Below are 288,358 nucleotides of genomic sequence, written 5' to 3'. Positions count from 1 at the left end.
TGGTAATAGCACTCATTGGTTTCATGGTTGGTCCATTTATCCTCAATTGCACACCATTTTTGCGGCCTAACTGGTTGTTCATGTTGAGGTATCCCTTGCCCTGGTGCCCTCGTAGGTGCTTTTTGCATGTTATTCATCATTTCATTCATCCTTTTGAGCATGTCTTCTATGGCTGTAAGCGGTGCTGCAGCAGTGGTTCCTACTTTTGCTGGTTTGTTATTATTCTTAGGGACATATTCTTCATTGAAAATATCACAATTGTCTCCTAAGTCAATAGCATCTGACACACACTCTTCTAGGGTCGTACGTTTCTTGCTATATAATATAGCATGAAGCTCTTTGTTTAGCAATCCCTCTAGAAACAATGATACTAATCTTTCTTCTGCAAGTATTTCTAGTTCTGGGCATCTTGCAATATATTGTTTCATCCTTGTTGCACAATCCTTAATAGACTCACCTTGTTTCTGTTCTTTTGCTGGTTTGTTATTATTCTTAGGGACATATTCTTCATTGAAAATATCACAATTGTCTCCTAAGTCAATAGCATCTGACACACACTCTTCTAGGGTCGTACGTTTCTTGCTATATAATATAGCATGAAGCTCTTTGTTTAGCAATCCCTCTAGAAACAATGATACTAATCTTTCTTCTGCAAGTATTTCTAGTTCTGGGCATCTTGCAATATATTGTTTCATCCTTGTTGCACAATCCTTAATAGACTCACCTTGTTTCTGTTTGAAGCTATAGATTTGAGCTACAGTATTGTGTCTGATCCCCGTTTTGGAACATGCAGCTACAAATCCTTGAGCTAATGTATTTAAGTCCATGATTGACCTTGGTGGAATGTGTTGGAACCATGTCAGTGTGTTTCCATTCCAAATCCCTCGAATTGAGTATGGAAATCAAATATGCATTATGCTCTTAGCACTTGCTTAAAGCTTGCTAAGTGGTTATATGGATCCCCAGATCCACTGTATTTTCTAAACCATTTTTTAAAATCAGCTGGTCTGACACGTCTATTTGGTTCAGCCTGTTGGAAATAGTGACTCATGTAGCCCTGGACTGGCTTTAGTGTCACCCAATTTTCTTCATGATGAGGTAGTTTTGGGTTTTTTAACATTGCTTTTAAAATATCTCTCGCGGAGTTTCTCTCTTGGAATAGTTTCTGGTCTTTGGCCCAATATCCAATCTCTTATGGAGTACCCTTGATATTTGGTTTGTTCCACCTCCTCAAGACTCATCATAACAAAGTTATTGTTATACAATTCGTAAATAGGTAGATTGGTAGATCTGCTGAACCCTTGTTGAGCCCTTGTCTTTGATTTTGAAGATATAGATGATCTTCACGGGTGTTAATTTTCCTGATTTGGCATGAGAAGTCCATAGAAGATCTTTGACATTTCTATCCTCCCAACAATAGACTCCGATCCTAAGATTATCCGTGCTAAGCCGTTTCAAAGGCTTCAAATCAACTTAAAGTTGGTGGTCCTTCTTTTGTGCCATATCTAGAATTATGGTATCTACTTTTAAACCCCAATTGTCTATTACATCAGGGTTTTCAACTAACAAGTACTGAGTTCCATTTTTATTTAATGTACATTTTTCCTTGTTTGTTTGTCTAGATTTCCTCTTCAAACTCTATGTCATGGTCATCAATGTGAATGGCATACTCTTAATTAGGATCGAGGTTAACCTGAGCTCCATGGCCATTAGTCTTATAAAAGGTGAGTATGTGCTTATACTGCACTGTCGTTCTCGTTCCTGAATGAGTCGAATAGGAAGACATTTCAGATGTTGATTTTGAAAAGGTGTTTGAGACTTCTTCAAAGATAGTGTCCAAGTAATTGCCTTGATTCACACTCTCTTCGGTGGATACTCTACTAGCGGTCTCTCCAAATATGCCTTGGTTTGCTAGTATACCGACTAGATCTAAGGTTCATATAGACTTGTGAAGCCCTGGATAGAGACCTGATTCCTATATCAGTTTTAATCAAGTTAGCTATTCTTTCACAAAGACTATATAATTTTTGCTAACTATTATGTCTGGTCTATGTGTATCACTTCAAATTGAGCTAAGTGAGTCAGCAATTGAGACTTTCAGATTCTACTTTTGCAAAAAGCCAAAGGACTAATCTGTAACCTGTAAACTGAGTGAACATGTACTAATTTGTATCCGATTGAACCCAAAATTGATCGGTGGCCCTGTATTATGTTGTTCTAACAGTGTATAATCTAAAAAGTCCAAAAGTTTGTCTCTGTTTATCAGAAGTAAATAATCGTGATTATTTACTTTTCTTAAATTTCTATACTTTTTGGCTTGATTTGCCAAGTTTTCAACTTGTTAAAGTCTCTGGACAAGTTTCACTGAGTTTGAACAAAATTTGTCCAAGTTATCAATTGTTTCGTGTCGCAAACTCAGCTTTCAAGAATCTAACTTAAGTGTCACTTTTGTGATCCAAATTTCACCAAATTTGATTTGTGTGGTCTATTTGATATGCTTGACCTTGTGGTATAATCAAATGTGAAAAAATATCCAATCATGTAGCAGATGTAAATAATCGCAATTATTTATTTTGATATGTTTATGCAAGTTTTTGCCACAATGTTCACACATAATGGTTAAGTAGCTCAACTTAAGCTCCCTAGCCAAGTTTCATCATGTTTGGATGATCCTTGTTCAAATTATCAACACTTTTTGTGTCTGCATATAACTTTACAAATTTGGCCACAATTTTCACTCCAATGATTCAAATCTTACCAAAATTGATTTGTGGGCTTAATATAACATTCTAAAACTAGTGGTATGCTACATTGGTTAAAAAAGTTGAAAAGTGGGGCAAAAGTAAATAATCACGATTATTTACTTCTAGTAAATTTTTGCATCTTTTTGGTCAACTGAGCATGTACATTTATTTAACTCTTCAATATAAGCCTCTGAGTCAAATTTCACTGAGTTTGAACAAAAACATTTCAATTTACACTCAAGTTCTTGACAATCAGTACAACTTTCAGTTTTTACCAAGGTTTTGGTCAGTTTGGTGATCCAAATTCTATGGGCCTAAGATGTTTGTACACATGAATAGAGTCTCTGGTATCAACCCTAGTCACTTTTGAGCTGAAAGTAAATAATCACGATTATTTACTTTTGGCCTAAAATGAGCACTTTTTTCAACTTTTTCAATGGACAGTCTTTTTATGAGCCTGAGTCAAGTCACAACTTAATTTGGCTTAAAATGTCAAGAAAAAGTAAATAATCTGAGTTTTTACAAACTCTTGAAATTTTACCTCAACTACATCCTTACGCTTACCCACTGGTTCATACAACTTTTAAAGCATAATCTCCAGCCGGATTCTGTGGTTGACATCCTTTTGGTGTTATTTCTAGCCGTAGACTTGAAATTCTGTCACAAAAACAACTCACAATTAATTCTTTTGGAGTGAGCACTGCTTTGAGATCCCACCTCGGATTCTACTTACCCTATTCTTAGATTCTACAACAATGGGGTTGTGGAGAGTATCCACACACTCATTTTCTTGTTTTTAGTGGTTTTCTGAGCCTTAATCTTAAGACTTATCTCGTCCATCAATCATTCTCAAAATCCTAATCTAATTCCATAGTCCTACAATCCTAAAAAGTACTTAGCGAGTACAACCTACTTCCAAATTACCACTACACAGCAAAAGACGACTATCTTAGGCTATGCGTTTTTAAAAAAGAAAATTTTGACTCTAGCTGATCCTAGAGAAAGTTAAAGGACAACTACACAAGACGCTTATGTTTTTCGCTAGTTTAGGTCTCTTCGATCCCCGGCAGCGGCGCCAAATTTGGGACGGGTGTCTAACCTCACTCTTATCTTATTGCAAACATATAGAGAACCACGAATATAATTGTCAATCCATGGGACGAAGCTGACTCGACTAGTGCATAGAGGTTACAAGAGATTGTCAATCTCTTGGAAAACGACAAACAACTCGCATCTAACTCAAGCTACACTCAAATGACAAAAATCACAAAAAGCTAATCGCTAATCTGCAAACAAATCATAACCACTACAGCATCAAACGACATCCAGATGTTACGAAACTTCTAGGACATGTTTATAAGACCTAAAAAACACATGCTTATGGTGTCAAATCTCATTTTAGGTTAAGTGAGAAAATCACAATTATTAACAAAAGTGAGTTTTGACCTAGTCGTTGCTTAGCAATGATGTCCCAATATCCCGCCTATACTTATTTTATAATTTTGAAGCTTAAATGCCTACTTATGATGAAATTAGGCCGCGGGTCGACGACGCTAAAAGCTACGGATTACCATGAAATGCTTACATCAATGCGTAGAGCTCTTACCTGCGGTTGCAACGCAACAGACAACACTACAATGTGACAGCCGGGAAGGGAGTAAGAAACGCGATAAGAAGAGAGGTGAGCGTCGTTAGCTCACGTTATGTTTCTATTATCCAAAACTTATAAAATACTTACAAAAATATACCTTAACCAAGGTTTTTGTGGTCAAAACTAATAATATGGGAGCTCTAACTAAGATAGGTTGATACAATCTGAAAGCTTGTAGCCCCGGCTCGTAGCCCCGGCTCATCAATTACACTGTTTATCTAGAAAGTAGGAGTTACAACATTCCCGACTCATCAAAATAATAAGTGTTTTTACAATAAAAGCTCCAAAAAACGTTATCCAAGTTAGCTTGCTGCTAGCGCCAAATGTGAGACGGGTGTCTAACCTCACTCATATCTTATTGCAGACATAGCAAGAACCACAAATATAATTGTCAGTCCATGGGACGAAGCTGACTCGACTAGTGCATAGAGGCTACAAGAGGTTTTCAATCTCTTGAAAAACAACAAACAACTCGCATCTAACTCAAGCTACACTCAAATGACAAAAATCACCAAAACCTAGTCGCTATCGGCAAACAAATCATAATTGTTATAGCATCAAACGACATCCAAACGTTATGAAACTTATAGGACATGTTTATAGGACCTAAGCGCAAATTTCACTTTAGGACAAGTGCGAAAATCACGATTTATTAATAGCAGTGAGTTTTTGATCTAGTCGTTTTCGACCCAAAATGCATCTCAATGCTTAGCAATGATGCCTCAATACACCGCCTATACTTATTTTATGATTTTGAAGCTTAAATTCCTACTTATGATAAAATTAGACCGCGGGTCAGCGACGCCAAAAGCTACGAATTACCATGAAATGCTTACGTCAATGAGTATAGCTCTTCCTTGCGGTTGCAACGCAACGGATGGCACTGCAATGTGACAACTGGGAAGGGAGTAGGAAGTGCAAGAAGGACAGAGGTGAGCTTCGTTAGCTCACGCTGTGTTTCTATTATTCAAAACTTATAAAATATGTACAAAAAATTGGCTTTTATATCTTAGCCAAGGTTTTTGTGGTCAAAACTAATAATATGGGAGCTCTAACTAAAGATAGGTTGATACAATATGGAATCTTGTAGCCCCGGCTCATCAATCACACTGTTTATCTGGAAAGTAGGAGTTACAACATTCCCGAATCATCAAAATAGTAAGTGTTTTAACAATAAAAGCTCCAAAAAATGTATCCAAGTTAGCTTGCTACTAACAGACCCACATATCGCGTCTAGTGACTCTTCTTTCGACTACAAAGTCGTGGAGGAGTATCTACACAAAACCCTAAGATTATGAGTCAAGACATGCATGCCTTGGGCCCACGATCCCGACTGAGTATGTTTAGCTGCTTAAAAGAGACCGTTAGTAAAGCTATTCGCTCCAAACATACGGTTAGCAAAGTAAATGAAGGGGGTGGGGAAGTAAATTCACCTTTCATGTCTAATCTATCCCACGCTCTTTAAGAGTGCCCACATGAATATTCAATCCATTGCACTCCCTGCCTCTAGCTATTCCCCTTTGATGTTATATTACCTGATGATAGGAGTCTTGTCAAAGTGCAAGAGGTTGAGCGCTATATCCTTGCCACTATTCCCCTTATAAGGAGCTCTTTGCTTACCCACTCTATGTGCTCTGTAAACCATAACTCCTAACATGCCCAAGTTTTGAAGAAATCCTCAATAACATTGGCAAGAGACTGAGGTGTTTCTAACTTCTCTTTGGAAATTCCATGAATAACAATGTTCTTGGAACGTCACTCCCATTCCTTCAACTCCTCTACATCCACATTCTCAACAATCTTTGTTTGAGCCATAGCTTGCATGAGGGAGGAATAAGAAACCACATTGCTACCACATACATCAGCCCAAGACTTGTTTGTGCATACATTTTTCATGTCACATACATCACGCCTCCTACTGTCAAATGTGTCCATCCTCTTTCACTACATGGTCATGCTCTACTTTGTTCATGTGCTCCTTCAAAGCATCCAAGTCCACAAGAGATCGTTTACATTCCTTGACTTCCTCTTCAAGTTGCATCAAACGTGCTGTTTGCATCTCAAGTGTCCGCTTGAGATTTTCATTCTCAACCATGAACCCTTAGTGTCACATTCTCCATTACAAGTGCCCGTAAGTCTTTACCTTGTTTGTTTATGGTCTCTTGCAATGATACTAAGTATGCCATGCTCATGGGTTTTTGATGTCGTTGGTTGAGTGGTTGTGTTGCTATCTCCACACTTAAGAGATTTTGGATCATTTTCTACAATGGTTGTGGACCTTGTTGAGAAGAATAACCCTTACGAGTGCCGAAAGACATTGTATGTAAAATAAGACATGAGAGTCAACTTCCCCAAAATTGTTCGCTTCAAAAATGTTGTTGCATAAATGCCTTTCATAACTTTGATTTTATTTTTAAAAACATTAAAGCATAGAGGGTATTGTGTTCTTTGATTGAGGCTATAGATCACCCAAATCAGAGTTCGGATGAAGAACTTATGATCTAATAGGTCAAAAACGATTGCATTGGGGGGGGGGGGGGGGGGGGGGGAGACAAAGAGAGAGAGAGAGAGAGAGAGAGAGAGAGAGAGAGAGAGAGAGAGAGAGAGAGAGAGAAAGAGAGAAGCATGGTGAGAAAGTGAGAGAGATTGAGATGGAGAGAAGGAAAGAGAGAGGGGAGGGAGATACAGAGAGAGAGCCATACATAATTGATTTTCAAATGGAGATAGAGAAAAAATGGAGAGAGGAGAGAGGAATGAAAGATAGAGTCAATGAGAGAGAGAGAGGGATAGGGATGGATCTTTTTGAAAACGAGAGAGGAAGAGAGAAATAAAGAGAGGGAGAATAAGAGTGTTGCAGAGGGAGATAGAGAGATTAGGCCTAAAGGGGGACATGGATATATATGTAAAGGAAGATATAAGTTCTATAAATTGCCTATAAATACACCTTCATAGGTTCAACCAGACACCATTCTTAGAGACATGATTCTTCTTCCTTAACTTGCAAGGTGAGTTTGTTTTGGATGCAATTTTTGTTGAGCCAATATTCCTTGATTGTATGGCAAGGTTTGCAATGGCCCACCCTAGAGATTTGGTTGGTGTAGTAATAGTGAAATGTTTGCAATCTTGTCTACCCCTGACAGAGACATACAAACTTAAGTGAAAGACGTTCTTCCATTTGAGGATCAGTTCCAATTCATATTGGACTCCTCCCTATCTATGAGATTCCTCTTGATGTTAAATAAGGGGTCAACTCCACAACTCCAAATGTACAAATGGTAAAGCTATCTGACAATTTTTTTGAAGGAAAAGATGCTTTTATTGGTATTCATAACAAACCTTCTGTGAAAGAAGTTTGGATCAAAGAAGAAGACAAAGATCACAACATTCATGCAAGGTCACAAGAGAGCTGGATAATATAGAGTACTCTGGAGAACATAGTGCTCAAAAGCCACCAATACCATTTTAATGTGATCAATTAGGAAAAGGTGGTTGAAGTGCCACAAGAATATAATAGTAATTGTGTCTATGAGCTGAATTCTGTTTCACACAGTGCTTCTAAAGGTTTGGAATGGAGCAAATGTATGATGGACATTGACGGGTGAAACCAGTATAGTCAAGAATGAAGTATCTGACTATCATTAGGTGAAGTAAATGGTGGAAACTTCCTCTGTAACAACAGTACATGCCCCATCAGAGCAATAAACGGACGTTGTCGTGTTGTGATACGTACATAGTGGGAACACATGCTACAAGATCTATCTTGTAACTTTTTAGATACATAATTATATTTCCTATAATGTACATATGCATATGTAAGTATAACAATATGCTTTCTATCTCATCTTATTATTTATCTCCACGGTAACGTATTCTTACTTTACCATTAAAAAGTACTATGGGAAAAGCGTCAATAGCTCCGTCTCTTTAACTTGGGGCAAAAAGAATTGATTCTTTCTTTCTACCATCTCATTATTATCTCACACCCTATCTAAATCTTATATCTAGGGTAATTTCCAATCTATATATTCTATGTATTTTTCTTATATTTCTTTTTAAATAGCTACTAGGAGGGAATCAAGTCCTAGTGGGACACTAGGTGGCATGAGTTCAAAGATACACTTATTTTACTGCATTATTGCAAGCATGATTACAAAACTTTGTCAAGGAGCAATGTCATGCTTTCATATGGCATGAGGTGTCCATTGGAATCAAATAAAATTCTAGGCTAAGGGGACCACAAGAAGACTTTTACTGCCAAAACTATACCCTATTTTGATGATTTTTTTACACAAGGTTCCAATCCGAATTGGAAAATGCATATAAAAAGGAATTCGTAGGTAATGAGCTGAAGTTTTTGCCCATATTTTTACTTTTTTTGGAGCCACGGTTGAGGAGATATGATCAGAATACTAGACCCCAGTCTGCCCACATCATGCAGGGACATCTCATTTCCAACTTTTTCAGTTTCTGTTCACACTGGCTCTTCTCTTCTTGTGTAAACCCTTGGGGGTTCCCTTCACCTATAAAAGGGGACCTCTTCTTACTTGAAAACCACTTAAGCATTCAAGCCATTGCTGAGAGGAATTCATGAGGGAGTGAGCAGTAATGCCAAATTGTACTTAGCCTAAGCCTACACTTTCTCCTAGAGGAAGACTAGCCATTCTTGCATGCTATCCTTGGAAGATCAACTCTAATCAAAGAAGGTCTTGGACTTGGCGTATCAATAAAAATTGAATTCTCCCCTCTAATGGTGCCGAAGGGTCTGTCAAGTAAGATGTGTTCTACATTGATGTTTTCTTGATTTCTTGTTGTTTTATTTTTCATCTCTAATCCAACATATATATATATATATATATATATATATATATATATAATCTCATCTCCTTAACCAAACCTACTCTCACTCTTAGTAATTCATCCTCTCTACAAATTTTAGGTTCTCTTTGCTACATGTACATCTCTCCCCGCAGTATCCTTATTGCCTACGGGCAAGAATAGGGCTTGGGAGGGAAACTCTCTTCTCTTCTCTTCCCTTCTCTTCTCTCATATCTACATTTTGCACATACTAGAGTTATCCTAGATGAATAAACCACATGATGATAATTTCTATCGCTTTCACTCTGTACGATCTATTAGAATTAACGTATGGATTATCCGTAAAATACACTTTCAACAACGTATAGTGTTTCTCTTTGGCACAGAAAGGCTCAATGAAATACTTCTATCGCCGGATCCCATTATACTACCTCTCATAGACTATAACTTTTCTTTTGACGTAAGCGTAGTTATCTTGTTATGAACCAAGAGGATTTGTACACACAATTAATCCCAATCACTAGACAAAATATATATATTATGGTAAGCACAAAACTACAATTGTAAAGAACAATTCGTAGTCTATTTGGTCAATCAAGATTGAATGCCATTAACTCATCTATTAACCCTTTTATATTACCCATTATACGATGTAACCATAGCTTTGATGTTTTCATCTTTGTGTTGTTTTGACACTCTCTTTTGTGTTCTTTCTTTGTGTGTATGAGTGCAAGAGAGAAAGAGTGGGCTTCTTTGATTGCACTTCCTTCCAAACCCTAGTCTTCATGGCATCTATGGTTTAACTCCTTCATATAGTTTTTTTTAAGTTCTCTCACAAACTCTCATAGCCATAAGCCCAGTGCTTTCCTGGCAAGACCGCAAAATTCTCGACAATGTCCAAATGAAACATTATGGATGGGAAAGTTGATGACATCAATTGTATCTGTGGGTATGCTAAGCTTGACAAATGAAACTCTAAAGTGCTTTCGTTGTGGGCAAAGTCTAGTTCTACTTTGGGAATGTCCTTGCACTGTTTATTACTTTCTCATCGAGAACAACTAGACTTGTTTTTTCATCCATCTTGAAAGTCACAACCATCGAGTTTTCAAAGGTGTGTTGTGATTAGCTATCCAACGGACAAGAGAGCTTGTTTCGCGTGTGGTCTCCAAAATACCTACGACTAGCCCTGGGCATTTGCAGCTGAATCTTGCAAAACAAATGGTAATGGAAGTAGTTGTTCGTGAAAATGGAGAATATCTAAATAGAAAAGAACTTCTCTTGATCTTGGAAGAGATGAGACCATTCATCCATATACAAAGGCAACCTTTTTTATTCTTGTAAGAGGAGAGTCAATGTGCATACAATTTGATAGTAATAAAGTAATTGCATTGTCAGATTTAAGCACAAGATGAACAAAGCCACTGCAAGGATTGGAGTTGGGGTTGAGTCTCAATTGCTTAGGTTGAAAACACATGCGGGTATAGATATTTCCATGGCACATTGTTTCTAGGGTAGTGCACATATCCAAATAAAAGATGTCATGTGTTCAAAATGTCAACCTATAGTCCCATATCAGATGTTGAGCTAGTCAATACAATACGACAAGATGGGAATGGAAACTTGTGAATAAGCTGGGTTTACTTTGACCACATCCATAGGGTTGTGGATTGGACAACAATGGTAGCACGTGTGTGAGTCCTTTCTAAGTAAGCTATGAATCATTTTTTGTTCATCTAATCCATTAACCACCTTTGTACCTATGTTGAATTCAAGAAATGCAAACCATAGCTATATGTGAAATGAAAGAAGAAGATACACAGGCACACATCATGTTTTGGCAAAATGATGAATGCCATACTACTCGACAATGGACACTGTCTAGCTGATTTTAGATGATTTATGGTCGATGCGGCAAGAGCAAACTGGAGAGCAATCTGCATGGTATTTATTGGTGGGACCAACAATGTTATGGAGGGTAGAGAGCATTCATTTTTGTTTCATTGGGAGCAAAGCCTACAAATATACACTACTCAATATGTGCACAAGAATTTCCAAGATGAAGACAATCATTTGTGTGAATTACGGCATTGTGCAAGAAGTGACGATGAAGCGATTGGCTTGTATAGAAATATATGAGCTTGGTGGGCCTCGCATTTATTGGCCTTTTTAGGATCGTGGGGTTTTTATGTTGTGTAGGACACTTTTTGTTATTTCCATATATATGCAGACCCCCTCCCCCCTCTTTTTCTTTTGTTGGAATTAGGGAAACCAGCTTGGAGAAGATAAAGAACTCAAGGCACACAACAGAGAGTGTATTGCTTAATGCACAATAGAAAGATAAGTTAGCCCTAGAATGATGGGAATATATACAACGCATGGGGAGGGAAACCTCTTAGTGAGGGGATAAAATGCCCCAATAGTTTGAAGTGTGTTCAAACTTCACACACATCACCATTACATATATGTTAACAGATCTCCCCTAGGAGTGATGTGGTGAACAAGAGTTGGCACATAGTTTATAGGGAAGTGCCCTGCCCTAAGGACATAATCAATTCACAAAGGGAAGCAAGCCCAAAGCTTTTCCAAAACCTTTGAACTTCTCATGAGGCAAAGCCTTTGTGAAAAGATCTGCAAGGTTGTCCTATGTCGACACATAAGCCAAGTTGATCTCTCCATTGAGAGCCTCTCTTTGATATAGTGATAATGCACCTCAGTGTGCTTTGTGTGAGAATGAAAAAATGGGTTCCTCGCAACTCCCAATGCGCTCTGACTATCATTGTAGATGATGTTGATAGTTTCCTGTCCAACAGCCAAATCAGTCATCATAAGGCGTCTGAGCCATACACACTCAATTATAGTTGCGAAGACTGCCTCAACTTCACAACTAGAAGTGTCCATAGTAGGTTGCTTCTTGTTCAACCATGATGTGCATGAACTGCCGAGCATGAAACAAAAACCACTTGTGGACACTCACGTGTCATAACAACTAGCCCAATTTGAGTCCAAAAAAGCATGCAAATCAAGCAGCAATAATCCCCCCTTGTGACAAGACAACCAAGATGTAAAGTGCCACTTAGGTAGACAAAGATCCTCTTAATAGCCTACCAATGCTTAGACCTTGGGCTATGCATAAATCTGCTAACCTGTGAGACTACAAACTAAATGTTTGGCCTCATATTGCATACATAAATAAGGCATCCAAAAACATTGATAAAGAGTGACATCGACAAGATCACCAGCATCATGAAGACTTAGTTTCAAACCTATTTCCATGGGAGTAGCAATAGGTTTGGAGTTGTCAAGTCCAAACTTAAATAGTAATGTCTCTATGTAGCTTGTTTGATACAAGGCAATACCTCCATCACACTGCTTAAACTATATGCCCAAGTAATGATGCAAAATCCCCAAGTCTTTCATCTTAAAAGTAGCATTTAAATCAGTCATGAAGTCAAAAATGTGTGTCTCATTTGGACAAGAAATGAATAGATAATCTACATATAGAATGATGATGAGAAATATATCACCCTCACGCTTAACATACAAAGTGCTTTTAGTTGGACTATTACGAAAGCCCTATTTAACCAAGTGAGTGTCAGTTTTCTCATACTAAGCACGAGGAGACTACTTCAACCCATACAAAGCTTTCTTACATTTGAACAATTTATTTTCTTGTTCTTTCTTGACAAAATCGCAAGGCTGCATTACATAAACTTCCTTAAATTTATCACCATTCGAGAAATCATTAACAATGTCTGATTGATGTACATTCCATCCAAAATGTGATGCCGATGCACATAGAAAATGAACAGTAGTCATATGGCAAGTGGGAGCAAAGGTCTCTTTATAATCAATGACTTTTTGTTGGGCATAACCTTTTGCAACAAGTCTATCCTTATAGCGATCAATCTCACCATCCGGCTTACGTTTCAACTTGTAAACCCGCTTCATACCAATGGCCTTCCAGGAGGCAAATCACATAAAGTCCATGTGTCGTTATCTATACGTGCATTATATTTTGATTGCATGTTAGCCATTCAATTTTCTAAATTTTGTGCTTCATTAAAAGAAAGAGTTTCCTCCTCATCACATAAATTAGAAATTGCCAAAGCATAATAATTTGACGCATAAGATGCTTGGCAAGAACCTGAACGAGTATGACTAGACATAGATGCATCCAATTTACTATCACACAAAGTATGCACCAGCCATTTTGGCATACCTCTAGCCTCCTCATTCTCAGCCCTTTCCACTTCAAGTACATCACGTACATCTGCATCAGTAATAGGCTGATTCATAACATTTTCAAAAACCCCTATAGGATGTACATTTGCTTCATTGGAATTTGCATTCAAGTTTCGACCATAAAAAAGAGGCAACAAAGTGTCATAAATAACATGTGAGCTTACGCTATTGTCCTCGGTACATGATAACACAGGCTGAACAAAATCTTCCACAAACACGACATCTCCTGCAACCAAGATACATTTCATTTGCGGATGGTATAACCTTTAACCTTTGCTTCCAATTTCGTAAACAAAAAAAAAATCATTTAACAACCTTATCATCCAATTTTTTGCACTGCGTTTGTGGCACTAAAGCATAAGCTAAACAATAAGAAGTGTGCATGTGATCAATAGATGGCTTCTTATCATGCCATGCTTTATGAAACTTTGAATGTTGCATCTTACCCACAATACAACCTTCACAAACATTCTTAGAAGGTGCTTCAAGCAGCAGCAAAGAAGCAACCATATCATATTTCTACAAACGTAGAAAACTGGCAAGATTCAGATGCACAAAACGTGTGTGCCAATGTGAGCTTACACAACCCACACCACAAAATTCTAGATGCAACTATTTCATCACCAAAACTAAGATCATGAATTGTACATTTATCATCCACAAATTTGACAACAAGACCAAGTCTTGCAAGTGCAGATATAGACAAAAGATTCTTTTGATCCCTGGTACATAAAGCACATCAACAAGTGTGAAAACATTTCCATTTGTAGTAGTTAGCACAATCTTTTCAACTCCCTTGACCAAATAAGAGGCGTTGTTGGCACAAGTGACCGTTTTCCCATGACGGATATACTCGAGAGAGGTAAACAAGTCATGATGTGAAGTAATGTGCTTTGTAGTACCATTATCAAAGTACCACACATATAAATTTACAACAATAAACATACATGCATCATGGACATAAGGATCATAAGTACACTTTGCAGTAAATTCCCACTGTGCATCTACATCTACATCAGCATCACAATCTCCTTTTCCAAAGATTCTACAATATCTACGCTTGTAGTGGATCTAGCCTCTTCCTTCTTGGCCTCTTTTGCCTCAACTTAGGAAATTGCTTTATCAAGTAATCATTAGCCTTGCAATAATGGGAAAACATTTTCTTTTTGCCCTTTTCACTAGAATTCCCAAAAGAGGTGTTGCTAGCAGAAGCATTAGGAAACGGTGATTTGCCACTTATTGAAGAACCATGAGCAGTGGCTACATTGTTGTTATCACCTTTTCTTTGAGCATCAACAAAATCTTGTTCAATTGCATGTTGTTTGGCCCTGTTATTTCTTGAAATTGACTCTTTTAATAGCAATGTTCATAATGCATCAAACTTGACAACTTGAGGGGTTCCTTGGGTCATAAGTCATTAAGTACTAGCAAAAGTTTGGTAAGAATCTGGCAATGCACTAAGAACAGTCTACACAAGTAAACCAATAAAAACGAATTTGTCTGTAAAAATGATTAATATCCTTGATACTAACAAGTAAAGTATCCATGTCATCTTCCTCTTGCATAATCTTGACTGCAGCTCTTCATGTAAAAATGAAACTTTAACATCATTGTGACTTGCATAAAGATTAGCCAGAGTATCCCAATACTAATTTTTTTATTTTGAATGTGAGTAGTACTAATGTGCTTAATAGATAATGCAATCAATGCATGAGCTTGCATATCTCTGATATCCCAATGAGCCTGCTCAGCCATAGGAAAAACAACTCTAGCAGTAATAGACCTGCCAAAACCTGCACCATCCTCAATAGAGTATGTATCCATAGAAGGTGGACGTACATCAATGCCCTGCACAAAATTCCAAACACCCTTTAACACAAGAACATGTGTCATCACGTAAGATCACATTGGATAGTTATCCTTATGCTATTTATCCTCAACAATGAATTTCTTGAAAACATTCGTGTTGTTCTCAGCCATGGTGAGTGGCTGCACCTGTTGTGGCTGCACCTGATGTCAAAACTGTTCCAAAAGAGGAAAACAAAGCAAGACTAACTTATGCTATATAGCACAAACCAAAAAGGTTTCACAAAAGGAAAAAATTGCTTGCATAATACTGCTTGTAGTGCAAATGAAGACCGAATGAGCCCAAATCAAAATTCTTAGCAAACCGATCTCTACAAGCCTTCTTGAAGTATTAATTGACTTGTTGACACCAAAGCTCACCCAAATCACAGAAAGTGAGCAGACAGGTGTGGATGATGCTTGCAACTATGCCCGGGAGGATGCAACCTGCTTTGATACCAATTGTTGGAATTAGAGTAACCAGCTTGGAGAAGATGAAGAAGCTCAAGGCACACAACAAAAAGTGTAATGTGTCAGGCCTAGGGTAAGACCAGGCAGGCCAAGGGCCAAGACGGAGGCATGTGGTCAAGGGGGCCCTATTATTAGCAAGGCACAACCTATAGGGCATGGTCGGGTGAAGAGTTGCAGGCTCTAGTTCCCTCAGTCTTAAACTGGTATCAGAGCTCAGGGACAAGGGGAACTATGGAGGAGGGGGAAAGTTTTGCAAGAATGTTGCATGAAGTATGCAAGCTCCTAGAAGTTGGAGAAGCTCTCTCTCTCTCTCTCTCTCTCTCTCTCTCTCTCTCTCTCTCTCTCTCTCTCTCTCTCTCTCTCTCTCTCTCTCTCTCTCTCTCTCTCTCTCTCTCATGTCTCTCCCTTTCATGTGAGGTTCCATGGCTGGGTAGAACCGTAGGAAATTCCCCCAAGTAACAAGGTACAAGTGGCCAATATTGTGCAGGACTGAACCTTAAGCGAGAGTCCATGGTGCTCTTGACCTTCACAAAATGGACATCTCTCTCTTGCTCTAGGTTTGCCATGGCCCAAGGGTGGTTTTGACATAGGCAGGTTCCCAAATTCGGACTATATATAGAGTTTGCATGCTTCTCTTCTCTTGCATAGTCTACCCACCATCGCCAAGCTTGGGAAGCCCTTTTTTCACACCAAGCGCCCCCAAAGGTTTGGGTTCTTACGCCCTTGAAGGGTTTGTTCCCACAACAAAAAAATGACAAAACTTGCATAGGCTATGAAGGGCACGACATTGTCGACGATAGAAACAAAGATCAAGGCAAAGACCTATTGCAAATTTTTTGCAATCTCAAAGAACTTAGAAAATTTCAGAGTATGAACATCATAGTTTGAAAATCCAAAAGGTAGGACAAAACCCATACCAAAGTCATGCAAGGCATGGTGGTATGGAGAAACATTGGCCTGCATGGAGATCGACTTGTGATCTCAAAGCTTCATTATGAACCTGCATGGAGGTTGTTTGCGACCTCACATCCTCATAGACATCCTTCTACCTAAGCTCCGGGGCTTGCATGGGAATGTACGGGAATGAGGGATTTCTCGAGATGGGACGAGACATGCTTGGTATGAAAGTATAGGCAAGGCATGTGGTCGGTGAGGAACAAATGTTTAGCATGGTCGACTAATTGTTTTTGTTTACAAAACGGTACCTCAGGTACGTTTTTTCTATGCCATTAATGTAAATGTTTTTATGATTTGGGTACGGCATTCTCTTCAAGAAAATTGAGAATTGATGGGAATTATCTTCTATATGACACCACCATAAGTTGCATCATGCTATTTCAATCATGTTTTAACAATGGAGCACAACAAAGTTGCCTAGGAATAAGGGAAAGTCAAGCATGGGCTGTGACTTATAATGCAAACTTGTTTAGCCAAGGATCCTCGATAACTTGTCTAGCATCAATGCAATATGTTCATCAGGACACCATTTCACTTTTCAGGATTTCTTACTCTGTATTTGAATTTCTTTTATAGGATTCTACAGATTGCTTTTAGCAAGTTTCATTTTTTATGCAACGGCAGTTCTTGTTGTTAGTTTTGGTCATGCAATAAAAAGGAGCAAGGATCCATACTCTTATTGGCCATAGATATTGTTACCTGTCATCTCTTGATATGTCCTGGAGGGGGGAAGAAATGCTTCCAGGAGCATGGCTCCATATCTATGTATATGTCAAGGACAACAGTAATCAATCCAAGGAGGTACAAGGTACATACTTTGCAAGTATTTTTTTGCTTTTCAATACGTGGTACAATTCAACAAGGTCAACTATCTTCAAATGCTAAAAAAGATCGACTCCCTTTTGCTATGAATCTATCTGTGAGCAAGAGTATCTGTTAGCTATGAGCAACGATAGCATCCAAAGTGGGGCTACTGTGATGTATCATGCAAAGACAAGACTTCCCATGTTTAGACTATGCTATTTGAATACTTGGGAGGGACTTGACAAGTGTGTGCAGGTTATTTTATCATGTACCAAGATGATGTATATGGTGCATCCAACAACTCTCTCTTGTGCATCAAATATGGCTATGAGGCCCATTCAAGCGAGTTTTTATTTTGAAAACTCAAGACAACTAGCCACAACAGAGCAACCAGGTTAGACATTTTCAAGTTTTCTTGTTTTCCTACATTTTAACCTTTAAGTTGGCAAAGATTTCTTATTATCCAAGGCAAAGTGCTTTGAGAACATTCATGAGAAGCAAGGCTTCTAAACGGTGCCAAGATCTTGCCGTTGACTTTGAATCAACGACATTGGCACATAGGTTTGGGCATTTGGCAAAGGAGGATATAAGCTCACAATTTACGTATGACAACGGCAAATTGTAATGTATCCATGCCCAATTGTGAAAGGCACTTCTGATATCGGCTCAATCTATAGGGGCCATCAATGTCACCAAGGACTTACATCTCTGCGTGCACGGCATGTAAGTGAGGTAGAATAATTTCGTCTCATTATTGTTTACTCTTCTGCTATAACACTCGTGCCATATGTAAGTCACCCTGGTGCATTCACAACAACATACAAGGTAGGTCAGTCAAGATGTCACTAATGTTACCTCTCTCTACAAGAGAATTATTGTAAGGTTTCTAGTTTCCGAAACCTTAAAGATTGTATTGAGATTGCAAAACTTAATAGAAAACACTATTGCAGGACTCCAAACACTATTAATTTGGTATTTTTGGAATCATAAGCAGAGCTTTACTATGTTTAGAAATTTTCAGAATCTGATTCCGATAAAAACGGGAACAGTTACGGATCCTGGAAAATTACAATAAGAAATTCAATTAATAACAAAAATTGGATGGTTCCATTATTAATCATTAGCAAAGACTTATTTACACTAAGGTTCTAGAGTTAGATAGAAAATTCCAATTTTCATCATTAAAGATCTGCAAAAATCAACCAGGTAAATTCTGGAAGGTATGGGGTGAGTGTGGAAGCTGGGAAAACTTGCCAGGAACAGTGATGGCTGAAAATGGTGCAAAATTAAAGCTAGAGGGCTGCTTGGACTGGGGAAAACTGCCAAAATCTACCAGATGCCCAGAAAAAGCTATAAAAAGGACCTTTCTCTTCATTTTTTTCTTAGACTCGGAGCCTTGAGACTTTCTCTCTCATCTAGGGAGAACAATACGCAAAAATCATTAGAGTTTAATCTCTAATTGATTAACCCTAACGGTAATTAACATAATCCTTCTTAATTAGCAAGGCTAGATTCAGATATTTGTTAATAAATCAAAGATTAGGCCTATGTATGCTCCTCAAACCTCTCTTAATTAATTAATCTCTGCTGATTATTATAATTAAGCTTAGTCATACCAAGCTAATTAATTATCATATCATATTAGGGCTAAAATTAGTCAAATTAACCAAGAATTAATGGTAAATGTATTAATTAAGATTATATTAAGTTAAAGTAGTTATCAAAGATTCATTAAACAGTTATTAATATAGGAAAATTATCCTATAATTTTCTGAGGAGTTTTCCTAATTAATTACGCATAATTAATCTGTTTTTTGAGCAATATTAATAGGGGAAATTAGTAAATGGAATTTAACTGCTATGATATAATTATTAGTGGTTAATTAGGTGTTCAAGAACCCGTGATAATTAGGAGAAGCTCAGAAAATTAATCTAGCTAATTACTTTAGCTAAAATACCCTGTTTTATGCAAAATTTAAATACGGGAAATTAGTAAATGGAATTCAAATGCTGTGATATAATTATCAGTGGTTAATTAGATGTTCAAAAACCAGTGACAATTAGGAGAAGTTCAGAAAATTAATCTAGCTAATTACTTTAGCTAAAATACCCTGTTTTTTGAAAACTTTAAATAAGGGAAATTAGTAAATGGAATTCAAATGCTATGATATAATTATCAGTAGTTAATTGGGTGTTCAAAAACCCGTGATAATTAGGAGAAGCTCTGAAAAATAATCTAGCTAATTACTTTAGCTAAAATACCCTATTTTTTGAGACATTTAAATAGTGGAAATTAGTAAATGGAATTCAAATACTATGATATAATTATCATTGGTTAATTAGGTTTTCAAGAACCCGTGATAATTAGTATAAGCTCAGAAAATTAATCTAGCTAATTACTTTAGCTAAAATACCCTGTTTTTTGAAAATTTTAAATAGATGAAATTAGTAAATGGAATTCAAATGCTGTGATATAATTATCAGTGGTTAATTAGATGTTCAAAAACCCGTGATAATTAGAAGAAGCTCAGAAACTTAATCTAGCTAATTACTTTAGCTAAAATACCCTATTTTTTGAGAAGTTTAAATAAGGGAAATTAGTAAATGGAATTCAAATGCTGTGATATAATTATCAATGGTTAATTAGGTGTTTAAAAACTCATGATAATTAGGAGAAGCTTAGAAAATTAATCTAGCTAATTACTTTAGCTAAAATACCCTTTTTTGAGAAATTTAAATAGTGGAAATTAGTAAATGGAATTCAAATGCTGTGATATAATTATCATTGGTTAATCAGGTATTAAGAAACCTGTGATAATTAGGAGAAGCTCAGAAAATTAATCTAGCTAATTACTTTAGCTAAAATACCCTGTTTTTTGAGAAATTTAAATAGGGGAAATTAGTAAATGGAATTCAAATGATGTGATATAATTATCAGTGGTTAATTAGATGTTCAGAAACTTGTGATAATTAGGAAAAGCTCAGAAACTTAATCTAGCTAATTACTTTAGCTAGAATACCCTATTTTTTGAGAAATTTAAATAGGGGAAATTAGTAAATGGAATTCAAATGCAGTGATATAATTATCAATGGTTAATTATGTGTTTAAAAATCCGTGATAATTAGGAGAAGCTTAGAAAATTAATCTAGCTAATTACTTTAGCTAAAATACCCTATTTTTTGAGAAATTTAAATAGGGGAAACTAGTAAATGGAATTCAAATGCTGTGATATAATTATCAGTGGTTAATTAGGTACTAAGAAAACCGTGATAATTAGGGAAAGCTCATATAATTAATCTAGCTAATTATTTAGTAGAAAAACACTGTTGTTTTAGACAAAGTAAATAGGGGAAATTAACAAATAGATTTAAATTGAATTGAGATATTTATCAGAGGTTTATTAGACCTCAAGGAACCCATGGTAATTAGGATACTATTATAAAATTAGTTTAACTATATATCCCAGTTAATTTTTGGGAAAAATAAAAAGGGAAATATAGTAAAGTAAATAGAAAATCTTTGATATCAATACCAAAGAAGGAATATACCTTGGGAAATCTATGATAATTATCCTAACCTTAGATAAATAGTTTAGGTACGCATTTTGGTCAAAAGTAACCAATTTTTGTATTTAATGGACAAGAAAAAGTAAGAAATGAAATTATCTGCCAAAGAATTAACCTAGGTCCAAAATCCTTACTAAAGGATGGGAAAAAAGTACTTATAGCCTTATTAAGTTATGGGACGAGTAACCTATCAAAACGACTATTAAAGATCCCTAATTATTCCAAAAATCCTTATTTTTGGGTAAACAAGGGAAATAAATGTTATTCAATTAATCCTCTAATGGATTAAGTCTTTTTATAAGGCTGCCGAAATGGTTCCCAAGAGAACCAGGGGGAATCCTTTGACTGAAGAAGAAGATGTTAGTAACAAACGCAACAAAGCAACTAATGACCATGAAGCAGGGCCTAGCCATAGGCCAACAGAGGAGAGTCTACGGGCACCTGCCCCACAGCAGATGGACGAGCAGTCCCAAGTGGATTTCTATTATGCCATTAATAGCTTTTAGAGTTCATTTTAAGTTAAGATTGCATACGTAAGGTTAGGAAGGAAAAAAACTGGCTGTAAATGGAAGGTAACTTCCACGAAATCCACGATCAATGATTGTAATTAGGAAAGGACTGATTGGGTTATGACTGGTTGAAATAGGAAAGAAATGTTTGACCATCCTTAAGACAGCTTCTCTCAAGACACCTCTGATTCCTTGGAAATACTTTACTCCAGGTAATGAGTAATGTGGAGATACCATCATAGAGGAGTCGGTTACCTCGGCACGTGTGGAGTCTTTACCCCGTGCTTGTTTATGTTTATGGATAGTACTTTTAAGTTTATCCTAGAGAAACCGCCCGGTTTTATGGGCGACTGGTTTTGGCGTATGGGCGCCCAAACTTTGGGTGAAGACTTTTTCCAGCCCGGTTATATAAATAAGGAATGGGTGTCGTTTTTCACCCTTGTATAGGTGGTCTTGAGACAAGTTAGTACTGGTCAGTGATACTTTAAAATGACAGTACCTTGTCTTAAGTTTAAAGATGTCTATTTTCTAAAAGAATGTCTTCAATATTGTTTTCAAAGGTTGTCTTAAGGAAATGCACTTTGAAAAGTTCAAAAGGAATCAATATTTTAATTGTGAAAAGAATGTGGGAGTAATTAAACAACAATAGAATCATGTGTGAGTGCAGGGTGGTAAGTGGGGATTGACTAAGGTTATCAATCATGGACGGGTGGACCTGATTAGTCAGGTAACTATCCATTCCCACGCACTAAAACGTTTAGAAACTTCTTCCACTTGGACAAAGAATCCACCAGCGGCTGTGCCCTCACATATGCTAGAGGAAAAAAAGCGTTGGCTAAGGAAACCTTAATCTAAAGGATGAAGATTTAGGGCCGGAATTTTTTTTTCTTTATAGGGTTCCGTTTCCACTGCGAGACAGGACTAGGTCTCTTCTAGGACTATAAACCCAAACCATTGCCAATGGTAAGGGTGAATTCCCTGGAATTTGTTTTTGTTTAAAGACTTTGACTTTAGTAGGCCTAGAGACCTGTCAATGGGACCATCCCGCTTTTGGTGTCGGCGGGTTAGAGACCTTACAATTATACAAGCACATTGTTGTATGCTTATAGGATAATCTACGACACAACCATTGTCTACACACATACATGCATAGGGGCATACAACACAACAAAACAAGGGATTTTCCTCAGCCCATCATTCTCTCTTTCTCTCTCTTTCCTAATTCTCTGCAGGAAAAGTGAAACTAGGCATAATTTTACTAAAATATTTATATGTCGATATGGTAACAAGGAGGGCTAAGAGCCATCTATTTTCGAAGTGCTAAGAGCCATCTATTTGGCAATGGCTAAGAGCCATGGGTGAAAGCATGGTTTGGTGGTACAATAAAAGGACCTATTTTACTTCTACCAATGAAAAAGTGGGGACTGGTAAATTTTTTGTAGTTTAGGTCAAAACTTTTCGGACCTTGTGTTTTTAGATTCTTCTTTTGAAGATCTATCCACTGATATATAGTATGATAGGTAGTTTTTCATGTGACATGTACAAATTGTAACTCAAAGATTTGTCAAAGGTGCTGTCAAGGACAGTCCTTTTTGTACCACCAAAGCGTGCTTTCAGCCCCATCTATTTGTAATCCATCGGTGGTTGCTTTCAAGATCAAAAAATTATATCCAGTTGAGTACCCATCGATTCTAATGGACAAGCAAGAGTCTTGTCATTACTAATTTTTTGGGTGTAATTTTACCACTGCATACTTTAAGTGTGAAGATTAAGTTGAGTTTTTGAAAGTATTAAACTTGTAAAGGCTTATCTCTACCAAGGTGTATAGACCAAGCAAACATTTTAGACAGATGCAAGTTGAGTAATGGAGGGGAGAGAGTGTAGAGAGAGAGAGAAGAGAAAGAGATAGCTTAATCTAAACTTCAACATTGAATGCCTCAAAAACACACACACACTCTCGACATGGACGAGTTGTCCTCTTGGTATTAGATACACATACACACTCTTGTTTTTGACATCAACAACTTATATTCTTGGCTTGAAGCCTTGGCTTCTTCTTCAACATCTACGTGCATGGATATAGTCCCTCTTTCATAGAGGAGTGACACCCAACATCAACATCAACTTCAATGACATCAACTATAGAGTTTCACACATTCTCAGGCATTGTAGAGATCAAGACAAAGAGATAGCTTGTCGACAGTAAAATGTAGGATACCGATTGCCATTAGCAATAGCTCTATACATTTCTTGAGAGGAGTTTTTGATTGCCATATGTGTTCTTGGAATTGATGTATGTTCTTTGTTGTTTTAGAGACCAATTTGATTGCTCATGAATAGCCATTGAAGGCTTCTCAAAGACAACTTATAGTTTTTACACGCATAAGGAAGGATTCTCAGAGACATATTATAGTTTTTGCATGCACAAGGACAATCATAGGTTCTCTGGACATAAAAAATCTAAGAGCATCTTTGACAGTGATAGAAATTACAGTTCCAATGAGAGTTTTGGATGCATATGGTTTATGTGTGACAAGAACTTGAGAGTGCTTGTGCTCTATTGAGAGCATTTTACTCCCCATGGGGAGCTAGTTCTGTGCTTTAGCTTGCATACTCATTGGCACCTATTTGAGAGCATGTCCTACAATTTTGTCGTGACAATTTCACATTTTGAATGTACATTCTGTTGCAGATACTACCATTGTACATTGTTGTGGAGCCGTTGTTGTGGAGCCGATCTGGCTTGTTTTGGTAGTCCTGATCATTTCTGAGACTCGATCCGGAAGAGCCCTTTCTGATACTAAGGCTAGTCATGTCTACATAGCCGTTTGTGAGGGTCATTGCATGAGTTTATTTTGAATCTGAGAACTAGGGGCCAGGTTACCCTGTGTGAGGTGAATTAGGTTGCTAGAGATCCCCATTCGTGGCCTCATCATAGGACATGTATAGACATATATAGGTGCTTTGATGCCAAGTTAGTCAACAGTTTCTTTGAGTATTATATTCTACTTTATGCCTTGTTAGTATTCTCTTAAAATTTTATGCGTTGATTTACAATGATTTTTCTAAGTTTCTAGTTGATATTTTTATCTCTAAACAAAGGAGACTCTGGTGAAAAATTTCACCCTGTATTCCTTGTCTCTCTCATGCATTGTCTCTTGTTAGTCATGACTGGAACTTCTGAGAAAGAATATTATGTCAAGAAGTTTGATGGCACAAACTTCATGATATGGAAGTAGTGTATGCTTGATATCTTGGTCAATAAGTTCCAGGAAACTCCATTGAAAGAGCATTATGAGGGTGTTTACACTGATGATCAGTGGGAGGATCTTGACACTCGTGCTATGGTGACGATTCGCTTGCACCTTGGTGAGTCCATTTTCTTTATGATTATGGACAAGACTACTACAAAGGAATTATGGGAGTCATGCTCAAATTGGGATAGCAAGAGAGTCTTGAGCAATTTTTTTCTAATGAAGAATCTTATTAGTCTTAACATGAAACACGGTAGTAGTGTCAGTTCACACCTGAATGACTCTAACAATGTGTTTACTTAATTCACAACAAAGGGGCTTAATTTTGAAGATGAAAGGAAAGCCATTTTCTTGCTATGTTCTTCTCTTGCATCCTTTGCCTACATCACGGGATACTTTTAACACTGTCATTAGTAACTCCGTCCCTAAGATCAAGCTTGTTTTCAATTATGTTACTAGTGCTTTGCTCATAAAAGAGATTGACATCAGTCTCTTGACACTAGTGGGCATGGTGATGCTTATAGGGAAAATGGAATTAACAAGAGGAGCGATCAAAGGCAGAGAGGTTGTAGTCATAGTCACATTCATTCTCATGATTCCAAGAATGCACATAGCAAAATCCATGGATGTGACACAAGGAACATTGAATGCTACCATTGTCACACAAAAAAACCACACAAAGAAAGATTGTCATTTGTTGCAAAGAGAGAATAGTAAGTCCATTGTCATAAGTCCTGCACCTCATAAGAGTAGTGTGAAGATAGAGGACCTCAATGTCATTGAGTCTCCACATGTTGATGTTTTTCTTGACATGCCACAATCGTTAGATGTACTAGTCTTTACTTCTAACTTGAGTCTAGAGGTGTTGTTAGCTCTTGAAAAATGCTATGTCCAGAATTGGATTGTTGACTCAGATGCCAGTTTTCATGTTATTCCTCACAAGGAGTGGTTCTCCAGTTATACTTCCACACATAGTTCAATTAAGATGGGTGACTCTCATCAGCTTGAGACATGTGGCATTGGAGATGTGAAGTTGCATATGCGCACTGGTACCGAGTTCATGTCGAGAATGTTAGACATGTGCCAAAGCTAACTAAGAGCTTGGTTTCAACATGACAACTTGATGATCTTGGATACACTATAGTGTTTGGAATGTATTATCAAAAAAGATAACTTGGTCATGCTCAAAGGGAAAAGTTTGACTCATTATACTCCTTGTATGTCTCTTCTGTGAAAGAGAAATCTATATATGTTGCCAAGATGCCTTGTACTTAGTTGCGGCATAGCCGGCTTGGTCATATGTGTCAAAAGTGAATGAAGCAATAACAACATTTTGGCCATATCTTTGTGTCAACCTATTCTAATTTTAGTTTACATGAGCATTGCATATACATGAAAAAGACTAGGCTTACCACTTTGCCATTGGATAGGAATTTAGGAAATCCTCTAGATTTGGTTCATAGAAATCTATGCGGACCTATGTGGCATATGTCTCTAGGGGGGGACATTATATTTCTTGACTTTCATAGATGACTCTACTCAGATTGTGTGGGTCTACCTCTTGAAGAGAAAAGACGAAGTTTTTGCTACGTTTTAAAAATTCCTAGCTATGTGAGAACTAGTCAAACAAGAAGTTGAAGGCTTTGTGCATTGATAATGGATATGTCTCTGCTAGGTTCAAGAATTTCTATAGCAAAGAGGAATATGAAGGCAGTTTACTATTTTGTACACACCTGCGCAAAATGGAGTTGTTGAGTGCATGAATAGGACTATTCAGAGGAGGGTCACTTCCATGCTATCTGTTAACCCTCACGGCTCACGGACATGTTAACTCTCACGGCTCACGGACACCCTATCACCTACGACAGACGTTGTATCATTTACTTGGTAGAGTCAGGTACCGGGCTTGTCGGTCCAATAGGAAAAGGGTAAGAGTGATCGCCAATGAGAGGCGCACTCTAACTAGAACATTCAAGGGATTAGTTGACTAAGCATGGGTGCCCAAGTGTGAATGGGGCAAGCTCATATAAAAGTCAACTAAACGTAAAATTTACTCATTCTCTCATTTGTGCAATTGAAGAGTGCTCTTGCTCCGTCTCCATCTTCTTCTTCTTCATCTCCTTGTGTGTGTGTGTGTGTGTGTGTGCGCGCGCGTGAAAGAGAGCGAGAGTGTATGTGATCGAGCATTGCGGCGGCACGACGGCGGCGAGGCAGTTGAGTGCGGCGTAGCGGCATCTCCCTCTTCTTTTCGGCGAGGAATCCTCCACGATAGCAAACGTAGAGCGGTGAGTGACACACCATCGACATCTTTGAGCTTACTAGTTTAGGCTTGTTGTGTGCTTGGAGCCATTTGTGGCTCGCACACAATGTATCAGCAAGTTCCTTGCATTGACACGTGCGACATACGCGCACATTTTTGGCGCCGTTGTCGGGGAATGCCATACACTAAGCTTGAATGGGACTCTGTGCTTCTTTTGTGGTGCAATTTCAATTGTAGCAAAGGTAAGGAAGGAGGGTGTGTGTGTTGAGAAGAAGGATTTTGTGTTGCTACTGTGTATTTCTTTGTTAATGGAGTTTTCAAAGGTATTGTGTTTTTTCTCTGTCATAAGGAATTACTATTAAGGTTGTTAGTTCTGTGTAATGCAAAGTACAGTAAGTAGGAAGTAGATCTGTGAGAGCTAATGAAGTGTGTTAGTGTGTAACAGTAGGTGTATTAATTGTAAGTAGGTAGGTAGAGTGTGTGTGTGCTCGCGCGCAGGCCGCGGCGACCTTATCAAAAAAAAAAAGGTAGGAACGGGATCGGGAATATCTCCTAGACCCAAGCCCAAGCTCACACTCATGCTTAGGCCTCTATCGCCCTTTAAAATTATGAATTTTAGCTTCACGCGTAGCTAAAAATCAACTTTTTTGAGGACCAACGGAGCTTCAGGTGACCAAACGTCCTGCTGTAAAGCACACCACGACCCTGTGAGTGATATGCTCGTTTTGAGCTATCACATGCTTTAATCAAAAAAATCAATCATTAAAAAACATTAAAAAACATTAAAAAAAGCATTAAAAACGTTTTTTCTTTTTAAACGAGTGAAAACGGATGCCTAAAAAAGTAAGTGGTTAACCTTCGAGGTTATTCACCGACGCTTGTAGAGTGCCAAAGACACAAGCATCTGCGCTCTGGTCGTGTGCTAGAGATGGAGCAACTAGAGAGAATTTCGACTTACGCGAGTTCTTAATATCCACCTACCTTAGGTTCTAGGCCCTTGGCGGGGACCCAAGGTAGTACAAACCAAGACCCGAACATAGCGGCTAGTGACTCTTCCTCTGACTACGATGTCATGGAGGGTTTCCCAATGCCTAATCCCGATAGCTCAAGCCAAGACATGCATGCCATGGGCCCACGGTCCGGGCCGAGCGTGCTTAGCCGCTTAAAGGAAACCTTTAGTAGGGCCACTCACTCCGAACATGGAGCTAATGATGTAAATGAGGGGGGTGGGGAAGTAAATTCTCTATTCATGACCAATGTAGACCCTATGCCCTTAGAGAATGTACAAGTGAATACTTCATTCACTGCACCTCTTGACTCTTCAGAGCTATTCCCCTCTGAGGTCATATTACCCGATGGTAGAAGCCTTTCTGAAGTGCAAGAGGTTGAGCAATATATCCTTGCAGCAAGGGAAAAGTAAATTGAGAGCTTATGCAAGGTGGAGCAACAAAGAGAGTTAAAAGAAAAAGCCCCTATGTCAATATCCTTGCTAAGAGAGCAATCAAGTGCTCTTGACTTAGCAACCGCTAAGGGCCAACCCCTAGAATGCAACATTGCATCTAGCTCTAAGGACACCCCTAGCACCTCAATCCTACATGGAGCGTTCTTAAATGAGAACTGGGAGTCAAACTACAAACGGAAACTCTGGCCGACCTATACACTGGTCACACCTATCAAGTGGGTTGGTTAGATGTCCTACAATACACAATGGGTGCTACTAGTGTGGAGGATCAACAACAAAGAGTTTGTGAGGTCATCCATAGGGTCATTGAGTTAGAGAGACAGAACAAGGGGATCAACATGCCTTCAATGGGTCTCATGAGATTCTTAGATACAGGAAAGACTAAACAACCGACCTTATCGCAAATAGAGACTCCCTCAGTAAGTCCGATGGATCCTCCATATGTTGTTTCTCCAGGGGTCTCAGTGCAATCTGAGCCCACATGTGATAGCTTCACCTTTCCAATTCTATCTCATCTTTCCTTGCTGACACCGTGGCTACCAAGCCTACCCCAATGATGGGCATGCCGAGAAACATGCCATGGACCTCATTTGTTAGTAAAGCGCTGCTACATGGTAGCTCAATGCCTGCAACAATACCTACAAGTGTGTACCAGCCATATACATCCATGAGTCCTCGCACTCATGTAGTCCCTACCCCTCCCATTGTTTCAACAACCTATGCTCCACAACTACAACACCCAAGTTCTTATTTCCATGGGACTATACCGGCTAGCATTAGCATGTCACATCCGACGTCTGTTATGCCGAGGGCCACACATATGAACTATCGAGCACCACATGGCACAACATCGTACCCAACGTGGAACCCAAGGGCTTCCTATGCGCCAAGCCCAATGCCAATACCTACTCCACATGTAGTCTCTGGAGCGCCTTCACCCATGGTGCCTGCTCACTTATGTGACTTGGCAACATTTGCTCAAGCTATTGGTCGATCTAATGCTGAGAATATGTGTAACACGCCTGATAGAGAGCCTTGAAGTAAGGCAGTACAAATAGCCAAGCTCACACAAAAATTTAGTGCAGACGGGGATGTGAGAAAGCATATCGAAGTGTTTGAACAAATATGTGATTCTCTAGGAGAACACAATGACCTGCATAAGAGCAATGCTTTAAGCCTAACCTTAAGTGGAAAGGTTGGGGATTGGTATCGAACCCTAAGGGTGGAAGAAAAAAAAATTTACCCTACTCTTAGGAGACCGTTCTTGAAAGAATACATACGAGAGGGAGTACTTTGGGGTGTATCCTCTCAGCTCCAGAAAGCCCAATAAGAGGAAGGAGAGGCGGTGAGAGACTTTATTAGTCGCTTAAAGCATTTGAATTCTCATTGTAATCCAATGAGCGCTTCAATAATAATCAATTGCTCGATAGATTCATTAGGGGATTACGACATGAGGATATCTACAATGGCCTAGTCATTAGAGGCATCGCCATTTGGGAAGCAGTCACCAGCAATGCGATCCAATTGGAGGATAATTTAATGATTCAAGGAGAAAGAGTGTCTGTTGAGCCTAAATCTATTAGCTTGCAAGCATCAGGCCATCAGCCAATGACCCTAAAGCCTATTGCTAAGGAGCCAAAGATATCTGTGATGACTTTAGCAAATCTCACCAAGGCTATTCAAGAGAGTCTTAGAGACAATCGTGCTCCGCAAAACAATCATATGTATCCAAGAAGGGAGCAAAAATGGTGCTCAGTATGCTATGGTCCGCATAGTACCAGTGAATGTCCTTCTTTTACAGTGAAATTCAATGGGAATTGCAATGCCTGTGGGAGGTACGATCATCAAGCTAAGGATTGCATAGTATTTAAGTGTGCGATGGCCAACATACCAACCTTAGCATGGACAGACACACCTCGAGTGCCTGCATTGATGCCGGCCCCAGCTCTTGAAAAAACATCACAACACATGGTCCCTAGGGCCCAAAATGTTGTTCAAACAACACCCTTACCACCTCCAGTGCTAAGACCGCAACCACCACATCCGAGAATCACTTCTATGAATCAAGTGGGTTGTGAGTCATCTATTTCTTGTTTGGAAGGCTGGGAGGAAGATATAGATCCTAATATTGCCTATGGGCTGGATGTGCTTGAAGAAAGTCCACAACACTACATGGAGGACTATTGGGGACAGGTCAAACCTGTATATCAAATAGCTGCTCTTGCGGCAAGAGGCCAAAATATCAATTACACTGCTAAGAAACCACCTCTTCAATGCTATGAGTGTGGAGGTCCACATCGTGTAGCTGAGTGTCCTATTAGGCTAGAAAACAACGCCACACTAATGCAAACCAATCAAGCGAGCACGTCTACAATGCCGATACTCATGTGTAATCGATGTGGCTCATTGATTGCCCAATGTCCAAATAATCCAAATGCACCGAAGATCACGCCATTAAACTTGATTGAAGTTACCGAGGAGCCATCACAAAGTACACCTGTGGTACCAGTAAACGTACTCACACGATCGATGCTCCAAAAACAAAATTATCTTCTTGAGGAAAGAGACACGGCATCAATTGCCCAATCTCAAAAAAAGAAGAAAACACGAAGGAAGAAATCGCAAAAAGCGACGAAGTCAGACCAACATAGGGACTGGTGACGACCCCGTATATATGAATGACGCTGAAGAGGATTCGGATTCAGGTGAAACCATGGAGACCAAAACGACCACTAAGATAGAAACCAACAAGGAAGATCTTCATGAGCCACAATGGCCAGGATCCAAGAAGAAGATAGGAACTTATCCAAACCCTACAGAGGAGATTGAGCGAGTCAAGCAATTAAGGAGTTTTGTAGAAGATACCCAAAGGGATCTAGAACCAGCACCTAAGCAGATCCAGATTACAGACACCGTGTTCCCTATGCAACAACAACCTCACCAAGTCCATAGACCCTTAGCCATACCTAGTGTCATCCAAGAAGAAAGTGACTTTAAGTCATGGGAAAGTGGGCGTACTCACTTCTTGATGGAAAGAATGTTTACAAAGGGACTACCTGATCCTATCAAAGAAATGGAGATCCCATCTTCCCCACGTCAAGGGATTGAAGCCCAAAAGGTGCCGTTAAACATTGCCAAATTGATGGATTTCATGTCTTCAGAAGTTAGAACCACCATCATGTCCAAACTATATAAAGACCCTGAACTAGTCTCAGCTCTTCGAGCCTTCCTCAATGGAGAACTGAAGTTTGGGCTACACAATTTTCCCAGATGGATGGAGTTGGGGAGATGCCAATAGAGGAGGAACACTTAGATCCACAACGAAACCTAGATGAGAACCTTGTTATAGAAATACATGTTAATAAGTTGGGACAATATTTTGAGAGTGATGAATCCAATGTGACCATACTATTAAGGGATTAAATGTGAAGGGAATCCTTGATGGTGGCGCTGGGGTTAGCATTGTGACTAAAAATTGATGGGAACTATGGGAAGACCTCACCTTGCGACCACAACCATAGTAGTGAAGATAGCCAATGGGTCTATTGTTAAACCTATTGGGATGCTAGAAGGTCTCAAGATCAAGGTCTTTGGACATCAAATAAGGATTACCTTCATTGTTATGGATTTCTCCAAACACACTATGGCATCGGAGATGATCTTAGGACGTCGTTTCATGAAGGAAGTAAAAATGATGCATGACTGGTCTAAAAACCATGTCTATCTGCAGTTCCAAGATTTTGTCATTTGAGTGGATCTTGTGACCGGTCGAGCACATCCTCTAGGAAACAGGTTTATAATTGATCATAGATCTAACACCACAGTTCACTCGGCCCCATTGCAGTATTGTTACACGTGTAAAACGGACATTGATGTTGGGGAAGATTCTCCTTATATGGATGTACTACCTGGGATGACTGAGTCGGACAATGTGGATTGGATCCACCTAGCAACAACCATAGACACTTGGCCCAAACAGGGGGACGACCTAGGTAACACCTGAGGGGGATGAAATGCCCGTACCCTTAAATATGCTACAAGCAATGCATATAGCTTCTGACAAGACTCATCCTAATATAACGAAGAAAACATACAAGTGGATCCCTGAAGCTTCTTTAGCGACCATCTCTAGTGCTAAAAAGCAGAAGCCTTGTAAGAAACATCCCCCTCGCTCCAAGAAATGTAAGGAAACGTGGCGTTGGATTCCTAAACGACTATTGGAAGCCCAAGGCTACTATCAAGGAAATGATCAAATCTGGGTGCCAAAACGTAGATTATGCTCTTACTTGTCACCTGACCCATGTGAGCCCAATCCTGTAGCTCCAAAACGAATTGATGATTGCGGAAAGGAAAAAATCACAGAATGCTACACACCCGCTCTAGATCTAGTTTGGGTACCGAAAAAAGAACGATTTGTTCCACCTAGCTCAGGAAGGGGGGAGTCCCATGAAGCTTCTTGCTCCTCATGTAATGCATCCATAGAGGTAAAAGCTGCTCCACAGCCTCCACCTACCATTGTACATATCCATACAAGAAAGAAAGAGTTTGCACCTCCTGTTGTAAGTTCACCACCTACAACAATGTTGCAAATAAAATCATGGGAGAGTACCTTACCACCCTTGCAACTAGATGAAACGCATAGGGCGATTGAAAAATATTGGTTAAAGCCTTCACCCTTAACAACTTGGAACAATTGGTTTTAAAAGGTGACGACATCATTCCAAAAGGTATGATCTACCCAAGGAAGGGGGGAGTGTTTTCGAACATCCATCATTGAATTATTTCCCTCTTACCCTTCTTTCCCTGACATCTCAATCTCCAACCTTAGGGAATGTATATATAAAGCCTTATACTCACAAAAAAGAAAAATAATAAAGAGCAAGAGCAATTAGCAAACGAGTATGCACAATAAAAGTCAAAACATTGACCTAGACCTACACATTCACATCCGGTACACTAAAACAGAAACCTATGTCATTAAACACCTTTGATCCTCATCACTCAAGTGATGGAGGATAGGTAGGATTAGTACGATAGGAGTGTTTTTGTTTTACAGTTTAGTGATTAGCAAATTTCTTTCTTCCCACTGATGTGCCTCCTAGAGGTATTCTTGTGTTTCATAGTGTGTACAGGAACGTGTTGCTGTGGTTAGGATATGGACCTTCACGGAATCTTTCTATCGTTCACATTTCAAATCAAGCGCAACCATCAACACAAACAGGTGTCTCTTGTCCATTAACATTGCCACTTATCCTTTTGCATCCATGTTTGTCTGCTTTAATGGTGTTGGTAGCATAATATTCAGTGCCTTTGTTTAGTATCAAACATTAAATTCAATGTAATTTTTGTCATAATCACTTGTCTAGGTTTAAAAATCAAGCAGTCAGACTAAGCTAGTTTGACCTAAAAATTTTAGCCGATGAACGTTGATTCTTAAACTCAAGTGCTTGCTGGCTCACATACTTATACAAGGAGAGGGGGATATAACTTTTAATATCATAGAAACAATCACAATGACCTCAAATGTTAACGAGAGAGAGAGAGAGAGAGAGAGAGAGAGAGAGAGAGAGAGAGAGAGAGAGGGAGAGAGAGAGAGAGAGAGATTATCCTTAAAGGTCAGATTAACCTATGGGACCGAGTACAACATGTAAAATGCTTGAAGACTATGGATATAAGGGTGGTCACTGGCAAGTTTGATGTGATCAAAAGCTGAGCACTCATGTGGGGTATGATGATCGCACTCTCAAATTGTTAAGGGATATAATTCGCATACAAAAAGAGACTCTCCTCCATGTAGTGCCTCAATGCTCTGTCTCTCATTTAAGGGAGTGGGAGAGCTAAGCCAAATGGCTACTATGGTATAAAATATGGGTAAGGGCAAGCATGTGAATGGTTGAATATAGTCTACTCTCTCAAAGAAGAACATACATGTGTGTATGTGCGTATGTGTGTGTGTGTGTATTTTGGAGCATGCCCTTTCTTTTAGCATGATGCCCAAAACTCTTGCAAAGAGAAACGATTGAGTGAACTTTTCTACTTTCATTGCCCTCACATTTCAAGATGCCAATGGTGCCCAAATGTACACAAACAAACAATATGCACCTTATATTACTAGCCTACTTATGGTCAATTGCAAGAGACCTCAACATCCATGCGACGAGTCTTGATAGATACAAGTGTACATGCTAGCTAGATTAAGTGCAATCCAACCTATATATTTTGAAATTTACTTACATATAGAGACAAAGTTGCTATAGCCATGCAATTACCCCCAGGTCACACACCCATCATGAATACTGTCTTTGAGAAGCAAACGACACACTACTCACCAAAGCAGTTGTACATACCAATGGCAAAGTTTCTTCTACTACTATGTGGTGTAATGTTGGAATGTTGGGTCATGGCTGGTACATGCATCCTAAGTGCCAACAAATAGCAGTTGATGACTGTGATGCCCCAAATGCAAGACCAAAACTACATGAGAGAAGCATGGGAGAGCTGCTATCATGACCAATGCCTTGATTGGTAAGGATGGTGAGAGGGGATGCTAATGCATCTAAAGATCGTCGTTCAATGCAAACACTATATCCAAAGAAGGATATAAGCTCTATATTAGTCTATTTAGAGGACCACTACCACTCATCAGGGTCCCGTATCAGTTGTGTGAGGGGACGTCTGTAGCCTAATCGCAAATTTGTTGCCTCTTTAGAGAGAAACATAGGATATTAAGACAATACATCATGTGAAGGGAGCCCATTACTTAATTCATTCCCAAGAGACCCCAAACTGACCTAATCATTCTTGAACAAAAAAAAAAAAAAAAAACACACACACACACACACATGGATAGAGAGGAGGAGGGGGGAGGGATAAACTTGCCATGATTGGGAGGAGTATGTTGGAGCTTGGCATGACCAACTAGAAGGAGATTTGTCCTTGGTCAATCCACAAGAATGTGGAGAGTAACTACACTTCATTAGTTGTTCAATATTACACTTGAAAAGGTAGACATAGTGTTGATCCAAAAGATAGATTTGTGCTTGGTTGATGTGAATGTGGAGGGCAATTAGACCTTGTGTGTTGTTATACATTGTCCTCTAAAAAGTAGTTATAGTGGTGGTTGATGCACAAGTGTATTAAAGAGTTATAAAAGCTCACATGAGAATCATAGGCATTTTTCCACATTTTCTCTCCCTATGAAGGAAGGAGAACAATGGTTGTTTCAATTGACGCACATGTAGCCACGGCAACGCGCGGGTCACATACTAGTTCAAACTAAATCTTTTTTTTAATTAAAGGCATTAAAATGTTCTTTTGTTTTAGTTTTTCAATGTATCTTTTTATTTTATTTTCTATTTATTTATTTTTGTTTTCAAATAATAATGTGGAGTGCACATTTTTCACCTTGATATTTAAGTGAAGCCTTTTCTAATATATAAACCATTCGTGATTATGTATATATAATGAATAACATAATTTATACTTATATTTTATTTTTTTCATTTTATTTTGTTTTCAAAAGATAACGTGCAATGTGCACCTTTCACCTTATTATTTAAGTGGGGCCTTTCCTAATATATAAATCATTTGCGATTATGTATGTATAATGGATAATATAATTTAATATTGAACCACAATAAAAATTCCATGTGATTGTTGTAGACACTCATTTAAATTTACTTCCATAAATCATTTGTGATTATGTATGTATAATGGATAATATAATTTTATGTTAACACACAATAAAAATTCCATGTGATTGTAGGCACTCATTAAACTTGCTTCCATAAATCTCATCCTTCCCTAACTTAGTAGGCCTTCGTGCCTCCTTACAATAGATCTTTGAGATATCCTGGGACTATTCCTATGACGTAAAACTTCTCCTCTTCTTCAATATATCCCACTCCATCGCTTTCAACGAAAGTTTGTAGATAAGTAGTTTCGATAGGATGCATTATCTTTTTGGCATGCTAAAGGCCTTAGTGTATTATGGGTGAAGGTAGTTCAATTTTCATTGCTTGACAAGTGTTCCAAGGGACCTTTAATGTCATGTGAATAGAAATACATGGTAGTATTTTAAATGCTACTTTTCAAAGTTGCATTCACCTTTTTGGATTGAAAAGTGTATTCATAGGAGTTTGATCCCATATGAGGTATCGATAAAGTTCCTTTCGTTTAAAATTTTATAAGAATTCATTTCACTATCTCGTTTTATTATGTTTATTAAATTTAAATTTTCTTATGAAAAAAGCACTAAAATAGTTTTTTATATAAATTTAAATTTTATTGTTTTTTATTTTTTTCTTATTTGAATTTATGCCAAAATGTTGATATTCAATGTGCACCTTTCACATTATTTAAGTGGGGCTCCTTGTAATATATAAACTACTTGTGATTATATATGTATAATAGATCATACAATTTTATATTAAAACACGACAAATATTCCATGTGATTATGGGCACGTACTTAAAGTTACTATCCCTCATCTCCCCTTAATTTAGTAGGCCTTCGTGCCTTCTCACCTTGTTAAAGCTCTCGATTGGATACATCTTTGAGGTCTCTTGGGATATTCCTATGGTAAAAAATTCTCGTCAATAGTTCTTCATGGCACATTTTCAAACCTAAGTAACAAGGTGAAAAGTAGAGTGGCCTACATAAGGTGATGGGAGGGAGTGTGTGACACCTAAGTGAACGCCCCCTTTAAAACGCTGAATAAGAGGATGGGGTCATACATGGAGTTGCTAAGTATGATCCCATCTTCTTATGTGTGCGCTTGAGGTTGATTTTTTGAGTCAATATACAATCTCTCCACTCACAATTGTGAGTATGGCAAAAAAAAATGGAAGGAATCATAAGAGGGAGTTTATGGCCACTAGTATCTCCCTACAACACTCCATCACATTAGGGAAAGTTTGAACTCAAATTTGGTCCTTTTAGCGCTAGAGAGAGAATGTAACGCGACCAATTGATAGCGGGCTACTGTAACAATAGCTCGGATTTTCCTTCTTTTTATCTCAAATTTCAGCATTTTCAAAAAATAATTTTTAGTGGCATAAAAAACCTTAACAATAATATACGTTGTGATTTGCTCGAATCTTTCTTGTCAGGACCGAATATAGGACAAATGTATCATAACTCACACTCAATGCAGTTGTGCGCACTTTTTTGATAGGAGAGACTTCATAGTATTCCTGCTCATTCTCATTCATTTGCACTCAATTAACTATTCTGCTCGTATTTGACTGTATTGTGTTTGCGCTCAGAAACACTCCCCCTCTCACATATGTGTTGTGCATCTTGCCATACATAGATGAATCACTAATGGAGAACAAAACACTCTAACGACCATCTGCAAGTATTAAGTCTGTCGAAATTTTCAATAGCTTCGATTTGGACAACGATCGATGGCTTTCCACCACCATTACAATTGGAAGTTGGGTTCTCCTGCAGACGAGGAAGAGAAAGCGCACGGGCAACGAGTTTCTGAGAAATTATAAAGGCAGGGTAAAAAACTTTTGCTTGTCACAAACGGGCAAAATAGTCAAAGAGGTTCTCATTGAACACGCATATATGCACTCAAAGTTGCATCTACGAACAATGCGGACATGATTTCCAACAAATTGACTAAATTGTAAGTTTTCTTACATCCACAATAGATTTTACTCGTCACTCGTATATTGTGTGTTTAACCTGCCAGTTGCAGATACTTATCCTTCCGACAAAGAAGATTGACATCCGACAAATTGCATTATTGGCATTTTTTATGCATTCCATGCAACTGTGGGACAACTACTCTATAACACCAACGCGCGAAGAGTGTTGACTGAAAGGGAGGTTTTTTTCTTCGGCCACTTTTATAATGCTCCGCGTTCTGCGCTTGGCTTTGGCACTCTAGAATATCTCCTGGTTCCTTCGAAGGACAGTCCAGAGTGGCCAGTTCCTTCATCTAAAACCTCTGAGTGTTTCAGACTAAAGCTCCATCGGAAGATGCAAAAGTGCTTAAGAACAAATATTGCTAGTCGGCTGGTACGTGTTTCAATCTTCATGCCCATGCATGTGTTCATTCACTTTTTCCATGATGAAGAGATTAGGAAGACAAGAACTATGATACTCTGCAAGACAGAGCAATGCCTCGATTTTCTAGATGAATCTTGGGATGTCCCTGATTCTGATGGCGTCTTATGTAAGGTAAATAAGAAGTCTATTGTGTGTATGATAGCTTCTCAAAAATTCATAGCTTCCTTCCACTACATAAGGTGGCATTGAGTGAATGGTCATTTGGTAGCTTTGGATCAAGACTTAACCGACGACCTTAACAATCCTTTGAGAATGCTTGAGGTATGGTGTGGACCTGATCTGCTAACTGTTCTTAGCATTCGAGGCAATGTGACACTACAAGAAGTGCATGAGGATTTGGAGAATGACGTTGACCTTAGCTTGCCTCCAAAATTTCTTCTCCAGTGTAACATGCAAAAGGTAGTATGTTTTGTATGTAAACATCAATGGTGCATTAATTATTTCCCTGCTGGTTATCATCACAAAATATTGGTCTAATCTAACTATTTGATTAACTATCGTGCAGGTGTCTCAGAGAAAGGAGAAGAAGACATTGTGCGTAGAGATAAAAGATGACCGACTGTTTCAAGTGCAACGCAACTCTTGATTGAAGAAGGTGGCTCACACAATATGTAACATTGCTCTGTACTGCAAATATTATAGAAAGTTGTTGAAAGTAAGCTTGCAATCTACATTCATGAAAAAATGCATTGTTAAGGAGTTTCTTGCAAATAAAGTATGAGAACAATTATCTTTCAAAAATCGACTCAAGTTGTCTTTACATCGCGTTTAATAATGTACATTGTAATAATGTCCAATTAAATCTTAGTAGCTCTCATTTACAATTGAGGGGAGCTCCCCCTGGCTTGATTATCATGATTAGGATGTAAAGGCTCGTGAGACGGTTTGAGAGTTGGATCATGGGCTTGGGGTTGAGGAAAAGATTGTGCAGTGGCCTCGTCTTCCTCAATAAAATCGGGTATTACAAAAGGACTAGAGGTCAAGTGGCCAGAAACACGAGGGAAGGCAGGTCCGAGCGCTTGGTCTGTCGTTGGCGGAGGTACTTCTTCGTACCTCCGAGGTGGAGGCCGAGGTTGAGGTCATGGCAGTGGCGCGACAAATGCATCGGCGACTCCTAAGGATGAGTCTCCACAAGGTTGGTCATATTCTGGATGATCGTCATCCTGAATGCATTCACATGCAAGTTCGAATAAACTGCCAGATTCCTTGCCTACAAATGAATTCCATAGCTTCTATATGTAATTGAAAGAAATCATGTGTGTGAGGATTACAAAAGCGAAACATTGCACTTACACTTTTATGATCCTTAGTATAAATGCGTTCCAGAAGAAGCTCCGCATTTGCAAGAACTCTCCATCCACAAGAATGCGCGTCGTCTTGCTTTGGAACATTGCAACTCAAAATTAGCATATCTTCCCAAACATTGTCTTGGGTCAACGCTTCCTATGAAGCAACAAGCTTCTAAACAAACCTGCAATACATAGCATATGGTACGTGACCACACGTTGCATCAAAATTGCAGAATCAAGAAACAAGTAACTACGTACATTCGGATATACTCATGAAAACCATGCGGAGAGTTTGCAAAGTACCAACGCTTGTGCTCAATGTTTAAGCCTACAAGGCTCCAATGTGAACTGATTGCACAAAAAAAGGAATTAGTTTGCTATTTGTAGTATACAAAATATTGAAGATTAGTGGTATAAAAAGTACTTACTTTTCGTTGTAAGCTAAAAGTAAAACTTTCGTTGTGTCCATGTTCATTCGTTCAAACCAATCAACGACTTCAATCAAGGAAGTGTCCTCTGAGGTTAGCACAAGTGACAGTTGTGCGTCCAAAACGGCTACCTCGAATTGTAGATCCCATGCAAGGTTCGAAACCAGCATGTTGAAAATTGAGAAAATTAATTGATGAAGATCTCTAATAAGCCAAAATCAAATAAATACCTCTGCAAAAATAATTGAACATACCAGAGACCGAAGTTGATAATTTGGTCTGTGAGCTCCCTCCCACTATTTCAAAAAACACCTATCTTGTGAGGGCTGAAATGAAAGTACAAAATTTGATCCCATACAAGAAGTTCTACGTCGAAAGCTGGGTCGAGGAAACGTAGAGTGTCATTAGCTTGGTCAGTTGCTAACAACATCTCCCTTTCATTTGACTCCTCTAAACTCTCTTCCACAAGTGCCTCTTAGGTCCACTCCACATTCAAACGTGTGCCTTATGTGTGCTGTATGGTGCTCACATCCATCACCTTCACTTTGGTTATTGGAGGGATTGCCAAAATGTTGTCCATTCTCTTGTCAGATAGATGGACCGGCGCAAGTGTCTTGTCGTACCTAAATCGTAACAGCCTCAAAGAATTGATATCCCGGGGCATCACTGTCACTTTGTGGGCATGAGTTGTGACGACGTAGCTGTCTTGGAACAGCTCAATGAGAAAGTCCTCGACTGCTTGGTGGTGGCAACCCATTGCACTTCTGGCCCACCGAAAATCCAAATTTGCGCTCTCACAAATTTGGCGAACTACTCTTTGAAAGTGTACCTTAGAAATAGAAAGAGAAATATGCCTCTGGAGTTTGCGCAGATCAAGCAGAATGCTTCGGTTCTGCTCGTACCTCTGACTATGCATTATTACTTGAAGATTAGGCAGGGTTTTGCCTACAACTATTGAGGATGAAGGTTGGTTGTCTTGCGGGTAAACCTTCCTTGCGGTCTGCTTTGTGCGAGACATGGAAACAAGTGTTTACCCTGGAAAGCGTTGTGGGGAAGAATAAGAAGAAGATTGAGCAATGAGAAGGTTACGTCGCAAAAGTTGATTCTAGGAGGTGAAGGTAGTCGTCAAACAATAGTCGGTATACGGAAATAGAAACATTATATAATCGTCAAGAACATCATCATCATTACCAAACGTGTGGCAGCCACAATTAATTGAGTTGCTCATCATCACTGGGAAGAGTGCATCACCGCTTGAATGACACGTAGCATACTACATATCGACTGGGGCACGAGGTCGACTATGTGGTTGTCATGGCACAACGCGATATGGGATGTGCCTTGTTTGACCAAACCCCCTCCTCGCATTGTGTCGCGACAAGGAAAAATGTCATGTCACAACGTGAGTAGGGGGAGTGTACCGCATCCAGACCTCCTTATTGCGTTGTGGAGAGATACTTTTAAAGGCGCGCTACAATGCGGCAGGGACTAACCATGTTGTGTGATGCTTCTCTATCTCGTTGTGGCACGACATTTGGATGTCGCGTCACAAGGTGATAGGGACCACTCATATCGTGGACATGCCTCCCTATCACGTTGTGGTGCAACATTTGGATGTCATGTCACAATGTGATAGGGACTACCCATATCATGGACACGCCTTTCTATCACGTTGTTGGTGTGACATTTGGATGTCTCAACACAACGCGATAGGGACCATCCATATCGTGGAGAGAACTCCCTATCGCGTTGTGGCGCGACATTTGGATGTCTCAACACAACGCGATAGGGACCATCCATATCGTGGAGAGAACTCCCTATCGCGTTGTGGCGCGACATTTTTCTATCGATGCACAACGCAAGAGGTCAACGGCTGTGTGACATAAACCTACCACCCACATTGTGGTGCGACATATTTTGATAAAATCTCTTCCTTCACAATCATTAACCAAAAAAAAAAACAAAGAGGCAGAGACAAAGTAACAATATATGAAGACATTTGCATTATCTTAAAGGACTGCATTACAACTTCAAGAAAACGCAATCTTGTTTGTCCATTTTAATTATTCTTTTTCCTCCTTTATCATTGGTGGTTTCTTGTCCTCAGTCTTTACGATAATGTTTTCTTTAACCTTTGCCTTTTGGTTTTTCTTATGCAGCTCCTTTCGAAGAGCTTTTGTATTAGCTATCATTTTCTCTACCTCCTTTATTTCTGCCATCATCTTTTGGGAAAGCTTCGCCTTTCCTCTCTTCTTGTTCTCCATACCTGCGTTGTCTAGATGTGAGCGAGTTTTGGAGTGTACAGTCAAGGTGCTTTATATAGCTACGGTACTCACCACATGAAGGACACGTGTCATAGGGATGGTGGAGCTTGCCTCGGTCTTTGTGTTGCATTCACTGCACTGTTTCTAATGCAATCATAAGAGTGGCTGAAATGACTTGGTTGAGTTCCTGAGGAGTCTATATATAGGAGGCCAGTCAATCCCTTCTTTGTACTCTTTAGTGTTAGCCAGTGCCTTCCTACCATCACCCTAACCAACAACCCAAGTTTTCTTACCTCTCTCCATAAATGGATCCCTTTAAGATCGAGATAGAGGAGGAGCTGCCTCGGTCTTTGTGTTGCATTCACTGCACTGTTTCTAATGCAATCATAAGAGTGGCTGAAATGACTTGGTTGAGTTCCTGAGGAGTCTATATATAGGAGGCCAGTCAATCCCTTCTTTGTACTCTTTAGTGTTAGCCAGTGCCTTCCTACCATCACCCTAACCAACAACCCAAGTTTTCTTACCTCTCTCCATAAATGGATCCCTTTAAGATCGAGATAGAGGAGGAGCTGCCTTGCTCTAACGAGGCACCCAATGACAAACTCTACCATTTTCTCTATAGAATTGGGCTTCAATAGCGAGAGCAGGAATTCAAGCGTATTTTCAGTCCTGCCTCATTGCAAGAGTTTTGGCTTCTGCGTAACATTTTCTTGCAGAGTTTTATCGGACATACGATCAACAGACGATCAGCGGCACATTTGAGTTGGGGGTTGCCGATATGTTCATATAAAGGATACCAATTTTGATCGTTTAAAGAAAGATATATTCTATAGAAGCAGCCTCAAGTTTCCACTGCAGTCTCGTAGGAATGACATCAGATGTCTTGTACATAATTCAAAGTGTTGAACTGCAAAATACTATGCTGGGTTTAAACTCTTTTTGAATGTTAATCTAGACGACCACCGGGACACAATAGAGGATGCCAAGAGCAGTCACCATTCAGTACTGGTGACGAGTTGGTGCAACCACCTAGTGGTTCTTTGTGTGTTTTAGAAGGTGTTCAACTGCCAGAGGGAGCTTTGCCAACAAATGTGCTCCCTACCTCCCCATCGGTGATCATCATTATGTAATGCTCAATGATGTCATGGAACTGTTTGACTTGAGAGAGGACTATTGCCTTGCTATAGTCACTCAAAATCTACAAGAGGGTGGCAGTAAAATCGACCCTGCCGATGACAAGTATTTTGTCATGGATGCTCATGTAACAGCGGGTGAGTTTATTGAACCAAGAGAGGCACTAGCAATGATATACAAGGATGCAACCGCATGTATCACAACACTTCCAACGGAGTGGTAGTTAAGGGCAGTACATGAAAGGCTTGGGATCACAGAGATGGGGAGAAATGCTCCATCAACAACATTGACGCCGTCCTCATCCTCTACAAATGAGAGTACACTTGACTTATGGAATGCTGCATTACTTGAAGAAGGCAAAAATTACAGGGTATACTCCTATATAAATATTTTTATGCTTCCTTGTATGAGAGTTTCATGTGCATATGCCAACACTAGGCTTTTATTTCTTGTAGCTCGTAGTCTATGATGATAAGTTCATTCCTCGTCCCTGTGGACGAGGTAAAGGAGACTTGGGAAAGAATTCCTCTCTTGGTGAGTACTTGGAGAATTTGAACGCTCCAAATTTCCTCTGCTTCCATTCCAACTTGTTCGAAGACAAGGCTGAATTTCCCCTTTTTGTATTGAAAACACTCTCAAGATATCTAGGAGGTGCGGCCATCAGATGGAATGCAAACAAGGTGATGCTGCTAGACAAGCAAGCAACGATCTCAAATTTTGATGTAGGGCCTGGCATGTATGGCGTGCGCAGTTGCTGCTTTTTTACACATGCTGCGTATGGTCTAGCTTGTGGAATCACAGACCCACGCTAGTTGCCACAATATGGAAAACATGATCTGTTGTTCACTCAAAAGAATCCAATCATTCAACTTATAGAAGAGGCCCCGCAGGTTGAGGCAACTGAGGAGACCCAATTGCTCGACCTCAACATGCTTGCGACGAATACTGGTAACAAAACGAGTCGTTCAAAGAGACCAAAACACGAGGAAGAGGGTCCTTCAGATGAGGACAAGAGGCTATAATATTTTGTGTGATTTCCAGATGACTAGAAATAAATAGAATGTATTTGTTTTATGCATCAAAGTTAGATTGATTATGTAACAATGTCTTGCAATGTATACCTCCTTTACAAGCTTGCACTCATTTAGCTTGATGACAAACTTCAAGATGCCGTTGCACTCTTCAGTAGGTGACATTGAACAACTGCACAATGGATGACTGCAACACGATTATATCATAAAAAATATTGTTATAATTATCATAGACCATTTCTTCTCCTTTTGGCGATTTGTATGTCGATTCAAATGTGGAAAGGACTTCCTAGCTTTTGAAGCACTTTCTCATTGACTTCCCGTCTTGTTTTTTGAATAGAGAAAGGGTTTGGAAGAAGCGTGTGCTTGATGCAAAACTTTTTGACCTGTCTTTGCACAGAACTCAGTAAGAGGAGTTAAGAATCAAAATCCTTTTCTAGTGGAACAGCATTGCAAATGATGCAAAACCCTTTTCTAGTGGAACATCACTGCAAATGATGCTAGATACTTGAAAATGGTAGCATATCTATACCAGCTTCATCCAAAATTGATTGAACATCCCGTGTAGGGAGTTGGTTCTCCTTTAAAAGGCTGTCGAGCTATTTAGCAACGATCTTACCATAGCGCTTATCATCCAAGAGGCTAGCTACATTTTTGTGATTCAATATGAGCCCGTAATGGACCGAGGAGGTAGTTGTGCTATGCTCCACTTCCATGTCAGGATGAAGCAAAGATCTACGCAAGCATGTTAGCAGTAAGAGATGTGAGAGTTTATGAATATAGATGCACTCACTTGATGGATTGCACTCTTTTCTTAATTCCTCCCGAGTCAACTTTCAAGTCCTTGATGTCTCTTAGTTTTCTTTCTCTTTGGCGAAGACCTAGCGCTGGTTTTTTTTCTCAGAGTTGTTGTGTAAGCTCCTTGATGGTCTCCTTGCTGCCTTCAATCTGTTGAGCACATTGTATGAATTTTTGGTGTAAGTGGACATTCTCAATGTATACAATATCTCTCTCTTGTTGTAGAACGTCATTTCTTGTAGCCAACTGCTTAGTGTAGCCATACAAGCCATGGTGGCCATCTCCAACATAGTTCACTAAGGATGTAATATCCTTAAAAGGTGGAGTGGAGTTTGTGACGGGATGCTTGGATACATTCTGCCGTCCAACCAAAGGTCCACATTTTTCATGTCCTGTGATCTTAAGTTCTCCTTCGAAGCTCTAGAAAGCGTCTGCTGTTTGTTTTTCTTGCAGAGGGGTTCATACTCTCGTGAGACCTCTATGTGCATGTGATATACATCTCTCCTATTCCTCATAGAAGTTCTTCGTGGAGAAGCTACAAGTGTCGACTAAGACATGACTGATCAAAATTGTGTGTAGAAGGAGGTGGGGGCGATTGAAGACTGGCAATTTGAATATCACGTGCACAAGAGAGAACGCAAGAGGGAATGGGGGGAAGAAGGAGGCAAGGAAACAGAGCTTAGTTATAAAAAATGCAGAAGATTGAGATATTCAGCATTGAATTCGGGGCTAGCATTGAATTCAGTAGCCTCGTGCATAGTGAAGTATTATCATGATCGTAATACTTTCTGGGTTTTCTAATAAACGTACCTTGCATGAATAAGATATCCAAATTTTAGAAAACAGGTATGAAAAAGGGTTAAAATAAATTTTCTATTATCTCTCTCTACGATGACATGGCATTTCTTACAATGCCCAAATTTAAGTCCAAACTTTTCCTAATGAAAACTTGACTTAAGACTACATTAACTTTGCTATGTAGCTTGAATGACGGGCATTTTACCAATTTTGTGGTATTTGCCCTTTTCAACAAGCAAAAACCTGAGCTACCCTTTAAAAAATACAGTAAAATAACTAAAAATATCTCTAAATTTTAACGAGCAAGGGTGCCTAGTAAAAATCAATGATGGCCCTAATATCCACCCCACTCCCATGAAAATGTATTAATTCACAAGATTCCAATTCCATTCCAAGATGTCATGACAATAAACAGTAGGGTGTGTGAAAAGAAAAAATAAAATTCGTATATTTTATCAGCATGAAGAGAGCCTCATAAACAGCTGTAAAGCTTCTCTCTCCAACCTCTCTCTCTCTCTCTCTCTCTCTCTCTCTCTCTCCCCCCCCCCCCCCCCCCCCCCCCCCCTCCTTTCTCATGCGCATTGGTTACTACATTCATTCTTAGAGCTCCAAAATATTAATCTTGCTATGTACACCCTCTCAGTGTGCCACAATATGATGGTACTCTTACAAGTGGTTGTTGTGTGGATTGTAATATTGGGTTTTGGAGGTTAAGAAAGATGTTTGTGTGTGCATGACCTTTTCCATCAATCACTTGTTCAAAATATGTAGAGAGAGAGAGAGAGAGAGAGAGAGAATTAAAACATCAAAGATAACATGTCAATTAAAGATGAAATGGTTTCTTTTATCTTTTTTATAATTAATTTTTCGTAGTACTCACTCAAAAGAAGTGAGTAAAGATACATTATATTAAGCCAAAAAGAATGACTACATACTCCAATGATCCATGGAGGCCACTTAGTGGCAGATTAGACTTAAGTTCCCAATATAAATCCATTTGTGCAGGCTTTTAATAGGGAATTCCAAAAGCCATACAAAGTATGACTGCCACCACAACCCAAAGTGTTCATGTCACCAGCAATAGAAGAAGCACATTCCTTCAGAAAGAAAGAGAGGTGACAAACCCAAGTACCTTCTCAGATCTAATCCAAGGATGTCCACAGTTGATTCGGGGAGCCAAACGTCCTTGAAATCCCCCATCGGCTGCCACAAGAGCATCCGTTCTCTGCCACACAAGTGAGGAGCCCGTAAGGGGAGGAGCAAAGTGATTTGACCATTGATTCTTGTGCACGTCTGTCGCACGTGTCAATGCAAGGGACTTGCCGATACACTGTGTGTGAGCCACAAATGGCTCCAAGCATGCAACTAGCCTAAACTAGTAAGCTCAAGGATGGCGATGGTGTGTCACTCACCGCTCTACGCTTGCTATCGTGGATTCCTTGCCGCGAAGAAGAAGGAGCGATCGCTGCTCCACACTCAACCGCTTCACCGCCGCCGTGCTGTTGTCGCAATGCTCGATCACATGCACACACACACACACACTCTCTCTCTCTCTCTCTCTTTCTCACACATACACACACACGCACACACAAGCAGATGATGAAGAAGAAGATGGAGATGGAGCAAGAGCACTCTTCAATTGCACAGATGAAAGAATGAATGTTTTTAAGGTTTAGTTGACTTTTATATGAGCTCGCTCCATTCATACCATGACGCCCATGCTTAGACAACTAATCCCTTGAATGTTCCAGTTAGAGTGCACCTCTCATCGGCGATCACTCTTACCCTTTTCCTATTGGACTGACAAGCCCGGTACCTAACTTGACCAAATAAATAATACGGCGTCTGTCTTAGGTGATAGGAATGTGCGTGAGGGTTAACATGCCCCCCTTCCTGATGTAGATTCCATCCTCGAAAGCTATTGAGTTGAAGCTTGTTCGTCGAGGTGGAAGAGCATTTGAGATTAACGTCCTTAGCCTTCTTCAGTCACTACAAAATCAAACAACATTGGCACACTAATTGCATTCTCATATACAATGAAAAAGCATATGCAGTTGTAGGCAGACAATTTGATTGGTAACAGAATTTTAAACCATGTGTCAGCAATAAACATTAAATTTCAATATAATCAAACGCATATATAGTTGTAAAGGTAAAAAATTTCTTCTCCTCCTCCTCCTCCTCTCTCTCTCTCTCTCTCTCTCTCTCTCTCTCTCTCTCTCTCTCTCTCTCTTCCTCTCTCTCTCTCTTCTAACTTGCTATGCAACATGACAACTTGTTGCCAACAATGTTTGGATTGGATAAGGTTTGCATACACTTAATAGCTGAGAGTCGAGATTAGTCAGTCAACGGGTCTCAAACCACGTCAGTAGGAAGAAAAATGCCTCTCTCTCTCTCTCTCTCTCTCTCTCTCTCTCTCTCTCTCAGGCTGCATGTCTTGTTTGTAGTATTAAAATGAAGCATGTGAGAGGCTAAGAGCACGGTTGCGTGTACCAGCGAGCCTACTTTCTGCTTGATCATGAGCCGACTCTTCTCTCTCTACCTATCTAATTGTGGTAGTTAAGAGCCTCCAAATGGGCATAGCCTTTCACATGGTTGACTTTTGAGGCCCTCTCGGTTAGCAGGAACCTGCTCAAGATCTGTCTCATAACTCAGTCAAATCAAGCATTTATCTTTGAAGCAACCGGTTTTCTTGACTTGCAAACAAAGCTGGAAGGCTATTTAGCCGTTCCAACGTGACCAGGCTCTAAATATAAGCAAAATAACATGGAGGAAACCCTACAATAAGGGACCGGAGTCATCATTTCTAGGGGGAGGCAAAGGTCCCACATTAGGTATGCAACACCAAGGAGGATCCAAATGAGCAAAGGATTGCTAACTCCAAGACCAAGGCCAATACCCTTGGCTGGCAATGATCATCCTCGAAAGCAATCACATAAGTGTTGTGGAAAAATCATTTTTTCAAAGATACAAAATTGCTTTCCTTTAATTTTCCAAGAGGAAAATTAGATTTATTTTGCAGGTTTTCACACTATTTTTCTCTATTTTGGGACGGAATTTCTCCTTTTTCCCTTTCCCTCAACCGGCATTTTTGAAATTGAAAACAACAATATATTAAGCTGAGACACATTTTCCCAACATTGAATCGAAGACCCGATTGCATGACCATTGCTGTGAGAATTGTAGCAGCAGGAAATGCCACATGTCTCCATGCAGAACCCCTTTTTTCTTGCCTATGTTAGGAGTTCAAGATGTGAAAAGTTGGGAAAGCTAAAAATCCTAGATGGTCATGTTGGAGCTCTCAACATTGTAGCATCCGCTTGACTGACCCAAAAAAGATGAAGAAAGTGTGGAGATGGATATGGGACTCTCTCTCTCTCTCTCTCTCTCTCTCTCTCTCTCTCTCTCTCTCTCTCTCTCTCGTGGTGTGGAGGTCCGCAGGCAAAAAATGAGGTCGTCAGGATCAAGGGTGGCAGACACACAGTGATAGAGGAGTATGTGGCTCAGCAAGCGCTTGTGGCGAGTGGGACATGTATTGGATCCAGAGTCTTTGCATCCTGGCTAGCAGAGGATTGACGTTGTATAAGGGTGTGGGGCTCGTGGTGGATCAGCTGTTGGCAGTCCCCGGGGGTGTTGATAGAGGAGACTATATGAGGCTTGTTGCGGCAACATTTAAGAAGTTGTACATGAAGTAAGTGGTGTGTTGTGTTCATTGGTGAGGGGACGGCCGGCGGGTGGGCCGGCGGGTGGGGGGCATTCTCTGTCAAGCCCAAGGCCAATCAATGGCACTCTCTCTCTCTCTCTCTTTCAAACAGAAGTAGACACATACACTCCTTAACAGGATTGAATGGGATTGGCTCTCTCTCTCTCTCTCTCTCTCTCTCTCTCTCTCACACACACACACACACATGCACGTTTGAGGCGGACCAACTTATCGAAGCATGGCACATTTCGCTGCTCGTTATTTTCCCAAGCTGTGAAGTAAAGCCACCCTTTACAAAAACAAAAGTAATCACCCTTCAAAATTGAAGGTTGGAGTGAAACTCCATGACCTTGCTAAAGAGTTTAAATTATATATATATATATATATATATATATATATATATATATATATATATATATATATATATATATATATAGATATATAAAATATAATACATTACTATATATATATAGTACTACGTATTGTGACTTTTTGATAGAATTGAAAAGACAAAACTAAGTCTTTTCATAGTAGTACTTGCTACTTACCTTTCACTTTTACATTTCAAACCAAATGTTTCCTAAGGTTCTTGTAATGAAGGAGAGAGTGACACATGGATGCCCTCTCCTTCCTTGAAAATTTTAAGCTCAATTATATATAGTACTAGTAAAACGGCGCCGCCTTCGGCGGCGGCATGGCCATCGCCAGCAACGGCAACCCCCCTCCCCCCGGGACCTCCTCACCAATGCTTGAAAAAAACTTTTCTCCAAAAACTTGGCAAACCTACACATGTGAAACAACAGAGGTAAATCGATAAAATTTAACGGTTTTATTACCTTAAAATACAAAATTTAGAGGTAAATTTCAAAATTTGTAGGTGGGACTACACTAAACCTATGTTTTTTCCAACACTGCGAGTCCTCTCTCTCTCTCTCTCTCTCTCTCTCTCTCTCTCTCTCTCTCTCTCATTATCCTTAGCTCTCTTTCTCTCTCTCCCTCTTCTCTCTCTCTCTCTCTCTCTCTCTCTCATACACACACGCACACCCGGCCTCTCTCTTCTTTCTCTCTCCCCCTTTATCACGTGCACCTACACCCCCCGCCTCGCATTTGGCTCTCACTGTGTGTCGTTGTTTCACAGTGCTGCAGAGGAGATCCCCATACTTTTTTCTCTTTTGGGAGGCAGGTGCAAGGAGTTTCTTTGAGCCTTTGAGGCCTTAAATGCCCCCCCCCCCGCTACCCTCTCTCTCTCTCTCTCTCTCTCTCTCTCTCTCTCTCTCTCTCTCTCTCTCTTTGTGGACCTCCCCACCGCCAACTGTCAATAGGGCAGCATGCGCCCTTGCCGGGTGTGCTTCCTACAGAGTGCCACGCCGATGTCTTGTACCATGATGGCTTCTCTATAATGCCCCGCCTGCTGCGTGTTGTCCATCCACAAATCACAACCTCGTGCCCATGTTGAAATTGGACGCCCTGTCATAATAATCGATATCTAATTCTCCTAAATGATTTTCTCATATTAAACTGATCATTTAATGTGGGGAAGTGCCAGAGGAGAAAAAGCTAGAATATTGGTTAAGCTAGCAGACCAGCCACAGTAGGGATCCAAAGGAGGGAAAATAGGGATCCAAAGGGGGGGCCATCTGCAAAAGAGCCATGTGCAACAATGGGCTAAAAAGACCCTAAGGTTTAGCCCATTAAGACTTCCAAAATGCTAAGGTTCCAAAATTCAAAGGTTGTGTCCAAAGGTCAACCCTAGGGAAAATTGGATGCTTTGTGTGTGCCCTAAAAGTCTTTGCACATCCCTACATGGGAGGGGGCGAGCCCTAAAGGTAGGGGATGAGAGAGAAATCCACACACACACACACACACACAGGCTCCCTTTACACTGAGGCGGTCCGGGGCGGGCAACAAGAAGAGTGGCCTCTACACACCCTTCAAGGCTCCCGTGCTGCTCAATGGGGCTGGGGCACAACACAACACAAACCAAAACAACAAACCCACAGCCAAATCCCAACTACACAAGGGGCACCACCTAGTTTAAGAGCGAACTAGGACGCAAAAGAGGAGAATCGTTAGAGCAACCCACAAACAAGCAAGGAATTTACACTAACCCTAACACCAATGGAATACTCTCACACCCTAAAACACGAGAGAGAGAGAGAGAGAGAGAGAGAGAGAGAGATAGTGCTCGGGCTGCTTTGAAACGTATCGGCAATGATCAAGCAAACACAACTATATATTTAAGAAAGAGAGAGAAAGGGGGAGGGGGTGCTTGTTGCATTAATACCTTCTTACAAATCTGTCATGACAAATCAAAGTGAAATTAGTATCTGTTCAACATAGCTTGCGTAAATTTCACCACAACACATCACAAGAAAAGCCACCCCAATCACTGTCTTAAAGCCAGGGGAGTCCTCTCCACCCTGTCGCCCTCTTACAGTATGTGGGATTTATGGCTAGGTTGATGACAACACCAAAGAACAAGCTATCAAGAACTTAACAAAAAACACCAAGACACTTACGCATCATTGTTGTCCATTACTTCACGTTGGAAGGGAGACAAAATATCCAAGCTTAGTCCAAATCCACCCTCCTTGATTCAGCAAATGTTGGGCTTACACTAGTAGGAGAAATGATAGATTTCCTACTCTCAATTGAATGATCACTCTCTCTCTTACAATGGCATAGAGTTCCCTTGCTAATCCCCTATTACAACACATGCACATGCATAAGACAATGACCTTCCACTCAAGAGCTCCTTCTAGAGAGGTTGAGCTTGGCTTCTCAAGCTATAGCATAGTGCTCTTGCTTATGGCTCCCCCTTTGTGCTAGCTACACCCTCCTTTTATAGCAATTTTGAAGGCTAGGGTTACTCCTCTAACCATGGTTGGGTTAGATTTTCAGCAATTTATCTAATTTCTTTTGCTTGGAATTATCAAGAAGTTGGTGAGGAAAGAGAGAGGAGAGAAATGGAGGTGATAGGACTTTTCATAGTGGGTTAGTGTTAGTAGAGTTAGTATTAATTTACAAATGGAATTGGATAATTACAATGGGAGTATCCATGTAGGATACAAATAAGGAAGAAAAAAACTCTTAAGAGGTAAGAAAAGGTGGCTTTCTTACAAGGTTGATGCTCCAAGTGTCTTGAGTAGGGCCGATTTTGACGCTTGTTGACGGTCCACTAGCTTTGACGGTACATTTCTTCTCCACTCTTGACCTTCCTTGAGAGACAAGGTAATTGAAGCTGAGTAATCAACCACCATGATGCTGTCTTTTAAGAGAAGAGGATGAATTTTGTGGTTTTTTTATAGATATGGGTAAATTGGAGGAGGAAAAATGAGACTAGGTGGTCAATTTTTGAATGGAATTGTGTGTGGGAGGTATGAGTTCACCATGGTTTCTCTTATTCTTCAAGGTTGAGGAGAAGGTGAGTAGTGTGCAGAGAGGAGTGGTGAGAAAGATGGGGATGATGAGTGGAGAAGTGTGTGTGAAAGAGGAAAATGATAAAGTGGAAGAGAGAGTGTGGCTGCATAGCATGGGAAAACTGGGGTCCACTAAAAAAATCATAGCTCACAGCTCGTAGCTCAAAAAAATATGAAAAAATTTGAGGCAAAAGTTCAGCCCACGAGCTACAACTTTTGTTTGTATCACCTTTTCAAATTTGGAGAGCAAGTGAACTTTAAAAATTCAGCAAAACCGACCGTTTTTTTCCACTGCAAGGTCCTTGTGGGGTCCTTCTTTGGATGATTCTTTTGAATACCTCCAAGAGTGAGCCCTCCATAGTGCATGTATGCATGCCACCTACCCTTGACCTTATTTGGTAGGTCTATAATTGAAGATATTGTTGAGATTAGGATATAAGTGAATAGTACAACTAAGAAAATCAAATATTGAGGGGTCTAAAAAATATGTACATGTCAAATATAAATAATATAGGTGGAAAAATATAAAGGGGTCAAAATAAATCTCTCTCATTATAAGTCTACCATAAAAAGATGAATATTTTTGGTGGTCTAATTTATGAGAGTAATAGAGAATATATGTAGGAAGGAAAAAATCACAATAGTGAAAAAAATATACACATAAATAGAACTAGTTTTTTTGGATTTTTGTTGGGATGGAGTTACACAAAATATAAGAGAAGCTTACATGAAAATATTTCTATATGGAATAAAGAGTATGAAAAATGGTAAGAAAAAATTGTGGTAATGGTGAGGCAATGTACAAAGCATAAATAACACACACCTAGGTAGAAATATTTAAATAAATACCAAAATAATTATGAAAAAATCTTTTATTTAGGCCCTATATACAAAGAAATATTTACATATGCATGGGCCATAATATACTTTTTTTTTTTTTTTTTTTTTTTTTTTTTTTTTTTTTTGGCTCAACTAGCCCAATGACTAGCTAATTGAGGGTTTTTGAAGAAGATATGGGAAAAGTCCCGTGGCTCACGCATGCCTATGTACAGTGAAATGGTAGGGATAGCCACAGTGTTTGGGTGATTTTGGTAGGGTGAGGTAACTCATTGTGGCAATTACAAAGAGCCGAAAAACGGCTATCAACACAAAGGGAATGAGGGACACATGTCAGCTCCCTAGGCCAGATGCCCACAAGGTGTGCCCAATTTCTATTGGATGACCCTTGAAGTGGACCAATGAGAATTAAGCTAGAGTAAATCTAGTTTAATTAATTTAAAAACATTTAATAAAAGAAACCAATGAGAATTAAGTCTCCTAGAAGACTATTGGGCAGTCTCCCAAGGGGACCAATGAGCATTCAGGAGCCCCATGGCTTGCCTGATTCCTATTGGCCAGGAGGCAAAGGGGTCCAATGAGAGTTTAGTTTAATTATTTAATTACCTAAAGCTCTCACAAAAGGGGAAAGGGGGACACATGTCAGAAGGCTATCACTTATGCTGCTTAATTGTAATTGGCTTGGACTTGGGGAGGGCCAATGAGGCTTCAACAAGAGCAATTAGCAAGAGGGCTCGCCCAACAGAGAGAGGGGGCTGATTTTTGCAAGGCATTATCACATACACACTCACACAAGCTCATGTGTGAAGAAAGAGAAGCCTATCTCTTCCCAAGCTTTAATGGAGAACTCATCACCTACTCCAAGCTTGTGAGATAGAAGCCTACATCAACACTCTCTTGGCATGTGGATGCAAATCCAACCAAGAGCCAAGCTTCAATGCATGCTCATCTCCTCTACCAAGCTAATTACTAAGCTAAGCTATGCTACATATGAGTGATTATGTGAGGAGATGTACATCTTTCTCGTAAGATACTCCTTCTTCCTCTCAATCTACTCTCATACCCTACTAGCTCTCACCATCTTCGAAGGTGTGTGAGGTCTTGGGTCTGAGAACGGGGATAGTTAAAGTTGTGTTTGTTAAGTGTTTTGCTTAGTGCATGAAGCTTTCATCTTCATTGCACTAGCTAGTCTTGAAGGAACACAAAGAATTGTATTGTACAATGTCTCTCTTGATGGGAGAAACCATAATTCAAAGCCTTTTGGAGGGGGGACCGGCTCCATGCAAATCCGGTCCTCAACTGTTGTCAATAGCTTAATTTCTCTCTCTTTTGAAAGTATTGTCGATGCTATCTAACTAGGTGTTATGCTTTTTGTTGCTCTCCCCACCCAAGCACTCTTGTAATTCTCATTAGGAATCTATTCTAATGAAATGCCCACTATGTTCATGCTAATTTTCCACTACACATAAGTTATTAGGCCATTAAATGTTACATTGGTATCAGAGCACAAGGTTTCTCTTTTCTTGCTCAAGAAGGGAGGTCCTCAAGCTAGCTACAAATGGTTGGTATTATTAATTGCCTATGAGTAAGTAGAATAGGGATTTTTCAGCCTTGCACTGCGCCTGCCTTTGTGTAGTTAACGGGGCATCACCGTCGAGAGCTATGGTCTTAAGAGTGGAGTCCTACGGGGCTTGCCTACGGCTTAACCACTATTGAGCTATTAGAAGCTTGACAGGAGCCGGTGTTGTTTTGGTGTCGAAAGACCCTCTCTTCTATTCCTTGCAATTAATGGTATTCGAGCCGCGGGTACAGTAGCTTGAGTGCTTTTTCTAAAGGGGTAAAGAGGAGTAGCAACTAGGGCTTGAAGTGCTAAAGTACACCTAAAAATTTGACACCTAAACGTTATTAGAATGGCTGACAATAGTAAAGAGAGTGAAATTAATGTTGATAACTTTGATTTTGCTCATGAGCAAGCTACTAATGATGCTTCAATGCTTGTTAACTATCTTGTTACTAGGCTTCAACAAGCCATGGGCAATCCATCTCTCCAAAGTGAAGTGCAACGGCAACTTCGTGCTCACGGAATTCTCCAAGCTAATCACCATGATGAGAGAACACCTAGGAAGCCTCCTTGTGAGACTACCAAAAGAGGTCTCTCTCCGATTCGGGAAGAAGAAGAGAATCCTTATGAAGGGCTCAAGAATTTACTTCTTGATGATGCATCTCCTTCCCAAAGGAGAACTCAAGAGCCTCCACCAAAGGAACGAGAAAGAAGCGAGTCTCCCGCCAGCTCGGCGGAGATGGCTCCACGAAGACGGCAGGCTAAACGCTCTCCATCACCACCAAAGCGGAGAAGACCATCGTATTCTTCTCCTCACCACAATTCGAAGAGGGATGATAAAAAGCAAGAGAAGAAAAAGGCGAGAAAGAGGACACCCTCTTCTCCATCTTCTTCATCCTCTTCCTCTTATGAAAGCTATGGTGAAGACGACAAAGATCAGGACAAGAAAAAGGCGAGAAAGAGGTCACCCTCTTCTCCACCTTCTTCAAATTCTTCACCTTCTGAAGAAAGTGATGGTGCAACTTTTGAACCATCAAAAAGAAGAGGCCATAGGAAATCCTATGCCGCATGGAAGAGGTCATCCAAGCTGAAGAAATTCAAAGAGGAAGGGAAGAGCATCTCTTTCCTTACCTATGATGGTACCTTTGGTGCCACAGACAAAGTCTTGGCCTTTATCCAGCAATTCGATGCAGCGTTTGGAGATGAGGGCTTCACGGAATCCTCTAAGCTACGCCATGTAGCTATGCACTTTCAAAAGTCCGCTAGACAATGGTGGTCTAGCCTACGAGCCAACGGTGAAGCTCCACGAACATGGAAATCTTTAAGAGCTTCCATTATGAAGCAATTTTTGGCCACTGATGCCAAAGACAAAGTACTCACCAAATGGCGAAGCTTAAAGCTCTCTCCCAATGAATCCATCCACAAATATGTAGACAAGTTTGGGACTTACAACTCAAAGCCACTGTCTTCAAAAAGTCTGATTTTGGAGAGCAAAAGCAACAGTTTTGTGCGGGCTTAACCAAAGTGATGGCGGAGTATGTCAACTCCCAAAGGCCACGTACCATATCGGCGGTAATACACCACACTATGGTGGCCTCTCAAATCAATTTCCAAACGGGGGCTAAAAGAAATAATAAGCCCCCGGAAAACAAGGGTTCCAATAAGCCTAAGGGGAAGGACAATGTCCAAAAGTCTCCTAAGGGCAACTCCAACAAAGCTAAAGAGAAGGGAGTTTACAAAGGTAAGAATAAACTCTCTCCTGAAGAGCTTGAGCGTTATCGCAAGGATAACCGGTGTTTCAAGTGCGGCGAACAAGGGCATGCGTACCGCGCTTGTCCCCAAATGAACAACCGCCATAATCCTCCTAGAGCTTCCTTGGTTGAAATCCAAGAGGAGGAGACTCACCAAACAACTCACAAAGGATCTCCTCTATGCCATGCTTGGGGAAAGGTAAGAGAACATGATGCTTTTATTCTCTTTGACCCTGGTTCTACTCACAATTTTATATCTATAGAGTTGGCCACCAAGCTAGGAATACAATCCTACGAGATGGGAGATGTCCTACCCGCAGACAGTGCCTTCAAGGGGCAAGAAGCTTCAGTCACTCCCTTAATCGGGATATTGAGGCTTCATGTTCAAGGCTATGTGGACAAAGAGGACTTCTTTATCTCTCCTCTCAAGCATGAGGATGTAATCCTAGGGGCACCATGGTTGACCGCCTGGCTGCCGTTGTTAAATTTCCTGAAAGGAGAATCTCCTTTAAGTTCAGGGAAAAAGACATGTATATAAATGCTAAGGAAATGGGTAGCACCATCCCCATTGTACAGACACCAGCTTTCAACAAGTCAATAAAGAGCTCTATTTCCATGTACATGATTTTTGTTAAAGATTCTCAAAATGAACCTAATGCTTTAACAAAAGAAAATAAAAGCAACCAAAAGGAATTAGAGTTATCCAATTTTCTCAAGGGGTTTCAAGATGTTTTTATTGACGACATCCCTTGTGAGCTACCTCCGAAACGAGGTAATCATGACCATGCAATTGAACTTCTTCCAGGAAGTTCACCGCCTAATAAACCTCCTTATAGAGTTTCTCAAGCTCAACAAGAGGAGATTATGCGGCAAGTGCATGAGTTAGTTGAGAAGGGTATGGTTAGGCCAAGCTCATCTCCATTTTGCTCACCTGTGCTATTAGTGCAAAAGAAAGATGGCACATATCGTATGTGTGTCGACTATAGAGCACTAAATAGGATCACTATCAAGAATAGGTTTCCCGTTCCACGGGTAGAAGACCTATTTGATAAGCTACAAGGATCGACCTACTTCAGTAGGATTGACCTAAAAAGTGGCTATCATCAAATAAGGATAGTTGATCAAGACATTGTAAAGACCGCATTTCGTACTACATTTGGTCTTTACGAATAGATTGTCATGCCTTTTGGCTTGACCAATGCACCAGCCACATTCAACCGGTTGATGGAGAAGCTATTCAGGTCTCATCGAACCTTCACTGGAGTGTTCTTTGATGATATTATCATCTACTCTAATTCATTGGAGGAACACAAGCAACACCTCCAGGTAATATTTCAAGTTTTAAGAGAGAATAAACTTTATGTTAATCGAAAGAAAAGTGAATTTTTCTTGCAAGAGATTCAGTATTTAGGTCACATTATCTCTCAAGATGGCATCCAAATGGATCCATCCAAGTTAGAGGTAATAAAAGGATGGCCTAAACCAAGGAATCTTCATGAACTAAGAAGTTTTATAGGTATGTGTGCATACTATAGACGCTTCATAGAAAAGTTCTCACAAATTGCGGGACCATTACATGACCTAACAAAGAAAAGCGTTAGGTATACATGGTCTGCTAAGGAGAACAATGCTTTCGAAAAGCTTAATGAAAAGCTTATCTCTCAACCTGTGCTTACACTACCGGATCTCTCAAAACCATTTGAGGTCCAATGTGATGCTTGTGGTGATTGTCTTGGAGCTGTTTTGCTCCAAGAAGGGCACGCCATAGGCTATGAGAGTCGAAGGCTCGTTCCTGTTGAGCAAGCTCTAGGCATATACGAAAAGGAACTCCTTGCAGTTCTACATGCCTTAGACTCATGGAAGCACTATTTATTGGGGACTCCTTTCATTCTGCGAACGGATCACCAAAGTCTTAAGTACTTCATGACGCACACCAAGCTCTCCAACAAACAAATGAGGTGGGAAAATTTCCTTTCACAATTTCATTTTCATATTGCTCACATTACTGCCAAGCACAATCAAGTAGCCGATGCACTCTCAAGACGGCCGAGAGTGAATGCGGTTTCCATAGCAACTCACAATGATCTATCTTCAATGATAGATGAGTACGCTATTGATCTCGACTTTAGAGATGTGATTTCAGCCCTGGCATTAGGGAAGAAAGAAGAACCATTCACTTTACAAGATGGTTATCTTCTCTATGGCAATAGACTATGCGTTACTAACTCACTACGTGAGAAAGTAATGTATGAATCTCATGCTCCACCTTATGCGGGTCATAGAGGCATTCAGTCTACCTTAAAGGGAATTGAAACATATTTCTATTGGCCTACCATGAAAATGAACATACAAGAGTATATTTCCAAATGTGTGGTATGCCAAAAGACAAAATTTGATAGAGGGAAGCAACTTGGATTGCTTCAACCCTTGCCAATCCCTAATTCACCATGGGAGAGCATATCCATGGATTTTATCTTTGGATTGCCTAAGTCTATCCATGGGAATACGGGAATATGGACGATAGTAGACAGGTTTAGTAAACAAGCTCATTTTATACCTGTCAAAAAGACTATCAAAGCCCATCAAATGGCAACCCTCTTCATTTCACAAATCTTTAAGTACCATGGCTTGCCAATGTCCATAGTGTCGGATAGAGATCCTAGAATGACCAGTAATTTCTGGAAGGGTCTCTTTGAGAATTTAGGGACAAGGCTAAACTTCTCTTCGGCCTATCATCCACAAACGGATGGCCAAAGTGAAATAGCTAACCTAAGTATTCTCGATCTACAAAAAGCCTATGTAACGGAAGTAGATCAAAGATCCCAATGGGAGAAGTACTTACCCTTAGTGGAGTATGCTTACAATAGCATTGTACATACTTCCACGGGAAAAGCACCTTTCGAGGTAATTGAGGGAAGATCAAAAAGTCCCTTGCTACTTAAGGTACATGGGAAGATCTTCGCTGCAGATGAGTATAGCCGAGACCTACAAGAATCTTTTCAAAAGATCAAGGATGCTATCTCTATCTCACAGCAAAGGCAAAAGCCTGTTGCTGACAAGCACAGAAGAGCCCAAGCCTTTAAAGAAAACGATTGGGTCTTGTTAAAGTTTCCCAAGGCTCTATTAAGGCACACAACGGGCAAGAATCCTACAGGTCACCAAAAGTACTATGCTAAACTATCAAAAAGGTACTATAGTCCCTTCTAGATTCTTAGGCCAATCAACGAGATGGCCTGTCAACTCAAGTTGCCCAATCATTGGCTCATACACAATGCTTTTCATGTGAGCCTATTAAAGCCTTACAAAGGAGAGCCACCTCAAGAACCAACTATTGAAGACCCACCGGAGATCGAGGACCAAGAGGAGGTGCTGCAGCCCGAGTCCATTCTCCGACATGAAGACAAGGTATTAAGAGGCGGTAAGACTATCCGACGATATCTTATTAAGTTTAAGAATTCTCCTTTTGAAGATGCTAGATGGATGCAAGGCATACAATTAAAGGATAACCTAAACCTTGTCAATGCTTACAATGCTTCCCAAGAGTAGGCAAATGTGCAAAATGTTAAAAATGAACAAAGTTTTTGTCTTATAAGACTCTCTTTTTCTTTATTTGTGCACAAAAATGAAGTAGTATGCATGCTTAGATCAAGTTTGTGGAGACGACGTCTCCCAAACACCAAGTAGAGCTTGTCACTCTACTACGGAAGACTGATAGGACTAATGTGTAGACATGCTTGCAGCAGCCTCAGGCTCTCAAGCGCCAAATGGACTAGTCATCCATTATGGAATGATGTCGTAGGGTAACATAGGGATCCTCTACCCGCTAAGAAAAGGACTCATGAATATGCTTTATCTTCTCTACACCATAGTCGAGGACGACTATGATTTCAAGAGAGACGCCCTGTCATAATAATCAATATCTAATTCTCCTAAATGATTTTCTCATATTAAACTGATCATTTAATGTGGGGAAGTGCAAGGGGAGAAAAAGCTAGAATATTGGTTAAGCTAGCAGACCGGCCACAGTAGGGATCCAAAGGAGGGAAAATAGGTATCCAAAGGGGGGGCCATCTGCAAAAGAGCCATGTGCAACAATGGGCTAAAAAGACCCTAAGGTTCAGCCCATTAAGACTTCCAAAATGCTAAGGTTCCAAAATTCAAAGGTTGTGTCCAAAGGTCAACCCTGTGGAAAATTGGATGCTTTGTGTGTGCCCTAAAAGTCTTTGCACATCCCTACATGGGAGGGGGCGAGCCCTAAAGGTAGGGGATGAGAGAGAAAGCCACACACACACACACACACACACACACACACACACAGAGGCTCCCTTTACACAAAGGGAATGAGGGACACATGTCAGCTCCCTAGGCCAGATGCCCACAAGGTGTGCCCAATTTCTATTGGATGATCCTTGAAGTGGACCAATGAGAATTAATCTAGAGTAAATCTAGTTTAATTAATTTAAAAACATTTAATAAAAGAAACCAATGAGAATTAAGTCTCCTAGAAGACTATTGGGCAGTCTCCCAAGGGGACCAATGAGCATTCAGGAGCCCCATGGCTTGCCTGATTCCTATTGGCCAGGAGGCAAAGGGGTCCAATGAGAGTTTAGTTTAGTTATTTAATTACCTAAAGCTCTCACAAAAGGGGAAAGGGGGACACATGTCAGAAGGCTATCACTTATGCTGCTTAATTGTAATTGGCTTGGACTTGGGGAGGGCCAATGAGGCTTCAACAAGAGCAATTAGCAAGAGGGCTCGCCCAAGAGAGAGAGGGGGGGCTGATTTTTGCAAGGCATTATCACACACACACTCACACAAGCTCATGTGTGAAGAAAGAGAAGACTATCTCTTCCCAAGCTTTAATGGAGAACTCATCACCTACTCCAAGCTTGTGAGATAGAAGCCTACATCAACACTCTCTTGGCATGTGGATGCAAATCCAACCAAGAGCCAAGCTTCAATGCATGCTCATCTCCTCTACCAAGCTAATTACTAAGCTAAGCTATGCTACATATGAGTGATTATGTGAGGAGATGTACATCTTTCTCGTAAGATACTCCTTCTTCCTCTCAATCTACTCTCATACCCTACTAGCTCTCACCATCTTCGAAGGTGTGTGAGGTCTTGGGTCTGAGAACGGGGATAGTTAAAGTTGTGTTTGTTAAGTGTTTTGCTTAGTGCATGAAGCTTTCATCTTCATTGCACTAGCTAGTCTTGAAGGAACACAAAGAATTGTATTGTACAATGTCTCTCTTGATGGGAGAAACCATAATACAAAGCCTTTTGGAGGGGGGACCGGCTCCATGCAAATCCGGTCCTCAACTGTTGTCAATAGCTTAATTTCTCTCTCTTTTGAAAGTATTGTCGATGCTATCTAACTAGGTGTTATGCTTTTTGTTGCTCTCCCCACCCAAGCACTCTTGTAATTCTCATTAGGAATCTATTCTAATGAAATGCCCACTATGTTCATGCTAATTTTCCACTACACATAAGTTATTAGGCCATTAAATGTTACACGCCCTCTTCGGCTTGCACCTATGCGGCACGTCTCTCTCTCTCTCTCTCTCTCTCTCTCTCTCTCTCTCTCTCTCTCTCTCTCTCTCTCTCTCTCGTTTTCCCTATATTTATCCCCTCCTTGATCCTTGTGCATATTGGAGTTTGATCTCCACTCTTTAGCGTTTGGTGCTCTTTGCTCTGGGCTCTTTGCTCTTGCTACTGCGACGGCCACTCTTTTGGCTACCTATGATCTGCGCTACCCAATCCTCCTTGCTCAAGCTATCAAAACTACACAGATTGTCATGCCAGCAACAGTCTGACCCTGCTCGGTGCCAATCTACTGAAAATCATTTGAGTGGAAGCGTGCCAACAGTCTTCGAAAAAATTCATTTTTCCAAACATAAAAACTTCCTTTCCTTAATTTTGTCAAGAGGAAATGTTAAAAAAATAAGTTTATCTTCTCGGGTTTTAACACTGTTTTTCCTTGACTTTTGGGTGGAATTTCTCCCTTTCCTCTTGCCCTCAACCTGCATTTGGAAATTGAAACTGGCACAATATTAAGCTGAGACACATTTTTGACAAACCCTGCTTGACGGTGCCAGACAATCCCTCTCTCTCTCTCTCTCTCTCTCTCTCTCTCTCTCTCTCTCTCTCTCTCTCTCTCTCTCTCTCTCTCTCTGCCACGACTCGCGAGCCATCCATATTCCAGCACTCTCTCTCTCTCTCTCTCTCTCTCTCTCTCTCTCTCTCTCTCTCTCTCTCTCTCTCTCTCTCTCTCTCTCTCTCTCTCTCTCTCTCAGTGCAGCCGTTTTTTGACCTAGTAGACAGCAGTCCACTCTTTTGATCATAACTTCTTCATCCGAACTCCGATTTGGGTGATCTATAGCCTCAATCGAAGATCACGAAGTCCTCTACGCATTGATGTAAAGACAAAATTTTCAGAGTTATGGAAGGCATTTCTGTAGCAGCATTTCCGAAGTGAACAGGTTCAACAAAATTGATTCTCATCTCCTATTTTACATACAATGTCTTCCGGCACTCGCAAGGGTTCTTCTTCTTCAACAAGGTCCACAACCATTGTGGAAAATGATCCAAAATCTCCTAAGTGTGGAGATAGCAACACAACCACCCAACCAACGACATCGGAAGCCATGATCATGGCGTACTTGGTATCATTGCAAGAGACCGTAAACAAACAAGGCGAAGACTTACGAGCACTTGCAATGGAGAATGGCACACTAAGGGTACTTGTGGTTGAGAATGAGAATCTCAAGAGGACACTTGAGATGCAAACAACACGTTTGATGCAACTTGAAGAGGAAGTCAAGGAATGTAAACGCTCTCTTGTGGACTTGAATGCTTTCAACGAGCGGATGAGCAAAGTAGAGCATGACCATGTATTGAAAGAGGAGAAATTTGACACTATGAGCCGGGATGTATGCGACATGAAAAATGTATGCACAAACAAGTCTTGGGCTGATGTATGTGGTAGCAATGTGGTTTCTAATTCCTCACTCATGCAAGCTATGGTTCAAACAAAGAATGTTGAGAATGTAGATGTGGAGGAGTTGAAGGAACGGGAGCGACGTTCCAAGAACATTGTTATTCGTGGAATTCCCGAAGAGAAGTTAGAGACACCTCCTTCTCTTGCCATTGTTATTGAAGATTTCTTCAAAACCCACTTTGGCATGTCCGGAGTTATGGTCTATGGAGCACATAGAGTGGGGAAGCAAGGAGCTCCTCGCTCGGGAGAACGGCCAATTGTATGCACCATGCCGGATGAGACCAAGCGAAAGATTATCCTTGATAATAGTTGGATCTATTTGAGGAATACAAAATGTTTTGTATGTGAAGATCGCACTATTAAGCAACAAAATATGCGTCGCAAGGCATATGAGGAAAAGAATAATAAAAACAAGGAAATCTCTCATGAAGAAAATGTGCCCAAGGAGGAGGAAAGTCTCTCAAGCAAATAGGGATGCGTGACCTATGAGACCGAGTTACAATTGAAAATATGCTTTTGGAATTGTAATGGATACCCATGGAATACGGGGGTTGGCATTGATGAACTAACAAGCAAAGCCGATGTTGTACTTCTTGTTGAAACTTGGGAGCATGATACACAAAGGATTAACGGCTTGGAGGATTACAATGTACATTCATTCATGTGGTCAAAGAATCTCAAGCAACGAAGAGGACAAGGAGGGTTAGCATGTATGGTTTTAAGAAAGGATTGGAAGATTTTGTATCAATTGTGAAAGATGACAAGTACAAATGTTATGTATGGCTGAAAATTATGACACCAAAAAGAGCACCCATTTTTGTAGCCGGTTGCTACATTCCTCATCATGATTCTCCCTTTTATGCTTGCATGGATAGAGATCAACCATTTTCTGATTTCGAAGAGGACATTGCTTATTTCAAAGGTGAAGGTGATGTTATTGTATTTGGGGATATGAATGCTCGCACAAAAACATTGCAACATGATACTCAACAATTTGATATGTCATACATTTCAAGGGAGTTGGAGGAAGTTCACTTGTATGATCGTACTTCAATGGATGAGAAAGAGCCGGATCACTATGGAAAGTTACTTTTACACATGTGTAATAGCACGGGTATGCTCATTGCCAATGGTGTATCTTTGTGGAGTGGAACCAATGGATTTACATGTAGAAGACATAATGGGGATAGTGTGATTGACTATATGCTACTCTCTGAAGCCATCATGTATCGCATAAAGAGTTTTATGTTTGGTCAATGGACCCCGGAATCCGACCATCGCACCTTATGTATTGACCTTTCATGTGGAGAAGCAACTAAGCACGATAATCTCTGCCAAAGGAAAGAGAAGTTATCACTATGTATGGATTTCAAACGGGCACCAATGTACATTGAAATGGTTGAGCAAAAATTATGGATGACAAAGCTTCAATATGATGCACCATTGGAAACTAAATGGGAAGCTTTCAAGAAAGCTATTTGTTCTTGTGTGGAAGAATGCTTTGCCATAAAGCATCTCCATGGTATCAACAAAGATAGATCACGCAAAAGGTGGTTTGATAAAGAATGTCAAGATGCTCGAAAGTCCTTGATAAAGCTTGATGCAACTATGGACAAAGACAACTATCAAAGTCATTTGCATACATACAAGGCATTGATTCAAAAGAAGAGAAGAAGATGGGAAGTAAAGCAACAAGAATTTCAAGTCCAAGAAAAGGCACATGCATGTAGAAGATTTTGGAGAAACTTGAGAGGCAAGCGGGTTGAGAATTTTGGTAACTTGAGTCTAGTGGATATGTACACACATTGTAGGCAATTATATGAACAAGCAAATACTGAAAAAATGCCATTTTATGGTTCACTCCCATGTATGCCGTCTTTTTTTACTATTGAGGATGTATGCGGTGGGCTTGAAAAGTTGGCCACTTGCAAAGCGGGAGATCTTCAAGGTATCAAGCCGGAGATGATCAAATGGACGGGAGATTTTACCCATGAGTGGATGTGTGATATGTTCAACCTTGCACTTCAACATGGTATGCCTTATGATTGGAGTACTAATTGGGTTAAGCCTTTGCATAAAGGAGGGGATGTAAAGAATGTAAGCATCTACCGGACTATAATGATTGGGTCTCTTATGGCAAAGTTATTTGGGTGCATAATGGAGATGAAATTGAGTGATTGGGTTGAAGAGAATGACAAGCGTGCAAAGGGACAAGCGGGTTTTCGTCGATGCCATAGCACCATTGATCATCTTGTCACTGTTCGTGTTCTCATGGAGGAAAGTCGGTTGAAAGGCAACGGTTGAAAGGCAAGCGATTGTATTGTTGTTTTGTGGACTTTAAGAAAGCCTTTGATATGATTCCACGTAACAATTTGTGGAGAAGGATGGAAGAACTCCAAGTGCCAAGTGAGTTTATGCTTGCGGTTTCTCGAATCTATGAGAAGGTGATTTGTCAATTGCGCATGGGAAGAGAAATTTCAGAAATTTTTGTAAGCACTATTGGGGTTAAACAAGGATGTCCATTGTCACCAACTCTCTTTGGTCTATGCATCGATCAATTGGAACAAATGGTACTTGACTTTATGCAAGAAGAAGGCATTGAAGAGGTCACTATTTGCAATGCGGTAATCATGCTTTTGTTGTATGCGGATGATGTAGTGCTTCTAGCACACACTTTAGAAGATGCACAAAAGCTTATGGTTGTCCTTGATAACTTTTGCTTGCATAGTGGGCTGATTGTAAATGAATCCAAAACAAAGGTTATGCTTGTGAAAACCAACCATAAGGAGAAGCCATGCATTGTGTACAACAACGAGACACTTGAAGTTGTTGAGAGCTTTAAGTACCTTGGCCTTGAGGTTCCATCCAATCACAAGTGGCATGAATGTGCTATGCGTCGTTTGGAAGCGGGAAAGAGAGCATGTTATGCATTTGAGAACATGTGTAATGCGGGAAACATCAAGTATTGGGTTCTCAAGAAGTATCTTTTTGATGCATTGGTGACACCGGTTCTTCTTTATGGAGTTGAAGTGTGGGGTGGGAGCATCTCAAAGTCTACTTGGAAAGAGTTTGAGAATGTCCAAAAGCGTTTTCTTACAAACTTTCTCCATGTTAAGACACAAACACCATATATGCTCCTACTTCTTGAGTCGGGATCTCTTCCAATTGAGGTTATGGGCATGGAAAGGGTTGTGGAGTACATGATAAAGATGCGTCAAAACCCCTCACATCGACTTCCTACAATTGCATGGGAAGCAAGCAAAAAAGTTCAAAAGACGCATAAAAGCAAGATCTTGAGCACGGGATGGATGCAAGACATAAAGAAGTGGTTTGGGAGATGGGATGCATTACACTTGCTACATGATGCTTCAAGTGAATGAAGCTTTTCTACAACGCCAATGTATTACGGCTTGGGAGAAATCCGGTGGGTCACGCTTCATACATTACACCACCTATATTGCCCCGAACTACAAAACCATGTTCTTCGCTAAAAGAGGAAACCGTACTCACACTTACATGCTTGAGCCTATTCCCTTGTCCGCGATACGCACTATCGCAGCAATTCGGCTTAGCTCCCAGTTCCTTCGATGCGAGATAGGGCGTTGGGGCAATGGAGAAGAGTCAAATCGATTGTGCACATTATGCTCACTGCAAGTTCGAGAGTCTGAGTACCACACACTACTAGAGTGCTCAGCTTTTGATCACATCCGAACTTGCTTCTCTCACATTTTCAGCCATAACATAGACCTACACACTTTCCTCTCCCAGCCAAAGTGTGGGCTCTCCATTGCGACTCTCATCACTACAATTTTGGAGCCTCGAGAGTCACTCATCAGCCATACACATACTACATCACATGTAACTTTGGTACCATAGGTCATATTTGACCTTCGAGGACGATAATAAAATCTATCTATCTATCTATCTATCTCTCTGCCAGCCCTCCGTCCGGTGTTGAAGGCAAGGGGAAAGGGGAAAGAATGTTGAGAATGTGGATATGGAGGAGTTGAAGGAACGGGAGCGACGTTCCAAGAACATTGTTATTCGTGGAATTCCCGAAGAGAAGTTAGAGACACCTCCTTCTCTTGCCATTGTTATTAAAGATTTCTTAAAAACCCACTTTGGCATGTCCGGAGTTATGGTCTATGGAGCACATAGAGTAGGAAAGCAAGGAGCTCCTCGCTCGGGAGAACGGCCAATTGTATGCACCATGCCGGATGAGACCAAGCGAAAGATTATCCTTGATAATAGTTTGATCTATTTGAGGGATACAAAATGTTTTGTATGTGAAGATCGCACTATTAAGCAACAAAATATGCGTCGCAAGGCATATGAGGAAAAGAATAATAAAAACAAGGACATCTCTCATGAAGAAAATGTGCCCAAGGAGGAGGAAAGTCTCTCAAGCAAATAGGGATGCGTGACCTATGAGACCGAGTTACAATTGAAAATATGCTTTTGGAATTGTAATGGATACCCATGGAATGCGGGGGTTGGCATTGATGAACTAACAAGCAAAGCCGATGTTGTACTTCTTGTTGAAACTTGGGAGCATGATACACAAAGGATTAACGGCTTGGAGGATTACAATGTACATTCATTCATGTGGTCAAAGAATCTCAAGCAACGAAGAGGACAAGGAGGGTTAGCATGTATGGTTAAGAAAGGATTGGAAGATTTTGTATCAATTGTGAAAGATGACAAGTACAAACGTTATGTATGGCTGAAAATTATGACACCAAAAAGAGCACCCATTTTTGTAGCCGGTTTCTACATTCCTCATCATGATTCTCCCTTTTATGCTTGCATGGATAGAGATCAACCATTTTCTGATTTGGAAGAGGACATTGCTTATTTCAAAGGTGAAGGTGATGTTATTGTATTTGGGGATATGAATGCTCACACAAAAACATTGCAACATGATACTGAACAATTTGATATGCCATACATTTCAAGGGAGTTGGAGGAAGTTCACTTGTATGATCGTACTTCAATGGATGAGAAAGAGCCGGATCACTATGGAAAGTTACTTTTACACATGTGTAATAGCACGGGTATGCTCATTGCCTATGGTGTATCTTTGTGGAGTGGAACCGATGGATTTACATGTAGGAGACATAATGGGGATAGTGTGATTGACTATATGCTACTCTCTGAAGCCATCATGTATCGCATAAAGAGTTTTATGTTTGGTCAGTGGACCCCGGAATCCGACCATCGCACCTTATGTATTGACATTTCATGTGGAGAAGCAACTAAGCATGATAATCTCAGCCAAAGGAAAGAGAAGTTATCACTATGTATGGATTTCAAACGGGCACCAATGTACATTGAAATGGTTGAGCAAAAATCACGGATGACAAAGCTTCAATGTGATGCACCATTGGAAACTAAATGGGAAGCTTTCAAGAAAGCTATTTGTTCTTGTGTGGAAGAATGCTTTGCCATAAAGCATCTCCATGGTATCAACAAAGATAGATCACGCAAAAGGTGGTTTGATAAAGAATGTCAAGATGCTCGAAAGTCCTTGATAAAGCTTGATGCAACTATGGACAAAGACAACTATCAAAGTCATTTGCATACATACAAGGCATTGATTCAAAAGAAGAGAAGAAGATGGGAAGTAAAGCAACAAGAATTTCAAGTCCAAGAAAAGGCACATGCATGTGGAAGATTTTGGAGAAACTTGAGAGGCAAGCGGGTTGAGAATTTTGGTAACTTGAGTCTAGTGGATATGTACACACATTGTAGGCAATTATATGAGCAAGCAAATACTGAAAAAATGCCATTTTATGGTTCACTCCCATGTATGCCGTCTTTTTTTACTATTGAGGATGTATGCGGTGGGCTTGAAAAGTTGGCCACTCGCAAAGCGGGAGATCTTCAAGGTATCAAGCCGGAGATGATCAAATGGACAGGAGATTTTACCCATGAGTGGATGTGTGACATGTTCAACCTTGCACTTCAACATGGTATGCCTTATGATTGGAGTACTAATTGGGTTAAGCCTGTGCATAAAGGAGGGGATGTAAAGAATGTAAGCAACTACCGAACTATAATGATTGGGTCTCTTATGGCAGAGTTGTTTGGGTGCATAATGGAGATGAAATTGAGTGATTGGGCTGAAGAGAATGACAAGCGTGCAAAGGGACAAGCGGGTTTTCGTCGATGCCATAGCACCATTGATCATCTTGTCACTCTTCGTGTTCTCATGGAGGAAAGTCGGTTGAAAGGCAAGAGATTGTATTTTTGTTTTGTGGACTTTAAGAAAGCCTTTGATATGATTCCACGTAACAATTTGTGGAGAAGGATGGAAGAACTCCAAGTGCCAAGTGAGTTTATGCTTGCGGTTTTTCGAATCTATGAGAAGGTGATTTGTCAATTGCGCATGGGAAGAGAAATTTCAGAAATTTTTGTAAATTAGAACAAATGGTACTTGACTTTATGCAAGAAGAAAGCATTGAAGAGGTCACTATTTGCAATGCGGTAATCATGCTTTTGTTGTATGCGGATGATGTAGTGCTTCTAGCACACACTTTAGAAGATGCACAAAAGCTTATGGTTGTCCTTGATAACTTTTGCTTGCATAGTGGGCTGATTGTAAATGAATCCAAAACAAAGGTTATGCTTGTGAAAACCAACCATAAGGAGAAGCCATGCATTGTGTACAACAATGAGACACTTGAAGTTGTTGAGAGCTTTAAGTACCTTGGCCTTGAGGTTCCATCCAATCACAAGTGGCATGAATGTGCTATGCGTCGTTTGGAAGCGGGAAAGAGAGCATATTATGCATTTGAAAACATGTGCAATGTGGGAAACATCAAGTGTTGGGTTCTCAAGAAGTATCTTTTTGATGCATTGGTGACACCGGTTCTTCTTTATGGAGTTGAAGTGTGGGGTGGGAGCATCTCAAAGTCTACTTGGAAAGAGTTTGAGAATGTCCAAAAGCGTTTTCTTACAAACTTTCTCCATGTTAAGACACAAACACCATATATGCTTCTACTTCTTGAGTCGAGATCTCTTCCAATTGAGGTTATGGGCATGGAAAGGGTTGTGGAGTACATGATAAAGATGCGTCAAAACCCCTCACATCGACTTCCTACAATTGCATGGAAAGCAAGCAAAAAAGTTCAAAAGACGCATAAAAGCAAGATCTTGAGCACGGGATGGATGCAAGACATAAAGAAGTGGTTTGGGAGATGGGATGCATTACACTTACTACATGATGCTTCAATTGACTCTCAAGTGAATGAAGCTTTTCTACAACGCCAATGTATTATGGCTTGGGAGAAATCCGGTGGGTCACGCTTCATACATTACACCACCTATATTGCCCCCAACTACAAAACCATGTTCTTCGCTGAGAGAGGAAACCGTACTCACACTTACATGCTTGAGCCTATTCCCTTGTCCGCGATACGCACTATCGCAGCAATTCGGCTTAGCTCCCATTTCCTTCGATGCGAGATAGGGCGTTGGGGCAATGGAGAAGAGTCAAATCGATTGTGCACATTATGCTCACTGCAAGTTCGAGAGTCTGAGTACCACACACTACTAGAGTGCTCAGCTTTTGATCACATCCGAACTTGCTTCTCTCACATTTTCAGCCATAACTTAGACCTACACACTTTCCTCTCCCAGCCAAAGTGTGGGCTCTCCATTGCGACTCTCATCACTACAATTTTGGAGCATCGAGAGTCACTCATCAGCCATACACATACTACATCACATGTAACTTTGGTCCCATAGGTCATATTTGACCTCCGAGGACGATAATAAAATCTATCTATCTATCTATCTATCTATCTATCTCTCTCTCTCTCTCTCTCTCTCTCTCTCTCTCTCTCTCTCTCTCTCTCTCTCTCTCTCTCTCTCTCTTTGCCAGCCCTCCGTCCAGCGCTGAAAAAGGCCCCCCCTTTGCGCTCTCTCTTTGCCAGCCCTCCGTCAGGTGTTGAAGGCAAGGGGAAAGGAGAAATTTTGCCCCAAAATAGAGGAAATTAGTCTAAAAGCCCAAAAAATGAACCTAATTTCTAAGATTTTCTCTTGAAAAATTCAAGAAAGGGAATTTTGTATGTTTGGAGAAATGATTTTTCCCGAACATTGCTAATAGGTCTTGAGTTCAACTCTGCTCGTCGGCTACATCTTTAACGTTAAAACTCTCCTCTTCTTTTCTCTCTCTCTCTCTCTCTCTCTCTCTCTCTCTCTCTCTCTCTCTCTCTCTCTCTCTCTCTCTCTCTGTGTGTGTGTGTGTGTGTGTGTGTGTGTGTCAGTCACCAGTGTTGACCCAGTGTTGGCCACTGCTTTGAGCCTTGCGCCCAGTGTTCGGAAAAAATGTGTCTCAACTTAATATCGTGCCGTTTTCAATTTTGAAAATGCCGGTTGAGGCTTGCGCCCAGTGTTCGGGAAAAATGTGTCTCAACTTAGTATCGTGCCGTTTTCAATTTTAAAAATGCCGGTTGAGGCTTGCGCCCAGTGTTCGGGAAAAATGTGTCTCAACTTATTATCGTGCCGTTTTCAATTTCAAAAATGCTGGTTGAGGCGCCCAGTGTTCGGGAAAAATGTGTCTCAACTTAATATCGTGCCGTTTCCAATTTCAAAAATGCCGGTTGAGGCTTGCGCCCAGTGTTCGGGAAAAATGTGTCTCAACTTATTATCGTGTCGTTTTCAATTTAAAAAATGCCGGTTGAGGGCGAAGGGAAAAGGAGACAGTGTAAAAAAAAAAAAAACCAGTGTTCAGAAAAAATGTGTCTCAACTTAATATCGTGCGGACTTTGACCTGCCCCAAGGCTTGCGCCAGGCAGGTGTGCCATCTGGGGACGCGTGTCAAGGGGCGCTCAAGTTGGCAACAGCAGTCTCTCTCTCTTTCTCGCTCTGAGTGGCGGTGGCGCAGCACGCTGTGATGCCGGGCTCCAAGACACACTAGCCGAAGCAGCATCAGATAATTCTGCTTTTGACGCGTGGCAAGGGGAGGGAGCCGGAATCCCCTCCCCTTTTATCTGTAGTATAGATAGATCCTTTCATAAAAAAGATAAATTTAATGAAATGAATCTTTGTTAAGTCCTTAAATGAAAAGACTCTTTACAAATCAAAATATTTCAAAAATTTATTGAATCAATACATCACATCATGGGGAAAACTCCTATGAATACATTCTTTACTCTTTTGTTCTCTCAACCTTTATCTTTTTCAGTACGTTAATTTCCAAACAAATGAATGCAGCTTTGGGAAATAGCATTTTGAAAGGACATGACAGAAAAACTCTTTAAGCTTTTTGAGGGACACATGTCAAATAACAACGAGGTGAAGATTCACGGTGGCCTGCATAAGGATGTACCTAGCAAGGTATGTGGTGCGGCGGCGGCCCAGTGCTCGAAAAAAACTTTTTTCCAAAAACTTGACAAACCTACATATGTGAAACAACAGAGGTAAATTGATAAAATTTGAAGGTTTTTACACCAAATTACACTAATTTTTTCAAAATTTTGTAGGTTTTCTAACCTTCAAAAATAAAATTTAGAGGTAAATTTCAAAATTTGTAGGTGGGATTACACTAAACCTAGGTGTTTTTCGAGCACTCCCTCTCTCACAGAAGTTCATATTGATATTGAGGTAAGCCACAATGTGCTGATTATTGTGAGAATTTGTCCAAAATTTCTTGTGACAGACAACGCACTGCGCGTCGAGAGAGAGAGAGAGAGAGAGAGAGAGAGAGAGATCAATGTAACAAAAGAGGAGTAATTGCAACGAAAATCCAAAATAATAATAAATTAGATTGTTCGGCATCAGACTTGCGATGCAGCAACCGATGACAAGAGCAGAAGAAGAACTAGGAAGCTGGGAATGAGGCAGATATTGAAAGGACCAACCATAGCGAATCTGCAAGTACGCTGGCCATTCTTAAAAGACTCCTTCATGCGGTTCTCCACAGAAAACGATTTGTACTGAGCGACACTGCGCCGCCGTAGGTGCTAGAAATGACGAGCCTGAGACTGTAGAAAACGTGACAGCGTGAGCAGTAGATTCGCAGTCACACAGGACTCCAAGGCAGAACTCCGCACGTAGCTATAATCCAAGCTGAATTCTACACGCAGCTGCACGCCTTCACGTCGTCCTGACTTCGTTGTGCAAAACTGCTGGCCGTCCACATGGACGCCATCCGCAAAAGGACGCCCAACCAAGCCCAACACTAAGGCCTTTCTTTAGCAGGCCAAAAATTAAAAGACCTTCACCCATATGGGTACTAAGGCCTTTAACATACCAAAAAGAGAGAGGAGAGGAGGGGAGGGGAATGGGAAGGGTAATGCATAATATCATCCTATCTAAGGTGCATTCAGATTGCACATAGGTGCAAACCAAGGACATGGCTTGTCCACCCGTGTTACACTAGCTAGTGTTTCATCCAATAACCAGTGAAATATTGGTTAGCTAAAGGCCTTTTAATCTGAAGGTCATCAGATCAACGCCTACACATGATGCGCACTAAAATGCTGATGGTTATCCTTTCCTTCCAAGGGGGAGACACCGCCCATTCCAATGGTGGTTGTGGATATTGAGGATTCTCTTTTGAGCAAATGGCTTTGCGACACCTCGACATCACACCCCTATGTGAACTCTTATTGGTAGTCTGAGTGATGTCTTATCTACAAACTACCATTGAAGGGAATGAAGTGGGATCGACTGACTAGTTTGGACCATAAGTGTACCTAAGTTACCTTAGGTCACCCTAAGTGTGAACTCTGAAGGAAAAACAAGTGAAAGGGTCGCGATGGCTTTTAAAAAAAATATGAAAGTGATAAAGTCATTAGGTTGAGTTTAACTGGAATCAGTGTTCGAGAAAGGATTGCCTCAACTTAGCCTTAAGCCGATTGAAAATGGAGACTAGCTGGTTACAAACCATGGCAAAGAAAAGATAAACGGTGAAATATATGAGAAAATAGTTCAAAAATCTTACAAATTTATGATAGTATTTTTTGTTTGCTTCTTTGTGAGGAGAAAATTCGATCGATAGATGCTTAATAAAAGAAAGAGACTTGAATATTGATTAGAATTAATTTATAAAATTAATTGACTAAAATTAATTTATAGAATGCAAATAAAGTCAAGCCATGTGAAGCTGTGAAATGAAATGTGAAATAAAAAGAACTCATCAATATATACGTGTGTGTATAAAAATTATTAGAATTATGCAAAGTGAAGCTTCACTTCAACATTCTAAAACAATAGAATGCAAGAAAATTCAAAACATGTTAAGATGTGAAATCAAAGGTGAAATAAAAAGATCCATTTATTATTTTAAAACTCAAATAACATTTAAGGTAAGCCTCAATCATCACTAATATCACCTAAAAATTGAAAGTATGCCTAACCCAACTCTTCTCCAGGGCTTTTTTTTTTTAGAAAGCCAAAAAGATCGATTCCTTTTGTACCTTAGGGTGTTCAAACTCCCTCATTATACACAATAGAAGGTTTGATTTAGCACTTTTCTTGTAGGTACACTACCAAACTTTTAAACTCCAAAGTCTCCATTCACTTCCATATTCCGCCATGATGTTAATCACATAAAAAGTGGTCCCCTTGCCCATTTTCAGATTTTACATACTTCTGGAACGAAGAATGCAATTGCAGATGCTCTCTCCAGGCGTCCAAAGATCAATGCACTAACAATAATTTATCATGAGGAACTAGAATCTCTCAGCGAGATGTATCCTCAAGATCCAGACTTCGCCACAATTTGGGCAAATCTTCAAGCTGGTCACTCAAGGCCACCTTATTCCATTAGGGATAATACGCTCTATCGTCAACAAGCAATATGCATAGCTCAGCCCTTACGACAGAAGGTGATGGATGAAGCACATAATTCTCCTTATGCCGGGCATCGGGGAATTGCTTCCACCACTAGTGCCCTCGAAAGGTATTTCTTTTGGCCAACACTCCGTGCGGACATTGAAAAACATGTACATGAGTGTTTAGTCTGCCAAAAAGTAAAATATGACAGACATAAAGCTCCCTATGCCTAACACGCCATGGGAAAGTATTGCCATGGATTTTATTACGGATCTACCTAGATCCAAGAATGGAAATGATGCAATCTGAACTATAGTAGACAGATTCCGTAAGCAAGCACATTTTCTTCCAGTAAAGAAGACGATCAAAGCTGATCACATGGATAGAATATTTCTAGCTCAGATTTTTAAACACCATGGATTGCCAAAGACTATTGTCAGCGATAGGGATCCTCGCATGACTAGTCTATTTTGGCAGGCATTGTTCGAAAACTTGGGAACTAAGCTTGATATTTCATGAGCTTATCATCCTCAAACAGATGGTCAAAGCGAAATCGCTAATGCCACTGTGTTAGATCTCCTCAAGTGCTATGTTTCGGAACGACAATCCGAATGGGAACAGTACTTACCAATAGTTGAGTTTGTGTATAATAATACCATACATTCCTCAACTGGTGAAGCTCCCTTCGAAATTATTTATGGGAAGCCACTCTTACTTCCTATTATGGTGACCAAAGAAAACATCTTCGCCGCATCTGAATTTGTGCGCAATATTGATATTCCCCATCAACAAGTAAAGCAAGTGATTCTACGTACTCAAGAGCAACAGAAGAGAAAAGTAGACAAGCACAGAAGGAATCTTAATCTTGAAAAAGGACAATATGTCCTGCTTCGGTTTGAGAAAGCTAGATTGAAAAAGTGGGTCGGCAAAGGGAAAGTTGTCAAACTTTCCCATAGATTTTACGGCCCTTTCAAAATTACAGATAAAGTCAATGACGTGACTTTCAGATTGGATTTGCCTTCTAACTGGCGCATCCATAATGCTTTTCATGTCAGTCTCCTCCGACCATATGTTGGACCTCCTCCAGTGGCGCCAGTACAAGAAGATCCTCCAGAAGTCGAAGAGACTGAGGATAGATGCAAAGTGGATGACTGAGTCCGATCTTAAGGACTACCCAGACATCTTGCACAATTATGTTGACGCTCTACAGTTGAGGTCAACTGTTTAGCACCAAGAGGGATGTAACTAAGTCAGACTTTGTAAATAATTAATTTATTTATGAGAAAAGAATTATCTAATTAGTTGTGTGCACATCAGAATAGATTTAGCAGTTCTAGGGCTTCAGGTGCGCCCAAGTTTGGGCCAGTTCACCTCAGGGAGACCCTAGCAGAAAATACCCTGAAGCCCTAGCGATTGCGAAATCGGGTCTTCAATGAAGGGGTAGATAGTAGCCTCAGATTTCAGGCTCAGAAAATTACGCGCGCTAGTGCAAGCACAGGAATGAGATGGGGTCCTTAGAATAATAACCCTAAGGCCTGATTATTTTACGGCCTTAGGATAAGTTAGTTAAAAGTAGTCTTAAATGATTTTGCACTGGACCAAATGGCCAGACAAGTGCAAACAGGTAATGCCAGAGCATTGCTGGTACGGCAATGCACTAGGGAGCAGATAAAGTTTTCATTTGTTGCATCTATGTGTGCAGTTGTGCACTAATTGCACATTTCATTAACTAGCATGGGATTTTTAAAGTCAAAAGTTGAATCGTTTTTAAATTTTAAAGTAAGTGTGCCACTTGGCACACTTTCCCATGCAATCTCTCTCTCTCTCTCTCTCTCTCTCTCTCTCTCTCTCTCTCTCTCTCTCTCACACACACACACACACACACACACACACACACACACACACTCCCTCTCTTCATGCTAGCGCCCCCTCTTCTGGGAGGCTATAAGAGAGCAGCCCCTCCCCCTCTTGCCAGGTTGGCAGTGCACTACTCCCCCCAAGTTGACCATCCTCTACGCAGTGAAGCTCTCCATTGAAGCTTGAGAGCAGCACCTTGTGGTGTATGTGGAGCCTCTGAGCACCCATCACTTAGAACAAGGCCTCTCATGGTTGCTTGCAGCTTTGGGAGAAGTTGCATCGTGTAAAGTAGTAGAAAACTCTCTTTCTCCCTTGTCTAGCTGCTGCAAATTTCTTGTTTTCAGCCCCTAATCACTTGTATTAGGGTGAATTTCAGCAAAGTCTTAATAGAGTCTCATTCCCCACTACCTACTCTACACATACACCAAGTTTGGAGCATTTCCATCGCGAAAAGGACCTCCAATTTGGCATTGTAACACGCTCAGGTAACAATTTTTGGTTATGTGCAGAAAATTACAGCAAGCGTGTGTGTGTGTGTGTGTGTGTTGCATGTTGCTGTGGTTGGTTAATTGCAGGAATGATTACATCCAAAGTGGCACAGTTAACGGAAGATAGACCCTCATTCGTGAGAGCTTCCGATGAGTTTTGTGGAAGGTAGACTCTCCCCTACGAGAGCTTCCCAAAATCTCGCAGAAGAGGACAGATCCTCTCAGTAGTCAGAGAACAGTTCTTCTACTCTCTCAGTCAGAAGCAGAAAAAGGCCAAGAAAGAATAGAGGACGGGCTTTCGCCCCGTTCCTGTGCTTGTAAAGATTCTCCCTTAGTAATAAAGATATTCTCTTTATGGGGGGGGGACCAGCCCATCTTCTGGTCCCCAATGAAGTGTCGAGCTTTCTCTCTCTCTCTCTCTAATTCTCTTGAGTATTTGAAGGGCAATTAAACATCAGTTTACGCTTTCGTATTTTTGTGACATAAAGGCTAGTTTTTTTTACAAAAATGCCATAAGGGGTACATAATACTTGAAAATATGCAGGTCACGGATTATCGAAATATGTAAGATAGCACGTGCGACCAAGATATGGGATTTATAAGTAGATACATTTACAGAAAACTATACTTAAGGGTTTGTTGATTGAGAAAGTGAATTTTTATGCATGAGGGCTAGTTTTTGGTACAAAAATGCCATAAGGGGTACTTTATACTTGAAAATATGTAGGTCACGGATGATTGGAATATGCCATGAAGAAGAAGTGCCCCGGGACGTCTAGTAGGAAATATGTAAGATAGCATGTGCGACCAAAATAAGGGATTTATAAGTAGGTACTTTTACAGAAAGTTGTACTCACTTGAAGGGTTTGTTGATTGAGAAAGTGAGAATTTTCATGCATAAAGGCTAGTTTTTTTTACAAAAATGCTACAAGGGGTACATAATACTTGAAAATATGCAGGTCATAGATTATTGAAATACCTCTTGTTCGCAAGTGCTATATGCAATTTTTACAAAGTGCATTCTTCGGGGGAAGTGTCATGTATAAAAAACCATATATAAAACTTACCCAATGAGTGCGTGCATCTACACTTGTATGCTCTAACCAAATTTCTTGCAAGTTGAGGATTTCCAAAGATGTCATGAGCATCGAGTATTGTGCACCCTTGTAAAGAGGACTTCATTGAAAAGTTGTTGCACGTTGCATACATGGTTGCTTTGTTGAAACTACTATCTTTTCACAATGGAGACATCCATGTGTCTTGGTTGCTAATGGCTAGTATGCTTGTGTGAAACATGTTTCATCGCCCATCTTTTAAAGTTCCAATTGGATGGTTGCAATTTCAATCTACTTTTGCTTTTTGCGATGTCAGAATTGCCTCTGTGCAACATTGTCGTTGGAAGGTTTGCTTGCCTACTCTACAATGTGAAATCGACAAGCTTGCTTGTTCACGATCTCAGTTAACCAGAGGTTATGATGCTACTCAGGATAATGGTAGTGCAACGGTTTAAACGCAATGCATAATATAAAGGTACTTCTCAAATAATGTATACCATTATAAATTTTGAATCCCAATATGTTGAGAGCATTGGCTAGGAGAGTGGGTGTGGAGCTGGTTTCGACGAAAAATGTGAGTGGCACTACGTCATTGTAGAAAGCAAAGTTGATGATGTTGGCAGGCATGCATTGGGATGTGGGAAAGGGCGGTGGAAAGCCATTGCACGGCATGTTGGTTGAGTAATGAGGATATATGGATGCTCAAAAGACACCACTGTAGCTGTAGTCAAGCCACCATGTTGCCTCTCTTCTCTTTTAGTTGTCAGAAAGATAATTTAGGCATCTTGGGATTTTTGTTACGATGTTATATTGTAATACGTTGAAACTCTATGTGTGTGTGTGTGTGTGTGTGTGTCCACGTCCAAAAATTTGACTCAAAAGTGATAGTTATCCATTTTGTTGTAGTGGTATAGGGTTGCCTCTTATCACTTTCACAACTCCTCACTTTTTTTCACTCTACTCACCACTTGCCTTATCATAGAAAGAATGTGTCACTTGCGAGTAGAGAGTCTTCGAAAACCTCTCATTTACAACTAGTCTATGGTAATTATGACCCCCCTCTTACACATGAAAGTTGTAGTGATTTAAAAAAAAAAAAATATTTTTAAAAATAAGTACTCAAGCGTGCGAATCGACTCCTTTAGATTAGTAAAATGATGGGTGCCAAAATTATTGGGAAATTGGAGTGTTACAATAGGGAGGGTACCACCAAACGCGTTTTGCTCTTAAGAGCTCATCAGTGGTGGTGTTGTTGGTAGAATGTGTTTGTAAGGGAGGGGGAGAAGGTAGGGTTTATAAAGGGTGCTTGGTTAAGATTTTTGGGAGCTAACAATATTTTTGAAAAGAGTGGAATTAAAGACTCAGTACTCGGGTACACGAAGAGGGGTGGAATTTAAGATTGAGTACCAGGTTACATGGAGAGAAGTGGAATTTAAGACTAAGTACCGAGGTATAGGGAGAGGAGTTAAGATGAAGGTCAAAATTCAAGGTACTAGGGTACAAAATTGAGAGTGGAATTTTTTGGAAATAAGAGGGTGGGGTATTAATGAGATTGAGGGGCTACTTTAGGTGAGAAGAACAAATTGTCAAAATTAAAGTAGTTAGAACTTTAAGAAGGTGGCATAAAAAGAGTCCAAAGGTAAGACTAGGGGAGGGGGTTCAAGTGTCTCCATAATTTTTTAGTTGTATAGGGTAAAGTGTAAAAAAGGTGGAAGGAAAACGGAAAACTGAAAAATGTATAGGAAATCAATAGAGTAGGCCGGAGGGGTAGGGGTGGTGTGGAAGGCATAAAGAGAAAACTTGTGGGGTCAAAAAAGATTTGTATCAAGGGGGGTGTAAGCTATGCACCAGAAGGCGATGAATGTTGGGGTCCGGAGGTTCAGCAAATGGTAGGTCTAGGGAGGTGGAAAAGATTGGTATTGAGTTGACAAGCTTTAGAAATGGGATTGCTAATACTTTGGGAGGGCAACATTTTTCTAGTGGTGGGTATGAAGGGAATTTTGAGCACAATGGGTGGATTTTTTGTTATTTTGTGCGAAGGTAGGAGGACTGAGGTGCGATTGAGGTAAGAGACTTTGTAAAAAACTTTTAGAAGAAAGTTGGCCGGGTAGCCCTTAGCCCGAAGGCATAGGTAGAAAAGGTTACGGAGGTAGAGGTATCCCTTCATGGATGATTCCCGAACAATATATCTTTTGAGCTCTGAGATGATGAAGGCAACCTTTTGATGGGTAGGGTGCCAAGAGATCCAAGGGATGTAGTTGTAGGCATTCAAAGGTTTTTGATAGCAATGGGAGTCCAAGAGGCTAGACGAGGTAAAGCGGGTACCTTTAAAGAATTCAATGTCAAGGATGATGGCACGGGTATGGTAGATGGTACTAAAAATTTTAATGTGCTAATGAAGAGGTTCTCCATAAGAGTTTATGAGATGGGTAAGGGTATTGCAGGATCCCGTCCATAATCCAAAAGCATCATCAACATAACGCTTGTAATAGAGGAGGTTAGGGTTGAGTAGGAGGGGGCAAGAGGATTCCAAGTGACAGAGGAAGAGACAAGCATATACCACGGCAAAGTTTGAGCCCATGGCAGTGCCTTTGGTTTGTTTCTAAAATTTTCCTTTAAAAGTGATGTAATGATGGGATAAGATAAGGAAGCAAGGGAGAGGACAAAATGGGATTTGTGAGGGTCAAAAAAGTGAGAGATGGTAGATTTGAGTGCAATGAGGCCTTGTATGATGGGGATGCTAGGGTATAGGGCTTCAACATCAAAAGTAAAAAGGAGGGTGTAAGGTGGAAGGGGAAGTTTGTCCAAGTCTTGGATTAGGGTGAGGGAGCTTTGTAGGTGTTGCTTTTGGCAAAATGGAGCCAAATAGAGGCTTTTTCAAAAAGGTAACCTTTATAGGAACATATAGGTAGAGAGACGACTGATGGTTTATGAAGTTTAGGGATGAAATAGATAGGAAAAGGTTTAAGGGGTTTGTTAAGGGGGGAGAGGATAAAGTTGCGTTCAATAGAGGGGAGGGAGGAGTAGCGGAGTGTGATAGAGGAAAGAAGGGAAGCTAACAAGGCAAAAGGAATGTTAAGGCAAGGCTCATAGGTCAAGCCGTCATTGAGATATGAGAGGGCATCTTTCTCATACCAATCTAATGGTAGGATAACAACACCAAGGTTTTTGTCGGCAGGTTTTATGATTATTGAAGGGTCTAGGGAGAGGCTAGATAAAGCTTCAATGACAAAACGGGGTCGTTTTGAAAAGGGGAAATTGCAAGCATTCAAAACGTGGTTAAAGTTCTGTCGGTTAGAGGACAAAATATGGTTAAGGTTGGGATTTAAAAGGGGTGGTTTCCAAAGTGAGTGGAAGCCACATCTTTTTTCTTGTTCTTCCTTCGTGAAGTGGGGGCTCGGGAGTAGCTTTTGAAATCCATATATATGGGAGGAGGGGGGGTTTGGAGAAGCAGAGGTGTACCCAAGTGTATGGGTGGCTAAACCCTAATCCCTCCTCCCTTTGTCTTTTCCCGAGTGGTTTGCTTTGTGGTGGGTGGTATTATTACGGGAGTGATCCCTATTGTGTGAGTGTGGGTAAGGGTGGTTGATGGTTTTTTGTGGTGGAAAAGAAGAGGAGGAATCAAGGGAGATGGGTGTAGGATTGAGGGTTTTAAGAGGGTACAAAGGATAGGCGAGGGTGTTGGGGGAAGGAGAAAATTTAGGTTTTTTAGATAAAGGAAAAGGTTTTTCAAGGGCAGGTTTGGAGGATGGTTGAAGAGGTCGTTTAATGGGGGTTACATAGGAGGGTTGTGGACGGGGGGTGGGGGTGGGGGGGGGGGGGGGGGGGGGGGGGGGAATGTTCTTGGAGGTAGAAAATATTTTTTAGAATATAGATGGGTGGATTTTTTGGGGGGAGATGACAATACCGGCTTAGGTGGGGAGGCCTGAGATGTGGGGGGTAATGAATGGAATTTTTCTTTGACAATTTGTTCTACAAGTTCTTTGATGGTTTCTTCCTTGGGAAGTGAGAGCAATTCTTCTTCAATGTTGTTAATGGCCTTCTTGCGGGCAAATTTAGCTACATCCTCTTTTGTGGTGGCTAGGTGTGCATTTACAACAGGGGTTTGAATATCGAAGAGGAAGCCATGGAGGGATGTGGTTTTCCATTGTTGTAGCTTGAGGCCCCAAGTGTGCTTGGAGACTAAGGGGATAGAGACTTGGAGGAGCTTAAGAATGAGATCGTTGAACCATTCTTCTACTATAACATGATAGCCATCGAGGTAGGTTTGTAGATTAGTGATGAGGATGGTTTGTGCTTGTACAAGTGCTTTTGTGCAATCTAGTTGATATCTACTGGTAAGTGAGGTAAACTTAGCATTGAGAAGGACTTGAGCTTGTGTATCCTCTACGGATAGTTTGGGTGGCTTCATACATAAGCTATTGGGCGCTCTTTGATTATTAAGAAGATCTTTGAGGTGGTTAAGGAAGCTTTTAGCTTTACCTAATTTACCATGAAGCTTCTTATATTCCAGAAGCGAGTTGGAGATAATAACCTCGAAGTCCCGAGGTTGCTTGAGATGTGGAAGCACTTCTTCTATGGGATGGGGGTTGGTCGAGGCCACCGTGTTGAAGGGTTGAAAGATTGCCCGGATGGAGTGGATTGGTTATAAGCAAAGAAGGGGTGCTTTCATTATGGTTTAATTTGTGACTTCCTTTTGCGAGCACCGAAGAGAAATCAAAGGACTCCTCCGAAAGTTGCTCCAATTCTTTCGTGATGTTCTCATAGGGGTTGGTTGTAGCGTCCTCCTTGTTGATTGAGATTGGAGTCAGGGTGGTCAAGTGAGAAGCCGAAGTCTCTGCTCTTGCATATGCGGCATCCAAAATGAACATGGGGAGTGAAGGGCCAATAGCCACCGAGAGAGAGATATCCGAGGTGAGGTTGGCTTGTGGTTTTGGTGGGACTAGAGTGTTGGTATCCATTGCAATAGAGAGGCTTTTTTTTTAGAAAGCCAAAAAGATCGATTCCTTTTGTACCTGAGGGTGTTCAAACTCCCTCATTATACACAATAGAAGGTTTGATTTAGCACTTTTCTTGTAGGTACACCACCAAACTTTTAAACTCCAAAGTCTCCATTCACTTCCATATTCCGCCATGATGTTAATCACATAAAAAGTGGTCCCCTTGCCCATTGTTGTAGAGTCCAATGATTCTCTCTTTAAGCGTGTGGAGGACACATTGTGTGGACGAGAAATGTGTGAGAGAGGAGAGAGGAATGGGGAATAGAGGGGATGGGTGTTGCTTTTACTATAAGTCACACTTCTCTTATTTGTTCGAAGAATGGGCCTGGTCACACATACATAGCAATAGGTTCAAATTGTGAAGTGAATTTGTGTGCACCATTGGCTAAGTATCATTGAGATCCATGTGGAGCTTACGTGACAGAACTAGCGAGCTTCAACCAATCACATTTTGGCTAAAGTGGATGCATGCTTCTCTATAGTGTGAACATGAAGGGCGTTCATTCATTTTGACGTCCAAAAAGTGCTCAAGCCCACCATTTTTTTTTGGCTTTATTGTAGTCGCCTTTCGTTTCGAGCGGACGAGTCCTCAGGCTTCTCAAGAAATTGTTTGATTGGGACACCTGCGTTCACTGTGGCGGGATGGTCTCCTTATGGAAAGATGTTGTTTGTTCGTCGACGTTCAGTGGAGGCCATCAAACCAAGCAGATTTGCTCCATGTGATGTGCCCACTATCTTTGTCTCTCTCTTACAAAACTATTCCTACCATGTGAAAAATTCTCTTCTTCTTTTGCTTCAACTCTCTCTCTCTCTCTCTCTCTCTCATCATTTGCTAGGTCTCTTGGGATTGTTCCTAAGGGGGTCTAGGGCATAGGCACGAGGTAGACTTTGTCACTACCCTGCATTCAAATGCTAACTCTACCAATTTTGGCAGAGTTACAAGTAAATCTCTCTCCCCCTACCGCTTAGCCATGCAAATAGCTACGATCAACTAACGTCGCCAATCCTCGTGCAAAAATGTTCAAGACGATAAAAACACTCTCTCTCTCTCTCTCTCTCTCTCTCTCTCTAGGAATTGTTTGTACGTCGTTAAAAACTTCTTTTTCTCTCTCTCTCTCTCTCTCTCTCTCTCTCTCTCTCAACGTTGTGAATTGGGCGGAGGGGCATATGTGGGTGCCGGAATTTTCTGGTAGTATTTGGGCCACTCAATAATTGAGATGTGCACTATATATAACTGATGGCGCCTTGCAACTACATATGCGCAGCGAGAGAGCCACAGACATTTGCGTAGTTATCTCCATTCCTACAATTTTCTGTTTGTTTCTGCAAACTATATAGCCATGTCTTCGTGCGGGAGCGGATGCAGCTGCGGTGCTAACTGCAGCTGTGGCAGTGGATGCAAGTATGTTTACCATTCCCTCTACACTCACATGCACGGACGTTAGTTACCTGGTTTTGCACGCATATACCTGTGTACACGAGGTTATGCTTCGTTGCTGCCATGCCTGCGGAGAGTAGATCCAGCCGTTTTCCCTGCTTTCTCTTTCTCATCATGTGCTCTTGTTTATGCAGGTGTGGTAAGAAGGTGTTTGACGAAACTGCCCTCGATGCCCCGTAAGTACTTGTTCGGAAACATAATGTTTGATTGTTGCCATTGATACTCACTGTTGTGTGTGTGTGTGTGTGTGTGTGTTTGAGAGAGAGAGAGAGAGAGAGAGAGAGAGAGAGAGAGAGAGAGAGAGAGAGAGAGAGATGTTCTCACCTTAAGTTGACATTTTCTCTCTTCAGGAGGGAAGTGACGGTTGCTGGCTGTGCGTGCAAGTGTGGATCTAACTGCCAGTGCGCCGACCCCTGTCCCTGTGCACAAACCTCGAGCGTGGACGCTTGCAAGTGCGGTGCGAACTGTACCTGCAATCCCTGCAACTGCTGATTATGATCATGATTAGTACTAACTTGCGCCATGTAGAAATTACTCTGTTGAAAGATGCGATGCACACATAGGCAAGCATGATGGTATGGCTGTCTGCTCGCCAATTGCTCCATCTTCATGTATCTTAGAAAGATAAATTTCACTTTTTGCTGGTATATCTTTACCATGTCTCATCCAATTGCTGCTAAAATTTCTCTGGATTTACAGTTTCGAGTAGGCACATGCATTGAGGGCATTTTTCTCTTGTCGTATCATAGTTGGGTGTTTATGCATGCCCACATACACCTTTACCATCTTGTTATCATTGGCATACCGATGGTCAGGGTTATTGATTTCCGTGAAACATAAGTTACATATGGACCATTTTCTTTTAAGTTATCAACTGTTTGGAGGAAGTTACAGTAGTTTATGTGTGTTTTGTGAAGATTGTTTCTGCTGAAAAACCAAGTTATGAATTTGTATCGCACTCTGGTATGCTGCAGTACATGGAGTGTGCATTTCAAGGCCTTATTCTCTTGTAAGGCATAAAAAAAATTGACTCTATCGTTGCCCTGAAGCTGGCATGAAGAATCTGTTCATGAGGTATATTGACCATATGATTTGAAGTTGTGTGCCAAGAAGAATTTAAAAGAGTGATGGGTGTTTGCCAAGTCAGGTTTTCAATCAGCTGTTTAATTAATATATAGATTAGCAAGCTCAAGAAATCTGAGCTGCAAGAGTTTGGTTAGGCTAAAGAGTGTGAATTTAAAAGAGTGATGGGTGTTTGCCAAGTCAGGTTTTCAATCAGCTGTTTAATTAATATATAGATTAGCAAGCTCAAGAAATCTGAGCTGCAAGAGTTTGGTTAGCCTCAAATTCAAGGGAAGAGTGTGAGAGGTCCCTTCTCTCCCTTTTTGACTGCAATGATCTTGTGACACCAAGAAATCAGAGCTTCAAGAGTTTGGTTAGGCTCAAGAGAGAAGCAGTCTCAAATCCAAAGGAAGGGTGTGAGAGGTCCCTTCTCTCCCTTTGACCGCTATGATCTTGTGACTACTCTTATTTACGATACGTTCTAAGGTGTTTTTGGGCAGTAGCATGGATTTGTAAAGGGTAAGAAAAATGTAAAAAGACCTTGTTGCTCGGATGTACCTATCCATGACTACGATCTTGTGACAGCTCTTATTTACGATACGTTCTAAGGTGCTTTTGGGTAGTAGCATGGATTTTTAAAGGGTAAGAAAAATGTAAAGACCTTGTTGCTCGGATGTACCTATCCATGACCAATGCATGCACACAATGCCCCTCAACTAGGGGGCACTAAGCGCCTTAATTGTTCTTGAGGAGATGAAAATGTATCACCATACTCTTTTGGAGAACACTATTGAAGCATTGGTGCAGGGAAGGAAGCATGACAATTGATACTATCAAATTTTTCCCAATCACGACAGCATCACATGTAGGTGTCCCCATCCTAGAGTTCTCATGTAGTAGGTTGTGCACTACTATTGGCCTCGTTGTCCATCCGTTTCAGATTATGGCTACATCGAAAATTATTATTAAGACAGCCCATGCCATGAAGAAGGAAGTGCCTAGGATGTCCACTAAAAAATATGTAAGATAGCACGTGCGACCAAAATAATAGATTTATAAATAGGTACATTTACAAAAAAATCTATGTACTTAAAGGGTTTGTTAATTGAGAGTGAATTTTCATGCATAAGGGCTAGTTTTTTTTACAAAAATGCCATAAGGGGTACATAGTACTTGAAAATATGCAGGTCACAGATTATTGAAATACTTCTTATTCGCACGTGTTATATGCAATTTTTACATAGTGCATTCCTTGGGGGGGAAGTGTCATGTATAAAAAACCATATATAAAACTTACTCAATGAGTGCATCTACACTTGCATTGTTCCAACCAAATTTTTCCTCATAAAAAGGACTTCATTGAAAAGTTGTTGCATGTTGCATACATGGTTGCTTTGTTGAAACTACGATCTTTTCACAATGGAGACACTCATGTGTCTTGATTGCTAATGGCTAGTATGCATGTGTGAAACATGTTCCATTGCCCATCTTTTAAAGTTCCAATTGGATGGTTGCAATTTCAATCTACTCTTGCTTTTTGCGATGTCAAATTGCCTCGTTGAAGGTTTGCTTGCCTACTCTACAATGTGATATCGGCAAACTTGCTCGTTCGCGATCTTAGTTAACTAGAGGTTATGATGCTACTAAGGATTATGGAACTAAAGAGGTTTAAACGCAATGCCATAATATAAAGGTACTGCTCAAAATAATGTATACCATTATAAATTTTGAATCCCAACATGTTGAGAGCATTAGCTAGAGAAGAGTGGGTGTGGAGTTGGTTTTGATGAAGAATGTGAGTGGCACGACGTCATTGTAGAAAGCAAAGTTGATGATGTTGGCAAGTATGCATCGGGCTGTGGGGAAGATGGGTGGTGGAAAGCCATTGCACGTAAGCATGTTGGTTGAGTAATGGGAATATATGGATGCTCCAAAAGACACCACTGCAATTGTAGTCGAGCCACCATGTTGCCTCTCTTCTCTTTTAACTAACAGTTAGATATTTTAGGCATCTTGGGATTTCTGTTACGATGTTATATCATAATACGTTGAAACTCTGTGTGTGTGTCCACATCCAAAATTTTGACTCAAAAGTGATAGTTATCCATTTTGTTGTAGTGGTACAGGGTTGCCTCTCACTTTCACAGCTCCTCGCTTTTTTCACTCTGCTCACCACTTGCCTTATCATAGAAAGAACGTTCCACTTGCGAGTAGAGAGTCTTCGAAAACCTCTCATTTACAACTAGTTTATGGTAATTATGACCCTCCTCTTACACATGAAAGTTGTAGTGAATTTTTTTTTTCCCACATGCCTTGTGATCCACGTTTGGCATATGCATTTCTTATAATACCAATTGGTGAGAAGCTGCAATTACCATGAAAAAGACCAAACCATTAGAAAATGAGTCATCATTTGTTGACATCCAATTTTTGTGTATCATTTCATTCCAAATTAAAGCAAAATCATTATTAACCACTCCACACACACTTCACCTTCACCATCAAAATGCATTAGGTGTGTAGAAGAGACCTCCTTTTATAGGCCATAATGGGATGCTTTCTCTTATGAGAGATGGTCGTGTGTAGCTGCTCTTGTGTAGACAAGTTCAAGTAGAACTCCCCCATGCGCCCATGTGTGACCTTCCTTTGGTAGACAAGTCCGTCTGAAACTCGGCCACCGATTGTTGAACGCCGACAACCGGCTAACCGGCCACCAATCAAACGTTGTTTGATCGCTTTTTGGCTGCCATCTGACCACAATATTCCGATGAAAAGGAGTATTCTGACGATTGAATTTTGTCACGCACGATGGCTTCTCCTCATAACAGGGGCGTTACAAATGTGCGATTTTGAAAATAAAAATTACAAGAGGTGAATGAAGCTCCATACTTAACAGAAATAACTTTTCTTAGGTTTTCATACAAATTATTTTCACATGCTTTATTAAATAATAAATATAGATTCTTTTTAGGTTCTTCAAGAAATTGATGAGAGAGAGAGGAGTGTTAAATGTCAATTAATGAAAGTTAGCAAGATCTAAGAAGGATCAAATGAACATTGTAAGGAGAAGGTCGTCAATCTCTAATTGTGGAAACCTTGTTGATTAACATCTATGCCATCAACTAAGACTATGTGACCAAAATCTGCAAATATTTTTAGGTTCCTCATGAAATTAATTGAAAACTAAAATATTATAAAAAAAGATGAATACATAATTTTGATGATTAATGAAGATCCTATTCATCCGATGACTCAAAATAACAATTGCATTTGTGAGATTAGTATGCATCTTTATCAATGCAATGGCTCCCTTGAGTTTATCATGGAGATCATCAATAGGAGAAATGAATACCTGTTTGTGATAGTCACGTTGTTTAAAGAATAGTCTATACAAATCATATAAGCCTTATTTTTCTTTTCAAGTAAAAAGATATGGGCTCCAAAAGGGGAACTAAAAGGTTGTATCAGTTTTTTATTGAGTAGTTCAGTTACTTGCCTTTGAGTTTTCTTTTATTGAATGGCGTTTCATACACGATGTCTTATGAGGAGATTGATTGTAAAAAATAAGGTCAGTTCTATGATCCTAGCACGGACAAGTAGGCAAATGTGGAGGGTATTCCAGTGCTAGAAAAAAACCGGGGTACAAAGTATTTTAATCGGCTAAAATCATAAAATCCCGATTACATTTTGAGCTTGCCTTGAAGAAAACCGGCAATTTACAAAAGTTTTAGTGCAAATACCGGCAAAAGCTTCAAATTTTGAATTTCAAGTTTGCCCTTATTTTCTTCGGTTAGGAAAAATGTATGTTTCTAGCCCTGGGGTATTCTAAAGCAAACGAGTTGATATTGTAAAAAAGATGAAGCAACTCGTGGATAAGAAGACTTTCAACAAGCAAGAATCATTTCCTATGATTGCTTAATGAACGACAAGCTTGCATGTAAGGGTTTAAAGGGAATATTACAAGTATCATTTATCCCTAGAGATTGATTAACGATCATCCTTTTTTAGAGTCTTTGTGTGTGAAGAATAATCTATAGCAAGATTGTATTGAGTCAGTCCAAAGGAGCTAGCTTGGTTGTTTGAGCATTCATCCTTGTTGACCAAGGTCATCGGTTCGAATACGACCAAGTGACCCGTTGACGCTCACGGACATGCTTTGTCACCTTGCACAAGAATTGTGCGATTTTCCAAAAAAAAATTGTATTGAGACACAAAGGAGTACTTAGAATGAAAGATTGGAATACAAATCTTCAATGAGAATATTTCACTCTCTTTTGTATTCTCCTATTTGCACTCCTAAGTTTCTTGAAATGTAGCTTTAACTTTATGTATACATGGAGAAGTGCTCACTTTGATCACAAGCATATATAACAAAGGTTTTCAATTTTTACGATTACCTGAGTATTGTTGGTGTTGATCTTATTTTAACAGAAATCATTAGTCTAGTCCCGATGGTCAGTCTACCTAAGCAACATGAAATTTGGAGTTGGGATTGAGCTTCTTCATAGGAGGTTTAACATGGTAATCGAGAGCGATGTGTACACGTTTACACTTAAAACAAAGAGAAACGAGTGTCTGAAAACCGTATGGATCTAGGTTAGGGGTGTGAACTGACATTGAATGGGATAGATACATGATTTATATTATTCAAGAGATAAAGTGAGTCCACATGATGGTTTGGTTTGCATGTTTCTATACCTTCTATTAAAGAATTAAAGAGTCATGGATTTTTGTTGGAATAGGAAAATTGAGTAGAAAAAATTTGAAGTTATAGAGACTTGCAATTGAATCTTCTTGTCAGCATCACTAGTAAAAGAAATTGCCTCATACAAAAGTGAAGGTTTACACATAGTCAACTCACTTTGAATCCCTTCTTGAAGCCATCTTCATACCTTTGTTCAAGCTTGGTACCGGAAACATATTTGAGCCTTATAAATTGACCTAAGTATGCAAAATTATTGTATGCATGACCAAGCATCGAAGTTGTGATGATTGAAATTCATTCCAAGTGTGTGGAGCCTTCATTCCTCTTTCTAAAGGATTCCATCATAAACAAGCTTCTGTAATCTTACATTCATTTTTTAATTTAATATTTTATGCTTGGAAAATTATGTCTGGAGAAGTAATCATCAAATTGACTAACCGAAAGAATGTTTGCTCTTTTTCTTGATGGCTTCTGGGAATGGGCTATTACGCTCTTATAAGGTCCTTGATATCTTGCAAATTGGTAGCTCATGGTAAGAATGGGAAATTTTGATTGTCATGAACAAGTGGTCTACACTAAGTATGTATTGCTTCTAAGGGTCTATACTGCTGAGTACGGATTTGTTTACATGTAATAAACATGTTCTATTCATTATTGATCTTCTTATAAGGTAGGTTTATGTAAAAGGTAGGCTTTTGTGAATTACATATGCTAGAAGTTCCCCAATGTAGTTTGGTTTAACATATTTTATTTATCTTGATAATATTCTAGCTAACTATGGGTTAGAGCCTATACCTTGTTGAGATTAGGTTATCTGATAGAACTTGATAGGATATGGCATTCTTTGGAATCCTTGGTGCATACAAAAGTTTTGTTTGTTTTTAGATTCCTTCAACAATACTCCTCTTCTTTTATTTTTCCCATTAGTTTGAGCAACGAGGGTATTATTTTATTTGTTCCTTCTTTTATCCAGGCATTTCCCACCCAAGAGAGGAATGTTTTCGCAAACTTTCTTGAATGATAAAGGAAGCTTACCAATGAGCTTGTGACCTAGATTGGTCATGTAAGAATCACAAACCTCCATTTCCCATATGATTTGTCAGAACTTTCCAATCTTCTCAATGATGTCACTTTCCTTAATAGTTAGCTCATCCAATTTTATTTCAAGCCGTGTAAGATTGGTCACAGAGATAAATACTTAAGGCTTAAGCTAACTTTGACCAAGCTTAGAAGAGTGAGAAAAAAGGTCTATGCTGGCCTTTCGGAAAAAAAAAGTTTTTCCTATATTTTCACTTTTAAATTAGGTAGTTTTTACCCAAATTTTTTTTTTGGATAACTTAATTTTAACATATGATTTTTAGAACTTTAAATTATCCTTTTTTCACCCCTCTCCTCTCTTTTACATTGAAATCTCTCTCTCTCTCTCTCTCTCTCTCTCTCTCTCTCACTCTCTCACTCACAGGTTATTAACACTAAGTTGGTAACCTAACAGGACATAAAAGTGTCCTTTCAGGGTTTTGAAAAAAACCTCCAAAACCATAGTAGATCCACTCATTTTGTAAAATCCTTTTATGAGGTTATAGTTCAAGGCCTACTACACATGGAAAAAATAAGAAACTTGTAAAATTTCTCATCTTTTGGTCGGACTAAGCCTCCAAAGTTGATGGACCAGTACATTTTCATCAAAACAGTCATTTCTTACGTTTTGTTGCATAAAAACAAGATTAGGGATTTTTGTAGGACTTGAGATAAATTCCCTGGTTAACTTCAATGGGTTGGTAATCAGAACATATGATTGCTTCTCACTCACTATTTTTTGTTTTGCCAAAAGAAATAGGTACAAAAAAGTTGAATTTTTACCATTCTGCAAACCTATCATTAAAGTTTCTATAGACACGATCAATACAAATAATATGTGCATGTTTTCTTAGTTCCCAGTTGTCCTTTAGGTTCATAAGAAGCCATGGAGCATGTCAAAATAATGATACATCTCTTTTCAAGGGGAATCTTGGGGAGAAAGATGACGTGCTAAATACAGCAAACATGAAAAAACTGGGTTCAACATTATGAGTTGTAGAGTCCCATAGAAATTATTCAATATCTAGCCAAATTTGATCCTTATGACTAGATATGGTTACTACCTACAAAATGCATATAGTTGTCACAAGAAACTAGCAATATTGAAAAAGCTATACTTGATATACTAGAATATTTCGTTTTCTTTCATAATTGAAAAAATCAACCATCGTTGTGTACTATGCAAAATAGGGTATTAGGTGCCCCAAAACTCAAGGAATACTAGTTTTATGTTAGAATATGCGACATAGAAACTCAAAAGTGCATTTGGATATCATGAAAGCCACCAAAAAAATCATAGAAGAGCCAAAATTGGCTAAAAAAGAGGATTTGACAATTTTTGTAATTTGCTCATAACTTACAACTTTAACATTTATTTCTCCCTAGAAGCATCAGGACATGTTGAGGACTACTAAAGATAGTCCTCTAGCATTATAGACCTCACAAACATGAATTTTAGAGTGGTATAGTTTCAAAAAGTTGAAAAAAACCAAAAATAGAACCCGTTTTTTCACACAGTTTAGGTTCGGAAATGTTGTGCAAGGACAAGGTTAAAGATGGAATTGATATTTTAAAAAAATGTCAAGTTTTTTTCAGCTCATGAGACAACTTTCTAGATAGATAGCACCTCAAAATCCAATTTGAAACTCTTGACATAATTCAAGGAAAATGGTCACTTAACAGGACATAAAAGTGTCCCATTATCAACCTAGTGTTAAAGAAAGCACTATCCCGCCCTCCACCTATGAGAAAAGAAGATTTTGCACATCATCTCTTTCTGTACTCTCTCTCTCTCTCTCTCTCTCTCTCTCTCTCTCTCTCACACACACACACACACACACACACACACACACACACACACACACATATCAAAGTCACTTCCCTCTCTCAATCATTGAAGAGATATTCTTTGCTTCTTAGATGTAATAGAAAAAGTGGAGATCTCCTAAGGTTGTAGATTTCTCACTCTCTTTTCCTTTATCCTCTCTCTCTCTCTCTCTCTCTCTCTCTCTCTCTCTCTCTCATGCTTCTCCATATCCACCTTAAGTTTAAATTTTAGACCAATGAAAGACTCTATTCTATCCATGTGCAACAAAATTTCTCTCTCCGACACAACCATGTATCTCTTAAGTCTAAGCTCTCTCTAGTTCTTCCCTCTATATCCAACATCCTTTGGTTGTAGCTCTTACATCTTAAATCACCATACACATTGTTTCTCTAATTAGCTTGATCAAGCTCACTCTAAATATCATTCGATTCACTTCTATTTTAGGACATTATTAATAGGCCAAAGCAGTTTCATTTTAATGTTGATTTGGAGCAAGAATATGCAGCCGTGCAAATTAGCACATCCAATCCCAATGTTGCAGATCAAATACAGAGTGTGGGGAGTAAAGTAATCAATTTTGGTCATATTTATCCAAGCGATCATTTAACCAATGCATCACCAACATTTGAAATGTCATTGAGCTATTAGGTTTTACAAGTGATGGAAAAGAAGACCTATTTGGCTATTGCAAGAGATTGTATTCTATGTTCTTCAATGAAATGAAAGCAAGAAAGCAACTCTTTGCTACATATTCTTCTCTGTGAGAGAAGTATGTCAAAGACATTCAAAAGTCCAAGAAGAAGCCAAACACTGCAAAGAGAAAGAGAGAGAGTTTAGACACCCGTCCTTGGTTGTGTTGATCCTCATGTCAAACTACAAGGGGAGTTTAGACTTTAGACGCTTCGTCCCTGATTGTTGCTAACCTCCGTGTCGCTTTGCAGGGAGTATCTTTGGATGTACAATTAAATTCCCCGTCTCTGGATGTTGTTGACCACCTTGTCGCACTACAGGGAGGAGTTAGGTATCTTAGATCCTTTGTTCCTGGTTGTTGCTGACCATCGCGTCGCACTGCACAAAGATTAGGTTTAATAGATTTCTCGTCTCTAACTGTTCTTCGCCACTGTGTTGCACTACAGGGAGGGGTAAATCCTTCGTTCTTGGCTGTTGTTGCTGACCATCGCATCGCACTGCAGGAAGATTGGATTTAATAGATTCCCTGTCTCTGGCTATTTCTGACCACCGCATCGCACTGCAGGGAGAGGTTAGGTATTTTAAATCCTTCGTTCCTGGCTGTTGACCACCGTGTCTCACTACAGGTTGATTGGATTTAATAAATTCCCTATCTCTAGCTGTTGCTGACCAACGTGTCGCACTGTAGGGAGGGGTTATGTATTTTAATCCTTTGTTCCTGGTTGTTGCTGACCATCACGTCACACTGCATGTTGATTGGGTTTAATAGATTCCCCGTCTCTGGCTGTTGCTGAGTACCGTTTTGCACTATAGGGAGGGGTTAGGTATTTAAATCCTTCATCCCTGGCTGCTGCTAACTACCACGTCGCACTGCAGGGAGAGTGGTTTTAATAGATTCTTTGTCTCTGGTGTTGTTGATCACCGCGTCACACTGCTGGGAGAGGTTATGTATTGGATATTGCTGGCCACCGCGTCCCACTGTAGGTTGATTGGGTTTAATAAATTCCCCGTCTTTGGTTGTTTTGACCACCGTGTCACACTAGAGAGAGGGGTTAGGTATTTTAAATCCTTTGTTCCTGGTTGGTGTTGACCACCGTGTTGCATTGTAAGTTGATTGGATTTATAGGATTCTCCGTCTTTGCCTATTGCCGACCACCGCGTCACACTGCAGGGAGGGGTTAGGTAGTTTGAATCCTTCGTCCCTGGCTACTATTGACTACCATGTCGCACTACATGGAGATTGGTTTTAATAGATTCTTTGTCTCTGGTTGATGCTGACCACCGCGTTGCACTATAGGGAGGGGTTAGGTATTTTTAGATATTTCATTATTGGTTGTTGTTGACCATCGCGTCGCACTAAGGAAAGAGGTATCATATCATATAGTTGCTCATTTTCAAATGTTACCTGTCATTGTGTTGCTTTGCAAAGAGAACTATTGTAATTTTAGAATTGTAAATAAGCATTTTAATTCATGAAATATTTTTATATTTGTAGTGATATAAGTCAAAGTTATATCTATTCTAGATCTATGTTAATTTTTTTTGCTTTGTGCATTTTCAGGCTTCAGTCATGGTAGAGACAAAGTTATTATGTCAACATCACAAAATCATTTGTGATGCTCTTATTTTATCTCTCTATGGAGCTTCAGACAATGATTTTCATCGGGCATTTGATCCACTTCAAGCAAATTTTGATGATTTTGTGATTGAAGTTGTGGAGCAGTGCTAGCTGAAACTATGCAATGCATTACCTGTTTCATTTGACCCAACTCTTCGCACTAATGGAGTTATGCATAACACAGTAAAGCAATTATTGGGCCAAGTCATTAGAAGCTTTGAAAGTATGGTCATCCATAAATCAAAGCCAAACATGGAATTAGAGAGCGAATGCAGCTTATGTCATAGCTACATTTAGAATTGAAGAGCAAGGATAGAGTCGAAGGCTCTTCTAAATGTCCTAGGATCGAAGAGGATGCGCCTTCTCCTTCAGGTGCCAAGACCTTAGCTGTACACCTGGATGATACTACATGTCTCCCTGTCCTACACTTACTTGGGGACCATTCTATCTTTCACCTGCAAGCACCCCAGTTAGGTGAAGGACATTTTGCAAATGTTAACAAGTTTTAGTGGCCATCCCCTCTTCAAAGATCCTGCCTATGCGGCAAAGATCTTCAAGGACTAGATAGGAAGCAAGTTGACTTTACAAACAATGTTAGAGGAAGCAACATCTACTACTATCCAACACCATGGCATGTTATTGCCCTGTGCTCTTTTTTGTTATAGCAAAAGGCCCATATTGTTGATCTTCAAGCTTTGGAATGGAGGTCTCCTTGAGCAGTGGATTCTGGCGTGCCATCGTGATGGAAGCAAGCCTGCAATCACAGAGTTTCAACACACATCTGAAACTGTAAAACAGTTCATAGACAAAAAAAAATTAATCTACAATGCTCTTTTGCAGACCATGAAATTCGTGCATAGTCACGATTTCATTCACAACGACAAACACACTAGAAATATTCTAATTTATTATTAAATTGAGATGGCTCGAGGGGATTTTAGGGCTTTGGTTGCATCCCAAGAGGACGAATCAGAACTTCAAGAGGAGCCACTATGTTACAAGCAATGCAGGCAGTTGTTCCCAAATCATTTCGTACGCAATACATTTTTTCAAGTTAGTGGAAATGCTAAGGCATCTTCTCCCTTAAAAGTTGCGGATTTTCAACACACTATACTCGTGGGAAATATTCTTTCAAGATTTATCTAAGTATACAGATTGTCACCAAATAATAGTCAAGTGGCTATTTACTTTGTGCAACAATGCTATTGTTATTATGTATTGCGGTCCAAAGTAGATTGGAATGATCGTATCACTATAGGAGGTGTCGGCAAAGGACACCCGGCCAAGAAGATTCATGCCCGAGAGGCCAATCAAGAACACCCTCCTCGCAAAAGGATTACACATATTTACTCGAGGAAACAATGGTCATTGAGTATCTTGCAACCCAAGGCATGGATCTAGAAAGTCAAGGAGAGACCCCAGCCATGCTGCACGCTCGTATAGCAGAGCTGGAAAGAAAGTTGGCATGGTACGAGACAAGATATGGGCCTGTTTATCGAAGAAGAGATAGGCAATGATGGTTCAAGAGATTCATTTGGCAATTCAAAATTTTGCATATCTGATCTTTTGGGGGAGCAAGCCCATGATCTAAATTAAATCTCCCAACCAATAATGAGCTCTTTTTGTATCTTAAATCTCAAGATTTGTAACTAAAACCTCTTTTTGATATGTAAATATCTATTTGTTGGGACAAATGAACATGTCAGATGTTGTTGCAATTGTGTAAGTTTTATTCTCTCTCTGTCTCTCTCTCTCTCTCTCTCTCTCTCTCTCTCTCTCTCTCTCTCTCTCTCTCTCTCTCCGACAATGATAGAAAGAAGATGGAGAGAAAGAGAGGCAGAGAGAGAGAGAGAGAGAGAGAGAGAGAGAGAGATTGTGAAGCTAAACTCCACACAATTTTTCATTACAAAATTAATTGTGAATATAGTACAAACTTTATAGCTCCCTCAATCACATGCACTTGTCATCAATTTCTTCGACATCTGAACCGAGATCTAAACATTCTCGATCAATGTCTTCCGGATTCCATTCCTTTCATCAACGGAGTTGAGATCATTTGCAATTGCTTCGTGTGTTTGAAAGTGTCCAAAGATTTTTTGAGTAGCATGTGTGGCTAACTTTGCTGGCTTATGCATAAGTCGCATGTTACAAAATATATGCACTAAGTCTTCAACTCGTTTTGGACTTAATCGATTTTGTTTTTTAGTATGCATGAAAACAAATGAAGACCAATTTCTTTCAAAACTACCACTTGAGGTGGCAACAGACAATAGTCTCACAACCACATGTTGAAGTTCCACTTTTTCTCCACCATACTCCTTCGATCAAACTCGTGCGCTCATCGTTTTGATAGCATCTATATGCCAAGGATCCACAAACATTCCTTATTTGCTAGTTTGGGCACACACTTTCTTGAAATCACTGATCATTTCATTGTTTGAAGATCCATCTTGTGCATCTAGAACTTGGGATCTAAGACAAACCCTGCTCCATGTAAAGGAGTATGCAACTGCTCCCATCGTCTTTGAAAAATGACATAATCATGGCTTTCTCCTTTCCTACATAAGATGTAAAGTCATTTAACTTGCAAGAGGCTTCATGCATGTGCCAGTACACTTCTTTGTCCATAATTTGTATCAGGTGAGTGAAGGGCTATGTGACAGTAAAAATTTTATCTATGTTTCTCCAAAAAAAAAGAGAGTTTACAAGCTAGTAGCATTTGGAAGCAGCAGGTTTATACTTGGGATATTTATCAAGCCAGATGTCCCATCTTCTATTTGCCACTGTTTCAACAAGGGTTGTTTTAACATGATGTAGTATAGAGAGAACGTAATGCGTTGTCGCAAAACGGGTCACACAAAATCTGTAAATTTTTGGTTGGGGTCTTTGTTCTAAATAGAATGTAAGAAAACGAATGCTCTCCTATAAACTTCTAGATGCATTATCTGTGACAATGGCTGTCACATTTTTAGGCTGCCCTGCTCTTTTGACCAAATACTCATATACACCAGCAAGATATCCACTACTTTTCTCTTTCAAGGATGTGTCGATCACTTCAAGACAAATGGATCCTCTTGGAAAAATCAACATCACATTAATCAATGGTTTCTTCTGACAATTTATCCAATCATCTAGAGTAATTGTGCATCCATACTGTGGCACATAATCAAGAGTTGTGCACTTTTGAATATTCTTTGATGTAGCTTTCACTTTATCTAAATATTTTGTATGCATCTTATTGTAATCAGGTACCACAAAACCCTTCTCTATTGTGCTCATTAAAGCATCTTTGAAGATAGGATTTTGAACGACGTTAAAAGAAATTCCACATGCAATAAATTCTTGCGTCCACTTAAGATGGAGTTAAAGTAGCCATTGTTTATCAAATGCTTGATGCAAAGTAGAACCACTTGGTGCAGGTTTTCCTCCAGTCCATGCTTCACTTTTGCTTATGTTAGCAGAGCTTGCGGTGGGATTAGAGCTACAAGCCCCAACAAACGATGAATGACACCCTCCTTGATTATAAGCAGGGGTTGAGGGAGTGTTTTGATCATTCTCGAGTGTCATCTCCACGTCCCTAGCCATAAATGGAGCCATCATTTTGGGACCACCCTTTTTTTTGCCCTCAAGATGTACTCTCTTTGCCCTGAGCGCCCACTTAGGAAATTTTTCTTCAATACCTCTAGGGGGTTTTTGCAAGCTGTCACGTTTCTAGGAATTTTAAACACATGTTCTTTTATCCTATGTGCATTTCCGCTAAAATGATGGCCGCAGGTCTTACACCTCAACTTTGATGCAGTCTTTCCACTGACCAATTCCTCTACATAGCTCCACTCATATCCTTTCACTATCTTCTTAAGGTTTGCAAACTCAAACAACACTATTTACTAAATACACATCTAAAATCAATCTCTCATACCATTTACATTACTATATTCACTATCATTTTCAAAAAAACAATCTAAAATCGATCTCTCATACCATTTACATTACTATATTCACTATCGTTTTCAAAAAAACATAGATTTTAAACCTCTTTAAATTCTAAATACCGAATTTTTTTTTCAAGTGTGAGCTTTCACTCTATACCTGACTCATGATAAAAAAATCACTTAATCTATCTCAATAACTTCCAAGTGTGAGTAAACTCCACAAAGCAAGATATCTTTTAAATATCCTACCTAAATTACCTCCAAGTGTGAGTGTAACTCTACAGATGGTAGGCAATCATAATTCACTACTTATCTAAATCTCTTCTAGGTGTGAGAATACCTCTACACAGAGAAAGAAATGATTATTTATTCTACCTAAATTGCCTCCAGTGTGAGTATTACTCTACCCATGACAGACAGCCATTAGATAAATCTAACCTAAGTTACTTCCAGGTGTGAACATAGTTCAACACAAAGCAAATAACTACTAACTTTAACTATCTAAAGTTACTGCTAGGTATGAACATAGTTTATCACAAAGCAAGTAATTGCTAACTTTAACTATCCTAAATCACTTCCAAGTGTGAGTTTCCTCTACACAAGGCAAGCGATCACTAAGTACTCTACTTAATTTACCTCTGAGTGTGAGATATACTTCACACAAAGCAGGTAAATTTTAAACTCAAACTCCATAACCTTAAGGAACACTTAAATCTACATTTAACTAATTTAGCTTTTTACCCTAAGCTCTAACTTTTTACATAAATTGATAATTGATTACAAAATTTATAAATTATTATTTTTGATGTTTTAAAGCTCACCTAAAGATGAGACAAGGGGGAAGAGAGTTCAAATAGAATGAGGAAAACAATTGGTTTTCACGTATATAAAGGACTATATTTTTTATCGAATTTTTAAGAAATTATACGAGATGGTGTTTTTGATGATGTGGCACCGTATAATACAACCGAATAAAGATAGGTGTCATATAATACGTCTGTTTAAAGCGTATTATACATACACCATATAACATACATTGCAACTTAGCCCATGGAAGATAGCAAATCCTTCTACAACGAGTTAAACAATGTGTATGTTGACTTGTTCAAGCTTCATGAGTCAATGATCAGGTTGCATAGATTAACACCGGAAGAGTGTGACAAAGCCATATTTGTTCTGAATCTCGATGAGTGTTAGATTGTGAAAGGTCAACGTCTTAAAAGAGAACCATTACCTTGATGAACAAGGTCTTAATAGACGTTAATGTTGATCTAAATGCCAATGAGAAGGGAAACATGTTTTTTGAGATTTAATCGGAGAAGAATATCGGGTGGTTGGTATCTTTTCATCTCTTGCATGAAACATATGAGTCTCTCAGGTAGTATTTACATCACAATCCAATTGTTGACGTTATTCGAAAACAACAGGAAGAACAAAAAATTTGCAAGTTTCAAGTTTGGGTATGTTCCAAGTTGTATGGCACTTGGCAATAGACTTGAAAACTGCGAGTTGTATGTTAGGGTGCAAACAAGGTGCTATGACCCTCTATCTATGCATTTATTGTTGCCATAGTAAAGTCTCGAACGATCGCTCAAGGCAAGAGTACAAAGGCCAACAAGTCAAAGGGTGGAAAGCAAAAAAGGTGGCAAAGGTGGCAAAGGTGGATCCAACCCTGTGAAAGGTTTAGCCCCTACACCAATGAGTAAAAAACCACAACAATGGTTTCAAAGTCCCCTTAGTTGTGAGCAAAGTGTACCCCTTAATCGGAACACTAAAGACCCAAATTGGAATCCTACTCTACACATTTCACTTGCAAATGTACATATGTACATCCTTCATGCACGTTTAAGAATTTTTGACAAGTTGTTTATAATCCACACTAATTATGCTTGGAATATGGAGATTACAGAAAGAAGGGACAAGCATATAAGATAACTTCAAGCTATTCTATCAAGTGTCGATTTCCATGGCAGTGTGGCTGAGCTAACAAGGAACAAGAAGGCATCGGAAGCACACATGATTGGCCCAATAAAAATATACATATGGGTGGTAGTAAAGCAAAGCATTTGCTTTTGGACTATTCTGACTCCCAAAGTCCCAATGAGTTTTGATTATGGAAAAAGGTGTGACTTAACCACCTACAAAGGTGGTGACAAGGTAGCCCTTGGATCTAAACATGTTCACATGTGGCAATTTATTGAGACAAGCTCTTTAGTCTGCTTGAAAAGACAAAACCATCCTCTGATGAACTCTCCACCTTGAAGTGTGCAATCAACACTTTTACATCCCAAATGGTCAATGCATGGAGGAAAGCACACATAACATATTACATCGTGGGCAAAACACTTAGTTTTTACTGTTGAAATGTTTATGGATTTGAACTAAAACTATCTATACTTATTTGCAACACATATTTTTTGCACATGGTGCATTTTCTTCGACACATATATTTTATTGGGAATTCGGTGTAACTGAAGCATGGAACGCTCACATTATCAAGCAAAAGCAGTTTACTTCAAAAATATACATCATGGAGATGAGAGGAAAAGTAGCATTAATGCTCTATATGAAATGTTCATTTGGTTTTACAGAGTTTTAGCAGAAAGACATAGTATAAAAAATCATATTATACCTCAAGTGCAAGAGATAGTTTTTGGTAGTGGTTAAAAACCAAGTGACAAAAGGATAGGCGACGCATAAAAAATTGACAATTGTTTGTCAAATTTATCATCTTTGTTGTAAACATGCATAGTAATGTCACTTGAGATTTTTTAACGATATAATTCCATGTATGAAGGTTTTTTTTAGTTTTTATTTTAATTTTTTAATAGTTTTTTATAAAAAATTTAAAGCACTAAATAAGTTAAAACTCATAATTTAAAATTCATTTCTCATTTGCATGTTCTAAGAGATCCTCTCGAGCAGGCACTCACCTCTTACATGCCATAGACAATGCACATAAAAAAACCATTGCGCACACTAATGGCACCTCCACCACTCATATCATGCAACCATTAGTTCATGCAAAATCCACTAGCATTTCTTGTATGGTGCACGCCAAGTTGTTCTCTAAAAAACAGTAATTTAGCCCTTGCCATCAACTTACGAAACAAGCGTTGCCTCCTTACAAATTAGAATCTCCTCATGTAATCACTCTTTTGATAATTGTAATCTTTTCATATAATATTATGATTTGAATCCTCTCGTTTGTCACAATTGGACAATTAATTGTTCAAACTTTGTAATGATTTATAATTGTATATCTCAAGTTGTTTAATTTAAGTGATGATATGTGGTATGGGTTATTTTTTATCATGCGCGTCCGAACAGCTCCACAAAAACTCTTGATTGCAAGGTCAAAGTTCAAGTGCACAAAAATGTGGTAGATACTTTGATGATGAGGGAGTAATGTATATAGTTGTGCAAAATCCCTATATTGTGGACAAATGGGGAATGGTAGGCACCAAAGTCAAAGTAGACATAGAACCGGAGGATAAGCCGCCTAAGTTGGACATTCCAAATGCAACAATGAGGCGAGTTAATGAAATGACACGAGTCAACACGAACAAAACTTATATGGGGTTGTACAAATACAATAATGGTGAACAAATGCACTATTATAGGTGCGATGAGCCCTACATTGAAAATTAGTCAGAGCATATATAATTGTTGTTTTTACATACATTGAAGGCATAGACACCCACATAATCATGCTTGACAAGTATGGGTGGGTACTTGATAGTAGATTGGAGAGAACTAGAGATGTATACGTACTTTGGAGGCCCACTCCATCAATATACATACTTTGGAGGCAAAGACACTCAGATAATCATGCTTGACAAGTATGGGCGAGGGTAGCATACTTGTGTTTGATCTTCAATTTCTTCACCAATTCAGTGATAATATCATTTCTAAATTATTTTCCCTGATCACTTACAAGCTCTAATGGAACTCCAAATTTGCGACATATGAAATCAAAGATAAAGTTGCATACATATTTGCTTGTAGCCCCTCTACTACCCTTTGCTTATGGCCATCTTGTCATGTAATCAACCTCACTAAGTATGCGGTGCTTTCCATTCTTGGTGGCTGGAAGTGGACCTACTACATCCACTCCCCACTTTTGAAAAGGTCCATAGCTTACAATATGCCTCAAAGGCTCATGCATCAACGTTCTTTTGTCATACATTTGGCACTCATGGCAACTCCTACATCAATGCACAATATCTCTATTCATACTTGGCCACATAGGTTAAGCATTCAACACTTATCCCTTGTAATTTCCACTCCAAAATGACCTCCACATCCCTCCTCATGACATTCTTTTAAGTTTTCAAAAATTTCATCATGGTAGAGCACTCTTCTCATAATACCATTAGTACCCATGTGATACATGTGTTCTCCAATCAAGACATTTCTCATAGCCCTTCGTGTGATCATGTCTCTTTGTTGAGAAGCCAATTCATTTCTTGCAAAACCCATTTGCAACACATGATCTTTTTTATGAAGGGACTCCCTTACAAGATATCTTGGCTCTCTAATTCTCACTACATGCACATCCTTTGTGAACGCCTGTTCTACTAACTCATAAGCTCTTACATTCATATTTTGGGATACATGCCATATTTGAAAAGAATGAAAAGACTTTAACAACTTCCTCACTTTGAAAGCCCTTCATGCCTTCTTGACTCACCTTTCTTGTACCTTGAACCTGTTTTTTGTACAAACAACATAGCGTCACCTTTGTTAGAAGCCTCCTTACATGCCTTCTGACATATTCTTTCAAGCCCAAACAAAGGCTTGCATACTAAATCTCCACTTCTTGGCATCCAAACCAACATCCAATGTCATCTTTGTCCGCAAATACATAGCTTGTAGTGCCCTTATTAATGCTCCTTTTGAAATCCCCATCAAAGTATAAGTTCCCTTCTACATCTTGAAGATCTGCATGCATAGTTGGGCTTGGTACTATCTTCATTTTTAGATCTTTATTTAAGTCACTCTTTGCATGAATCTCTTTAAAAGTGAGCATATCCGCTATATTTTCTCTCACACTATTCTCTTTTGTAAAGCTCATATCAAATTGTTGCAAACTAAGTATCCACTTTTGCAATTTAGGTCTATCCCCACGATACCTTAGTGAAAGAGGCAATAAACTACATGATGTCAACACCACAAAAGGCTTACAAATAAGATAATATTTTAGCCTTTTTGTTGCATATACCAAAGCCCAAACCAATTTCTCAATTTCATGCCAAGACTGCTAAGACTTTTGGACATCACTCTTCACTTTACTTATGTAGTAAACCAGCCTTATATGACTGTTTTTTCATTTTTGCATCATCAAAGGTAATGTAGATAGCTTTTCCATCAAATTCTCAAAAGATATTTGCACATATCTCCATGTTGCCTTTTGCAAACTTGGGTGTACATACTCAACAAGCATACAAAATCCCCTTGATACGTACCTTGGATTTTACAGAAAATTCATCATATCTTTTGTAACTTTAGGACGTTCCATCATAAGCAAACATTACACTTTGTAGGATTTGGAGCTATCCCATTCTCAGTTACCTCATGGCCAAGAAGTATCACTCTAGCTCTTGCAATTTTACACTTCAAAGGATTGAGTTGATCCCCATCATCATCAATCCTTTTAAATACCATGTCAAGACTTTGCACATGAAGCATTCTATCAATGTAAACACAAAAGTCATCCATAAATACTTTCACAAAGCTTCCAAGGTACAACCCCAACACTTTGTCCATCCAACTTTGAAAGCTACCTTAAGAATTCATCAAACCAAAGGGCATTACCCTATACCTTTCACCACGATCATGTGCAATCGTCATCGATGAACATGTGCTAGTGTTTTGATGACATGGGTAGATTTTGTAAACGCTGCCTGCCAATGCTCAACTCCATAAAAACTCAGAGAATTCACAAAAATTTACCCTTCTCTCTCTACTCTCCCTCCTCCTCTCAATGAACTGCAACAGATGCAAACAAATGTCTCTCAAGAATGCTAGAGAATTGGTTGAGATTGCCTACATCAGCAGCAATGTTTCTCTACCTCTGCGTGCAGATGCGCTCATAGACCCCTAGGACATATGCTATTGTTAGGGCATGGTCATGTGAGGCTTAGTTATCTGTAAGCCCCGACAAGTCTGACGAAGGCATGTACGGCAATTCAAAACGCGATGGGGAGCAACAAGCGGGAGAGAGAGAGTGAGGCACGAGAGAGAGAGAGAGAGAGAGAGAGAGAGAGAGAGAGAGAGAGAGAGAGAGAGAGAGAGAGAGAGAGAGAGAGAGAGAGAGAGAGAGAGAGAGAGAGAGAGAACAAACTAATCGACATCGTTTGAAAACTATGCCTAAAAAGGCATAGCTACAATACCAAGCCGATGAACAGGCTGCATGCTATAAAAAATGATCGGCTTTGTTATGGCCAATTAAGTCTCACATGACCATAGTCTTAGTTGCATAATGCAGGATTGTATTCTTATAAAAGTCTGGCTTCCACTATGCAGTAGATGCTTTCAAGTGCCACTTCATTTGACACGTTCAACAAGTGCACTCACCGTTTCACACTCATAACTAATGTGTGCAACTTATCAAGGAGATAGATTTACAGTGCATAAAAGTCCAAACAAGAGTCTTGGAGTCTTCTAATGCCCATTGCCCACTAGAAAACTCGATCCCTTCAAGTAACTTGGTCTAGGAGACAATGGTTCTAGGTTAAATTTTTGAATCTATTTGTCCCATACTTCCATGCGTCGGATAGGGTGGTATTCTATCTACACACTTGTGTGTATACTCGTGAACCTTGTTTAAGTGCCTTTGGTTAACATCAGGCAAGGAAATACCCCAGCAAAAGAAAAAAGAATTAGTGCTACTATAAGCGACAAATGAGCTTTGAGGTGGTAGCTAGGTGCTTGGTCTCTAGCATGTAGGGTCAAGAGATCAAAGCCTAGCCCAAGTTTGGGGATGGACGATGCATGTTTTGGATGGGGTGAAGCCCGTTTGGTCTTTGGTGGGTTTGGACACGGAGGAAGCTATTTCCCATCCAACCACCTCCATAGGACACACATCTTTTCATTGCTCCTTTGGCAAGGCACTCTATTTATTCTTTAAGACAATAACAACAAGGGACCAAGTTCAAGCCCCAAGAAAGATGCCATCACTTGCTTTTTTGGTCAATTTTCTTGGCCTTGAGATCGCCGCTGTGAACACCCATTATCGAGGACCTCCTCTCTTCCAAAAAATACATGCTAACATGATCTTAGTTTGTATTACTTAGGAGGTAGTAAGTGTATATGTCTTGTAGATTATTGTACACTTAAAGGGGAACTAGTATGTGACCCATGTGTTGATGCTTAATGTGCCTTATGTGACCACAATGCCAACAACGCAAGTATTGGCATGAACGAGACCTTTGCCTCTCACGAGTCATGTCTACAGACTCTAAAACATCACACATATCTGCTAGATGGATGTCAAGAAACCAAACTATGGCAAGAAATCCTGGGAGAAATCTAACATAGTGAGAAAAATCTCAACCATAAACCATGCCAAAATGGCAACAAGGTGGGAGATCACTCAACAATCATAAGTTTTTTTTAAAAAATCCCTAAAAAGCTTCCTCAAAAATCTTTCTCCATCCCATCCCCGTTTGATTGGAGTGTGGGTGCTCAATAGATCTATGTGGGTTCTCTTATGATTAATGTGTTGCATGACATGACTTGTGCATATTTGCAATTGTTAGTGTGTGTGATTGGGTTGATTTGAGGTTTACGAGAAGTGGATGTGGAGATTGTCAGACATTGTGATGCAGCTCTTACATAGGCCGAGAAGCTCACCTCATAGAGTCGTCATTCATGTTGCCATGATTAGCTCACTAATCGGTGAGTGTTTCCATACCCTAGCCGGGTAGTGCATCCCTCAAAATTGCCAATTATTGTTGGTCATTGGAGTTATGCTACGATGGTACCCCCAACGCCTGTGGTCTGCTCTCGTCAGTATCTATTCCGACAATCATCAACATAAGTAATTGCACTATCCTAGAATGTATGTGGGTGTCCAAACAATTCATTGGTATGTGCTCCAATCTACTACACTATCCTAGTATGTATGTGGGTGTCCAAACAATCATCAAGATGTGCTCTATCTATAACATCATATGGGCTAATCGGCACGGCTTTGCATGTATATATGGCCTAGTTGATACCATTCATGGCTCAATTGCCAATGAAATCTCTAAAAACTTTTCACAAACCATAAAACTAATAAGAAAGTGTGTGTGTGTGTGTGTGTGTGTGAGAGAGAGAGGGGGGGGGGGAGAGAGCGCTTCATTTGCATCTTGAATGTTGATACTTTTTTCCAATGAACTTCTCAATCTTGAACCTATCCTCCTCTTCCATCACTCCCACTCATTTCAAGGAATATTTTTCTTTATATGTCTTAGCTACTAATAAATTTCAATTTGATACTAGTTGTTAGGATTAATGAGTTACTAAGTAGCGACAAAGTGGTGTACTTAATGGAGAGAGATAAAACATACACACACACACACACACACACACACAGCGCATACACAAGATATACACGTTTCACCCAAGTGTGGGATACGTCCATGAGAAAGCAGCCACTCACTGGCTTTACACTTCAAAATTGAACTATTTACAAAGGGCTTAGACACCCTTAATGATCGTCTTGCTTTGATTCTCTCTCTACCTTGCTCTTCTTGTTCTCTCTTTCATATGTAGAAAAAGCCTCCTTTTATAGATGAAAAAGAGCCTCTATGGACTACCCTCTCACATGAGAAGCAGCCACCCATCTGTTGACGCGTCCACCCAAAACCTACCATCGGTCATTGAATGCCGCCTACTGGCTATAGACCACTAGCCATCGGCCATTAGCCATAGACCACTGGCCATCAGCAATGTATTTGTTGGCTACTTTTCAACCACCATCCGGCCAATATATTTTGGCAAAAAGGAATATTCTCCTCATTGTCCTCATAACGGGGGCCTAATGAATGTGCATTTTTAGAATAAAAATTTCAAGGGTAAATCAGGCTCCATACTTAACATCTTAACGGATTTGAAAAACCCAAAATGGGAAAGTCTTTTCATCTTTGAGTCTTCAAAAGAAACCCTACAATGGTCAAATTTGAAGAAATTATTCAGAAATGTACTAAGTGGATACTCTCTATAGGAAAACACAAGCTCTTTGAAGAGTGAAAGCAAGCACTACTTGTCGTTGGATACTCATAAAGCACTAAATATGAGCTTCCAACTACCAGTCATAATTTGACCTGACTTAGCCTTCTATGCACCCTTTTGTATCTTTGGGTTCCTCAAAGCACTAACCGTGCTTGAGACTTACTGTACATTCTTTTTTCAGCTAATACAACACTCCCACTCATAATTGTGAGTATGGCCAAATAAAAAATAAAAAAATTGTGACATTGTATTGAATGAAACCAAATCAATAATATTTTTCACATATAAATAGAAGAGAACATGTTTCCATCATGAAACCTTAAAGAATCTTTTAGAAAAATCTAGTCATGCCTTATTTAAGAACACAAAAGAAGACATTTAACTCACATCAATAGAACCATTATTTTTCAAATTACCTAAAAAGATCATCAGCATTTTGGACTAACGTGAAAAGTTTTACCCCTCTACGTAGAAGTATATAACCATTGTGCAAATATAAACCACGTTCATGTTACAAAAATCAAAGTGTCATTATTCTATTAAAATGGAAGGGCTCCTCATCCACGTCTCATCCACATGGCTACAAGCACATTACGTTGGCCCTTCCCTTGCCTTATGTGGCCTTTACCTACCTTATGTTGTGTTGCATTTCAACCAACCTACCGTAGCTAGCATGCCATCAAAGGGATTTCCTAACATGTGACGGGATTTCTATGCAGACACCTCAAAAACCATCCTTCTCCAAACCACCTGGCACACATAGGCACTTATCTTCAGCTTGATGCACCCCTTCTCAAGGACATCTCTTTCCATAGAGCGCCCACATATCAAGGATACAATTCAAGAACAACAGATGGGAGAGGGAGAGCAGCAAGAGAGAGACCTCCTTGCATCTCAAGACCTCTTTGTCTGTGTGTGTGTGTGTGTGTGTGTGTGTGTGTGTGTGTGAGAGAGAGAGAGAGAGAGAGAGAGAGATGCGCGCGCGCACACACACACACACACACACATATATATCATGTACTCACACACACACACACACACGCACACACATACTAGTGTTATTTGCTAAGCCCATTTGAATGAATAAAAAAAACCTTCATCCTTTTTTACGGATACACACATAATAGCGCTACTTGAAATGTGGGACTTTAGCTAGACATTGTCTTGTCTTTATGGATAGTCCCTTGAATAAAACTTATTTTAACATGATGGGATGCTCTTGTTCATTTGGATGTTTGGGCTCCCTAGGCGAGTGAGAGAGCTTTCATTAATGTCCTCTGTCAGCTCCTTTCCACAAAGGCCCTAATTGCCTTGCAAGTTCTTTCTCTTTGCAAAAACAAGGGGACTTCATCCTCGGATTGTGTCTGTCAAGAAGATCTAATGCCTGGATTTATTTACTGAGGGATGTGTACTTTGTAGGTGCTCACATCCCTTTGACAATATAATGCCTCCTATCTCTATCTTTTCTTTGGGTCTATTGGAGGTCTAATACTTAGCGATTTTTTTTTCCTTTACGTTTATAAAGAATTATTTTTAATTAAAAAAATCCCTCAGAGTCATCAGTTTTACAATATGGTTATTCCCTTGTGTAAGGCTACAGATGGTGTGACTTGCCCCTTGTGGGTCATCTACCTAATTAACCATTGGTTGGTCCCCGAGGATGTGCCTCGATGCCTTCTCTCATTATCTCTTTCATGAAGTCTCTCAATCTGACAAACCTTGCACGATAGAGTTAATGATACACAAAATTGGGCCTTACCTAGACTCTACAATGTGTGGGTGACAATGGCTCCCTCTATCTAGCCGATTGACCACCCTTCAATGCCCCTGTCTCTATCCCAAGGCATCAATTTTCCCTTTTACACGACTTGATGCTTAGATATCTTGATGAATTTGGCAATGGTTGGTGCATTGGAATCTCTGTAACCTACATTGTCCTATCAAAGCCATGATGCCCAGAAGAGGAAGCCACTATGAAGCAAAAGCTACAGGATCTTCCACCTTACAAGGTAGAAGAAAAATCTATTAGAATAGCCAAGAAGACATATGTGGCGGAAACCCAACTTGAAGAGCATAGTGTGGCCATATTTCGTCTCAAATTTATATGTGAGGACGGCTAGGAAATAGAGCTCTATCTAATGCCCAAAGAGATCTACAATGTGGCTAATAGTGGGATTACTACACTTCTATGAGATGGAACCATGTAGAATAGATGTCCAAAGATCCTATGAGCTTATGGATGCCTCAAGGAAGATGGCAAGTCTAGAATCATCGACTTCACAAGGAAAGTGGCTAAGGTGAACATAACGAAGGAGATTGTTGCGAAAACTTTGAAGTTGCCCACATAAGGGGTAACAAGGAGGTCTAAGAAGAAGAAAGACATTGGGATATTCACCAAGTACACAATTGTCACAACATTTGCAAAGATGATTCACAAACCTAGAGAGGACCCCGCAAGGCTTTATCACCAACATTTCCATTTCTTGGCAAAGAAACCACAAAGTTACACTGTGGCCTCTACGTTCACCAATGCCTTGAAGTCAAAACAACCTATGCCCATAGACTATGCACTCTATGTGGTAAACACCTTGAAGAGTACAAAGAAGCCAAACAATGTTACCTACTACTTGGAAGCTCCAAAATTTCTTACACGGATAACATACTATGCACTTGGTATGGTTCATATTTTCCTGCTTACGCTAGAGCAAAATAATTGGCTCATTGTAGGAACTCACAATAAAGAAGCTAAAGAAGAGAAAGTTGAAACAACCAAGTTACACTCAACCAGCTCTAAGAGAAAGTTAGCCCATCTATGAGAAGAAGGAAGTGAAGAAGAAGAAGAAGTAGTGGATGATGGACAAGAGGAGGCTATCGCAAATGTGGCCCAAGAAGACATAACCAAAGCTGCACGAGAACCATGATACCATCTAACACTAAAGAAGAAAATAATAGAGCTACCAAGCGGAAGCAAAAGACAAAGGAGAGAGGCCAAAAGAGAGATTGAGTGCCACCACCAGTGAAGATCAACGCCATCACAGAGGGTTGTCCTCTTGGAAAGAGAGCATGAAGCCTTTCAGCTAGAATGATGCCTAAGGGGAGGCTTTAAAGAATTTTGGCATCCCAACCCTAATAAGCTCCAAACCAAAAACCCAATGTTTCACCAACATGATGACCAACGAGGAGGTGTAGTTTTTATTTTTGAAGTAGAAGAAAGAAGGCATGCTCAAGAAGGGAATGAAGATGAAAAAGAGACACCTATTGAGGGACAAGAAGTTTCCAAGGGAGAGAAATATCCATAAGCAGCAAACTCTCCACCCGCTAAAACACTACAAGAGAATATCACTCCTGATGCACCACCTCAAGAAGAAGCAAACATTGCTATGACCTCATCTTGTCTCAACCTATGGCCACTAGTGTTGGATTAGGGTTGCACAGAAACGCACACAGCTTGGAGAAGATGAAGGAAGCTCAAGGCACACAATAGAGAGTGTATTACTTAGTGTGTAATGGAAAGACACATAGCCCTAGAGTGATGGGCATATATACAATGCACGGGCGAAAAAACCTCCTAAAGAGGGAAAAAATGCCTCGGCGGTCCTAGTCAGGGCTAGAAAAATACATTTTTCCTAATCGAACAAAATAAGGGGAAACTTGAAATTCTCCCGGTTTTCAAGTCAAAATTTGAAGCTTTTGCCGGTTATTACACTAAAACTTGTGTACATTTGCCAGTTTTCTTAAAGGCAAGCTCAAAATCTAACCGAGATTTTATAATTTCAGCCGGTTAAAATACACTATACCCCGGTTTTTTTCTAACACTGGTCCTAGTGTGTTCCCACATATCACTACCACATGTATATGATAACAAATCCCCCCTGAAGTGGTGCGATGAACGAGAGCTGGCACTTGAGTGAAGGGAAGTTCCATGCCCTGAGGACATGATCAGTCCACAAAGGGGGGTAAGCCGAAAGCTTTGCGGAAAGCTTCAAGCTTCTCAGAAGACAATGCCTTTTGTGAAAATATCTGAAAGGTTGTCCTGTGTTGGCACATAAGCCAAGCTGATCTCTCCTGCTGAGAGCCTCTCCCTGACATAGTGGCAATGCACCTCAATGTGCGTTGTGCGAGCATGAAAAACTGGGTTCCTTGCAACTGCCAATGTGCTCTGACTGTCAGTGTAGATAGTGTTGACAGTGTCCTGTCCAACATCCAAATCAGCCATAAGGCGTCTGAGCCATACACACTCAACCGTCGTTCTGAAGAATGCCTTGTACTCAGCCTCACAACTCGAAGTGGCCATAGTAGGTTGCTTCTTTCTCAACCATGATATACATGAACTGCCAAGCATGAAACAGAAACCACTTGTGGACACTCGCGTGTCAAAACAACTAGCCCAATCTGAGTCCGAAAAAGCATGTAAGTCTGGCGGTAATGATCCCCCCTTGGGAGAAAAAAGGCCTAGATGTAAAGTGCCACTAAGGTAGCAAAAAATCCTCTTGATAGCCTGCCAATGTTTAGACCCTGGGCTATGCATAAATCTGTTGACCTGTGAGACTGCAAACTGAATATCCGGTCTCGTGTTGCATACATAAATGAGGTATCCAACAACAGTTTGGTAAAGAGTGACATCAACAGGATCGCCAGCATCATGTAGACTCAACTTCAAACCTGTTTCCATAGGAGTGGCAATAGGTTTGCAATCCTCATGTCCAAACTTACATAGCAATGTCTCTATGTGACTTTTCTAACACAAGGAAATACCACCATCACACTGCTTAAAGTGTATGCCCAAGTAATGATGCAACAATCCCAAATCTTTCATCTTGAAAGTAGCATTCAAATCAGCCTTGAATTCAGAAATATGTGTCTCATTTGGTCGAGTGATCAGCAAATCATCTACATAAAGAACCACAATGAGAAGTACATCACCCTCACGCTTTACATACAATGTGCTTTCTGTTGGAATGTTATGTAAGCCTTGTTTGACCAAATGAGTGTCACCTTTCTCATACCAAGCACGAGGAGATTTCTTCAACCCATACAAATCTTTCTTACATCTGCACACTTTGTCCTCTTGTCCTTTCTTGACAAAACCGCGAGGCTACGTTACATAAACTTCCTCAAATATGTTACCATTCAAGAAAGCAATAACAATGTCTGATTGATGTACATCCCAACCAAAATGAGCTGCCAATGCACATAGAAATCGCAAAATAGTTATATGACAAGTGGGAGCAAAAGTCTCTTCATAATCTATGCCTTTTTGCTGTACATAACCCTTTGCAACAAGTCGAGCCTTATGGCGATCGATCTCACCATCCGGCTTGCATTTCAACTTGTAAACCCATGGCCTTTTTGCCAAGAGGCAAATCACATAAAGTCCATGTGTCATTTCCTATAAGTGCATCATATTCTGATTGCATGAGCCATCCAATTTTTTGAATTTTTTGCTTCATCAAAAGACAGAGGTTCCTCAACATCATGTAAGGTAGACATAGCCAAAGCATAACAATCTGATGCATAAGATGCATGGTGAGAGCCTGAAAGAGTACGACTAGACAAAGGTGCATCCAATTTACTGTCACGCAATGTATGCACCAGCCACTTTGGCATACCTCTAGCCTGCTCATTTTCAGCCCTTTCCTCATCAAGTACATCATGTACATCTGCACCAATAATGGGATGATCTATAACATTTTCTGAAACCCCCATAGACTGTACATTTGCCTCATTGGAATTGACATTCGTATTTCCACCAGTGAAAAGAGGCAACAAAGTGTCATAAATGTCATGTGAGCTTACGTTACTGTCTCTAGTACATGACACCAAGGGCTGAACAAAATCTTCCATAAACACCACATCCCGTGAAACCAGAATACGCTTTGTTTGTGGATGATACAACCTGTAACCTTTGCTTTCAGCACTATAACCAACAAAAATACATTTGATAGCCTTATCATCCAATTTTTTGCGTTGTGTTGTGGCACCAAATCATATGCCAAACTGCCAAAAACACGCATGTGCTCAATAGAAGGCTTTCTATCATGCATGCTTCATATGGAGTAAAAGACTGCAAAGCTTTTGTAGGACACTTGTTTAGTACATAAGTGGCACACACGATGGGCTCAAGCCAAAAATAATGCAGCAAAGCTTGACTTTTGACCATACATCGTGCCATTTTCATAAGTGACCTACTTTTCCTCTCAGCAATACCATTTTGTTGAGGTGTATAAGGCACCGTACATTGGTGTTTTATCCCACGACTAGCCAGAAATGCATTAAATTCATGAGACATATACTCCCCCCCTCCCATAGCACATTTTGAGACATTTTCAACCATAGCCAGAAATTGTTTGAAGTACATAAAAACTTCAGACTTCGCTTTAAGCGGAAATACCCATGCATGCCCGGAGTAATCATCAATGAAAGTCACGAAGTAAAGGTAATTGCCCAAGGATGGAGTTTGCATCCCACAAACATCACTATGCACAAGCTACAACCTGCATGTGTCCCTAGTTGAGCCATCCTTTGGAAACTTTGAACGCTGCATCTTACCCAAAATACAGTCTTCTCAAACATGTTTGACATGTGCTTCAAGAGGTGGCAGAGAAGCAACCATATCAAATTTTTGCAAACGTGCAGCAAATTGGCAAAATCCAAATGACCAAAACCTGCATGCCAAAGTTTTGCATCTGAAATAGCCCTTGAATCAACAACTGCATTTGCAAAATTTTGTCCACACTTGTCATACAAAGTGAGCTTATACAGCCCACAAAACAAAAGGCCAGCTACAACAATTTCATCACCAAAACTGAGATCATGAACTGTACATCTGTCATCCACAAATTTGACTACAAGTCCAAGTCTAGCAAGTGCAGATACAGACAAAAGATTCTTCTTGATCCCAGGTACATAAATTGCATCAACAAGTGTGAAAGAATTGCCTTTTGCAGCAGTAAGCACAATCTTTCCAACTCCCTGAACCGGATAAGAGGCATTGTTGGCACACGTAACTGAATCCCATGAGGGACAAACTCGAGAGAGGTGAACAATTCACAATGTGAGGTAACATGCTTTGTAGCACCACTGTCGAAATACCACACATGTGAATCTGTAGCAACTGACATGTATGCATCATGGACAGCAGGATTGTAAGTGCACTCTGCACTAAAAGCCCATTCTGCATCAACATTAGCATCACAGTCTCCTTTCGCAGAAGACTCAACAATGGCTGCATTGGTAGTGGAACCAACATTTGCAATGGAACCACCCTCTTTCTTCTTAGCCTCTTTGGCCTTCAACTTAGGACACTAGTTGATCAAGTGATCATTAGCTTTACAATAATGGAAACGCATCTTCTTTTTGCCCTTATCACCAAAATTGCCAGACGAAGTGCTGCCAGCATAAGCATTGGGAGCAAAAGTTTTTCCACTTGCAGCAGAACCATAAGAAGTGGCTGCATTGCTGTTACCACCCTTTCTTTGAGAAGCAATAAAAGCCTGTTCAACTGCATGCTGTCTAGTCCTGTTTTTTTTTTGGAAAGTGACTCTTGCAACAACAATGTGCATAATGAATCAAACTGGACAACTTCAGGATTTCCTTGGGTCATAAGTTTCCAAGTACTAGCAAAAGTCTGGTAAGAATTTGGTAAGGCATAAAGAACAGTCTGCACAAGGGAACTGTTTGAAATGACTTCACCTACAAAAATAAGTTGCTCATTGATATCCTTCACACCAGCAAGGAAAGTGTTATATCATCTTCCTCATGCATAATCTTTGACTCCAGCTCTTTACGCTGTCGAGAAATTTGCGGTCTTGCCAGGATAGCACCGGGCTTATGGCTATGAGAGTTTGTGAGAGAACTCAAACAAAAACTATATGAAGGAGTTAAACCATAGATGCCATGAAGACTAGGGTTTGGAAAGAAGTGCAATCAAAGAAGCCACACTCTTTCTCTCTTGCACTCACATTGTTGGAGGCTCGCCATAGCATAGGCAATCTCCCACAAATCTATCAATCCGGAGAGAGAGAGCATGACCCGGCTAGGGCTTGGAGGCATCACACAAAGAATGTGCGAAAGCGTCATCGGATGCCAAGATTGAGAGGATTCAAGAGCGTGCATCCTCCAATGCAAATAGAAATCATCCCAAATCAACTAATGCTAATCGCACATCAAGCATCAATTTCAATCAATCATCTACACACATCAAGCAACCAAGTGAAACACACTAATCTTGGAATCTCTCAAGCACAACTCTAATTACATGCATTGACGATTAAGCACACAAGATCGCATTCAAGTCGGCCACCCCAACCATGCCCATCATGGTGTCCAAATCAAGTCACACATAATCAAATTAAGCTCAAGGCTTCTTAAACCTACACACACACAAGCACACCATTAGAGGACAACTCTAATCCCTCAATCATGAGTACACCCACTCCGCTTAATCAAGAGAGTTAGATAAGGACTCCACTAATCGGAGTAGCTTAGCATAAGTAAGAGTTAGATTAGAGAAGATCAACACTTCAAAACAATGAAGGAAAGTAGATAAACATGATTGATAACATAATGAAGACTAGATTAATTAAGAGAGGATTACACTAATTACATGTGATTAGCACTAGCCTTCTAAGCATGGGCATTAAGCTCAAAGGCTAGGCCATCAAGACCTCCTCTAGGGAGAGAGTTCTCAAAAGGATCACTCAAGAATGACCTCTCATTAAGCATAGGGCTCTTTTATAGTTTTGGGCCTCAAACCCTTCAACTATGGGATAAAGTGAGCTCTCTAGCCTAGACTCATACAACTTTGGAACTCCTAAATGAGCCCAAGCCCTATACAATGAAAAGTGAATATTGTGCACTATGGCACATCCACAACTTGGTGGATAAATGGTGTAGCCTGTGTTAGCCGCTGCTAACATTCTCCCCTTCCTAATTTGACGCACGTCCTCGTGTGCCGGTGAAGCAAAACACGGTGACATGGTATAAAGCAAGTCCTTGGAAGAAATGTTAGGCTGCAAAACATAAGAACTAGTAATGAGAACAAAGGCCACCAAGAATGAATAAAACATAAAGCACAAATGAACAATCATGCAAAGTGATTTTTTGCTTCTAAAAGATGGGTCAATCATAGTCAAAAACTAGACAACATAAAGCAAAAAAATACTCAAACTATTGTGAAGATTAAACCACTTGAAATTTCAGTTTTATGCATGAAACACAAGTAATCAATTATGACCCTAGGCTAATGCAAGTTCATAAACCTACTAGCCTAAAAACTATGTGAACAATCTTAATAAATCATTCAAGTCTATCATGTCTATGGGCTATAAAAAAGCTCCTAATCTATTAGTACATTGTCAAAAAAATTTGAAGCTCATGGAAGTTTTGATTTAGTCATTCATTGTAAAATTAAAGCACAATCACAAGGCTACCACCCCAAGGCAAGTTTAGGTGCGACTCTCAACTCCTTGAACCCTCAAGAAGGTGTTCCAAAAGCCTACTAGGTTACCAAGGCGACGGCTAACCCCTATCAACCCAGGGCATCGGTTTAGGGCCTTGACCAAGCGAGCCAAGGTGATTCCCCTCGCCTACCAAGTGCCAATAAGGCGCTAGGCCTCACATAGACACAACATAACATAGAATTTTTATTTTCTTGTGCCTTAGTAGCATTTTTGCTATCTTTTTTTTTTGGGCACTTCTTTGCTTCATGGTTCATTTTTTAGCACATTTTTATTGCTTCCTTTATGAGATGTTTATGGCAATTGGACTAAAAAGATTAAAGCCTAATCATAGCCCTAGGTCAGGACAAAATGAGTGGAATATTACGACTATCACTAAGAATCTAGGACTAGCAAGAAATGAACCTACATTAACCTAAGGGCAAGGCCAATTACCTATGATTAACATACATAAAACCTAATTTTTTGTGAGTTAATTTTCACAAAGTAGGGTGTTGAAACTTTACGATGCCTAGCTTTCTAACATGAAAATACCATAGCTTAGAAGAAAAATTTCACTTAAACCAAGCAATAGAATGGAGAGATGAACAAAGAGCCAAATCATGGAAGGATTACACCTATTCATGCTCTTTGAGCATCCTTGAGCAAGCATCCCCTTTGTGTAGAGAAGTCTCTTGATCGTTTTTATTTGCAAAAGAAGACTTTTGAAGCTAAGTGAAAACACAAGCTACAAAAGCCAATTATTGAAAGCCAAAAGCACACAAAAAACATTAATGAAAACCTAAAGCTAGGGTCTTGCATACCCAAATTTGCCAAAGGGAAAAAACCCAAGGGAAAAAAATGCCTTTGGTTATGCACATGATGCTCTAATGTAGCAAATTTATGCATACACAACAACAATGAGAGAGATAAAATGCTTCTACATAAGCAAATAGCACAATTTTTATTATCTCTCATTCACGATTCAAAGTTGACTAGTTTCTAACTCTCTTGAAGTATGGAATTTAAAACAAGCCAAGAGCTAAAACATAATGCAACTTTGATGAAATGAAGTGACTCTTGAAAAGTCGAATTTTACAATTTAAAGATTTCCAAAAAGTTGGCTAACAACTAGCTCACATGAAATTTTACATTTTTGAGTGCAATCTATGAGCTAGAGATGACTACAACTCGATGAAATGAAAATGAAAGGCTCTTACTAGCCAAATTTGTACTTTAAAAGCTCAAAAAGTTGACTAAACACTAGCTCAAATGAAAAAATTAACTTTTGTGACAAGTCTATGAGCTAGCATTACAACTTTAATCCCAACATTTGAATGGCTCTAATTAGCCACATTTTGCAATATTTTTCAATGATGACCCCTTCTTGGATCATTTGAACACACACTTCGTCCATATTCCTTCAAAAAAGCATTAGTGCTCTTTAGCTTTTGATCAGCCAATACAAGCACTAAAACTTGCACAAAGCCAAGTTCAAATTTTTACTCACACTCTTGTCCATCAAAACAAGCTCAATGTTAGTGTTATGCAAGGATTTTGCATTTGAATCAAACACTAAAAATGTACAATCAATGCCAAGCCCAAACTTTCATGCACACCTTCGATGATCACATCCAACTAGCACTCATATGGCATGCATAGCAAGGGAAAAAGAGAGCGTAAAATGAAAAGAATTGAAGCTCCCTCGAGGCATCAAAACCTTGTGTTGTATCTTTGGCCACCATCCCTTCAAAAAAGATTATTGATTAGTGCTATACATTCATATGGTCACACAATACAAGCACTAAAAGAATTTAAGAACAATCACAAGCCCAAAATTTTATTGCCCTCTCATGGTCGCCTCCTCAACTCGATTTTAGTACTTGCAATGATTTTTGCATTCAAGTCGAGCACTAGAATGTATCAAGCAATGCCAAGCTCAAATTTTGACACATAATTTTCACCAATCATCCCTTCAATGTCTATTGTAGCTCTCTATAATATAGACATATGCATGCCCAAAAGATTTATCCATTTTGTGCAATGAAAATCGTGAAAAATCGAGCACTCAACCCTCCACAAGCCAAATAGATATGTCCAACGAAGTTTGTCGATGCATGGAAATGATCACACCATCTTGGTACATACTCAATGCCCGCATTCTAGCTCTTAAACTAGAAAAAAAAATTTCATACAAATCATAAAAAGAAGAACATGTGATTGTCCAATGAAGGAGTACAAGGCGGATAGCTCAGTCTCTCACAAATGATAGCGGTAAAAACTCCACAATGTGCAGACTAATGATCCCTTCAATGTAAGATTGGGCGAACCAAAATTTTGATGTCTGGATAGGCTCGCGACCATTTATCTTGATATTTCGAACTTACCAAGGTGGGAATCACTTCTTGATGATGGTAATCCTTTTATTTCTTTTATTTTTTTATTTTTTTTACTTTCATCTTTAGCTTAATGGAATTGAAAATCTGCCCGAGTCCCGACTGTGGCGGACTGAGGAGCAGAGGAGGAGCTCGGTTGTGAGTATTGTGCCAATGTGTTGGTATGCATAGATGTTGAGTGCTTGTGATGATGACAGCTGGTGCATGACGGCCTGAGTCGGCTGCAAAGGCGCGCAAAAAGTGCAGCCAAGAGCAGTTCTGTCGGGCAAGCCGCACGATAAGACAGGTCGGGCAGGTCGGGCTGAGCCGTGGACAGTGAGCCGTGGACAGCCGTGGACGAGAGCTGAGAGATCTGGGATTCTTGCAAGTGGACCAACAGGCTGCAATTGCGAGTCCGTTCAACTCGTCCAAGGCGACAGAGTTTGGCCACTACCTGCATGTGCACCACGCTAGTTTTCTTTGAATTCAAAGCAGACGAGGCTACTGCGTGTGTGTGTGTGTCTTCTGAGAACCATAACTGGCCACCGGGTGGGGTCGGCTCCGTGTCGGCAGCGTGTGTGATGTGGACGGTGTGCCCCAAAGTCGGCAGAGCACATGGGCACGAGCAGGTGGCGGGCTGTGGAGCCGCTGCAAGACAGAGAGATTGCCTGTGTGTGTGTGTGTGTGTGTGTGTGTGTGTGTGTGATGGCCTGTGCTGCTGAGGTAAGCGGTGTGTGTGCTTGTTTGGCAGTAGCGAGTCAAGGCTGCTCCACGGAATCAGCGGGGTCAGTGGCTTTGAGTGTGTGTTTGGCTGATCGTGCGTGCCAATGGGCATCATGAGGGTCGTGCGTCTTGTAGCGAGCCAATGCGGCAGAGAGAACTCGGGGTCGGGTCCTCGCCTTTTGAGGATTGTGTGTGTGAGTGTGTGTGTGTGAGAGAGAGAGAGTAGCGGCCTGGCAGTTGACGGGCTTGGGGCTCCAAGTAGATAAATCCAAAGTTGATATGCCAAAAATAAAAACATGAAGGGCATGTTCACACGGGTGTGAGAGAGAGAGAGAGAGAGACATTCTCCGTCTGTCACAAGATCGGCCGCTTAAGCATTGAGTACATACAATCTTTAAAAATGATCAATTATCATTTGCAATGAATATACAAGGCCATTCCAATGTGTATCGATACTTAGCATTTACGTTTATGTCGGTTTTCACTCCTCTGATCACATCTCAAAATTTTCCCAAATTTAACAACATGCACATGATACCCAATCTCTCATGTGGTTTGCTTCACTCACTTGCTTGCTTGGACACATGATTCTAATTCGGATTTATGTCCACACAAATAATCAAGTTTCAAGTTCAAATCAATGCAAAATGCTAGTCATTTGAGCACACACTTAAGCAATACCATCACATTTGTTCTCTCATTGACCATTTTAAAACTGACCGTAATCACTGCAATATGAATTGCTCATTTCCACTATCCTCGGTCACTTTAATCCAATTGGCACAAAACATTGGTCAATTTAAGCCGATTTTTAATCATTGCAATTTTAATTGCTCATATCCAATAGCCTTAATCGCTCAACCCGATTTATCTTCGTCATTCATACGTGATTGTGGAAAACTACAAGTACACCATATCTAATCAATTTAGCATATGTGGTAATGGCATTGTACCTTAATCATCCCCAATTACGCACAAATTGAGTCATTCACATCAAAATCCCAAATTGATCAATTATGTACACACCAATCTTTAGGTCTAATAATCATCATAATTGGTACTTGCTACCAATTATTCATCCCCATTTTAGGCATAATTGGCCATTAATTAGGCACACACACCTAAATTTAGGCCATCGATTTGTGCAAAAATTTCATTAAACACTCATTGCATTTCATCAATTGCACACTTGATCACACATACATGAGTATATACATGCTAAATTAACTCAATTTTAATCAAAAATTGATCCAATTTTAACTCAATTTAGCATTGCACACACACAAAAATTAGGTGCACAAATCCAATTTTTGCTCAATTAGCAACGAAATTAAGCCAATTCCTAATGCTTGCACACACATTTCTTGCAAAATCATCAATCTACAAGCATTTAGGTGTTCAATTTGACCATGAATATTCTCATCAAAGTTATTTAAAATGGGCACACACATTCAAATCTTGCCCAAATTTTGGCAATTAGGCCTACTCCATGACCGGAATAGCCTCACATACGCATCAATTTAGTGATTTGCACACACAATTTATCCAAAACTACCATTCCTCAAGCATCTAGGCATCCAATTTCATTCCAATTTCTTGAAATTAGGCATAAATTCCATCAATTAGGCACACACACCTAATTTTAGCAATGATTTAGCAACTCAATGGGATCAACTTAATCAATAAAAAATTAAACGGAGTAGGTCAATCCACTTACAATTGATTGTATCCAAGCTAATCCTTGCTCTACGCGACGATTCCATCATGCACACACATGTGTGCAACTCCGATTCGGTCCAAAATTGATCAAAAAATTGAACAAAATCAACCCTCAATCACATGATTAGGCATAGATTAGAGCAATTAAGAGTAATGATCTTCCTCGATTAAGGGGATTTAGCATACATTCCAAATCAAAATTAGTGGTTAGGTTAGCACAATTAGCATAAAATTAGCATGGAATTAGTACAATTAGCACGAAATTAGCATGAATGGGATGCAAAATTAGTGAAGGTTAGTGAAAAAATAGCAAAATCAAAAGAGAATTTAGGGGTTTTTGGGATGAAATGACTCTATACACATCCAATTAAACCTAATTACACTACACGCAAATCAAATCCTACTTAATTACAAGAAATCGGTAATCAAATTACTCTTATCTTTTGCAACCTCAACTTCACTATCGTAGGCAACCCGTCCCCGTCAGCGGCGCCAATGTTGGAGGCTCGCCATAGCATAGGCAATCTCCCACAAATCTATCAATCCGGAGAGAGAGAGAGAGAGAGAGAGAGCATGACCCGGCTAGGGCTTGCTAGGGCTTGGAGGCATCACACAAAGAATGTGCGAGAGCGTCATTGGATGCCAAGATTGAGAGGATTCAAGAGCGTGTATCCTCCAATGCAAATAGAAATCATCCCAAATCAACTAATGCTAATCGCACATCAAGCATCAATTTCAATCAATCATCTACACACATCAAGCAACGAAGTAAAACACACTAATCTTGGAAGCTCTCAAGCACAACTCTAATTACATGCATTGACTATTAAGCACACAAGATCGCATTCAAGTCGGCCATCCCAACCATGCCCATCATGGTGTCCAAATCAAGTCACACATAATCAAATTAAGCTCAAGGCTTCTTAAGCCTACAGACACACACAAGCACACCATTAGAGGACAACTGTAATCCCTCAATCATGAGTACACCCACTCCGCTTATTCGAGAGAGTTAGATAAGGACTCCACTAATCGGAGTAGCTTAGCATAAGTAAGAGTTAGATTAGAGAAGATCAACACTTCAAAACAATGAAGGAAAGTAGATAAACATGATTGATAACATAATGAAAACTAGATTAATTAAGAGAGGATTACACTAATTACATGTGATTAGCACTAGCCTTCTAAGCATGGGCATTAAGCTCAAAGGCTAGGCTATCAAGACCTCCTCTAGGGAGAGAGTTCTCAAAAGGATCACTCAAGAATGACCTCTCATTAAGCATAGGGCTCTTTTATAGTTTTGGGCCTCAAACCCTTCAACTATGGGATAAAGTGAGCTCTCTAGCCTAAACTCATACAACTTTGGAACTCCTAAATGAGCCCAAGCCCTATACAATGAAAAGTAAATACTGTGCACTATGGCACATCCACAACTTGGTGCATAAATGGTGTAGCCTGTGTTAGCCGCTGCTAACACACACACACACACACAAAGAAAGAACACAAAAGAGAATGTCAAAACAACACAAAGATGAAAACATCAAGGCTATGGTCATATCGTATCATGTGTAATATGAAAGGGTTAATAGATGAATTAATGGCATTCAATCTTGGTTGACCAAATAGGCTACGAATTGTTCTTTGGACTTGTAGTTTTGTGCTTATAGTACTGTATATATTTTGTCTAGTGATTGAGACGAATTGTGTGTACAAATCCTCTTGGTTCATAGTAAGATAACTATGCTTATGTCAAAAGAAAAGTTATAGTCTATGAGAGGTAGTATAATGGGATCCGGTGATAGAAGTATTTCATTGAGCCTTTCTGGGCCAAAGAGAAACACTATACGTTGTTGAAAGTGTATTTTACGGCTAATCCATACGTTAATTCTAATAGATCGTATAGAGTGAAAGCAATAGAAATTATCATCATGTGGATTATTCATCTAGAATAACTCTAGCATGGGTAAAATGTAGATATGAGAGAAGAGAAGGGAAGAGAAGAGAGGAGAGTTTCCCTCCCAAGCCCAATTCTTGTCCGTAGGCAATAAGGATACTGCGGGGAGAGATGTACCTGTAGCAAGGAGAACTTAAAATTTGTAGAGAGGATGAATTACTAAGAGTGAGAGATATAGGTTTGGTTAAGGAGACGAGATTAGATATATATACATGTTGGATTAGAGATGAAAAAGAAAACAACAAGAAATCAAGAAAACATCAATGTAGAACACATCTTACTTGACAAAACCCTTCGGCACCATTATTGATGGAGAGAGAAGAAGAGTGGAGAATTCCACTTTGATTGATACACCAAGTGCAAGACCTTCTTTGATAGAGTTGATCTTCCAAGGTTAGCTTGTTGCAAGAATGGCTAGTCTTCTTCTAGGAGAAAGTATAGGCTTAGGCTTATGTTAATGGCTAAGTACAATTTGACATTACTACTCACTCCCTCATGAATTCCTCTCATCAATGGCTTGAATGCTTGAGTGCTTTTCAAGGAAGAAGAGGTCCCCTTTTATAGGTGAAGGGAACCCCCAAGGGTTTACACAAGAAGAGAAGAGCCAGTGTGAACAAAAACTCGAAAAGTTGGAAATGAGTTGTGCTTGCATGATGTGGGCAGACTAGGGTCCAGTATTTTGATGATATCTCTTCAACCGTGGCTCCAAATAAAAAAGTAAAAATATGGGCAAAAACTTCAGCTCATTACCTACGACTTCCTTTTTATATGCATTTTCCAATTCGGATTGGAACCTTGTGTAAAAAATTCATCAAAATAGGGTCCATTTTTGGCAGCAAAGTCTTCCTGTGGTCCCCTTAGCCTAGACTTTCATTTGATTCCAAAGGACACCTCATGCCATATGAAAGCATGACATTTCTCCTTGACAAAGTTTTGTAATCATGCTTGCAATAATGCATTAAAATAAGTGTATCTTTGAAATCATGCCACCTAGTGTCCCACTAGGATTTGATTCCCTCCTAGTAGCTATTTAAAAAGAAATATAAGAAAAATATGAAAAATACATAGAATATATATATATATATTGGAGTTTACCCTAGATATAGGATCTAGCTATGGTGTGAGATGATAATGAGATAGTAGAAATAAAGAATCATTGCTTTTTGCCCCAAGTTAAAGAGGCGGAGCTATTGACGCTTTTTCCATAGTATTTTCTGATGGTAAAGTAAGAATAGGTTACCCTTGAGATAAATAATAGGATGAGATAGAAAGCATATTATTATACTTAAATATGCATATGTACATTATAGAAAATTTAACTATGTATCTAAAAAGTTACAAGATAACTCTTGTAGCATGTGTTTCCACTATGTACGTGTCACAGCACGACATCCACCCCCTCTAAACCTGCACATCCTCCGGTATGTGCCACATTTTCTCTTTGTTGTAAGATCAGTCCTCTTGTACATCTTCCTTGCTTTCTTCTTCACTGGATGATTCCAAACATTCATCTTCACAAGTGTTTTGCTCTTCCTCCTCGTCAACATTTTCTGGATCATTGTCACCTCTTCTCTTAAACATTTTGATCCTTTTTCCTGCAATGGGAATGTTTACTGTTGTACCATCTAGTTCAGACAAGCTGTAAGTAGTATTTTCATGCACATGCTTTACAACATACGATCCAAACCATCTTTTTGAAAACTTACGCATGACTGTGTGCTGGTTATCAAGGCTACTATCATACACTAAAACCCAGTCACCTTTGTCAATTGCTTTGCTCTTGAGTCGATGTCGCTTATCAAAGTAGTCCTTGTTTTTCAACCTTGCATTTTTGAGTCGTTCTTTTGCAGCTTCAATGTCTCCAGGTCTTCTCTCTAGCTTCCTTATACACAGTGCAAGGAGATCTTCCCTGCTAAGCCCCTCTTGCCAAGGTAGTACATTCCATGTGGGAATTGTATCTTCAATCGGCATCACCGGCTTTTGACCATACATTAGGTCCGCAAGCGTGTAGCCACTTACTGAGCTATGTGTTGTACGATCAGCCCATAAAGCATATGATAACAATTTTGTCCACTCACCAACTCTTCCTTCGCAAGCCTTGGCCAAAGCTTTGATGATAGGAGGGTGCCCTCTTTCACTCTTTCCATTGCCTTCAGAGTTGTAAGCTGTAGTAAGAGAAAGCTTGATTCCCAATTTGGAAAAGAAGTCCCTTGCTTCCTCAACATCCAGTTCACCTCTGTCTGCAGTGATCTTTCCCACACATCCATAACGGCAAATCACCTCATCAAGAAGGAATTTGCACACAGCTTCTGTGGTTTTAGCTCTTAATGCTCTTCCTTCAACCTGATTAGTTAGGTCCTCTCGTGCAAGAACCAAGCATCTCATCTGCCAGAGTCCTAAAGGCATTGTGACTAGATCCACAACCCATTTATAGTGCATGGCTAGTGGATATGTAGGGTGCAATCCATCACGATGTCGAACATTTGAGTACATTTGACAAGTTACACATGACTCTACAAACTGAGATACATATTTATACATACCCTTCCACTAGTATTTTTCTTTCAACTTGGAGAAGGTTGCCCATACACCCCTATGTCCAGCCCATAGACTCTCATGAAACTCTTGCATGAGCTTTACTTGAGTCTCTTTTTTACATAAAACCCGTTGTGGTGTAGTACCCTTTTGTTTAGGATGCTTCCACAAGTAACCATTCCTTAAAAAGTACCCATATGCTTTCCTACGTATCCTCTTGAATTCTTGTTCAGACCAATCATCCTGTTTTGTTAGAGTACTCAAGTAGCTTCCAATAGAAAGCCAATCACCTTCATAAAGATCTTTCAAGAACAATTCAAGTGAATTAGTCATGCAGACATTGTTAGCTTTGACATGAGAGATAGAATAGAACTTTGTGCCTACATCATCTCCCTCATCAATCATTTGTGACTCATCTTCATACCTTGCCCTTGATAGCATATCTGCCACTGTATTGTCTTTACCTGCAATGTGCTTAAACTCGGGATTTAAGGACTTAATGTAGGCAATCCACCGCAACATAGCAATGTCTAGCGTTGAGCAGCTTGTAATCATCCCAAGAAGTGGTAGACAATCTGTTTCTACAACCACACATGCACCAATTAGGTACTCTTTCCCACTTTTCAAGGTTGTAACCATACCCCATAACTCTCTCTTTATCTGTGGATAGTTTCTTTGGTGAGCACTTAGTACCTTTGCTCCAAATCTTACCACATACCTGTGTCCTTCTTTGTCATCTTGCCTTATTGCCCATCCAATCCCTGTAGGACTGGTGTCTACTGTCACAATTACTGGACTTTGACACTCATAGTCTACCTTTCTCAAAGTCATTTCTAACTGGAGCAACTCCTTTAGCTTTTTCATGGATTTTACATGTGCTTCTGTCCATTTAAACTTTTGATTCTTTCTAAGCAGTTGATAAAGAGGATCAGCTACATGTGCATAATGTGGAATCCAAATAATATAGAAGACACATGCTCCTAAAAACCTTCTAACCTCAGTGATGCTAGTGCATGTTTCTTTCATTCTTTGGATGGCATCTACCTTTGCTGGACAAGGTTTCCTACCATATGGCCCGCACATGTGCCCCACAATGAGCACTTCATTGACACCAAACATAGACTTTTTCCCTGACAATGTAAGATTGACTTCTTCCAACCTAGATAGAATTTTATCACAATCATTTATGTGATCTACCACAAACCTGCGACATCCCTTGAGATCCAAAGCTTCATCTTTGTCACTTTCTTCACATCCTTTGATAGGCAAATCATCAATGAAAGGCATTGTGATTTGAGGAATAAAGTCACGTAAGACCTTATTCATCCCATTCATCATATGTGCAACCGAGTTGGTTGCTCCCTGTGGCAAGGTACACATCCTTACCAAACCCAAAGGTTTCCTCATGGATGTCAAGTCTCTGCTTTCGATTGCAAGATGAAATTGATCATACCCTGAGTAGAGATCCCCCATTGAGTAGATTGCCCTCCCTGCAAATGCCTCTACAAAATCATCCACAATTGGACCTGTTCCTACATTTATAATTGTCACCTTGTTTACTGGTTGCATATCTTGGATGAAGCGTAGAGAACCATTCTTCTTTGGAACTGTGAACCATCTGTTTGAGTATGGAGCACAAGAAGGCTCCAAGATTCCCATTTTTATTTTCTCATTCAGTAGCTCTACTAACTTTGGCAAATGAGCCTTTGGAACCGGAATAGGCCGCAGATTCCAAGGCACATGAGGTATTGTGAAAATTACCATAGGAGCTACAATAGAAGGATCAACACATCCTATTTCATGTGGCTCAAATAAAAAAGCCTTACCATGCTTTGAAAGCATTTCTTTGAAGCACTTTGTCTCCTCCTGTGTTAGAAACTCCTCGCGACCAATCTGCAACTCTTGGAAAGACTCCTTTGTGAAGGTATTCCCAATCTTCTTAGGATTCCTCAAACTTGGTTGTAAAGAAGCCTAATCAATCTTTTCCCTGTTGTTGGGTGGTAAGGGTGAAGCTATTGGTTTCACCTTCTTTGCTACACTCTTGTATTTAGTTTCAACATGGACTTCTGGGCCAACTGTTTGGCTTGCTTTAAAGGCTTCTATTACTTGATACATTTCCATAGAGCAAACTTCCACAACTTCATTTTCAAGATGCAAACTAGACCCCATTATAGCATCAAGCTCACCCATAGTATCTACAAAAGAAACTTGTTCACACAAACCCAAAACATTTTCAGTAGGCTCTAGCAACCCACTCTTTTTCATGCCTATTTGTACATCATGCACATATTGCCTCTCACATCTCTTCAAATCTTCAAGTTTTGTAAAACATACTGATCCATTCCTTGTTACCAAGGAGCTCGTTGAGAAAGTTTCACCTATTTTTGGATCAGGCGAGACCCCTTTTCTTTCTGTACCACTGCAATCCCGCTTTACAATGGTACTTGGTCAAAATCCATCATTTCTCTATGATCATGAAACTCTTTGCTCACCTCTGGTAGAGGATGTTCTCTGAGGTTTTCACGATTTCTTTCATGGTTTACACAAACTGTGAGAAATTGGACCGCTCGTTTACCATCTTTGCTACGTATCCTAGCATATGTTGAACCATCATCCATTACCTTTGTTTCCATTCGAACTCCCACAATGTAGGGTTGTCCAAGGATGAGATGGTATGAAGATGTATCCTGTACAAAGAAGTTTTGGTCAATCTTTACATCACCTATTGTCACCTTCACACCTGGACATGCTGCATACAATTCACCGGATGAATTGTTTGCCACTTTACCATCCAGCCATGATCTGTGTCCATCGGCCATTTGCACTTGTTGTAGAGACTCTTTGACATTATGTTTATTTCTGAACCATGGTCAATCAAGGCAACAAATGGCTCTTCAAGATTACTTACCTTGACCTAAGTTTCTGTAGTAGCCCTTGCCCAATGACTTCATGAATAGTAACTCCTAGGAATATCTTCAACTTCTTCATCATCATTTGAGAAACGCACTTGCTTCACTCTCCCACTAGATTGGTAGCATCCTACCACGGCTCCATCATCCTTCTTATTTTGCAACTGCATCCCTTGTGTCTTCAAGGTTTCTCTGTCAACCTGTGGACGAGCAACCTCAGGAAGAGTTTGCCTCTTTCTCTTGATGATGTCAATGATCTCCTCGTGGAATTCACGCTTTGCAATGCCAAGAACTTCTCCCAAAGTAAACTCAATCTTGCTATTCAAGATTCTTTCCTCCAAGACTTTCTTTAAATCTGTAGCAACCTCAATTTTTAGATTGTAGTTTATAAGTTGGGCCTTTTGTCTTACCTTTTGTTGGCTTTTTCTTCTTTCCTATTGTAGACTCCTCCATGAGTACATCAGGTGGAGATGCTCCTTGTGTTGAGGGTGTTTGAGAAGGCATTGAGTCGCTTCTTCCCCCACTTCTAGAAGCTCTTTTTGATAGTCCTTCGTCAGCATTCTCACGTCTGCGCTTCTCTTCTACAGTCGCCTCATTTTGTTGGCATTTTGTAATGTAGGCATGCACTGACAATGAGTCCATTGGATCATTCCATCCTGTTTCTAGACATATGCAATCACCTACTTCATGTATAATCTCTTTTGTAAGCTTTCCCTTTTTAGCTAATTGCATGACATTTGGCCAAATTTGACCATGATGGTCATTCACCTCTTCATCACTAAGATGCTCAATTTTTACTCCATAAGTAGCTGCCTCAACTGAAGAGCTGGCACGGTTAGTTGCCATATCTTCAACTAAGGTTTGCATTCCCCCCTTCCCAAAGTTAGTTCTCAAGGGTAGACCTGTCTCTCTTAAGTGGATTTTACCATCCTTAAAAAAGACAACATCTTTTGACAAAGCATCACTAAAATCATCACAATCCCTTCTTACATGGTTTGTACTATCACACCAAATACATCTACTAGCAAACCCTTCTTTGGGCTGTTGTCTTTGCCTAGGAAGTGGCCCTGATGGTTGGCCTTTTTCTTCAAGCTTTGCAAGCTTCAGCTTCAAGTCACGCATTCCCTTCACAAGCTCATCTAGCATGGACTCATCAAACTTAAGAGCGATAAAAGTAGGCTTTACCATTTTGTCAGAAGTTGAGGTGGAAGGACTTGTAGTGTTTACTGCCATCTTGTCCCTTCTTCTTTGTCGTTTGGCAAGCAGTGAGACAGCACCTTCAACCTCATCCCAGTCGGTCTTTAGTCCTTGCTCAGTATCTTTATCTTCAAGAAGAAGCTCCAAATTTTCTTGAAACTCTTTACCTGCAGCTTGTAAGAAAAGATCTGTCTTCTCTGCATCTAGTGTGGCCCTTTCTGTCCTTGTGAGTTGTGCATAGCGCCGCTCAAATTCCCTAAGTAGCTCTGTTATTGATAGTCCTTGCTTTGGCTTGACTACCCATTCTAAGAATGTCCTTTTGGTCACTCTCTCAGAGTCCTCCATGAAATATTTCTCCTTTAAAGCTACTTTGAGTTCTTCCCAATTTCTCCCATGCCCAACTTTAATTCCCCTCACATGTTCTCTAATTTCTGAAGCAACAACTAGCTCAAAGATTTGAATCATCTCACCTTCTGACACGCGATGCAGCTCCATCTCCTTCACATACTCGCGTAAGTACTTGGTTACATCTTTGCCATTGAACTGATCCATTTTGTTGACGATCGCTTGTATGGCCTTTGTTGCTGAAATCTCCCTTATTTCAATAGCATGTTGTTGTTGCATGAACATTGCAAATGCTTGAAACATTTGCATTGTTGCTGGGTCAAAATGCATACCCTGTTGCTCAACATGATCACCCATGGTTACCCACAAACTCTCACCCTGGCAGTTTCACGTCGGGTTCACCAAAAATATATCGAGAAATTTGCGGTCTTGCCAGGAAAGCACCGGGCTTATGGCTGTGAGAGTTTGTGAGAGAACTCAAACAAAAACTATATGAAGGAGTTAAACCATAGATGCCATGAAGACTAGGGTTTAAAAAGAAGTGCAATCAAAGAAGCCCCACTCTTTCTCTCTTGCACTCACACACACAAAGAAAGAACACAAAAGAGAATGTCAAAACAACACAAAGATGAAAACATCAAGGCTATGGTCATATCGTATCATGTGTAATATGAAAGGGTTAATAGATGAATTAATGGCATTCAATCTTGGCTGACCAAATAGGCTACGAATTGTTCTTTGGAATTGTAGTTTTGTGCTTACCGTAATATATATATTTTGTCTAGTGATTGGGATTAATTGTGTGTACAAATCGTCTTGGTTCATAGCAAGATAACTACGCTTACGTCAAAAGAAAAGTTATAGTCTATGAGAGGTAGTATAATGGGATCCGGTGATAGAAGTATTTCATTGAGCCTTTCTGGGCCAAAGAAAAACACTATACGTTGTTGAAAGTGTATTTTACGGCTAATCCATACGTTAATTCTAATAGATCGTATAGAGTAAAAGCGATAGAAATTATCATCATGTGGATTATTCATTTAGGATAACTCTAGTATGTGCAAAATGTAGATATGAGAGAAGAGAAGGGAAGAGAAGAGAGGAGAGTTTCCCTCCCAAGCCCTATTCTTGCCTGTAGGCAATAAGGATACTGCGGGGAGAGATGTACCTGTAGCAAGGAGAACCTAAAATTTGTAGAGAGGATGAATTACTAAGAGTGAGAGAGATAGGTTTGGTTAAGGAGACGAGATTAGATATATATACATGTTGAATTAGAGATGAAAAAGAAAACAACAAGAAATCAAGAAAACATCAATGTAGAACACATCTTACTTGACAAAACCCTTCAGCACCATTATTGATGGAGAGAGAAGAAGAGTGGAGAATTCCACTTTGATTGATACACCAAGTGCAAGACCTTCTTTGATAGAGTTGATCTTCCAAGGTTAGCTTGTTGCAAGAATGGCTAGTCTTCTTCTAGGAGAAAGTATAGGCTTAGGCTTATGTTAATGGCTAAGTACAATTTGACATTACTACTCACTCCCTCATGAATTCCTCTCATCAATGGCTTGAATGCTTGAGTGGTTTTCAATGAAGAAAAGGTCCCCTTTTATAGGTGAAGGGAACCCCCAAGGGTTTACACAAGAAGAGAAGAGCCAGTGTGAACAGAAACTCGAAAAGTTGGAAATGAGTTGTGCCTGCATGATGTGGGCAGACTAGGGTTCAGTATTTTGATGATATCTCTTCAACCGTGGCTCCAAATAAAAAAGTAAAAATATGGGCAAAAACTTCAGCTCATTACCTACGACTTCCTTTTTATATGCATTTTCCAATTCGGATTGAAACCTTGTGTAAAAAAATCATCAAAATAGGGTCCATTTCTGGCAGCAAAGTCTTCCTGTGGTCCCCTTAGCCTAGACTTTCATTTGATTCCAAAGGACACCTCATGCCATATGAAAGCATGACATTTCTCCTTGACAAAGTTTTGTAATCATGCTTGCAATAATGCATTAAAATAAGTGTATCTTTGAAATCATGCCACCTAGTGTCCCACTAGGATTTGATTCCCTCCTAGTAGCTATTTAAAAAGAAATATAAGAAAAATATGAAAAATACATAGAATATATATATATATATTGGAGTTTATCCTAGATATAGGATCTAGCTATGGTGTGAGATGATAATGAGATAGTAGAAATAAAGAATCATTGTTTTTTGCCCCAAGTTAAAGAGGCGGAGCTATTGACACTTTTTCCATAGTATTTTCTGATGGTAAAGTAAGAATAGGTTACCCTTGAGATAAATAATAGGATGAGATAGAAAGCATATTATTATACTTAAATATGCATATGTACATTATAGAAAATTTAACTATGTATCTAAAAAGTTACAAGATAACTCGTGTAGCATGTGTTCCCACTATGTACGTGTCACAGCACGATAACGCAGCAAAGCAATTTTAGCCTCATTGCGACTTGCTAAAAGACCATCCAAAATATCCCAAGCCCGTTTTGTAGATTTTGTTGAATGAACGTGAGGAACAATGGTGCGCTCCATAGACAACGCAATCAATGCATGAGACTGCACATCCTTTACATCCCAACAAGATTGTTCTACCGTAGGCAAAACAACTGTAATAGCAACAATCCTTGGAGCAAGGCCTGCTACATCCTCAACATCGCCTGCATCCTCAGAACTAGGACGTACATTAATGCCCTGCACAATATTCCAGACGTCCTTTGACACAAGAGCATGTTGCATCATGTAAGCCCACATAGGGTAATTTTCCCTATCCAATCTAACCTAAGCAGCAAACATCTGAACACATCTGTGTTGTTGTCAACCATGGTAAATGTTGCACCTGATGTGAAAACTGCCCAAAAAGAGGAGAAACAAAGTGGGAACAACACGTGCTATATAGCACAAACTGTAGAAGACTATAAGCACCTGTTATGCAAAAAACGGCACTAACAGAAATTCTGCTCAAAATGACGAAATAGCCTGTGCAGTACTGCCTGTAGTGGAAACGGAGGCCAAAATGAGCCCGAATCAAAAACCTGAGCAAACTGAGCTCTATGAGCTCACCCAAAATTTTTGTCGACCTGCGAACGCTTGCCAAACCTCACAGAAATCAAAGAAAGTGAGCAGGCCTATGTTGGAGCTGCTGTGGCGACTGAGCCCGAGAGGAAGCAACCTACTCTGATACAAATTGTTGGAATTAGGTTTGCAGAGAAACGCACACAGCTTCAAGAAGATGAAGGAAGCTCAAGGCATACAATAGAGAGTGTATTACTTAGTGTGCAATGGAAAGATAGATAGCCCTAGAGTGATGGGCTTTATACAATGCACGGGGGGAAAAACGTCCTAAAGAGGGAAAAAATGCCCCGACGGTCCTAGTGTGTTCACACACATCACTACCACATGTATATGGTAACAATTAGTTCTCTCAAAGTTGATGCATGCCGGCATATAGGCTATAGTGGTGTGTGGAAGTGTATATCTCTAGTAGAATCAACATTCATACCCTGCATGTATCCTATACTTGCACTACTCCATGATACATCATGCTAGTGTCAGCCATCACACGACTGGCAATCCCAATTGCAAACACTCCCACTACAAGCTGCTATGTCAAGCCTCGACACTAAGAGGTCGTACATGAGAGTCCAGAAGACTGATGATGAACGGGTAATCTCTGCCAGCATATCCGTGTCAGCCCCATCAATACCATGTGCAATGACCTCTGCCAATCTATTTGCAATAGGTATCTCAACCCCATTTCATTACGACCAAAACTAGTCTCGCATGGACGTGCCAATCCTGACTTTGGGGTAGTCGTCACTCCCTCACCATCCATAGGAACTATATCCACATGTCATATCATCACCATATCAGCCTCTAGCATAAGCATGTCAAAGAATTCCATATCCCTCATCTCTGTGGTAGGCTCGTGGTAGGACGCATCTCTGTTCCAAGATGATCAGTTTGACGTGTCTCTCTAGAGCATGGCTACTCTAACTAAGCATCTACAGACATGTCGTGCACATCAATCTGGAGCTTATCCGCAAAAGATATGTGTCTGATCTCTCACTGACATGATTGTAATGTAATCGAGACTATACCGTCTTGTACCTTAGATACATGCATAGGGTAGACCAAGCCAATCCTGGCTCCTCTTGCAATGACTAGAAAACCACAATGCATGTGGAAGAACTGGTCTCTAAGCGGTACCTGACATCCACAATCTGCTAATTGTCTCACTGAGATCAAACTTTGTCTCAGCTGTAGAACATAGCATACATGTCATAGTGTGTAGGATGCACCACTAGGTGATGACTAGCATACATCTCTTGTACCTTCTATGTCATATGCTGACCCATTAGCTAGATGCACACAACCAAGGCTCCCACTAGCAAAAGTGCTAAACCACTCACGAAATGATGTGACATGGAATGCTACATACTCATCTAGCAGCCATGGAGAGCAAGTGGTATCTCTATTCCTCAAAAAAGCAAGAGGAACACTAGAGGTAAACGTGAAATCACCGTCACTAGCATGCAAAGCCATCTCTCTAGTCTGTGTCAAAATCATCTCTGCATCATGCATACATCTGCACTGCCACCTCATACATATGAAATAATGGCGCCTAATGTGCCCTGTGTGACCATAATGCCAGCATCACATATATCAGCAATTGTGAGACCTCCATCTCTCACGAGTCATGTCTGTAGACTCTGAGCTCACACATATATGGTAGATGGATGTCAAGAAACTATGGCGATAAATCTTGGGAAAACATTGACAGAGTCTCTCCAATAAAACTAAGCAAAATATCAACCATAAACTGTGCCAAATTGGCAACAAAGTGCGAGATCACTCGACCGCTACACAATCATGAAGACTCATGATCAACTACAGCAAAATCGATGCTTGCATATACAATAGCTTCACAATCTACATTCTACAGGCATAAACAATGTCACTAAACCAAGTGATTGGAACAAATAGCTCAATCGGGTGTAAAGCGCATATCCATATACTCAAGTAATGAGAAAACATGCTCAAAATGTATCCCACAAGAAAACTGTGTGCAAAAACCTATAAAACATGTGACTGCCTGTAATCCGTAGCCGACAAAACCTATCAAAGTGAAATTCTGGACTTGATCTCTATCAAAGTGGGAGTCACACTCAACCATAAACCATCAAAGAGTAAACTTTAGATACGCTCAAAACATGGCGAGAATCTGGGAAAAATATGGTAGAGTTTCCCCTAAAAACTAAGTAGAAACGAAAAAAAAAATCTCACAAAAATTGCATAATGCATGAAGAGACACTCAGAGTCTTGGTAAACCGACCCACATGTGGTATACATAAACTACCAAAACCTTGGAAAAACAACTCACTCCTAAATGAGTGGCTCTATGAGACTGCAACTATCCAAAAACACATGTAAACCTGTGAATCTGCTACCTACAATCCATATCTAGATCTTGTTGTATCCGCATATGCATGCATAGCATAAAATTGCACAAAACTGTGCTAAAAGCTCTTTGGGATGACCCACACAATCACACATCGTCACTACCTATGCCACATAGTCTGCACTGTAAGAATGCGCAAAATGTGAGCAAAACACCTGGAATCCGACACACTACCTCGTCGATCAAAAAGCACATCAACTAAAAACCAAACACAAAGTACAACAAACTGCATATGGTTGTAAAAGCCATCCAAGAGTTGACCTCGCTCAAGAGAAATCTGCTCTAGAATAGTCGGTTGGAGCCACCTAAGGATGCTTGAAACACCTCACTGTCATTGCATGTGACAGTGATAAAGAACATATGTTACTCCCCTGCATCAATCGTTACAATTGATGATGATGGTAAGTAGAAGTATGTTTGTGAGATTTAGGTCTAGAAAATAAATAGTTTAAGATTTGTATCCATCTTCAAGAGAATATTCTTGCATTTATATATTAGTGTTCTTCTTGATTGTTGAAGAGAAGAAACTTGAGGAAGAGTCCTCTACATAGGGCAGAAATAATTGTAAATGGGTCCTCTTCAACAAGAGAGGAAGAGGAAGAGGATGTGGTACAGGTCATGGAGGTGGTCATGGAAGATGTAACCACCAAGCGCAACATCAAAATAATTTTAAAAAACAAAACACATGTAGTGGAAAAAAATTTGAGGTAGAGGGGGTCCGAGAGGCCGTGGAAATGTACAGGTACAATACAAGTTAGCATGATAGTAAGAAAGTGGCCATTCCCTAGGCATTCCATGCCATCTTGGGTGCCACACCTCATGTAATAATTTTGGTGCAGCACATGTTTAACACTATGCCTATAAATGTGGAAAAATCTAGTGATAATATATGGTATGTGGATTTATGTACATCAAATCACATGACTAGTCATGATGAGTGGTTCAAAGAAATGCAAACTTTACAAAGTCCTAGCTATGTAGAGATTGGGGATGATATTGCACATCTCATTATGCATACAAGAAATGTACCCTTGTCTATGACAAATGGTAAAGTAACGTACCTAGCTGATGTACTGCATGTACCTAATTCATAAAGACTTTGGTATCTATTGGGCAGATGGTTGAGCAAGGTTTGCAAGTGTGGTATAATTGAGATGGCTCTTTGTCAAAGAGCATAAGAAGAATGGAAGGTTGGATGTGCAGCAAAAGAAAGTGGGTAGAATATTTAATTTGGATGTAAATGTGCACTAGGTCAATGCTGTCATGTTTGCACAAGGTACAAGAGTTGCTAGAGATATTAAAATTTGGCACAAATGTATGTGTCATGTAAATCTTCAAAGGCTGAAGATGATGCAAACTAGGTTTGTGAGTATTTAAAGTTGTTGAAATGCAACAAATGTGTGTAGCTTGTCAGTTTGGAAAGTAGGCAAAAGCATCAGTTCCTCATGGCAAGCATGTAAGCAAGAATATGTTAAAATTAGTTCATACATATGTATGGGGCCCAACAAAGATTGCATCTATGGGTGTGGATGCAAGCACAAAGTGATCTTCATTGATGACAATACAAGAAAGGTATGGGTATATTTCAAGGTTGGGTGTTTATGCACTCTCAAAACAAGTCTATGGTTACTCCATAGCAAAATGGTGTTACAGAACAAAAGAACAGACACATTGCAGAAGTTTCTAGATCTATGAGGAATGAGAAAAACATGCCTCATTGTTATTGGGTTGAGGGTGTTACTACAAGTGTGTACATCATGAACAAGACCCCTAGCGCTGGAATACATGATATGACAATGCAAGAGAAGTTTTGTGGATGAAAAACTCTAAGTGTTAGAGTTTAAAGTGTTTGGATGTATTTCTTATGTGCATGTGTTGGATGAGTTGAGAAGTAAGCTTGACTTGAAATGTGAAAAACATGTACACAATCACAAGTTTTGAGTGGGTTGTAAGGGCCACCTAGTGCAGGTGATGGTGAGAAACCATGGAGTAGCAGGTTACATGAAAGAGTGAGTCCTACAAACTCTTCAAATGTATGAAGAAAAGGAAAGGAAAATTTTGATGATGCTCCTAAGTTGCCAAATTTGATTGTTGGTCATGATGATGGTGATAGTAGTAGTTGTGAGAAAAGTTTAAATGAGGAGTTTGGCATACGCCCTATGAAGACTCTAGGTGTGAGAAGGAAGCAAGAAGGGACTAAGGAACCTAAAAGAGATTTAGGACCACGCGAATTTGAGATAATAAAAAATCTTGTGCAGAGATGGACTTATGACTCTTATGTGGCTTGTCATTGTGTATATATGGCAAAGATTACAGACGAGGTAGAACCCACTTTTTTACAAGGTGCTATTAAAGATGCAAAATAGCGGCAAGCTATAGATGAGGAGATTTCTTGCCTTGATGCAAATGGAACATGAGATTACCAAAGGGAAAGAAGATAGGGATGCAAATGGGTTTACAGGGTACAACACAATTCTGATTGCAATGTGAGTAGGTACAAAGCAAGGTTTTTGACCAAGGGTTATGCACACACGTATGGGATTGATTATGAGGAGATGTTCAGCCCTATAGCTAAGATGGCTAACTTTTGTGTGTTTATTACAGTGGCTGCTGCTTTAGGATGGGTGCTGAAACAAATGGATGTAAAGAATGCTTTCTTGAATGGAGACTTGGATGGGATTATCTTCATGGAGCAGCCACACGGTTATGTGAATATGGATCTACATGAAGTTGTATGTAGGTTGAAGAAAGCATTATATGGGATGCATGTACATGAATATTATGGGCAATTTGATCTATTTGACTATTTCACATCTAGACTTGAGACACACAATTGGTTTATGCCATCTCCCAGGAATTTACACTTGGATGCATTGGGGTGCACATTGCACTATGTAAGTGCTGCTTTGGATCATGCATTCTTTTACATGATTGATGTTGAGTTGTAGCTCCATGGCTACAAATATGCGGATTTTGGATTAAAAGTACATATGATCACATGTCTACCAACAGATTCATGTTTTCACTTGGGAGTGCTACTATCACCAAGGGCATTAAGAAGCAACTTACAGTTGCTCTATTAAGTACAGAGGTAGAGTACAAGGGTGCTGCAATGGTGGCATGTGAGGTAGCATGGTTGTGATTGCTACTTCAAGACTTTAGATTATAAGTGCAGAGGTAGATTGTCATCTATTATGACAACGTTAGCAAGCTCAGGTGGCTCAGAACCGAGTGTTTCATGTGAGGATGAAGCACATTGAGGTGCATTATCACTTCACACACACACATAGAGAGAGAGAGAGAGAGAGAGAGAGAGAGAGAGAGAGAGAGAGAGAGAGAGAGAGAGAGAGAGAGAGAGAGAGAGAGAGAGAGAGTCTTGGCAGGTGACATTAACCTTGAGTACGTGAAGGACAAGTGACCAGGTTGTAGATATCTTCAGGACGACCCTTGGAGCATATAACTTGTGATAGTTTCGAGTAATGTTTGGCATACAAGAGACTATGTTGATTTTGAGAGGGAGTGCTAAGATTTCAAGCTCAACATGTACTACTCTTGGATGACTATCACCGATAGTCATCACCACTAGCACGCCTTGGTGGATACACATATCTTCGCTAGTGATACTACAATTGGACTACATTGAACCCATGTTCTATCTCTTACAATTGTCATGTTGCTAGGTTGTTCTATGTTATTCTCAGAATCACAAATTACAACAGGTGGAAAGAGAAGCTTTGTGATTGACGAGGCTGATTTTGTGAATCTTGGCCTAGGAGTGGTTGGCCTCCATAAGACACTAAGATAATATCATGTAAGAACCATTCTTCTCATTGAACATGCAAGGCTTTTTGATAGAGATATGAAAGTACCATCATGCGATTATTTTTTAGTTTGGTATGCGAATTATTCTAGGTGTATGTCAAGTATGGAGTGAAAGGATTGGCATTTATGGTGGAAATGTAAATGAGCCGTTCATGATGTGATTAGAGAGTTAATTACAAGAGAGATTAGAGAGAAAAATTGACACTAATACAATTGGCAAATTATGATATCAAACTAATATGCAAAGATGGATACAAAGTAGCTAATGATGGCAGTGAGTGAGTGGATAAAAAGTGTATAGCTTGGCTTTTTTCATAGAGCTGGGAGAGGGCATTTGGTGACCTAATGAGTGATGTGAAGTGTGTAGGCTTCCAAAGTAGAGGGTGTTCTCACTTGTGGTGGTGCGGATGTGTCGCACACCCCAACATGGAGAAATATGAAGCTTGTAAGATTAGCGTTGGAGCATGTAGTACAAGTAGATGGATGTAATATGAGAGAGAGAGAGAGAGAGAGAGAGAGAGAGAGAGAGAGAGAGAGAGAATGATGATGTCATGTAAGATTTGTCTTATAAGACAATTGAGACTTCTCAATTCATCTCCTCTACATTCTTTGACTTTCCATATCCTTGAGCAACTTTTTACTTTTCATCTCCTCTACAAGATCTCCTCCATCTTCTTACACTTTTCAAGCTAAGTTTCTCCTAAGTTTTCAAACCTTTTATCATTCACTTTTGCAGAATGCTTCAATTTCAATGAATTGGGGCTACCTACTAACTTGAGAAGTCTTGGCAATTTGTGTGCTTCAAATATATATAATATAAATATGACTCTTTTTTGGCTTGTTAAAACAAAGTGTAGGTGAGAGCACGAAAGGCCATTCATCTGTGTTCCTTAGGTGGGGCTTAAAAGTATTGAGAAATTGTTTCATTTTTGAAAGGGTGGGGTCTTGACTTTAAGGGCTATCTTCCAAGGCTCCACTCACTTTTTTGAGTTTTCTTTGATTTGCTTTAGTAAAAAACAGACATATGAATAAACATAGTTTCTTATATATTTTTTACAAATAGGAAAGTGAAATTTTAATTACATCTTTGTAATTTGATACTTTTTCCAAGGTTCACACGAAGCCTTTTATTTCTTCTTGCTTTGCTTAAATACAAAGTGTTCAAATTTTTAAAGGTTAGAACTATAAGTTAAGAGACTCTTCTTGGGAGCATTACATGTTTAAGTGATCTTCACCTTGTTTAATGTACCTTGCAACAACTTACATGTGAGTTACTTGTTTCTTTTGAAGTGCAATTTGAGCAAACATGAGGGAGGAATGACCTTGAGCTTGAGGATTGAAAATGTTAGTCTAAGTTTCCTGTTAGAATTTTCGAACTATCGTTTCTAGTGCTACAAGCCCAAACTTGGCTTCTAACATTAGGAGACCTCCAAGTTATCCAAAAAGAAAGTGCTTGTTTTTGTGCTGATTAGCACCACTTCCCCCCACATACTCATCTAACAAGATCGCTTGTGTGTGGTATCCATTCACTTGTAACATTTAAAAGTGCACAAACGTGACTAATGCTTAATCCATGTAAGCAAACACATTCTAAACATCGATCCTTATCGCTTTTTTTTCCGTGTCTATCTTTGCAAGGAGAGTAAGAAATATTTGGCGTGAGACAATATTTTATAGTCTCACTTGAGTAATTTGAAGGACCCATTCTCCTATCTCTTTTATTATGTGAAGCGCTCTCTCTCTCTCTCTCACACACAGTCATCATAGTAGTTTCCTTATTGAAATCACTTATGTGTCTCTCACTATGTGGCACATACCACACACATCATAGTTTTACTAGGTCCAAGTGAGTTTTTCCCCTTGTTACTTGGTAAGCCAAAGGCTCTTTTTGTCTTCTTTGAGCCCATGAGCCCCCAACGTGGTTGTTGGAAGAAAATAAAATATTCTCTCATGCGATAGATGTTAAGGTCTCACGGCGTTAAAAATTCTCTCTCTCAATTTGCCCGGTTCTCACATAGGCCTACTCATTTGCCTTCACTCGTTCGCTACTTCGAAAACTTAATCGCGCAACCATGACGAAGCTACAACACCACCTTTAGTGTTGCTTCTTTGCAGCTGGGAAGACATGCTCAGGGCGAAGGTTTTCTCGTCTGTCTGCAGAGGTCCGTCACGTGAGAGAGAGAGAGAGAGAGAGAGAGAGAGAGAGAGAGAGAGAGAGACATTGGATTTGACAGTGGATACAAGATTAAGCGTAAACTGGTAACCGTGAACTGGTCTTCTAAATGCAACACATGCACTGGTTTCACAAGATGAACATTGTATCCACTAGGAAAACTGTCTAAACGTTTATACTTCATAGCTAAGAGCTACAATTTACACGAAGGAATCATGCTAGCAGTCTTTTAGAATACTCTTGGGTTAAATCTTGCCTGGAGGGTGTAAGCAGTTGATAATGATAGTAAGAGTATTTGTCAAACATGAAGTCACGTCGTCATATAATTCTTTTGTTCTTTTGTACTTGCCAAGATGGTTAATCCATTGTCTCATCAGAGAAATGGTTTCTATTTTTAGATTAGAAGTCTTGAAGTCACACAATTCTTTAGTTTAATTCTGTAATTAGGAATGTGGCCTGCTGTTTACATGTTGACGGTGCAGATGAAGCCTTTTGCACTAACTCCATGAACTTGTGGGGTTACTAGAACAACATGTAGGCTATTGAAGGACAAAACACTTCGTAGTTTTCTTGTCTGGGTCCCTTCTATATTGATTGATTTCTTGTGCTGGACTTTATCATCATTACGTGGAGTTATTTCATTAAGGAAGAGCTATTTTCTGACCACATGATTGCATCTATATATTGGAACAACTTATCTGATCTAATGTTTATTTCCTACAAGCTGTTAATCTTGGATTGACAAGCCGCACAAGTGATTTGTGGGCCCTTTGTTGTATTTCTCCTCCAACTGGTCTTGAATGCAATGATTTTTGGACGACACAATCGATATTAAGTGGCAGGGGAGCTAATAATCACATTGAATGAAAATTAAAGCTGATTGTTTAACATATCCTTTCTTATTCTGCACATGAAAATTTGCAAACATAGGCTCGTGGATTGTCACAGGAAGTTTTCGCAGTGCAGTACAATCAAGGGTTCCAGCTCGATCAGTACATTCATGGCTACAGAGTTTGGATAAAGAAGCACCAGCAAAGCTTGGACCAGCATTTTTATGCTTGCGGCACAACATTTCTTGTAAGTTTCAAAATAAATTTCATTAGTGCTTCCCATTTCTTGTCTGATTAGAAGGAATTTCAACCATGGGCCCATGTTGTTAGTGGTTACATAAATTTTGTGTGCTGTAGGTTTTTTTCTTCTTAAAAATAATTTCTACACGTGATATTATTTGTTTTGCCTGATACAAGCAATTTGCAAGGTTGTCTTAAGTGAAGGCAATGGTGTGTAGAGCTAAGTGTCGCTTTCTTGTTCAAGCTTCGAGAATTGGCACTCTATTATGGATTTTTTCGTCTATCAAACTATAATTGCAGAAACACACACTCACACAAACTCTCTCTCCCTCTCTATCTCGTACCTAAAGTTTATGTTATGGTACCTGTAACGGGACGGGAACCACGTGCCAATGGAAAAGAATAGACTGAAGAACTTCAAGCGCTTCAAATAACAACTTAACTGAAAGAGATGCACGAAACACGAGACAAGGAGTGGTGGAGTTCCACCCCAAGAGAGCACTGGCCCCAAATCTTGGCACCTCTTTTGGTATTTCTTTATATTGTTGCAACATAGTACAACCGGTACTTTGTTCTCTGCACCTCACAGGGAGACGTGTTAGAGACTGAGCCCATGGCACATATCTAAAGGCCCTTGGCTTAAAAGCAATTTACAGTGAAAAGCTCAAGTCCAAAAGCATCTGGTCCCAAAAGCTGGCTACGCAAAATCCTACGACTGCCACGTCAGCAGCCTACAACGCAAATCATGGACGTCCGTATAGTTGCCACGTCAGCAGACTATTAGCGTAAATTGCGGAGCATTTGTATAGTTGCTGCCATGTCATCAGATGGCTGCGCAATGTTTTTGTGAGTGTGAGCCACTTTATTGTATTATTTTGTCCCTAGGCACTTGGGCCCCATTGGACAGGGTTCCATAAGCTGGTAAAAACTTCTTTAGTAGTAATTAGCCCCACTCGGCAAGGATCTGTGTAAGTTGGTGAGAACTTTTGCTTCTATTGCTATTTCTCCTTAGGGGTTAGGCCCCTCTGTCGGAGTCTGCAAGTTGGCTCCATTTTTTAGTGGCTTGACATGTCAGCAGTTTGTGACATCCCTCCCTTCTTGAAAGAAGAGTAATCGTCTACGATTACTCTTCTTTCAAGAAGAACAACTCAAGTTAGCTAAAAAATTTTTGAGGGTCATTCCGAGGGACAATCAATTTTCTCATTTCAGATCGGAGCTCTTGATATCCAAGGTCATTGGCTTCTTAGAATAATCTCATCCAATAAGGAGTATATTCTCATTCCAGATCAGAGCTCTTGATATCTTGGCATAGCAAAATTAGCCATCGCATCCAGACCACGCTGATCTTGAACAGTGTCTCCATGCACTAAAAATGCATACCGAGGTAATCTCACCCAATTTTAGTGACTGGCACATCACAATGCAACACATATGCCCACATATGCATGTTACAAGACACAAACGAACAACGACGCTAAGCACTCTCCTGAAACAGGCGTCTGCGGTATGAAGCTACTCAACGACTACCTTGTCACTTTCCCTGCAAATAGCCTAAAAAGGTCCGGGCCATGAGCTCATAGGACTGATACAACCAAACGCTTGCCAGACCGCAACTTGCTTCACTTGGAGGTTTCAAGTATACAACCAGATGCTCCCTAGACATCGTGTCTGCGTCGTTCGGAGGTTTTCCAGCGTACAACGAAATGCTCCTCAAACATCCCGTCTGCTTTGTTCCGAGGTTTTCAAGCATACAACACAAACATCCCGTCATGTTGTTACGAGGTTTAGACAATACCAAAAGAACATTTTTCACCACTCCACCTGGGAGTAAATCACCAAGCATTGAAACCAATATTAAAACCAAAGTCAAACAATTCAAATCGGCACCAAGACAGGTTTAAAACATATACCATTCATTTCAAACAAATTTCAAAGAGTACAGTCTCAAAGAGAGTTCAACAGTATTTAAATCAACTAGATAATTTATTTAGGTTTTTGTTTGGATAGCCGAACTTTGAGGATGATTGGCTTGTCCTTCTACATGAGTGTATTGGTACGGTTCCAGATCTGGAGGGTCGCATGGTTCTTGTCATGCCAAGGGATGCCCAAGAGATTGTCGCAATTGCCCAACTTTATAATGTGGAAATTGGCTTTTCCATGATAGCCTTGGATAGTCACTGGAAGAGCATCAATGAGCGGTACCACTTTTTGAGTTTGCCCCTTGGCTAGCTCGGCTTCAAGTTCTCCATCCTCTTCATAATCAAATTTCATTTGCTTCAAGAATTTTGGATGGATGAAGTTCTCTGTAGCTCCGGGGTCAAAGAAGATTAGGGCTTTCAAGTCGTTAACTTTGCCATATGCTTTTCACAATTCATTTGAACTCTTCAGATTAATGCCATAAATGTCAAGTACTAGTCCAATAGCAGGTCGAAGTCTCTTAGCCGCAAGTGGCCCTGGGGATCTTTCTATCATGGGAGCAAAAGATTGCTCTGAAGAAGTCGAGGCTTGCTGAGGACATGCAGTGAATGTATGCCTTGTTTTAAAACATTCGAAGCATCGGCCTTCATGTAAAAGGGTTTCTCATGTTGACGCTCTGTCAGACGAGGCCTTTGAGGTTGGGTTTCACGAGACTCTCAAGAATTTGTTTGTTGTTGCTGAGAGTTCTGGTTAGTGGCCGGAGTTGCTTCTGTGGTAAACTCCAGCTTTCCTTTTATCAGTTTGTAGCTGACCGCATGGTCCATAAGCTCTTGCATGGTTGAGACTTGCTTGGACAGACAATATTCTTGCAATGGTGGTGGTAGTCTAATGGTGTATGGCTCGCATTGGTCCTCCAAGGGAATGAACTTAAAGAAAGACACCGGAAGATAGATGTCGAGAAACCGTTGGTTATAGTCGTCCATGATCTCTGTGGCTAGCTTTTTAAAGTTGGTAATAGTCGTCCATGATCTCTGTGGCTAGCGTTTTCAAGTTGCCCCATTCTGACAAGATTTGGACTTTTGTCACGTGACACATCCAACCCTATGTGTCCGTGGACAAGCTATAGCATGACCAAGGTTTAGTTCAGTCAAGTCAATCTAGACACTTAGATTAGATGCATATCCCCTGGTTGCACACAACATGACCATCAGATTCCAGTCAGATCCCATCAGTAGCATTTTTACAATGCATAGACCTATTTTCCCTATTTTTGACATTTTTCACTTATTATTTTTAAGTGACTTTTGTTGGAAAGTAGGTAGGGCAATTTTGCTAAGTTTGTATATAAGCAAACCTAGCGCTAGCACTTTTTGGCAGAACAGACAGCAGGAGCACCTTGCTCAACAGGCAACTTCTCAGCAAGACCAACCCCCGCGACAACTCCGGCGTTTTCTCTCAACAGAAGGCCTAGCGTTTTTGCACCAAATCAGCCAGCGTTTTTGCACTTGTAGATTCCCGGCAACAGTAGATAGCAGATCAGCCCCAACGTTAGCAGATTTCCAAAGCATGTTGCTAAATTGGCTTTATCTGACAGAAAAGTAATTCTAAATGAATTATTGGAATTTTAAGTGAGTCTTTTTCTCACTGAGACATCCGAGTACAGAGTATCCCTAGTGCGTCATTCAAAGTAATGACAGGAGCACAACACTGTGAAAGGGAATATCTGTAAGGCCACCAAGAACGGGTACTTCTGATGCGTCACAACGGATGGGTGACAGGGAGCATCAGTAAGAAGTATCCGACCATCCGGGAACGGACATCTCTGATGCGTCATAGGATGGGTGACATAGAGCATCGTGAAGGGGATTGTATCGCAAGTTCGGTAGGAAAGGACTAGGTGATGGGTATTCCTGATGCGTCACAAGGTGGGTGATGGATGCATCGGAGAGGGGATATCCATAGTCGAGAGGAAATCCGAACTGGAAAAGAGGAATACGCGTAAAGACGCAAGCACAAGAAAAAAGATGGGTTCTTTGAAGCTTTTCTTAAAAGAGCGGAAAATTTTAACGAGTTTTCCGGGAAGAGCAAATGCTTTCCCACGAGGAATCTATGTCTGCATTGCATTTGTGCATGTGGTTGCATCTAGGGACGCTTGGGAAGTGTTGTGAAAAGCATTGTTTTAAACTATAAGGTTTTATTGAGTTTTTGGGCAGGTTCAGACCAATTTTAAAATATGCCGGCTGCCCACTTAATAAGTGGGCAGCCACTTAGAAAATAAAGCAACAAAACCAGCCAGCGAGTTCTCTCTCCCTATTTTAGGAAGAAAAAAAAAAAAAAAAAAAAAAAAAAAAACACGGCCGCGATCTCTACGCGAGCAGCTATTCGTGCAGTGGCCAAGGAGCTATAAAAGCACCACATGCCCTCACTGAAAAGGAGTCACCAATGTCAGCAAGAGAAGACTCTGCCGCCAGATAACGCAAGAGGTCGCGAGACTACGAAGCACGGAAGTCGCTTTTCCCGCGCAAGAGCGATAGGTATCTATTGTTGATTCGCCGTATGAATTGTTGTCGCGTGTTTGCGTGTGTGTTTGCAGGTACTTCATCGCCTACGCTTGGAAATTCCGGGAACGGAATTCGGAAATTGTCTGCGGAGTCTCGACTCCGAGTACAGACGGAAAAAGGATTGAGAGCTCGTCTCTCGGATTTCCCTTACGGGAAGGAACGACCATCGAGTCAGAGAATTAGAACGGAGGGGTTTTTCTCCGGTTCTTGTGCTTGTAAAAAGATTCTCCCTAATAAAGGATTCTCTCTAAGGGGGGGGACCAACCCATCTTTTGGTCCTCAGTACTGTGTCGATCTTCTCACTCTCTATCTATTTCTCTCTATATCCTCTGGCTTCAGTAATAAGTGATAAATCCTATTTATCCGAATGTATTTTATGTTGTTATGCGCTCCTGTTTGTGACAGTGGTATCAGAGCATGGTCTCCTCTCTTTCTTTATAAAAGAGGACTACTCTGGGAAGATACGGGAAGAAGACATGACAAGCCAAGAGAGAAGTAAGCAGGTGGAACGCTAAGTCCTGCAGGAAAAAGATCGCAGAGTTGGTAAAATTTTTCTCTCTGCAAGAAGTCGACACAAGACTTGGGATTCTCTGAGAAGGCGACAAGAGCATGATGCTCAAGAACCTAGAGAATCCAAGGAGCGGAATGCTCAAGATCCTTCAGAATCCAGAAAATGTCCATGAACATCAATCCAGAACCAAGAAATCCCGTCATTTCAGGAAGGATATGAAGAAGGTCTTTACACCTCAGAACACTCTGGTCAAGTTTCATACTTTTGACGGAAGGGAAGATGCCCTGAAAGCTACCGCTTAAATTCGACAGTTTGAAGTTGCCTTTGCAAATGGCAATTTCTCAGAAGCGTCGAAGGTGAGGCATGTGACCAAACACCTCAAGGGGAATTGCAAGTACTTGGTGGTATACCAAAGCTCTGCAAGAAACGTACAATAAGACTTGGATTCAATTTAAGGCTGAATTTTCCAACAAATTTTTTTTCCCCTATGCTTTGAGGAAGGCATCCAAGAAGATTGGGATCGGTTTGCCCAATAGGAACACAAGCGAGTCAAAGCAAGTAGTGGTTTACTCTTGCCAAGGTAGCTCCACTCTTGATCCTCTCTGAGGAAGGAAAGATGAAGAAATTCAACGAAGGACTTTTGCCCGAATTTTGTAGACGCATTTGCAAGGTACTTTGCACCAGATGGTGGAGTCAGCAATACAAAATGAAAGTTTACACCTTAGTGTACATAGAATCTAATCCCCGCATTGGGACGGGAACCATTGAACACAGAAACAATGAATTTTGTTACCTCTCTTCGAAGGATAAGTTGCTATCCAGAGAAAGTTTTGAGTAAGGGAATTCAATATAACTCCAGAGTTCTTGAATAGAAGACCCTCAAACTTTACGTGAGAGGACAGGTCTTTGATCAAAGTTAAATCTTTGAGGAATTCATAAACTGCGTATTGCTTTTATACACGAGATATGCATGTGTCTAACCAGAATAAACAATCACTCTCGAGTGTTAATGAGAGTAGAATTGAGTTGAAACGTTGCTTTATGCGATTGATTGGTTTGCTCAACCATCTGGAAGGTCAACTATTGATCTCATATCCGGTAGTTCACCAACAGATTACTTGCTATTGCGAGTAGGACGGCAGAAAGAAAGGAACCATTCGGAGCTTTCAACCAAGAAAAGCTTTCACTAAGCTTATGAACCAACACCCCCTACCCGGTCGGGGAAGACATGGTAGTGCTTTTCGCACAAGTGAATGAACACTCTCTTTACAAAGGAAGGAACAAGTGACGACTACGGCCTGTGATCAAGGAATCCAAGGATTGAAATCCTAGATTATTTGATGAGCGGGTTTTGCTCTAAGGTCGAGCAAGGGACTGTCAAGTTGAGACTCGAGAGTCATCGCTCTAAGGATCTTATGAAGGGAAGGTAATTTCCCAGGTTCACCAAACCTCTAACACAGTACACCTTTGGATACATGGATAACACATGAAGATGCAGACATATGCCAAGGAACTGGATGAGAGTTAGTTATACTCTCTTGAGCACCTTTTTGTGCGCAAGGATATTCCGACACAAGAATCTCTATTTGAGATGTGTTCGGTATAAGGAATTTGAGTTTCTCTACGGAGAAGAGGTTTTCTGATGGTCGTTGATCATTGAGTACGCTATGTGCTTTTACCATTACAGTAGCAACTTTTGGTTGCGGTATATATTTCTCTATGATCAGGTCAAGTAGCATTTACACGCTGCTGGAATAAATTCGAACTATTATGTTCGTAAGAATATAGTTTGCCAACCGTTTCAAAATGGTAAGAATCAAAGAGGGTTCGCTCTATTGTGACCGTTTGAACGTACGTTCAGAAAATGCTATGGCTAGAATCCTATTTGCCTGAGATTTTGCAAGGCATCATTGATGCTCGCAAGGTGAATCATTTTTTACCATTCTAATAGGAAGAGACTCTAATGGGCGTCTGGAAAACACTGCTGGTGGTAATAACTTGCAGGAGGAAAAGATTGGAAGGAAGTACCGCCGTGCACAAGGAATCTTTGGATTGGAACCGTCCGCCTACGTTGAGCGACGGCCTGGAACAAGAACCTTCTTTAATGTGATCGCAAACTCTGTTTGTGAAAGAAAGAGATCGAGCTTAATGCTCTATGACTTGGGCATTCCCTATGTGGGAGGACACGAGGTTTAATACCCTCTGGGCTAACAGCGTAGGATTATGCGCAAGGACAGACACCTAGATTGATTTCTAGGAGGAATATTCTTCTCGAGGTTGAGAAGGCGAAAGTGAGTTAACAGATTTTCGGAAAGACGTGAATGATGAGTTCTTACGTGGCTTGTAAGTTTATGATTGGTGAAGGATATCCTCGAGGGACTAGAGGAAGGACATGAACCGGTAAGGTAAGTATTGAATTATTGGATTTTTGTTTCATTTAATTTCTAAGTTCTCTTTTGAGAAAGGACTAGCTCAACTCACCATTGAGCAAGATTTGAAATTTTCCGGTTTCTCCTTGGCAGTTCAGTTGGACCTCTACAGTTGAGGACAACTGTTTATAAGTGAGAGGGATGTTGCTAAATTGGCTTTATCTGACAGAAAAATAATTCTAAATGAATTATTGGAATTTTAAGTGAGAGGGTTTTTCTCATTGGAGACATCCGAGTACAGAGTATCCCTAGTGCGTCATTCAAAGTAATGACAGGAGCACAGCACTGTGAAAGGGAATGTCTGTAAGGTCACCATGAACGGGTACTTCTGATGCGTCACAACGGATGGGTGACAGGGAGCATCAGTAAGAAGTATCCGACCATCCGGGAACGGATATCTCTGATGCGTCATAGGATGGGTGACATAGAGCATCGTGAAGGGGATTGTACCGTAAGTTCGGTAGGAAAGAACTAGGTGATGGGTATTCCTGATGCGTCACAAGGTGGGTGACGGGTGCATCGGAGAGGGGATATCCATAGTTGAGAGGAAATCCGAATTGGAAAAGAGGAATACGCGTAAAGACGCAAGCACAAGAAAAAAGATGGGTTCTGAGAAGCTTTTCTTAAAAAAGTGGAAAATTTTAACGAGTTTTTCGGGAAGAGCAAACGCTTTCCCGCGAGGAATCTATGTGTGCATTGCATTTGTGCATGTGGTTGCATCCAGGGACGCCTGGGAAGTGTTGTGAAAAGCATTGTTTTAATCTATAAGGTTTTATTGAGTTTTTGAGCAGGTTCAGACCAATTTTAAAATATGCTGGCCGCCCACTTAATAAGTGGGCAGCCACTTAGAAAATAAAGCAACAAAACCAGCCAGCGAGTTCTCTCTCCCTATTTCGGGAAAAACAGCCAAAAAAAAAAAAAAAAAAAAAACGGCCACGATCTCTACGCAAGCAGCTATTCATGGAGTGGCCAAGGAGCTATAAAAGCACCACATGCCCTCACTGAAAAGGAGTTACCAACGTCAGCAAGAGAAGACTCTGCTGCCAGATAACACAAGAGATCGCGAGACTACGAAGCACAGAAGTCGCTTTTCCCGCGCAAGAGCGACAGGTATCTATTGTGGATTCGCCATACGAATTGTTGTCGCGTGTTTGCGTGTGTGTTTGCAGGTACTTCATCGCGAAGGAGAAGCGAGAAGGCTTCGGCCTACGCGTGGAAATTCCGGGAACGGAATTCGGAAATTGTCTGCGGAGTCTCGACTCCGAGTACAGACGGAAAAAGGATTGAGAGCTCGTCTCTCGGATTTCCCTTACGGGAAGGAACGAGCGTCGAGTCAGAGAATTAGAACGGAGGAGTTTTTCTCTGGTTCTTGTGCTTGTAAAGAGATTCTCCCTAATAAAGGATTCTCTTTAAGGGGGGGGGACCAGCCCATCTTCTGGTCCCCAGTACTGTGTCGATCTTCTCACTCTCTATCTCTCTCTATCTATTTCTCTCTGTATCTTCTGGCTTCAGTAATAAGTGATAAATCCTATTTATCCGAATGTATTTATATTGTTATGCGCTCCCGTTTGTGACACAGCAACACAACAGATTTCCCCGCAAGGTCAGTTTTTAGCCCTAGCGTTTTTGGTTTGCAGATCAACCTTAGCGTTTTTGCAGATCTTCGCGACAGATGCAGCCCTAGAACCAACGTTTTCAGTTTTCAGCAGTCAGACATCGCAGAAGAAGTCCCGAACCTCGTAGATCTCACCTTCCCGCAACAGATCCTCGCTGCATGGTCAGATCCAGCGAAGTTCGCAGTTTCAGCCCGAAAAACGCAAATTTGAGCATCTGCGTTTTCAGCGCATCGTCGTCGCATCGTCGCCATCGACATCGTCACCGGCAAAGAGTTAGAATTCAGCAGAGAAAGATTTACAGATTTCAGCCCTTAGCATTCCTAGATTTGTGGCCGTCTCGTCGTCGTCCTCATCGTCGACAAGTCCAAGCATTGTAGAGATTTGTGCAATCTATAGTAGACCACGCTCGCCATCGAGAGTGGGGCCTTCGGAGGAGGGTTTTACAACATCTTTGGTGTCGTATTCTCTTCTCTCTCTATCTCTCAGTCTCATACACTTTCACGCACAGTGTCCATTCACTTTGTTTGTGTTCATTGCACTCTCTCACTAAAGGAACGGAAGTCTCTCTCTTCCGTAAGTAAAAAGGAACCTTGAGCACAGTTTGGAGCACTCATCTTGAGCAAAGTTCAACATTCATTCCGCTGCACCTTACATTGGTATCAGAGCTTTGGCAGTGTTCTGTATCACTCAAGGAAAGAACCACAAGAACCACATAATTTTTTTTGCTTGTTGAGGTCTCACGAACCCAAAGTTCACTTGGGCGTGTTGATTCCTAATCATGTTTTTGAAGAGTGACAGGAAACCCAAGAAAGAAGGGCTTTTCCAGCCTCCCCTTGTGCCTCTTTTTACTCATTGAGAGCGGACTGTGCACTTAGCGGCCGGCCAATCGACGTGAGGTGGGAAAAAGCAACCTTGGTGTGAGCGGAAGGCCGCCAAGGGGTGCACTCGCGGAAAAGAGCAGATCTGGGGTGAAGAGAAGATTCTTCTCTAACACAGATTGCAAGCGAAAGAAGAACCTTAAGAACCTTAAGAACTTAAGACCCTCAAGAACCCAAGAACCCAAGACCCACAAGAACCCATGTTCCTTGTGAACTTAAGAACCCAAGGCCACAAGAACCCACGACTTCAGTGGATGGTTATCACTCGAAGCAGAATGGATACCTCGCTTGGAGGTGACGAGCATGGGAGAGGCGAAGAAGAATTTTCCCCACCAGGAGGTTTTTCCGACCCTCCCCCTTCCCCATCTACGCCAAGAATTGCACTAACTCCTATGGAGGAGTTGGAGCAGATGTTTATGGACAGGAAGCTAGAACGCGAAGCAAGAAGAGTAGAAAGAATGGCAGAATTTGATCGCAGACACGTAGAAAGAAAATCAGAAAGAGAAGCAGAAAGAAAGGCAGCCATAGAGCGTGAGCATGAGCAAGCGCGACACATGCAAGAGTTGTCGCGACTCTTTTCTCAAGTGCATGCACAAATGCAAGAGATTCAGGAAAAGGAGACTCTCTCAGTCTCTTCGTCTCCAAAGCATGACACATAGGATTTGCATGATGATAAGCATGATGAATTTCATGATAAGGACAAGCATGATGATTTGCATGATGATCAAGATGTGGTTTCTCACAAGCATGATGATTTGCATGATGATCAAGATGTGGTTTCTCACAAGCATGATGATTTGCATAAAGATGATGTGATTGTTCACAAGAATAATGTGTTAGTTGATACTTTCTCTAGTGAAGCTAACCTCATTGCAAATTCGATCAATCACGAAGAACCGATCTTGGCTCTTGAGCCTAGGTCCAAAGAACCCTTACAGGAATTACTATGTGTTCGAATGATTTGTCCAGCACACATTGTACGAGTGTTTCATTCGTGATCGTTTTGTCTATTTTCGTCAGTGTCTTTATGTGATCCCTTTTCCTAGGCATGACATATTGTACGTTGAGCACGCTTCACTCATGAATGAGCACGAATGTATGCGAATTATTCATGAAAAGCTGCAAAGTATGCATTCAAGGAAGTCACATTTCATGTCTCTTCCTTGGCACGACACAGTTGTAGAAAGAGCACATGAAAGTATTAGCACCAAGCATGGGCATTTCCGTTGTGAATTGCCACAGTTCATTACTTTAGATCAGAAGAGAACGATTCGATCTCATTGTTTGTGTGTGTGTGGTGAACGGTTTGGCACTTCGTCTATTTGTTCATCTACATTGCATGCAGAGTCTTTTAGGAAGACGAGATTTTTTCTAGTCACTTTACATAGAATAGGTATGTTCATGTTTTTGTGTTGGAAGTGGTTTCAGGAATTTTCAACCTTAGAGATTCTTGCAGAAGGTAGACGCATGACTATCGACGAAGTAGAAGCATTGAAGGAGCCATAGAAGACTTTGTGTCGCTTTTGGCGCGGCCCAAAGAAGCAAGCGTTGCAGACCTTTATGAAGTTCAAGTATCGCACGACCCACACATCAGAGTGGGTCGACGAAAAGTCCTTTCCAGGATTCCGGATGTTATTGGCGATCTCCCTCGACGCCATACAGTTCGGTACCAGTACCTCACTTTGAAAAGGAAGGGATGTCACGTGACACATCCAACGCTGTGTGTCCGTGGACAAGCTATAGCATGACCAGGGTTCAATTCAGTCAAGTCAGTCTAGAATAGGAAGTGATCTGGCACTTTTGTGAGTCTGTTCGCAGACCGTGCATGTCCAAACACTTAGATTAGATGCATATCCTCTGGTTGCACACAGCATGACCATCAGATTCCAGTCAGATCCCATCAGTAGCATTTTTATAGTGCATAGACCTATTTTTCCTATTTTTGACATTTTTCACTTATTATTTTTAAGTGACTTCTGTTGGAAAGTAGGTAGGGCAATTTTGCTAAGTTTGTATATAAGCAAACCTAGCGCTAGTACTTTTTGGCAGAAAAGGCAGCAGGAGCACCTTGCTCAACAGGCAACTTCTCAGCAAGACCAACCCCCGCGACAACTCTGGCGTTTTCTCTCAACAGAAGGCCTAGCGTTTTTGCACCAAATCAGCCAGCGTTTTTGCACTTGCAGATTCCCTGTGACAGTAGACAGCAGATCAGCCCTAGTGTTAGCAGATTCCCACAGCAACATAGCAGATTTCCCCGCAAGGTCAGTTTTCAGCCCTAGCGTTTTTGCTTTGCAGATCAACCTCAGCATTTTTGCAGATCTTCGCGACAGATTCAGCCCTAGAATCAGCGTTTTCAGTTTTCAGCAGTCAGACATCGCAGAAGAAGGTCATATAACTGTGTGCAAATATTGTTTTGAAAGCTTGACAGATCCTTGGAGCATGCGGTGGTTGTAGTTTTGGCATCTCAAGTGAATTGCCCAATGTGATCCCATTATTTAGTTTGGTTTTTAAGTATTTATTTTACTTATTTGTCAAAGTTTGGGTAGGGCAATTTAATGAGGTTGCTATATAAGTAACCCTCGGCCCCCATTGTATTATCATCAATTCATTGCCAAGGGTGGTTGGTTTAGCTCTCTCTCTCTCTCTCGCGTGCGCACATGCTTTCTCCCCTTGGTCTCTACGCTTCCACATCGTCGAGTTTGACATGGTATCAGAGCGGTGTGATCTGTAACTATGGTGGAGCAAGGCGTTTTTAAGAGAAGAAAAGTTTCACCGCGCAGAGAAGCCCGTGGAGAAGCCGGCCGCTAGTGGGTTGTCTTTAAAAATTCATTGGCATTTTTGGTAGCATCTCAACAGGCAGCGTTTTTGGTCTCGAGGATTTCAGTGGAAAGGCTCAATCGGCGTTTTGTAAAGACGAGGTTCAAGCGTGGCGTTTTGAAAGGCATCGACGCCAGCGGCAAGGCCAAGTGTGTGTTGTTCAAATTGCCATCTCTGGCAGAGCGTTTTAAAACGCTGATTTCAAGGTGGGGTCTAGGGACGCAGCTGTTGCAGTTAACACTCTCTGCTGGACAGCGTTTTGAAACGCTGTTGAGGCTTAAGAGCAGATTTCGGCTAGCATTTTGAGATGCTTTGGGCAGGCGCTGGTCACTACAGCGCTGAGCGTTCTGAGACGCCGTCAATGGAACGTCAATGGTGGACCGTCAAGCAACAAAATGGCTTGTTGAGCGCTTGAAGCTCCTGTTTTGGGACAGCTTTATGCACGACCTTTTGATACGCTGCCGGATGAAGGCTTCCTCCACTTGCCAGTGTGGTGGTCATTTAAGCACGGCGATGGAAGACTCGGACCCTTGTGTTGGAGTTCAAGTTATTGGTGTTTGAACTCGTTGGTCCGGTTGAAGGCACATGCATCTTGTAGGGAACCAATCAGACGTATCTAAAACACTATGGATGAGTGCGCACCAATCCATTGTTGTTGGTTGGTAGGACGTGTTTCGCAGTTCATTATCTAGGAGTATTATATTTCGGACGTGATGTGTTCACAGTTCATGAATGGGGATTTTTGGATGTAGTGTGGCCTACATTTCAATTTTCTAAAAGGCAACCGATGCTCAAGATGGCATTCTTCTAAGGTACAAAGTTGAGGGTAGCATAGTCGAGTGTATCCAGTGGAAAGGATCCTCTACTTCCTCTACTGATCCTCTACTTTCTCTACTGGGGTGTCCATGGTAGCTTCTTCTACTTGGTCTCACTATTTATGTCTGGGAGTTATAGTTTTTGCATCTTAAGTGAACTTCCCAATGTGATCCCATTATTTAGTTTGTCTTTCAACATAGTACAAGCCGGAACTCCAGACTCTGCACCTTCTCCAGGAAGCATGCTAGAAAATGAGCCCTAACCTCATATTTAAAGGCCCTAGGCCCCAAAAGCAGTTTACAGTAAAAAGCCTTCAAACTCAAAAGCATTTGGTCCAAAAGCAAAGCCAAAAAGCTGCCAGCGTAATTTACGAAAATCCGTACAACCTGCCACGTCATCACCGGAAATCCGTACAGCTTGCCACGTCATCAACCAGCGTAAGTTTTGAAAATCTGCCACGTCATTAGCAGCTACGCAATTTCTTGTGTGTGTGTGGGTCCTGCTTTATTTCCTTTATGTCACTTGGGTCCCCATCGGACGGGGTCCCCATAAGTTGGTAGGACTTCTTCTGTTACTTATTCTTCTTAGGGTTTAGGCCCCTTGGCCGACATCTGCAAGTTGGCTCCCTTCTTCAGGGCTTTGACACGTCAGCAGTTTGTGACAATCAAGCCACTAAAGAACATAGCCAACCTGTAGATCCTGATCGAGAAGCCTAAACTTTAGAAGCAACAGAAGAAGCAAAAGAAGTTACCACCAACGTATGGGACCCCATCCGATGGGGCCCAAGTGCCACAGACAATAATTAATGCTGGATCCACACACACACACACACACACACACAGAAGCGTTAAAAATTGATGATGTGGTAATTGTACGGCCAGCCCGGAATTTACGCTGACATGATGACGTGGCAGCAGTACGGATTTCCTTGTTTTGCGCTGTCAAGAGTTGACGTGGCAGGTGTACGGATTTCCGTAATTCACGCTGATAGCTTTTTGGGCTAAACGCTTTTGGGCTTGATGCTTTGAGTTTGTAGCTTTTCATGTAATTGCTTTTCATAGGCCAAGAGCCTTTAAATATGAGCCAAGGGCTCATTCTTTGACATGCTTCTTGGAGAAGGTGCAGAGTTTGGAGTACCAGCGTTGTATCAAGTTCAAGCAATAGAAAGAAATATTGAAAGGGGCGCCAACGTTTGGGGCCAGTGCTCTCTTGGGGTGGAACTCCGCCACTCCCTGTCTCGTGTGTCGTGCACTCTCTCTCTTTCAGTTCAATTGTTATTTGAAGTACTTATAGTTGTTCAGACTGTTCTTTTCTGTTGGCACGTGGTGCATGTCCCTGTGACGACAATTAATTATAAGCCTCTCTATAGCCCAGGATAATCACTGCACCCCGACCCATTGGAGTTCACCTTCAAAACTCACACAATTCGTCTACAAACCTTGCACACAACCGTGCAAGCACAACCTTCACACTTAGCACAGCTTGCTGTCAGCTCCCATACAACACAAACCACTATCTCTCTCTCTCTCTCCCCCACAACACAGGTTCGGAGAGGCACACACTTCTCAACCGACACCACACAATAGGGACAGAGCAAAGATGAGAAGGGGAAAAATAGGCAAAGAGATGACCTCAAATGTCGCTATGACCTTCTTCGATTAACGACAAAAAGATGACTACAACTTTGATAATTTCCTGCTAACACACGATGTATCAATCTCCGATACGACGAACAACACTGATGCCGCCTCGGCCCGGCCTTCTTCTTGGAGGTGCAAGCAAATTACCTTCGCCTTCTATGCTCTGCCCGCTTCTCCCTCCTTCCTCCTTCTTCTCCAAGCACTCCTCACGTTCATGCCAAAATAAAACCCCAAACTGCCAAAAAACGGGCTGTTTTGATGCCCTTGAGGGACCCACTTTTTCCACTCTATTTTAAGCCGCTCGTTTTTTGCGTGTGACGGCGCCCCTCACGGGTTTGCCTTGAGCCCCATGCGTGAGAACCCTTCTTTCCAAGTGGGGCACCGGTGCACCCCTCCTTTGCTTTCAAAACTTTTGGTCCGATCGGGCGCGAGAACATCGCTGCCACGTCATCACCCGTCTCGCGCGTAGCACCGCCTAGGGCCGCCAGCAGACGTCGAACGCGCCACCACTACCATAGTTACAGGGGACGGAGGGGACGCCCTAGGGACGGGGGACGCCCGGTTCCGGGACGGGGACGGGTGGGGACGGACGGAAAATGGGCTGCCAAGTGGGAACACAGGCAAAACGTCCCGGGGATGGGAGGGGACGGCAGGGGCTGGGAGGGGACTTTTTTAAAATTTAAAAAATTGATCATTTCTAGTGGCTAGTTCCTCTCTAATAGCCATATGTTTGAACTCTGAAGCACCCCAATGGCTATAAAAGCCACCCTTTGGTTCCTCATTTCTCGATGTTTTCTTAGCACATTTGCGTCTATATGACTCATGTTCTTTGGTCTATTTAGTGTAAATTTGTGGTCAAAGTGATGCTCTATGTGTGTGGCATGTGTGTAGGTCAAAAAATGCCAAAAAAACTCCTTTTTTTTTTGCCGTTCCGACCTCCGTCCCTGTTCCTGACTTTTGCTGTCCCGTCCCCGTTCCCGACCCCGACCCGCCGTCCCATGTAACTATGACCACTACACCACTGTATAGAGCCGACGGCTCCCCGCCATATCCTAGAGCTCCATGAGCTCCCATTCCCCTTGTGATGCCTATGAAGAGTGCCCGTCCCAGCATATGTACTCCGGCTTCTTGCGTGCGCATGTGGATATCCCATGCCACGTGGCACCGCCCCATGCGAGCCCTCTTTGCCCCCAAAGTTCATGATTTTCAAGGCAAGCACAAAGATAGTTTTTTTCTTATTTCTTCCGGCTCTTCCCCTCTGCAAATAGGTGCTCACCGATCCGATGATCGGGCTATTTGAACTCACCAAAAGCTACTGTCCAGGAGCTCACCTTCACCCGTATGCTCCTCCCTTTGACAGTTTGACGACCTTGAACGACGCACATCAAAACTGGCAAGAAACCCCAGATACCATACTGCAAACAATTGTCGGCAACTTCAAACTCCAATATTTGACCGATCTGGGCCCCGTTTGACGTGTAGTCACTTCCAACTGATTCACCACAATACATACCATGATCCAAAAGCCCTTTGAGGCCCACAAAACACCTGACGGCACGACTCCCCATGCAGTCAGGCGGGCACCAACCTCGCCCTCGACAAAACTTTCACTGACCATAAACTGCAATCCGTAGCTCCGATGTGCAATTTGAAAAGACGGGCATGCTCCATAAATCGAACACTACACGTCCATACAATGATATCCTCTTGGGCCACCTGTCCTCAGCTGCCCTATCCGGCAAGAATCTGCAACACATCGCACCTTCAACCTCCAATATCTTGGCTCCGTAGCTCGGTTTGATGAGCCGTCTGGACCAAGTCCCTCAGCACTTCAAGCTCTACATATCTGGACCAAAAAACAGCACTTTGATCACCCTTTCTGACACCCTTTCAGGCCCTATCTGGAGCCCTTTTGGCCTAAAAAACCACATAAAGGATACATCTCTGCTGCCATTTACCTGCACAAGTTCTTCCCATCTGCTCTAGTCCTTTGCCATGCATCTATAAGCATACACATCAGTGCCTCTGCCCTTTGCTATGGTCGACACACTTTGGCTGCACCATCATTGCCCAACCCTCTTGTTGAGCATTCATGCTCAACCAAAAAACACCTTTATTCTTCTACCTGCTGCAAAAAACTGATAAACATTTTTCAAAATTGAGAGCGAACAAAAAAAAACTACTGTATGTACAAGGTCTTATTCGCGGCTAGTGTAAATTCTGTTCAGGTTGGTTGCCCAACCCTCTCCATCAAAACCTGATGCAGTGCTGGCACCAATTCCCTCTGAAAATATGGCTTGAGACGCACACCATTCACCCTGTTCTTAAGAAGACGACCATTCATCCGCATCAGGAAATAAGTACCATTAGGAAAGGCGTGATGAACTTTGTAAGGCCCTATCTACTTCTTCTGTCACGTGACACATCCAACCCTGCGTGTCCGTGGACAAGCTACAGCATAATCAGGGTTCAGTCAGCATAATCAAAGTTCAGTCAGTCTAGATTAGAAGTGATCTGGCACTTTTGTGAGCCTATTCGTAGACCGTGCATGCCCAGTCACTTATTGTAGATGCATATCCTTTGGTTGCACACAGCATGATCATAAGCATTCCCATCAGAATCCATCAGAATCCTTCAAGGGAATTTTCCAGTGCATTTAGCCTATTTTCCCTATTTTTGACATTTTCCACTTATTACTTTTAAGTGACTTTTGTTGGAAAGTAGGTAGGGCAAATTGAGTAAGTTTGTATATAAGCAAACCTAGACTAGCACTATTTGGCAGAACTTAGAAGAGGCAACAGGAGCCAAGCTCAATAGGCAATTTCTCAGCAAGACCAAGCCTTGGTGGATTCCCTCCAAGCAGCAGATTCCCCCTCATCCCAACGTTTTTGGAAAGCAAGCCTTAGCCTTGGCGTTTTGGCATTAGCAGTCATCGCCATACCTCTCAGCCACTAGCGCTTGCATCAGCATCATCATCCATCGCCGGAAAGCAGTCAAGCTAGCGTTTTTGACAGATGTAGCGTGACGTTTTCATGAGGATTCAGCCCCCTAAAGAAGCAGCAAGATCAGCCGTAAAGAAGTAGCAGATTCGGCCCGGAAAGACCATCAGTTTTCAGCCTTTAGGAACCTCAGTTTTCAGCCTTAAAGAACCTCTGTTTTCAGCCCTAAACCTGGATATTTTCAGCGACAAAGACCCACAGAAACAGCCCCCAAAATCAGCGTTTTTGGCTCAGTAGCAGATTTCACCCCATAGCGTTTTTGGACAGCATCAGAAAGATTGCAGATTTCAGCCCTTAGGTCGACTTCGTCATCTCCGTCGTCATCGTCGACATAGCCTAGACTTGCATCAGTCTCATGCATTCCATTTGTACCAGATTGTGCAATCATAAATAGACCACTCTCGGCGACGAGGGTGGGGCCTTTGGAGGAGGGTTTTACAACGTCTCTGGTGTCGTATTCTCTTCTCTCTCTATCTCTCAGTCTCATACACTTGCACGCACAGTGTCCATTCACTTTGTTTGTGATCATAGCATTCTCTCATTAAGAACGGAAGGCTCTCCCTGCCATAAGAACAAAAGGAACCTTGAGCACAGTTCGGAGCACTCATCTTGAGAAAACGCAAACAATCATTCTGCTGCACCTAACATTGGTATCAGAGCTTTGGCAGTGTTCTGTATAACTCAACGAAAGAACCACATAATTTTTTTTGCTTGTTGAGGTCGCGCGAACCTAAGTTCGCTTGGGCGTGTCGATTCCTAATCGTGTTTTTGAAGAGTGACAGGAATCCCAGGAAAGAAGGGCTTGTCCAGCCTCCCCTTGTCTCTTTTCACTCATTGAGAGCGGACCGTGCACTTAGTGGCCGGCCAATCGACGTGAGGTGGGAAAAAGCAACCTTGGTGTGAGCGCAAGGCCACCAAGGGGTGCGCCCGCGGAAAAGAGCAGAACTTGGGTGAAGAGAAGATCCTTCTCAAACGCGGTTTGCAAGCGAAAGAAAACCTGAAGAACGTGAAGAACCTCAAGAAACTCAAGAACCCAAGAACCCAAGACCCTAGTGCATGGTCATCACCCGAAGCGGAATGGATACTTCGCATACAGGTGGTGAGCATGAGAGGCGACGAAGAGTTCTCCCCACCAAGAGATTTTTCCGACCCTCCCTCTTCGCCATCTACGCCACGAGTCGTACCAACTTCTATGGAGAGATGGTCAAATCGATGTTGGAGATGATGGCACAACAACAAGAAACGAATTGAGTTGCGTTGGCACAACTAGCAAGAAAAGCAGAACAACATGAAGCTAAGGACCGCGAGTGCGACGAAAGAAACGAAAGAATTGCGGCACAACAAGAAGCAAATCGCATTAACATGATGGCCAAACAAGAAGAGACTCGCATTGCTTTGGAACGCGAACGCGACGAACGAAAAGAAAGAAAAGAACAAAGAAAGGAAGAAGCGGCAGCACGAAGCGCAGCCTTGGAGGCCTAGCGTGCAGCTCAAAAAGTGGCCTTGGAGATCGAGCGTGAGGCTCAAAGAGAACTACACACTCAAGAATTGATTCGACAAGTACTCGCCTCGAAATCCGAACCAGCCAAAGATCGTGGGAGTTCCTCAAGTGGCGCAAGCCACGATATGGATTCCAATCATCCAGTCACAGAGAAATTGACTTTCAGTAAGTATGATGGTAAGATGGATGCTACGGTTATTCATTCTTGGTTGCATCAATTTAATGCTTATTTTGCGACAACTAAGAAGACAGTAAATAGCAAAGTTTTGACGGTAGCCATGTACCTTGCCGGTGATGCCATTAATTGGTACCACGCATGGCAAGAGGCACAGTTAGCCGCGCACCTAGAGGAAGCCGACGAATTCACGCCCCTTTCCTTCAATGGGGCTGATTTCCAAGACAAGCTCAAGGCGCGGTTTATGCCACCTCAATACCTCGCACGATTGAAGGACGATTGGCGCGCTCTAAAGCAAAATGGTATGCCAGTTATGTCTTTTTCTAATCGTGTTTTGCAGCTAGGTACCTAATTACGCAAGTCGGATGATGGACGCAAAGAGGCATTCCTTTTTGGGTTATATGACTATATCCAGTTTGATGTAGAAGTCTTCGATTCAATCGATCTCAACAAGGTGGTAGCGATTGCTCTCGCACAGGGGATGAAGCACAACAAGGGAAAGCCTAAGGAGAACAAGACTTCCAAGAGTACCTCGTAGAGTTCTCAGAACCCTCAGAACGGTAAGAATGGTAACTCTTCTAACCAATCTTCCAACAGTCTCTCAGAAAAGAATTCTTCCAATCAACTTAAGGGTAAGGCTGATACAATTGCTAAACCTAAGCTTACTCCAGATGAAAAGGTAGCACAAGGAATTGTAGGAGGATACATCACGTCGGAAGAGCAAAGCACTTATTCTAAGGAAGGTCGTTGTTTTCATTGTCACATTAAGGGTCACATAAAAAGAACATGTCCTAAGCTTGAAGCGAATGAATCTAAAGAATCCACAGAACCCATTTCCTCTGTCAATGCAATTAATGATAACACGAGTGTGCCCCAAGTTTCTCTTGACCCTCCCATTGATGATTCTCTCATTAAATGTTATGGTCAGGTGTCGGGGCAGCGTTTTGTCATATTGTTTGACCCAAGTAGTATGCATGATGTGATCAGTCCCTCTCTTGTTGAGAGAGCCCGCTTAGAAGTTAGTCAGAAATCTCCTCTTGAGGTCTCTGGCTTTGTTCCCGGTATGGACTCTCTCATCACACAGGAGTGTCTTGGTGTTTTGTTTACAATTCAACAACAAGCTGCTTTCACTAGAAGATTTGTTGTCTCTCCTCTCTCAGGATGTGATATGATTTTGGGCATTCGATGGTTTCGTGATGTTAACCCTCTCATTGATTGGGAGGCTAACACTTTCACTCTCAATGCCAAAAGTGATTCTCCCATTGTCATTCATGGAGAGGACATTGTTCATTCTCCTTCTCTCATTGCTAATATGCAGGACAAGATTGAAAGGATTCATGAGAAGGAGACTCTCTCAGTCTCTTTTGCTCCAAAGCATGACACACAGGATTTTCATGATTATGAGAATCATGATAATGATTTGATTGACAATGATGAGCATGATGATTTGGATGATAATGATGAGCATGATGATTTGCATGATCAAGATGTGATTTCTCACAAGCATGAGGATTTTTCATGACGATGATGTGATTGTTCACAAGAATGATGTGTTAGTGGATGCTTTTTCTAGCGAAGCTAACCTCGTTGCAGATTTGATCAATCACGAAGGATCGATCTTGGCTTTCGAGCCTAGGTTCAAAGAACCCCCTCAGGAAGAACCGATCTTGGCTCTCGAGCGTAGGTCCAAAGAATTCTTACAGGAAGTATTATGTGTTCACATGATTGATACGCACGCATTGTTAGAGTGTTTCATTTGTGATCGTTTCTTGTATTTTAGTCAGCGTCTTTATGTGATCCCTTTTACTAGGCATGACATATTGTACGTTGAGCACGTTTCACTCATGAATGAGCATGGACGTATGCGGATTGTTCATGAAAAGTTAAAAAGTATGCATTCAAGGAAGTCACATTTCATGTCTCTTCCTTGGCATGAGACAATCGTAGAACGAGCACATGAAAGTATGAGCACCACGCATGGGCATTTCCGTTGTGAATTGCCACATTTGATTGCTCTAGATCATAAGAGAAATATTCGATCTCATTGTTTGCATGTGTGTGGTGAACGGTTTGGCACTCCGTCTCTTTGTTCATCTACATTGCATGCACAGTCTTTGAGGAAGACGATATTTTTTCCACTCACTTTACATGGAATAGGTATGTTCATGGTTTTGTGTTGGAAATGGGTTCAAGAATTTTCAGCCATGGAGATTCTTGAAGAAGAAAGAAACATGACTCTAGACGAAGTTGAAGCATCGAAGGAGCCTCAGAAGACTTTGTGTTGCTTTCGACGCGACCCAAAGAAGTAAGCGTTGCAGACCTTTATGAAGTTCAAGTACCGCACGACCCACACATAAGAGTCCCTTTCAGGATTCCGGATGCTATTGGCGATCTCCCTCGACGCCATACAGCTCGGTACCAATACCTCACTTTGAAAAGGAGGGGATGTCACGTGACACATCCAACCCTATGCGTCCGTGGACAAGCTACAGCATGATGAGGGTTCAGTCAGTCCAGTCAATCTAAATTAGACAGTCTAAATTAGAAGCGATCTGGCACTTTTGTGAGTCTATTCGTAGACCGTGCATGCCCAGTCTCTTAGTGTAGATGCATATCCTCTGGTTGCACACAGCATGATCATAAGCATTCCCATCAAAATCCATCAGAATCCTTCAGGGAATTTTCCAGTGCATTTAGCCTATTTTCCCTATTTTTGACATTTTTCACTTATTATTTTTAAGTGACTTTTGTTGGATAGTAGGTAGGGCAAATTGAGTAAGTTTGTATATAAGCAAACCTAGACTAACACTATTTGGCAGAAGAGGCAACAAGAGCCAAGCTCAGCAGGCAACTTCTCAGCAAGACCAAGCCTTGGTGGATTCCCTCCAAGCAGCAGATTCCCCCTCATCCCAGCGTTTTTGGAAAGCAAGCCTCAGCCTTGGCGTTTTTGCATCAGTAGTCATCGTCCCAGCCACTAGCGCTTGCATCAGCATCATCATCCATTGCCGGAAAACAGTCATGCTAGCGTTTTTGATTTCCAACAACCTAGCGTTTTTGACAGATGTAGCCTGGCGTTTTCATGAGGATTCAGCCCCCTAAAGAAGCAGCAAGATCAACCTTAAAGAAGTAGCAGATTCGGCCCGGAAAGACCATCGGTTTTCAGCCTTTAGGAACCTCAGTTTTCAGCCTTAAGAACCTCTGTTTTCAGCCCTAAACCTGCATATTTTCAGCGACAAAGACCCACAGAAACAGCCCCCAAAATCAGCGTTTTTGGCTCAGTAGCAGATTTCAGCCCATAGCGTTTTTGGACAGTAGTAGAAAGATTGCAAATTTTAGCCCTAGGTCGACTTCATCATCCTCGTCGTCATCGTCGACATAGCCTAGACTTCCATCAGTCTCATGCATTCCATTTGTACCAGATTGTGCAATCATAAGTCGACCACTCTCGCCGACGAGAGTGGGGCCTTCGGAGGAGGGTTTTACAACGTCTCTGGTGTCGTATTCTCTTCTCTCTCTATCTCTTAGTCTCATACACTTGCAGGCACAATGTCCATTCACTTTGTTTGTGATCATAACATTCTCTCATTAAGAAGGGAAGGCTCTCCCTTCCATAAGAACAAAAGGAACCTTGAGCACAGTTCGGAGCACTCATTTTGAGCAAAGTGCAAACAATCATTCCGTTGCACCTAACATCTTCTTGAACTTCTTTTGGAAGGTAAAATCTAGATAGCTTTCATACTTCATGATTAAATCTTCCTTCTCTATTCGCTTCTCTGGCAAGTGTTGGTTGAACTTTGCTACTCTTTTCTCCCGTTGCTTCACATAGAAATCTGCTGCTGCTTCGCAATCCATCTTCAGAGCTTCAAGACTGGTTATCTTATCCTGCAAAATATCCTTGTAAGATTTGTTAATCCGCCACATACCTCTTAGTGCACCTAGCTGCACATGAACCGGCAACACTGCTTCCCTGCCATATACCAACCGATAGGGGATAAAATTGGTAGCCACCTTGTAAGAGGTCCGGTATGCCCACGGACACTTATCAAGATTAGCTTCCCACTCTTCTACCTGTTTACATATGTACTTTGTGAGCATTTTGACTATCTGTCCATTTGCACTCTCAACCAAACCATTGCACTAAGGATGGTATGGAGATGAAAATCTATGCTGAATCCCCAACTTTTGCACTAGTGCACGCATCAGCTTGCTTCTAAAACCTTGGCCCCGATCAGAAATGAGCACCCAGGGCACTCCAAAACGGCAATATATGCAATCAAAAACAAACTGAGCAACTGTAAGGGCATTTACCTCCTTTACCGCTTTTGCTTCAACTCACCGGGTAAGATAGTCAATGGCCACCATGATGTACTTCTTACCACTCGCAGACTTAGGCAGTGGACCGATGGCATCCAATCCCCACCTCTCAAATGCATCCTGAGTTATGATAGCCCCTTGTGATTCAGCTACTAGCTTCCTTTCACCGATCGTTTGGCATGGATGGCATGTTTTGCACTAGTAGTGTACATCTTTGATCTCGTACAATTGAAAGCCACCAAAAACCACCCCTTAAAATACGAAACAAAACTTGATTTCTTACCATGATGACCACTTTCCTCATGACATTGTTCCAATACCATGCCGATCTCCTCTTTGTAAAGAACTCTTCTCAATACTCCATCTCTCCCATAGGTCATCAAATCCTCTCCCACTAGAGTGAACTTCTGTGCCTTCTGAACAATTCTTCTCTTTTGTAGCTTTGATAACCCCTCCGAACACGACCTGTACTCAAAAAAATCATCAACTTCCTTGAGAGTTTCCCTACCTGCATAAGTAGCCGGTGCCACATATAGACTTGACACTTGAGTTTGCACTTGACTGCTAGCTAAGCGATCTGCTTCTTGATTTTGCTCTCTCTTGACATGCTTGAACTGCACTTCTTCAAAAAACTTTAATAGTTTCTTTATGGAAAAAACCAATTTTTGAGAGAATCTCTTTTTACCTGCCACTGCCCCAACAGCTGTTTGATGACTAAGAGGGCATCCCCCTGTACTATTAACCTGGAGATGCCAAACTCGACACACTGCTTGAGCCCCAAATGGAGAGTCAAGTATTCCACCTCATTATTTGTGTGAACACCCTCCAAATCATAGCCCTTGGAAAAAATTACCTCACCATGGGGGTCTTGAATGACCACACCACCTCCTGCTCTTTGCACAACCCTTCTGTAAGCACCATCAAACCACATGGAAAAGCCTTTTTCAAATCTGGTTTCTCTGCAACATCCTCTTTCACCACCCTCGGGTAGATCGGTAGGTCCGCATCCTTGTTGACCAGGATATCCGCCAAATGAGACCTAGTGGTATGATCAATTTTAAATTCGAATTCAAACTCCTGCAATTCCAGCACCCATTTCCTGATTCTCCTCCTTGGCTGTAGGTGAAGCACCACTTCAGGCAACAAATTGTTAGATGTAAGCACATAAAACTTTCGCACGATCAAATGCACTTTGAACTTGCGGCAAACAAAGACAAATGTGATCACCCATTGTTCAGCTTCCGTATATGATCTCTCCCCTGGGGTAATCACTCTGCTATCAAAATAGATTGGCTTGTAGCACTTACCTACCTTTTGCATCAACTCGGCATCTATAGCAACCGTACCCACGTCATGGCCACATAAAAAGCATCCTCATTGTTAGGAGGGCATACCGTAGGCAGTTGACACAATATCTCTTTCACTTTGTCAAAGGCTATCTGTGCATCTTTAGTCCATCGAAAACCATGAACCTGCTGGCTCAACTTTTGTAGAGGGTACACATATTGGGAGAGCATCCAAAAGAACCTAGCCAAATACTTGAGTTTGTGCACAAAAGAAGCCAAACCTGTCGCATCGGTGGGAGGCTCCATCAGAACCAAAGCCTTCACTTTTTCAGGATCTACTTCTATACCATTCTGTAAGACCACATGGCCTAAAAGATGAGCCCGCGGCTATGCCAACTTGCACTTCTTCGGGTTCAGTTGCCCTCCCTCTTCATCTAGTCTTTGGAAACATAACTTTAACTCAGACAAGTGCTCCACCCTGGAACTATAGCAACCAATGTCATGCATAAAAACTCTGATAAACTTACCCAGATATGGCCCGAATACCCTATTCATCCAATCTTGAAATGTCGCATATGCATTCACCAATCCAAAAGGCATACGTCGATAGGCAAAGCATCCCCATGGTGAGATGAACGTAGTCTTTAACTGATCCTTTAACACGATACCAATCTGAAAGTAACCAGAAAAACTATCCATAATAGAATACCGCTCTTGTCCTGCCACTTGATTCAAAATCTCATCTTGAAACGGCGAAGGGTAGTGGTTCCGCTTGGTAGCAGCATTTAATGGCTTATAATCCACACAAACCCTCCATTTTCATTCTTCTTGGGTGTAATGACAACAGGGGAAACCCACTGAGCTTCTTTTACTGGATATATAATACCTGCCTCCAACAGCTTGTTGATCTCTTGCCACAAAGCCTCCTTTTGAATGTCCCTCAGTCTTCTCAGTTTCTGTGCCTTTCGCTTGCATCCGGGCTTGAGAAGAATTCGATGCTCCACTCCTTTGGCTCCCAGTAAATCTTTGTACTCCGTGGTAAACAAATCGGAGTACGATGCACATAGCTCCACATAGGTGTCCTTTTCTTGCTTGGTCAGATCCTTCCCCAACATGTTCTCTACCTCACCGGCTTCCAAACCACAAATCAGCATCTGCGTACCTTTAGAGGATTTAGTAAAATCAACTGTGACTCCGAACAAATCAGTGTCAAGCTTTAGCAAATCTTCATCGCTCTCTTCCTCCACACGATTGAGCCTCGTCATATGTCGACTCAGTCTCATACTTGTAGCTTGTAGTGGAGCCATCTTGACCATCCTCAGCCCCTGGGTGGAAGCGGCTCTCCCTGGTCTTCAAGTCAAGCACAATTTTTCCGCCATTTTCTCGATTCGGCAGAGTAAAAACCCCTGTTCCCCAATCCTGTTTGGCCCTGATTGCCAACAACCACGGCCTCCCCAAAATGATTGGATATGCATTTCCCCTTCCTTCATAACAAAAAAATCAACGAGGCATCCAATACCCATAACTTTTATCTTCACATCTTGGGCCACTCCCAAACATCGAGCTTTGGCATGGTTGGCCATCCTCATCCGAATATTAGACTTGACCATAGACTTGATGATGATGTCTTTCATAGCAGACTCCGTTATCAGACAGACTTGGGCACCACCATCAATATACGCTTGCACCTGCTTCTTCCTTTCCACCAAAACCTCCACCATTGGAAGCACATCTGTGGGACTCCCCACCCTTAAGGCTAGATTTTGCACTGCATGTGCATCTCCTCTTGCACGGGATAGCCTGGTACTAACACTGGTCGACCACTGTCTTCTTAATCTGGGGTTCAATGCAAGCAACTGCCCAAAAGTGCCCTCTTCTCCACAATTGTAACATCTACCCGTCAATTGCCTGGCCCTGCCTCTTCCCGCTCTTGGCTGACCTTTGTCCATCACACTCAAATGTAATTCTTGCATTTGCTTACTTAAATCTTGGATGGTACGTTCCCATTGTTGAGGAATTGCCGCCACCCCTCGGTTCCCTTGCTTGTCCACTTGAGCTTCTTCCCTTGGAGTTGGAGTAGGGTTTGGAACCATCAACTCGTACCCCAATGCACCTTGTTTGATTTTCTTTTTTACTTTCCTGCTTTTGGCTCGTGCCATGGCGATAGCCCCGTTATAATTTTCCGGGCTTTCAATATCCACTTTTTCTCGAATCTTGGGGTGCAGGCATGCCATGAACTTTTCCAATTTGAAGTATTCACCACTGCCTGCCAACTGCATGGCGACTGCAAAATCCCTCCAATGCTCTTCAAAGCGAGCAAGAAAAATTCCAAACTCTTCGTTCACATTCTACTTCAAATTCTTCAGTTTTGCATCTAAATCAACAGGAGATACGTCTTTATGAAAGTCCTGCAGAAAGTGGGTCCGCAATGCTGGCCACATAAATTTTGGTTCGCCCTCGAATGCATAGAACCAAGCCTTTGCCCTTCCTCGCATTTTGTTATCCTCCGTAGGCATATGCAACGACATCATATATAGCTCAAAGTCGGCCATCCACTCCTCCGGATCTTCCTCTCCGGTGAAAATCGGACCATAACCTCTTGCTGCCATCTTTCCTTGATGAAAAAAACGTCCTTGATCAAACCCGAAGAGCAATCGGATGCTCCTCAGTGGGGGCACGAGAAGATGCATGGGGGGAAAGTGAAACACACTCGGCAGTTAATTGTAAGCCTTTCTATAGCCCAGGATAATCATTGCACCCCGACCCACTGGAGTTCACCTTCAAAACTCACACAATTCGTCTGCAAACCTTGCACACAACCTTCACACTTAACACAGCTGGCTGTCAGCTCCCATACAACACAAACCTCTCTCTCTCTCTCTCTCTCTCTCCCACACAACACAGGTTCGGAGAGGCACACACTTCTCAACCGACACCACACAATAGGGACAGAGCAAAGATGAGAAGGGGAAAAATAGGCAAAGAGATGACACCAAATGTGGCTATGACCTTCTTCGATTAACGACAAAAAGATGACTACAACTCTGATAATCTCCTGCTAACATACGATGTATCAATCTCCGATACGACGAACAACACTGATGCCGCCTCGGCCCGGCCTTCTTCTAAGCGAAAGAACCTTTGCCTTCTGTGCTCTGCCCGCTTCTCCCTCCTTCCTCCTTCTGTAACAGACTTGGACACTCCAAGTCAAGAATCTACCATGACAGCACCAAATAACCACTTCAAAACAATTCACAGTTCACGATTTATTGGACGCTGGCCCGACGAAGTTCCGTGCCTAGAGATATTGGCCCCAAAGACTGGCGCCCCTTTCGGTATTTCTTTTTGTATTAATTTGAGTTCAAAGTACAAGAGTGCGGGCAGGTGCTCACGCTCAGACTCTGCGTGCAGATGCTATGAGTAGTGAGAGGCCCTGCCTGCTTATTTAAAGATACAACGGTTGCTAAAAGCAGAGCCCCAAAAGCTGAAAATCAAAATTCCCAAAAAGCTTCCAAGTTTAAAAGTTTTCAGAATAAAGGAAAAGCTCTCTCTCTCTCTCTTTTTCTTGCTTAATGTGGAAATAAAGCATCCAAAAAGCTCCAGCTTTCTCTCTCTGGTGTAGCCAAAAGCAAAACCAGCCTGCCGTAAATCCCGTTGCAAATCATGGGGTCCGTACAGCCCTGCCACGTGTCAGCTTTTTCGTAATTTTCGATATGACAGCCACGTCAGCATTCCTGTCCACAGCAGCCAGCCAGTTAGGGTTAGGGTAGGGTTAGGGTTTCTGATTTTTAGGGTTAGGGTTAGGTTTAGGGTTTCAGATTTTTAGGGTTAGGGTTAGGGTTTCTGCAGAGCGGGCAGCCACGTCATCACTTTGTGACATACCCCCCTCTTGAAAGCATTGTAGTCGCCCTCGATTACGCCTGCAAAACAGACAGAGACCATAAATCGTCTTAGCAGACACTGAGTGACGTGGAAAGGTCCACACTATGTCATGGTAAGCTTACAAAGAAGCCGCTCCTTTCCCTTTTGTTTTCTTTCTCTGTCGTGCCTTCCCATAATGTAAGAGCACCCAATCCTTCTCCTTCAATTTCAAATCGCGACAATGGCGATCTGCTGCCAAATTTCTGCAAAGCCTTCCGGACCAAGTCCCTCGTGAACTAGTTGGCTTCAAAGAAAAATCTTATCTTTCGCGCTAAGGAAGGGTAGAACTTTTGTAGCAAATTCAAAAATCTCTAATGGCATCTTCCCCATCAAAGAGTCAAACGTGTTTTTGTAGACATATTTCACCAAAGGTAAAAACCTTTCCCAAGTAGTCTTTTGATCCAACCAAGAAGACTTCAATAAAGCCAATACTACTGAATTAGCAATCTCTGATTGCCCGTCAGTCTACGGGTGGATCAATGACAAGAACTGCAACCTCGTGCCTATGTTCTCCTAAAATAGCCGTCCAAAACAAACTCGTGAACTTGGGAACCTGTCAAAGACAATCGTCTTAGGCATGCCATGTAATCTGAAGACTTGGAGAATAAACAATCGTACCCACGTTGTGTTCTCGGGAGGTGAAATCCATTGCAATGTTTTCCCAGGGGTGGGTGGGTATGGGTAAAGGCTGTAACAATCCCTATGCTTTATGCCTGTCAAACTCGACCTTCTGGCATACCAAGCAACTGCCCACAAACTAGTCTCGGCCAAAAGAAGTATCTCTCTACCCCTTCCAAGCTGGTAGCAATGCCGCAGTGACCCGTAAAAGGCGGACAATGGCATTCTGTTTGAACCTTTTCCTTCAACGGCTGTGTAACGCACAACATGGTTTTCTTCATCAAGTAGCTATCCTGAATGGAATAGTCCGCTACCATCTCCCCTTTCTGTATTCAACTGAATACATTTGCAAAATCTGTATCTGTGGCGTACTGACGGACCATATCCTCGAAGTTTCTATGATGTATCGTGGAAATAGCCAGAACCAACGGCTTTCGGGACAAAGTATTTGCCACCAATTTCTTCTGTCCCTGCACATGGACAATCTGGAAGTAAACTGTGACAAGATGTTTGGCCACCGCATCTGCTTTTCCGATAACTGCTTCTGTGACAAGAAGTAGCACAAACTTTGATGATCTGTAAAGACAGTAAAATCTGCTCCGAGTAGGTAGTGCCGCCACTGAGTAAGAGCATAAATAACCACCAAAAGCTCTTTCTCATAAATCTGTGCTGTCATTTCCGGCCTTGAGAACAATCGGCAGGCTGGTTTTGCTTTTGGCTACGCTAGAGAGAGAAAGTTGGAACTTTTTGAATTGCTTTATTTCCACATTAAGCAAGAGAAAGAGAGAGAAAGAGCTTTTGCTTTATTCTGAAAGCTTTTAAACTTAGAAGCTTTTTGGGGATTTTGATTTTCAGCTTTTGGGGCTCTGCTTTTAGCAACCCTTGTATCTTTAAATAAGCAGGCAGGGCCTCTCACAACTCAGAGCATCTGGACGCAGCGCCTGCCCGCACATTTGTACTTTGAACTCTGATTAATACAAAAAGAAATACCGAAAGGGGCACCACTCTTTGGGGCCAATATCTCTAGGCACGGAACTCCACCGGGCGAGTGTTGAATAAATTGTGAACTGTGAATTGTTTTGAAGTGGTTATATGGTGCTGTCGCGGTAGATTCTTGACTTGGAGTGTCCAAGTCTGTTACATCTTCTCCAAGTACTCCTCACGTTCATGCCAAAAAAAAACCCCCGAACTGCCAAAAAACGGGCTCTTTTGATGTTCCCGAGCCACCCACTTTTTCCACTCTATTTTAAGCCGCTCTTTTTTTGCATGTGACGGTGCCCCTCACGGGTTTGCCTTGAGCCCCACTCGCGCGTGAGAACCCTCTTCTTTCCAAGTGGGGCACCGACGACGCCGTCGGTGCACCCCTCCTTTGCTTTCAAAACTTTTGGCCCGGTTGGACGCGAACGTCATTGCCACGTCATCACCCGCCTCGTGGGTAGCGCAGCCCAAGGCCGCCAGTGGACGCCGGACGCGCCACCACTACGCCACTGCACAGAGCCAATGGCTCCCCGCCATATCCTAGAGCTCCACGAGCTCCCATTCCCCTTGCGATGCCGATGAAGAGCGCCCGTCCCAGCATATGTACTCCAACTTCCTCCTGCCCGCGTGCGCATGTGGGATATCCCATGCCACGTGGCACCGCCCCATGCGAGCCTTCTTTGCCCCCAAAGTTCATGATTTTCAAGGCAAGCACAAAGATAGTTTTTTTCTTATTTCTTCCGGCTCTTCCCCTTTGCATATAGGTGCTCACTGATTCGATGATCGGGCCGTTTGAACTCACCAAAAGCTACTGTCCAAGAGCTCACCTTCACCCGTATGCTCCTCCCTTTGACAGTTTGACGACCTCAAACGACGCACATCAAAACTGGCAAGAAACCCCAAATACCATACTGCAAACAATTGTCGGCAACTTCAAACTCCAATATTTGACCGACCGGGGCCCCTTTTGACGTGCAGTCACTTCCAGCTGATTCACCATAATACATATCATGATCCAAAAGCCCTTCGAGGCCCAGAAAACACATGATGGCTCGACTCCCCATGCGATCAGCCAGGCACACCTAGCCCCTGGCAAAACTTCAACTGACCATAAACTGCAATTCGTAGCTCCGATGTGCAATGTGAAAAGATGGGCATGCTCCATAAATCAAACACTATACGTCCATACACTGATATCCTCTTGGGCCATCTGTCCCGAGCTGCCCTATCCGACAAGAATCTGCAACACATCGCACCTTCAACTTCCAATATCTTGGGCTCCGTAGCTTGGTTTGATGAGCCGTCTAGACCTGCTCCTTCAGCACCTCAAGCTCTACATATCTGGGAAAAAAAAAAAGCAGTTTGAGCACCCTTCATCTGACACCCTGTCAGGCCCTATTGTAGCCCTTTTGGCGTAAAAAACCACATAAAGCATACATCTCCGCTGCCATTTGCTTGCACAAGTTCTTCCCATCTGCTCTAGCCCTTTGCTATGCATCTATAAGCATGCATTTCACTGCCTGTGCTCTCTGCTATGGTCGACACACTTTTTGCTGCACCAACGTGGTGCTCGTCCCCGTGACAGTGGTATCAAAGCTTCAGGCGTGTGCTAAAATCTTCGTCTCTCGACCCCGGACTTATTAGCCACTCCCACCCTTTGTGCTCCGGTCTTCATCGCTCTGTCTTACAAGGCATAAGTCATGAAGATCAGTTGCAAGAGAAGGATGAAAGATTTTTTTTTTCGAGCCGTTGTTTTTCTCAAAAGCAGTGCCATATAGTGGTGGATGTCTATAGCTACCAAGCCGCACACTCCAAGGACTTGGCAAGATTTCAAGAATATTATTGCCCAAAGTTACATGCCTTCTGACATCTTCTTCGGAGTGTAGCTTCTAGCAGAGTGGGTTATCTTGAAATGCTTGCCACGGAAACCCTAGTAGATTACAACTTGCAGTCTTTGGACATCTTTCAAGAGGTGTCTCTTCTTGAGCTGATAACCTTGGATGTCGAGTGTGATTGCCATGTCTTGGAACTACCATCATCGCCATAGGGACATTGTCTGTCCAAGAGCTTAGCTTATGGACCATGCTGTGGTCAGCTACAACACTTATGGAAGAAACCTAACCCTAATTTTTGGTGCAGGTTTCAGGATGGAAAGTTAGTTGTCTTTTTGAGCTCGATTGATGTCGAGATTGCTTTTTAAGTTTGAATTAGTTCGGGTATTTTTTTGGCGATCCTGTTTGAAATGGATGGTATTTGTTTTAAACCTGTCTTGGTGCCGATTTGAATTGTTTGACTGTGGTTTTAATACTGATTTTAATGTGTTACAGACTTGGGCACCCCAAGTCAGAAATATGGCATGACACACGAGAGAATCACTTAAAGTACTTCACAACTCTATCACACTTTAAAAACTGGAGTCGACAAGTCTCGACGTAGTTCCGTGCTCAGAGGTATTGGCCCCAAAATCTGGCGCCCCTTTCGGTATTTATTTTTATATTAATGCTTGAGCAAAGTTACAACTCCCGAGGGACCTCTGCTCCCAGACTCTACGTCCAGATGCTTTGCAGAGTGAGGCCCCAAGGGTTCTATTTATTCTTACAAGGGACGCCCTAGAAGCAGAGCCCCAAAAGCATTTGGTCCTAAAAAGCATTTGGTCCTAAAAAGCATTCAACGCAAATCGCGAAAATCCGTACAGCCTGCCATGTCAGCATACAAGTGCAATTTTTAGTCATCTGTACAATTATGCGACGTCATCAGCTGGTCTGCGGGCAGTTTTAGAACGTCATCATTTTGTGACCTACCCCCCTCTTGAAAGAATTGTAATCGCCCTCGATTACGCCTGCAAAATCAGACATAAGCCATAAACCAGTTCAGTAGACACTGACTCTAAGTACCGGGCGCAAAGACGACAAGCACATCACATTCACATCACATTCAAACCATCTCACATAGAATCGATTCTAATCTAGGAGCATGATTCTTGGCAACATATTTCGCAATCACATCTAGATCCACACTGGACCTCACTGATGTTGGATTAACTAATCCTTATTGCGATCATGTCCATAGATTTCTCAAGACCGAAATGCTGCAGACATTTCGTCAATCCTTTCATCTTTCAATCATTTCATCTTTCAATCCTGCACAAACACAATCACATGTTTTTTGGGAATTCTAATTCATCAATCAGACAGTGAGTTCATACTGAACAGAGTGTTTCAGTCGTTCAATTCTAGTCATCTTATTGCTGTTTAGCCATCTCATCCCTTGGGAACTCTTTATGTCTTCACAGTTTCCATTCAATCATTCATCATCAGCCATTATCATGATTCAAAATTCATGATTCTTATCTCGAATGGTGATCAGGTTCATTTTGGACCTGTCATTGCTCCCAATTCGTGATCATTTCATTCTCGATTCACCTGTTATCTGTACACAAATAACAGGATCTTCCAGAAAACATTAATTTCATACATAAATTAAAGTCGGGAATTCCTATTTCATAATTATTCATTCATAAATTCATAAAGCAAAATACTGTCAGCTCATCAATATCTTTTTCAATTTTCTATTCAGTATCTGTTCTAAAGCAAGTATCTCCTCGCCTAGTTCTATTTTCAATCTGTCAGTCGTTCTCATTCTAGTGTCTTTTTGGGGCACTGCATAGATATATGTCTTGACTCCTTGTTCCGCGCATTCAAAACACTTTCCCGTTTTGAGATATTCATCTTTCTGTTTGTCTGTCAGTCATGGTCGTGTATCTTTCTATTTTCTACTTCTGTCATCACTTGTTGAAGGTTGATCTGATGGATAAGTCAAGTTACTCGAATGCATAGCAAAGCCTTGCTTAGCATGTCCCATCAACTGTTGCATGGATTCAAATTTCTGTAACAAGCAGTAATCTCATATCTCTTTCAGCAGTCCATAGCAAAATCGCTCGATCTGCTTCTTAAAAAGTGATCCTTTTAAAGGATGAAGCAAGTAGAAAAACATCCCAAAATCTCTCGCAATAAGTATCCAGAGTATCTACCTTCACTATCCGAAGATGATTCTAGGCAGTAATCATGTCACATTCATACTCTTGAGTGAGCCACGAGGAAATAAAAAGTCCCTTGAACTTTAGCCACTTTGTCGGTGCTTCTTTTCTTAACAAAAGAGTGGACCACCATGTCCGTGCATTTCCTTTCAAATAGGATGCTGCCCTTCTGATCTTGGAGTGCTCTGTGTAGCGCCCTCCAGAAAAAGCTATGTCAAACTGTTGAATAAAAAGTGAGGGCATTCTGCGCATCGCGAAACCCTGAAAAGATAAAAAATTTGATTGTTTGTCCACCTTCCTTGAATTCTTTGGTCTTTTTATTCTTGTCTTCGAGAAAGTCATATTGATTTACTCTATGAAAATGCTATGACCTCTATATAAACGTGCACCTACTCTTGGGCACTGACGACGTGAGTAGGGATGTCATAGCTGTTGTCCAAGCTATGCATGATAAAGGTGATAATCTTATTCTTCCTGTTTGGACAAGCAGCGAAGTTGAGATCACATATTGTGAAGTTTGGTTCTTTGCTCTTCGTAGGTTTGTAGTAGTATTCATTTTTCGATTTCGTATTTAGCTTACCTGAGGACTTAAGAATGTGTTTCGCTAGAAGTTGTTGTGTGAAGTTTGATTTCTAGGATTAAGTTTTTAAGATGTCTTATCCTTTTTTTGCTTAAAGTTGAGTACTTGTTTTAAGCCAAATACGTTGCGTCAACTTATTTTACACATGCCTTTTTTAAAAACATTTTAAAGTTAATAATGTTTTGTTTTATCTAGTTTTGTTTCGTAGCAAACAAAGTGATTTAGTTTGTTTGGTTTTGTTTTTCTTTTCTTTTCTTGTGTCCCTTGCTTTTATAGTTTTATGAGTGCTTTATTCCCTCTTATAATTCGTGAGTTCAGACTATTCTGAACTTATGAAGGTATATATAGTCCTTTCAGTTTAAACTCTCAAAAGAGAACGAATCCTCGTCGAAACTGTCAGAAAATTGTCGGGATCTGCGGTGGGATCTACTTTTCTCGGCCTTCTTGTTCTCTCCATATCTCTGATTCTTTCGTCGTTTCTTGCCCTTTCGGTCCTCATCACTCGAATCAAAAGAGTAAGAGCTATCTGAACTGTCAGAAGAAGATGAGGACGAACTGGACAATCCTTCGAAGCGTACATGCTTCTTCTGTTTTCTTGCATTTGTGGAAGAAGATTGTCGACCCAAATAACCAGGGTAATTTGTTTCCTTGTTGCGTTTTCTTTGGAGGCTTCGTGGCCTTCAATATTTAGTTGACTCGTCGCTCGATCACAATATCAAGTTCATCTTCAGTGTACCGTGGAACAGGTGGTTTCTTCAATGCTGACTTTATCGATGACTCGATGGCCGTACGCCATCGGGAATGCACCTTGTCAATCAGATGACGGTGTGAGCGGGATGAAAACACACACAACGCCTCTATAATGACCCGACACACACTCTTGGAAAGATACACACACACACTATAGGGCACCACTCGGCTTAGACAACACACCTGGCCGAGACAGGGAACACACCTCTGGAGTGAGAGGAGAGAGACTATCCACTTGCCCACTCCACACAGACACACACACACACACACACCCACACCCAAAAAACTCAGCTCAAAAGAGGATAATTTCTGATGTTTAGATACAAATGAGCTTGGGCCAACACCAATGGGGCAAACAACTCACACAATATGGGTAAAAGATACCAGATACAATCACAAACTGGAGCAGAAACTTCGCTCATAGGAGAAACTTACACAGAAAAACAGCAGGAAAAGAGTGAGGAATTTGGCAAAATGGACAACGCCATCGCGTCCGGAATGGCCCAAAACCCCAGTCTACAATGTCAAAGTGCTCAAATCCGACCTCGGATGAGCAGTTTACGGCCAAAACAGGCTCCAAAATGGGCAAAAACACACCTGCGGCTGTTCCTCCTCTCTTCTCCACGTTTTTTTCTGGTCTTCTCTCAGTTTTTTCAGTTCCCACACTTAGCTTTATTAGTTGGGCACCCTTGGCCTTTTAGATGACCTCAAACGGACCCCGAACAGGCCAAAAACTGACCTCGCAGTGCATAGTTGTCACCTTTTTGCATCATCCGCACACCTGGCACTCGACTTTTTTCAATAATGCATCCCGCCACCACGTGAAATGGCCCCAAAATATGGTCTTCATGATGACCTCTCTGCATAATTATCACAAGAAAACATCCACGTTGTGTCCGTACTCATCCGCGTGCAAGTATTGACCCCGTTCGACCTCCTGACGCCACTAGATGCCATCTGATGCACCTGCTTACCTCATGTCGTCGGCCCGTGGATAGCTTCCTCGAGAAGTTTTACACGCTATAAACTCCTGATTATTGTAGAAAAACACAGTGGTACTGGTAATAGTGAAAATCGATGCACTATGTACACCCTGTCCTACCTGTACACATGTGGGCCCCACATAACCACCTGGCTAAGGAAAATGGGCAATCCTTTATTTGATGCACCATGCATGTATATGTACATATGCGCAATCCCTTGCTCCAAAAAACTCGTGACAACGGGTTAAAAATTTCGCGTACTGGAGGTCCTTCGAGTACTGTAGCATCTGCTTCGCATAGGCATCAACCTGCTGTTGATGCTGCATCTCCATTTGTTCATACCCCGTAGGCCGTGAAGGTCCGTACTCCTGTTCCGATTGTCCATTTGAATTTTCCGTACTTTCACTCGATCCGGAGTAATTGGGTGGGTTTGTCTGATTCTTGCGGGATTCGTCGTTTGAATCCATGTGTGTCGCAGTAAAAGAATCGGATTTTTGGTAGAAGAGAAATTGGCTGAGCTCTGATAGAATTGTTATAGACTTGGGCACCCCAAGGTGGAAATTTGGCACGACACACGAAAGAATCACTTAAAATACTTCACAACTTTATCACACTTTAAAAATTGGAGTCGACACGGCCCGACGTAGTTCCGTGCCCGGAGGTATTGGCCCCAAAATCTGGGGCCCCTTTTGGTATTTATTTTTATGTTAATGCTTGAGCAAAGTTACAACTTTCGAGGGACCTCTGCTCTCAGACTCTATGTCCAGATGCTCTGCAAAGTGAGGCCCTAAGGGTTCTATTTATTCTTACAAGGGATGCCCCAAAAGCAGAGCCCCAAAAGCAATTAGTTCAAAAGTAGTCAATCCCAAAAGCATGTGGTCCAAAAACTGCCCTAAAAAACATTCAACGCAAATTGCGAAAATCTGTACAACCTGCCACGTGGCACAACCAACACAAAACATGGAAATCCGTACTGCTGCCATGCCAACATGCCAACGCAATTTCCGATCATCTGTACAATTCTACCACGTCATCAACCGGTCCGTTTAAGATATCAAGAGCTCCAATCTGGAATGAGACTCCTTATTGGATGAGATTTTTCCGGGAAACCAATGACCTAGGATATCAAGAGCTCCAATCTGGAATGAGACTTCTTATTGGATGAGATTCTTATAGGAAGCCAACGACCGAGGAAATCAAGAGCTCCAATTTGGGATGAGAAAACTGATTGTCCCTTGGATTGTCCCTCAGTAAGTTTGGAGCTAACTTGAGTTGTTTTGCAGATATGCTGTAATCGCGGATCGATTACTTTCTTTCGAGAAGGGGGGATATCACAAGCTGCTGACGTGTCAAGCCACTAAAGAACAGAGCCAACGTGTAGATCTCGGCCGAGAAATCTAAACCCTAGAAGTAGCAGTAGAAGTTACCACCAAGTTATGGCACCTCGTCCGATGGGGCTCAGGTGCGAGAAAGACGATAAATAAAGCAGGACCCACGTGCCAACGGAAAAGAACAAATTGAACAGACTTTTAGCACTTCAAATAACAACTGAACTGAAAGAGATAGACGACACGAGATGGGGAGTGGTGGAGTTCCACCCCAAGAGAGCGCTGGCCCCAAAGGGTGGCGCTCCTTTTGGTATTTCTTTATATTGCTCGAACATAGTACAACGCCGGTACTCCAGACTCTGCACCTTCTCCAAGAAGCATGCCAGAGAATGAGCCCTGTGCACATATTTAAAGGCCCTTGGCCTTGAAAAGCAATTACATAAAAAGCTTCAAACTTTAAAGAAACTAGTCCAAAAGCTAACGTTGAAAATCAGCCGGTGTGAATTACGGAAATTTGTAGAGATGCCATGTCAGCACATCAGCGTAAATTGCGGAATTCCGTACTATCTGCCACGTCAACATGCCAATGTAAATTGCGGAATTTCGTACTGTCTGCCACATCATCAGCTGCTACATTGTGTGTGTGTGGGTCCATCTTTATTTACTGTCTTTAGGTTGCTAGGGCCCCATTGGATGGGGTCCCAAATGTTGGCTGGAACTTCTCTTTAAAGTGTCTTGTCGTCGTCGGGCTGATCTGCTGTGCAAAAACGCCAGGGCTGGTCTGTGGATGCAAAAACGCTAGTGTCTCTTGCTGATGCAGAAAACACTAGGCCTGCTGGGGGTCTTGCTGAGAAGGTGCCTGTTGAACCGAGTTCCTGTTGCTTTTTCTGCTAGAAAGTGCTAGGTTTGCTTATATACTTGGCTAGTCAAATTGCCCTAGCCAGTTCCCAACAGAAGTCACTTAAAAATAATAAGTGAAAAATGTCAAAAATAGGGAAAATAGGTCTATGCATTGTAAAAATGCTCCTGATGGGTCTTGATGGAAATCTGATGATCATGCTGTGTGCAACTAGAGGGTATGCATCTACTAGTGTTTGGACATGCACGGTTTGCGAACAGACTCACAAAAGTGCCAGATCACTTTCTAATCTAAACTGACTGAGCTGGACTGAACCCTTGTCATGAAGTAGCTTGTCCCACGTACACATAGGGTTAGATGTGTCACGTGACAAAATGCATGCATTCATGAGCATATTGGCTGAATTTTGTCATATGTGTAGCCGAGAATGGCTATTTCTGCTTTGTTTTGGAGTTTTCTTGGCGAAAGCGATCTCTATTGATGCAGGAGGGGCGACCTACACTCCAGTCTGCTATAGAGCTTACTCCACAGGAGTGGTGCAGTGAGAGAGAGGAGTGTTGGGAGCTCATCAGTGGCCTGACACTCTGGTTCATCTGGCGGGCCCGCTGTTTCCACATCTTTGAGGCTCGCCCTGTGCCACCAGCAGAGACTGTTCGTGACTTTTGGCTAGAGCTGTGATCCATACTCTCAGAGGACAGCTTGAGGAACTATAGGGCAGCTCCGACCGCATGCAGGAGCGCCGCGAGGCTTTCTTTCGACTCTGGCGTCCTGGGCCTTTCTACACCATAGTCCGGGGTGTACTCCGATGGCATTACCGACCACCTGTGTGGCTCTTCCCTCCCCCCATTTCTTGATTTAGCGCCATTGTACATATACTGGTTTTTTTATTGGGAGAGTCTCCCACCATGGTTGTTGTAGCCCTCTCTTGAAGAGGTGGTTGTAGCCCTATGGGCAGTTTCAGTAACGAATAGAAGGATCCTTTTCTCGGAAAAAAAAGAAGTGAGAGAGAGAGAGACGACACACGACACGGGGTGGCAGGATTCCACCCCAGAGAGTATTGGCCCCAAACCTTGGTGCCCCTTTCGGTATTTCTTTATATTGCATCAACACAGTACAAGCCGGTACTCTAGACTTCTCCGAGAAGCATGCCAGAGAATGAGCCCTAGCCTCATATTTAAAGGCCCTAGGCCCCAAAAGCAGTTTACATGAAAAGCCTTCAAACTCAAAAGCTTCTAGTCCAAAAGCAATGCCAAATTGCTGCCAACGTAATTCACGGAAATCCGTACAACTGTCAGGTCAACAGTCAACGCAAAACGCGGAAATCCGTACAGTCTGTCACGTCATCAGCCAGCGGAAAAATTTGGACAGTCTGTACAGCTGCCACGTCATCAGCTACGTGTGTGTGGGTGGGTCCCGCTTTATTTTAATCCTTTATGTCACTTGGGGCCCCATCGGACGGGGTCCCCATAAGTTGGTAGGACTTCTTCTTCTGTTACTTGTTCTTCTTAGGGTTTAGGCCCCTTGGCCGACATTTGTAAGTTGGCTCCATTCTTTAGGGCTAAGCAGTTTGTGACACTCTGTGATGTCCTGACACATGCTCTGCACCCCTCTCATGCCCTGTAGCTGGATGCTTTGAAGCTCCTCCGATTAACCTGAGAACTGCAGCGAGTCACCTAGAGTGCATGTTGGACCCTCTGCCATGGGACCCCAAGAAACATGAGGCCTACTACCAACCTAGTGGCCTCTCTGAGTACTGACTATGGGGTTCCAAACAAGGGTATGTCTAAGGCGCTCCTCCATGCAAGTGTGCTAGTGCTGTTCCAGGCCTCTCCGCAGCTGCTCCTAGGAGCGAAGCAGACTCGTAGCAAAACAATCCTCCAGTCTCCTGCTCAGACCAACTCTGCACATGTCACTAGGAGGTGTATTTTTCCTGTTGCCTTCCGTAAATAAGTACTAGATATTTTTATTTATTTTTACTTTTACTTGTTTTCCCCGGAACCCTTGAAAAGGTGCAAGTGGACATTGCGCGACAAAGGTGACGGACACCCATAAAAGCTAGTGTGCGTCCCTGCGGGAAAAAGCCACACTCAGACAAGAGTAGCTATTGGCAGCCTGCTCAGTTTTTCAGCTCTCTATTGAATTCGAGTCATTGATTTCAGCCAAGGCCCAAGGCACTCCCGTTCGAGTACCCCATAAGTGAGCACATAGCACTATCATCCTGCTGGTGGAAGATAGCTCAAACTGAAGTGCCGGGCCCGTGAGGGTGGACCAAGCCGCTGCCCCCCAAGTGTCCTGTCGAGCCGTGGAGAGAGCAGGCATTAGCCGAAGAACTCGTAGCCACACCTGCTGGGCCGAGGGACACTGACGCTGACTCTCCACCAAATGGTCACAAGCTGCACATGCGGCCGAGAGACCACTATGCACTAGCCAGCTCCCTACTGCTGTAGCTCTGTGTGCGACCAGCCACTGAAACAAGGTGACTCGCCTCGGGTGTCTGAAGTCCCACAACCTCTCCCAAAAGGCTACCAAGAACTCAATTGTGAGACCCTCCTCCTGCCATGAGGTGTTGCAGTGGGGCGGGCCTCTCTCTGTGCTGCTAGTATATGACGTCCCAATCGAACAGTGTACTGAAAGAACGGGACTCTTGGGTGGTCTGCAGAGGAGAAGGGTCCCTCCATAGCCACTCACCAGGATCCCACTGTACTCGTGCCAGTGGACAACACTCCCAAGCCCACAGCCTCCAATGTCTAGTCTCAAGAGCTGCTCGGTCAGGGTCTATGATGCAAGTCCTCCCACAGATGCCCTCTACTCGGATCCTCTGAAAACAGCACTCTGCTACTTGCGGGGCCTCTACTGCAACTCGTTGCAGGCGTCCCCCACCCTGAAGCTCGAAGAACAGGGCTGGGACAATCTCTGAGCAGGCCCTGGCTGATGAGAACCTCCAGTCGTGTGAAGGCTCCCATCCACCGGGGTGCTACTGGCTCGAGAGGCGTGAGCCACTCAGTTGGAGCTGACTCTGAGATGTCTTGACACATGCTGTGCACCCCTCTCATGCCCTGTAGCTGGAGCCCCTGCACCTCCTCTGACAAACCTGTGAACTCTAGCCAGTCACCTAGAGAGCGCGCTAGACCTGCTGCCATGGGACCCCAGGAAACATGAGGCCGACTACCAACCAAGTGGCCTCTTTGAGTGCTAACCATGGGGTTCCAGACGAGGGGCTGCCGTAGGCGCTCCTCCGTGCACGTCGGCTGTCTCTGCTCCAGGCCACGCCGTAAGAGCTCCCAAGATCGAAGCAAATTCATAGCGAAGCGGTCCTCCAATCTCCTGCTCAAACCAACTCTGCGCATCTCTGTAAAGATCCATCTGGTCGAAGGCTGCCAAGGGCCTCTTGACTGAGGCACCCTAGCACGAAGCCGCTGTAGCAAGAACTCCTTCGAAGGCTCCTCACCTGGAAGAAGTCCTCTGACGATGAACTTCCCAAGAAGGGCTCTGCTCTGCTGTGCTGGATCAATGATCCCAAGCCCTCCCTGTGAACAAGGAAGAGTGATGACCTGCCAAGCCACCTTGGCTCGGGCTATCTGAGTGTCACGTCTTGACCAAAGGAAGTTCCTGATCAGCCTCTCTACCTGGCTGATACAAGAACTCGAGAAGATCTAGTAGGAAGTGATGTACCACATAGTCGCCAACAACACCTAGTTGGCAACTACTACTTTGCCAGCCAAAGAAAGTCGTGGTGAGCTCCAATGTAACAACTTTCTCCTGATAGACAGGAGAAGGGGAGCAATCTGCTGCTCGGGAGACAAGTCCAACCCAACCTGACATCCCAAGTACCGAACTGCAGTCCCTGGGGGAATCCACCTGAAACCCTCTCCTGGCATCCAATCTGGCACAGGAGCACTACCAACCGAGAAAGCCACTGTCTTTCTCCAGTTGATCAGTGCGCCCGATGCACAACAGAAGGTCTCCAAAGCTTGCTCACATTTGTGAAGGTTGGCCTCCTGGCCATCTAAGTACAAGGCTGAGTCGTCGGCAAACTCAGCGTCCAGTAGCTCATCTATCCGAATAGGTAGTGCTAAGCCGCGTAGACCAACCTACTGTGACACCAAAAACCTGCTCATCGCCTCCGCATAGAACAGAAGAGGAAGGGGGCAAGAGGACAGCCCTGTTTGACCGAGCGTGTAAGCATGAAGCGATCACCTCTACCTCCTGCCAAAAGTACCCGACTATAAGCCTCTATGTACAAGGCTGACACCCCTCTGATCCAAGCATCTGAGAAGCCCATCCTGCGTAGAATGCCCTCTAGAAAGTCCCAGTCAACTCTGTCGTATACCTTCTCAAAATCGAGAAGAAGAATCACGAGGTCCTCACCACGGAGCCGTGCCAAGGCAGAAGCCTCCCAAAAAGTAAAGATGTTGTCAAGGATACTACGTTCCTTGACAAAACCTGTCTGGGTCCCATGTATAAGGCTCTCTAGAAGTGGCTGAATCCTCAAACTCAGAGCCTTGGCAAGAATTTTGTAGGCTGAGTTGAGGATGGTGATGGGGCGTCACTGTCGAATCTCATCCAAGGAGCCACCTTCCTTGGGAATGAGGTAGATCAGGCCCTCACTCATGCTGTCAGGCATCACTCCTGTGTGCAAAATGTACTGAAAAGCACTACAAAGATCTGGGCCAAGCAGGTCCCAGTAGTCCAAGAAAAAACTGGGAGTCAACCCATCCTCACCTGGACAGCTACCACGGGGGAGGGCCCTAAGAGCCGTGTGCAGCTCCTCAAGCTGAAGTGGCAGCTCTAGCCTCTGACGCATCTCCTCAGTCACAAGACAAGGCATCTGTGCCCAAACCTGCTCCCTGCATGCATCCCAACGCTCTGACTGGGGCTCTGCAGACAGTAATACACGGTAGAAGTCATTAGCAACTGCACGCATATCCTCGGGCTCAGAAGCAACTGACCCGTCGGGCCTCCTCAATTGACTGACCTTGGCATGCGAGTGCCGAGGTCCCACTGCCTCAAAGAAAGCACCAGTCACTCTGTCGCCCACCTGAGTCCACTGAGATGCCTGTCGGTGGAAAGCAAACTCATGTCGCCTCTCCTCTGTGCTAGCAAGCTCCTGTCGAGCCTGCTGTAACTGCTCCTCCAACCAAGGACTGTCTGGATGCTGCTCCTGCATCCTCTGTAACGAAGCAATTCCCCGTCTGAGACGCTGCTCTGCCTCTCTCGTTGCAGCCCGGAGCGAGAGACTCCTGAAGAAAAAAATGTCTAATCTGAGCTAGGCCTGAGGCCACTCTGTCAGCAGGAGAATCCTGCCTGTCCATGCCCTCTGTCCAGAGAGCCTCTACCCTCTCTCTGAGTGCTGAGTCCAACAAGACCCTCTCTGGGATGCGAAGCATCGTGCTCCCACTCCTCTGCCTGTCTGCCACTGTGAGGATCACTGGTGCATGGTCCGAGAAGGTCCCTGCCAAGATGCCTACTAACACTCCCAAGTCACTGAAGTGGTCACTAGTGTAGAAGCGATCTTTCACGTGACACATCCCAACCCTATGTGTCCGTGGACAAACTACACCATAGCAGGGTTTCCGTCAAAGTCCAGTCAAGTTAGATTAGGAGTGATCTGGCACTTTTGTGAGTCTATTCGTAGACCGTGCATGCCCAGTCACTCAGAGTAGGTGCATATCCTCCGGTTGCATAAGCACAAGCATAAGCATTTCCATCAGATTCCATCAGAGTCAGTTTGGGGATTTTTCAGATGACTTTATCCCATTTTTCCCTATTTTTGACATTTTTCACTTATTTATTAAGTGACTTTTGTTGGGTAGTCAGTAGGGCAAATTGGGTAAGTTAATTTATAAGCAAACCCAAGTTAGCACAAATGGGTAGATGAGCAGAGAGCACAACAGGCTTTCCCAAGCAGCAGGTGTTCCCTCCCTCTCAGCAAGAACCTCCCTATTCCCTTGGCGAGGCCCCCACCATCAAGCATAGCGTTTTGCATCTCAAAGCATCCCTCACTCGCCGGCATTACCAGATCAGCCATCGCCTGTACTTGGACTACCTAGCGTTTCCTCCATGCTAGGGATCGCCAGAAGTGACCAAGGCCAGCGTTTTCAACTGATGCAGGGCAGCGTTTTTTCCAATCACTAACGCCAGCAAAAAGGCAGTTCTGGCAGCGTTTTGGACCAGCATTTGCTGCGTTTTCAGGATCAGTTTGAACAGCGAATACCAGCCTATCTCAGCCTGCTGTGGCAGCGTTTTATCCTCATAAATTCAGCCCTGAACCCACAGTAGAAACACAGATCATTTTCAGCGTTTTTATCCAGAATTCAGCCGACAAAACAGTCCCATTTCAGCCGACAAAACCAGTCCCAGATTCAGCCTAAGTTGCCGCCGTCTTCATCGTCATCGGCATAGTCCATGGCATTAACATTTGTACGCATTTGCAAAATCAAATAGACCACTCTCGCTGACGAGAGTGGGGCCTTCGGAGGAGGGTTTTTACAACCCCTTGGTGTCGTATCTCTTCTCTCTCCTTCTCTCAGTCTCATTCACTTGCACGCACAATCCACTCACTTTGTTCGTGATCATAGCACTCTCCACCAGACGGAAAGCTCTCTCTTTCCATAAGAACTAAAAGGAACCTTGAGCAGTAAAGATCACTAATCTTGAGAAATTACAACATTCATTCCGCTGCACCTAACATTGGTATCAGAGCTTTGGAAGTGTTCTGCATTACTCAAGGAAAGAACCACAAGAACCACAAGAATTTTTTTTGCTTGTTGCGGTCGCACGAATCCAAGTTTCCTTGGGTGTGGCGATTCCTAATCGTGTTTTGTTGAAGAGTGACAGGAATCCCAAGAAAGAAGGGCTTGTCCAGCCTCCCCTTGTGTCTCTTTTCACTCATTGAGAGCGGACCGTGCACTTAGCGGCCGGCCAATCGACGTGAGGTGGGAAAAAGCAACCTTGGTGTGAGCGCAAGGCCGCCAAGGGGTGCGCCCGCAGAAAAGGGTAGAACTCGGGTGAAGAGAAGATCCTTCTCCAACGCGATTTGCAAGCGGAAGAAACCCTCAAGAACCTCAAGCATCTCAAGAACTCAAGACCCAAGTTCCTCGTGAACTTAAGAACCAAAGATCCTAGTGCATGGTCGTCACCCGAAGCGGCATGGATACTTCGCATTCAGGTGATGAGCATGAGAGAGGCGACGAAGGATTTTCCCCACCAGGAGATTTTTCCGACCCTCCCCCTTCGCCATCTACGCCACGAGTTTTCCTCACTCCTATGGAGATGATGGTCAAGTCAATGTTGGACATGATGACACGACAACAAGAAGAACAAGCGGCAAAGACCCGTGCACAAGAAGCCAAGAACCGCGAGCGCGAACAACAAAACGACAAACTTTTTTTTTTCCGAGAAAAAGATCCTTCTATTAGTTAATGAAAACTGCCCATAGGGCTACATCCACCTCTGCAGGAGAGGGCTACAACAAGCATGATGGGGAGACTCTCCCAATGAAAAAACAGCATATATACAATGGGGCTAAATCAAGAGATGGGAGGAGGGAAAAGCCACACAGGTGGACAGTAGTGCCATCTGAGCACCCCCTGGACCATGGTGTAAAAAGGCCCAGGGCGCCAGAGTCGAAGAAAAGCCTCTCGGCGCTCCCGCATGCGGTTGGAGCTGCCTTGTAGTCCCTCAAGCTGTCCTCTGAGAGTATGGATCAGCTCTAGCCAAAAGTCACGAACAGTCTCTGCTGGTGGCACAGGGCGAGCCTCAAAGATGCGGAAACAGCGGGCCCGCCAGATGAACCAGAGAGCTAAGCCGCTAATGAGCTCCCAACACTCCTCCCTCTCACTGCTCCACTCCTGTGGAGTAAGATCTGTAACAGGTTGGAGTGTAGGTCGCCCCCCCTTATCACTATCATCCTGCTGGTGGAAGACAGCTCAAACTGAAGTGCCGGGCCCATGAGGGTGGACCAAGCCGCTGCCCCCCAAGTGTACTGTCGAGCCGTGGGGAGGGCAGGCATCAGCCGAAGAACTCGTAGCCACACTTGCTGGGCCGAGGGACAGTCCCAAAGACAGTGACGCTGACTCTCCACCAACTGGTCACAGGCTGTACATGCGGCCGAGAGACCACTATGCACAAGCCAACTCCCAACTGCTGTGGCTCTGTGTGCAACCAACCGCTGGAACAAAGTGACGCGCCTCGGCTGTCTGGAGTCCCACAGCCTCTGCCAAAAAGCTGCCAAGAACTCAACTGTGAGGCCCTCCTCTTGCCAATGACGTGCTGCAACGGGGCGGGCCTCTCTCTGCGCTGCAAGTATATGACGTCCTAGCCGAACAGTGTACTGAAAGAAAGGGACTCCTGGGCAGGCGGTCTGCAGAAGAGAAGGGGTCCCTCCATAGCCACTCACCAGGATCCCACTGCACTCGTGCCAATGGACAGCACTCCCAAGCCCATAGCCTCCAGTGCCCTGTCTCAAGAGTTGCTGGGTCAGGGTCTATGACGCAAGTCCTCCCACAGATGCCCACAACATGGATCCTCTGGAAGCAGCACTCTGCTACCTGCGGGGCCTCTACTGCAACTCGCTGTAATCGTCCCCCACCCTAAAGCTCGGACAGGGCTGGGACAGTCTCTGAACAGGCCCTGACTGAGATGAGAACCTCCAGTCGTGTGAAGGCTCCCATCCATCGGGGTGCTACTGGCTCGAGAGGTGTGAGCCACTCAGCGGGAACTGACTCTGAGATGTCCTGACACATGCTTTGAACCCCTCTCATGCCCTGTAGCTGGACAGCCTGTACCTCCTCTGACAGACCTGTGAACTCTAGCCAGTCACCTAGAGAGCGTGCTGGACCTGCTGCCATGGGACCCCAAGAAACATGAGGCCTACTTCCAACCAAGTGGCCTCTCTGGGTGCTAACCATGGGGTTCCAGACGAGGGGCTGCCGTAGGCGCTTCTCCGTGCATGTCGGCTGTCTCTGCTCTAGGCCACGTCGTAAGAGCTCCCAAGAACGAAGCAAACTCACAGCGAATCGGTCCTCCAGTTTCTTGCTCAAACCAACTCGGCGCAACTCTGTGAAGATCCATCTGGTCGAAAGTTGCCAAGGTCCTCCTGACTGAGGCACCCTGGCACGAAGCCTCTGCAGCAAGAACTCCTTCCAGGGCTCCTCGCTTGGAAAAAGTCCTCTGACGACGAACTTCCCAAGAAGGGCTCTGCTCTGCTGTGCTGGATCAATGATCCCAAGCCCTCCCTGAGAGCAAGGGAGTGTGATGACCGACCAAGCCACATTGGCTCAGGCAATCTGAGTGTCACGTCCTGACCAAAGGAAGTTCCTGATCAGCCTCTCTACCTGGCTGATACAAGAACTCGAGAAGATCCAGCAAGAAGTGATGTACCACATAGTTGCCAACAACACCTGGTTGGCAACTACTACTCTACCAGCCAGCGAAAGTCGTGCTGAGCTCCAATGTAACAGCTTTCTCCTGATGGACAGGAGAAGCGGAGCAATTTGCTGCTCGGGGGACAAATCCAAACCAACCTGACAACCCAAGTATCGAACTGCAGTCCCTGGAGGAATCCACCTGAAACCCTCTCCTGGCATCCACTCTGGCACAGGAGCACTGCCAACCGAGAAAGCCACTGTCTTTCTTCAGTTGATCAGTGCGCCCGATGCACAGCAGAAGGTCTCCAGAGCCTGCCCACACCTGTGTAGATTGGCCTCCTGGCCGTCTAAGTACAAGGCTGAATCGTCGGCAAACTCAGCATCCAGAAGCTCATCTCCCCGTATAGGGAGTGCTAAGCCCCTCAAACCAACCTGCTGTGACACCAAAAATCTGCTCATCGCCTCCGCATAGAACAGAAAGAGAAAGGGGGCAAGAGGACAACCCTGTCTGACCGATCGTGTGAGCATGAAGCGCTCACCTCTACCTCCTGCCAAAAGCACCTGACTCTGAGCCTGTCTGTACAAAGCTGACACCCCTCTGGTCCAAGCATCTGAAAAGCCCATCCTTCGAAGCGTGCCCTCTAGAAAGTCCCAGTCAACTCTGTCGTATGCCTTCTCAAAATCGAGAAGAAGAATCACAAGGTCCTCCCCACGGAGACGTGCCAGGGCAGAAGCCTCCCAAAAAGTGAAGATGTTGTCAAGGATACTACGTTCCTTGACAAAACCTGTCTGAGTCCCATGAATAAGGCTCTCCAAAAGTGGCTGAATCCTCAAACTCAGAGCCTTGGCAAGAATTTTGTAGGCTGAGTTGAGGATGGTGATAGGGCGTCACTGTCGAATCTCATCCAAGGAGCCAGCCTCCTTTGGAATGAGGTAAATCAATCCCTCACTCATGCTATCCAGCATCACTCCTGTGTGCAGAATGTACTGAAAGGCACTACAAAGATCTGGGCCAAGCAAGTCCCAGTACTCCATGAAGAAGCTGGGAGTCAGCCCATCCTCACCGAGACAGCTACCACGAGGAAGGGCCCTAAGAGCCGTGTGCAGCTCCTCAAGCTGAAGAGGTATCTCTAGCCTCTGGCGCATCTCCTAAGTCACAAGACAAGGCATCTGCGCCCAAACCTGCTCCCTGCATGCATCCTGTCTCTCTGACTGAGGCTCAGCCGACAGTAGCTCACGGTAAAAGTCAGTAGCAATTGCACGCATATCCTCAGGCTCACAAACAACTGACCCATCGGGTCTCCTCAGCTGTTTGACCTTGGCATGCGAGTGCCGAGGTCCCACTGTCTCAAAAAAAGCACCTGTCACCCTGTCACCCACCTGAGTCCACTGAGATGCCTGTCGGTGAAAGGCAAACTCATGGCGCCTCTCCTCTGTGCAAGCAAGCTCCTGTCGAGCCTGCTGTAGCTGCTCCTCCAACCATGGACTGTCTGGATGCTGCTCCTGCATCCTCTGTAGTGAAGCAATGCCTTGTCTGAGACGTTGCTCCTCCTCTCTTGCTACAGCCCGTCGAGCCAAATACTCCTGGAGAAAGAAGTGGCTAAGCTGAGCTAGGCTTGAGGCCACTCTGTCTGCCGGTAGAGCCTGGCTGTCCATGCCCTCTGTCCAAAGAGCCTCGACCCTCTCTCTGAGTGCTGAGTCCAACAAGACCCGCTCTGGGATGCGAAGCATCGTGCTCCCACTCCTCTGTCTGTCTGCCACTGTGAGGATCACTGGTGCATGGTCCGAGAAGGATGTCCCTGCCAGGATGCCCACTGATCCCCCCATGTCACTGAAGTGGTCACTAGTGTAGAAGCGATCTATCCGCGATAGATTCACTCCTCCCACTTTGCGGTCCGATCTAGAGAAGGCAAGACTCTCTGAAGGCCTCACAAAGCCTGAATGCTGCCATGTATCCGAGACCGTCAAAGTCATACACAACCTCTCCCAAGCTGCTAACTCGACTCCATGCACAGTAGCATGGCTGCCTCCGATCCTGTCAGAGGGGTCCTCCAACATGTTGAAGTCCCCTCCTACACACCAATGGTCAACCTGTGGCAGAGACTCAACAATCTGTGACCAAAACTCTGCACGAGCACTCGCCACATTGGGCGCATAAATGTTCAGGAAGCCCACAAGGTCACCCTGAACCTGCAGAGTGATCCACTGAGCCCTACCTGGCACAATAATCCCTCTGCCCACAATGGCCTGCTGTAGTGAGTCCGCAATAGTCATACATACCCCACCCTGGATGCCTCCAGGTCCAAAAGCAGCTGACCAAAAGGTATCATAACGTCCACGCAAAATCTGACCACATCGCCGAATGCGGCTCTCAGACAAATGGTGCTCCTGAAGCAAAAGGAGATCAATCTCTCCTCCCACAAGGCAACGCTGCAGCTCCTGACGCAATCGGCCCCGCTGTCGCTGAAACTGGGGCCCACCTAATCCCTGCACATTCCACGAGACGATCCTCATGGGGAGCGAGAGAGAACAGATGCTGCCGCAGCAGCAAGACGGGCTATCTTCGAGGCAGGCTTGGATGGGGAGTAATCCGCATCCGAGCGTCCTCTAGATAGGCGAGCCTGTAGTGAGTGTCTGGCCCAAGCCCAAGCAGAGTGAGCCATGCGTAAAGCAACCTCCTCTGTCTAGGAGTCCTCATGTATGTATACATAGCAAGGCAGACACTGCGTATCAGCAAAAAAGTATACCACAATGTGCCTACATCCTGCTGAGTGTGTGGGTGTCACCGCAAACTTGGCCAGTGGCCACAAAGTCTGCAGCAAATCTGTAACTCCAAGTTCTCCCAAGTTGTGAGAGAACTTGAGAACCTGTGTATGGAACCATCCCTCCACTGAGTCGAGGGACCACTCTGTCTCGGTCCTACCACAGAGGGGAAAGGAGAAACCAACTGCCGAGTCCAAGGCCTCTGTCCCCCTAGTGGCGAGGAACAGAGCGTGGACCCTGAAGCAGGCTGCCTCGTGGCCTGCTGCGGAATCGCCGAGAAAGCGAGTGAATCCGTAATCGAAGAAATCCCAGCGGCGTCGGAGGTCAATGCTCGTCAGACCACGAGGGATAGCTGCAAGGGAAGATGTCTGAATCTGCAGGGGGGGCCGCAAGAAGGGCTGACCCTCTCTCGCTAGGCGACTCGTGGCAAAAGCACTGCCAAGAGATCTCCTAGCCGCCGGCGAGGGACCAGTCTCTTGGGTCGACTGAGGTACTGGAGTAGGAGGAGGGGGAGCAGGAGCAGGGGGGGACGGAGGAGAAGAGAAGCGGGGTGGGGCGACAGAGACAGAGGGGCGAGGTGGGGAGTGGGCGGGAGCAGAGGGCGGGGGAGGGGATGAGGAGGAAGAGGGGAGATCTGGAGGTGGGAAGGCTGGCGAGGGTGAAGCGGAGGTGGAGGCTGGCGTAGGGGACTCCTCCTGCTCAAGAGGACCAAAGCGGTTCCCCGTGGGAACCCATTGCTGCTGAGTAGGCACCTGAGGGCCACTCTGCGTGCCACGCTGTCGCTGTGGCCCCTGGCGTCGACGGCCACGGGCCTGCTGCCACCCCTCCTCCGTTGGAGCCCCAGGCTCGGAGGGTGGCTCAGAATCTGTGCGCTGTCGCTGGCTGAGGCTGCGGCCCAGCCTTGGCAGGCTGGGGCTGAGGCTGAGGTGCAGGTCGTGGCCTCCTCCGTGGACAGGCCTTCGCTAGGTGGCCCATCTGTCTGCAAATGAAGCACTGGTTCGGGAGACCCGAGTACTCCACACTCTGTCGAAACCAACCCCCACTCACCCGAGGCAAGAGGATGACCTTCGTGAGCGTGTGGGTATCTCTGACCAAAACTCGAACTGAAGGGATGCCAGCCGCCTTGGCAGCTACTGATGCTGCTGTACGAGGTGTCTCCAGAACAGTCCCGATGGCGGAGCCAATCCTGGAGAGAAGTGGAAGGTACTCCCTCCGTAAACCCGGAAAGCAGACTGAGATGGGGATGTCTGTCTCCTCTACTAGCACATCCGAAGTCGGGTCAAAACCATGTCGCCACTGTCGAAAGTGGGCGCGTGATGCTCGGATAGCGAGTGGACTCATAGCTATGACCTTGGAGGCCATCTCAGAAGTCTCGAACTCGATCTGGTAGTACCCCCGTCCGAGGATCTGAACATCCAAAATCTTGCCCACCTCTGCGAGAAGGCGGGCCTGGAGAAGGTCTCGCAGCTCTCCTCTGCTAGGACGGGTGCCGAGAACCTTGCAGATGACAGAAGTCGCCTGCAAGCGCTCTACCTCTGTGGCAAGGCTCGCTTGCTCTGTCGGCGAAAGAGCAAGTCGAATGGTGGGCTCAGCGGGGTCGGGCGAGGGGGCTTCAGGCGAGTCCCTCTGTGGCGGAGCTGGAGCCTCCATCTGTGTCTACTGCTGAGTCGAAGAGGCGGACAGAGAAGAACAATCTGCAACCGAGGACGCCGAACACTTGTCCGAAGAACAAATGTTGCAGAGCCAGGCGCAAAGGAACCTTCGGGGATAATGCGGACAAAAGGGGGGCGGGGGGCGGGCTAGGGGGCAGCTAGGGGGGGAGGGCGGCGGGCAGCAGGTGGCGGGCAGGGCTGGGAGGGGGAGACAGCGCAAGGTGGGAGGGGGTGGGGGATGCAGCGCGAGGGCGAGGGGGGGGGGGGGGCAGCGCGAGGGGGGCTGATGGCAGCGCGAGGGCGAGAGAGAGAAGGGGGGTGAGGGGAGGCGATGGCGCAAGAGGGGGGGGAGCGTGCAGCAGCAGCGAGCCGGTAGTTGGGACTTGGTTATTCTGTCAGTAACAAAACTTGCTGCACAACAAGAAGAACATTGAGTTGCTCAGGAACGCGAGCGCCTTGCTCAGGAACGTGAGCGCATTGCAATTGCCGCAAGACAAGAAGACCATTGACTTGCCTTCGAACGCGAACGCATTGCACGCAAAGAACGCAAAGCAGAAAGGGACGCCGAGCGAGAAGCCCAACGGGAGATTCGTCAACAAGAGTTTATTTCCCAAGTCCTAGCCTCGAAGGCCGAATTGCCCAAAGATCGTGGGAGTTCGTCAAGTGGCGCAAGCCACGAGGCGGATCCACACAATCCAGTCACAGAGAAGTTGACTTTCAGTAAGTATGACGGTAAGATGGATGCTATTGTTATTCATTCTTGGTTGCATCAATTTAATGCTTATTTTGTGACAACTAAGAAGACAAGCAATAGCGAAGTTTTGACGGCAGCTATGTACCTTGCCGGTGATGCCATTAATTGGTATCAGGCTTGGCAAGAGGCACAGCTAACCGCGCACCTCGAGGAAGCCGACGATCTCACGCCCCTCTCCTTTAGTTGGGCTGATTTCCAAGACAAGCTCAAGGCGCGGTTTATGCCACCTCAGTACCTTGCACGACTAAAGGACGATTGGCGAGCTCTCAAGCAAAACGGTACGCCGGTTATGTTTTTCTCTAATCAGGTTTTGCAGCTCGGCACTCAATTACGCAAATCGGATAAGAAGCGCAAGGAGGCATTTCTTTACGGATTGGACGAGTATATCAAGTATGATGTCGAGGTACTCGATCCACCCGATCTCAACAAAGCGGTAGCCATTGCTCTCGCCCACGAGATGAAACACAACAAAGGAAAGCCTAAGGAAAACAAGACTTCTCAAGCAACCCCGTAGACTTCTCAAAACCCACAGAATGGTAAGAACGGTAAGAATGGTAAGAATGGTAATTCTTCTAGCCCTTCTTCCTCTAATTCCTCGGAAAAGAACTCTAACAATGAATCTAAGGGTAAAGCTAAAGCACCGGCAAAACCTAAGCTAACCCCTGATGAAAAAGCTTCTCAAGGAATTGTAGGAGGATACATCACGGCTGAAGAACAAGTGATTTATGCTAAAGAAGATAGATGTTTTCAATGTCACATTAAGGGTCACATTAAGAAAAACTGTCCTAAGACAGTCACACCTAAAGAACCAAAGGCACCTGCAACTACCACAAACTCTGTCACAACACAACCTTCATCTTCTCATGACTCTGACACACACATTGATGAATCTCTAATGAAGTGTTATGGTCATGTCAAAGGACAGCGTTTTATCATATTGTTTGATCCAGGTAGTATGCATGATGTGATTAGTCCCTCTCTTGTTGAGAGAGCCCGCCTAGAGGTTAGTCAGAAATCTCCCATCGAGGTTTCTGGCTTCGCTCCTGGTATGGACTCTCTCATCACGAAGGAGTGCCTTGATGTGATGTTTACCGAGCCTCGTTTAGTAGGAAATTTCTTGTGTCTCCTCTCTCAGGATGTGATATGATTTTAGGCATGAAGTGGTTTCTAGAACTGAACCCTCTCGTTGATTGAGAGGCTCTAACTTTCACTTTGTATGCCAAGACAGATTCCCCCCTCATCATTCGTGCTGAGGAGGGCTTGCATTCTTTGCCTCTCATCTCGCATGTGCAGGTAAAGCGTGAATTATGACGAGGAGCACAAGCGGCATTCATATATGCTGCCCCGGTTTCCCAGAGCATTCAGGCTCCAGGTAAGTATTCGGAGTTGTTTACGAAATTTAAACATCTCTTTTTGCAGGATGATCTTCCACCTCGCCTTCCACCGGAGCGGCCGGAGGACCATCGCACCGAGCTTGTGGAGGGAGTGCAGCCGGTCAGTAAGGCTCCCTACCGTTTGAACAAGTCACAGGAGGAAGAGTTAGAACGACAACTCACGGAGTTGGTGGCTAGAGGCTTCATACGTCCTAGTGTAAGTCCTTTTGCTGCCCCTATTTTGTTCGTTCCAAGGATGGTTCGTCTCGTTTGTGTGTTGATGACAGGGCATTAAACAAGATGACCGTCAAGAACAAGTTTCCGATGCCTCGCATTGAGTATATCCTCGATAGGCTCAATGGGGCAAAGGTTTTCAGCAAGTTCGATCTCAAAAGTGGATACCATCAGGTACGGGTATTCAAAGGCGACATTTTCAAGACCGCCTTTCGCACCGAGCGAGGGCAATGGGAGTATATTGTTATGCCTTTTGGATTGACAGGAGCCGTGGGTACATTCAACCGTCTCATGGTAGGTCGTTTCGGCGACATGGTCGGTGTATGTGTGTTCATCTTTTTAGATGATATTCTCATTTTTTCTGCATCGTGGGAACAACATGAAAGAGATGTTGAAAGGGTATTAACTCGTTTGGATGCGTGTCAGTTGTACATTGCAGCTAAGAAGTCTGAATTTTTTCTTACTGAAGTCACTTATCTGGGTTATATCATTTCTGCAGAAGGCGTCAAGCTAGACCCTGCGAAAGTGGAACAGGTTCGTAATTGGGAGTTGCCCAAAACTGCATATGATGTGCGTTCTTTTCTTGGGTTATGTCAAGCATATAGTTCGCACATAGAGAATTTTGCACGCATTGCTGCACCTATGACTGATGTTTTGAAAGGGGTAAAGACTCGCCGTCATCGCGTAGACTTGCCCGAGGCAGCCATTGAGGCTTTCATAGCTCTCAAGGTTGCGGTGACAGAAGCACCGTGTCTTATCCTTGCCTCTTGGGATGACCCCTTTGAAGTATGGACGGATGCGAGCAATGTCGCCATTGGCGCTGTGCTCCAGCAGCATGGTTGCCCAGTAGCCTTCCTTAGCCGGAAGCTCAATAGTGCGGAAAAGAATTATTCAGTTTATGATAAAGAGCTTTTGTCTGTCATTCACTCTCTTAAGCATTGGAAGCATTTTTTGTATGGTAGAGAGTTTACAGTGCGCACAGATCATCAAGCCCTCAAGTGGCTCGAGTCTATGCCTAGTGCACATTAGAGTGATCGCCAAGCACGGTGGTCCCAATTTTTTGAGCAATTTGGTGGTTTGATTGAGTATGTGCATGGAAAAGCTAACCCTGTTGCAGATGCGTTGAGTCGCAAAGGACAGGTTGGCTCTTGAGTCAAGAACCACATTTTCTATACAGGGTGAGTCTTTTGACAGCATGAAGAATCAGTATGCAGATTCGGAATTTGGTAAGTATTGGTTGCAGCCTCTTGCTTCCCAAGGGCCCAACAACTATCTCATTCGTGATGGATTGTTATTTTTTCGTCAGCGTCTATGTGTGTTGCCCTCTCTTAGGCCAGCCATATTGCATGATGCACATGACTCTCTCACGGGTGGGCACAGGGGTATGAACACAACATTGGAAAAGATTGAACGATTTTTCTATTGGCCTAAAATGTGAAAAGATGTGTTTAGTTATGTCACACATTGCACTGTTTGTCAAAAAGTGAAAGCTCCTCGGGGTAAGCAGCAAGGCCTCTTGCTTCCGCTGCCTATTTCCGAGGGACCTTTCCAGGATATCTCTATGGATTTTGTGACTAACTTACCACCAAGTCAGCATTCAAGGAACACTCAATGTTTAACTATTGTTGATCGATTCAGCAAATTCTGCATGTTGATTCCTTGTAAGGCCACAGTTACTGCACAGGATGTTGCACGATTGTTCATAAAGCATTGGTACCCCCTCTGTGGTTTGCCAAAGTCCATTGTTTCAGATAGGGATGTTAAGTTTACGTCTAATTTTTGGCGTGCTCTTTTTGAAAATTTTGGCACAAAGTTGAATTTTTCCTCCGCTTTTAATCCACAGTGAGATGGTCAAACGGAAATTTATAATCAGTTAGCTTTTGATGTGTTGAAGTCTTATGTTCATGATCAACAGACTCAATGGGAGCTCTTTCTCCCATTGGTACAGGCTATTCTTAATGATTCCTTCTCTTCTGCTATTGGTCGAACTCCGTATGAGGCAGCTTTTGGCCGCCGATTCGAGTCATTGTTGACTCGATCGGTCAGTCAAATGCCTGATGCCAATGCTGAGAGTCAGTCATTGGATGAGATTTCTGAGAGAGTGAAGCTTCGGCTAAGCAAGGCTCAGGACTCTTATTCACGACAGGCTAACAAGCATCGTCAGGAGGTCTCGATCAAGGAAGGAGATTGGGTGTATCTACGGATTATGAAACAGCGTCTTAAGCAAGTTGGAAAGAAATGTCCTAAATTATCTTTTCGTATGTATGGTCCTTTTCCAGTCATCAAAAAGATTAATGAGGTTTCAATGAAATTAAAGTTGCCTAACTCATGGTCAATGCACAACGTTTTCCATGTTTCTTGGTTGAAAGTGTTTCAGGGAACACCTCCAAAGGACGTTTCGGAAGAAGAAGAACCGGAGATCATCGATGAAGCAGAGGTCATGGAGCCGGAGCAAGTCTTGTTGCATCGGTTTCGCCATGGTTCGAAGAAACAAGTACGACAGTATTTTTTGAAGTTCAAAGATCGAGGAACCCATGAAGCGGTGTGGGTAGACGAAGAGTTCTTTGTAACAGACTTGGACACTCCAAGTCAAGAATCAACCGCGACAGCACCAAATAATTACTTCAAAACAAGTCACAGATCACAATAGATCTACACTGGCCCGGCGGAGTTCCGTGCCTAGAGATATTTGTCCCAAAGACTGGCGTCCCTTTCGGTATTTCTTTTTGTATTAATCAATCATCAAAGTACAAGAGAGCGGTTAGGGTTTCACTCTCAGACTCTGCGTCCAGATGCTCTGAGAAGTGAGGCCCTCACCACTAATTTAAAGGTTACAAGGGATGCCCAAAAGCAGAGCCCCAAAAGCTTGAAAGCAAAAGCAGATTCTCTCTCTCTCTCTCAATGAGAGTCAGTAAAAAGCAAGTTCTCTTTTTCTCTTTCTTTCTCCCAAATCAAAGCGAAAAGCTGAGATTTGCGTCGCTCAAAATTTCCTTTTTTTTAATAATAATATTCCGCCTCCGCAATTTTCGAAAATTAGGGTTTCTGCTGTCCGCCACGTCATCACTTTGTGACATACCCCCCTCTTGAAAGCATTGTAATCGACCTCGATTACGCCTGCAAAACCGACAAAAGCCATAAACCGTCTTAGCAGACACTGACTGTTAGTACCTACGTACTAGGAACACACATCTAGCACATGTACAAAATCGACAGTCACATCACACGACATCACAGGACATCACCAGACATCACAGGACATCACATGACATTCAACATTCATTCGGATCTTAGACTATGATTTATCGGCAATGTAGCTAGCAATCACATCTAGGTCCAATCGGGACCTCATCGATGTCCGATTGACTAATCCCTATTGCAACCATGTCTATTCGAGATCAATCAGACCAAAATGCTGTAGCCATTTCGTCTATCAGTTCCTGCACTCACAAGAAGTCAAGAACAAATCAGTATCATTATCAGGAATTCCATTTCATAAAGTCATCCAGCAGAATACTGTCAGCTCTCAGTATCCCTGAAGCTCAAAGAGACATCAGTGACTTTAGTATCAAAATCGAGGCATCTGTTGACAAAGGAGCGGAGTAACTCTCCTCTTGTGCATCCCACTGCACCAGATCTTTGGCCAAGCTGAGTTTCTGGGTTCCATTCGGAGTAGACTATGCTAAACCAAAACATCGAGGTAAAGTTTCACAATCCGAGGAGTATCTGCTAGGTCCTCCTCCTCCATCCACTTCGCATCAAATGCAGGAAAGTTCTTGAACTAAACCAAGAACCGCCTTCGGACTTTACCTTTCTTCGTATCGTTATGTGCCAAAATCTGTTCAGGAACAAGGATCTCCTCGTTTTCTTCCACTTCGGGTTGCTCATCAGGCTCCCCATCATCAGGCACATCACCCTTAACAGGGTTCAAGAGACTCACATGCAATGCATTTTGAATCCTCCGAGTATCTGGCAGTTTCAATCGGAAGGAGACATCATTTATCTTTTCAGTTATCTGGAAAGGTCCATAGTATCGCATACTAAGCTTTTGAAAAGGCCTCTCCTTTTCCTTTTTCTTTCGTAGGCGTGCCTTCTCAAGTAAGAGCACCTAATCATCCTCCTTCAATTTCAAGTCGCGACGATGGCGATCCGTTGCCTTTTTCTGTCGTTCTTGAGACTCTTGCAAAGTCTCGCGAACCTTGGTAAAAGCCGTATTCAAATCTCGCGAATATTTATCCGCTTCAAATATCTAATCTTTCGTGCTTAGGAAGGATGGAACCTTCGCAACACTTTCAACAATCTCACATGGCGTCTTCCCTGTCAAAGAGTGTATCGTGTTATTGTAGGCAAATTCCACCAAAGGTAAGTTCTTTTCCCATTGAGTCTTCTGATCCGAGATACCAGACTTCAATAAATCTAAAATCACTGAATTGGCAATCTCAAATTGCCCGTCATTTGCAAGTGGAACGATGACGAGAACTTCAACTGCGTGCCAATGTTCTCCCAAATTGCCTTCCAAAACCAACTCATAAATCTGGGGTCTCTGTCGGAGAGAATCGTCTCAGACGTGCCATGTAATCGGAAAATCATCGTGATCATTCTGTATTCTCGGGAGATCAAAAAAATGAAATCCATTTCAATATTTTCCCAGGGGCGGGTGGGTATGGGTAAAGGCTGTAACAATCCCTGTGCCTTATGCCTGTCAAACTTGACCTTCTGGTATACCAAGCAACTGCGCACAAACTCTTCCACATCCTCCTAAGTCCCCGCCAAAAGAAATATCTCTCTATCCCTTGCATGGTGGTAGCAATGCCGCGGTGACCCGTAAAAGGTGGACAGTGGCATTCAGTCATAACCTTATCCCTTAACGGCTGTGTAACGCACAACATAGTCTTTCTCATCAAGTAGCCTTCCCGAAGGGAGTATCCAGCTACTGTCTCTGTGAAAATATCTGCAAAATCTGTATCTGTGGCATACCGATCGACCATATCCTCGAAGCTCCTATGATGTATCGCGGAAATAGCCAGAACCAACGGTTTCCGAGACAAAGCATCTGCCACCACATTCTTCTGTCCCTGCACATGGACAATCTGGAAGTGGAACTGTGACAAGATGTTCGCCCACCGCATCTGCTTTTCCGAAAGCTGCTTCTGTGACAAGTAGTAGCGCAAACTCTGATGGTCTGTAAAGACAGTAAAATCCGCTCCGAGTAGGTAGTGCCGCCACTGAGTAAGAGCACGGATAACCGCCAAAAGCTCTTTCTCATAGATCTGTGCTGTCATCTCCGGCCTAGAGAACAAACGACTCTCGTAAGCTATGACATGGCCTTCTTGCATCAAGACCGCACCCAGACTACGACCACAAGCATCACAATATACTTCAAATGACTTCTGCAAGTCCGACAAAGTCAAAATAGGTCCCGTAGTCAATTTCTCTTTCAATGTCCAAAAGGCAGTCACCTCTGTGGGTCCCCACGAAAAAGGTACTCCTTTCTGTGTCAAGGTATGCAAAGGGGAAGCAACCTCTGCAAACTTTCGTATGAACTGCCTCTAGTGCGAAGACAATCCCAAGAAGCTTCTAACTTCATGGACATTCCTCAAATCGGGCCAATCACGGATAGTCTCTATCTTGGACGGGTCCATTTGCACTCCTGCTGCTGACACAATGTGTCCCAAAAAGTGTATCTCTGGTAGGAAAAATTCACTTTTCTTTGCATTAATCACTAACGTGTGATCTCGTAATGCCTGAAAGACTTGAAGGAGATGATCTCTGTGTTCTGCCTCATTCTTGGAGAAAACAATGATGTCGTCAAAGAAAGTGTCAGCAAATAGCCTGTACTCTCGAAAAATCGTGTCCATCATCCGGTTAAATGTCGCAGGAGCATTGGTTAAGCCAAAAGGCATCACCAAAAACTCAAATAACCCAAAAGTCGTCCGAAAAGCTGTCTTGTAGTCGTCTCCTGGCGCTATCCTGATCTGATGATATCCACTCTTCAAAGTCAATCCTGCTAAAGCACGAGGATCCCTGTAACGTGTGGAGTATATCATCGATCCTAGGAATCGGAAATCTGTTCTTGATGGTGATTTTGTTGAGAGTGCTATAATCGATGCACATTCTCCAAGATCCGTCTTTCTTCAAAACCAACAACACTGGAGAGCAATACGGTGAAGTACTAGGCTAGACAAGACCCTTTTCCAAGAGGTCTTTCACTGGGTTCATCATCTTTTCATTCTGTACTCGGCTCACATGGTAAGGTGGCCGATTCGGTTGCGTGCTTCCAAGTATCAGATCAATGGTTTGATCTTCAGGCCCTCTGAAAAGCAATCTGCATGAGTGTGGAGAAAAATCTTGGCGTTCTTTTGATCAGGTCAAAACATATTCAACCTTTATCCAGCGTTCAGTTCTCTCCCAAAAGAATGAGTAAGAAACTGAAGTTCATCAAGTACAATCTCTAAGCCCTTCATTTATCAAAGTCGCTTTCTCGGCCCGGTAGTCAACCACGGCGTAGTTCTTGTGGTACCAAGAGGTCTTGAGTAGAACGTCACTCGCGTGCCTTGAACACCCTTGTCATTGCAAACGAAGTTTGCCAATGCTCGGTGTAATGGCAACATCCCATCCGGGTGCCAGTCGAACTACCTCCGCCTGTGGCGTCAGTCTGTCGGGCGTAATTCCAAATCGAGCTGCCAATTCCAAGTGAAAAGAAGTTGGCCTTGGCTCCTTCAAAAGAGCTTCCTGATCCTTCACTTTGCCCCAAAAGCGGCAAAGTTTGTACTTTCATTCATTAGATTCGGTGCAAGTCCCACGCCATGTGGTACCAGTTCTGCTTTTCTATCTGCCTTTTCTGCCACATTCCTCAGTTGCTCTCGAACTCTCAGGCTTGTCGTCGTCTTTATCATTCTGTTCTTTCTGTGCCTTATTAGGGCACTTCGCGGAGATATGTCCCTGTTCCCCGCATCCAAAGCACTTCCCCTCTCTGATGAAGCGAGCTCTCTCCTCAGGAGTAAGCTTGGGTCGTGCATCATTTTTCTCTTGGTTGCTCTTTTTTCTTTCTACTTTCATTCCCAGAAGTCTGTTCGGCTCGTTGTGTCATAGCCTCATTTGTGGGGTAGGTCAGACTGCCAGAGTGAATGGCAAAGCCCCGCGTCGCATGACTCATCAACTCCTGAATAGAAGCTGACTTCTGTTCCAAGCAGTGATCTCGGATCTCTGTAGGTAGACCCAAGGTAAACCGCTCAATCTGTTCTCTGAACGAGATCTTCTTGAATGAAGAGGCGGGTAGAAAAGAGCTCCAGAATCTTTCACAATAAGCATTGATTGTATCTTTCTTGGTCATCCGAAGATGGTTCCAAGCAGCTCGTATATCTCGCTCAAACTCTCGAGTCAACCAAGAAGAAATAAAAAGCCTCTGGAATTTCAGCCATGTAACTGGCACAGTCTTGCTTAATAGAAGTGTGGACCACCAAGTGCGAGCATTCCCCTTAAAATAAGAGGCAGCTCTCCGAATCTTGGAGTGCTCTGAATAGCGTCCTCCCGCGAAAGCGATGTCAAACTGTTGTATAAAAGACAAAGCCTTCGAAGCATCTGAGTATCCTGAAAAAGTATCAAACTTGATCGAGTGGCCACCTTCCTTAAACTCTCGGACTTTCTTGCTTTTATCTTCGAGAAAGTCATACTGGCTGGCTTTGTAAAAATTCTTCTTGTTCGCATAAAACTTTCCGTCATCGGAATCTGAGCTGTCTGTAGACGAGTCCTCAGTAGAACTGTCAGTCTCTGGGCGAGATGTAGCCTTCTTTGCCTTTTTCTTGCCCTTTCCGAAGCTTTGTGTCATGCTTCGCTTTTTGCTTTTTCTGTCTTCTTCGCTCTAATCCGAGGAGCTAGAAGAACTGTCAGAAGAAGAAGAAGAAGAACTGGGTACTCCTTCAAATCGAACACGCTTCTTCCATTTCTTTGCCTTGTCAAATGTCAACCGACGACCCAAATATCCCGGGAAGTCATTGCCTTTCTTCTGCTTTTTGCCGTGCTTTTTGCCTTTCTTTTGCACGTCGAAAAGCTGAGCAATCCGTGCATCAACCACGGTCTCTAGTTCCTTCTCCGTATATTTTCTAGGAGGCAGAAGGTTTCTTGAGAGCGGGTTTCGGGAGTGGTGTTGTGGTTCTCTGCCACTCTGTCTGTACCTCTTTCAAAGAGGTCTGGTTCATATATTTTGCCATCTTCGGGTCCTTGGCAAAATTGAGCATCATCTTTGTTGCATCGCCGATCAACTGGCGACGCTCCATCTCTCGCCGCTCCGCCTAAGTAGGCCAAGGCGGGCCATACTCTCTGCCAGAATCTTCGTTGTGATCCCAGCCCGCATCTCCAGATGCAGAGGGAGTCGACTAATCATTGCCTTAAGCCATAGGTGCCGCGGAAAAAAAATTTCGGGGATCGGATTTCCCGTAGAAGAGAAATCGGCTGTGCTCTGATACCACTGTAACAGACTTGGACACTCCAAGTCAAGAATCAACCGCGACAGCACCAAATAATTACTTCAAAACAAGTCACAGATCACAATAGATGTACACTGGCCCGGCGGAGTTCCGTGCCTAGAGATATTGGCCCCAAAGACTAGCGCCCCTTTCGGTATTTCTTTTTGTATTAATCAATCATCAAAGTACAAGAGAGCGGTTAGGGTTTCACTCTCAGACTCTGCGTCCAGATGCTCTGAGAAGTGAGGCCCTCACCACTAATTTAAAGGTTACAAGGGATGCCCAAAAGCAGAGCCCCAAAAGCTTGAAAGCAAAAGCAGATTCTCTCTTTCTCAATGAGAGTCAGTAAAAAGCAAGTTCTCTTTTTCTCTTTCTTTCTCCCAAATCAAAGCGAAAAGCTGAGATTTGCATCGCTCAATTTTTTTTTTATTTTTTATTTTTATTTTTTTTAATATTCCGCCTCCGCGATTTCCGGAAATTAGGGTTTTTGGCAGAAATTAGGGTTTGCAGGAATTTTAGGGTTTCTGCTGTCCGCCACGTCATCACTTTGTGACATTCTTCAAGGATTATCCAGAGTTGTTGGCAGAGTACAAGGAAGCCATGCAGCTCGGTACCAGTACCTCACTTCAAAAAGGAGGGGATGTCACGTGACACATCCCAACCCTATGTGTCCGTGGACAAACTACACCATAGCAGGGTTTCCGTCAAAGTCCAGTTAAGTTAGATTAGGAGTGATCTGGCACTTTTGTGAGTCTATTCGTAGACCGTGCATGCCCAGTCACTCAGAGTAGGTGCATATCCTCCGGTTGCATAAGCACAAGCATAAGCATTTCCATCAGATTCCATCAGAGTCAGTTTGGGGATTTTTCAGATGACTTTATCCCATTTTTCCCTATTTTTGACATTTTTCACTTATTTATCAAGTGACTTTTGTTGGGTAGTCAGTAGGGCAAATTGGGTAAGTTAATTTATAAGCAAACCCAAGTTAGCACAAATGGGTAGATGAGCAGAGAGCACAACAGGCTTTCCCAAGCAGCAGGTGTTCCCTCCCTCTCAGCAAGAACCTCCCTATTCCCTTGGCGAGGCCCCCACCATCAAGCATAGCGTTTTGCATCTCAAAGCATCCCTCACTCGCCGGCATTACCAGATCAGCCATCGCCTGTACTTGGACTACCTAGCGTTTCCTCCATGCTAGGGATCGCCAGAAGTGACCAAGGCCAGCGTTTTCAACTGATGCAGGGCAGCGTTTTTTCCAATCACTAACGCCAGCAAAAAGGCAGTTCTGGCAGCGTTTTGGACCAGCATTTGCTGCGTTTTCAGGATCAGTTTGAACAGCGAATACCAGCCTATCTCAGCCTGCTGTGGCAGCGTTTTATCCTCATAAATTCAGCCCTGAACCCACAGTAGAAACACAGATCATTTTCAGTGTTTTTATCCAGAATTCAGCCGACAAAACAGTCCCATTTCAGCCGACAAAACCAGTCCCAGATTCAGCCTAAGTTGCCGCCGTCTTCATCGTCATCAGCGTAGTCCATGGCATTAACATTTGTACGCATTTGCAAAATCAAATAGACCACTCTCGCCGACGAGAGTGGGGCCTTCGGAGGAGGGTTTTTACAACCCCTTGGTGTCGTATCTCTTCTCTCTCCTTCTCTCAGTCTCATTCACTTGCACGCACAATCCACTCACTTTGTTCGTGATCATAGCACTCTCCACCAGACGGAAAGCTCTCTCTTTCCATAAGAACTAAAAGGAACCTTGAGCAGTAAAGATCACTAATCTTGAGAAATTACAACATTCATTCCGCTGCACCTAACACGATCTATCCGCGATAGATTCACTCCTCCCACTCTGCGGTCCGATCGAGAGAAGGCAAGACTGTTTGGGGGCGTCACAAAACCAGAGTGCTGCCATGCATCCGAGACCCTTAGAGTCATACAAAACCTCTCCCAAGCTGCCAACTCAACTCCATGCACAGTAGCATGGCTGCCACCAATCCTGTCAGAAGGGTCCTCCAACATGTTGAAGTCCCCTCCTATGCACCAATGTTCTGCCTGCAGAGACTCAACAATCTGTGACCAAAACTCTGCACGAGCACTCGCCACATTGGGCGCATAGATGTTCAGGAAACCCACTAGGCCACCCTGAACCTGCATAGTAATCCACTGAGCCTTGCCTGGCACAATAATCCCTCTGCCTACAATGGCCTACTGCAATGAGTCCGCAATAGTCATACATACCCCACCCTGGATGCCTCCAAGTCCAAAAGCAGCTCACCAAAAAGTATCATATCGTCCACGCAAAAGCTGACCACATCGTCGAATGCGGCTCTCACACAGGTGGTGCTCCTGAAGCATAAGGAGATCAATCTCTCCTCCCACAAGGCAACGCTGAAGCTCCTGACGCAGTCGGCCCCGCTGACGCTGAAACTGAGGCCCACCTAGTCCCTGCACGTTCCATGAGACGATCCTCATGGGAAGCGAGAGAGAAGAGATGCTGCCGCAGCAGCTAGACAGGCTATCTTTGAGGTTGGCTTGGATGGGGAGTAATCCGCATCCGAGTGTCCTCTAGATAAGCGCGACTGCAACGAGTGCCTAGCCCAAGCCCAAGCAGAGCGAGCTGTACGTAAAGCAACCTCCTCTGTCCAGGAGTCCTCATGAATGTATACATAGCATGGCAAGCACTGTGTATCAGCAAAGAAGTAAACCACAATGTGCCTACATCCTGCTGAGTCTGGAGGTGTCACCGCAAACTTGGCCAATGGCCACAAAGTCTGTAACTCCTAGTTCTCCCATGTGATGAGAGAACTCTAGGACTTGTGTGTGCAACCATCCCAACACTGAGTCGAGAGTCCACTTTGTCTGGGTCTTGTCGCAAAGGGGGAAGGAGAAACCAACTGCTGAGTCCAAGGCCTCTGTCCCCCTAACAGAGCATGTACCCTGAAGCAGGCTGCCTCATGGTCTGCTAAGGGGTCGCCGAGAAAACGAGTGAAGCCGTAGTCGAAGAAGTCCCATTGGCGCCGGATGTCAATGCTCGTTAGACCACGAGGGATAGCTGCAAGGGAAGATGTCTGTACCTGCAGAGGGGGCCGTAAGAAAGGCTGACCCTCTCTCGCTAGGTGACTCGTGGCAAAGGTGCTGCCAAGAGATCTCCTAGCCGTCGGAAAAGGCCCTGCTCCCTGGGTTGACTGTGGAACTGGAGTAGGAGGGGGGGGAGGAGGAGCTGAGGGAAGCGATGGAGAAGAGGAGCGGGAGGGGGCGACAGAGGCAGAGGGGCGGGGTGAAGAGGCGGCGGGAGCAGGAGGCGGGGGGGGAGGATGAGGAAGAGGGGGGGAACTCTGGGGGGGGGGGGGGGGGGGGGGGGGCTGTCGAGGGTGAAGCTGGGGTGGGGGCTGGAGCAGGGACCTCCTCCTACTCAAGAGGACCAAAGCGGTTCCCCGTGGGAACCCACTGTTGCTGAGTAGGCGCGTGAGGGCCACTTTGAGTGCCAGGCTGACGCTGTGGCCCCTGTCGTCGTCTACCACGGGCCTGCTGCCATCCCTCCTCCGCTGGAGCCCTAGGCTCAGAGGGTGGCTCTACATGTGTGCCAGCGTAACCGCGAAACGCGTTTCAGCAGGCCTGAAACGCGAAACAGGTGAAACGGTTCACCTGCAAGGTGAAACGCCTGAAATAAAAAATTTCCTTTAGAGAATTTGGCCATTAAATATTTATTTATTTATTATGTATTTGCTATTTCAAGGTTAACATAGTATGTGTTTCTACTCACTGCACTATGAACACCTATTTTGTCGATACATAACTCTATATATACACAAAATTGGCGTTTCGGTCAAACGTTTCAGTGAGGCCTTAGCCTAGAGTGAAACGTTTCGGGGTGAAACGTTTCGCGGTTACGTTGATGTGTGCGCTGTCTCTCTGCCTGTGGGGTTGCTGGCCAGCCCTTGCAGGCTGGGGCTGAGGCTGAGGCTGTGGTGTAGGTCGAGGCCTCCTCCGTGGACAGGCCTTCGCTAGATGGCCCATCTGTCGACAAATGAAGCACTGGTTCGGGAGGTCCGAACACTCCACACGCTGTCTAAACCAACCCCCACTCACCCGAGGCAAAAGAATAACCTTCGGGAGCGTGTGAGTGTCTCTGACCAAAACTCGAACTGAGGAAATGCCAGCCGCCTTGGCAGCTACTGAGGTTGCCGTACGAGGTGTCTCCAGGACAGTCCCAATGGCTGAGCCGATCCTGGATAAAAGTGGTAAGTACTCCGTTCGCAAACCCGGAAAGCAGACCGAGATGGGGATGTCTGCCTCCTCTACTCGAACATCCGAAGCAGGGTTGAAACCATATCTCCACTGTCGAAAGTGGGCACGTGCTGCTCGGATGGTCAGTGGACTCATGGCGATGACCTTGGACGCCATCTCGGAGGTCTCAAACTCGATCTGATAGTAACCTCGTCCGAGAATCTGTACGTCCAAGATCTTGCCCACCTCTGCGAAAGGGCGGGCCTGGAGAAAGTCACACAGCTCTCCTCTTCTAGGTCGGGTGCCGAGAATCTTGCAGATGACAGAAGTTGCCTGCAATCGCTCTACCTCTGCGGCTAGGCTCGCTTGCTCTGCCGACGAAAGAGCAAGTCGAATGGTGGGTTCAGCGGGGTCGGGCGAGGTGGCTTCGGGCGAGTCCCTCTGTGGCGGAGCTGGAGCCTCCATCTGTGTCTACTGCTGTGGTGTAAGAAAAGGGCGGCGGGAAGATTGTGCAACTGGGTGCGCCGAGCACTGCCCCAAAAAAGCTCAGTGCTGCAGGTGCCGAATTGCAGAGAGCTACCGGGAAGAAGGAAAGCGGGGGGGGGGGGGGGGGGGGGGGGGGGGTGGTGTCACGAGGACGTGGCAGTTATTAACCATGTCACAGAGATGTAGCAACTGCTAACCTTGGTTGTTGGTTTCTTTCCAATGGGGTTTATTTTATTTGTTTTGAGACCCTCTTTTTGAAGCTCTTTTTGAAGTAGCAAACGGTCAGACAATGTATGGCCAATGTGAACGGTAGTTTCACCCGCAGACGGGAAGTGGTCGGCACTGGAATTCGTATGGTAAGAGGATGTCTAGGCTCAGAGCAAGATCATATAGGTCCCCCCGTCGCACTTAGCAAGTTGGTGGATACTAGGAAGTGAAGTCAATTAAGGTGTAAAGTCAAGGTGGGACTACCAACAAAAAGTATCCGACAGTTGGGCCACATTGCACTTTTGGATGCGGTCCCAATGAGGATAGATGGTCAGAAGACTAGTGGGAGCCCAACGGAAGCATCTCCTAAAATTTAGGGAACTGCTATTTTGGGCCGTGGAATGTGTTCGCGTCATTACCTCCGGTATGACTAGGGGAACATTTTACAACTCTGCCGCGAAATCAACTAGGCAACCGGTCAGGATATTTTTAAGCGGCAAACCCGAAACGGGAAAATGCTTGAAAATGCGCCAAGTGTCAGTTTTTCATGGACTTTCCTCCTACAGAAAAATGGGCGCTGATTTTGAAGCTGGGAGAGGCCTCATTTCAGCTTTTGTCACAGGTTAAGAGCTATGGAGTGCTTCCTTTCCCTCTCATGTACAGTGTGGTGCTAGGAGTGATGCCCTGCACACTACACACTGCTCTCTCTCTCCCCTACGTGCAGTTATGTGATGCCCCACAAGAGGGCTACTCATTTGACTGATGCACAATTGTGTGGGTTCATGCTTTTGTGCTGAGGCAAGAGCCTCCTTGAGCAGGAACAGGGGTAGCTAGCTGCTGCTCCAAAGCAGGCACTGGTGAGGGTCATAACCTCACCGTACAGGTGCAAAATCAGCGCTGTGTATGCGCTGTAATTTTACTGTTTTTTAGCCATACAGACGCCAAGACCATTGGGAATCGTGTCCCACTGGCAGAGGACAGTTAGGAGACTGTTTGGGGCTGAAAATAGGGCAAAAACCAGTAAATACAGTGTGCTGAATTTACTGTTTTTGGGCAGGAATCAGAGGGTATACGCAAGTGCAAGGGAGTCCTAGCAGGGGAATTGGTTTCGCGCAAGTTTTGGGGTTGTTATGCTGCTGAAATTTGGCCAAATCAAATGGTATCTAGGTGGATACACGTGAAGGATTCCCAGGACCTTACCTTGTAATTTACCCTCCTAAAGAATAAAGAAATACCGAAAGGGGCGCCAATTTTGAGGCCTACAGGTTGTCGGCGTCTGCTGGGAGCATTCTAGCTTCCGAGCCGTGTGTGTGATTAAGTGTTAATTCCCGTTACAGGTCTCCTTTGCAAAGTGCTCTGTGTGTGCTTAAAGTAAAGAATTTCGGGTGAAAGCCAACGCCTACCGCCCTACGGGCCGGTTTCATGGTTCCGCTAAAAGTTGTTAGAATGGCTGACAATAGTAAAGAGAGTGAAATTAATGTTGATAACTTTGATTTTGCTAATGAGCAAGCTACTAATGATGCTCCGATGCTTGTTAACTATCTTGTTTCGAGGCTTCAACAAGCCATGGGCAATCCATCTCTCCAAAGTGAAGTGCAACGGCAGCTCCGTCCTCACGGGATTCTCCAAGCTCATCACCATGACGAGAGAACACCTAGGAAGCCTCCTTGTGAGACTCCCAAAAGAGGTCTCTCTCCGATTTGGGAAGAAGAAGAGAATCCATACGAAGGGCTCAAGAATTTATTTCTTGATGATGCATCTCCTTCCCAAAGGAGAACTCAAGAGCTTCCACTGAAGGAACGAGAAAGAAGTGAGTCTCCCGCCACCTCGGCGCGGAGATGGCTCCACGAAGACGGCAGGCTAAACGCTCTCCATCACCACCAAAGCGGAGAAGACCATCGCACTCTTCTCCACATCATAATTCAAAGAGGGATGATAAAAAGCAAGAGAAGAAAAAGGCGAGAAAGAGGACACCCTCTTCTCCATCTTCTTCATCCTCTTCCTCTTATGAAAGTGATGGTGAAGACGACGAAGATCAAGACAAGAAAAAAGTCGAGAAAGAGGTCACCCTCTTCTCCACCTTCTTCAAATTCTTCACCTTTTGAAGAAAGTGATGGTGCAACCTTTGAACTATCAAAAAGAAGTGGCCATAGGAAATCCTATGCCGCATGGAAGAGGTCTTCCAAGTTGAAGAAATTCAAAGAGGGAGGGAAGAGCATCTCTTTCTTTACCTATGATGGTACCTTTGGTGCTATGGACAATGTGCAGGAACGCGGGGATTACACTATGGCCGACAAGGGGAAGGGAATTATGGAAGAGGGTTCCTCTTCAAAGGACAGGCAGGAGATTCCTATGGTTTTTGAGATTGGCGAGAGCTCACGGCCACGTCAGTCTGTACCTCCTGTCAACGTGAATGTCCCTCCAGTAGTACAGGGCTTTATGACAGGGCAACTTGAGGATGATGCGTTCAAGACTCAGTTAGTTGCCGCGGTGAATGTCTTTTCGCAACTGGTGCAGAATCCGAGGTTTATGGAATTCTTGTAAGCGCCACTAGTGCAACAGCAAAATAGGCAACCTACACCGTGTACGGAGCTTGTTGATGCTCAAGCCCAGGTACTTCATGTGACGCAGGAAGAAAGGGAACACTCGCATGTTGCGGAGTCGGGGGCTCCAAAGCAGGTTCCTCCCGTGCTTGAACAGGTGGCTAGAACGCCTATTCCACAGGTTATGCCAGTTCAGCCCGCCACCTTTCAGAGCCAGCATGTTGTCTTGAATGGACAGGGAGCTGGATACCAGGCTATGCACTCAGTTTTTCCACCACCCACGGTACATCTTGGGTATTTCGGGGGTGGATCAGTGTTCCAAAGTATGGCTGGTTATGCGCCTGGAAGTCAGCCGTACATGCCAGTGTTCGGGGGTATGCAAGGCATCATGCCAAACCCCATGTATGGTAGTATCGGCATGCAGCAGGGTTTTCAGAGCAACCACGACCAGTTTGGGGTGCCACAGGGTCATTTTGGCATGGCTGGTTTTTCTGGACAGCAGCCAGATATCGCACCTCTGACGCAAAATGTGAATGGCCAACACGTGCCGATGATGCCTAGTACAGTGCCCATGTTGCAGACCATTCCGTATGACAATTTGGGGGCACTAGAGAAGCCGAAGGCTTACAAAGAAGGTGGTGCAGCAGTAAAGTTCAGTACCTTCAGTGGTTTCGAGGATAAGACAAAGGCACTCACTTTCCTCCAGCTGTTTGATACAGCTTATGCGGGAGGGAATTTTACAGAGGCCTCGAAGGTCAGGAAAGCTGCCACTTTCTTAAAGGACAATGCGCTTACATGGTGGACGACATTGTTAATGCAAGGACAGGAACCCGCCACTTGGGTTTACTTCAAGCAAATGTTTGCATCTGCTTGGCTGTCAAATGAATTTGAAGCCGACGTCCTGACAGATTGGCACGAGCTTACTTCAGCTTCGTGCAAGAGCTTGCTGGAGTACAATAGGAGGTTTTGTAAAGCGTTACTCTCAGTGACCTCCTACAGATTTGTGCCATTGACAGAGCAGATAGAGAAGTACTGTTGTGGGCTGCCTAAAGGGCTTCGCGATTATTGTACAAAGAACAGAGTGGCTACCCTTACTCAGCTTATGGAAGTTGCGAACACTGGTCTTGCCTTATTGAAAGGAGAGGACAGTGGATTTCCGAGCAGTGACAAAGGAGGGCAGCAAAAGAAAAATTCAGCGAAGAAGCCCTTTGTGAAGACGGCTCCTGATGCGTCACAGGGGTCAGAAAAGGCCACCGAAGACAAGGATTCAGCCGGGACTTCTGGAGCGCAGGCAAAGAAACAGAAAAGGAAGCCTTTTGTGCGCAAGTCGCTCGAGGAAAAGAAGGGCCTAATGGCTGAGAACAAATGCTTTATATGCGAGCAGCCTTGTCACTTTTCTATCAATTGTCCACAAAGGAAAAGGCCAGCTGACTCAGAGGATAAAGAAGACCAGAAAGGCAAGAAGCCAAAACCCACGGCAGGTTTAGTGCCAGACATGGTGGGTGACATGCCCAACACAGATGCCAGTGAGTTATGCAGGGCATGGGGTAAAGTTAGGGATCAGATGGCACTCATCTTCTTTGATCCAGGTGCCAAAGCCAACTTTATCTCACCAGAGTTAGCTATGAAGTTGGGCATCAGAGCTGAAGAGATGGGGTACACAGCAGAGGCAGGGTTGGCATGTCCTGGCCACTCAGAGTGTGTTACTCCCATCATTGGAAAACCGCGTCTGCATATTCAGTCGTATGTGGACAGTGAAGAGTTTTACATCATGCCGCTGGAAGGTTGTGACGCCTTGTTGGGGATCCTGTGGATGTTCCGAGTGCATAGAGTCTTGGATGCCTACAACAAAAAGATCACTGTACAGCATAGGGGCAAAACTCACATCTTGGATGTAAAGCTTAAAGGAGAGTCAGTCCCTATTGTATCTGCTTCTGCTATCACTTCTGTAATAAAGAATCATCTTTTTGTGTACTTGATTTTTGCACGTGATGTCTCAGATAGTGATCAATCAAATTTATCTGTGTTAGATAAAGAAAGGTCAGCATTTTTGCAAAAGTTTAGTGACTGTTTTTCTGATTCATTACCGTCGCAATTGCCACCAGAGAGATCTGAGGACCATCGGATAGATTTGGTGCCAGGGTGTAGCCCACCAAATAGACCTCCCTACAGGGTTAGTGCGGCGCAGCAGAAAGAGATTATGGGCCAGGTTGAGGAGTTACTAGAGAAGGGGCTGATTCAGCCTAGTTCTTCACCCTTTTGCTCCCCAGTGCTCCTAGTGCAGAAGAAGGATGGCTCATGGCGCATGTGTATTGATTACCGTGCGTTGAATAAGAATACCATCAAGAATAGGTTTCCTATTCCTTGCATTGATGATATTCTCGATCGTTTAGAGGGTGCTACAATTTTCAGCAAGATAGACCTTAAGAGTGGGTACCATCGACCGGTCCACATAGTTGAAACCAACGCTCGCTACTGCTGCTCGCCCCCCCCTTGCTGCGCCATCGCTACCCTCCCCCCCCCCCCCCCCCCCCCCCACACGCTGCCCTTGCGCGCTAACCTCTCCCCCCCCCCCCCCCCCGCAACCCGCTGCCCCTGCGCGCTGCCGCCCGCCCGCTACCCCCCCCGTTCTCGCGCTGCCCCAAAGGCTGCCCGCTGCCCTCCTCTTGCGTTGCCATCCCCACCCCACCCCCCCCGCTCGCTGCCGCTTGTGCACCCGCACATTCCCGGCTGCCCACTTCGCCCTCGCCGTCCCCCCATCCCCCCCCCCCCCGTCCTCTTTGCTCCCGAAGGTTTTTCTGCACCTGGCTCGGCAACGCTTTCTCTTCGGACAAGTGCTTGGCGTACTCGTTCGCAGATTTTCTTCATCGCCCGCTTCTTCGACTCAGCAGTAGACACAGATGGAGGCTCCAGCTCCACCTCAGAGGGACTCGCCTGAAGCCCCCTCGCCCGACCCCGCTGAGCCCACCATTCGACTTGCTCTTACGCCAGCAGAGCAAGCGAGCCTTGCCACAGAGGTAGAACGCTTGCAGGCGACTTCTGTCATCTGCAAGGTTCTCGGCACTCGTCCCAGCAGAGGAGAGCTGCGAGATCTTCTCCAGGCCCGCCTCCTCGCAGAGGTGGGCAAGATCTTGGATGTCCAGATTCTCGGACGGGGGTACTACCAGATTGAGTTCGAGACTTCCGAGATGGCCTCCAAGGTCATAGCTATGAGTCCATTGGCCATCCGAGCAGCACGCGCCCACTTTCGACAGTGGCGTCATGGTTTTGACCCGTCTTCGGATGTGCTAGTAGAGGAGGCGGACATCCCCATATCAGTCTGCTTTCCGGGTTTACGGAGGGAGTACCTTCCACTTCTCTCCAGGATTGGCTCCGCCATCGGAACTGTCGTACGGCAGCATCAGTAGCTGCCAAGGCGGCTGGCATCCCTTCCGTTCGAGTTTTGGTCAGAGATACCCACACGCTCCCGAAGGTCATCCTTCTGCCTCGGGTGAGTGGGGGTTGGTTTAGAATGAGTGTGGAGTACTCGGGTCTCCCGAACCAGTGTTTCATTTGCAGACAGATGGGCCACGTAGCGAAGGCCTGTCCACGGAGGAGACCACGACCCGCACCGCAGCCTCAGCCAGGCAGGGCCGCAGCCACAGCCAGCGACGCAGAGTACAGATCCAGCGCCACCCTTCGAGCTTGGGGCTCCAGCGGAGGAGGGGTGGCAGCAGGCCCGTGGCCGTCGACGCCAGGGGCCACAGCGACAGCCTGGCACTCAGAGTGGCCCCCAGGTGCCTACTCAGCAGCAGTGGGTTCCCACGGGGAACCGCTTTGGTCCTCTTGAGCAGGAGGAGCCCCCTACGCCAGCCTCCACCTCCGCTTCACCCTCGCCAGCCGCTCCGCCTTCCGATCTCCCCTCCTCCTCCTCATGCCCTCCCCCGCCCTCTACTACCGCTCACTCCCCACCTCGCCCCCCCCCATGTCTCTGCCGCCCCACCCCGCTTCTCCTCTCCCCCGTGTTAGGGAATAAAGGACTAAGTGCCTTGTATTTACTAACTTATAAGTTAAAAGACTTATAAGTGAGGGGGCCCAAGTGTGAATGGCCCCCTAGTCACTTACTCATATACTCAAATGTGAAGCCCAAAAGAAATATAGCGTGGCTTTTTCCCAAATCCAACGAGCTCTCTCTCTCTCTCTCACGTTTTCCCTGCGTGTGCATCTTCAGCGCCTCTCTCCCCTTCTCCTTCACTCTCATTGCATAGGACAGCAAGTAGGCTCTCTCTCATGCTCCCCCACACATTGTATCAGAGCTTTAGGGTTTCCAAGAGAGCCATCTTCGCAACACAGATCAGAATTCTGTTTTTGCTCGCTGCGGGAAGGATATTCAACCGTTTTCGATCAACTCTGTCGCGAAGGGATCCTCTCACTGTGTAGAATCGACCTCCGGTGACAGTTTTCCCCAAATTAGGGTTTCAAAAACTGGCGAACAGCAGCCTATTTCTGCTGAAATTGACCAATTTCGGGGTCAATTTGATGCAATTTCATTAGGGCAAGTTTCACAGGTCAATCTTACAGGTGTTTCCACCAACGAGGTTCTGAAAATTCAGCAAAACAGGTGTTTACAGGTCTGATTTTTGCCCTAAAACAGGGAATTTCAGCAAGCAAATGATGTATACACCTTGTGGAAACCTTTGGTAAGGGTTTGGCAGTGAATGTACGCCGTTTTGGGGTGATTTCGCATGAAATTTGCTCGCTGTTTTTCTGTAACAGCAAGCTGTTTTTTGCCCGATTGCGCACATTTGGGAGTGTTTAGGTCGGCAAAACAGAGTTTTAGTGTTTGCAATCACTCAGAATGGCTTCTAGCAGTGAAAGTGGCAATTTGTTGCACATTCGCAAGCTTGAAGGTGCCCATAACTTTGCTATATGGAAGAAGCAATGTTATAATGTGATGTTGCAGAAGAAACAGGCGAAACCTATTAAGTTACAGGGTGTGAAACCGGTCGATATGGAGGTTGAAGAATGGGAAGAAGTGGACGAGTTGGCTCGCTCCACGATCATGCTTTCGGTGTCTGACAATTTACTCTTCAATGTAGAGAATGAACAGACAGCATGGGGCATGTGGAAGCGTTTAGACGAGTTGTATGCACAGCAGAGTGCTGCCAGTAAAGTGTATTGGCTCAAGAAGCTTATGGATCTCCGCATGAAGGAGGGCACGCACATGTCAGTGCACCTCAATGAATTCAATTCTATTTTCAGCCAACTGTCAGAGCTGAAATTCACGATTGATGAGGAGTTCAAAGCTACTTTTCTGCTATGCACATTGCCCGAGAGTTGGGATGTATTCCGGACAGCTCTTAGTAACTCAAGTGCGTCACTTAAGTATGCAGATGTAGAGAGTTCTCTCCTGATGGAAGAGATGAACAGGAAGAACACCACAGGTGGGTCTTCTAATGCATTGCACTTGAGAGACAGGTCTCAACAGAGGGAGAAATCTGACAGTAAGGACAGGGCATGCAGCAAATCTCGTAGGAAAGATGTTGTGTGTCATCATTGTGGAAAGAAAGGGCATTATAAACGGGAATGCTATGAGTGGAAGAAAGAGAAGAACAAGGGTGCTGAAACTGATGCAAAGGACAAGGGAAATGCCAAGAAGAGCACTGTGTTGATTGAGGAAATCAATGTTGCTAGTAGTTGTGACAGTGACAGCAGCACTAATGTACTCAATGCCTCTTCTGTGGATGCACATACCCTTGCCATGGGTTCTGATGTGGACATGCATACTTGGATTCTTGATTCAGGTGCCTCCTTTCATGTAACACCTCATAGGGATTGGTTTACACAGTACTCAGGTGAGGTGCAGGGCACTGTTTATTTGGGAGACAACTATGCATGTGACATTGCAGGTATTGGTAGTGTCCAGTTTTCCTTTGCTGATGGTATGACTTTTGTTTTGCACAAAGTGCGTCATGTGCCACAACTCAAGAAGAGTTTGATTAGTACAGGACAGCTAGATGATGCAGGCTATCACACCACTTTTGGTGATAGCAAGTGGAAAATTTGTAAAGGGGCCCGGATTGTAGCCAAGGGTTGTAAATCGGACACTTTGTATCCTTTGCATGTATCTAGTGTGCGTGACCATGTTGTCGCCGTAACCGAGCAGCCAAGTGTTTCTTTGTGGCATGGCCGGTTGGGACACATGAGCAAAAGAGGAATGGAAACTCTGTCTCGTTGTGGTTATTTGCCGTGTTTGAGGTATGCTGATTTTTCTCATTGTGAGCACTGTATTTATGGTAAGCACAGTCAAACACCGCTCAAAAGGTCTCTTTCTTTGAAGTCTGACAGGTTAGACTTAGTGCATTCCGATGTATGTGAAATGCCACAGTTGTCCTTAGGGGGAAAGAAATATTTTGTCTCGTTTATCGATGATGCTACACGTAAGGTGTGGGTGTATCCAATACGTGCTAAAAGCGATGTTTTGGATACTTTCAAGAAGTTTCTTGCGTTTGTTGAGAATCAAACAGACAAGAAGCTTAGGTCTTTGCGCTCAGACAATGGGGGGGAGTATGTATCAAAAGCATTTATTGACTTTTGTGCTACTAAAGGTATTAAAAGAGAGCTCACGGCTCCTTTTAATCCCTCTCAGAATGGAGTTGCAGAGAGGTTGAACCGAACTATCCAAGAGAAAGTTCGGAGTATGCTGTCACATGCTGCATTACCTCATGGTTTTTGGGCAGAAGCTGTGCAAACAGCTATTCACTTGATTAATCGCTCACCTAGCAAGGCTTTGGGTGGAAAGGTGCCTGAGGAGGAGTGGTCTGGCAAGCCACCCTCATATGCACATTTAAGAGTGTTTGGTTGTGAGGCCTATGTTCACATCCGGAGTGAACTGCGCACCAAACTAGAACCAAAGTCTCATAAATGCATTTTCCTAGGATATGGTGAGGATGGTGAAATGGGGTATAGATTATGGGATCCCGCATTACGGAAAATCATACGCAGCAATGATGTCATCTTCAATGAGAATTGCATGCACAAACAGCCCACAAAGGTCGAGGAAGTGCGCCGGGTTGTTTTTCGTGAAGATGTTACATATGGACAGCCAAGAAGGCCCAATGTTCAGCAGCCTTTACATGCTGAAAATGGTGCTGAAAATCAGCCATTAGCTGCTGAAAATCAGCCCCAACAAGTTGCCATTGATGCACCACAGGTAGGGGAACAGGTTGATGCTCCTAGACCACCCGTTGTTGCGATGCAACCGGCTGAACAGCCTGCTGTTTTTGATGGTTTACAGGCTGAAAATCCACCTGTTATGGATCATTGGGTGCGTAGGTCTACTCGGGTGACAAGGCCCCCCGATAGATATGAACCGTCTTTGGACTATGTCATGCTTACTGATTGTGGTGAGCCGTCTTGCTATAAAGAGGCTATGCAACGGGAAGACAATAAGAAATGGTTCAAAGCAATGGTTTCGGAAATGCAGTCTTTGGAGAAAAACCATACATGGGACTTGGTTGATTTGCCTAAAGGGCATAAGGCTCTGCCATGTAAATGGGTTTACAAGACCAAGGTCACATCTGATGCTTCTTCTAAGTACAAGGCACGTTTGGTTGCTAAAGGGTACAAGCAAAAGCATGGTGTGGATTTTGATGAGATTTTTTCTCCTGTTGTAAAGCTTGCCACATTACGTCTTGTTTTAGGCCTGGTTGCTTCTGAAGATATGGAGTTAAAGCAAATGGATGTCAAAACAGCGTTTTTGCATGGCGATTTGCTTGAGATGATCTATATGATGCAGCCAGAAGGTTTTGTGTCAAAGGGGCAAGAGAAGAAAGTATGTAGACTCTTGAAGAGCTTGTATGGTTTGAAACAGTCTCCCCGTGCATGGTATCACAAGTTTGATACATTCATGAGGTCTCAAGGATACAAAAGAAGTAATTCTGATCACTGTTTGTATATCAAAACGGCAAGTGATGGATCTCTTCTATTGCTGATTTTGTATGTTGATGACATGCTTATTGCGGGTAAAAATGTCACGGAGTTGGATGCATTACAGCAAAGCTTAAAGAATCGCTTTGACATGAAGGATCTTGGTGATGCTAATCATATTTTGGGCATGCGTATCTCTCGAGATAGAACCAACAGGTGTCTGTATCTATCTCAACGAGATTATGTTAATAAGGTGCTACATCGTTTTCATATGGATGGGGGAAAGGCACTTGGTACTCCGCTGCCTCCATATGTAAAACTGACTGCACATGACTGCCCAAACACAGATGATATGCGGGCTGAAATGGCCAAGATTCCTTATGCATCAGCCGTTGGCAGTTTGATGTATGCTATGGTTGCTACACATCCGGACATTGCATTTGCGGTGGGAGTGGTAAGCAAGTACATGAGCAATCCTGGCAAAAAGCATTGGGAAGCAGTGAAGTGTATCTTGAGATACTTGAAAGGCACTAAAGACTTGTGCATTTGTTTTGGGAAGAGTGAGACATCTGTGCATGGCTTTACAGATGCAGATTTTGCTGGACATCCAGATTGCAGGAAGTCTACCTCTGGATATGTGTTTACATTCACAGGAGGTGCAGTTTCTTGGATTTCTAGACTGCAAAAATGTGTTGCTTTGTCTACCACTGAGGCTGAGTATGTGGCTGCCACTGAGGCATGCAAAGAAGCTTTGTGGCTCATGCGTTTGGTAGAAGAGCTTGGCATTAAGTCACCGGTTCCTGTGCTACACTGTGATAGTCAGAGTGCTATTATGCTTGCAAGGAATCCTGTTTTTCATGCCAAGACAAAGCACATAGAGGTGAAGTATCATTTTATCAGGAGTGTGCTTGATGACAAGAGCATTACACTTGTCAAGGTGCACACAGATGACAATCCTGCAGATCTTTTGACCAAGAGTCTTCCAGCAGAGCGGTTTGCATATTGCCGTCAGATGATGAGTGTTGGATGAGTAAGTGCATGATCAGCTGATGTATCATAGTTAGTTGATTCTTTGATCTCCCAAGGTACATTGCCTTTAGGTGGGAGGTTGTTAGGGAATAAAGGACTAAGTGCCTTGTATTTACTAACTTATAAGTTAAAAGACTTATAAGTGAGGGGGCCCAAGTGTTAATGGCCCCCTAGTCACTTACTCATATACTCAAATGTGAAGCCCAAAAGAAATATAGCGTGGCTTTTTCCCAAATCCAACGAGCTCTCTCTCTCTCTCTCTCTCACGTTTTCCCTGCGTGTGCATCTTCAGCGCCTCTCTCCCCTTCTCCTTCACTCTCATTGCATAGGACAGCAAGTAGGCTCTCTCTCATGCTCCCCCACACCCCGCCCCCCCCAGCCCCTTCTCCCCCTCCTCCTGCTTCAGTACCACAGTCGGCTCTGGAGACTGGACCCTTGCCGGCGGCCAGGAGATCTCTTGGCAGCGCCTTCGCCACGAGTCGCCTAGCGAGAGAGGGTCAGCCCTTCTTGCGGCCCCCACTGCAGATTCAGACATCTCCTCTTGCAGCTATCCCTCGTGGTTTGACGAGCTTTGACCTCCGACGCCGCTGGGATTTCTTCGATTACGGGTTTACTCGTTTTCTTGGCGATTCCGCAGCAGACCACGAGGCAGCCTGCTTCAGAGTCCACGCTTTGTTCCTCGCCGCTAGGGGGACAGAGGCCTTGGACTCAGCAGTTGGTTTCTCCTTCCCCTCTGTGGCAGGACTGAGACAGAGTGGTCCCTCGACTCAGTGGTGGGATGGTTGCATACACAGGTTCTCGAGTTCTCTCACCACATGGGAGAACTTGGCGTTACAGATCTGCTGCAGACTTTGTGGCCACTGGCCAAGTTTGCGGTGACACCCCCAGATTCAGCAGGATGTAGACACATTGTGGTGTACTTTTTTGCTGATACGCAGTGTTTGCCTTGCTATGTATTCATTCATGAGGACTCCTGGACAGAGGAGGTTGCTTTACGCACGGCTCGCTCTACTTGGGCTTGGACCAGACACTCACTGCAGTCTCGCCTATCTAGAGGACGCTCGGATGCGGATTACTCCCCATCCAAGCCTGCTTCGAAGATAGCTCGTCTTGCTGCTGTGGCAGCATCTGTTCTCTCTCGCTCCCCATGAGGATCGTCTCGTGGAACGTGCAGGGACTCGATGGGCCCCAGTTTCAGCGACAGCGGGGCCGATTGCGTCAGGAGCTTCAACGATGCCTTGTGGGAGGAGAGATTGATCTCCTTATGCTTCAGGAGCACCATTTGTCTGAGAGCCGCATTCGGCGATGTGGTCAGATTTTGCGTGGATGCTATGATACCTTTTGGTCAGCTGCTTTTGGACCTGGAGGCATCCAGGGTGGGGTATGTATGACTATTGCGGACTCATTACAGCAGGCCATTGTGGGCAGAGGGATTATTGTACCAGGCAGGGCTCAGTGGATTACTATGCAGGTTCAGGGTAGCCTTGTGGGTTTCCTGAACATCTATGCGCCCAATGTGGCGAGTGCTCGTGCAGAGTTTTGGTCACAGATTGTTGAGTCTTTGCCACAGGTTGATCAGTGGTGTGTAGGAGGGGACTTCAACATGTTGGAGGACCCTTCTGACAGAATCGGAGGCAGCCATGCTACTGTGCATGGAGTCGAGTTAGCAGCTTGGGAGAGTTTTTGTATGACGTTGAGGGTCTCGGATACATGGCAGCATTCTGGCTTTGTGAGGCCTCCAGAGAGTCTTACCTTCTCTAGATCGGACCGCCGAGTGGGAGGAGTGAATCTATCGCACATAGATCGCTTCTACACTAGTGACCACTTCAGTGACTTGGGGGGATCAGTGGGCATCCTGGCAGGGACATCCTTCTCGGACCATGCACCAGTGATCCTCACAGTGGCAGACAGGCAGAGGAGTGGGAGCACGATGCTTCGCATCCCAGAGCGGGTCTTGTTGGACTCAGCACTCAGAGAGAGGGTCGAGGCTCTATGGACAGAGGGCATGGACAGCCAGGCTCCACCTGCAGACAGAGTGGCCTCAGGCCTAGCTCAGCTCAGCCACTTCTTTCTCCAGGAGTCTTTGGCTCGACGGGCTGCAGCGAGAGAGGAGGAGCAGCGTCTCAGACGAGGCATTGCTTCACTACAGAGGATGCAGGAGCAGCATCCAGACAGTCCATGGTTGGAGGAGCAGCTTCAGCAGGCTCGACAGGAGCTTGCTTGCACAGAGGAGAGGCGCCATGAGTTTGCCTTCCACCGGCATGCATCTCAGTGGACTCAGGTGGGTGACAGAGTGACAGGTGTTTTTTTTGAGACAGTGGGACCTCGGCACTCGCATGCCAAGGTCAATCAGTTGAGGAGACCCGATGGGTCAGTTGTTTGCGAGCCAGAGGATATGCGTGCAGTTGCTACTGACTTTTACCGTGAGCTACTGTTGGCTGAGCCAGAGTCAGAGCCAGAGTCAGAGAGACAGGATGCATGCAGGGAGCAGGTTTGGGCACAGATGCCTTGTCTTGTGACTGAGGAGATGCGGCAGAGGCTTGAGTTACCTCTTCAGCTTGAGGAGCTGCACACAGCTCTTAGGGCCCTCCCTCGTGGTAGCTGTCCAGGTGAGGATGGGCTGACTCCTAGTTTCTTCTTGGAGTACTGGGACCTGCTTGGCCCAGATCTTTGTAGTGCCTTTCAGTACATTCTGCACACAGGAGTGATGCCGGATAGCATGAGTGAGGGCCTGATTTACCTCATTCCAAAGGAGGGTGGCTCCTTGGATGAGATTCGACAGTGGCGTCCCATCACCATTCTCAACTCAGCCTACAAAATTCTTGCCAAGGCTCTGAGTTTGAGGATTCAGCCACTCTTGGAGAGCCTTATACATGGGACTCAGACAGGTTTTGTCAAGGAACGCAGTATCCTTGACAACATCTTCACTTTTTGGGAGGCTTCTGCCCTTGCACGGCTCCGTGGGGAGGACCTTGTGATTCTTCTTCTCGATTTTGAGAAGGCATACGACAGAGTTGACTGGGACTTTCTAGATGGCACGCTATGTAGGATGGGCTTCTCAGAGGCTTGGATCAGAGGGGTGTCAGCTTTGTACAGACAGGCCCACAGTCAGGTGCTTTTGTCAGGAGGTAGAGGTGAGCGCTTCATGCTCACACGATCGGTCAGACAGGGTTGTCCTCTTGCCCCCTTTCTCTTTCTGTTCTATGCGGAGGCGATGAGCAGATTTTTGGTGTCACAGCAGGTTGGTTTGAGGGGCTTAGCTCTCCCTATACGGGGAGATGAGCTTCTGGACGCTGAGTTTGCCGACGACTCAGCCTTGTACTTAGAGGGCCAGGAGGCCAATTTACACAGATGTGGGCAGGCTTTGGAGACCTTCTGCTGTGCATCGGGCGCACTGATCAACTGGAGAAAGACAGTGGCTTTCTCAGTTGGTAGTGCTCCTGTGCCAGATTGGATGCCAGGAGAGGGTTTCAGGTGGATTCCTCCAGGGACTGCAGTTCGGTACTTGAGTTGTCAGGTTGGTTTGGATTTGTCCCCCGAGCAGTAGATTGCTCCTCTTCTTCTGTCCATCAGGAGAAAGCTGTTACATTGGAGCTCAGCACGACTTTCGCTGGCTGGTAGAGTAGTAGTTGCCAACCAGGTGTTGTTGGCGACTATGTGGTACATCACTTCTTGCTGGATCTTCTCGAGTTCTTGTATCAGCCAGGTAGAGAGGCTGATCAGGAACTTCCTTTGGTCTGGTCGCGACACTCAGATTGCCCGAGCCAAGGTGGCTTGGTCGGTCATCACACTTCCTTGTTCTCAGGGAGGGCTTGGGATCATTGATCCAGCACAGCAGAGCAGAGCCCTTCTTGGGAAGTTCGTCGTCAGAGGACTTCTTCCAGGCGAGGAGCCCTGGAAGGAGTTCTTGTTGCAGAGGCTTCGTGCCAGGGTGCCTCAAGCAGGAGGCCCTTGGCAACTTTCGACCAGATGGATCTTTACAGAGTTGCGCCGAGTTGGTTTGAGCAGGAGACTGGAGGACCGATTCGTTGTGAGTTTGCTTCGGTCTTGGGAGCTATTGCGGCGTGGCCTAGAGCAGCGACAACCGACGTGCACGGAGGAGCGCCTACGGCAGCCCCTCGTCTGGAACCCCATGGTTAGCACTCAGAGAGGCCACTTGGTTGGGAGTAGGCCTCATGTTTCTTGGGGTCCCATGGCAGCAGGTCCAGCGCGCTCTCTAGTTGACTGGCTAGAGTTCACAGGTTTGTCAGAGGAGGTGCAGGTTGTCCAGCTACAGGGCATGAGAGGGGTTCAGAGCATGTGTCAGGACATCTCAGAGTCAGTTCCAGCTAATTGGCTCATGCCTCTCGAGCCAGTAGCACCCCGGTGGATGGGAGCCTTCACACGACTGGAGGTTCTCATCTCAGTCAGGGCCTGTTCAGAGACTGTCCCAGCCCTGTCCGAGCTTTAGGGTGGGGGACGATTACAGCGAGTTGCAGTAGAGGCCCCGCAGGTAGCAGAGTGCTGCTTCCAGAGGATCCATGTTGTGGGCATCTGTGGGAGGACTTGCGTCATAGACCCTGACCCAGCAACTCTTGAGACAGGGCACTGGAGGCTATGGGCTTGGGAGTGCTGTCCATTGGCACGAGTGCAGTGGGATCCTGGTGAGTGGCTATGGAGGGACCCCTTCTCTTCTGCAGACCGCCCAGGAGTCCCTTTCTTTCAGTACACTGTTCGGCTAGGACGTCATATACTTGCAGCGCAGAGAGAGGCCCGCCCCGTTGCAGCACGTCATTGGCAGGAGGAGGGTCTCACAGTTGAGTTCTTGGCAGCTTTTTGGCAGAGGCTGTGGGACTCCAGATAGCCGAGGCGCGTCACTTTGTTCCAGCGGTTGGTTGCACACAGAGCCACAGCAGTTGGGAGTTGGCTTGTGCATAGTGGTCTCTCGGCCGCATGTACAGCCTGTGACCAGTTGGTGGAGAGTCAGCGTCACTGTCTTTGGGACTGTCCCTCGGTCCAGCAGGTGTGGCTACGAGTTCTTCGGCTGATGCCTGCCCTCTCCCCGGCTCGACAGTACACTTGGGGGGCGGCGGCTTGGTCCACCCTCAGGGGCCCGGCACTTCAGTTTGAGCTATCTTCCACCAGCAGGATGATAGTGATACAGGGGGGTCGACCTACACTCCAGCCCGCTACAGACCTTACTCCACAGGAGTGGAGCAGTGAGAGAGAGGAGTGTTGGGAGCTCATCAGCGGCCTAGCTCTCTGGTTCATCTGGCGGGCCCGTTGTTTCTGCATCTTTGAGGCTCGCCTTGTACCACCAGTTGAGACTGTTCGTGACTTTTGGCTATAGCTGATCCATACTCTCAGAGGACAGCTTGAGGGACTATAGGGCTGCTCCGACCGCATGCGGGAGCGCCGCGAGGCCTTCCTTCGTCTCTGGCGCCCTGGGCCGTTTTACTCCATGGTCCAGGGGGTGCTCAGATGGCACTACTGTCCACCTGTGTGGCTTTTCCCTCCTCCCATCTCTTGATTTAGCCCCATTGTATATATGCTGTTTTTTCATTGGGAGAGTCTCTCCATCATGTTTGTTGTAGCCCTCTCTTGCAGAGGTGGATGTAGCCCTATGGGCAGCTTTCATTAACTAATAGAAGGATCTCTTTCTCAGAAAAAAAAAAAGAGTGGGTACCATTAGATTCGTATAAGGCCAGAGGATGTGCACAAGACTGCGTTTAGAACGACATTTGGTCTTTATGAATTTCTAGTGATGCCGTTTGGGCCAACAAATGCTCCTGCCACGTTCAACAGAATGATGGACCGGATTTTCCGCTCGCTTCAACAGTTTGTTGGAACGTTCTTCGATGACATGATAGTGTATTCGAAGAATGAAGAGGAGCATAGGCGTCACTTGACCATTGTGTTCGAAGAGCTGCGCAGTCACAGGTTACTTGTCAATCCTAAGAAAAGTGAATTCTTCCTCGAAGAGATCCACTTTCTGAGCCACATAGTCTCAAAGGATGGTGTTAGAATGGATCCCGCAAAGGTCGAAGCTATCAAGACATGGCCAGACTTGAAGACTGTGCACGATGTCAGAAGCTTCTTGGGATTGTGTTCCTACTATAGAAGGTTTATCAGAAATTTTGCAGAGATAGCATCGTCTCTTCACGCATTGCAAAAGAAAGAAGTCACTTTCAGATGGACCCAAAAAGAGATTTCAGCTTTTAGTCTCTTAAAGGAAAAGTTGACTCCTGAAATTTGGCCAAATCAGATGGTATCTAGGTGGATACACGTGAAGGATTCCCAGGACCTTACCTTGTAATTTACCCTCCTAAAGAATAAAGAAATACCGAAAGGGGCGCCAATTTTGGGGCCTACAGGTTGTCGGCGTCTGCTGGGAACTTTTCTTCTTTCCGAGCCGTGTGTGATTAAGTGTTAATTCCCGTTACAGGTCTCCTTTGCAAAGTGCTCTGTGTGTGTGCTTAAAGTAAAGAATTTCGGGTGAAAGCCAACGCCTACCGCCCTACGGGCCGGTTTCAGGGGGGGGTGCGGGGGCGGCAATGGCGGGAGCACAGGCGGCAGTGGGCAGGGGGCGAAGGGGGGAGGGGATGGCGCGAGAGGTTGCAGCACGCGGGCAGGGGCAGCGCGAAACAAGGGCAGTGCGTGGGCGAGTAGGGCAGGCTGGGCAGCGGGGGGGGGCAGCGGGGGCTGGCGTGCAGCGCTGGGGGTGGGAGGGGGGGGATAGCGATGGCGCAGCGGGGGGTACAGCAGCAGCGAGCGCGTTAGGTACCAGGATGCATCCTCTCTCTCTCTCTCTCACTTCAGTTGTTATTGAAGTGCTAAAAGTTTGTTGAGTTTGTTCTTTTCTATTGTCATGTGGTGCCCGTCTTGTGACAGTGGTATCAGAGCATTAGGCCTGTGCTTTTGTGAAAACATACCGGTCCCACCAAAGAGCAGACAGAGCAAGATCGCACTTCCAAAGCTCATTGGAAATTTTAGGCTCGTGCTCCGACCCCGGACTTATTAGACACTCCCACCCTTACTGCATCGCGCATCGGGCGCGCTCCCGTCTTCACTGCTCATGTCTTACAGGGCATAAGCCATAAAGATCACTTGCAAGAGAGGGGTTAACCACACAACTATTGTGACTTTGGTCTTGGTTGGTCTAAAAGTTGGTTTACCTACCTTAGACTCTTAACTCTAACTAGGAAGCTTGTTTAGTAGAATCCAGGATGCCAATGATGCTAGAAAATCTTATAGGCAAGTAATATAGTGTGTGTGAAGGATCCAAGATTCGTTTCAAGTCACTGTTTTTCTCAAAAGCAGTGCCTGCAGATGTTGATGTCTATAGCTACCAAGCAGCACACTCCAAGGACTTGGCAAGCTTTCAAGAAATTTTTTTGCCCGAATTTATATGGTTTCTGACATCTTCCTTCGTAGTGCAACTTCTAGCAGAGTGGGGTACCCTGAAATGTTTGCCATGGAAACCCTAGTAGATTATAACTCGAAATTTCTTGACATCTCCCAGTAGATGTCTCTTCACGCGCAGATGACCTTGGAGGTCCAGTGCGATTGCTATTTTGGGACTACCATCGCCGCAAAAGAAACACTCTTTGTCCAAGAGCTGATGGACCATGCTGTGCTCGGCTACGACCTTATAGAAGAAACCTAACCCTAATTTTTGGTGCAAGTTTCAGGATGGAAAGTCAGCCGACTTTTCGAGCTCGGTTGTTGTCGAGATTGCTTTTTAAGTTTGAAATCTGTTTGAGAACTCGTTTGATGATCTTGTTTGGAGTTTGTTTGAAATGGATGGTCTCTGAACCTGTCTTGGTGCCGATTTGAATTGTTTGACTCTGGTTTTAATACTGGTTTCAATGATTGGTGATTTTACTCCCTGGTGGAGTAGTGAGAAATTATGTTTGAGAATGCTTGTTCATACTCATGGTTCGGACCCTTGTGGTTATTTGCGGGGGGAGTATTGATTGATTGAAAAGTGTTGTTTTTTTACTCATGGCTTGGACCCTTGTGGTTATTTACGGGGGAAGTATTGTTGTTGTGACTCCCGGCTTGGTTATGCGGGAGGAGTATTAAGAAGTCTGAGCAGTGGTTACTCTCAGCACCTCCAAGCGACATAGGCTACGGTCTAGGGGGCGTTTGGTTGTAAAAGGCCTCTATATCTCCCGGCCCGGACCTTTTATGGTTATGCGGGAGGAGTGATGAGGGAGTCGTTGAATATCTCCCAGGCGGGACCTTGTTAGGTTATGTGGGAGGAGTGTTCATCGGCGGCTTTATGTTTCTATCTCTTGTAGTATGCATATGTGAGCATTTGTGTTGCATTGTGATTTTAGTGCATCAAGACACTCGTGGAGGATCAGTGTGGTCTGGGTGTGATGGCTAATTTTACTACGCCAGAATATCAAGAGTTCCGATCTGGAGGGAAGGAGAAGCTAACTCCTTGATCAAAAGAGCCGAAAGGAGAAGCTAACTCCTTAACAAAAAGAGCAAACTGATTGTCCCTCGGAATGTCCCTCGGAAATTTTTGAGCAAAACAACTCAAGTTAGCTCAAAAATTTCCGAGGGACAATCAGTTTGCTCTTTTTGTTCAGGAGTTAGCTTCTCCTTTCGGCTCTTTTGATCAAGGAGTTAGCTTCTCCTCCCGTCCAGATCGGAACTATTGATATTCCGCCTTAGTAAAACTAGCCATCACACCCAGACCGCACTGATCCTCCACGGGTGTCTTGATGCACTAAAATTACATACCCAGCCAATCTTATCCAATTAGGAATATTCAGTGGTTGGCACATCACAATGCAACACAAATGCTCACATATGCATGTTACAAGACATAGAAACATAAAGCCGCCGATGAACACTCCTCCCGCATAACCTAACAAGGTCCCGCCTGGGAGATATTCAACGACTCCCTCATCACTCCTCCCGCATAACCATAAAAGGTCCGGGCCGGGAGATATAGAGGCCTTTTACAACCAAACACCCCCCAGACCGTAGCCTGTGTGTCGTTTGGAGGTACTGAGAGTAACCACTGCTCAGACTTCTTAATACTCCTCCCGCATAACTAGGCTGGGAGTCACAACAACAATACTTCCCCCGTAAATAACCACAAGGGTCCGGACCATGAGTAAAAAAACAACACTTTTCAATCATTCAATACTCCCCCCGCAAATAACCACAAGGGTCCAGGCCATGAGTATGAACAAGCATTCTCAAACATAATTTCTCACTACTCCACCCGGGAGTAAAATCACCAGTCATTGAAACCAGTATTAAAACCAGAGTCAAACAATTCAAATTGGCACCAAGACAGGTTTAAAACAGATACCATCCATTTCAAACAAATTCCAAACAGGATCACCAAACAAGTTCTCAAACAGATTCTTAGACAAAATTCAAATTTAAAAAGCAATGTCGACATCAACCGAGCTCGAAAAGTCGGCCGACTTTCCATCCTGAAACCTGCATAAAAAATTAGGGTTAGGTTCCTTCCATGAGGTCGTAGCCGAGCACAGCATGGTTCATGAGCTCTTGGACAGAGTGTTTTTGTTGGTGGCGATGGTAGTCCCAAGATAGCAATCGCACAGGATCTCCAAGGTCATCTGCTCGTGAAGAGACGTCTACTGGGAGATGTCGAGAAACTTCAAGTTATAATCTGCTAGGGTTTCCGTGGCAAGCATTTCAGGATACCCCACTCTGCTAGAAGTTGCAGTACGAAGGAAGATGTCAGAAACCATATAACTTCGGGCAAATTTTTTTTCTTGAAAGCTTGTCAAGTCCTTGGAAGTGTGCAGCTTGGTAGCTATAGACATCTGCATGGTAGTGTCTTTGAGAAAAACAGCAGCTCGAAACAAATCTTGGATCCTTCTCTTGCAAGTGATCTTAATGGCTTATGCCTTGTAAGACATGAGCGGTGAAAACGGGAGCATGTCCGATGCGCGATGAAGTAAGGGTGGGAGTAGCTAATAAGTCCGGGGATGGAGCACGAGGATACTTCACGTAAAATTCCAATAGCTCTGTTTGCTCTTGTGTAGGACCGGTATGCTTTCAGAAAAGCACACGCCTGATGCTCTGATACCACTGTCACAAGACGGGCACCACGTGCTAATAGAAACGAACAAACTGAACAGACTTTTAGCACTTCATTAACAACTGAACTAAAAGAGAGAGACGACACGCGACACGGAGTGGCGGAATTCCACCCTAGAGAGTATTGGCCCCAAACCTTGGCGCCCCTTTCGGTATTTCTTTATATTGCATCAACACAGTACAAGCCGGTACTCCAGACTCTGCACCTTCTCCAGGAAGCATGCCAGAGAATGAGCCCTAACCTCATATTTAAAGGCCCTAGGCCCCAAAAGCAGTTTACAGTGAAAAGCCTTCAAACTCAAGCATCTGGTTACAAAGCAATGCCAGAAAGCTACGAGCGTAATTTACGAAAATCCGTATAGCCTGCCACATCATCAGCCAACGCAAAATGCGAAAATCCGTACAATCTACTACGTCATCATGCCAGTGCAATTTTCGAAAATCTGCCATGTCATCCGTTTCTGCGTGTGGATCTTGCTTTATTTTAGTTTCTTTATGTCACTGTGGCCCCATCGGACGGGGTCCCCATAAGTTGGTAGGACTTCTTCTTCTGTTACTTGTTCTCTTAGGGTTTAGGCCCCTTGGCTGGCATCTGCAAGTTGGCTCCCTCCTTCAGGGCTTTGACACGTCAGCAATTTGTGACATACACTGTTTGAGTGGAACGTCACATACTGGCAGCACGGAGAGAGGCTCGTCTTGCAGAGCAGCACCTCATTGGCAGGAGGAGGGTCTCACAACCGAGTCCTTGTCAGCCTTTTGGGCGAGGTTGTGGGACGCCAGACAGTCGCGGCGAGTCACTCTGTTCCAGTGGCTAGTTGCACATAGAGCTACCGCAGTGGGGAGCTGGCTAGTACATAGTGGCCTTTGGGTAGCATGCGCAGCTTGTGACCATCCTTTGGAGAGTCAGCGTCATTGTCTGCGGGATTGCCCTCTGGCACAACAGGTTTGGCTTCTAGTCCTTCGGTTGATGCCAGCTCTTTCCGCAACACCAGTAAGGATAGATGACATTCTTGATCGGCTTGAGGGAGCGTCATTGTTTACAAGGATAGACCTAAAGAGTGGGTACCATCAGATACGCATTAGGCCACAAGATGTCCATAAGATTGCGTTCAGGACAACATTTGGTCTCTATGAGTTTCTTGTCATGCCATTTGGTCTCACAAATGCTCCTGCCACGTTTAATAGAATGATGGACATAATTTTTAGACCACATAGAAACTTCGTGGGTACCTTCTTTGATGACATGATTGTCTACTCAAAGTCCGAAGAGGAGCGTAGGCTGCCATAGGGATCACTTGACCGTAGTTTTCAATGAGTTACGTAAGACCAGGCTACTCATTAATGCTAAGAAAAGTGAGTTCTTTTTGAAAGAGATTCACTTCCTTGGACACATTGTTTCAAAGGATGGGGTACGCATGGATCCCGCCCAAGTGGAAGCAATTAGGTCATGGCCAGACTTGAAGTCCGTACATGACATTCGAAGCTTTCTAGGCTTATGTTCCTACTATAGGAGGTTTATCCGAAATTTTGCTGAGATTGCTTCTCCACTCCATGCATTACAAGGAAAAGGAGTTACTTTCAAGTGGATAGCCAAGGAAACTTTAGCGTTCAAACACTTGAAAGAGAAGCTGACTTCAGATCCAGTAATCATTTTGCTAGATCTTTCGAAACCTTTTGTGGTTCAGTATGATGTGTGTGGCCATAGTCTTGGTGCAGTTCTAATGCAGAATGGCCGAGAGCACATGCCATGGGCAAACATCTTGTCAATGTTCCATTTTCAGATTGTGCATGTGCAAGGGAAAAAGAACGTGGTGGTTGATGCGTTGTCATGAAAGCCCCAAATTTCAGCACAAGTCAATTCCGTACCATTGTGAACTAGACGAAATGAAGACACAATATGCTGAAGTTGAAGATTTAGTTTTTGCAAGGATCTATGACCAGCTTGTTGATGGGCAACATCATGAGCACTATATGCTTAAGAATGACTTTCTCATGATGCATGGAAAGTTACGCATTACAAAACAGTTACGGCCAAAGATTTGATGATGTCACGTGACACATCCAACCCTCTGTGTCCGCGGACAAGCTACAGCATGACGAGGGTTCAGTTCAGTCAAGTCAGTTTAGAATAGGAAGTGATCTGGCACTCTTGTGAGTCTGTTTGCAGACGGTGCATGACTAGTCACTTAGATTAGATGCATATCCTCTGGTTGCACACAACATGATCATGAGCATTCCCATCAGAATCCATCAGGGAATTTTCCAGTGCATTAAACCTATTCTCCCTATTTTTGACAGTTTTCACTTATTTATTAAGTGACTTTTGTTGGGAACTAGGTAGGGCAATTTTGCAAAGATAATTCATAAGCAAACCAAAGCTAGCACTATCTAGCAAAAGACGAAGGAGAGCATCAAGCACTCAAGTGTAGCAGGCCTCTGGAGACCCTTCTCAGCAAGACGATTCCTCCCCTAAACCTGCCGTTTTGGAGCAGCCTCAGCCAGCGTTTTTGCTCAGCAAATTCAGGCTTTCATGGCGTTCCAGTAATTGCAGCAACCAAAGGCTCCCTCATTAGCGTTTTGGTAACCCTGCTGTCTAGCATTTTTCAGCCAGCCAGCGTTTTCAGCAAGGGAGACTACAGCCAGCAAGTGCATAGTGTAGCAGCAACTTCAAGCAACCCCATCAACACCTACAAACAACCTGCTGTACAGCGTTTCAGTAGTGATTGCAGCAGCCAACTCAGCAAGGAAACCCCAGCAAAACTCAGCGTTTTTACCTCAGCCATATCAGCGCTTTTCATCAGTAAATTCAGCCGATAGAAGTGCTAGCCGATTCAACCAATCCAAGTGATCCGAGCCTATCACAAATTTTTGTTTATCATATTTTGTTGGTTTTCCTTGCTTCTAGAGGTTTACAATAAAAGAAGGAGTGAGAACAACCTCTTGGAAAAATTTAAAAAAAATGATTTTTTCTTGACTAGTTCACCGGAGGTGAAAGGTAGAGGGAGAAGCTAGTGGTAAAGGGAAGGGAAAATATTTAAATGTGAAAAGGAAAGATATGATGTGGTTGTGGAGCCATGCACCCATGATTCAAGGGTCATGAGTGGCTCATATCATCATGGCTTTGGAGCCATATGATGATTCAAACAAATGGGACCCAAGTGGAAGACTTGGTAAAGGAAGAAACCAGGCACATGATTTTGTTGAATTTTTAAAAAATACTTCCACTCCGATCCAAGAAAAGTTGTCTTCATCAAAGTTGTAACTGACGAGCTGAAGATTCTGGCCATATTTTTTTTATAATTTTTGCATCTACGGTCTAGGAGATATGGCCAAAATGGTGGATGCCAGTTTTTCAAGTGTGGTGGAGACCACCCCCCTACCTTTACACACACACACCCTTTCTTTTCCACATTGAGACCTTCTTGAAAATCAGCCATTAGTCTTCTCACCCTCCTCTCCTTCCTCCTCTCTCTCAAGCTCAAAAACCCATCAAAGTTCCTCTTCTAATCACCTCTCAAGTCATACTTAATCTTGTTGTAATTCATAAGTTCTCATTCAACCCCTTTCTATTATTACTAGATATGTATTGATTTTATGAAGATTCTTTACATTTTAAAATAAGGAAGCTCTTGGACTCAAGCTATGGAGGAAGGAGTGAAGACAACACAAGTAATGATGGAGCTAATTGGTCAACAAATCACTTGGAAGGAGCTTCTTCATTGGTTGAATGTCCCTAATCAAGCTTCATTTGTACAAATTACACTTGGATCTTAACCTCACTCCTAATCACTCTCTTTCCTATATAAAGAGGCCTTCCCCTTTGTAATTTCAAGCCTCCCTCAGCCCATTGAGCCTTTGTATCACTCACCATGAGCCCATAAGCTCATTCATTCACTCTATTCTTGCACATCCTAAAGTGCAAATTGTTTCATGCTAGTAACCTCTCCTCCTCTTACTTATGCTAATTAAGAGAAATGTTTTATATGCGTGCGAGAGTGCTTGATGTGATCTTGGCTAATCCTTGAGTGATTGTTTGGTAATCTATATGCTATTTATGTTGGGAGTGTTTGAAGTCATCCATTCCTTGTACACACACCACGGTTAATGCTTCATTCATAGTGATCTCTCTCTCTCTCTCTCTCTCTCTCTCTCTCTCTCTCTCTCTCTCTATCTTTGTATAGCGGTCCTAGTCCACGCTTCCAAGACTAGGTGGTGCCCTCGTCTCATTTCCCTTGTGGCGCAATGGAGTTTGTTTTGATGTAGAGGCCGCCATTCCAAATTTCCTTCGTCATAAATTGGTGCCCCCACTGAGGAGTTCTCAAGCAGCGCTCTATCAATCCTATGAAGGAAGATCCATCAAATTCTCCGAGACTTCCACTATGGTCTCCCCAAGAAGCTCGAGAAAAGAAGCGTCTTTATCTACAAACGGCACGTATGCGGGTAAAGAGAGATAACTACACACACCCTTCTTTGCTTCAAGGAAAATCTTGTAGTGCTTTGTGGCTAGTGTGAAGACACTTCCTTTGAAGCCTCGACTTCAGGTGGTGAAAGCACTCTCAAACTCGGGTATTAACAAGTTTTTGGAGGGGGAGCTACACATCAATGGGGTGCGGTATTGGCAAGAGGCTACATATGGTGATGCACTCCAACTACTACTAGCAAGAAGGCTCAAGGTGTTTGAGAGGGTAGCCATCGAACCCTATGAACTCTACAAAGCTGAAGATGGTCACACCAAAGCTAGGCTAATCACTGGTGAGCAAATTCTTCGCATCTCTCAAATGGTGGGATCCAAGAGAGCTCAACTTCAATGAAGTGCTTCATGGAAGTTTGTAATTAATGCACCAATGAATAATCCCATTTTCTACAACTTTCAATCGGTTCAGAATATTAGGATGAATGTGCGCATTGATAGAAAGATTTTTTTCCAACAAAGATTGGTCTTCTATTTTGGAGCTGAGAGGTTGAGAGAGATATTGCTGTCCCCTGACCCTATAATATTTCCTATTTTGGAGTATAATGTATCTTTTGATGTTCACATCTTCATCTTGCTTTAAGCATACTCCATGAATCATAGGGATTTATATGGACCGTTCCAACCTCTTGCTAGACAAACTGTGCATATAATAGCTAGCACAAAGCTTAGGTTCCAAAACATCATAAGGGACTTACTAGGCCCTCGTTGTCTAGCTGAGATTAATGCATCTATCAATCCATTTATTCTACCCTTAATAAGATATGATTTGGGCCTAGACGTTTTCATCTTTGTGCTGTATTGAGAGGAAGGCAACCCACTTTTATGATGGCTTTCCCAAATTTTTTCGGGCGTAGTGGGGAAAATGCTGGGGATTTTTTGGATAACTTGGAGATGGCTTTCCTTGTCTCCGGGAGGGATGACGAAGCATTGAAATTAAGAGCTTTTCCTTTGGTTCTCAAAGAAGAAGCTAGGGTATGGTTCCAGGCTCTAGATCCAACCCAAAGAATTGATTGGGAGGGATTGAAGGTGGCTTTCCTACGAAGATTTCAACGAGCCAATTCGGCAGAAGAACTATGGCAACGGCTTCTGTCCCGTCATCAAGTTGACCCTCATGGTTATGCAACCTATGAGGAAGGTTTTCTGAAACTTTGGGGGCAATGGTCAGACTCACTAAACCCTGGTGAGCGAGCTCCCAATTGCCTCCAAAAGGATCGATTTATCTCAGGTTTGTACCTCTTGCTAAGGGAGAAGGTAAAGGGCAAATTTCCAAATGCTTTTGAAGATGCCTTAAGAATTGCTAGGGAAAAGAATAGAAAGATTCTCTATCAAGCCCAAGCTGGCCAGCTAGCTTTGGGAGGCAATATCACAACTATGGAAGCTTCTCACATACCTCCAAATGTGCCTAATGCACCAGACCTCAATAGAGGTCAACAAGAAGATATGCTCCAACAAATAAACAATCTCACAAACCAGCTAGAGGGGTTGAGAGTAAATCTTGTGCAGGGTGCAAGAAGTCTTATTGAGGGAAATGGTGGGAATCGGCCACCAATACGACGTCAAGCAAGGGAAATGTTGTGTTAGAATTGTGGGGAAATTGGCCACGGCATGTATAATTGCCCTCATCCCAGAAGATATGACTACCCTGTCAGAGGTCCTCGACAACAAGTAAGTCCACCCCGTGCTAGAGCTCAAGCACAAGAGCAACCGCAACCTCAAATTTTGCAGCCACCTCGTGCTCAAGCTCAAGCCCCTGCTACTCAACCAAATGTGAGCATCATAAGGATGGAGGAGGTCCTCAAGGGCAGAAGCAACCAGGAAGAAATAGCTAAAGGGAAAATGAAGATAGATAAAGTGGCTACAATGCCTATCAAACGTGTGCGTGTCCAAGATGAAGTAGGTAAAGAAACAAGCAAGGATGCAAGCAATGAAGCAAGTACATCTCGGGCAACTAAAGATGAAGCCAAGAAGAGAAAGACCCGTACTAGGTCTCAAATTGACATCTCTGATTTCCCTATGGGATCTCGGACACAACCTTATGACTTGACAGTTGATGTGAGTTCTCAAGGACCAAAGATTACTTGGCCACAACTACTTCATATCTCCCCAAAGCTTCGACGACAATGGTCAAAAATGGTGAGCACGAGGGCAAAGCGAAGTAAGCTAGTAACTGTAATCAAAGCATATGGTCTCAAGGATATAGTGCCTTTGGTGGAGGCTCAAATCAAGGGACAACGGCTTCCAAAAACTTACATTGACAGTGGAGCAGAGGTTTGTGTCATGACAGAAAAGCTAATGCATCAATTGGGTTTAGAGGTAATGGAATCATCAAACTTTAGGGCAAAAATGGCCAATAATGTCTCTGTCACTTGTGTGGGTGTAGTGAAAGCTTTGAGAGTTTCTGTTTTTGGAATCACTACAGAGGTTGATGCTTATGTGATGCCAGTAAAGGGAGAAGGATACCCCCTTATTTTAGGACGACCTTGGCTCATGGGTATAGGAGCTAGGCAAGATTGGGCAACAGGAGACTTGGAGTTGAGGCCTCGTATGGGTGGCCATAGCCGGAAGGTGGTTTATAACCTAAAGAATGGGCGACAAGAGAACCTTGAACTAGAGACGTCAGCTGATGAGTGGAGCTCAAGTGGATGCTCCTCATCCATGGACGAGGAAGAGAGTTCAAGTGAAGAGAGTGATAGCACTCTCGAAGTCATGGGCGTCACCATAAAGGAAACTACCTCATCAGAAGACAACCCAAGGATCCAAGCGGAGAATGTGTGGGATGCCAGCCTAGAGGAGATGTTATCCAAGGATATAAAGGAAGAAGAAAAGGAGGGTTATGTAAATGTTCTCAAGAAGCATGCATCATTGTTTATTTCTGATTACACTCACATTACAGGTGTCACGGCAGTGAAGCATCATATCCATCTAAAAGAAGGGAGCAAGCCAGTAGTACAAAAACTAAGAAGATTAGGAGTTGTGCAACAAAATGCACTGTTGTCTGAGGTGAAGAGACTCTTAGAAGCAGGATTCATATACCCAGTAGAAGATTCAGAATGGGTCTCCCCAGTAGTGGTGAGGCCAAAGAAGAATGGTAAATGGCGAGTGTGCGTGGATTACAAGCCACTAAATGCTGCAACAAAGAGGGACCACTTCCCTCTCCCATTTCAAGATGAGATTCTAAATGAAGTAGCAGGCCATGAGAGATACACAGTGTGTGATGGCTACTCTGGCTACTTTCAAATACGCATTGCAGAGGAGGACCAGAAAAAGACTACTTTCATCACACCATGGGGATGTTTTGCATTTCGAGTCATGCCTTTTCGTCTCACCAACGCTCCAGCCACCTTTCAACGATTCATGAACATGGTCTTCCAACCTTACTTTGGTAAGTCCATAAGGGTTTTCATAGATGACTTTTGTATTTACAGCTCCAAAAGTATGCATCTCGGCAAGATTGATGAAGGATTTACTCGTTTAGCTAAGCTGGGTGGACAACTAAACAAGGACAAATGTCACATTGGGGAAAGCAAGGTTACACTATTAGGGCATGTAGTGTCCATTGATGGAATCGAGGTAGATCCTGAAAAGATAGAAACATTGCTAAATCTACCTTCCCCAACTTCCATCAAACAATTAATCTCCTTCTTGCAAAAGCTAAGATATTTGAGTAGATTCATACACTTACTCTCCCAAGTGATATTTCCTCTACAACAGTTGACTCGTCAAGAGACGCTTGTTTGGACTGAAGAAAGTGAAGGGCATTTTAGAGAGATTAAAAAAATGTTAGGGTCACTCCCTGTAATCCTCCAACCTTATTGGGAAGAAACATTCTTTGTAAACCCTAGTGTGGGAGAAGAAGCCATTGGTGCTGCCCTCCTACAAAAAGATCCAAAAACCTCCTTTATGAGGCCTGTGTATTTTGCTAGCCGCCTCATGGAAAACACAGAGAAGGCCTACACCCTGATGGAACAGCTAGTGTTAGCTCTCATGTTTGCAGTAACAAAATTTCGGCCATACTTGCTGCCGAAGAGGTTTGTAATTATCACTGTGGAGGATATGTTTCCCTATGCACTACAACATATGGAAATCTCTGACAAAATAGCAAAGTGGGTGGTGCGACTTCAAGAGTTTGATTATACAATACAGGTTGAAAGAACAACTCGAGCGTGCTTAGCCGACATTTTAACAAACAAGTGCTATGAAAAAGTTTGCCATTTGAAGAGAAAGGAACTTCCACCACCTCCAGCTCTAGAGGCTTTGGTCAATGCTTATAGCCTCTACTTTGATGGAGCATACAAGAGAACCAAGGATAAGGCAGCTGCAGGCATCGTGGTCTTATCCCCATTGGGAGAGAGGATCCATGGTGAAGGGATCACTCTAGAAGATGTCCACTCCAACAATGAAGCAGAATATCATGCTCTAATTCATGGCCTTTGTTGGTGCCTCGATAATTCAATTAAGAGATTAAACGCTTTTGGTGACTCCATGCTTTTGGTAAGGCAAATGCAAGGTACATGGGCTTGCAAAAATGCCCGTCTCTCTACTAAAATGAGAGAAGCAAAAGCTCTTATGAGGAGATTTAGGGAGGCACAAGTACATCATGTACCAAGAGACCAGAACAAGGATGCAGACCACCTAGCATCATCAAAGTTAAATGAGTCAATAGTGGGAGCAGTGGCCATCAAACTTCCACTTCAGCAAGGCAAGGAGGACTTGGAAGATATTATGCACATTCTGGAGCAAGGAGAGGCTCCTAAACACTTGAATGCAGGGGAAAGGCGATGGTTAGCTAGGAAGGCTACCAGGTATCGCATAGTAAATGATGACTTGTATTGTCTTGGTAAGGATAGTGTGCTTAGGAGAGTTCCTTTGAAGAGTGAAATTGAAGAGATTTTAAAAGCTTGTCACGATGATATGTGCGGAGGACACTTTGCACACGACGTCACTAGTAGAAAGGTTCTACAAGCTGGGTTTACTTGGCCAAGTCTTCATCGTGATGTCAAATATTGGTGTCATAAACATGTGATGAATGTCAGAAAGCAAGACCACGACGGCTCATAGCTGAACCTCAGAACCCAATAAAGGTATATGGGCCCTTTGAGAAGTGGGGAATTGATGCCATAGGGCCTCTACCACGCACTCAGTCAGGTAAAGAGTACATCATCATGGGAGTAGACTACATGACTAGATGGGCTGAGGCTATGCCGACCAATAGAATTACTGCTAAGGATGTGAGTCAGTTCATCTTTGACCACATCTGTTGCCGGTTTGGCACCCCTCTTGAAATACTATCTGATAGAGGACCAGGGTTTAGAGCAGACTTGGTAGGAGAACTCATGAAGAAGCTAAATATTCAGCATCAACACTCTACTCCTTACTACCCTCAGTGCAATGGTTTGGTGGAAAAGGTAAATGGAATCATTTGCAAAATTCTCACCAAACAGGTACATGCCAGGCGTCAAGATTGGGACAAACACCTGAATGGAGCTCTATGGGACTATAGAACCTCCTTCAAAACCACATTAGGGTACACACCCTTTCATTTGGTTTATGGGAAGGAGGCGCTTTTGCCCATTGAAGTGAAGTTAACAAGTCTTCGAATATTGGGTAGCCAGGTAGGCTCTCAAAAGGAGAAAGTACAACAAAGGATCATGGATCTAGAGAGGCTGCAATTGGATCGTGAAGAAGCCATCAACCACTATTCTCAAGAAGCAGAGAAGCGCAGAGAAAAGTTCAACAAAAAGCTAGCATCCAAAGACATCAAAAAGGGATCTCTGGTGCTTCGTTATGACAATCGCTTCGACACTCGTAAGGATGGAAAGTTTCTTTTCCGATGGGAAGGCCCGTTCTTGGTCACCAAAAAGTTCAAAAATGGCTCTTACAGACTTCAAGACATTGATAGTAAAGTGCACAAGACCAGGACAAATGGATGGCGTTGACGAAGGAAATTTGGAATGGCGGCCTCTACACCAAAACAAACTTCATTGCGCCACAAGGGAAATGAGATGAGGGCACCACCTAGTCTTGGAAGCGTAGACTAGGACCGCTACACAAAGAGAGAGAGAGAGAGAGAGAGAGAGAGAGAGAGAGAGAGAGAGAGAGAGATCACTATGAATGAAGCATTAACCGTGGTGTGTGTACAAGGAATGGATGACTTCAAACACTCCCAACACAAATAGCATATAGATTACCAAACAGTCACTCAAGGATTAGCCAAGATCACATCAATTACTCTCACACGCATATAAAACATTTCTCTTAATTAACATAAGTAAGAGGAGGAGAGGTTACTAGCATGAAACAATTTGCACTCTAGGATGTGCAAGAATAGAGTGAATGAATGAGCTTATGGGCTCATGGTGAGTGAGACAAAGGCTCAATGGGTTGAGGGAGGCTTGAAATTACAAAGGGGAAGGCCTCTTTATATAGGAAAGAGAGTGATTAGGAGTGAGGTTAAGATACAAGTGTAATTTGTACAAATGAAGCTTGATTAGGGACATTCAACCAATGAAGAAGCTCCTTCCAAGTGATTTGTTGACCAATTAGCTCCATCATCACTTGCGTTGTCTTCCCTCCTTCCTCCATAGCTTGAGTCCAAGAGCTTCCTTATTTTAAAATGTAAAGAATCTACATAAAATCAATACATATCTAGTAATAATAGAAAGGGGTTGAGTGAGAACTTATGAATTACAACAAGCTTAAGCATGACTTGAGAGGTGATTAGAAGAGGAACTTTGATGGGTTTTTGAGCTTGAGAGAGAGGAGGAAGGAGAGGAGGGTGAGAAGACTAATAGCTGATTTCAAAGAAGGTCTCAATGTGGAAAAGGAAGGGTGTGTGTGTGTAAAGGTAGGGGGGTGGTCTCCACCACAGTTGAAAAAACTGGCGTCCACCATTTTGGCCATATCTCCTAGACCGTAGATGCAAAAATTATAAAAAAAATATGGCCAGAATCTCCAGCTCGTCAGTTACAACTTTGATGAAGACAACTTTTCTTGGATCGGAGTGGAAGTATTTTTTAAAAATTCAGCAAAATCATGTGCCTGGTTTCTTCCTTTACCAAGTCTTCCACTTGGGTCCCATTTGTTTGAATCATCATATGGCTCCAAAACCATGATGATATGAGCCACTCATGACCCTTGAATCATGGGTGCATGGCTCCACAACCACATCATATCTTTTCTTTTCACATTTACATATTTTCCCTTCCCTTTACCACTAGGTTCTCCCTCTACCTTTCACCTCCGGTGAACTAGTCAAGAAAAAATCATTTTTTTTAAAGTTTTTCCAAGAGGTTGTTCTCACTCTTTCTTTTATTGTAAAGATCTAGAAGCAAGGAAAACCAACAAAATATGATAACCAAAAATGTGTGATAGGCTCGGATCATAGCCCCCCCAAACCTGGCTAGGGGTATTTATGCCTCTAGCCTACTTTCTTTGATCTTGAGCTGACCTTATCCTGATGTGATAAGGCTTTAGACGCCATGCATTTGTCCTGGTCTTATGCACTTTACCATCAATGTCTTGAAGTCTGTAAGAGCCATTTTTGAACTTTTTGGTGACCAAGAACGGGCCTTCCCATCGGAAAAGAAACTTTCCATCCTTACGAGTGTCGAAGCGATTGTCATATCGAAGCACCAGAGATCCCTTTTTGATGTCTTTGGATGCTAGCTTTTTGTTGAACTTTTCTCTGCGCTTCTCTGCTTCTTGAGAATAGTGGTTGATGGCTTCTTCACGATCCAATTGCAGCCTCTCTAGATCCATGATCCTTTGATGTACTTTCTCCTTTTGAGAGCCTACCTGGCTACCCAATATTCGAAGACTTGTTAACTTCACTTCAATGGGCAAAAGCGCCTCCTTTCCATAAACCAAATGAAAGGGTGTGTACCCTAATGTGGTTTTGAAGGAGGTTCTATAGGCCCATAGAGCTCCATTCAGGTGTTTGTCCCAATCTTGGCGCCTGGCATGCACCTGTTTGGTGAGAATTTTGCAAATGATTCCATTTACCTTTTCCACCAAACCATTGCACTGAGGGTAGTAAGGAGTAGAGTGTTGATGCTGAATATTTAGCTTCTTCATGAGTTCTCCTACCAAGTCTGCTCTAAACCCTGGTCCTCTATCAGATAGTATTTCAAGAGGGGTGCCAAACCGGCAACAAATGTGGTCAAAGATGAACTGACTCACATCCTTAGCAGTAATTCTATTGGTCGGCATAGCCTCAGCCCATCTAGTCATGTAGTCTACTCCCATGATGATGTACTCTTTACCTGACTGAGTGCGTGGTAGAGGCCCTATGGCATCAATTCCCCACTTCTCAAAGGGCCCATATACCTTTATTGGATTCTGAGGTTCAGCTATGAGCCGTCGTGGTCCTGCTTTCTGACATTCATCACATGTTTGACACCAATATTTGACATCACGATGAAGACTTGGCCAAGTAAACCCAGCTTGTAGAACCTTTCTACTAGTGACGTCGTGTGCAAAGTGTCCTCCGCACATATCATCGTGACAAGCTTTTAAAATCTCTTCAATTTCACTCTTCAAAGGAACTCTCCTAAGCACACTATCCTTACCAAGACAATACAAGTCATCATTTACTATGCGATACCTGGTAGCCTTCCTAGCTAACCATCGCCTTTCCCCTGCATTCAAGTGTTTAGGAGCCTCTCCTTGCTCCAGAATGTGCATAATATCTTCCAAGTCCTCCTTGCCTTGCTGAAGTGGAAGTTTGATGGCCACTGCTCCCACTATTGACTCATTTAACTTTGATGATGCTAGGTGGTCTGCATCCTTGTTCTGGTCTCTTGGTACATGATGTACTTGTGCCTCCCTAAATCTCCTCATAAGAGCTTTTGCTTCTCTCATTTTAGTAGAGAGACGGGCATTTTTGCAAGCCCATGTACCTTGCATTTGCCTTACCAAAAGCATGGAGTCACCAAAAGCGTTTAATCTCTTAATTGAATTATCGAGGCACCAACAAAGGCCATGAATTAGAGCATGATATTCTGCTTCATTGTTGGAGTGGACATCTTCTAGAGTGATCCCTTCACCATGGATCCTCTCTCCCAATGGGGATAAGACCACGATGCCTGCAGCTGCCTTATCCTTGGTTCTCTTGTATGCTCCATCAAAGTAGAGGCTATAAGCATTGACCAAAGCCTCTAGAGATGGAGGTGGTGGAAGTTCCTTTCTCTTCAAATGGCAAACTTTTTCATAGCACTTGTTTGTTAAAATGTCGGCTAAGCATGCTCGAGTTGTTCTTTCAACCTGTATTGTATAATCAAACTCTTGAAGTCGCACCACCCACTTTGCTATTTTGTCAGAGATTTCCATATGTTGTAGTGCATAGGGAAACATATCCTCCACAGTGATAATTACAAACCTCTTCGGCAGCAAGTATGGCCGAAATTTGGTTACCGCAAACATGAGAGCTAACACTAGCTGTTCCATTAGGGTGTAGGCCTTCTCTGTGTTTTCCATGAGGCGGCTAGCAAAGTACACAGGCCTCATAAAGGAGGTTTTTGGATCTTTTTGTAGGAGGGCAGCACCAATGGCTTCTTCTCCCACACTAGGGTTTACAAAGAATGTTTCTTCCCAACAAGGTTGGAGGATTACAGGGAGTGACCCTAACATTTTTTTAATCTCTCTAAAATGCCCTTCACTTTCTTCACTCCAAATAAGCGTCTCTTGACGAGTCAGCTGTTGTAGAGGAAATATCACTTGGGAGAGCAAGTGTATGAATCTACTCAAATATCTTAGCTTTTGCAAGAAGGAGATTAATTGTTTGATGGAAGTTGGGGAAGGTAGATGTAGCAATGTTTCTATCTTTTCAGGATCTACCTCGATTCCATCAATGGACACTACATGCCCTAATAGTGTAACCTTGCTTTCCCCAATGTGACATTTGTCCTTGTTTAGTTGTCCACCCAGCTTAGCTAAACGAGTAAATCTTTCATCAATCTTGCCGAGATGCATACTTTTGGAGCTGTAAATACAAAAGTCATCTATGAAAACCCTGATGGACTTACCAAAGTAAGGTTGGAAGACCATGTTCATGAATCGCTGAAAGGTGGCTGGAGCGTTGGTGAGACCAAAAGGCATGACTCGAAATGCAAAACATCCCCATGGTGTGATGAAAGTAGTCTTTTTCTGGTCCTCCTCTGCAATGCGTATTTGAAAGTAGCCAGAGTAGCCATCACACACTGTGTATCTCTCATGGCCTGCTACTTCATTTAGAATCTCATCTTGAAATGGGAGAGGGAAGTGGTCCCTCTTTGTTGCAGCATTTAGTGGCTTGTAATCCACGCACACTCGCCATTTACCATTCTTCTTTGGCCTCACCACTACTGGGGAGACCCATTCTGAATCTTCTACTGGGTATATGAATCCTGCTTCTAAGAGTCTCTTCACCTCAGACAACAGTGCATTTTGTTGCACAACTCCTAATCTTCTTAGTTTTTGTACTACTGGCTTGCTCCCTTCTTTTAGATGGATATGATGCTTCACTGCAGTGACACCTGTAATGTGAGTGTAATCAGAAATAAACAATGATGCATGCTTCTTGAGAACATTTACATAACCCTCCTTTTCTTCTTCCTTTATATCCTTGGATAACATCTCCTCTAGGCTGGCATCCCACACATTCTCCGCTTGGATCCTTGGGTTGTCTTCTGATGAGGTAGTTTCCTTTATGGTGACGCCCATGACTTCGAGAGTGCTATCACTCTCTTCACTTGAACTCTCTTCCTCGTCCATGGATGAGGAGCATCCACTTGAGCTCCACTCATCAGCTGACGTCTCTAGTTCAAGGTTCTCTTGTCGCCCATTCTTTAGGTTTTAAACCACCTTCCGACTGTGGCCACCCATGCGAGGCCTCAACTCCAAGTCTCCTGTTGCCCAATCTTGCCTAGCTCCTATACCCATGACACAAGTGACAGAGACATTATTGGCCATTTTTGCCCTAAAGTTTGATGATTCCATTACCTCTAAACCCAATTGATGCATTAGTTTTTCTGTCATGACACAAACCTCTGCTCCACTGTCAATGTAAGTTTTGGAATCCGTTGTCCCTTGATTTGAGCCTCCACCAAAGGCACTATATCCTTGAGACCATATGCTTTGATTACACTTACTAGCTTACTTCGCTTTGCCCTCGTGCTCACCATTTTTGACCATTGTCGTCGAAGCTTTGGGGAGATATGAAGTAGTTGTGGCCAAGTAATCTTTGGTCCTTGAGAACTCACATCAGCTGTCAAGTCAAAAGGTTGTGTCCGAGATCCCATAGGGAAATCAGAGATGTCAATTTGAGACCTAGTACGGGTCTTTCTCTTCTTGGCTTCATCTTTAGTTGCCCGAGATGTACTTGCTTCATTGCTTGCATCCTTGCTTGTTTCTTTACCTACTTCATCTTGGACACGCACACGTTTGATAGGCATTGTAGCCACTTCATCTATCTTCATTTTCCCTTTAGCTATTTCTTCCTGGTTGCTTCTGCCCTTGAGGACCTCCTCCATCCTTATGATGCTCACATTTGGTTGAGTAGTAGGGGCTTGAGCTTGAGCACGAGGTGGCTGCAAAATTTGAGGTTGCGTTGCTCTTGTGCTTGAGCTCTAGCACGGGGTGGACTTACTTGTTGTCGAGGACCTCTGACAGGATAGTCATATCTTCTGGGATGAGGGCAATTATACATGCCGTGGCCAATTTCCCCACAATTGTAACACAACATTTCCCTTGCTTGACGTCGCATTGGTGGCCGATTCCCACCATTTCCCTCAATAGGCCTTCTTACACCCTGCACAAGATTTACTCTCAACCCCTCTAGCTGGTTTGTGAGATTGTTTATTTGTTGGAGCATATCTTCTTGTTGACCTCTATTGAGGTCTGGTGCATTAGGCACATTTGGAGGTATGTGAGAAGCTTCCATAGTTGTGATATTGCCTCCCAAAGCTAGCTGGCCAGCTTGGGCTTGATAGAGAATCTTTCTATTCTTTTCCCTAGCAATTCTTAAGGCATCTTCAAAAGAATTTGGAAATTTGCCCTTTACCTTCTCCCTTAGCAAGGGGTACAAACCTGAGATAAATCGATCCTTTTGGAGGCAATTGGGAGCTCGCTCACCAGGGTTTAGTGAGTCTGACCATTGCCCCCAAAGTTTCAGAAAACCTTCCTCATAGGTTGCATAACCATGAGGGTCAACTTGATGAAGGGACAGAAGTCGTTGCCATAGTTCTTCTGCCGAATTGGCTCGTTGAAATCTTCGTAGGAAAGCCACCTTCAATCCCTCCCAATCAATTCTTTGGGTTGGATCTAGAGCCTGGAACCATACCCTAGCTTCTTCCTTGAGCACCAAAGGAAAAGCTCTCAATTTCACTGCTTCGTCATCCCTCCCGGAGACAAGGAAAGCCATCTCCAAGTTATCCAAAAAATCCCCAGCATTTTCCCGACTACGCCCGAAAAAATTTGGGAAAGCCATCATAAAAGTGGGTTGCCTTCCTCTCAATACAGCACAAAGATGAAAACGTCTAGGCTCAAATCATATTTTATTAAGGGTAGAATAAATGGATTGATAGATGCATTAATCTCAGCTAGACGACGAGGGCCTAGTAAGTCCCTTATGATGTTTTGGAACCTAAGCTTTGTGCTAGCTATTATATGCACAGTTTGTCTAGCAAGAGGTTGGAAAGGTCCATATAAATCCCTATGATTCATGGAGTATGCTTAAAGCAAGATGAAGATGTGAACATCAAAAGATACATTATACTCCAAAATAGGAAATATTATAGGGTCAGGGGACAACAATATCTCTCTCAACCTCTCAGCTCCAACATAGAAGACCAATCTTTGTTGGAAAAAAATCTTTCTATCAATGCGCACATTCACCCTAATATTCTGAACTGATTGAAAGTTGTGGAAAATGGGATTATTCATTGGTGCATTAATTACAACCTTCCATGAAGCACTTCATTGAAGTTGAGCTCTCTTGGATCCCACCATTTGAGAGATGCGAAGAATTTGCTCACCAGTGATTAGCCTAGCTTTGGTGTGACCATCTTCAGCTTTGTAGAGTTCATAGGGTTCGATGGCTACCCTCTCAACCACCTTGAGCCTTCTTGCTAGTAGTAGTTGGAGTGCATCACCATATGTAGCCTCTTGCCAATACCGCACCCCATTGATGTGTAGCTCCCCCTCCAAAAACTTGTTAATACCCGAGTTTGAGAGTGCTTTCACCACCTGAAGTCGAGGCTTCAAAGGAAGTGTCTTCACACTAGCCACAAAGCACTCAACACAGTTTTTTGACCTAGGGACTTGATGACTACAAGATTTTCCTTGAAGCAAAGAAGGGTGTGTGTAGTTAACTCTCTTTACCCGCATACGTGCCGTTTGTAGATAAAGACGCTTCTTTTCTCGAGCTTCTTGGGGAGACCATAGTGGAAGTCTCGGAGAATTTGATGGATCTTCCTTCATAGGATTGATAGAGCGCTGCTTGAGAACTCCTCAGTGGGGGCACCAATTTATGACGAAGGAAATTTGGAATGGCGGCCTCTACACCAAAACAAACTCCATTGCGCCACAAGGAAAATGAGATGAGGGCACCACCTAGTCTTGGAAGCGTGGACTAGGACCGCTACACAAAGAGAGAGAGAGAGAGAGAGAGAGAGAGAGAGAGAGAGAGAGATCACTATGAATGAAGCATTAACTGTGGTGTGTGTACAAGGAATGGATGACTTCAAACACTCCCAACACAAATAGCATATAGATTACCAAACAGTCACTCAAGGATTAGCCAAGATCACATCAAGCACTCTCACACGCATATAAAACATTTCTCTTAATTAACATAAGTAAGAGGAGGAGAGGTTACTAGTATGAAACAATTTGCACTCTATGAATGAAGCATTAACCGTGGTGTGTGTACAAGGAATGGATGACTTCAAACACTCCCAACACAAATAGCATATAGATTACCAAACAGTCACTCAAGGATTAGCCAAGATCACATCAAGCACTCTCACACGCATATAAAACATTTCTCTTAATTAACATAAGTAAGAGGAGGAGAGGTTACTAGCATGAAACAATTTGCACTCTAGGATGTGCAAGAATAGAGTGAATGAATGAGCTTATGGGCTCATGGTGAGTGATACAAAGGCTCAATGGGTTGAGGGAGGCTTGAAATTACAAAGGGGAAGGCCTCTTTATATAGAAAAGAGAGTGATTAGGAGTGAGGTTAAGATACCAGTGTAATTTGTACAAATGAAGCTTGATTAGGGACATTCAACCAATGAAGAAGCTCCTTCCAAGTGATTTGTTGACCAATTAGCTCCATCATCACTTGTGTTGTCTTCCCTCCTTCCTCCATAGCTTGAGTCCAAGAGCTTCCTTATTTTAAAATGTAAAGAATCTACATAAAATCAATACATATCTAGTACTAATAGAAAGGGGTTGAGTGAGAACTTATGAATTACAACAAGCTTAAGCATGACTTGAGAGGTGATTAGAAGAGGAACTTTGATGGGTTTTTGAGCTTGAGAGAGAGGAGGAAGGAGAGGAGGGTGAGAAGACTAATAGCTGATTTTAAAGAAGGTCTCAATGTGGAAAAGGAAGGGTGTGTGTGTGTAAAGGTAGGGGGGTGGTCTCCACCACAGTTGAAAAAACTGGCGTCCACCATTTTGGCCATATCTCCTAGACCGTAGATGCAAAAATTATAAAAAAAATATGGCCAGAATCTCCAGCTCGTCAGTTACAACTTTGATGAAGACAACTTTTCTTGGATCGGAGTGGAAGTATTTTTTAAAAATTCAGCAAAATCATGTGCCTGGTTTCTTCCTTTACCAAGTCTTCCACTTGGGTCCCATTTGTTTGAATCATCATATGGCTCCAAAACCATGATGATATGAGCCACTCATGACCCTTGAATCATGGGTGCATGGCTCCACAACCACATCATATCTTTTCTTTTCACATTTACATATTTTCCCTTCCCTTTACCACTAGGTTCTCCCTCTACCTTTCACCTCCGGTGAACTAGTCAAGAAAAAATCATTTTTTTTAAAGTTTTTCCAAGAGGTTGTTCTCACTCTTTCTTTTATTGTAAACCTCTAGAAGCAAGGAAAACCAACAAAATATGATAACCAAAAATGTGTGATAGGCTCGGATCAGCGTCTAAAGCCTTATCACATCAGGATAAGGTCAGCTCAAGATCAAAGAAAGTAGGCTAGAGGCATAAATACCCCTAGCCAGGTTTGGGGGGGCTATGATCCGAGCTTATCACAAATTTTTGTTTATCATATTTTGTTGGTTTTCCTTGCTTCTAGAGGTTTACAATAAAAGAAAGAGTGAGAACAACCTCTTGGAAAAATTTTAAAAAAATGATTTTTTCTTGACTAGTTCACCGGAGGTGAAAGGTAGAGGGAGAACCTAGTGGTAAAGGGAAGGGAAAATATGTAAATGTGAAAAGGAAAGATATGATGTGGTTGTGGAGCCATGCACCCATGATTCAAGGGTCATGAGTGGCTCATATCATCATGGCTTTGGAGCCATATGATGATTCAAACAAATGGGACCCATGTGGAAGACTTGGTAAAGGAAGAAACCAGGCACATGATTTTGTTGAATTTTTTAAAAATACTTCCACTCCGATCCAAGAAAAGTTGTCTTCATCAAAGTTTTAACTGACGAGCTGAAGATTCTGGCCATATTTTTTTTATAATTTTTGCATCTACGGTCTAGGAGATATGGCCAAAATGGTGGACGCCAGTTTTTCAAGTGTGGTGGAGACCACCCCCCTACCTTTACACACACACACCCTTTCTTTTCCACATTGAGACCTTCTTGAAAATCAGCCATTAGTCTTCTCACCCTCCTCTCCTTCCTCCTCTCTCTCAAGCTCAAAAACCCATCAAAGTTCCTCTTTTAATCACCTCTCAAGTCATACTTAATCTTGTTGTAATTCATAAGTTCTCATTCAACCCCTTTCTATTATTACTAGATATGTATTGATTTTATGAAGATTCTTTACATTTTAAAATAAGGAAGCTCTTGGACTCAAGCTATGGAGGAAGGAGTGAAGACAACACAAGTAATGATGGAGCTAATTGGTCAACAAATCACTTGGAAGGAGCTTCTTCATTGGTTGAGTGTCCTTAATCAAGCTTTATTTGTACAAATTACACTTGGATCTTAACCTCACTCCTAATCACTCTCTTTCCTATATAAAGAGGCCTTCCCCTTTGTAATTTCAAGCCTCCCTCAGCCCATTGAGCCTTTGTATCACTCACCATGAGCCCATAAGCTCATTCATTCACTCTATTCTTGCACATCCTAGAGTGCAAATTGTTTCATGCTAGTAACCTCTCCTCCTCTTACTTATGCTAATTAAGAGAAATGTTTTATATGCGTGCGAGAGTGCTTGATGTGATCTTGGCTAATCCTTGAGTGATTGTTTGGTAATCTATATGCTATTTATGTTGGGAGTGTTTGAAGTCATCCATTCCTTGTACACACACCACGGTTAATGCTTCATTCATAGTGATCTCTCTCTCTCTCTCTCTCTCTCTCTCTCTCTCTCTATCTTTGTATAGCGGTCCTAGTCCACGCTTCCAAGACTAGGTGGTGCCCTCGTCTCATTTCCCTTGTGGCGCAATGGAGTTTGTTTTGGTGTAGAGGCCGCCATTCCAAATTTCCTTCGTCACAAGCAAGAAAAGACAACCGACAAGAAGCTTCCCAAGCACTCAGTTTTCAGCCATAGACTCGGCCTCATCGTCCATACCGTCGACATCGACATAGCCCCATTATATTTGCATCAGCCATTGTACCAGATTGTGCAATCAATAGTAGACCACTCTCTCCATCGAGAGTGGAGCCCTTGGAGGAGGGTTTTACAACGTATCTGGTGTCGTATTCTCTTCTCTATCTCTCAGTCTCATGCACTTCCATTCACAATGTCCATTCGCTCCCTCACTAAAGGAAAGGAAGGCTCTCCCTTCCGTAAGTAAAAGGAACCTTGAGCACAGTTCGGAGCACTCATCTTGAGCAAAGTTCAACATTCATTCCGCTGCACCTTATAGATGGAAAGTCATGCTCCACCTTATGCTGGGCATCGTGGAATTGATGTGACAGTGAAAGGGGTTGAGGCATTCTTCTATTGGCCAGCTTTGCGTCAAGATGTTGACACATTTGTAAGATCATGCTTAGTTTGCCAAAAAGTCAAATTTGACAGGCAAAAGCAACCGGGATTGTTGCAGCCATTGCCGATCCCTGATAGGCCACGGGAAAGCATAGCGATGGACTTTGTCTTTGATCTTCCAAGAACAATCAAAGGCAATGATGAATTTGGACTATCATTTGTAGGTTCAGTAAGCAGGCCCATTTCATTCCTGTTAGGAAGAAGATAAAGCCAGAACACATGGTAAAGGTATTCATGAGCATTATCTTTAAATATCACGGGATGCCTCAGTCAATTGTCAGTGACAGGGAGTCAATTGTCAGTGACAGGGATCCACGTATGACAAGTCTTTTCTAGAAGGCATTGTTTGAGAACATGGGCACTACGCTAAAGTTCTCATCTTCGTTTCATCCGCAAACTGATAGACAGTCAGAAGAGGAAAATTCTACTGTCGTGGATCTACTCAAATGTTATGTGTCAGAGCACAAGGCAACTTGGGAACACCATCTCCCATTGGTTGAATATGCTTACAATAACAATGTGCATTGTGCATATGTCAACAGATAAGGCACCATTTGAGATAGTGGAAGGAGGAAAGAAAGTCCCGCCCATTTTGTAGACTAAGGACAAGATATTTGAGGCAGACAAGAATGTACAAGATATGGATGAAACATACAGGAAGATAAAATTGCTCTTGAGAAGACTCAGGCTAAGCAAAAGAAAGTTGCTCATCGTCACTGTCGGGAACTTGTATTTTCACTTGGTGATTGGGTCCTTTTGCGCTTTGAAAAGGCCATGTTAAGGAAAAGAAAAGGCAAGGAACATTTGTTTCCTAAGCTCAGTATGCGATATTATGGTCCTTTTCAGCTTTCAGAAAAGATCAGCGATGTAGCTTATAGGTTGAAGCTACCAGAAGGCTGGAAAATACATATTGCTTTTCATGTCAACCTTCTAAGACCTTTTGTTGGTAATGTACTAGAGAATATACTTGATGAGGAACAACCCGAAGTGGAAGAATTGGATGAGATCCTTGTTCCTGAACAGATATTGGCACATCAGGAAAGGAAGGTTAGAGGAAAGGTTGCAAGACGCTACTTGGTGAAGTTCAAGAACTATCCATCTTTGGATGCCAAATGGATGGAAGAGTCTGAATTGGTTGATTCACCTCAGCTATTGCAATTGTATCTTGAAGCCTTTCAGATGGAACCCACAATGATTTGATGTAGCCTTTTTGGAACAAGGCAAGAGCATGGTTCATGATGCTCAAGAGAGTAGTTAAGCAATTGTATCTACTCTTTCCATACAGAATGTAGCTAGAGAAGTTTGTGCTTGAGAGTACACTAGAAGACTTCTATGCTTGATATATGTGTAGTAGCCAAGTTGGTGGGATTGTTTAATCGTCCAACGCTACATCTCCGGAAGCATGTATATCTTGGATTCCCATCATAGAATATATGTGATATCAGGAGATATTCGCATGTATTATTGGCATGCAAGCGAGGTAGCTTGCAGTATTTCAAGGGTGGGATGTGTCACCAGGAGGTGTATTTTTCCTGTTGCCTTCCGTAAATAAGTACTAGATATTTTTATTTATTTTTACTTTTACTTGTTTCCTCCGGAACCCTTGAAAAGGTGCAAGTGGACATTGCATGGCCAGTGTGAAACTGGTGCGGCCGAACAGGTTTCTCGCATCGGGAGTCTAGGTCAGTCAGTCTGGGACTGGTCGGGCCAGTTAGCACTGAATTGATGAGTATGGAAGCCTGTGTGTGCCAAATGAAGTGTGGGCCACTTGGAAAGTCACTCACAACTTTATAAGCGAGTGGGAACTAGGGATTTAACTCAAAGGGGCAAACTAGACACTTGGCAGGAGGAGAGCAGCCTGCAAGACACCTCAGCAAGAGGAGGAGCCCAAATGAGGTTGAGGGCTGATTTTTGCCATTAAGTGACCTACAATGTGTGTGTGAGTAGTGGGTGTAGGTCTACAGCTTTAATGGAAAGCTTGCCTTCTCCTCTGTCTCATGTAGCGCGATGACGTGCTCTCGTGCATCTCTCTCCCCCCTTTGGCACATATGGTAATCCCCACTAGTTGGGCTACTCAGATGAATATGTACAGTTTTGGGGGTTTATGCGTGTTTGCCAACGCAAGAGCCTTCTGAATAGGAACCGGATTAGCTAATTGCTAATCCCCTACAGGTACGCACAGTTCCATCGCGAAAGATTGCGAGTTTGGAGAGTTTTCTCGCATGAAAACTCGTCCAATTCACACGGGAACTGTCCCATTGCGTGCGGGAGCCCTCGGGACATGCGTAGGCGTGTTCGTCTGCTAAAAACGATCCGAAACAGGGAATTACAGCCTGCTGTGTTTTTCTGCAGGTTTAGGGTTTTGCACCTAAACTGCAAGGGAACACCAAGGGAGCTTCCAAGACAGTTTTTGCACGTAGTTACATGACTTCGATGTTTGAAGTTCGGATTTTGGCGTGGGGCAACTTGAAAATGTTTGCTACCGAAACCATGGACGACTACAACCAAAGGTTTCTTGACGTGTGCCTTCCGGCTTCCTTCTTTAAGTTCATTCCCTTGGAGGACCATTGCGAGCGCTACACCATTGGACTACCATCACCATTGCAGGAATATTGTCTCTCCAAGCAAGTCTCTACCATGCAAGAGCTTATGGACCATGCCACGGTCAGCTACAAGCTCATGAAAGGAAAGTTGGAGTTTACCACAAAAGAACCTCCGGTCACTAACCAGAACTCCCAACAACAACGAACAAATTCTTGGGAATCCCGTGAAAACCAACCTCAACGGCCTCGTCTGACACAATGTCAACGAGATGCCTTGTTACAAGAAGGCCGATGCTTCGAATGTTTCCAAACAGGGCATACGTTCAATACATGTCGTGAGCGAGCCTCGACGTCCTCAGTGCAACCTTCTGCTCCCACAACAGACAGATCCCAGGAGCCACCTCCGGCCAAGAAGACTAGACCTGCTATTGGACTAGTACCTGATATTTATGGTATACACCTCGAGAGTTTTAATGAATTATGCAAAGCTTATGGAAAAGTCAACGGCTTGAAAGCCCTTATTTTCTTTGACCCCGGAGCTATGGAGAACTTCATCTATCCAGAATTCTTAAAGCAGATGCACTTTGATTATGATGCAGAGGGTGGAGAAATTGAAGCTGAGCTAGCCACGAGGCAAACTTAGAAAGTGGTACCGCTCATTGGTGCACTTCCAGTGACTATACAAGATTATCATGGAAAAGCAGATTTCCACATTATGAAGTTGGGCAATTGCGACGTTCTGGGCATGCCCTGGCACGACAAGAATGATGCAACTCTCCAGGTTCGGAACCGAACCATCACCGTGATGTAGAAGGGCAAGCCCGTTGTCCTCAAAGTTCGGTTGTCCGAACAAAACCCTGAATGACCTCATCTTGTTTTCTAGTTAGATACTTTTGAACATTGTTTGAGAGAGTGTTGTTTGAAATTTGTTTGAAATGGATGCTATCTGTTTTAAACCTGTCTTGGTGCCGATTTAAATTGTTTGACTCTGGTTGTAATACTGGTTTCAATAATTGGTGATTTCACTCCCGGGTGGAGAAGTGAGAAATACTGTTTTGGTATTGTTTGAACCTCGGAACGATGTAGGCCGACGATGCCTGGGGAGTGTTCTGTTGTATGCTAGAAAACCTCCGAACGACGCCTGAGGAGCGTTTGGTTGTATGCTTGAACCTCCAAGCGACATAGACTGCGGTCTGGGGAGCGTTTGGTTGTACAATCCTCTAAGCTCATGGCCCGGACCTTTATAGGTTATTTGCGGGGGGAGTGATGAGATAGTCGTTGAGTAGCTTCATACCGCAGACCGTTTGTCTCCGGGGAGTGCTCAGCGGCACTATTTGTTGTGTCTTGTAACATGCATATGTAAGCATCTTTGTTGCATTGTGATGTGCCATTACTAAATATTCCTAATTGGATGAGATTGCCTGCGTATGTAATTTTAGTGTATCAAGACACCGTGGAAGATCAGTACGGTCTGGGTGTGATGGCTAATTTTACTGCGCCGGAATATCAAGAGTTCCGATCTGGACGAAAGGAGAAGCTAACTCCTTGATCAAAAGAGCCGAAAGGAGAAGCTAATTCCTTGATCGAAAGAGCCGAAAGGAGAAGCTTCCCTTAACAAAAAGAGCAAACTGATTGTCCCTCGGAAATTTTTGAGCTAACTTTAGTTGTTTTGCAGATATGCTGTATTCGCGGACGATTACTCTCTTTCAAGAAGGGGAGATGTAACAAACTGCTGACGTGTCAAAGCCTTGAAGAATGGAGTCAACTTGCAGATGCCGACCGAGGGGCCTAAACCCTAAGAAGAACAAGTAACAAAAGAAGAAGTCCTACCAACTTATGGGGACCCCGTCCGATGGGGCCCCAAGTGACATAAAAGGAAAATAAAGCAGGACCCACACACACACACACACACACACACACACACACACACAAGAAATTGCGCAAACTGATGACGTGGCAGATTTTCAAAAATTGCACTGGCATGATGATGTGGCAAGCTGTACGGATTTCCACGTTTTGCGCTGGCTGATGACGTGGCAGTTATACGAATTTCCGTGATTTACACTGGCAGCTTTTTGGCTTTGCTTTTGGACCAGATGCTTTTGAGTTTGAAGGCTTTTCACTAGAAACTGCTTTTGGGGCCTAGGGCCTTTAAATATGAGGTTAGGGCTCATTCTCTGGCATGCTTCCTAGAGAAGGTGCAGAGTCTAGAGTACCGGCTTGTACTGTGTTGATGCAATATAAAGAAATACTGAAAGGGGCGCCAAGGTTTGGGGCCAATACTCTCTAGAGTGGAATTCCGCCACTCCGTGTTGCGTGTCATCTCTCTCTTTCAGTTCAGTTGTTATTGAAGTGTTAAAAGTCTGTTCAGTCTGTTCTTTTCTATTGTCACGTGGTGCGCGTCTTGTGACAGGGCGCCAGTCTTTGGGGCCTACAGGGTGTCGGTCTCGTGTGCGCAATGACATTCTAGTCGCTGGACGCATTTGTATTCTCTTTCCTTCTCAGTGCTCTGTGTAAAGTTAACAAGTAATTGAAATAGTATCGCCCTCTACGTTGTACAAGCCGGTTATAGCGCATCTCTGTGAAGATCCATCTGATGGAAGGTCTCCAGGGGCCTTCTGCCTGAGGCACTTGAGCTCTAAGCCGCTCGAGCAAAAACTCATTCTAGGCTCCTCCCCTAGAAGCAGTCCTCTGAGTCCTGACAACAAACTTCCCAAGAAGGGCTCTGCTTTGCTGTGTTGGGTCTATGATCCCCAACCCCCCCCCCCCCCCCCCTGAGAACAAGGTAGAGTGATGACCTGCCAAGCTACTTTGGCCCTGGCTATCTGAGTGTCGCGCCGTGTCCAAAGAAAGTTCGTGATCAGCCTCTCTATCTGGCTGATGTAGGAGCTCGAAAAGATCCAGTAAGATGGTGTACCACATAGTAGCCAACAACACCTGGTTGGCCACTACAACTGTGCCTGCCAAGGAAAGTCGTGCCGGACTCCAATGCAACAACTTTCTCCTGATGGACAGGAGGAGGGGAGCAATCTGCTGCTCAAGAGACAAGTCCAAGCCAACCTGGCAGCCCAAGTAGCGAACTGCAGTCCTTGGGGGAATCCATCTAAAACCCTCACCAAGCAACCAATCAGGCGTAAGAGCTCTGACAACCCAGAAAGCCACTGTCTTCCTCCAGTTGATCAGTGCGCCTGATGCACAACAAAACGTCGCTAGAGCCTGCTCACACCTGTGCAGGTTGGCCTCCTGGCCCTCCAAGTACAAAGCTAAGTCGTCTGCAAACTCAGCATCTAGTAGCTCCTCGCCCCAAATAGGGAGCGCTAAGCCACGCAGAGCAACCTGCCGTGAAACGAAGAATCTGCTCATTGCCTCGACATAAAACAGAAAGAGGAAGGGGACTAGAGGACAACCCTGTCTGATTGAGCGTGAGAGCATGAAACGGTCTCCTCTACCCCCTGCCAAAAGCACCTGACTGTGTGCACGTCTGTAGAGAGCTGCCACCCCTCTGATCCAAGCATATGAGAAACCTATCCTGCGTAGAGTGCCTTCCAAGAAGTCCCAATTAACTCTGTCATAGACCTCAAAATCGAGAAGAAGTATCACCAGATCCTCACCTCGAAGGCGTGCGAGAGAAGACGCTTCCCAAAAAGTGAAGATGTTGTCAAGGATACTATGCTCCTTGACAAAACCTGTCTGGGTTCCATGTATAATGCTCTCAAGAAGTGACTGAATCCTCAAACTCAGAGCCTTGGCTGGAATTTTGTGGGCTGAGTTGAGGATGGTGATGGGTCGCCACTGCCGAATCTCATCCAAGGAGCCATCCTCCTTGGGAATGAGGTAGATTAGGCCCTCACTCATGCTGTCCGGCATCTCTCCTGTGTGCAGGATGTACTGAAAAGAGCTCTGCAGATGACTCTTTGTTTATGCCTCACAATCACTATGATGATGTACAACAAATAATTCATACTCTTCACTTGTTTGGATTGGCAGCAGGTTTCAAAGTTAACTTTTGTAAATCCAAGCTATTGCCTCTGAAAGAGTGTGACTGGCATAAGATATTGTGGCCTGGGGAGATTGTTCCTCCGCACGTTGTGGTTTGCCATTTGGGTTATCCACTCGGTTGGAATGTATCGGCTATGCAGAAACTGGATTGGGTGCTCCAACCCTGCATTCCAAGTTAAATTATTGGAAACTGTCCACCTGTCCACTACATGTGCGTCTCAGGATTGTCCAATGCATCCTTGTGGCTTATGTGCAGTTTTACTTGCCTTTGCTATCTTGGTCTCGGTTGCGCTTGTAGTCCCTCATGTCCAGTATTTAGGAGCATTTTTGGTGGACCTCGTCTAGCACGAAGGGTCTTCGGCTTTTATCTATGGACAAGCTGTGTTCTCCTAAGCGGCTTGGAGGGTTAAATATTTTGGACTTGCGACGTCATGTTTTGGCTCGAAAAGCTATGCTGTTGCCAGTTTTGGTGGAGTAGCAGCAACCCTGGGCTCTCATGGTCACACATTTGTGTACACACATTGTCACCCCATCATTTGGTCATTGGAAAACGACTTATTGGGATGTTGTTTTTGGGAAGCTTGAAGGACACATTCCTGGATGTCCCTTCACTTCTTCTCTCATTGTTGATTGGAAGGTTGTCACTTCGCATTTGGCATGGCATGGTGGACAATCCTCTGTGGGTAACTCCCTTCATTTGGAGAGTCTGCATTGGAGCAGGGCCTTCGCTTCGACTTTGGTTCAATGGTCTCCTCGCCAAGAGTAGTTTCTTTCACAAAAAGGAATTTGTCAGGTGCATCAGGTAGTTGATGACTTGGGTTATGTTCTTTTGTTCACTGATGTGGTGTCCCGCTTTCGGTTGGGTCCTCACTATTCTCCTCTCTGGCGGGAAATTCAAAGGATGCTTGCTGATCACTCACCCATTTCTCCTTTGGATGTGGACTCCCGCTTGTCCGATTGGAATCTGGCTACTACCAGATTGGACTGCATTTCAGCTGGCAATGTCTATGCCATCCTTCAATCTGATGTATGGATTGTGCATCATGGTAATCAGCTGTGGTCGCTTTCCGAGTCATCCTTGTGGTGGCAAGACACATTGTCTCGCATTTGGCAGTCATCTACCTTTGAAGGAACGTGTTTTCTTGTGGCACTACTTGGTGGGAGCTCTACCTTTTGGCAGTGTGTTACATGCACAACATATTGCACCTTCCCGCTGCCTAAGATGCCTTGAAGTTGAGGAGACCGTGCCACACTTACTGTGGAGTTGTTGACTGCTCTTCGGCTGCGTTATCCTTCCGGCACTTTTCACAGACGCTTTTGGCTTTTTGGGGTGCTCTAGTTACCGCACTCTCAGTTTGTGGTGTTCTTTACCTGTGTCAGATTTTGGACTTTGTGGGCCATCTAGCACCATAGGAACTCCTTAATGTTCCAAGGCACTTATGTTGACCCCTTTCCCTATTTCAAATTATCTCTTGGTCAAGCGCTGCATTTCGCTTATGACGCTGGAGACATTACTCTTGATACCAACAGGATTTACTTTGACTGTTTCTAGCCTTTGGAGCCTCATTGTGCTCCGCTTTTTGTATCTCTTTCTTTCTGTGGGTTTTCCTCGCTTTGATGTTTCCCACTTGTAAATTCTATCAAACAAGATTTACAAAAAAAAAAGGTGTGTGTGTGTGTGTGTGGGGGGGGGGGCTGGGCTTGTGTGTGTGTGTGGAGAGAGAGAGAGAGAGAGAGAGAGAGAGAGAGAGAGAGAGAGAGAGAGGAGCGCTGCACCAAAATAGACTGATTATCATTAGCTAGAAGCCCTTAAAAAGGTGTTGTTATACAAAACAGATTTTTCGAGAAACCTTGACCGACCTTCAGAAAGACCGTGTAGCTCCAATCTTGAGTGCTTTAGTGACATGTCACAGGACAGGGCCCCAAGAAGTCAGGCTTATCCAACAATCTGTAGGGTCTTTATCAGCACAGTTCCTCGCCTAGCTCCTTCAGTGCCACTCTAGAGTAGCATCTCTTGAGACACTGGTAACCCGTACAAGAAGCTCACATTCTGAAAAGCTTTTGTATCCTGGCTCAAGAAGATATTAAATCAAGAACTGCTATCAGTTTGTGGTAAATCAAAACTGTTTAATTGCGGATATTAATCTCTTGCTGGATTGCAGTGAGAAGACTTTCTACAGTTGGAGGAATTGCAGCAGCAGTAGCCTTTGCAAGTTCAAGTTTTGGTCATGGATCAATATTACAGGCTCAAGAAGGTACAAGAAATCTCTGTGCAAGGTCTGGGCCTTCATGAATTGATGATGTAATCTTGTAGTTACAGATGTTGCAGTCACAGATGGGGGTCCAAGTAAAGATAATCTTGTCGAGTCGGATGAGGAATTCTCTCCTGCATTGTTTTGGTTGAGGCGATTGTGGGTGCCGCTTATGTTGGTGATGACAATTTCTATGGGATGGCGGTACCCCCTATCTCTGAGTATCAATTTGTTGTTCCTTCTTTGGAGCACGAAACCCACACCATCTTCAATCTACATGTGGGTCGAGCAGGTCGGTGGTGGTTGTACTGAAATTAGTCTTCAACTTTAGTGATCTTTGAGTTGATCTCCTGAATTTATGTTTGTCTATCCAGAAGAGGTTACAGGCAGCAGCGAGGGCGCAAGGACTCAGCCGTCTGAAGGTGCAGGTAAGGTTTTATTCTTGAGCAAGGTTATCTCTCACCCTGATAAGGTGTGCGTGATCTCTAAGTGTTCCATGTGTGTCAAATCTGTCCAGTTGAGTAATGCGACAATGATGACCCACGTCGAAGTTCAGGACTATGGATTTGCATGCATTGCTCGAGTCTCTTCCTTATCTCAGAAGATGCTTGTGATCGGTGTTCTTGGGGAGTGGTGGGTGCTCTACTCATGTTCATCATCTATCAGTGGTTTCAACATTGGATCCTGGTTTCCTATTTCACCTGCGGACCAATGGTAATGCTGCCAAGTTTTGTAGCCCGTGTGTTTGCTTGACAAGCGATCCAAGTCGATAGTATGCAGATGAGGATAGATAAGTGATGTGGATCTGTATAGCATTTATGTGGAGGGGAGAAAATTTTGAGAAGTATAGCATTCATGTGGCTCATTGGACACCCAAGAGTGTCGAGTCAGTCAGCTGGCTTTGATAGCAGGATATGGACAAAGTGGTAAAATCCATTGATGCTTGTTCAGGAAGTCTTGATTCTGCAGTTTTACAAAAAGCAGAAACTAGCCATGAATATTGAATAGCTCTGTGAGTGCTTGTGATGTACTCCACTAGCTATCGTTACACTGAAGAGTGGCATGTCCAGCTATCTTCATTCACAGAGGTTTTGGTATAATTCGAGCAACACATCAAATGTAAGTGGAGCTTTGATAAAGTCAAGTGACCAGGTAGCCTATGTGTCTTCAAAGCACCTGTTTAAGTGGAAAGGAGTGTTTTTCTTGGTGGATCGCATCTGTTTGGCTTGGTTGGGTATGAGCAGTTGGCAATGTTATATTCATCTCCGAATTTGAAAAAGATAAACACAAAGTAATTTTGTTGCTATCACCATGTTTGCCATATCAAAACGTCTTCTCTTCTCAATGCCTTCGGACAAAACACAGCCAGCTAGCATAGTTTCTCATTTCAGGCAATCAAACAAGTTGTTTTACAGGTATATTTTAAGTATTGTTGTTAAAGAACAACAAAAATGTCTTTCTTGGCGCTTAGTGATTGAAGTGTCGTGTGCTCTTCGAGTTTTTGGCTAGAGGTTACAGTTGTTATTGAAGATTTTGAGCACTTCAGAATGTAACAAAAATGCAGTTTATGGATTGATTATGTATTATAATTTTATACAATGCTTATGTTCAACTTTAACATAATTTCTAACCTTTTTTTTGGGTCGGGATTGTTGCTTTTATCTCATATTGTCACGTGTCGACCTTTTCTACTCGCTGTTAAACATGCATTGTGCATATATTGTGCATCATTTTTGTAAATAAAGTATCTAAAGCTTGGAACTTGTTATGTATACACAGATTTAATAAAACCATTTCAGAGAAATATTAGCATTCTCGCTTGTATCCTTGCATGAACTTTAGAGGTGTTTACTTTATACAATTTCCATCCAAGATAGGGAATTAGCCTTTGAAGAAATGCTACCAATTGGCTCTCCCCATCCAGTTTTTAACTTACATTTCTAAGTATTTCTTACCTAAGCCTTGTCTGTTGAATATTTGGCTCATATGACATTGATCTAATATATCAGTCCTTTGCACTAGTTTTGTAATTGGACATTCAAGTGTCCTAATAAAACTTCGGTGTTATTTTTTCTTACCAAGTTTTGGCAATTTTTTTTGTGAAGTTAAAACAAGAATTTTACGCCTTGCTTCTATCGTTGGTTAATTGTGAGGAAAAATTAGAAGGGGATTTTTTTGCATGTCAATATACAAGCTCCTTCGAGAGAGTAAGCGTAAGTTCTAAGTTAAAATGTTTATTAAAATTTGAAGATGTTTTTCGAAAATATCATGAAATGCTCATAATTTGTTGCGTAATTGATGTGTTTTTTGTTTGTAAATGTAAATTGTTAGAAACTAAGGTTCCAAAACACTATAGTGCCCTTGAAGGACTAGTTTTTGAGCCAAATGAACGTGTGAAATTGTCGGTCACAAATTTCTACAAAGTACAATGATTTTTTTGGGGGGGCTTATGACATTGGTTTCTTTAAAATGTCAATCAAAGTTACAAATTATAATTCTTTATGAGTCTTTGACTTACATATTGTAACTTCTCAAGAGGTTTTCCTAAGATATCTTTTCCTAATGCAAGTAGTATTTGTCAAAAAAGGATACATGTTTTGTTTTGGTACCAAACTAGTGTTAAAGACCCTTTTCAAAGATAGATAAACAATTTGTGTGTGTGTGTGTGTGTGTGTGTGTGTGTGTGCACCCAATAAGTGCATAAAAGGGATAATATGCATGTCAAAACTGTGGAATAGCTATGACAAGCCTAGAGAGAGAGAGAGAGAGAGAGAGAGAGAGAGAGAGAGAGAACATGGACATACAAGCCTCATGCAAGATCTCCACAACCTCCCTTGCTTTGATAATAGTGTGAGAACTAGGAACTAAGCATACTCTTCTCCACCCAACCATACTCCTCTTATAGGCTTAGTGTCATAAAAACTAATATCTAACCAGCCCAAATGAATTTTTCATATTAAACTAATCATTTAATGTGGGAGATAAACGGGAACAAGGGTTAGAATATAGGTATGTGCTTTCAGTTCTATCTCGACACGGGGCCAAATGGTAAAGGAGACCAAATGAGCTTAAAGACCTTAGGGTTAGCTTCATTAAAGACCTCCAAAGGTTAGTGTAAAAGTCCTTCGACCTTAGGTAAAGCTAGGACTGAGCTTGAGGTGGAAACCCGGCCCAAGCTTAAGGTGTTTATTGTGCTTGATGACTAAGGTGCTTGAGGTGCTTTTTGTTATTGCCCACTAGGGAGCTTGAGGTGCTTGTGGGAACACTACCCAAGCTTGAGGTGCTTTGTTATGCTTGCTGACTAAGGTGCATTGGGATAAGTTGTGCAAAAGTGAACAATGATCCCTACAAGGAGGGGGCGAGCCCTACAAGAAGGGGGATGAGAGAGAACACACACACACACACTCACACAAGGCATGCTTGGTACAAAGAAATCAAAAGGGACACTTGTCAAGTTCCTCCTCATGTTGCCCTCATGGTGTGCCTAAAGCCTATTGGTTGGCCTCCCAAGGGGTCCAATGATAAATTAGCTAATTTAATTAATTGTTTTTGCATTCATCAAGTCCTCTCTCTCAAAGGGGAAAGGGGGACACTTGTCCCAAGACTAGCATGCTTGCTTGATTTGCCTCTTACTTGTGATTGGCTAGGCCCTAAGGGGTCCAATGAGCTTCAAGCATGAGCTACAAGGGGGGGTACACCAAGGAATCTAGGGACTTGCTTACAGGGTTTAATCTCCTACACACACTCTCATTGTGTGAAGTGCAAAGTGCAAGAGCTCCATCTCCTTCTCCAAGCAAGTAGAGAAGTTGAGAGCCTACACCAACACTCTTGGCTATGGAATACAAATAAATTCTCTAAATTCTCAACACTCATGTCATGTTCTCTAAATTCTCTAAATTCCCAACACTCATGTCATGTTCTCTAAATTCTCTCTCTTACAAAAGTATTGTTCATGCATAGTTAACTAAATGTTATGTTTATGTTGCTACCATCAATTCCATTACATTGGTATCAGAGCATTTGATTTCTCTTTTCTTGGTTAAGAAGAGAGGTCCTTAAGTAGCCAATAAATGATTGATTTTGTTAATTATATTAGGGTAAGTGGGACTGGGATCTATTATTGGTTTTGTTGAGCCCACTATATGGGATATGGTGCACACCTCGAGAACTTTGGACTTAATAATGGGGTCTTTTTAGACTTGCCTATGGCTTTATCATTATTGATCCATAAGAAGTCCGAAAGGAGATAGCCCTCGACAACTTTGCAATATTAGACTCACTCCACTACTCTCTATAATTAACCACTTCGAGCCGTGGTGTAGATACTTAAGCGCCAATTTTCAAAGGTTAAGAGGAGTAGCAACTAAGGTTTTGAATTGCCAAAGCATACACTAAGTAAGTACATAACTTTTGTTAACAGGGCTGGCAATAACCAAGAGAGTAGAATGAACATTGATAACTTTGATTTTGCACATGAAGGGGCTAATGATGATGCCCCCATGTTTGTCAATTATCTTATTACTAGGTTGCAGCAAGCTATGGGAAACCTTGCTTATCAAACCGAAGTTACACAACAACTTCATGCTTATGGGATTACCCTTCCTCTCCAAGAGGAGAGAGAGCTTAGGAGGACTCTTGAAGAGGACCCCAAAAGAAGACTCTCTCTCATACAAGAGGAGGAATCCAAAGAGCAAGAAAGCAATGAAACTTTAAGTTCCTCTGAAGATGTAGCTCTAGGAAGACGGTGGTCTAAACGATCGCCAACTCCTCCCAAGAGCAAAAGATCATCACATAGTCCTTCTCCTCGTCACTCTGAAAGGAAAGAGAGGAAACAAAGGAAGAAAAGGGCAAGAAAGAGGTTACCCTCTTCTCCTTTTTCTTCACCTTCCTCCTCTTTCGACGAAAGCTATGGCTATTCTCCTAGAGAATACAAGAGGGGAGGACATCGTAAATCATACCCTGCATGGCAAAGGTCACAAAAACTTAAGAAGTTCAGGGAGGGAGAAAAGAGTATTTCTTTTCTCACCTATGATGGCACCTTTGGTGCTACTAACAAAGTGTTGGCCTTTATCCAACAATTTGATGTGGCCTTTGGAGACGAGCGCTTCACAGAATCCTCCAAGCTACACCATGTAGCTATGCACTTCCAAAAATCGGCTCGTCTGTAGTGGACTAGCCTTCATGGCAATGACGAAGCCCCAAAGACATGAAAAACCCATCACGAAGCAATTCCTTGCAAGCGATGCAAAGGACAAAGTGCTCATCGAATGGTGCAGTTTAAAGCTTCTCTCGCATGAGTCTATTCACAAACATGTAGACAAGTTTTGGATTTACATCTCAAGGCTACTGCCTTTCAAAAGATAGACTTTGTCGAGCAAAAACAACAATTTTGTGCGGGATTACCTGAAGAGATGGCCGAGTATGTCAACTCTCAACGGCCTGGTTCTATCACCAAAAGAATCCACCACACCATGGTTGCTTCGCGCATCAATTTCCAACAAGGGGCTAGACGGAATGTCAAACCCATGGAAAATAAAGACAAAAGTGATGCCAAGGGGAAAACCAATGCCCAAAATTCTTTCCTAGGCAATTCCAACAACAACAATAACAACAATTGGTCCAAGGAGAAGGGAGCTTACATAGGTAAAAATAAATTCTTTCCTGAAGATCTTGAAGCTTTTTGTAAGGACCATAAGTGTTTTAAGTGTGGGGAGCAAGGACATGGCTATCGTTCTCCCAAGAAAAATGCTCACAATGAGACTCCTAGGGTGGAAGCATGTTAACCTGTCGCGCTTTTTGTGCTAGTTAGCAGTTTCAAGTTTGCACATCTTCAAAAAGTTGGGCGTCCGGTAAATTTTTTACAAATAATATCAAAATTTGTCGGAGGTTGTACATTCGGATTCCTTGTTTCAAGTGCTTTCTATTGATATATCATATGTCATAGATCTTGGAGATGTAGCTTAAGTTATTGTACTAGTTAGCATATGTCAAAATTGTGCTAGTTAGCATTGTCCGGGACATGAAAAAGCATGACAGGTTAACATGCTTTCACCCCCTAGGGCTTCCACCATCGAAGCTCCAAAAGAGGATGCTCATTGCAAAGGTGTACCTCTTTCCTATGCTTGGGGAAAGGTAAGGGAGCATGATGCCTTCATCTTGTTTAACCCTGGCTCTACTCACAACTTCATATCAACGGAGTTGACCACCAAGTTGGGCATTCAAGCTTTTGAGATGGGAGATGCTGTAACGGGTGATACTACTTTCAAGGGACAGTAAGACTCCGCTTCTCCCTTGATTGGGAAGTTGAGTCTCCCTGTCCAAAGCTATGTCGACAAAGAAGACTTTTTCATCTCTCCTTTCCAACATGAGGATGCTATCCTAGGGGCACCATGGTTCAACCGCATGGCTACCAACATGAAGTTCCTTGAAAGGAGAATCTACTTCATCTAGAGGGGGAAGAACATGTATCTAGATGCTAGTGAGTTTGGTCGCACTATACCACTTGTAAATCCTCTTGATTTTGATAAATCAATGAAGAGATCAGTTTCTGCGTATATGATTTTTGTCAAAGAGTCTCTAAAAGATCCTAATGTTTCATCAAATGTAAATGGTAGGAATCAAGAAGAGCTAGACTTGTCTAATTTTTTAAAAGGATTCCAAGATGTGTTCAATCGATGATATCCCTATGGAATTACCTCCAAAACAAGGGGGTGATGACCATCGGATTGAGATCCTACCAAGAAGCTCACCGTCTAACAAACCTCCTTATTGAGTTTCTCAATCTCAACAAGAGGAGATCATGAGGCAAGTACATTAATTGGTTGACAAAGGGATGGTGAGGCCTATATCTTCTCCCTTTTGTTCTCCAGTCCTTTTAGTGCAAAAATAAACATGGTACATACCGTATGTGTGTGGACTATCGAGCACTAAACCATATCACTATAAAAAACAGATTTCTCGTGCCTCGGGTAGAAGGTCTGTTTGATAAGCTACAAGGCTCTACCTACTTCAGTAGGATTGACCTTAAAAGTAGCTATCATCAAATAAGGATAGTGGATGAAGATATTCTAGAGACCGCGTTTTGTACAAGGTTTGGCCTTTATGAATATCTAGTCATGCCTTTTGGTTTGACTAATGCACGAGCCACGTTCAATTGTCTAATGGAGAAAATATTTAGACCCTACCAAAAATTAACTGGAGTGTTCTTTCATGATATCATCATCTACTCCAAGTCTTTGGAGGAACACAAGAAACATCTCTAAGTGATTTTTCAAGCATTGAGGGAGAACAAGGTTTTTCTCAACCAAAAGAAAAGTAAATTTTTCCTTCAAAAGATTCAATACGTACGTCATATTATCTCTCAGGATCCATTGAAGTTAGAGGTAATAAAAGCATGGCCTAATCCAAGGAATTTACATGAGCTAAGAAGCTTTATTGGTATGTGTGCATACTATACACGCTTCATAGCAAAATTCTCTCAAATAGAAGGACCATTACATGACTTAACAAAGAAGAACGTTAAGCATTTATGGACTGCTAAGGAGCAAAATTCGTTTGACAAGCTCAAAGAGAAGCTTACCTCCCAACTAGTCCTCATGCTTTCAGATCTCTTATAAAGCCATTTGAGGTCAATGTGATGCTTGTGGTGATTGCCTTGGAGCAGTCTTGCTTCAAGAAGGGCATGCCATAGCATATGAGATCCAAGGGCTCAATACGGATGAACGAGTCTTGGGAATTTATGAGAAAGAGCTTTTAGCCGTTCTACATGCCCTAGACACATGGAAGTACTATTTATTGGGGATTCCATTCATTTTACAAACAGACCACCAAAGTCTCAAGTACTTCATGACGCAAACCAAGCTTTTTGACAAACAAATGAGGCGGGAAAATTTTCTTTCACAATATAATTTTCATATTGCTCACATTGCGGGTAAGCACAATCAAGTGGCCGATGCACTTTCACGATGACCAAAAGTTAATGCGGTGTCTATAGCTACTCACAATGATCTATCTTCTATGATAGATGAGTATGCTACTAACCCTGACTATAGAGACATAATGTCAGCCCTTGCTTTGGGGAAGAAAGAGGAACCATTCACCTTGCAGGATGGTTATCTTCTCCACGACAATAGGCTATGTGTTACCCATTCCCTTCGTGAGAAAGTTATGTATGAATCCCATGCTCCTCCCTATCCGGGACATAGAAGCATTCAACCTACTCTTCAAGGAGTAGAAAAATATTTCTATTGGACTACCATGAAAGTGGACATACAAGAGTATGTTTCAAAGTTTGTAGTATTCCAAAAAACCAAGTATGATAGAGGGAAGCAACCTAGATTACTCTAGCCATTGCCTATCCCAAATTCACCATGGGAGAGTATATCCATGGATTTCATATTTGGATTACCCAATTCTATCCATGGGAATATGGACAATAGTTGATAGGTTTAGCAAGCAAGCACACTTTATTCCTATCAAAAAAACTATTAAGGCACACCAAATAGAAACTCTCTTCATATCACAGATTTTCAAACACCATGGATTACCAACATCCGTCGTGTCAAATAGAGATCCTAGAATGACCAGTAATTTTTGAAAAGTTCTCTTTGAAAATCTAGAAACAAGATTGAACTTCTCTTCGGTCTATCACCCACAAACGGATGGCCAAAGTGAGATAGTGAATAATACTGTACATACTTCTACGGGAAAAGCACCTTTTGAAATAATTGAGGGAAGACCTAAAAGTCCCTTGCTACTTAAAGTACATGGGAAGATCTTCGCTGTCGATGGGTATTGCCTTGACCTATAAGAATTTTTTCAAAATATTAAGGAGGCTATATCCATCTCTTAACAAAGGCAAAAAGCTGCTGCTGTTGACAATCACAAAAGTGCCTTAACGTTCAAAGAAATTGATTAGGTCTTGCTTAATGTTAGAAGCTGGATACACCCCACGAAGACTAACTACTCGGAGGATTATCATTTTTTTTGTAATTATTCATTTATTGAGGAAACCTGATTTTTCACCTTGTAAATATTGGGACTTACAGAAGTTCCAGATTGTATCCCAGTTTTGATAGATAGATGGAGTAGTTGGTTGATTTTGGAACTTTAGGGTTTGAGAATTGTAAGGTATATATACCACTTTTTGACCTTAATGAAAAACCTTTTGTCATTTTAAAAAACAAGTTTTGAAGTCTGTGAGTGAGCGTACTGTGTACGAGAGAGACTGTGAGCTTCATCTTGACGCTACGTGTGCACCGGTGGTCGAAATCGAGTGCGGAGAAGTGCAGCGTGTTGTCTCCGACGAGAGCTACACGCCGATACCTACATTGCGCGTGTACGGTCCGGTTTTGCGAGCTCCTTCTACGAGCTTCGTCTAGTGATTGGGTGAGCATACGTTTGTCCGATTTTGCATTGCAACATGTCCACGCGATCACATTGAGTAGAGCTACACATTATGCACTTTAGATTTCGGAAATGAAAACCTGCAAATTTCGGCCAGACATCCTACGTGATTTTGCACCGGGTGTTTTGGGTTGGGGTTTTGGTTCATAGACCTTCGGGAGAGCGACCTATTGGTATTAGTAGGGTCTCCTTCAAGTTCTATGGTGTTTCGAGATTGTTTGATGGGTGTTTGGCTCTAGAAAGCGTTGTAGGAATTTTCCTCTTATGCACTCTTGAAGGCTGTGACTTAGACAATTGGTAGAGACCTCTGTAGGAATTAGTTAGAAGTCGGTCGGCGAGTGTAGGTTGACACCTTACGCTTGCTTCCACGCGCTTGCGGGTCGAGCTTCGTCCTTAGCTGAAATTATATGTTAGGTGAGTTCTCGCTGTGCTGACGTCCGTTCGCGGCGTATCCGTCCAACATTGGCGCCGCTGCCGGGGACGAAAACCTTAGGTAGGTGACCGAGACTAATCCTTGAGGATAGGAATTTTGTCTTGCCAAGAGTCTCGTTTTACATTTAGGTAGGATCAGAGGCTGGAGGACTCTCTAGGTCTTAGAGGGAGTCTAGGAAGCGTGTGTCTGGCCTAGATCCTTCGACTTAGGAAGATTTAGGCAAACCAAGATAGTTTTAGGTAGTAGTCAAGTTCTTGAGTAGGAATTGGAGTGGTAGAAGTGGTGAAAGGAAAGCTTGAGAGTCCGGAGAGGCCAGAAAGCAACCAAAACACCATTATCACCATTTCACATGATGAGTAGGACTAGAGTAAGTAGGACATCATGATTCAGGATCTAGAGCACTTCATGCATGTATACTTGCTTGGTAAAGTCATCACAAGTTTGTAAAAGATGTAAAAAGATGCAAAAGTGTTTTTGAAAGCCTAAGAGAAGTCCAAAAGTTACTGTGAGTGTTTCTGATAGAGCTACAGAGCATCAGGAGCATTTCTGTCAGAAAAAAATTTAATTTCAAGCCAGGAGACATCCTTCGCGTAGGATGTCTACAGGATAATCTCGTGGAAATTTTGGGATTTTGAGTTGACCAGTGTGTTCAGAAGGTGGGGTTTACTCTAATTTCGATTGGAAAGTGGAAATTTGACCATATCTTGACAGGATAAGGCCAGGTAGACTGAAATTGCCAGACATCCTATCCAAATTGTGCCAAAACATTATTTTGAGACCAAAACCATAAGATGGCTGCATGAGCATGTCTTGCATGATATATTGAATGACTGAAAGGGGTTTCATCTCATTTGGGTGAGAAAATTGGGTTCAAAGCAGACTTTAGCACTTTTGACTGAAAAAGGCAAGAACAGCTAAAATTGGGGACTTTTGAAATCCAAACCAAAATTTAAGCATACCACTGGGTTATTGACATCAAGGGGAAACTGTGGGTCAAGTCTAGGGTCAAACAAGCCAAAAAGACATCCTACGCGTAGGATGTCTTCTGTGTGATTTTGGACTCCAAACCAAATTTTGAGCATACCAAAGTGATCAGCAACTCAAGGGGAGCCTGTGCTTTGAGTTTGAAGCCATTCTGATGAATAATACATCCTACGCATAGGATGTCTAAAGCAAGAAATTGAAGCGAGACATTGACAGTGGGCATAGCAAGGTGTTGTATAGCCTAAGGCAAGCCTCCTGGTCAATTTTGGTCCAAATTGGAGTTGATTAAACTGATCAAGATCAGCAACAGGCTGTCGGAACAGATTTCTAACTCATTGACCAGCTAATAAGTGTCCAAATCAAAAAGTAAAAATAGCTGTGGGCTAAACACATCAAGGGGAAACCATAGTGCAAAATCCCAAGCAAAACAAAGCAGGAGACATTCTACGCGTAGGATGTCTATTGGGGCTTACTGAAGAGAAAATTTGACTGGGTTTAGACAATGAGATTCCATTTGGCTTAAGGGTTCCAGAACTTCTTTCAGAAGTAAATTTGGACCTTGTTTGTCCATTTGACGGAGCAAAGACTGAATTTAGACTTTTTCGAGTAAATTGATCAACATCCAAGGGAAGTACAGTTTCAGATTAGCAGACCTAATCCAGAACATCAACAATGTATAAAATACAGTAGTGGTTGAGATTAACTCTCCAGTTATACCAATCATTACTAAGATAACCTCTAGCAGATAAATGCTTTGATTCGATTGCCGAAATTAAACGCTTGTGTACATGTATATTCAGCAGCAAAGCAAGAAGTTGTGCAGAGACTGATCCTTTGCCAGGTGAGTGGTTGGATTTGTGATAAATTGCATTGATGAATTTAAGATCAGGAAGATACATTGTTAGAGACCAGAAGGTGGAAGGTGACCAGGGTAGCTTAGTGTCCACCGAGGAGAGTGTAACTCAGGCAAGGCTAGATCCGCTAGCACCGATTATTGAGGAAGGTAGTGATACTGACACTTCGTCAGACAAATCTTTCTTCATGATGGGTAGTCAATAGCCAGGAGGTTTCACTTATGATGGACCAATGCCAGGAGGAAGCACCTCCCTAAATCCTTTGAATGATTCTAAGCTCACTGTGATCTTCTTAGAGGGAACAAACTCGAGGGGAGCCCTAGTCTATTCTGACTATCGAGGACGCAAGTGCATTTGTATCGAAGAGAGGCCAGCTCAGAGATTGGAGATAATCCGAGTCTATGATGATGGAGATAGATTCCAAGACAAAAAGGGGAACCACTATCTAATAGTCAGTAACCCTGAAGATTACAACAGATATGGAGATAATGTGGCGAAAGGGAAAATGGTTTCAGAAGCTCAAGAACAGCCACCAAACATTGATCGGCCCGGAGCTATTTTTATGTATGATAAGAAAATAACCAGGGTTTCAACTTATAATGAGGACGTGGGAATCTACAAGCATGAGAGTGAGGGTATAGTCGCTTACTTTCGTAGCAAAGAACCATACGTAAACGAATTAAGCAAAGAAAAGGTTCTTTACTTATTCTCTTATGAAACTGCCATGGGGAAGGGTATAGTTTTTGTTGATAGATACGGGCGAGAATACCGTATTCTCCCAGAGGAGGTAGAAAGGGCAACAAGTCCAGGAGCATCAGCATATGCCCCTGAGGAAGTGCCAAGAGCCACCTACACCCCAAGAAAGTCAATGAATCTTTTTTCAGAAGATTATTACGCCACCTCACATTCCACCCGACTGAAGGCACTCAACAACCAAAACCAACCGGCAAACCAGCCATCATTGCAGGCATGGCTTCGACAGAGTGCTACAATGGAACAAGACCAAAGCCGAGATGGTTATCAAGCCGCACGAGGGCTAAGGGATTTGCAAGAACCACCACTCTATTCAAGGTATCAAGGAGAGAGTAAGCCAAAGACTCAAGGGTCAATAGAGCCTGGAGGGCCACCCTTAGAACGAGTTCGAAGAGATGAACCATCTTTGGCGATAACTGTTAGAAATTATGGCTTAGGAGCACCATTGGGAGAGGAACCAGCCTATTACAGAAGACCCGAGGAGGTATATCGATTAGAACATGGAGATCCAATGATGAGGTTTGTAGACCATCGAAGAATTAGACCTTCGCAAGTGCAAAAATGGGTAAACAAGAAATACACAGGAAGCAGAGACCCAAGAGATCATGTAGCAGCCTTTGTGCGTGTAATTAGAGCCGAAGAGGTGTTAGACTTCCCTACCCAATTTGCAGGATTTGGACTAACCCTAGAGGATGACGCTACTATGACTCTGTAGAGTGTATAGACTTTGAGTCTATGGAGGAAGTGTTTGACGAGTTTATTGAGGAATTCTCACAAAGGGGGATAGCTCATAATACTATCTCACAAATCCATAAATTCAAACAGAAAGATGGAGAATCTGTACGAAAGGCATCCCTTAGACTAAAAAGATATGTTAAGTTCTGTCCTGTGGAAGAACTGCCAACTCAGTGCAGACTTATGCTTATATTCATCCAAGGACTAAGGAATGCGGATCTCTAGAAAGACTTACATATGAAGAGGAGCACGACGCTGAATGAGTTGACTAAGGAGTCTCTTTACCTTGTGGACAATTGTGCAGTCTACAAAGAGGGGGAGTTCAAGGACCTTGACGACGATTCATCTTCACAACAAAGTGGAAGCAAGTCTTCTAAGACAGCACCGAAGGGAGAAGTAGCGGTAAACCAAGAGCTGCTTGTAGATGAAGTGCTAAAAAAGATTAACTTGTACGCCAAACCCCAGGCCAAACCCCAGGCTAAACAGCCCAAGTGGTGTGCAATTGAACAAAAATGGATAAACCATGGCACCGAGGAATGTTATTATAACAAGGGATATGTGAGGGAGAGACCTTACGCTCCCCAAGCTCAGGTAGCTTCTCCTCAAGTTCCACCGATGCCTAGGTATCAAGCAGGCAACCTACCACGACCTGTAGGTGTAGAAAGACCACAACCGGTGTTGGGGCAACAACCACCCCTACCAGGATTACGACCAGTTGGTATAAGATATACACCAACCGTAACTGAATCAGAGGATAAGGCTTTGGTGCCTATGCATGCATATTATGAAGATCCCAATGGATATGCGACAAACTCTGTCTATTATCCACCGGAAGAACCTTCGACACCAGAACCATGGAGCATGATAGGAAGTACAGGACCACCAACAGCTGCACATGCAGCAGGAGAAAGAGGGTATAGCTTAGATGAACGAACATTGTTGCTCATAGCCAACGGAGGCATGGGCGGGCAGAGACATGCATACCAACAAAGAGGAGCTCAAAGAGCACCTCAGCAACCCAAGGGACCCTGCTACAAGTGTGGTGGAGACCATTGACTAAGAGACTGTCCTCATGATGAAATCATTAGATTCAATGCATACTACAATGAGTGTGGAGTTACTCATTTGATTCCCGATTGCCCTAAAAACCCGAGCAAAGGAGCAAAAACCACCTTGAACATGCTAGAAACAGTACCTTCCAGTGGAGGGTCGGAAAATGAAACAATCATACCTATTCAGGCAGTAACACAAGCCCAAGCTCAAAGAATGACGAACCAACCCATAGTTGAAGAGCCAAAAACCGATGCCCAAAGTTCAAAAACGGAAAATCAGAGAAGCACTTGGAAAGCTAGAAAGGCGCGTATGAAAGCCAGGAAGGAACGAGAGCAAACAGCTCTATCTGAGGAGTTGAAACATACAAAGGATAGATTAGAGAGGTTAGAGGATCTAGCTAGCTTAAGTTCACACACCACGGCAACCATAGCACCCAAGGAAATAGCAGAGCCCAAAAGTGCAGGATCCGGAGGATCTGTACTGGCAGACAAGGTAAATGAGCAGTTGGATGCGCTTCTAAAAGCTTATGAAGCTAGACTAAAAAAGAACCAAACCCAGGAGAAAAGGTGGATGACTTATCCATATGCAGAAATAGAAAAACAAAGGTTGGAAATGTGTAAAAAGATGATCGAAACAGCTCAATCATTGATGGAAGACCCGCTGGGTAAACCTGCAAATTGGCATGAGGCACCATCTCCAACACCTACCCAACCAACTTTAAAGGAACATCTAGAAACAAAGGAAAGACTCACTAATGCCTATGAGTCCAGAGGAGAGCCTATCATAGTGCCAAATACCACAGATGAGGCAAGTGACGGGTTCCAACCTAAAATACTGACAGAAATGGGTAAGGACTGTAACGGTCTAGACGATCTATGGAAGCAAATCTGTGAGGCCAACGAGGCTATTAGGATGAGTAACCACATGAATAGCACGAGAAAAGAAAAGAATGTAACCTTACCTCCTATTGAAGAATTTGAGGCAAGGTCACAAATGAACTTTGAGATACATTCACAAGGGGGAGACCAAGGATCAATTAGTTCAGGGCACAACCAACCAGACTCGCTGAAAACTTTACCCTCTTACCTAGGAGAGTGTGAAGCCAAGTCGGAAGTGAGAGCAATCCCATCTCAAAAACTTTCTTCTAACAAAGTGATAGATTCGCAAGGATTGATTGAGTTATTGTCCACCCCGGTGGCATGCACAATCACATTAGCAGAACTCCTCAGGTTATGACCAAACATGTGGACCACAATAGGTAAATGCCTAGAAAAATTTGGAGTGAAAGACCCCACCTTGAGGCTACAAGAAGGGATTAGAGAGTTGGACAGGCCTCAACTAAACACTAGGCCAATACCATTAAACAAAGTTGGAGAGTATTGCGAGGGAGAAGATGGAAACACCACGCTACCAATAGAATTCCAAGGAGTAGTTTCCAAAGCTATTCTTGACAGTGGAGCGGGAGTTGCTATCGCCACCAAGGAAATCTGGAAAAAATGGGGAAAACCAGCTTTGAGAGCTACCATAATGAAATTGCAATTGGCAGACGGGTTCATGGAGAAGCCTCTAGGACTCTTAGAAAAAGTGATTGTCACTTCGTGCGGGATCGAGTATGAGCATACATTTGCGATAGTCGATTTCGACAAAAAGAACAATTATGAGATCATCTTGGGAAGACCATTCATGCGACAATTGAAGATGGTCCAAGATTGGGGTTACGACCACATATAACTCAGACATGGCGAGACAACAACTAAAATACACCTGAAAGACCATAGTTACAAAGATGTGAACCAAACACCTGTGGAAGAGTTTGATTCAGCTACAATAGCAGGATCAGAACTCCCAGAATGGTTAGGACAACAAAAAGAGCTATGGATGTGCGGAGCTTCACATTGTGGAAGCTTAAGAAGAGAGGAATGCGTCTTAGAAAGAGCAATTGAGGACAAGGAGTATATTCCGGAACCTTTCCCTGAAGATGCCTTGGAACCTCTAGAATGGGAACACATACTAGCAACATTGGATGTTTGTACCATTACAGATAGTCCAACAATAAAATTTTGCGATAAGGATGGCTATGATGTGCTACCCTACTACATGGTAAACATTATATCAGGAGAAGATGAGACGATAGAACCTCCAGAACAAGAAGAGTTTTATAACTCCTCTGAACATCTGGAAGTAAATGATGATGCAGATAATGAGTGTTCAGACACCTCAAGTGAGCGTGGAAGGGAACCCGAGAATATCAAGTTTTATGATTTTGCTAATCAGTACCCTAGACGCCAGGAACGCTATAGGAGAAAACGAGCAGGAAACGCTATAGGAGGAAACGAGCAGGAAACAAAGCGAGAGAGAATCTGATGCCCAGGATAAAAGGTAAAACTCACTATTTGATGCTTGTAAAAGCAGAGGATTGTGTAAAAGACCAAATATCAGGAAGATTCTCAAAAGATCGAAGGGAAAGAACGCGAGAGGAAATAAAACAGGAAAGAAAAGCTAAAACAGAAACAAAATCACAAAAATCTCAAAAATAAAAAAAAGAAACAACAAAAGACTAAGAGTGGACCAAATTGGAGCATAAACAGAAATACCAAGAACTGAAACGGTCTTTACGTGAGATATGGACTACTGAAGAAGATAGTGATGGTAAAGGAGAGTCCGAAAAGGGAAACATGAATGTACCATTACACTATCGAAAATTTACCATCCAGGACAGAAAAATCATCATGACACCACCAGTCAGGGAAAGAACCAACCAAGAATCTTACGATGGGCCAGAAAATGCAAAAAGGATAGACCTTGCAGAACCAGGTAAAAAGCCTCAGCCGTATATAGCAAACGATTTAGAGCCTGCAGAAGAAGAACGGATAACACAACTTCTCAAGAAGTATAAAGATGTGTTTGCATGGTCCTATAAAGACCTCAAGGGAGTTGATCCATCGATATGCCAACATACAATTTCTTTGAAATCAGATGCAAAATCTAGCAAACAATGTCCTTATACTTATAATGACACATTTGCTAAACGAATCAAAGAAGAGATTGATAAGCTGATGGAAGCTGAATTCATCTATGAGATTGAACATACAGAATGGGTGTCACCTATTGTGGTAGTTCCCAAAAAGAATGGAAAACTGCGAGTGTGTGTCAACCTCAAAAAGGTAAATGCAGCCACCATAAGGGATAATTATCCCTTGCCAATCACAGAACATGTACTTGAGCGGGTGGCCGGGAAACGGGCTTATTCCTTTTTGGATGGGTTTTCAGGATATAACCAACTGGCAATAGCAAAGGAGGATCAACACAAAATAGAGTTTGCCACAGAATGGGGAATTTATGCGTATCGAGTTATGCCATTTGGCTTAACTAATGCCCCAACTACCTTCCAAAGGTTAATGACGCACGCATTCAAAGAATACCTAAGAATATTCTTAGAAATATACATGGATGATCTTTGTGTACACTCTCTTCTACGAGAGGAACATATTGACCATTTACAAAAGGTCTTTGAAAAATGCAGGACATATCGAATCTATCTTAACTTGGAAAAGTGTATATTCATGGTTAAGCAAGGCCGCATCTTAGGACACATTGTCTCAAGAAATGGCATAACCACTGACCGAGACAAAGTCAAAGTCATTGTAGACCTACCCAGGCCTACTAATGCGAAACAAGTGCAATCCTTCATGGGACATTGCGGATATTATCGAAGATTCATATACATGTATGCGGTTATCGCACAACCTCTGTATCGTTTGCTAGTCAATTTCGATTGGACCGAGGAGTGTGAAACTTCATTCCAAAAGCTGAAGGAAAACCTTATATCAGCACCTGTACCGAAGGCACCGGATTGGGAAAAGATATTCCATGTTCACATTGATGCTTCTGCATATGCAATCGGAAGTATTCTGGCTCAACCTGGAGACGGAACAATGGATTTTCCAATTTGTTATGCAAGCCGACAGTTAAACAGTGCGGAAAATAACTACACAACCACCGAACGGGAAGGGTTAGGAATGATTTATGTTGTAAAGAAATTTCGGCATTATTTGCTCGCAAACAAATTTGTGTTCTTCACAGATCATCAAGCTCTTTTGTATCTAGTAAATAAACCATGCAATACAGGGAGAATTGTACGCTGATTTATTATATTGCTAGAGTTTGACTTCACAGTGGTGGTAAAAAAGGGTAAAACCCATCTACGAGCAGATCATCTTTCAAGGATACACAACGGGGAAGCTCCTGATGGAGTAGATGATGACATACCAGATGCTTATCTTTTTAATATTGAAATGATACCCAAATGGTCTCAGGAAATTGTTAGCATTCTTTCCTTTGGAAGTGGGTTTGATAATATGAAATACAGTTACAAACAACAAACAATTCGACAAACAAAAAACTTCCAGTTGATAGTAGGACGGCTGTATCATCTAGGCTCGGACCAAATCCTACGATTATGTATAAATCCGAAAGAATTCGAATGCTACCTTGAAGAAGCACATGTCCAGGATTGCGCATTTCATTGTTCACCAGTGAAAACACACCAGAGACTGATACAGTTAGGGGTTTATTGGCCAACTATGTATGTGGACACACATTCTTATGTTACCAATTGTACTATATGTAGTGCCAAACGACCAGTGGATCACGCGACATTGTTTCAGGTAAACATTGTACCGGCATGGAGTCAATATATCATTGATTTCTTAACCACCAGGACATTTCCTTAGAACATCACAAGAGCACCGAAAAAAGCTATAGAGCTGGAAGCTCGCAAATTTCAGTTGATTGGGAACCAACTCTATAAGCAAGAAAAGGATAATCAACTTAGAATCTGTGCAAGTGAAAGCGAATACCTGTTGATTCTAGAACATGCACATAGCGGAATAAGTGGAGGCCATTTTTCGGGTGACAAGACGGCAAAAATTGTCTTAACCCCGCAGGCATATGGTAGCCTACATTGCATATGGATGCTGAAGAGTTTGTAAAGCGTTGTGACGTATGTCAGCACACCAAGGTGCCGATAAAGAGAGATGAGATGCCACTTCGGCCTATGATGGGAGCAAGAGCATTTGCAAAATGGGGCATTGATTTTGTGGGACCTATCTCACCCCCTACATATCATGGCTACGGACTATCTCACAAAATGGGTAGAAGCCAAGGAAACACAAAAAGCAGATGCATGCACCACTGCACAATTTTTGTATGAGAATGTTTATGTACGATACGGATTACCAATAGAAATTGTCAGTGACCGTGGGACACATTTTCTCAATGAAGTCATTGAACATCTGCTAGAGGAATTCATGGTCATACATAGGAAATCTGCTCCATACCATCCACAGGCCAATGGACAAGCCGAGGCAACAAATAAAACACTATGCACGGTTCTTACTAAAATAGTGTCAGAGTCAAGAACAAATTGGGATCAACAGCTACACTCAACACTATGGGCATACAGGGTAGCTTACAAAACATCAATAGGAACAACACCGTACAACATGGTGTTTGGCCTAAATGCTATACTACCCATAGAGTTTTTAATTCCAACTCTACGAGTAGCGAAACACTTAGAATGGATAGGGCATGAGCTCTCTTCAAGAATAGATGATCTTGAAAAGCTAGATGAACTCCACTTGAGAGCTGTAGCTTCAATCTATGCTAAAAAGAGAAGACAAAAAGAGTTTTTTGACAAGCATGTGCGCACTAAAGAGTTCAAAACAGGTGATTATGTACTTGTTTATACTTTGAAGCAACATGCTAAGAAAATTAAAAAGCGAGGGATGGGACCCTTTGTGATTAGTGATCTATCACAAAGCGGAGCTGTCAAGCTTGCTACATTAGCAGGTGAAGAAATGCCGAACTAGATTAGTGGATGTCGTCTAAAGAAATATCATCTACCACTCACACAAGAGATGCTCCAACAAATTCATCAAGGAAAACAACGAATGAAGGAAAAACAGAGAGTACGAGAGGAAGCTCAAGCAGAAGCACAGGAACACATTGCAAAAAGAGGACTTCTGCGACAACAACAACAAAGTGGAGCACCATTGCAAATCAATGCCATTCGACTAAAGAAGTGGGATGAAGACACAATGGAACCAATAATTGCAGTCACACTGGGTAGCCATCAAGTTGAATTCTGGAGCTCAAGTAAATTTAATCTCTTACGGATTATACCAACAGCTCAAATCTGCAGGCCAACTTCATCCTACTCCTCAAGTGCTGGAAAGTAGTACATCACACTCATTGAAAACATTGGGATGGACTATATTGCATGTACAAGTACATCAATATATTTATCCACATAAATTCTATGTGGTGGAGGATGAAAGCACACAACACCCAATGATATTGGGACAACCTTGGTAAAAAGAGTACAATGTGCAGATAGATTGGAATGCAAAGGCAGTCAAAATTCAGCACGCACATGAACAACAGGTGATAGACTTTGCTCAGCAATACCGGAATAATCAGCTGCAAGCCATGCAATCACCGAAAAAAGAGCCAAAAGCAAGAATGCCACCAAAGAACAACATGATACCCGAGACCAACAGACCGGTAAAAGCCAACCATGCTAATTACAGACATACAAAGTTGCAGACCGCAGTGCAAAGACCTCGATTACCAAAACAACAGAAACAAGTATGGATGCGGAAGGATAGAAATGACATGGCAGACAAACAACAATGCAACGAAAGAATTCAACCGAAGCAGATAGTTCAACCAAAAACCAACGGCATAAAACAGATATGGATCCCAAAGAAAATGCTCAGCAATAACTCAAATGTCACTAGCATTTGGATACCCAAACAAAAGCAAAAGGAACTCCCTTCAGTACAAGCAACAATAGAAGGCAGACAACTGTATTTGAAAAAAGGCAACCGACTTATGTGGATGCCAATTAGCAACAACAATGGCAACAAAG

At 42.9% G+C, this 288,358-nt stretch overlaps 2 protein-coding genes across 4 annotated transcripts; both read left to right on the top strand.

Moving 5' to 3' along the window:
* The first annotated feature begins 86,089 nt into the window (after positions 1 to 86,089).
* LOC147449188 (uncharacterized) lies at positions 86,090 to 86,943 on the top strand. The gene is made up of 3 exons (XM_086521730.1): positions 86,090 to 86,260; positions 86,431 to 86,472; positions 86,647 to 86,943. The coding sequence occupies exons 1-3, from the start codon at positions 86,199 to 86,201 to the stop codon at positions 86,786 to 86,788; spliced, it is 246 nt and encodes an 81-aa protein (XP_086377856.1). The 5' UTR covers positions 86,090 to 86,198; the 3' UTR covers positions 86,789 to 86,943.
* A 57,982-nt stretch (positions 86,944 to 144,925) lies between these two features.
* On the top strand, positions 144,926 to 268,426 carry LOC147449187 (uncharacterized). 3 transcript variants are annotated; one of them, XM_086522565.1, is made up of 6 exons: positions 144,926 to 145,090; positions 146,050 to 146,178; positions 267,121 to 267,213; positions 267,288 to 267,502; positions 267,585 to 267,638; positions 267,728 to 268,426. In XM_086522565.1, exons 1-6 carry the CDS (start codon positions 145,054 to 145,056, stop codon positions 267,926 to 267,928), a joined length of 729 nt encoding a protein of 242 aa, XP_086378691.1. In that variant the 5' UTR covers positions 144,926 to 145,053; the 3' UTR covers positions 267,929 to 268,426. The 3 variants fall into 3 exon arrangements, with proteins under 3 accessions (XP_086378691.1, XP_086378689.1, XP_086378690.1); XM_086522563.1 differs by having other exon boundaries at positions 267,273 to 267,502; XM_086522564.1 differs by having other exon boundaries at positions 144,927 to 145,090; positions 267,279 to 267,502.
* The last annotated feature ends 19,932 nt before the right edge of the window (positions 268,427 to 288,358 follow it).

The sequence above is a fragment of the Adiantum capillus-veneris genome, chromosome 10 (assembly GCF_014529385.1).
Source record: "Adiantum capillus-veneris isolate H3 chromosome 10, ASM1452938v2, whole genome shotgun sequence".
Classification (NCBI taxonomy): domain Eukaryota; kingdom Viridiplantae; phylum Streptophyta; class Polypodiopsida; order Polypodiales; family Pteridaceae; genus Adiantum; species Adiantum capillus-veneris.
Note: the sequence above shows the minus strand (reverse complement) of the source record. Positions and strands in the feature narration are given on the sequence as shown.

Bases quoted from the DNA above. Each gene is read 5' to 3' on its own strand.
- LOC147449188 (XM_086521730.1), top strand. From the start codon at position 86,199: ATGTCTTCGTGCGGGAGCGGATGCAGCTGCGGTGCTAACTGCAGCTGT. The intron at 86,261-86,430 runs GTATGTTTACCA...TTGTTTATGCAG, and splicing joins AGCTGTGGCAGTGGATGCAA to GTGTGGTAAGAAGGTGTTTG. The intron at 86,473-86,646 runs GTAAGTACTTGT...TTCTCTCTTCAG, and splicing joins GAAACTGCCCTCGATGCCCC to GAGGGAAGTGACGGTTGCTG.
- LOC147449187 (XM_086522563.1), top strand. From the start codon at position 145,054: ATGCTCAGGGCGAAGGTTTTCTCGTCTGTCTGCAGAG. The intron at 145,091-146,049 runs GTCCGTCACGTG...GGATTGTCACAG, and splicing joins TTTCTCGTCTGTCTGCAGAG to GAAGTTTTCGCAGTGCAGTA. The intron at 267,503-267,584 runs GTCGGTGGTGGT...TTGTCTATCCAG, and splicing joins TCTACATGTGGGTCGAGCAG to AAGAGGTTACAGGCAGCAGC.